Genomic DNA, 239,389 nt, shown 5'->3' on the forward strand with positions numbered 1-239,389 from the left:
TATGTATGTATAAAAGTTTTTGAACCAAAATGTAAAAATAAAGTATGTGGTAAAATTTATTTAGCGCCAAAGGCGGTACGTATGTATGTATGTACGAAAAATATTAGTGCCAATTATTTTTAAAATACATATGTATTTATTTGTAGAATAAATAGGTATGAGAAGGTCAATTACTTAATGTGGTCAATTACTTAAATGGGCAATAAAGAAAATATAAATTAAAATTTGTTCAAAAGTATATAGTTTAAGAGCCATTTTGTACCTGAAATTCTACCGAACGCTTCAATGCATCCCAATTGTAACAACGTCCCACATGTATAAACGTTTTGCTTTGCAAATAGCGCGACAACACAAAATATAAAAAAAAATGTTCAGTTCAAGGGCAGTAAGATGTTGTAATTCCTATTTATAAAGCAAATTTATTCAAATAGAAAATGAAATTAATGTTTTGTTTAAATTTGATTTTTTTACAGATACCGTGATTTCAAAAATGCGCTTACGACGTAAATTTTAAAAATATCAAATTCCAAAAAGTTTAGTAAAAGCCCTTGTCATTGTACACTTTTCCTAAATGCGTTTTATACGTAGTCGAGACGTAAAATAAATCGGGTATTGAAAAAATCGAGCACGCTTTTCTTATACCTTGTCATATAAATGTTGTCAACCTTGTCATATAAAGTTCTAGTTATCAAGTTTTTTTTCCTAAAATTCCTTCAAGGTGCTCCTTCTTTTAATATTTCTAATTCGTTTTTTATCTGACCATTGGTGCAGTGGTTATGGCACCGGTCCTTTAACCGAAGGGTCTCGGGTTCAAACCCCGGTCAGGTCACTATAAAAATTATATTCAATATTATTATAACTTAATATACAATACTAATAAATATTATACAAGTAATTTTCAAATATTCGTAATATTCCATATTAAAAAAAAAACTAAGAAAAATAAACAGTAAATATTAATAACCTCAAATAATTAATATAAATAAAACTACGGCAGATTAGTCACCTACCTAGTTAAACTCTATGACGCTATGAAACTAGTGCATGAGAAATCATGCACTAGCCCTATGCTCCTTCTAGGAGTGAATAAGGAAAAAAAAAAAAAAAAAAAAAAAATTCGTTTTTTAGGTTACCTTAAGAATACATTATATATTTAAGGAGTATTTAAAAATGGGAACTCAACTTTTTTTCAATTTTGGACGGCAAATATTTTCACACTACCAGTCTAGGCTTTATATAAGCTGATTTTTGTTTTTTTAAGTTTCCTATTTAAAGCATATGCTCTAAAAAGGTTGGCATAGAGGTATAAAATAAACCTCATGCATATACATATGTACATAACCTAGTCTTATGTGTAACTTGCATCTTAGAAAAAATTCAAGCATTACATAAACATGTAGTTACATTTCTTCTTTCTAGAATTAATTCTGTATTAGGTGACTCTTACACAGCTGATGAAAATCTGGTGTCAGACGTAAAATCGAAGTTTGACATTAGATAAGATCTGATGAGAAAAATGGAAGGTCTGTCTGGAATAGGAAAGTTTTTAAAAACTTTATAAAATTTGAAAAAACTTCATAAAGTTTTTAGATGCAAAGCGTCTGGGATAGTGAGAAAAAATAATGAAGTTTTCATTTTCTCAATGTTTAAATTTTTTCATCAACAATCATTTTTTTCAAAACTTTTTATTTAAAAATAAAATAAATAAAATATTACCAAAAAATTTTGCATTACCAAAAAATTTTTGTTTTGAATAAATAACCAATGAATATTTTGAAATTTGATGTTTATCACCTAATTATAAAGTTTTTACAACTTTTCCGCGTGGTTTATTTTTTTTCGTCATTCTTTCTCTTTTTAAAGTTTTTTCAAGTTTTCAATAGATTTTCTTTCAAATTTTTAAAAATGACATGGTGGAAAATAAATTTTGCCATGTCAGTTTATAGACTACTAATATTGACGCCAGTTTCCATTTATCGTTAATTTAGTCTGATGTGTGACCGTCACTTTAATGCAAATTGATTTTGTTTACTTTGTTAGCTCTGTACATAAATATATTAAGTGATTCGCTTCTAACGTACTTTTTATAAGTATTTATCTATATATATATATATATATATATATATATGTATATGACAAAATCTTAGATTTAATGAGTCTGGTTAAAGTTGTATAATATGTAGTCTGTTTGAGACCGAACTTTACCTGACGCTTGCAAATTAACTTCGTAATTTTTAGCACTTTTCCAAAAAAATTTTGAAAAAAGTGCTTATTACTTTCACTTATCCTTCCATCGTTCGTTTGTCCGTGTGTCTGTTTAGAAAACTTTATACCCTTGAAAAAAGAAAACTGAATTTTCATACGCATCTTTAGTAGATAAATATTTCTGTAGAAGAAAATTTTTACCTGTATTTCCCCTCTAAAAGTTATAGCACTTTAAAGATCTAAAAATGTCATTTTTTAATTAATTATTATAGGAAAACCAGAAGTATTTTTTAAATTTTGCAAAAGCAGAAATAAGTGGCTGGCTAAAATTTAGGAGTCTGAAATTTAGTAGCTCTTAGATATTCATAAATAGTTAATTTAGTTAGAAGAAAATTATTTTCCACATCTACCCTTTCCCAAGTTATCGCCTCCAGAAATTTCTAAAATTTGAATTTTCGCCACCTTATATTTCCGAAACAGCAAGCTTTTCCAAAGTTTTATAAATGCAGAAAGCTAACGGTAAATGCCATGCTATTAAAAAATATATTTTTTTTTAATTCGGGAAATTAACCCTTAATTTCAAGCATTATGTTAAACCTCTTTAAATTTTTTTTTTGTTTTAGTTTGGAAAAAATTGCATGCATTGCTCATCCTAAATGTATGCAATCTTTGAAATATATTCGTATATGAATGAAACTAGTTTCAATAATGTAGTGCAGAAATTGTTTTTAAAGCAGTATTTTCACTTGTTGAAGGGAAAAGTGCTACATTAAAAACCATTTGTTTGACCCGACCTTGTTGATTTTAAATTTTGCTTGGTTCCAAAACAAGTTAAGTAACATAATTACCTGAAACTTGAATTTGTATGGGATATACATATGTAACTACTCGCCATATACATTCATACAAATTTATGCTTGTACTTAAAACACATTTATTCACATTTATAATATACATTTATATATATATACATGCTGGCAAATAAAATTCTTATATATAATTGCAAATATGTATGTGGATAAATGATACGTACAAGAAATTAAAAACAAAATAAAGCAGAGATGCGATGCAACCAAGTATTATTGGTCACGGTGTTATAGGTCAAGGTGAAATATAAAACACACAAATAAAAAAAATTAAAAGAAGTCAAAGAAAAACTTAGAAAGACACAAAACTTAGCTTCGAAATATTCACCAACACATAAGTACTTACATTTATAACATGGAAAAAAGAAGTAAAAAAATTTAGAAAACAATCTTGTTTTTAGCTATAGCTAAAATTTATTTTTCTGTAAAGTTTTTGAATATAAACCAGTCTTTCTACCACATTATTTAGTAGTACACGTTAGACGAATTACTGTGTAAGAAATTCTTAATTTAAATTATATAAAGTAATTTACAAGTTTTCGTTATTAATTAAATTTAAACTATCCGAAAAAAGTGAAACAATAGTATGAAATATTTATTTATTTTTGCAAAGAAAGTCCAATTTTTGCTTGATTTTGTATTTAATTTAAATTAAAAATTTAATTTATTTTCTTTGACAAGTGAAACATGTAAATATGGTGTACATACATACATACATTTATATTAGATTTGCAAATGTCAAAAGAGATAATATGTAGATATGCATGTATATGTTTGTATACAGGATTATATTTTATTTAATATAAATTATATTTTATCTTTAATTTTGAAAAAATTATAATTAAAGAAATTTTAAGGAAATTATAGAGTAGTTGAAAGTACATATTACGTATCTGCATAAGGAGATTTGACATAAATTTTAAATCATGTGTCAAGACCATATCATATTTTTCATATTATGTAATTAAATTAAAATACATGCATATGCATAAAATACAACTCATACGTTGTAATTGCTGAATCTAGCAATTCATTATTACTGCAATTTTGAAGTCAAGGACCATGTTTACATTTATAACATATATATTGTATGCATATGTATGTATATTGTATGCTTCTGCTTATTTATATGTATGTACATATTTAACAAAAATGAATAGTGTTTTAATCTGTTTGAAAGTTTTTGTATAAGAAGTGGTAAAGATATTTTTGTATACGTACCATAAACACAATCATACATGATACATCTATTGTGGTATAGTTATGTTTACGCTACATATGTAACATAACCATATGCAGTGTTCCCATTTGGAAAAAACAAAATGTATCCAATTTCGAGGAAAAAATGTATCCAACCTCATAAAGCAGAATTTTTATACCAAGCCGTCCTACTGTTGGTTTTTTTATTTATAGTAAATTCTTTAAGAAATCACATACAACTTCTATTATATTTTAAATGTGTTAAAAGTTAAGGTCAGAATATGCATATGTTTTGCATATATGTTGTTGAACTATGTGTTAAAGACAATTCACCATTAAAACGGAAAAATTTAAAAAAATATGTACAGCCAATGCATTTTCTATTACAACTAGCTTACTCCAAAATATTTCTGGTACGTTTTTGTCTAAATGTTCTAGATTTGAATACAGGAAGAGGCAGCACTCATTTAATAAAGCAGATTTCTTACTTTCCTTTAGTAAACTCGGAAATCTGCTTAGAAATGCCAGGAAATAACACTTTTGAAAGATAAAGCAATTACGCGTTTTAATATTAGCAGCATTTTAACAGTTTTGTAACATTTATTTAGTGTTTAGAGAATAAATGTATCCATATTTCAGCAAAATTTTGAAATGTAGCCAATTTCAGCATTTTAGCAGATTTGAGTATCTTTGTATCCAAGCTAAATTTAAAGCAAAAAATGTATCCAAATGGATACAATTGTATCCAAGTGGGAACGCTGACCATATGTTTATATTAAATGTATCACGTACCACAATATATTTCGCATGAGACATAGAGAAAAATGTTATATTAGTTAACTATTAGCACTCATCGTAGCACATCAAAAAAAATAGTAACAAAAATTTTCAAGAAATTTTAAGTTTTGTAAAAAAAATTTCAAAAAAATAAGAAAATTCTAACTTTGAAGAACTGTATCTCAAAAACTATCATAGTAGTTTTTAGACCAAAAACAAAGTACAATTAACCGCCTGTAAAACAAGTTGCTAATGATTAATATATGTGGTATGGTCTCGAAGTTATAATCGTTTATTTATATGCAGGAAAAGTTCGATACCTTTTTTTTTATAACAGGCTGCAGTCCGTACGAACTTATGTTAGAAGGGTATACTAAATTTGCCTTAGCGTTACGTTTGTAACGCTGTAATGATCTGAGAAATAGACTCAAGTTTATGTTTTTGATCAGCGTCATATTCTGACCCTGGTCAAAAACATACTTCGTTCTGAGTTCTGAAACTCAGAAACTAATTGAGCTAAATTCACCAGTCAGCTAGTAAAGGCAAGAATCCTGTTTAAATTGGATATGATCGGGTTATTGGTTCGAGTACCTGCTATACAACTTCCAAATTTATTTGGTTATATCTCAGAAACTATAAATCCTATGGTGTTGAAATTTGGCATAAGTAAGTATATTAGTAGGGCCAATGTGTTTGATAACAGTCGTTTGGCTCCTGCTGGTAGCTGCCATACAACTTCAAAAGTTTTTTGGCTATATCTCATAAGCTATAAAAGCTGTGATATTGAAATTTCACGCAAGCGGATATATTAGGAGGGCCAATGTGATTGGTAAAAATTGTTGGAATTTTTAGGCTCTTTGTGGTAGCAGCCATGCAACTTCAATAGTAGTTTGGCCATATCTTAGAAAATATTGAAAACACACTACTGAAATTTTGCATAAATTAATATGTTAATATTACAACTTAAATTCATAGTCTGTCCCATAGTCATCTACGGCATATATAGGATAACAAATTCGTACGGGTATCCTATTTGACACGGTCAAATCTATTTTTTCTCGTTTTCTACTACTCGTAAAATGTATACAAAATTTATTTTGTTTTTAAAAGTGAGTCGATAATTAGAGAAAAATGCAAAAATCCAATCGAAAAAATGAAAAATCTTATTGAAAAAATGAAATATTCATTAAAAAACGGAGAATTCTGATTTGAAAGTGAATAAAGAGTAAGTTAAAAAAGCGAGATAAACGTCTGTTAAGTTATTTTACGATATAGAAACTATCTTTTTATAAGAATCTACTTTTTACTTATGTATACAGGGTACTTCGCATAAGGTGGTAAATAGTTTTAGGGATGATTTTTTGATCAATTTCCAGAAAAAAATTTTATGGGGGAGAGGACGTTTTCGTGCTACAGGTTGTTGAAAAAAAGGTACTAGATTTTTCCTGCTGGATAAATAAATTCCTATAACTTCGGAACCGCGCGACATAGAGTAAAACATATATCTGTTTAGGACCCTTACATATCAGCTGGACGATATTTTGGTCTAATTGAAAAGTTGTCCAACACCTTTTTAGCCAACCTATTTTTTTGCCAAGGCGACTTTGCTTTAGCTTATGGTAGCTGAGCCAGGCTATTATCCTTAAATAGGTTAAATAGAGTAAAACATATATCTGTTTAGGACCCTTAGATATCTTTTGGTCTAATTAAAAAGTTGTCCAACACCTTTTTAGCCAACCTACAGTTTTGCCAAGGCGACTCTGCTTTAGCTTATGGTAGCTGAGCCTGGCTATTATCCTTAAATAGGTTAAGTATATCTTCATTCATTTGTACCTGTCCGCGCAAATCAGACCACGTCAGACACATACCAGTTTTTGATTTGAGAGGTCACAAGTCTCCTTGTATTGCATAATGTGAGATCCAACATCTTACCACTTCATAAAGGTCAGTTAATAAATTATTTTTTAGCTGTATTAATTATCTTCTATAAGAAAATTAGAAAAGTACTCTGGGGCTTAGTGTGTAAAGTATCATATACTAAGTGTAAAGTATTAGCATCACTTCCCGTGATTAGCCTCGTGTTCTTCTGTTTCCAGTACCCAAATAGTTTCTCTACGTCTTCTAGAGGAGCCCTGTTCTCTTCCTCGGGGAAAGACGTTAATGCACAACTAAACTACTGGATTTCCGCGGGTTTCCAAACCTCCATCTTACTGCTATGAAATTCTGAAATTAGAAGAAATTTTAGTATTTTATGAAGCCACATAGCGGTTACCGGATTATCAGTCGCAAAAATTTCACTTACTATTTAAAATTACAATGTTCATTTATTTGTAAATATGTACGTATGTATTATGCGTAAAAAAAAAATTTTAATTGTAGTAAAATGTTAAATAATGAAATTGTATTGGTAACTGGAGGAAGTGGTTGCATTGGTCAACATATAATAAAACTCTTGATAGAAAAAAAAGATGAACTCGGCGTCAAAGAAATTCGTTCTATTGATTTAAAAAAGTACGAGAATCAAATTGGTAAGAAAAAACAACAAAATTAGATATATTATTTATGTATACATGTTAAAATTTTGCAAATATTTTTGGTTACTGCTTTTTTAAAATTAACTTAGGACATGATGAGTTTGCCGAGTTAAAAACTTTTGTTGGAGATGTATGTGATCTTTCTGAATCTGCTGATAAAATCTTTAAAGGAGTTGGAACAGTTTTTCATTGTGCTAACTTAATAAGTTTGCAATATCCACCGAATTTGGATGAGTTGTACCATGTCAACGTAGACGGTGAGTAAAAGAAAATATGTGTGGGAAATAATATTATTATGAGCGATTTCCTGTAAGTTTGTAACTTTTTAGCTTTGCTTCAAATTTAAATAAAGTTAAATAGCTTTCATACATAGTGTACTACTGTTATAAACAACACAATAGAAAATCTGTCAGCTTCAAGAGAAATTTGTAACTTAACGCGTCTACTGTTAAACCTCCAAAGCTATCCTTAGACGCACAAACTCTAATCTAAAACTCCAATAGAGTTTTAACGCCACTATGGTTTATGGATCCACCTGTATTTTATAATATATTTAATACGAAATGAGAATATTTAATATTTATTTCGAAATAAGTGTGAATTTTAATAAATCAAACATGACAGTTTGTAATGATTTCTTGCATTCAATCATTTTTGTACACATATTTTTTATATATGTATGTATGTGAACGCATTTGGAAACTCATAAAAATAACTATGTGCTGGATTACCACTGTTAAGAATCGTTTGCAACCATCCCCGAGGCTTAAATCTTATCAAATCAAGAAAAAAGAAATTAAAGCAATAAATTTTCGGTTTATTAGACTCAATATATGTATTGTTATCAATCTGTTCGTCGATCTGTATATCCGCCTTCAAAAATTAATTAAGTTAAATTTTCCAAAATTTCACAAATAATTTATTGTAGTAAATGCCAACCCTACTCAAATTGAATGTGAACGAGACAGTAGTTCGACTAGCTGTCATAGAACTTCAGAAGTTATTAAGTGAAAACAATTAAATCTACAGCGCTGAAAGTTTGCGTAAATAAATGTGGTGGTAATGAAGCAGCGTAACAATAATACAACTCTTAAAATAATTCATTCGTACGGGGTACTGGAAAGTAAACAGAACCAAATTTACCTTTTCTGGTTTTAAATGAAATCTTTGCTTACAGTGTTCCTGTCTGCAGGGAAAATTGGAAGAAAAATGACAAAACATGGAAGAAAATCAATATGGGGGAAGGGAAACTATGTAACAAAACGAAAAAAAGTAACCAATTTTGGTGTGAAATCACCAAAAATGGGAACACTGACAAGAGTTGTAAAAGTCTATGTCTTGTTTACAAAAATGAAATAATACATTTCGCTATTGATATTATATTTTCTTTCGAAAAATGACTTTTATATGTACATTTTTTATAACACTATATAAATTATTTTATGTTTGTATGTATGATTTTATGTTGTTTAAATACAGGCCTGAACTTTATGGGAGCGTTAGTTCACAGTTGTCGAATTAACACCTGTTCAACACCAGTTTTAGAATAATAGAAGCTGTAGAGGGCTAAAAACTTTTTAACACTATAAATCTCTGCCAAGATCAATTTATTTTTATTTATAGTTAAAAAAGGTTAAAATTCAATCCTTTTTTATTTTTATAAAAAAAGATTATCAATCTTAAACGTTTCTATAGTTTTGTGGTATAGAAACATTATACACAAAAATTTATTTAAAAAAACCTTCCAGGCTTACGATATATGACATAATAAGTTGTATATAAGTTTTTTATATGTACGCTATAAATATACGAGTATTTGATAAATTTTTTTATATTTCGGTCCATATAATTTTTTTGGGGTATGTTTCAATGTACATTTAATTATACGAGTATAAGTAGATATTTTCATACGAGCTATTATAAAGATCCATAAATACATACAAATGTATAATTTTATTATTGTAATATAAGCATATTGTGAATAAATAATTATCATTCTTTCTATAACACATTTCAGATGAATATGAAACATCTTTCTCGTTACGAAAATAAAAAACTGAAACAAGTATCTAATATTAAATTTCTAGTACTCGTATGTTCGTTTTTATTATTGGGGGGCAGCTGAAAATAGCGTTTTTATAGTTTTGTAATAAATAATTATATTCTAATTTCAAACTTAATTAAAATTTAATTAAGTTTGAAATAAGAATATAATTATTATGGAATTATAGAATATAGAATTCTAGAACATAATTATTATGAAATCTAATAAAATTTTTATGGAAATTTATTTCGTCCGGTGCATTCGAGAATATCCTAAAAGGACTTATACTATACATATATGCATTTAAAAGGTGTTCCTGGTATGCATCTACTGTCAAAATCTCATAAGTGCACGATGTCTTCCTCAAAGGTTATGACAGAAAAGGGGCTCACGACATTCTGAAAATTTTTCAAAAATTCCATTCTAGTTTATCGAAGTTTGACTTACCCACACAATAGAATGTTTTTTTTTTCTTCCTTTGTTCACTCCTAGAAAGAGCATAGGGCTAGTGCATGATTTCTCATGCAATAGTTTCATAGCGTCATAGAGTTTTTAACTAGGTAGGTGACTAGCCTGCCATAGTTTTATTTATATAAATTATTTGAGGTTATTAATATTTACTGTTTATTTTTCTTAGTTTTTTTTTTTAATATCGAATATTACGAATATTTGAAAATTACTTGTATAATATTTATTAGTATTGTATATTAAGTTTTATAGTGACCTGACCGGGGTTTGAACCCGAGACCTTTCGGTTAAAGGACCGGTGCTATAACCACTGCACCAATGGTCAGATACACACTAGAATGTACAAATAAAAATTGGCATGGTAATAAGTTAATATACGATATTAATGACCAGGTAATATGTATGTTTTTTTATGCCCTGTATTTTCGTGAATATTCATTCTGCTCAGCGTAAAATTTGTTGTTGACTTAGACATGTCTACAGTTTGTCTGTCTGTTCGTCCGTCCGATAGCACGATAACTCAAACGCATAATGCTATCGACATCAAACTTTCACAAACTGTTTCTTTTCTACCACGGACAGCTGCTACTGTAATTCGACCAATTCAGACAATGGGTTCGGATAGCTGCCATATAACTCAAAAAGGTTATTTTAAACATTTCCAAAACTAATAGAGATATTAATACCAAATTTTAAATATTTGGAAAAATAATAAAGTCAGATTCATGAAACTTGGCATTCGTGTGTCCAATTATACGTCACATATATTACTGGTGGCCTACCATGTAGTGCTACTTTCGCTAAACGATTTTCGCATTTTAAATTTTGACACTATGTAAATCGAATATCGTAAATTTGCGTATGCGAAAGTAGCAAAAGTGGTTCTACAAAATGCTACTTTCGCATACTTTTCATTCACTTGCCATTTTGTTTACGAATCTTATTGTAAAAATCTAAGTTTTTGAAAAAATAAAACTGAACAATGAAAGTGTTATATTTATTTTGCTTTATTAAATTAAAAAAACCTTGCATTTCAAATTTATCGCAATTAACTAAATTTTTGTAATAAATAATTATAATTATAGGTCAAGATAAAATACAAAACCATTCCGGTTTAAGAAAATAGCAAAATAGCACTAATTTTGTGCTAACTTACCAAATTTGTTTCGCTTCCCTTTTCGCGACTTTACTTCTTCCCAGTTTTTATGTGACTAAACTTTTCATCTATAGGCTTACAAACTTCGGTTACAATAAGTAAAATGGTTTGCTGAGCAAGAACAATACTTAAATCTTAACCTGCATAAAAATCTTGCTATCCATATTTGTTTAAAAAATTAACAACAATCGCCTCCTTAATATTATACATACATTTAAATGTGACTTTTTTAAAATAATTATAATGCTTACTTAAAAAAACTGTCAGAAATGTCAAAAACAGAAAATTTTACAAAATGCTGCCAGTTTAAATTTTTTACGATGCGATCTTGTTACATAGTACTAAATCACTTGCGAATCGCAAATTAACTTGAAACCTGAAGTTTTGATGGAATGGATTGGCAGGGTTGGATACCTGCCATAGAACTCCAAAAGCTAATTTTAAATTTTCGAAAAAATCATAAAGTCAGGTTTACGAAATTTGGCAATCATGTACTCAATTATGTGTCACATATATCGCTCAAATTTTTATGAAATGGTTTGACAGTTTTGAGCAATTGCCATATTTCGAAATATTAAAATTCGAAATATTTCAAAAACAAATTTTCCAAATCTGTTAAAGATGCAGGGTATAATTCAGTCGGCTTATAACGACCGAAATGTTTTTACTTGTTCTAATTTGAAGTTAATGACGTAAGTAGTGTAACGATATTTTTAAGTGTTGTTAATAAACAATTTCATGGAGGTATGCCAAGCTACGATGAGCATGTTCGGGCAAAAACAAAAAAAAATTATTTTTGTATGTTGTGTAAAAAATACGACAAAAACTGTAATTTTTTGTTTTAAAAGAGAAACAATAGTAAATAACAAACTTTTGTCCATTCTTGTCATTCATGGTAGTAAATGGATATTAATAAGATTTTTAATAAAGTTAAACATTATTAATAAACGTGAAACATATGAGCAGTCTTTTAAGTTAAAAAAGATGTTTTATTTAAAGTATTTTTATAAAAAATATTTATTTGCACATTATTATTTTATATAATCCAAGGTAAAAATGCATCGTGGTTATTTAATTATCAATGCAGTGAAGGAAATGCAAAATAAGATTCTTGCTTTTTGAAATTAAAAATAAATTGATTCAAAGACTGAAAAAAGTGAACCTCGAAAACTTTTTTACTAAAAATAAAATTTCCATTGCCCAGTTACGTCCGCAAATACGTATTTTAGAACAAATGAAAAAATAAAAAATGAAAATATTAGCTGCGTATAAATTTAAGGCCATTATATTATCCCCTAAAATAATAACCTTTTGTATTCTTGAAGAACCCTTGAAAATCTCTTTTCAAAAGTAAAAGGACTTAAAGAAACAAGTATAAAAGAAAACGAGAAAAAGTAGAGTTGACCGTGTCAACTTTGTCATATCCGTACGAATTTGTTAAACTATGTGCAAATGAATATGCCATAGCTGATTATGGGACAGACTATAACCTTAAGTTACCGTACTATCGTACCATATTAATTTGTACAAAATTTCAATACGTTGATTCCAATATTTGCTAAGATATAGCCAAATTGCTATTGAAGTTCTATGGCAGCTACCACAACGAGTCAAGAAATTTCAATGATTTTTATCGCACATAAGATTTGCACTAATAAAATAAGAGTTGTTTTGACGAAATTTTTATATTATAGTTTCAATAATTTCTGAGATAATGCCAAATAGCTTTTCAAGTTGTATGGTAGCTACCAGAAGGAGCCAAGCAATTTTATCAAACACATTGTCCATATTAACATATTTGTTTTGCGAAATTTCAGTACCATAGTTTTTATAGTTTCTGAGATATAGCCAAAAAACTTTTGAGGTTTTATGGCAGTTACCCGAACCAGTACCTTGATCATATTCAATTTAAATAGGGTTCTCGCATTAAAACCAATTTAATCAAACTTAGCTCGATTAGTTTTTGAGTTATCACTGGGACGGATGGACGGACGGACGAACGGTCAAAGCTCAATCGACCCAAAACACATTCTAGTAGGAATTTTCTCTAATTAGTGCCAAATTTAAATAAAATATTTTAAATACTGTTGGTAATATTAAATAAATGTAAATTTCCCAATATTTTGATGAATCATATTTCTACATATAATACAACTTCAGAAAAATGCTTTTAAAAAAAAATTCAAAACGTGTTGCCTGACACCATTTAGTGGTTACAAACCGCCTAGCTCGAGTTAAGACAAAAATGAGATATGTATACCAGCAATTCTCCGTTTTGCGATTTATACACATCGCCTAACTTGAAATGGTAACTACTTGCACTTGCAGTAATCCCCTAAATCGAGTTAAGGGCAGAGGTCATCTTGTTTATGTTTTTTTACCATCCACTTATTTCGAGATAGATTCTTATTGCAAATAAGAATTAGTGGCAAATTTTTTAAAATGTTTGGATGTTTGTAACCGTGTATGTCGAGTTTATTTATATACTTACTTGAGATTAGCGATTTGTGCAAAATGAGATAAAATTCTATCTCACTTCCGTGAGATAAAATTTCTTCGTTTTTGAAATATTTATAATGCTTTTGTTATACAAAAGGAAGTATTTTTTACAAAGACAGTTTTTTTAATATTTATTTTTTAATACGAGTATAATGTTAATGTTGGGCATTTTGAGTAACATAAAAATTATCCAAAATTTATTCTATGAATAAATGTACGGAAAAAATTTTGGAACTTGCTAGGAGAACTGGAATAATTGTAGCTGACGTTAAAGGTAACGTAATACATTTGAAATTAACATGACGATTTTAGCGTATTTTAAAACGTAGAAATTATTGAAATGGGTCCTACAGGAAATAAACAAATAAGCATCAACAGATCTTGCTATGAAAACCAAGTATATATAGGTTTGAAAATCTCAATTGACTTTGGTTCTGATGACCGTATTGTGATGATTGTGATTTGCAAAGAAAATTTTTGTCAGGATTTGACATAAATGACGGGTTCATTGAAGTGGAAAAAGATGTTGAAAAAAATAAAGAAAGTTCGGATTAAAAGCAAAATAAATTAAAGAAGTATTTAAGAAAAAAGGCATTCAATGATAGGAATTTGGAAAATGAATATATAAATCGACAAGGCAAGCAGGTTTCTCTTTTCGTATAAACTGCAGCTGTAAGATTTCCAATAACATGTAGAAGCAAATTTCCAAGTCCTATTTGATATGAGAACATGTCTCCAAAGAATTTTATGTGCAGCCTCGTTAAAGGATATATCTGAAACAAAAACCACATGCAAGATAAAGCATGTCAGTAATTTCAGAGAAGGTAAATTACACATGCAATACAACGTACAACGAATAAGATAACATGCAAAGTGAATAAGATTGAAATTTGTGAGGTATACCTTAAACAGTGCCTTGATGAAACTGATAATTTCTAAAAAAATTGTTTTAAACCCAAACCTTGCCACCCAAAAGAGAACTTACAGATTTCCAGAATAGAGCTTCGCGTTCAAATAGATTTGACAACTCAGTAATTGAAGCCGTAAAAGAGTAGAAGCTTTCCTGATCACACTATTTAAGAAAAGAGAATATATATAAATATCTTCATGCTTCAACTTTATTTAATGGCACAACTTTATCAGATCAGTTGGCGCAATGAATCTTTTCAATGTAATTTAAATACTATTTAAGAAGAGATCGCACTATTTAAGAAGAGAGAATACATATAAATATCTTCATGCTTCAACTTTATTTAATGGCACAGCTTTATCAGATCAGTTGGCGCAATGAATCTTTTCAATGTAATTTAAATACTATTTGAAACTCTTTCAAATTGAAAGAAGAGGGTGGACAAAGAAAAATCGTTTATGTTAAAACGACTAGTGAGATTTTTAAGTCACTTAAATGTATTACTTACATTCAAATGTGTTACAAATTTTTTACAAATTTTACAAATGCATATAGATTTTATAAAAGTTATAATAAAGTAAGATTGAATTTGTCATAAGAGCATACGTCATAAATCATGAACATTTTTGCTTAGGTTATAGAAAGTTAATAAGAGCTTCCAGAATTTTATAATAATCGGATTAACTCACCCCCATATATTAACTTTGAAAATTATGAGAAAAATTACTTTGAAAATTATGCATAATAAAAACAACTAGTCAAAATTTATCACTAAAATATATGTGTGTATAAACTTCGATTTTTCTATATTAAACGGCAAAAAGTAGAAGTTCTGTAAGTAGACCAGCATAAGAACAGATGGGCACATTTCGCCCAAAATATTTCGCGGATGTGTTGAAAATGAATCTAGTATAAGATATATATATGTATAATCGACAATATATGAACTTTTCAGGGTTTAATAAAATTTTAAGAATTCTTAAATTGTGTATTATTTTGAAATAATTATTCCAATTAGTTTTATATGTTTTGTTTTTTTTAAATTATTAATTCAATTTATTTTTAAGGTACCCAAAAAATAATTGAATTGTGCTTAAAGTTCAATATAAAAAATTTAGTTTATACTTCATGCGGCTCTGTAAATTTTTTACCTTATAAGAATAGTACATTTTCAATTATTATCAATCAAACGGAATCAAAAGCTTTAACTCCAGTCCTTGATAACAGACATAAAGTGTCACCAGTAGAGTTTGACAAAGGATTTTTAATACCTGGATATGCTTCTTCGAAATTAAGAGCCGAAAATATTGTTATTAATTCTTGTGGTGCGAAATTAAGTAATGGCTCAGGTAAGTTTATTTATAAATATTTTATATATTTTATAAATATTTTATATTGCCATTTGAAATTATCAATTGTGTCAAAAAAGATTTTCAGAAAATTTGGTTACTGGTTTACGATAAATTTTATTCAAAAACTGAGAGCTAAATGAAAAAATGACTAGATTAGTATTAGATTAGGTACTAGATTTTTCCTGCGTATATATAAATGAACTATGCGACGTAGAGTAACCATCGAAGGCTGGTTTTCTAGGCGATCGACTCTTCTATCTCGAAAACTATGGCTCAATTTAATTTGAGCCATAGTTTTCGAGATAAAGCTCTTGAAAATTTCATATATTTCATATAAATTCCTTATCACACATACTAAACTAAAATATTATTTAGTGTATGTTATTTCTGTAAGAAACGTATGAAATATGTATTTTTCGCATGTTTTTTAAATTATTTAACATGTTTTACTGGCAAAACTTAGAGAAAAATATTATATGAGCTAACTTTAACCTCTTATTATAAAACACAAATAATAACACAATTTTCGAGAAATTTCGAGTTCTTAAAAATAAAAAAAAAATTAAGAAAAAAAAGCAAACATTTTTAGTTTGACGAGCTCTATCTCAAAAACTTTAAGCCATAGATTTGATTAAGACAGAAAATAAAGAGCAATCAATCACTTGCAAAACAAGCTTCCGATGGTTACTTTACGTCGCATGGTTCCGAAGTTATAAGTATTTATTTATATGTAGGAAAAATTTGGAATCTTTTTTTTCAAAAGGTTGTGGCCCGAAAACGAATATATCTGCGCCCCAAATTCGAAAAAATTAAAAAAAAAAAATGGGCTGACGATTTCTGAAAATCGAAACGAAATGGGCTGATGATGACAAGTCTCAATACTCAATTTTTTTTATGAAATATTACGGATTTTTGGCATCGTTCCTGTTTTTTTCTTTAAATGCCACTGATCGTGTCATATTTCTTTTTATTTTTTTCTTTTTTTTTACGTAAAAAAGAGTTTAATATTTTAAAAAATCTCAGGATCAGTGTTCCCACTCAATAAAAACAAAATGTATCCAATTTCGAGAAAAAAATGTATCCAAAATGTATCCAGCCTCCTAAAGTAGAATTATTATACTAAATCGTATTATTTTATACCAATAAACTCATAAATAATAATATTAATTTGCTTTATTCAACAATGTGAGTTTCGCTATTTATAGTAAATTCTTTTAGAAATCAGACGCAATTTCTATTATATTTTAAAATTTAAGGTCAGAAAATATACATATGTTCTGTAGTTGTTGAACTATGCGGTAAAAACGATTCAGCACGAAAACGGGCAAATTTTATTTAGTCAGCAAATAACATTTTTTGGAAGATAATGCACTTAAAAGTTACAGCAATTTAAAAGTTTTCTAACATTTATTTAGTGTTCGAGAAAGAAATGTATCCATATTTCAACAAAATTTTAAAATGTAGCCAATTTCAACATTTTAGCAGATTTGAGTATCTTTGTATCCAAGCTAAATTTTAAAGCAAAAATGAATCAAAATGGATATAATTGTATCCAAGTGGGAACGCTGCTCAGGATTATACACATTTTTTAAAAAGCTTCCCATTTAAATTCTATTGCATGAAAAAGAAAGAAAGGTAGGAGGAAAAAAAAAATGATAACAAATTTCAAATTCATATTTCAGTATGGTTTCAAATGTTAATGAGGAACGATGTATGATTTTTCATACACATTTTGTATTTCCCAATAAGGTAAGTTGAGTAGTGTTGGTTAACAAAAATGTAAATAAAAGTAATATCGGTTGACACATTTCAACAATTTGAATTATCTCATTTCGGTTATTTATACGTTACTTATAAAATTGTTTCAAATAATTTCAGTTAGTTTTTATGTTATTAAAAATACATATGTATGCACCTACTTCCAATCAATTTATTTTAATAATTATTTTAAAACTATTTTATACATGGTATATTGAATGCTTCGAAAATTTTGTTGTGCTCTTCTTTCATATTTTATTAGCAGGTAAACAAGAGCAATCTATTTATAAAATGGCCCTTTCTGTGTATGAATCTTAATAGTAAACGCAAACGGACAAAAATTTACGGATATCAGTACCTCCTACTTGTCATTTTACAATCGGAGTTTTTGAGTCATTTGCTAAGATACTATTTATTTCAAAAATAAAAAAGACATTCGAATCCGGTCATAAAAATATATTATTGTCTGTTCCAAAACCTTTTAAATATTTTTTTACATAGGTAATATATTAAGTTTTAAAAATTTTTCTCAAATAAAAAGGGAGGTAAAATTTTGAAGTATATATAAAATTTGTATTTGTAAAATAATATTTAATTGTATTTTAGATATTATTTTCTAATTCCCTCTTCAAATTTTTTCTTTACTATGTATTCATATCAATATTTAATAATTATCTTTCATTAACTATATTTTCAACTTGACACCACAGTTACTTCTCATATTTTGAGTTAACTTACCCTATGAGAAAAAAAAGCTGTTCACTTAAAAATAATGAAATCAGCGTTCCCACTTGGATACATTTTTGCTTTAAATTTACATATTAAAATTTTTTTGAACTACGGATACATTTTTTTTCCAAACACTAAATAAATACATATTACAAAACAGTTAAAATGCTGCTAATATTAAATCGCGAAGTTGCTTTATCTTCAATAAATGTTGTTTGCTGGCTTTTCTAAGCAGGTTTCCAAATTTTTTAGAAGAATGTAAAAAAGATACTTTATTAACTGCCTCTTCCTGTATTCAAATCTAGAACATTTATACAAGAACGTACCAGAAATATTTTAGTGTAAGCTAGGTGTAAGCTGTATTTTAGTGTAAGCTATTTTTTAAAATTTGTCCGTTTTCATGGTGAATTGTCTTTACCGCAAAGTTCAACAACTACAGAACATACACATATGCTTTTCTTACCTTAATTTTTACATTTAAAATGTAATAAAAGTTGTATGTGATTTCTTAAAGAATTTACTATAAATAACAAAACTCATATTGTGGAATAAAGCAAATTATTATTAATTATGGGTTAATTTGCACAAAATAAGACGACTTAGTATAATAATGCTATTTTAAAAGGTTGGATACATTTTGGTTACATTTTTTGCTCGAAATTGGATACATTTTGTTTTTACCGAGTGGGAACACTGAATGAAATGCTCTCAGTAACATATAAAACGTTGAAGACGAAGGTTGTGCTTGTTGTTTTTCTGCTGTTTCAAGAATTTTAAAATAATTATGAATGAAAATGTTAATATATTTTCTTAATTTTTCAAATATATTTTCTAAATTTTACCTGGTTTATAATAAGTGTGAATTTATTTTAATATTTCTTCTCAAAAAATAGCCACATCGATTTAAAAAAACCCATATAAAATAAGGTCGTGCTTTTATAGGCATTTTCCTTGAAATGCTTCGCACATCTGTACGGTATTATACCCGGTAAAAATAATAATAATAGTATGCATGAAAATATAAAAATAATAATAGAATAGTATGTTGATATTGGGATTTTTATTGTATGTTATTAAGTATTTGTTACGTTTCCTTTTCAGACACTTTGAAAACTGTTGCAATTAGATCTCCAATTATTTATGGAGAGGGAGATAATCATTTTCTTCCTCCACTGTTCAAATGTCTAGCGAGTTGGAACAATTCTATTCCCCGAATTGGTGGTGCTGGAGGAAAGCATCAGTTAGTATATGCGGGTAAGTATTAGTTTTGTGCCATATGTGGGTATTTTTTCAGTAAGGATTTAAATTAATGTTGTTGTTTTTGTAAGTCATAAATAGAAAATGTGAATGTTTTGTATAAAATAATTTTCCTACTTTATAAGGCTACTTTTTCTTTTATTATTCTAATTCTTCTATCAATGCATAACTATAATCGTCATGCAAATAAAATTTTGGCAATTTTTTCTTAAAGGGTTTCTTTTCTCATTTCTTAGCGGAGTAGCCCGAGTATCTCTTTCATATTAGGAAATGTTACACATATGAGCCATGAATTCACTACCTTTTCGTTTTAAAATCTGTATACAAAAATTGATTTCAGTATATTTGCATATGAAATTCAAACATTCAGTATTTATGTAGAATATCAATTTTGTAATTAAAAGTTCGAGTTCGACTTGAATAAGGTGAAACGGTAACTCGAGGTGCATTTAAGATAGTACCTAATTTTTTGTTATAGTTCTTTAGATATTTTCAAAACAAAATCCTTTTTAGGATTTTTAGGGAATGGAAGTTAAGTTGTGATACGGACTATTCAAACTTTTGGTTTATATAAATAAAATTTTTAATCAAATAAGCCTATACGTATATGTATATTAAAATTCAGGGTTTTGTTATGTGTTTTTGTTCTCTTTTTCAGGCAATGTAGCTTGGGGTCATATTTGCGCTTTTAAAACTTTACGAGATTCACCAAAAAGTATCGCAGGGCTTCCCGTATTTATTACTGATGAAACGCCAATTAATGATTATTCACGATTTGTACAACGTATTGGCAAGGAATCGAATAATAATAAGATGAAATTTACTCATTCTAGATGGTATTTACCACATTTTTTGTTTTATTTTATTGCGTTTTTGTATGAGACCATGGTTAGATTATTGTATCCGGTTTTAAAACTTCAATTGAAATATTCGTGGAGAGCTATTTCATCATTCACATCATCTGTTATTATGTTCAATCGATTAAGAGCTGAAATTCATATTAATTACTATCCTATATACAGCGCAGATGTTGCTATCCATCAATCAGCTAAATGGTATGGCGTCTGGTATGAGCATAATATTAATGTAGGGAGTAAATCAAAGAATAAATAGTAAATATATAACACAAAGGAATTACATGACTAAAGACATTAAAATTATTTAATATTGTTATAATCTTATAGGTTCCTTTTAAGCATAAACCAGTCAAGCATTTGTTTGATCATCTCATAATAAAAAATAAAAAAAGAGAGTTTTTTTGTAAAATAGAATTTGAAAATTAACGGTTATGCAAAAATAAAAGTGAAATATTGTTTTGTTAACACTTTATTAAAATTTTGCCAAACTGCTTTTAAATAAATGTTTATATTTTTGATGTTTATAAATTAATAGGCATTATATTTCAACTATCTACGGAATCGTTTCTTTATCGACTTTTTTTAATTTTAAATTTTTTCAATAATTAATATAAGAGATCTAAGTTTATTAGCTTTTATGTACTTTTTTTGGGGTAAAAAAAATAAAAATAACTTAGAATAATAAAGATTTCATTAATTTTAAATTTTAATCAATACAAATCCAGTAATCCTAACTATAGCTACATACTTTATATATTTTTGCACTTAACGCAGGTTCGTCCTTTGACATCCCTTAAATATTTTATTTCTTATTTGCTTAACAATTTTTTAAATAAATTTTGATTTATTGTAAGAAAGTTTATGGTAGAAAAATATAAGTTATACGAAGGACTGCTGTATAGTATTGTATATGCAAAGTTACATGTCCGAAAAGTTAATCTACTATAGTTTAATATAGTATTCTAAAAAATTACTCGACGACCTCTAGAATACTTATTCTGGAGTGTGTGAAGAACTCAACCCCGCGACCCTTCCAGTATGCCTATTGTGACCGTATGAAGATTTCCTACAAAATTCGGTAAAGTTTGAGGTACTCTATCGTGCGACACATGAAGCTTCGGATTTTTAAAATATTGGCGAAAATATCTTGAGTTTTGTGTGCAGATATTTTAAAAATCAAATAAGTGTTAAAACATGGAAAATGTTGAGAAGGATTTAAAAAAAAAAATTAAAAAAATTTTATATTAAAAATTTATATAATTATGCGTTACAATTGCTTATACACTTTTTTTACACCTATAGACTTTTTTTGAGCGCTCTATAATAAAAAAGTTTTAGAAGTCGATTTTAGTAATCAGCAAATATTTGGAAATCTATTGAAGATAGTAAATATTGTTCTTAGCAGGTAAAAATTACTGCAACCGTGAACAATGGCCGTGACTTTCAAAATGCAATAATAAAAGTTTGACTATAATATAAAATATATAAAAAATAGTACGCCTTTATAGCAAAATACAAAACAGTTAAAAAAAGCATATGTAACCAGTTAAGGTAAATCAACTGGCAACAACAGTTTCTGACTTCTAAAACACAGGGAAAACGTAAAACTTACAATGTGTCGTATTCCACAATGTACATTCAAAGCTCTTGACATTGTACACTATTCTAACACGCATGGAACACACAGTCGAAAAATACGTAAAAGCAGAGTGTCTACGTAAAAAATTGAGACTACTTTTTGTAAACATCTGGATATTTTTGTATTAAATGTTAGAATAATATCTTTATATCTAACAAGTCCCAATGCTCAGAGAGAAACTTGAAAGCACGACCTTATTTTATATGGGTTTTTTTAAATCGAAGTGGCTATTTTTTGAGAAGAAATATTAAAATAAATTCACACTTATTATAAAGCAGGTAAAATTTAGAAAATATATTTGAAAAATCAAAAAAATATATTAATATTTTCATTGATAATTATTTTAAAATTTAAAAAAAAAGCGGAAAAGCAACAAGCACATAAACGTTTTATATGTTACTGAAAGCATTTCATTATTTTTAAGTGAACAGTTTTTTTTCTCATAGGGTAAGTTAACTCAAGATATGGGGAGTAACTGTGGTGTCAAGTTGAAAATATAATTAATGAAAGATAATTCTTAAATATTGATATAAATACATAGTAAAGAAAAAATTTGAAGAGGGAATTAGAAAATAATATCTAAAATCCAATCAAATATTATTTGTCAAATGCAAATTTTATATAAACTTCAAAATTTTATCTCTATTTTTATTTGAAAAAATATTAAAAACTTACTATCATTTATATCAATTACCTAAGAAAAAAAAATATTTAAAATGTTTGGAAAAAACAATCATATATTTTTATGACCGGATTTGAATATTTTTTTATTTTTAAAATAAATGGTATTTTACCAAATGACTCAAAAATTCCAACTGTAAAATAACAGGTATTTTAAAATTTTTGTTCTTTATGTAATATTCTTTCCTTTTAAAATTAAGATAGGTCATACATACACATGCAGGGACATTAAATAGATTGCTCTTGTTTACTTGCTAATAAAATGTGAAAAAAGAGCACAGCAAAATTTTTGAAGCACTCAATATAACATGTTTGAAATAGTTTTAAAATAATTATTTAAAAAAAAATTATTGCAAGTATGTACATACATATTTATTTTTAATAACTTAAAAACTAACTGAAATTATTTGAAACAATTTTATAAGTAACTTATAAATAACCGAAATGAGATAATTCAAATTGTTGAAATGTGCCAACCTATATTAACCTATATATTGTGCCTTTTACTAACATTTTTGTTAGCCGACACTACTTAAGTTACCTTATTGGGAAATACAAAATGTGCATGAAAAATCATAAATCCTTCCTCATTAACATTTGAAACCATACTGAAATATGAATTTCAAATTTTTTATCATTTTTTCTTTCCCCCTGCCTTTCTTTCTTTTTCGTGCAATAGAATTTTAATGGGAAGCTTTTTAAAAAATGTGTATAATATCTTGAGATTTTTTAAAATATTAAACTCTTTTTTACGTAAAAAAAAGAAAAAAATAATAAAAAATATGACACGATCAGTGGCATTTAAAAAAAAAACCAGCAACGAAGCCAAAAATTCGTAATATTTCGTAAAAAAAATTGAGTATTGGGACTTGTTAGATATAAAGATATTAATTGAGTAATATCCGGAAAAACAAGATTTGGTACCATTAGTTTGATGAATATGCAAAAAATAGCAAACTTTTTTCGGTTGCCCATTTTGCTTTTTTCTGCGTAGTAACTACTCAAATTCTGTATTTTTTCTGCAGAATGTGTATTTTTGTATATTTTTTTTTGTATTGCATTCTGGATCAGCAGTACATTGTAGTTATACTTTTATACTCCATTTTAGAAGTCGCGGCAAATCTTCGATACCATCTGTCATTATCTAAATACGCTTCTGTTATTATCTAATCTGTTTATTATTGATAGTGTTGTTATTACCGTGATTTCTGAGCAGTCTACATATAACTTCAGTGTATTTTGGCTTGAATAATATTGATTTGCGACATAATATTTTATATAGGTTCTAAAAAATCTCATAAAGGTGTAAATCTTTTAAAAAAATTTTTAAGAAGAAAACATTACTTTTATGTCGAAAAAACATTATATATTTTGTGCCAAAGGAAACAAAATGTTCCACAATATATTTTTACCGATGGCATTGTGTATACAATAGGTAGGTTATGTGATGGCAACAAATTTTGCATATCGAGTTTTTGGTAGGAACGCACTTCTCCATGGGAGGGAAGTGTAAATAAACAAAATTTAGAGAGATGTCGGTTTGTCGGTCTGTACGTGCACGCGTGTACGTACTGTAAGTACGGCTGAACCCAAATTTTATATTTACCTTTCGGAATTATTATAAAAAAAACAAAATGTTTTTTTTTTCTCTTGTTTCTTTTATTTCATATATATTTTAAATACAAAATATTATGGCAGCAGTTGACACTTTCTTGTTGGAACAAATTTAAATCAAAGGAGTTTTAATTTATTTTAATTATAACATAACTTTATTAAGTATTATGTTAACAGAAATACAATCTTTTATTCTATATTTTATTCTAGTAGAATGACTGTATTCTTTGAGTATCAACTTTCAACCACTCTTTTAAAATACAATCATTTTTAATAAAATCTTTAATCTTACAAAACTATTTTTCTTAATTATCGAACAAAGACATTTTCCTTTGTCTTAATTATTTTCTAATCAATTTCTTAACAACTAATAATCATATTTTTACCGCTATCAAGATTAAAAATGTTTTTACATTTTATTACTTTGTTTATTTACTTTTTTGTTTATGGCTGATACGAGTAGTACTTCAGCATAATGGTTTTTACAACTTGTTGACTCTTGATTTTGTTTATTACAATTATTTTTGGGAGGTATACTTTTACTATTATCTACAATATCCTTATACAAAACTCCCGCGATTTTGATGAAATTTTATATGTAAGTTTATTTCGACTATGGCACGGATTGATCAACTTTTGGGATATATCAGGACTCGGGAAGTAGACTTTTTAGCGGGCCTGTTTTACATTTTTGACCATTATGAAGAAAATATTCAACAGATTTACTTGAAATTTCATATATAAGTTTCATTCGACCGAACGCGAAACCTCCTGGAAGAAATCAGGTGTCAGTAACTGGAGTTTTAATACGGGCCAAATAATAAATTCTTCGTATTAAGACAATGAACATGTGTATGTATAAAATTTTTGAAAAGATCAGATCGGTTATGTTCTGACCACATCAGATTTTTTTATAATTTAGAGCTTTTTAGTTGTTTTGGTGGAGAATCAATTCACGTTTTTTAAAAAGTCAAGTGAACCCAAAAATCTTGCTAATCCCTTTCCTGTGTTGCACCTTAATTGTTATCAATTAATAATTAATTATTTTTAATTATTACAATCTGGTTTTTATAACAAAGTTAATGGTTTTTAGTAGCATTGATATGAAAGCGATCCTATACCATATTTAGACCATGATTCTTGTTTTTCTGGTGTTTATACTTTTCGTGATTCGGTTCTTAAACATATACATATTAATTAATGTTTTTTGAGTCACTGATTCGTGTCCAATTAATTTTTCAGAACTGATTAATTATTTTAAATAATATTCAATCTGTCCCGGTGTTGCATGAGGAAATTTTTTTGAACATTCCACATATGCACCAAATCACGTTTAATAACATTTGGCAAAAATTTAGTCCTGCAATTGTGGAATGACTATCTGAAAATATAACAATAGTTGCAAAAACCCTCCGGCTATTTTCCTTTATGTCAAGATCGAGGGCAAAAATCTGCGAGTGGAAAATTGTCGAAGCAGCAGCCACAATTGGTGAATAGAATTCGGCGTCAGTATTTAGTAATATCACTCGATATCGACATTTTAGCCTTTCCTACTTCCACCATGTTTTGGCAGAAAACATAACGTTAAACGGCTTTTCGCAGGTATCTTAAAATCCCTAAAAAAAGTTTTAAATAAGCGCCCAATCAACGCCAAGATATTTGATAGATCACAGAACTTAAGAAACTTATTGTATTTGGAGAGATTTTAATGTGTTTCAGATTTTTGTTTTTACTCCGTTTCAAAAATAAATTATTAGCCTGTTTGCCAATAGTGTAAGGGTGGAATTAATTGATTCATGAACTAATCAAAATATTTGAGAATTGTGAAGTCAAATATTTAAAGTATTCACTTTTACACTGTCTGACTACCAAATTCAAAATGGTTGTGCAAATTCAAAATTGTTGGTGGTGCATTGGATCTAATTTTCGTAAATTATATTTTCTTTAACTCTATAGTAATCTCATTATGAATCATTAGATTTAAGTGCACCAAAAGCTTTTGATTTACATCTAACGTTAAAAGATATTTAATTTTTTGTTTTTTTTTTTAATTTACAATAAACTGGTTTTTTTTTTAAGTGGTATAAGTCCATTTTTTAAAAAGACTAAGTTAATGGTGATTTTGATGAGCTATAGACCTCTTGTCTCCACAATTACAATCGTAATTTCGATACAGTTCTGCTTAAACATAAAACAAACAAAATATGTTATTATGGCCAATATTTTTTAATTGATTTAAATGCAAAACCTTAAATATCTCAATATATGAAAAAATGGACTTATACTATTTTCAAAAAAACCAGCTCAATTAGTAAAAATAATTTTTCAGTTTGGTTATATAAGTATTTTTTTCTATTAGCTGTTCAATGTTCTTTTGATTTTTCATGCTTAAAAACAGTTTTTCTTCAGTAAGCAAAAAGGCTCGCTTTTTGTTGAAATTGTGTTATTGACGTCATAAATCTTCATGTTGAATAAAAATTTCTACTACGTAGGTATGTACGTTTTTGTAAATTAAATTTTAATACTATGAAAACGTGTACATATATCTTTAGATTTGATTTATTCCGTGGACATTTAAGAAATTTCTTCCTCATACTTTTCTTTCTATTTTTGATATAAATTTGGGTATTAGGTAGTTAAGTTTATTAAAACAGCTTTAAAAAAAATGATTCAGAATGAAAAGAAGAAAGAAATTTGTATGTAAAATTTTAAATTTGGGCTTAAACATTATGAACAGTAAATCTTGTTATAAATAAATTCCAAAATGTGCAAACAAATCTTCTCATATTTATACAATAATACATTTTTCTTCGGTATTGGTTAGTTATTTAATTGTAGTTAAAATAAACTTAGAAGTTATAGTCATTAGCTTTAATAATAAAAGCCTAATATAGTATATAATAACGAACTTTGATTAAAGAATCTTAATTGATTAAAGAATCACCCATAAAAATAGTTGCTCTTACATCGTTGGTATTATGGAAGAGTTACAAAACCGCTTTTTTGTGAATTTTGAGTTATATATATACAGACAAATTTAGAATTTTTTAAACTATCTTTATACAAAACTCACGTAACTCTAACGTTAGTAGTTTCGGAAAAATAATGTTGTAAATTTAAAACATATCTGCAAATTGACATTATTGTGTATATTTTAAAATGCGTTTTTCTCAAAACACAAAAGAAGCAGTTTCGTGACTCTTTAATAATACGACGGTATGGGAATTATTGTAATAAATAATTCTCATATATGTATGGGTAACAGTAAATAAATAATATCATACATACATGTACTAGTCAATGGTAGTCAAAGAAAACTTTTAACTTTGAATAAACTACTTAAATTTAAAATTGGTGTTTGAAGTAATAAATTTTTTAATAATATTTTCTATTCATTGAAACCTAACTAAGCAAGAATTAGTTATTTATAATTAAAAAGAACCTGAATTAAAATTTTAGTGTTTTATTCGTTGATCAATTTCAACAGACTTGAAGTGCGTTATTCGATTTATAGGAAAACAGAAACAAAAATGATTTATGATGTACCGATAACTGATAGTTTAATGGTTTTATAAGCAATGACTACATAAGAATATTTGGCGTACCTACGTAGCCAAATATACAAATTTTTGACTTATTTTTGGAAAAAGGAACAGATGAAACATTTATAGTCACCTTATGGTTTAAAGTTGTCGTAAGAGTTTGGATATTTTATTTTAGAAAGCAAAGCTTTTTGATTTTTTTCAAATAATTGAAGGATATTCTAATGATATTATTTTGTGAGTATTCAAATTGTGTAATTACTGATTTTTTTAATGAATATTTAGTAAAGTTTGTTTAGCGTTCTAGAGACTTTGGAATGATTAAAATTTTGACTAATACTAAAGGGCTTGCAAAGAAATGGAATTATTTTAGTTTGACTTTTGGTATTTTTACATTTGCAAAATTCACCTCAGGACCAGTTTTTTCTGATATTAAGGGTAATTATTGTAATGTTTTGTATACATAAAATACAAGGCAGTTTAAGTTTATAATCTTTGATTGCAAATATTTTTATAAAGTTAGCACAATAAGAAAATTACAGATAATAGTTAGAGATCAATATACTCGTAAAATAAAATATTGACATTTATCTCTTGTCTTATTTTGTTGAAAATGTAGAACACCCCTATGATTTCTATTGTCCCGGTATAAATAAATTGGAGTCTCTTTTTTTTTAAGTTAAATATGCTTTATAAATGGCTACTGCACCAGTTGGTTGTCTTTTATATATATATATACCTTTGTCAAATATATTTGTAATATCTATGATGCTTGGAACTACAATGTTCCGTTTCTTGCAATTTCGACTACAGTTACTTTATCTAAAACACGATTCTGAATTTATCTAAAAGAGGATTCTAGAATTGTTTGGGGCATATCATATTAAATAAAAATTGATAAAGTAAGTAATTCTTTCTTTCGTTGGCTCAATATTTTATATTTAGTTTTATAGGTACATATATCAAGGAATTCAACATTTTAATTTCTATTTTGTTTTTAATCGAATTTGCAATGTATGGAATAATTTTATGCGCTTTACCGTTTTTAATGGCAACTGTATTCCTTTCTTTGGCTCTGATTAACATGTTTGATTTTAGATAATTCATTTTAGATTTAGATGATTCATAAATTTGATTTTAGATAAGCGATTTTGCTAATGTTGTAATCGTTTCTGTTTATATCATTGCAGTGTTATCACAAATTTCAGCATTTGCTTGGTTTGCTAATGAGTTGTATGACGAGGTAAGATTGGACATTTTTAAATATTTTAGCGTCTCATTATTATATTTTTATTTTACTTTGTAATTTTCTTAATGTTTTGCTTTTGTGAGATAAGAGATATCGATTTTTTCCTTAAACTTTTATATCTAACAATAATATCTGCTTTAAAAAAATCTCGTGACTTCAAAATTTCAGCAAAATTATGCGCAACTTAGCTATTGCAACTTTTAAATTAAATTGTGTTTTCATTATTTTGAATTCAGTAATTTACTGAAAAATTGTTTTAATAATTTGAAAGTTAGTTCAGCTTAATTAAATTAATTTTTTGTATAATTAAATTTTAAATTGCTTTAATCTTTCAAAATACCTTTTGTATTACGCATTTAATGTATTTCTATTACTCCGTTTTAAGGATTTTGCAAAGAGTGGCGCAGCATATAATTGTTATTGGTATAATTATTCTTCTAGGGTCAAAATGACATTGCGTATGTTAATCTTGCGATCACAAAGGCCTCTAGCGGTAAGTTGGTTTTTTTTACATATTGATAGAGTGTCACAGTTTCACTTGATGTTTGTGTTTTAAAATTCGCTTGGGTGATACATATGATATGAACTTGCATTCGCTACGATTTCCCTTAAATGTTATGTATACAATATTTACACTGTTAAAGCGCGTATAAAAATATCGTTAGATTTACATTATACTAGGTCTGCTTGGTATAAGAAAGTTTTTGAAAACTTTATTTTTAACTTAATATTTAATATGCAAAGCGTATGGAATAATACTTTTTGAGAAAAAATGAGAAAATTATAAAGTTAGTTTAGTTTTTAAAGTAAAATTTATGTACTGTTTATGTTTGATAAATATTTTGAAATTTGACGTTTATTACATATTTTATAAAGCTTTTAAAAGTTTTCTCAGTTTGGTTTTTTTTCTTTTTTGAAATCAGGTTTTTTTTTCTTTGAGAGAAAAGACGTCACACTGCTCTTTTTAAGTTTTATAACAGATATACCTACCGTCACATTTGTAATTTGCTGACGTTTTGAAATACAAACATACATAGGTATTGTATTATATATTAAAAACACTTCAGCAACAGGTTTACGAAAAACGAATAGACATAAGTAGTAAGTGAGCACTAAAGCTTTGTGTAACCTGACCGTTGGAGTAGTGGTTATGGTACCGGTCCTTTAACCGAAGGGGCTCGGGTGCAAATCCCGGTCAAGTAAATTATATTACCCACATTGACTATAAAAATTATATTCAACATTATAGCTTAATATACATAGTTATTAAATATAGCAACTTAGTATACAAGTAATTTTCATATATGTATCATATGTAATAATCGAAACTAAGAAAAATAAACAAATTAATAATCTTAAATGGTCACTTAATTAGTTAAAACTTTATGACGCAATGAAACTGGGGTATGACTATCTAAGATGTCATGCATTAGCTCTATGCTCCTCCTAGGAGTAGATTTGTAGATTTTAAGGAAACCGAGTGGGACAGGAGTAACCCCCCAAGCCACCGCAGGCATTCTTGACTTATTGTAGCCTCCCCACGCTGCCGCCTATAATATCCCCGTCCCAACCACAAAGCCGGAGATATCCCTAAGGGAATTTGACAACAGTTCCCGAACACTTAGGGGCTCCTCCTAGGAGTGAAGAAGGAAAAAAAAACTAGTACTTTGTGTACACATGTATTATTTAAATTGGTTAAGTTTACACATTTATATTGAATTATTTAAATCGGTTAAATACACACATTTATATTACAAATTAATATATTTTGATATATTTTTAATTTTGTGTAATTAACACACTTTTCGTTTTATTGTATGTAAGAAGAGGGTTATAAAGTAGTAATTTTAGGAAAGTTTATCATTGACCTAACATTCTGTTTTTGTTATTTTAGAGTTAACCAAGAAACCTACAGATTTGTTGTAATATAATAATTACCGAGCCCGAACTGCTGCAAAATAACTTTTTTTTTAGAGCTTATTATTCTTAACGATAATATGCCGTTGAAACCCTTGACAATGAATAGCTTATATATTTTTTACTCGTTCTAGTTGTTTTAAAATTTTTCCAATGAATGCAAAAAAGTTCGAAACTATTTAATAGAACTGTCGTGAGCTCAGAATTAATACCTTTTAAAATACATAATAGAAAATTTATAGTGTTAATTGACATAAAAACGCTGTTTTTATTTTTTATTCCAGGTGCTTAACAAGTTCTAGTCTTTTTTAGTGCTTTTGTTGCCAGCGCTATTTTAAGTTTTTATTGTAATTATAGCCTTTTTCTTCACTCTTTATTTTAGTAAAAACGCCTAAGTAATGTAAAAGCTGAATATGTGGTATTCATTAACGATTGAAACTGTGTCAAGTTAAGATCAAAAACGTTTCCAATTTTCATCTGAAAAAACATTAAAAATACAATTTTAAAAGTGAATTTTTAAAAGGTCATGTGAAAAATTCAAATTCTTAAGAAATCTACAGTTGATCTAATGATACTTTAAGCTACTATAGATAAAATATTTAAAAATATTTATTGGCTGGATATGTAATTTGTTCGAGTCACCAATTTAAATGTTTCTCGTTTTTAAAATTTTAATTAAAATTTTAAAACAAAGAAATCTTCTAAAATTCGAGAAAACTTTTGTTACTATAGTAATGTTTTTATCAAGATCAATTTGTATACAAAATATCTAAATTAAGAAATTCAAAGAAAGTTAGCGCGTTCGAAATTAGGATTTAATAATGATTAATTCATAAAAAGTTTAAATGGGATGTGTACCATTAAAAAGAAATCATGTTTTCTAGAGTTGCATACATGAAGAATATCTTTCTACGTTATATACGAGTAATAAAAATCTATTAACTTTATATATTGAACCTTGTTTTTGAGAATATAAATACATTTACATAAAAGCATGACTTAGGGTAAAGGAAATTGTATTACGAGTATATACTCTTCATTTTTATATCTTAATGAGAGAAATTAAAGAATTTGCAAATAATTGAATGCTTATTTATGACATAAAGTATAATATTAACGTAAAATTGATCAATAAAGAAATAAAGTATACTAATAAAGCTGTATGAGTACGATACCTTTTACAAACGAATAAAAAATGATGATAAATTTATTTAATTATATTAATGTTTGTGTATAATTTTTAAATAATTATTCTTACAGCTAGTGGTTTATGCGATCTCAAAATTAGTAAAAGTATTGATTTTTTGAAAGCTGACGAATAATGTATCCAATCGGTAGAGTAAGCCGCATAGGCAATTTTTAAGCTCTGCAAATCAAAAGTTGATAAAAACTTTTTACAAATTAAATTTTAAAATATTTTAAATTTAAAAATTTAAAATACATATTTACCTCCTCATACAGTTCGTTAGCAAACCATGAAAATGAAGCTATTTGCCCAAATATCATTAAAATGTAGGTAGAAACAATTAATGTTTGTGGTACATCGTTAACCTAAAACAAATTATTATTATGTAAATATATTTTGCTAAGGAAAGTGTAGTATTGTTGTTTTGGTTTCTTCTCAATTAAATATACATATTGTACAATTTAAATTAGTATATGTATTCAATTTATTATTTTAATTATTCAATTATATATTTTCTTTATATAAATAAATTTTAATTAAGTAAGCAAACCCAATTTCTATAAGAAAAGAAAATTTCACTTTTATTTACATTTTGAAAGAAAAATTTCTATATAGAATGTGAAGAAAAAAAGAATTAATAATTACGATTAAGAACATAAATAACAAGGCACACAGAATGGCTCCAAAAATGATGAACTCAATTAAAAATAAGTACGATATTAGTTTATTAAAGTGCTGAATATAACTGAAACGAAAAAAAAATAAAATTGTAATATTTTAAAAGAAGAATATTAAGTTCCTGCACTTTATGAAAGAGAAATAATGTGGGTAATCAATGTTAAGTGCTAATTAATGCCATAGCAATTAATTTATGTATTTGTTATTAAATTATGTATTTGTAATTAATGTTGTTCATTAGAGTAATTTTTTTTTCCGTTTTCACTCCTAGGAGGAACATATTGCTAGTGCATGATATAATGCCCTATTTTCATAGCGTCATAGAGTTAACTAGGTAGGTGACTAGCCAGCCGTAGTTTCATTTGTATTAAATATTTAAGTATATTAATATTTACTGTTTATTTTTCTTAGTTTTTAATATCGAATATTATGAATATTTGAAAATTACTTGTATAATATTTATTAGTATTGTATATTAAGTTATAATATTAAACATAATTTTTATAATGACCTGGCCGGGGTTTGAAGCCAAGACCCTTCGGTTAAATGCCCGTAACCACTGCACCAATGGTCAGGTTCATTAGAGTAAATAATAGTTTAGAATTTTGCGTTGCTAGCACAAGGTTTAACTGTTTACTTTTTTTTGCCAAATTTTAAAAAGACAACAAGTTGAAATTTGAGAAATAACGTTCAAACAAATCAATTTTTTTAAACAATTTTTTTCTGAAAATAAAAAATTTATATATTTTTTTGCAGATGCGGAGTATTCATACATACATATATACACATTTTTTGCATAACCACTTAAACATATATTTCTTAGGTAAACGGTTAAGATAAAGAAGGTAATTATAGATAAATATGTATGTGGTCAAAAATTTAGAAAAAACGATGCAGTTGAACGAAGATGAAAATCTATGCCATTACGATCGCGTGGAGGTGGAGAAGAGGATAATAAAGTTTCACTGAACGACAAAATATTTGGTGTTCTAGCAAGACCTTCCGAAGTTACTTGCATTTCCGAAGACTTGTATTTCATTAATTTCAACTAAACCAAAAATTATTAATAAAAAAAAGTATGGAAAAAGTTAAGGTTGTTTATCTATACTTATTGCCCGCATAGGTGTCGCCTTCTTGAATATACTAAGAAAGTGAAAATGATGTTCATAATTTTTTTAAAGCTTCTTTTATGTTCCTAAAATATAAACAAACACGTAAGATTATCATACGTGCAATGAGCCTAACGATATGAGGACCATTGCTTAAAATTTCTTCTCTTCCGAATGAAAATTTTGTTGATAACTTAATAGCTTTTCATTAACACATGATAATGTATTTCTTTTTAATATACTTAGCTTAATCAATTTTGATCCATAGGTTCATAGATGGCTTTAAATACGGTTCACCATATTCATTGTGTGTTTGTGTACTTAATTTTATTTCATTAACTAGAAAGAATTCTGCGTATTTTTTTTTGTTTTTTGTTTATTTTCTTTATATTCCTTCAGAATCATCTTTATATTAAAAGAGAAAAAATAAAAAAAAATTATTTTTGTCATAATTTTGTCTCCCTTGAATTTTCATACAGATTCAAGATATCCCAAGATCCACTGGACTTATAAGTTTACTTGAATATTTATAAGATGCGGCAATTTCATCTTTAATTGACCAAATAAATCATGTGATGGAATAAGAACTGTCGAGATATTTGGCTGCGAGTTGGGAAAGCCATCAAAAATTAATAATAGTTCATTTACGGAAAACGTTTATTTTCCGCTAAGAATAACTTTCATGTACATATGTTAGGAATAATTCTAGACTTAATTAAGAAAGATTATCCTGAGCTTTGCAAGCAGAAATAATAATGTTTTATTAACATAATTTTATTAAACCTAATCATAAAACTTTGCAAAATATTTTACTAAATTCAATTTTTAAAATGCTGAAATATCGAAAATAAAAGGGATTGAAATATTTTGTAAAACAAAATTATGAGATTTTAATCTATTTTATAAATTGCATACATACATATGTGTATTTTCATTTTTAAAAAGTTTTAATTCACTCAGTTGGAGTGCGACATATATGAGGCCTAATTAGGCGCAATGTCTTATGTCTGACTGAATTTCGTTGTTACAAAATAAAAAAATTTTGATATATTTTCCCAAATAAAAAATTTGAAGTGTCTACCTAGATAATAATTTTTTAATTGAATGTTTGCACATTATTTAAATACAACGTAATTTAAACTGCAAAAACATATTAAAATTACTTACTCAATCAATTTTAATTGGTACTGCACACACCAAACCACTTTATCCATTAATTCCTTTTCAGAATTTAGTTCACCATGCAAATTTAACAGTCTATACTGTAAGATTTTGCACATTAATATTCCAAATAAAAGAGAGGAAACGATTAAACTTGAATATGGAATGTAAGTCATACATCCTATAGGAGTAATAAGTGTCATGTAAACATAAATAATTTCATAGTATGGAGTTGCTAATTTGTTAAAATATGGTAAATAAAATGAATACGGTAAGGCTATAAAATAAAAGTTTATTTAAATGTAAAATAATAAATTTTAATATAAGTACATATGTAATTACCTCTCTCATCTAATAAAAATGGATACAAATTAAAACCACATACTACAATACTTCCCATCATTAAGTTAATAATTGAAAGTTTTCTACTAAAACTAGTAGTATCATCCAGAAGTTTTATAATATTTGAATCCGTTGCATTGTTCTTTTAAGTTCAATTGTAATACGTCTGAATAAATTTTACCATGAATTTGCAATAATCTTACTTTAATTTCAAGGTACAATGTCTCCAGCTGTTTAAAAAAGTTCTCATGGGCGAATCTTCTAGCTCCAAGCATAATACCTCTTAAATTCGTGTCAAACCACAGCCCAAAACCGTAAGCATAACGAATTTTTACTTCAATAGCTTCAGATGTCATAAACATATCAAAGAGCTGTGCAATATTTAGTGTAAAACAGAGCATATAACACAGGTATCTACGCCATGTGTTGCCTAAAAGAAATGACCAAAATTTATAAATGCGAATATTAATAGAAATCAAGGGCAAATCTTCAATCATTTTTTGTTTGTTTTTTGATTTGAATTATTATTTGTTATTGCGATCGAACACTCCGAAATGACCTGATGTTATTTATTTACTAAGAACATTTTTATATTTTCATTTTTTTAAATGAAAATATATTCACATTTAAATTAAATTTAATAGCAATCATTAAATACTTATAAAAATTATTGGTTTTAAGTATTAATAATACTTACATCTTTTTTATACTATATTCATATTAACACCAATAAATATTATTATCTATAATTTATAAAACTACTTAATTTTTTATTTTCCCCTCTTTCTTAAGATTATTGGAATTGTTATAAGGAAAATCGGCGTTTATTTATATTAAAATCAAACATCCCACAATTGCGCTGTAATACTTTATTTTTTCACATAAATTTAAAGGTATCTAAGTATTTAAATATGAATGAGCATATTATAATTTGTAAATATTATACATATTAAAGTTATATGTGTACTAATTATTTCGTTTTTAGCACTTTTCCAAAAAATTTTTTGAAAAAAGTGCTTATTAGTTTCACTCTGTCCGTCCGTCCGTCCGTCTGTCCGTGTGTCTGTTTACAAAACTTCTACACCGTTGAAGATAGAAAGCTGAAATTTAATACTTATATAGATCTTCACTAGAAACTTATTTCCGTAGAACAAAATTTTTACCTATCTCTCCCCCTCTAGAAGTTATACCCCCCCAAAACCCTAAAATTGGCCTTTTTTTAACTATTTGTTGCAATGAAACCATAAGCATTTTTGAAATTTTGCAAACGCAGAAAGGCAGTGGTTTGCTTCCCTTTGCGCGGTATACTATAGTTCAACTTAAGAAAAACAAAATGGCCGCTCAAATTTACCGTTATTTAAAGTCCTTTTTTTCCAAATTTTTGATGTCGTTTTTCTTCTAGACCCCAGACTGTAGAAGCTTGAAATTTTAGGAGCTTTTAGATATTAATAAATAGTTTATTTTGTTAGAAGAAAATTTTTTTCCATCTCCACCCCCTCTCAAGTTATCACCTCTTGAAATTCGTAAAATTTGAATTTTTGACACCTTATATTTCCGAAACCGCAAGCTTTTCCAAATTTTTATAAACGCAAAAAGCTAACGGTAAATTCCGTGAAATTAAAAAATATAATTATTTTTCTTAACTCACACAATTAACCCTTAAAATCGAGCATTATGTTAACCCCTTTTTATATTAATTTTTGCTTTATTTCAAAGACTGCATATATGCGTCATCCTAAATATATGCAATCCTAGAAATAGTTTTGTATATGAATGAAAATAATTTTAATAGTGTGATGGCTATACATAGACTGTATTTAAAAGCAGAATTTTCACTTGTTGAGGGGAAAAGTGCTACAATACAAACCATTGGTTTGACCCAACTTCATTCATATAAAAGTTATGATATAGAAAATACATATTACTATATTGGGAAAAGGTGACTTAAATTCATATCAAATTTATCAAAATTGCATAAATTTATAATTTTACATAAATATTTTTAGTGTTGTACTCGTAAGTGTTCTAATTAAAATATTTTTTTAATGTATATGTACAATTCCTACAATAATAAAATTAATTGTTATTACTCGTAAAAATTCATTAAAAATAATAATAATAATTATTTGCTTGTTTATTTCTTCTTCATCCTTTCAATAACATCCAAATTACAAGTTTTAATTCATATTAATTTTCATCACTTGCTGTTTGAACTGCTTTAAATCACAAAATTTAAGCTGAGTATAGCTTACTGTTCGAAGAACGGCTACACTTAAGGAAAAGCTAGTAAAAAAAGCAAGTAAAAATGATATTCATTTAGTGGGGCAAGTATCGAATCACTAAGCGATAGTGATATCCAAGTATCGAATCACTAAGCGATAGTGATAATTTATCATAAAAAGTGTGATATTATTAATGTAAACACAGACCAGAAAAATCATACAAATGATTCGTGTCTATATTAAAGTTTTTGAAATATTTATGATAAATATCAATATTTCTTAGTGAAGAACTACTCAAAATTACATTATCTTAGTGGTATTTATGTTTATAATACTTGTTATTTCTACTACATACTTGTTATTTCAATATTCTTTACTTCAACTGGTTCCTCGTAGTTGCAGAATACTCGTTTCTCAACACTCGCAATGTACTTAGTATTAACTGGCATTGTTTTGTTATATAGTTAACGGGATAATCAGAATGTGACGTATTAGAATTGATTCATGTGTTGTTGTTATTGTATATAGATGCGGTTATTACACTGCGATGTTTATCTATATAATATTATAGAAGCCAAATGCGATGGCGCAACCATCTTGTATTTTCGCTTACATTCTTTGTCTTTGGAAGAATAACATAAAAAAATCTGATGTGGTCAGCACATAACCGACCGCAATGTGTATTGTCTAGTTAAGTGAAAGTGTTACAGAATATTTTAAAAATGTATGTTAAGTACTTCTTTCCAATTTTTAGGACATTAGTAAGCTTATAGTTAACATACCTAGAAAAATGTAAATTTGGTTCTTAGTAGAGTTTCGCTTTGTGCTACCCGAAATCCCTGAAATGCTTGCTAATTGATTTCGGTAACAACCAGAACTCAAATATCAAATTTCAAGAAATTCCATCAATTCGTTCCGTAGATATGGTGATAAATGTAAATTTGGCCCGCAGATCAGATTTCGAGCCCTGATCTTTCCAAAAAATTTATATGTTCATTGTTTTAGCATCATCAGTATTCGGACACATACTTTGTTAACAATCGTATAAATTTCTTACTGTAATAAATAAAATTTTTTATTGTTTTTCTTATTGTTTTTAAATTAACATTAAATATCAAACTAAGTCGAAAGAGGACATCTTCAATTCCAAATGTCGCTGAAGCAGCGATCAATGAATTTGAAATGGCCAAACCCAATAAGAAAATTAAATCTATGGAAAAAGATTCATCATTAAATAATAATTATTACTCCATTCTACAAACACGTTTTAATGACGATGTAAATGATAATAATAAGACGCACATGGAATGTGACGTCACTAAAAATTCTAATACAAGTAATAATGCAGATGCAAATAATATTGACAAAAATAATAATAATGTAATTGTGGGTGAAATAAAAAAAAAACCAAAAATTCCACCTATTACTTTATTGAAATCAGCAAACAAAATTATTAAGACTGATTTTGTACATAATTTAATGAAAGAAATCTCTATAAAAGATTATTTTATAAAAACAATTTCAATAGGCATAAAAATTTTTTGCAAGTCATCTGAATCGTACGATGTGGTAAATAAAGCATTAAAAGAAAACAAGTGTGAATTTTTTTCATATGAATTTAAAGAAAAAAAACCATTTAAAGTTATATTATCTGGTCTAGATGGTATCGGAGAAGATAGATTAAAAGAAATATTAAACAGTGAATTGAAATTAAATTGTTTGAAAGTTAAAAAAATCAGATCCTTTACTAAATTTAGTACTGAAATTCCACTTTATCTTGTATTTTTCGAAAAAAATTCAATAAAAATGTCAGAGCTAAAACAAAATTTCAGTGTTATTAACTACACCAAGGTACGATGGGAGTTTAAAGTAAATAATTCAAAAAGAGTTACACAGTGTACAAATTGCCAAATGTATGGGCATGGCTCTGATTATTGTAACGTACAAACATATTGCTCCGTCTGTGCTGGCAATCATAAAACTCTAGACTGTAAAAATGAAAATTCTAAAAAATGTATAAATTGTAAAGGAGACCATAAATCTAGTGATCCAATATGTCCATTTCGCGAGGCATATAGTAAAATTGTAAATTAATAAAAATAAAAACTCAGGCGTTGGCAAAGCTAAAAAGCAGCAATTTTCGCTAGATGCGAATTATGATATGAATTTTCCAAAATTACAAAATAAGAATTCAAAAGCTCAAGCTCATTCTAGTATTAATATTCCTTCTAGTTCCTGTAATTCTAGTTGGCACAATCTTTCAACACACCATTTAAATAATTCGAATTATTTACAAACCCAAAAAAATTCAGACTTATTTACTCTAGATGAAATAAATAGTTTAACAGATGAATTACTTGCAAAGCTAAGTAAATGTAAAAGTAAACAAGAACAATTTAAAGTAATCACTGAATTATCGATAAAATATTTATATAGTCATGTGTAGTATTACTAATAATATAAAATTAATAACCTGGAATGCTCGTTCAGTCCATGGTAAACAAAAAGAACTATTTGAATTTTTGATAAGAGAAAATATTCAAGTTTGTCTTGTTAGTGAAACTTGGCTCAAATCAAAAATTAATATATATCATCCCAACTATTATGTCTATAGAAATGATAGAACAGATCATAGAGGAGGTGAAGTAGCTGTAATAATTTTAAAAACTTTAAAACATGAATTATTGCCTATCGTTGAAACAAAATTAATTGAAAATATTGGAGTTAAATTATTTCTTAATAAAAATGAAAGTATAAATATATATTCGATGTATTTTTCAGGTAAACTGACAAACAAAAATATTATTGCTAAATCTAAACATAATGAGAAAAATGCAACCCGTTTATTATTTAAAAATGACCTATTAAAAATCTCAAGAATAACTGGTACTTTTATAGCTGGTGGAGATTTTAACTGCAGAAACCGCGCATGGAATTGTAGCAGGGCAAATTGCTGGGGAAATTTATTAAATGAACTTATTAAGCAAATTTGCATTATTATACCCACCAGATCCAACATATATACCCTTTAACGACAAAACAAGCCCATCAACATTAGATATGTATTTGACGAATAAACCATCAATTTTAAGTGAACCTACTGTACTCAATGAGCTTTCGTCAGATCATGTACCAATTCTAACAACAATAAATGCAAGTGAAACTAGACGTGAACCCACTTTCTATGATTATAATAATACTAATTGGGACCTGTATAAAAAGCAACTGAGTGATTCTTTAAAATATGAACTAAATAATACTACACAAATTGACAATTTTATATCTTTTTTCAATGATAGCATACACAATGCCATAAAAGCAAGTGTACCCTGTAAAAAGATAAAAGTATATAATGAACAATTACCACAACACATTTTAAATTTAATAAGCCTAAGAAATAATGCAAGAAGAAAATATACTAATACTCACCAACATATTTATAAAGTACAGCTGAAACACTTCAATTCACAAATTAAATATCATATTAACAGCTTGAGAAATTTAAAATGGAATGATACACTGAGCAAACTTAAAAAAGGAGAAAAAAAATTTTGGAATGTTTCAAAAATAATCAAAAATAAAAACAGATCTCTTCCTGTTCTTAAAGATAATAATAAAAAATATATCACCAACAAAGAAAAATCTGAATTGCTGGCTAAAACATTTGCAAAGAAATATGAAATCTCCCATTTGGAAACAGACGAGAATTTTGAACAAATTGTAGAAAATTCTAATCACACTATAAATAATTATGAAATAGAAATTAATGATTCTAACATGATTAATCGGGCTGATGTTGTAAATACGAGTATTATTAAAAAACTGAAACCCAAAAAAGCACCAGGTATGGATAAAATTTCAAATAATTTTATCAAAAAGTTACCAAATATTGCTATAAATTATTTAGTTAAACTATATAATGCGTGTCTCAAATTCAGCTACTTCCTACATCTTGGAAAGAAGCTGTAATTATAGCCATAGCTAAACCTAGCAAATCAGCTGATGATCCACAAAACTACCGACCGATTAGTCTACTAAATGGATTATCAAAAATTCTAGAAAAGTTAATTAAAATTCGATTAGTTATAAATATGGATACAAACAATACTCTGCCCAATGAACAATTTGGATTCAGAAATGAGCATAATACAACTCAAGCTACAATGAGAATCAAAAATTTTGTTAAAAATAATTTTGAAAGTGGAAATTCTACTGGTATGGTAGTTTTAGACATAAATTCCGCGTTTGACAAAGTTTGGCATGATGCTTTTCTGCATAAAATGAAAATAGCTGGAATAGATATATATATAATAAAAATCATTAAAAGTTTTCTTTCTAATAGGAAATTTTGAGTAGTATGTGGCAACCTGACATCTGATTTATACAGAATAGATGCAAGAGTTCCACAAGGATCAGTACTTGGTCCTATTTTGTATAATTTATACACGGCAGACATTCCATAATTAGAAGATGTAAACCTTTCAATTTTTGCGGACGATACTAGTATATATGCAACCGGCATTTACAGTAATGATGTACTATTAAGGTTACAAAATGCCTTATATGTATTAAGTAATTATTATAAAAAATGGAAAATTACTATAAATACAGAAAAAACAAAAGCAATTTACTATTCAAGAAGACGAAAAAATATCTATTTGCCGCCGACAAAATTAAATCTAAATTCGCAAGAAATTGAGTGGTGCGATTCTGTCAAATACCTTGGAATCGTATTTGATAAAAAATTAAGTTTCAAGTTACACATATCAAATACAATAGACAAAATAAATAAATTAATTCGCATTTTATATCCATTTATAAACAGAAATTCAAAATTATCTAAAGAAAATAAATTAATTATGTATAAAGTAATATTTCAATCAATTATATTATATGCTTCGTCAGTATGGTCAGACTGTGCTAAATACTTATTAAAAAATCTTCAAGTCACTTAAAATAAAGTATTAAAAATGATGCTAAACTTACCATTTTACTATTCAACACGTAAACTACACGAAAATTATGGAATTGTACTGATTGCATATAAATTAGAAATAGCCGAAATTAAATTTAAAGAAAAATGCGAATTATATTATAATTTTTTAATAAGAAATTTAACTTAATAAAATTTTTCTAGTTTTTTTTTTAATTATTTTAAAATTAGAATAGGTTTTATTAAAATTAAATAAAAATGTCTTTAAAAGTGGTTTTTGCTGCTCCAACTTCCACAAGAAATTTGAAATAAACTTATACAAAACTGTTTTATAAAATTAAATCATAATTATTCACTTGAAAAAATCCTAAGAGATTTCAGCAATGTTAAAATAAAAATTTAAATTTACTTTTGTTTATAAGAAAACCAAAAATATGGAGTTAATAAATAAATAAATAAAATTGTCTTAGCACGAGGAATTTAAATATTAAATTTCAATGAAATCGGTTGATTATTTTTTACTCTTTATATACACAAAAATGTATATTTGGCCCGTAGTAAACGTCCAGTTGCTGATGCCTGATTTTTTGCAAAAGTTAGGATTTTTTGCGGACAGTCGAGCAAAGCTTATATATGAAATTTCAAGAAAATCGGTTGAATATTTTCTTCAAAATGTTCAAAAATGTAAAACAGGCCCGCTAAAAAGTGCAGTTCCCGAGGTCTGATATATCCCAAAAGTTGATCAATCCGTGTTATGGTGGAAATAAACTTACATATAAAATTTTATCAAAATCGGTTCAGCAGAACTTGAGATACACGCGTGCACACACAGACCGACAGACCGACTGGTTGCTAAAAATAGTTTATTTACACTTCCCTACTATGGAGAAGTGCATTCTCCATCACATAACATACCTATTGTACACACAATACGGTCGGTAAAAAGAAAATGGAAAAAAAAATTTATCCTGAATTCTTCAAAACATTTTAGGTATTTATATCATATTATAAATTGTACACAGATTTGTTGCAGAACTTTATTATTATTCGTGTTGTGTTTATTTTCTCATAAGTTTAATAAGCCTGATACGAGAAGCGATAACATACATTTACGTATAATTTATTCTTAAAATTATTATAATATGATAATAACGCAATAACGCATATAAAAGAAAATAATACTCAAATAAAGTTGATTCAAAGCAATGGTTTCTATTGTAGCATTTTTTCCTTTAGCAAGTGAAAATACTGCTTTTAAATACAGTCTATGTATACCCACCACACTATTAAAATTATTTTCATTCATATACGAAACTATTTCTAGGATTGCATATATTTAGGATGCATACATGCAGTCTTTGAAATAAAGCAAAAATTAATAAAAAGAGGGGTTATCATAATGCTTGATCTTAAGGGTTAATTGCGTGAGTTAAGAAAAATAATTTCATTTTTTAATGTCATAGAATTTACCGTTAGTTTTTACGTTTTTAGAAATTTGAAAAAGCTTGCAGATTTCAAATCAAAAATTCAAATTTTACAAATTTCAAGAGGCGATAACTTGAGAGGGGGTTTAGATGGAAAAAAATTTTTTTCCAACGAAATGTTTGTTAGTGTCTAAAAGCTACTAAAATTTCAGACTCCGACAATTCGGGGTCTAGAAGAAAAATAACATCAAAAATTAAAAAAAAAACGGATTTTAGATAACGGTAAATTTGAATGGCTATTTTGTTTTTTTAAAGTTTAATCATAGTATGCCATGATAGAACAAGCAAGCCACTGTCTTTCTGCGTTTGTAAAATTTGAAAAATGCTAATGATTTCGCTGCAATAAATAGTTAAAAAATGGCATTTTTAGGGTTTTTGGGGGGATATAACTTCTAGAGGGGGGGAGATATGTAAAATTTTTTGTAAACGGCAATAAGTTTCTACGGACAGAGTGAAACTAATAAGCACTTTTATCAAAAAATTTTTGGAAAAGTGCTAAACAAAGTACATAAATATGTATAAAATAATTAAGCTAAAATTGATTTATAGCCCGGGTGAACGACATAATGCAAGTATAAAGTAAATAAAACAAAAAATACCGGCTAAATTTACATTTTTGCGCATATAAAGAGAAATAATCAATCAATTTCTATGAACTGTTTATATTCAGGGTGTTAACACCATGAACTTTTTCCTATAAATTATTTAGGAATGTCAGGGCTGGGATATCGAAGTATGGGCTGAAACTTGATTTGTTATCATATCTGTAGAACTAATTAATGGCATTTCTTGAAATTAAAAGATTTTAGTCCTGTTTGCCACCAAAACTGGCTGACGAACTTTTCAGCGAATTTGGTTAGCATAAAGTGATTCTCAGGTAAGAGCTAAATTTACATTTTTCTTGATATGTTAACTAAAAGCGTACAAGCCTCCACAAAATTTGTGAGAAAAGGCATTTTCGTAGTCTTATGCAACATTTTAGCTAAACTGGAAAATGCAGTCGGTTATGCGTTGACCAACATAATGCTTTGATCAACATAATGCTTGCAAAGGATATTATAACATAATATGTTAGTTAATATGTTAAATTTATGTAGAACCTAATGTTTATTTGACATCTGCATGTTTAGCTTGATTTCAATATGAATTTATTCTTGTAGAGCGTTACTATATTCATACTAAGAACGGGATTAATGCATATTGTACAGGCGCTAGAGCAAACAAACAATGCATTGAACTTTGTTTTTTTTGTTTTGAAATTAAAGTTCATGTTCATTTAAATGATTACCCATTGATTGAGTATATGTAATCTTTTGTATTTTGCGAGTCACCTTGTCTTATCTAAGTTTTAATTTTCTAATTGTTTTATCAAAGTTCATTCAATGAAATATTTATCTAAAATGCCAAAAACGGTGAATATAAGAAAATCTATATGTATTGAATCATTGCTGAACATATGAATAACTAAGTTATGCAGAGATAAGTGTGATTTCTACGGAGAAAAAAAAACTTAAAATTTTATATATGCACCTCTTTTATTTATACATACATGTATTCAGTTTCACTAAATTGTGGAATTACACCTCTGATACAGGGACTTAAAATGAGTCGCTCACAGGTGAGCTCGGACTCTATGATATATTTTAGATTTGCTAAAAAACATAAGTATTTATTTTTTTTATAGTCATGAAGCTCAATCGTGAAGCGTTAAATTTATTTTAATGCTTTCAAAAATATTTGAAATTAGTGCGATTCGCACTAGGGGCTTCTAGTTACATTAAAATGTTGTAGTCATGTATAAGTGGAGAGAATTTATGGACTGTTTTTTACATTTAAATACTGTCAATTATTGATATATGTAAATGCAAGTGTAAATTTAAATTAAGTTGGAATTTAGTTTAAATGTTAACGTCATACAAACATTATAATTATGATTCAAATACTGTATTACTGGATTTTGCTCTTAAACTTCAATATGAATCCAAATCACATTGGAAACACTGTCCTTTTTTACTGTGGTTTGAACTGAGCAATTACAATTAATCACTGTAATTAATAAAGTTGGGTCAAACCAATGGTTTGTATTATAGCACTTTTCCTTTCAACAAGTAACAATACTGCTTTTAAATACAGTCTATGTATACCCTACAATAACAAATTAAACTATTTATTATTGTCTAAAATCTACTAAAATTTCAGACTTCCACAATTCGGGATCTAGAAGAAAAACCACATCAAAAACTTGGAAAAACGCATTTTAGATAACGGTAAATTTGAACGGCCATTTGGTTTTTTTTAAGGTTTAACTATAGGCTGTCGCGATGGAACAAGCAAGCCACTGCCTTTCTACGTTTGCAAAATTTGAAAAATGCTTATAATTTCACTGGGGAGATAGGTAAAAATTTTCTTCTAAGGAAATAAGTTTCTAGCAAAGATATGTACATATTCAATTTCAGCTTTCAATCTTCAAGGGTAGAAATTTAGTAAACATGTCCACGGACGGACGGACGGGCGGACAGACTGCTAAAAAGTAATAAATAATTACTTCAACAAATAATTATAATACTTTAAAAACGTTATTTTTAGTTTTTAATACATAAATAATTTTAAACAAAACTTTGCTGCTTAGTGTGTAATTAGGTACAACTACTAATTTTGGTTTGATATTTTAAACTACATAGGTCCTCCATGAAGTGTGTGTTGCTTTGAGTTCATATTACCTGTAAAACTTAAACCAAATTGATTTAAATAACGTGACTTGCAATTTTAATTTAAATTTTCTAGAATACTTAAATAAAAATTTTTGAAATTGGCACAGTGAGAAATAAATTCTTACCCACAACTAAATAACCAATTTTCTTAGAACACATTAATAGTTTTGACTCACACTCGAACTGAAAATCATTTATTTTTAAGTGTTTTTGAATTTATTTAATTTTCTATAATAAACGAAGTTAAAGAAAATTTACTCAATATGATTGAAAATCTACCGTTGGTCTCAATTAATGTTCGAATTTACAAGTTTTGGTCATACTTGCTTTCTAACACAATATGGCGCCGATATGTTTGCTACGCTTTTTGTTTAACGTTAAATATTTCACAAATAATTGACATGTTTGTTAATAAGCAACCAATAGAAATTAAAATTCGTCATGCTTATGGTCTGACACTTTGGTGTGTGACAAATTTGAGGGGCGTCATTCTAAGTGTTAGAAGATTTGCTTACGAAAAATTTATGGAAAATATTGAAGCATTATATTATGAAATTTTGGTAAGTATTAAAATTAAATTCCGCAAAATACTCTATATATTTTAGTAAAAATTTTTAATTTCAAGAACAATGAATCGGATGGTACTGTTAAAAAACTTTTACTGGATACAACGAGATTTAGTAGGGAATTATCAATTATTAATTTAATTTTAGGAAGTTTAGTTGTTTGTGGATTTAATTTATTTCCTTTTTTATTGGACGAAAGGGGTAAGGAGTTAGTTAATTGGATAAAGATTAAATTATTTATATTATATTATTAATTTTTTTGAAAGCTCTTCCTTACGCATTTTATTTTCCAAATGTTAACAAATTGGAATCACCTTATTATGAAATAATATATATTTATATGATTATAACTACACCACTTGGTTGTTTAACATACATTCCTTTATCAAATTTGATTGTAACGTTTCTTTTATTTGCAATTGTGATGTGTAAAATTTTGCAACATCGACTATATTGTTTCCATACTGAAAATGACACAGAACAAGAACGTATGAAAAAAATTGTTTTAATTATTAAGTACCAGTTAAAATTGATAAGGTAAGTTACAGAAATGTTGGTTTTGAACTGAAATATATCAAAACACATTTTTCAACTTTAATATGTCTCTTCCAAGATCCGTCGTAATGCTTTTTTTCGGGGATAATAAATAAATGTGGAATTGCAAGATCCGAAAACTTTACAAACTGAACGTCAGAAGTTACTAAAACTTAACGCCAAATATTCGAATTTTTGTAACTTTAATACATTATAAGATCCCTTTTTAACAAATGTTAATAGGGAAATTCTGCGAATAATCACATTGTTCGTAAATAATTTGTAGCTACTCGCGGTTATAGTTTAATTATCGGTAGCAGTTTTCAGTTAAGTTTTAAAATAAATAATACAAAGGAGTCAAAAAATTATTAAAATGCAAGTGTAGATACTGTAAACATTTTCTTTTTTCATATTTGTTTTCTCGGAATACAATTTTCTTCGAAGTGGTATCGTAGTTCGTAATTCGTAACAATATTACGACGGATCTTTGAATAGGTATATAAATAGCCGTTATAAGTTACTATAAATATAATTATATAGTTACCGCGGTTAGTTGTTTAGCGTTTCTATTGCAATTTTTACTATTTTCTTGTGGCAGTATATATGATTTTCAAAGGTATACTGCAACATATACCATTGGTTAGAGTTTCAAAAATGGGTCAGACATTTATTTCGGAATGCATGTTAAATCTCGTGGGTTTCCGAGATGCAGGGATGCTTGTATTACCGAAAGATACGTAAAAAGCAAAAAACCGAAATGTCTTGATTTAAGTCCTTTAATAGCGCTTCCAAAAACTGTTTGTTTGAAATCCCTATCTTCGGAACGGAAGTTACAAGTAAACAAATTTGGACAAGTAGAAAATTTTGTGAAAATTGGTTAAAATCGCCTGTATCTCGGAAACCTTTGAGATTTGGCACCCACTCCGGGACAAACGTTTTACCCATTTTTGGTTCCTTATGCAATGGTTTATGTTATTGTACATCTTTCTGAATCGTCCTGTAGATAAGGATGAGTTTTACTTATTCTTGATTAATAACACATTTCACTTTAAATTCATTTTTAAAAAACCAATATAAAATAGTGGTTCACATCAAGAGGTAGAGCCCACGTGTCAGATTCACAATAACTTTTTGGCACCTTTCTTACCCGCTCTTCTACCTTGTTTCTTAAATTTCTAATTAGGTTTTTTCTGAGTAGAAATAATGATATTCTTTCTTGAATTAATAAATTTGAAATAAGTAGTTAGGTTAGGTTAGATTTGGTTTCACGGTCCTCCGATTTACGGCGCCTTAGTATTTACATTCGCTGGGTCCGTAGCCCGTCGGAAAAAGTAAGACCCAAGAAATCTCTACCTGAAACCCGACAACGCGGACACGAACATAGAAGGTGGGCCAGATTTTCCTGCTCTTCCCCGTCACAGCAGCTTCTGTGACGAGGAGGAGGAGGAAATCTACAGAGATCGTTTGTGTGGCGACCCATCTTCCTGACGTCATCGTCAATTAGGTAGTGTCCAGTTATAACTCCTATCATCGCCCAATGTTCTCCCACTGGGGAGATATCAGATCCCTTGTGCGATTCCAGTCTAGCTTTGACCCTGACATCCATGTCGCCTTACATGTTGTTCCATTCGGCCATCTGTGGTTTGTACGTTTTACCGCTGCATTGCGTAGCAGTAGTCTGTCGGTGCTAAGAGGCACGGCCAGGCTCTCCTTTCCTGTTAGAATCCCGAGGGTTGTTTCATGTCTCGTCAGCTCATCCGTCTTATGCCAAAGCACTACTGTGTCCGGGGACCCAAATCTAGTTTGTATAACACAGCGCCCTTATCGCGGCCTGACTGTCCGTGAAATACTAACACTACCCACGAACACCACATTCCCGCCAAGCCAGCGCAGAGCCTCCCAAATTGCAAGAACCTCCAAAGCTAGCTCTGAAGGATCTGCTTGACAACATGTTTCTTATCAGGGCATTCATGGAGCCATGAATTGAGAGCTCCGACAGAGCCCGAGTGATCGACCGCAGCTCGGCATTATTAAAAGCATCTTCAATATCTAGGATGGCAGTCAATGTGTATTCCGCCCAGTTAAGGGACCTGTCAATGTAGTGTATCAAGGAGTGTGGGGACATTTCGTTAACCTAACATTTCGATATGCGTGTTGTGCTGGAGACACCCACCTCGGGCTAAGGTTCCTCCTTATGTATGTATCTATCAATTTTTCCAATATCCTTAGTAGAAACGATGCTAGACTAATGGGTCTAAAATCTTTTGGCTCTCAACTAAGAGAACTTCTTTCAGTTTTAGGAATGAAAACCACCGTGGCAACCTTCCACGTTCTTGGAATGTAGTGTAAAAATAAGTGGTTGAATTCTTAAAAATTATATAAAGTAAATAAAAAATTTATTTACTTTATTAAGAAATTATCAAGGCAGTATTTTGCGAAATTAAGGTTAATAAATTAATTAATAAATTAAAATTACACTATGAAATATAGTTTAATTGAATTATTTAATAAAACAATTAAAATATACTACGAATATAAGAAAAACATGTGAAAAATATGAGATTTACAAGTAAAAAAAACTTTACCCAACCATTGGTTTGACCCAACATTATTTAATAAAGTTGGGTCAAACCAATGGTTTGTATTGAAGAACTTCTCCATTCAACAAGTGAAAATACTGTTTTAAAATGCAATCTATGTATACTAACCACACCATTACATTTATTTTTATTAATATACGAAACTATTTCTAGGATTGCATATACTTTGGATGAACGATATATGCAGTCTTTCAAATAAATTTAAACAGGTGTTAACATAATGCTCAATTTAAGGGTTAATTGTGTGAGTTTTTACTTTTTTCTGCTAGGTGAAAAAATCTCGAAAAACGGCTCTCGAAAGAAGGACGGCTCTATCTGCCTTTTTCCTCCGACAGTGGGGGAGCGTGACTCCTACCCTAAAAAGCACCTAGATTCTGAACGGATAAAACTGGTCCTACAGACCAACTATTACCTCCGCGCTAACTTGGTTTTTCCGTGCAGGATTTAGATACCTTCCATAAGGAAATTGGTATTCCGTGTTAAATCGAATGATCTTGTTCGTTTAAGTCTTTCTGTCATAACGCCATTGTCTAGCAGCCGAGCTGCTTCCATATTTACATGCTGTTCTAGACGAGCCCTATGCTTTGTAGCACAATTCCTAATTTCATGGCGAACTTTGTTCTGGAAGGTTTGAATTTTGTTAATGTGAGTCTTCTTGGCACAACCCCACAGTTGAATGCCATATCGCCATATTGGTTTAATGATTTGGTTATAAATTAATATCTTATTATCAATTGTCAAATTGGACTTGCGACCTAGGAGCCAATAATTTTCTCTATATTTATTTTCTAATTCTATGTGTTTCTTCTTTATATGTTCTTTCTACCTTAGCTTGACGTCTAAAGTCATTCCTAGGTATTTTACTGAGTTATGGATCGCTAAGTTCGTTCCATTTCCGTTAATTTGTGGTGGATTCACCATTTTCCGATTGTTGAAGTTTATGTGAACCGATATTCTTTCATTCAGCTTCACCTTCCAATCTCTTGTCCACTGGCTTACTTTGTTAATTGCCGCCTGTAATTTTTTTGCCGAATCGTCAATGTTCGCTCCTACTGCCAATATTGAAGTATCGTCCGCAAAAGTGGCTATCGTAGCATTTTCTATTTGTGGGAAATCACTCGTGTAAAGCAGGTAACACATTGTGCTCAATATACTGTCTTGAGGCACACCTTCCTTTATTTCTTTTAGCGTGGAGTATTTAGCGTTTTGTTTAATTCTAAATAATCTATCAGCTAAGTAAAATTTCAAAATTTCTACAAATGATGATGGTAACATTTGCCCTAACTTAAGTATAAAACCCTTGTGCCATACCTTGTCGAATGCTTGTTCTACGTGTAGAAACGTAGAAGACCAGATTTCCTTATTTTCCAAGCTTTTTCCTATAGTATTAGTTATTCTATAGACCTGGTCTATTGCAGAATGGTTTCCTCTATTTTCTATTATTGGCTTCAATCTCCTTAATAGCAGCTTTTCAAAAAGCTTAGACATCATTGGTAACAGTGAAATGTGCCTGTAAGACTTTGTTTCCCTCAAGGATTTCCCGGGTTTGGACACCATAATTACCTCCGCGACTTTCCAAGCACAAGGAAATCATCCAAATCAACCAAGCACCCGAAATCCATAGCTGCATTCAAGATTTTTGTCAAATGTCTGGTCTGGTAGTTCTCTCAATACTTCCGCAGTAATAAGATCAAAATCTGGCGATTTTTTCAACTTCAGGAATCTTATCTCTTCCACTATTTCTAATTGAGTAAGTGGAGCTATGCTGTCTGCTTCATTTGCGATAGATTCTACCAAATTTACATCTGAGGTTATTCCGATTGGCGTGAATATGCTTTCCAAGTGATCGGCATACAATTCGGCCTTCTCTATATTACTCCTTGCCCAACTGCCATTTGTTTTCATCAGTGGCGGAGCGTGCCTAATCGGTCTCTTTTTCCTCCTTGCCGCCTTCCATAAGGAATAATTCGTTTCCTTCGAGTTGACAAGTTCTTTATATAATTTTCGTATGTTGCCGATTTAAATTCTTGCTTTTAAGCACCTGGGAAAGTCTGTTTAAAACAGTATTATCTTCAGGGTGACGCGAACGTTACCATCTCCGTCTGGTCCTTCTCTTTTCACCTACTAAATCAGTTATTTCTCCAGGATAGCTATTTTCTGTCAGCTATTTTTGTATTGTTCCATGCAGCTTTTTGTATGATTTTAATTGTGTGAGTTAAGAAAAAAATTTATGATATTTAATGCCATGGAATTTACCGTAAGCTTTTTGCGTTCATAGAAATTTGAAAAAGTTTGAGTTTTCGGAAATATAAGGCATCCAAAATTCAAATTTTACAAATTTCAAGAGGTGAAGATGGAATAAAAATTTCTTCTAAGGAAGTGAATTATATTTTATTAGTGTCTAAAAGCTGCCAAAATTTCAGACTCCCACAACCTGGGGTCTAAAAGAAAAGATCTATCTATGATCAGCTTTCTATCTTGAAGGGTGTAAACGTTTTGTAACCATGTCCACGGATGGACGGAAGGATAGAGTAAAACTAATAAGCTCTTTTTTTAAAAATTTTTTGCATCTCGTGTTTACCTTAGGTGCTTGTTACACATCAGATTTAGTCTAGCATTAAATTCTAATCTGATGAAAGTCTGAAGTCTAATCGAAGTCTGCCATCATATAAAATCTGATGAAAAAAATAGAAACGATTAACATCAAATTTTCCGTCAAATATTTGAGAATAACATGGCGGAAAGTAAATTTTTAAAAAAGGTTTGCGCGGTCAGCTGATCTGTTTTTTGTTTTTGTTGCCATTTTATAGATTACAAATATTTGTAGTACAATTTGAATTTTACAAATTCAGTAATTACATTGCAGTCAAAATTTTGATGTAAAGGAGTAATAGAATCTGATATGTAAATGCTCATCAGATTTGATCGTAAATTAAATTGTAGATTTAGTCTGATGATGTAACTTTATAGTTTATACATAATATAAAGTTTATTTAAATTTTTTAATATTTTTTTAACATGTCTAGGTACAATGATGATTTCAATTTACTTGTAACACACATGTTTTTGGTAGAGTTTGTGATATTTGGAGCGATTCTGTGTGCCTTACTTTTCATGTTTTTAATAGTAAATTTTAAACTTAATTTTGATATTAAATATATTTTATTATCCGAAAGTATTGTGCACTTCATATAATTTAACATTTTTATATATGTACTCATAATAATTTCAGGTCGATGACGGAGCACAAACTTGTATTGTAATATCGTTTATTTCGATGATTTTCAGTCAGATCGCGTCGTTTTCATGGTTCGCAAACGAGTTATATGAAGAGGTTTTTTCTCATTTATGCAATTAATGTGATTAATTTAATTAATAATTGCAATTTCAGAGTCTTAAAGTGGCATATGCAGCATATTCAACTAATTGGTACAACTACTCAACACCATTTCGAAAGGCGATTCTTATGTTAATAATTAGATCGCATAAACCGCTTTCTGTAAATTTATTACTATTTTGTTTTTAGTTTATCAACATTAAAATTGTTGAGCTTAATATTTTAGGAAAATTCACTTTTAACGTAAAATCATATGACTATTTAAAATTGCACTAGGTTATTTTAAAATATTTGTTAAAAGTATTTAACAAATTAGTAAATAACTTATCTTTTGCTAATTTTTTTAAAAATTAAGTCAATATCAAATTTCGCATTTACAGCCTAATCGTGTATCTCGCTTTTTCATTTCACCTTTTATTCACTTTCTAATCATAATCCTCCGTTTTTCTAATGGATATTCTATTTTTTCAATAAGATAACTCATTTTTTCTTAAATTATTGACAGAACGTCTCACTTTGAAAGTGAATAAATTTTGTTTATATTTGCTTTTCATAATTATAACGGTAAAATTTGGAACGGTAAAACCGCTTAAAAACTTGAAGAAAAAAAACAGTGTTTTGAATCACTTGTTAATAATCACCAGAGTTGAAACATGTAATTACACCCGTGAATTCATCCGTAGAATTTCATCCTATGCCATCCGAATTCCCTGAAAAGTTCACAAGCAAGTTTCGGTAATAGCCAGAACTCAAATATCAAATTTCAAGAAATTCAACCAATCCCTGTCCGTAGATATGATATAAATGTAAAATCGACACAAAGTTCCGTTTCCGAGCCCTGATCGTACCAAAAGCTTACAGCTTCATTGTTTTAACACAGCGAATTTAAATATTAAATTTCAAGGAAATTGTTTGATTATTTCACTTTATATAAGCAACAATGTAAAATTAGCCCGCAGAAAGGTCCAGCTCCCGAGGTCTGATATATCCCAAAAGTTGATCAATCCGTGCCACCGTCAAAAAAACTCATACTCATACAGACCGACAGAGCGATATCTCTCCAAAAGTAATTTACTTACACTTCAATACTATTGAGAAGTGTGTTCCCACCGAAAACACGACATCCAAAATTTAGTGCCACCTACCTTATACCTTGTATACACAATGCGGTCGGTAAAAATGAAAAAGAGAGGAACCATTTACTTATAAAATTTTATAATTACTTTTCTTTTGTAGATGAAAATCGGAAGAGCATTTGATTTAAATTTGAGCACATTCCAAGTGTTATTGAAAACCACATATTCAATTTTTACGCTGTTGAGGCACTTTTATTAATAAAACAAAGGCGATGCTAAAATTCATAAGATTAAATGATCGTTTAAATTTAAAATAACTAAAAAAAATTTTGTTATTATTTGTTTACATTGTAAGTTTTCAACACAAAAATAAAACAAAATTCCTTCAAAGCACTAGAAATTTGCCTTTAAACTTTTGAAAACTTTTAGTTTTTTTTTCAATTTTTTTTTTTGAAGAAAATGATGATTTTTGCACTTGAAAATTATGTGTTTCTCTTTTTTTTAGTGACATCTACTGAGCTTAATTAAAACTTGTATAATAATCAACCAATAGTTGTTATACTATTTATTCTTAAAGAGGAAATGGAAAGAAAGATGAAATCAAATATAAACAAAAGAAATAAAAAAATAATAAAATTATCCAAATATTTTTTTTTCTAATAATTTCGTATTATTCTAATAATTGCGTACCACACACTCGAACCCGACTCAAGTATCGGACCGCTCCAATCTCATGTCCATCGATCGGGAAGCTGAACCCTGTACCAGCAGCTGAAGTTGCACTGTGGCAGATAGGCATTCGGCATGGTTATTCTCATAATCGGATCATTCTCAATGAAGTCTCTGTGAGTCGGGTGGGGCAATTTTCGCCCTGCCTCGTAGTAATATGTCGTTCGCGAATGAACTAATCTTAAAGAACGAATGACTTCACTGAACTTAGTTGATTAGTTCACTTTTTCAAAAATAAATCGTTCATCGTTCACTAAGAATTTCAATTCTCTTTTTTAGTTATTAAAAAAAAATCACTGCATATACATATTTTATTTACAGTTGGTAATTGATCATACAGGCATGAAATACAGGCATGGACCCTAAGAGAGAGTGACAGTTCACAGCTGACGAACTTACACGTATTCTTATAGGATCTATAGAGGCCCTTTTTATCATCATAAATCTCCCACAAGATCAACTTTTTTTTTAATAATATCAAATTTATAATTACAAAAAGTTAAAATTCAATCTTTTTCTACTTAATTAGCGCTTACATTGTTAAAGTTTTGTGTTATTAAAACATTAAAAAATTTATTTAAAAAAAATTTTTCAGGTTCTGTTCATTTTTTTAAGATTTCAATAAATGCAACACTGCAAGAAAACAAAAAAGTGCAATTTTTTGTATTGTTAAGTATGATGAAAATAATATTCAGCATGACAAATGACATTTGAATAAAATGTTTGTCGTAATAATCGAATAATTGTGAAATAGTCATATTGACGAAAATGGGGCCTATGAGGGATTTTGTCATTGAGAAGAAAGTGTAATCGTAATGACGAAATTATGATTTATTTACTATGATGAAATTTTCATCTCATTGACAAAAAATTAGATGGAAAAACTAATATTCATTATGAAATTTTCTTCTCATTGAATAAAGCTACGATGACGAAACAAATCGTCATCTGAAAGAAAACGAAATAGCTAGTCATCAATATGACAACGCTTTTCAAATAACTACAGTTTCATCACAACAATATACGATTTTATCGCATATATGAAAAAATTTTTTCAGTTTATTTATAAAATTTATAGGTTTTCTCATTAAATATTACTAGTTGTAAGAAAAATGGAAGAAAAATTTTATGTTTTTATGTAAATACGTTATGTAATTAATAAGAAAAGTGGATTTAAATTTTTTTTTAAAAATGATTGTTTTATGCATTTACTATTTTTGTTTTATCTAAATCATGTGTTGTCACCTGTAATTTATTATTCTAGTTCGCAGTTGCGGTTGTAATTTATTATTCTAGTTTGTATTATTATTATTTTAATGAAATAAAATAATTTTTGTATATATTTTGTACTTAATCGTTTTTATTTTCCAAACATCCCATATCACCATGAACATATTCAATTTATTTGAAAATACCTAATATAAAATATATTTCTTAGCAAAAAGTACGATGATCAATATCACAGAAATCTTTATTCTCTAATCTCAAGACTCCTTAATCATAGACTCCTATAATGTACAAGACGTCTTAATATTTTTGCATATGTGTGTATGCAAAGTTTTTTGTTAAGAAAAAACACTTTATTTCTTTAGTACACATATAAATTTCATAAGGGAAGGCTGTGCCACTGTGCGGTAAAATAATTTTATTTGTAGTTTAAATTTTAAATTTCAAAAATTTTAATTTAAATTTATTGAAAAATTATACTTATTATTTGTGTTTTTAAATTAAATGAAGATTTATAAGTTTAATTAATTAAATTTTATATTTTGTTTGTGATATTTAGTAAAAAAAAGGGGGATTTTGAAAAAATTGTACTAGTTTATTTAAAAAGAAAAAATTACTTAATAAATTAGTAAGATTTGGTGTACTTTTTAATGTGTCTATTGTAATCATATTTGCCCCGAAAGTGTTGCGTCGAAGGATGCAGAAGCAATAGTCTACGAGAAAAGGAAAACGTAAATGCTATACCTACATTTACTTTGCCAAAGAACGAAGTAATCCGGGACAAATGGATAAAAGCATTAGGGAAAAGGAGTTCTACACCACCGAAGTGTTTTTAATTTGTGAGAACTTTAAATTTTATTTTGTTGCCTGTGGCAAATATAATTTAATCAAGTACCTACTAATGTTAAGATTTTAACAATTTAAATAAGTATGTAATTTAATCTCTTATAAAAGAAAATTAAAAAATTTTGTGAATTTAGTTGAATATATAAGGTACATTTATGTCATAAATTTCTCATCAAATATTATTAGTTTTAAGAAATATTCATTAAAAATTTAATTTTTTTATGTAAATATTTCATGTAGTTTTTTCAAAAACAATTTTGTTATGTATTTATTATTTTGGTTTTAACTGAAAAATATTTTGTTACCTGTAATTTATTATAATGTAATTTGTTACCTGGAATAAGTAACTAGTTTGTAAGAACAAAAAATTTAAGTGTGTTAATATTTATACGAAATAAAATAATTTCTGCATATTTTTTGTATTTAATCGTTTTTTATTTTCAAACATCCAAAATCATCATGAACATTTCCAATTTATTCGAAAATACCTAATATAAGAATATATTTCTTAACAAAAAGTATGATGATCAACTTTGAATACACCGTATGTATATATTAGTAAATTGTGCATTACGGAGGCTTGAGAATAAAGATGTCTGTGGATACACACATATGCAAAAATATTAAGACGTCTTGTTCATACATCGTATGTATTTTTTAGTAAATTGTGTAATACGTTGCCAAGTCTTTTATAAAGATGCCATCCCAGACATCTTTATTCTGTATTATACTACTTTGTTAAAGCAAAAGAAATATTATTCGTATAAGAAAAGCAGGTATAAAATGTGACCAGAAATTTAAGTTATGTTATTGAGATTGTTAGGAATGGAGTTTCTAAATTTTACTTTTACTATCTAAAATAGAGCAATTTATGTAAAATTAGGATATTTATGTAAATCTATGAAAAATCTATGAAATTTGTTCTTCATACGAAATCCATTAAAGGTACGTATACCAATGTTATGTTATGAGTTAATTCTGTTTAAAAACCTTTTCATACCAAAGAAAAATTAGTTTTTGGACAGAAAAAAAACCGGTCTGCACAAGAAAAATCTAAGTGGCACACGACCTATCCCATAACGCATATTTGATTTACACCATTTACACGTTTCAACTGCATTTTTGTTTCAAAAGCTTCTGGTTATATGATATTAGTTATATGTACATATATGCTAAAATGTAACAAAAACTTGGAATATTTTTGCAGGACTTAAACAAAATTTTAATAATGCTTTAAAACTTTAGATATGCTATGATTTTCGTTTACCAAAATTTTTGCATATTTAAAGTTTTGTTTTGTCGTAGATATTTTGTATTAATTCTAAGTTAGCACTGATTATTTAAAATAGCCAATATTTATTTTCCAGGATATAAACATGTTGTCAATAAAGATTTTTAATAAAAGGAAAATAGGCTTAGAGTTTGGGGAATCTACCCTATAAAAATTTTTCAATTTAAAACTTATTTTGATTTTTTTTGTAATTGAACTCAGTACTCCTTTAAATGGCAATGAGGAAGATCGATTGTTTTCTATGAGGAAATATGTATATCTTTTATAAAATTTATTCCTTCTTTTGTCAATTTTTTTGCAAACATCAAAATAAATCTCCAAAATATATTTATATAAAAATATTTTTAGGAATTTTTAAATGTAAATTACTTAAAACATAAAAGGACGGTGATAATTTTTTTTCTTCATGTGAACTCCAAACATTAAAAACCATAAAAGAAATATTAGAGTTGTTCTCTCTACTCGGTGGTCTTATACTTACCAGGACAATGTTTCAATAGAAAATAAATTAAGGAAAAACATACGAATTATATCGGGGTTAATCCGATTGAAGCAGTTCGGTAAATTTTTTTTATGCGGAAACGTTATACTTACCAGAGCAATTATTGAAATGATTTTTTAATTTGAAAAAAACTATTGAAGAACAAGGACCTTTTTGTTTGCTTAATATTTTTTTATTTTCGTATATTATAAGAGAAATGAACAATGAAAGGCATTTAATTGCTCCTTTTTAGGCTCTTCTAATTAATATCTTAAAAATATTATTTTCTATAATTATAGCTGATCATTAATAAATAAAGATTTTACTTTTGCAGATTTATTTGTTAAATGATATTTGTTATACATATGTCTAAGGTTTTCTGTCAGAACATGATATCTACATTTTTGTCATTTTGAGTAAAGCACCAATGAAATTTTTTTTTTACGTTTTTTTTACCAACACATTTACTGGTGAAAGTTTAGGGAAGGTGGTTTATAAAGTTAGCACTTCAAATGCACCCTGCACTTCGTGAAGGGTATATTATTATGGAGTTTGTAACTACTTGAAGGATTCATCTGCTTCACAATTACATATATATATATTCTTGCTCAGCGTAGCGTATTCTGCGTTGATTTATACATGTCAGTTAGTCTATCCGTCCGTCCGCCCGATCGCACGATAACTCAAAAACGAATAATGCAATCAACACCAAACTTTCACAAGTTGTTTCTTTTCTGTCAAGGACGAACCGTCTTGTAATTGGACTAATTCGGATAACGGGTTCGGGTAGCTGCCGTACAATTCAAAGAGTTTATTTTAAATATTTCAAAAACTAATAAAGATATAAATATAAAATTTTGTATACGCTTGTCCAATTATATTCTATACATGCTCTAAATGGGATAGCTTTTAATGGGATAGCTGCAACGGTTCCGGTGGCTGCCATACAACTCCAAAAACAAATTTTTTATATTCGGCAAAATAATAAAGTCAGATTCATGAAATAAAAGTATTCAGTTAAAGATTAAAGTCAGATTAAAGAAGATTCATGAATATAGGTCAGATATATTTCTGAAGTTTTAATGTAATTCCTTGACAGATTCGGGTACCTGCCATACAACTCCAGAAGCTAATTTTAAATATTTGGAAGAATAATAAAGTCAGATTCATGAAACTTGGCAGTTGTGTGTCCAGTTATAGGTCAGACATATCCGTGAAGTTTTTATGGAATGGTTTCACTGATTTGACTGAATCGTTTCACTGGAGTGATTCAAATAAGATATACACTTTTTCCAATTGCATTTAGTATTAATCAGAACTGAATAAGTAGCCTTGTCTAATTTAAAATGTTTTTAAACGTGCATTTCACTTATATGAAAATAACCAACGTGAACATTTATATATGAAATGAGGAAATCAATATGTGCAGATGCGTAGATGTATTTTCAACTTGAAACGAAATGGTAAAAAAGCTAGAATACATTTTCACATCAAAAGTGTATAACATTACGTATCTATATTTCAATGTCTTCTTAGAAAATTTTATGGCTTCGAGAAGTGAATAACTGTTGATATCTAATTTTGTAACAAAAATTTTGAATTGGAAAAATTGGTCAGTTAAAATGTTCTTCAAGGCCTTTTTTATTCATAACTTTTTTTATCAAAAATGTAGACATCCTGTTCTGATAGAAAACCTTAGCTGTATATAAAAAAATGTAACTAATAACAACAAATTATTATATTTCTATGCTATGGTTTTTTTCCCAAATATAACAAACAAACAAAATTATAAACAAAATTTTTAGAAAATCTCTAGAAATTTACGTAGGCATACTATGATTTTCGATGGTTCTCTTTTATCAAACATCCTATTTCGGCAGATATAAAGTTTTAATTTGTCGGAGATATTTTCTATTAATTTAAGGTTAGCACTGATTATTTAAAATATCCAATATTTTCTTCAATATGTATAAAGATTTTTCAGAAAAATGCTCTAATAAAAGGAATATTTAGAGTTTGCTGAAATTACCATTAATTTAACTCAGTAATTAACTTAATGGCAATGAAGAAGGTCTTATCAATTGAATATCTAAAATTTTAGGAAGTATATTTTTTAATAAAATTTATTGTAAATGAAAAGTTTCGCGTTTTGGCTATTCTTTCTTGCAAATATCAAAATAAAACTCCAAAATTTATATATATAATCTAAAGATATTTATAGGCAAATGGCTTAAAACATAAAACGATGGTGGCAATTTTTTTTTGCCTTCATATAAACTCTATTAATAGGAATAAATTAAATATTTTTTAACATTTTTTCAACATTGCTTCAAAAATGTTTAGAAATAAATGAAGCTTAATAGTTGGGGGTTAAAAAAGATTTTACTAGAAAATCTCGAAATTTTTAAATTAAATTTCGGGTTTAAGCTTTTATTTAATAAAGTGTATTGGAATATTGATTTAAAAAAAAACACCATAATTTTTTCTCATTTTTGAATTGCTTCTCATTTTATTGAATCATAAATATATTTTTATTTCTTTCATTGTAGAAGTACAGATTTTTTTTTGGTTTTCTTTTGTATCCTTATGTTTATTTTTAAATGTAAAAGTATTATTTATTACATAATAATTACCATTATTTGTTTTGTGTCATTTTCCAATAAAGTTTTTTTTTTGTGTTTTTTTTTTTGATTTTCTTCATTAAAATTCATTTGTTTTAACTAATTTAATAATACAATGTTTAATTTATACTTTTTCACTATATTTTATCTTTTTTAAATTTCATTTATTTGATTTTTTTTTCATAAAATAGGACCCTTTTTCATATTTGTTTTTTTTTAATAATTAAATATTTTCTTATTATAATTTTAACAAATTAAAAAAGAATTTTTTACTCTTTTTTAAAGATCTACTCAAAATATTTTCTGGCACGTTTTGAAATTTGTTTACACCATAAGAAAGCTTTCAAAGTAGAATAATAGAATGCATACATTTTAGTTTTCATTAAAAAAAAAATGAAGATGGTCTGTAAGCTATTTTAAATAAAAAATAGTTGGATTATATTATTTTATATATTACTTTTTAATAAGATTTAAATAAAAAAAATATAAAAATGTCCAAAATTCAAAAATGATATTTATGACAACATAAAATGAATTGCTTTGGAAACTACCATTAAATGCGTATTTTACACATTTGCTATATGTATTATGATATTTTACACACCCATTTTTTTGTATCATTTAAATACTTCAAAGATTTCTTTTTTAAAATTAAATTTATTGAAAATTCTTTATTAACTTGCTAATATCATTTTTGTATGATTCAAATTTAACATAATTAAATTGTATTACAATAATTTTATATTTTTGTGTTAAATAAAATATTTTTTCCCTTCACAATTTTATTTTATTTAAAGGATAAAAAAACTACAAACATATATACGAATTATTGTTTTTGTTATTAATGCAAAACTAAATTCCTTGTTTCATTTTTTTGAATAATGTTTTCTTTTAACCTAATATGTAATACTCACTTTATTGTATAATTGGTAGTCTATATGTGAAACTATAAATACTATTTAAAATATATTTGTAAATTAATTAAAAATACAATTCAAAATATGTACATATATGAGTGACAAAAATCAATAACTAATATTGTATTATATTTTAAACTAATACATAAATTTCGATTATTACTGTAACTTTACGAGATTTAACGTGATGCAATAATATATATCAACAATTTTGAGAAAAAATTATAAAAAAATAACAATTTCTTGTAGCTTACGATGCTGTTTTTACAGATAATCGTATATAGCAGGCATGTCAAACACGCGGCCCGCAGCTCTTGATCCTGCGGCCCGTTACGCTTTTGAAAATTGTGAAATATAATTCTTTGTTACAAATATTGATTTAGAAATATCATTTAGCAGTGTTGAAACCAGAGTGAAGGTTCTGCGAGGGTTTGTTACACATCCAAAAATCAAACTTATATGCATATGCGAAAAATACACAACCGTATATAAAATGTAGCTGGAACCGAATTTTCGCTTTAGTCTGTTTCGAGAAGTGGGACGCGACTGTTTTATAAATCAAATACTTATATCTTTCGACCAGTTTAATTTTCTTATATTTGTAAACAGTAGATCAGTAAAGTTAAAAATTCGAAATTTTTAAAATATTCTAATTAGTATAAATTATTATAAACCGAATTTGAAGAAGATTTTTAGATTTTAATAGATGTCAATATGAATTTAACTTATTTACTTTTCCATTTTCTCTTGATATTGAAATCGAGATGTGCGATTCTGTATTAAAACAAAAATTTAGAGAAGTGGAAATTACTGAATTTTAGAATTATTTATCTTTAAATCAATTAAGTGTGTTTTAGCAATGTTCAGAAGCACATATTTGTGATGTGAAAAATTGTTTTCGATATTAAAAAATAATAAATCGGCTGAAAGATCAAGATTAACAGATCAACATGTTCAATCAATATTAAAAATATTAAAAATTACAACTACGAATTAAATTAAACTAAATTTCGAAAATTTAGTAACAAAAAAACGTTAAAAATCAAAATTTGAGTGTAATTTAGTAGTTTAAGTTTTTTTATTGTGCGGCCCGAAGCAATGTGCGGCAACCCTAAAATGGCCTGTGATGAAAAATGAGTTTGACATGCCAGGTATATATGTAGAAAGCAGAATCCAATCACGATTTCAATTTTTATAATGAAAATAAAATTATAAATAAATATAATTAGAACTTAAAGAAACATATAAAATGAAAACCAGCAGAAATTATTATTAAAAATAAGTACATATACATATATTTTATCCACGTTTTCTTTGTTGCAATTTACATTTTATGAAATTCAGATTTGGAAATTTATTTGAAAGGCTTGCATTTTTAAACGAGTACACGAGTACATATGTGGATGTATTAGATTTTATAGGGACTTACAAATTTTCTAGAATATTCTTATACTTTCCGTCTCTTCTCTTAAAGCTACGAGTATAATCTTTTAAAGTCCAAAAAAAATTACCTTCCGAATGAAACATATGCAGGAAACAACAGATGGACACAGATGTTTTATAAAAAAGTTAATAAAATATAAAAATTTTTATTGCTAAAATTACCTAATTCTCATCGTGAAATCATTTTACTTTGCTTTTGTTCTAATTTTTGCACAGTCATGCTCCAAATATAGGTACCAGGTCCATACAAAATAATCTGTGTTCTTTTATTTAAATTTACATATAAATGTAAGTATGAAATATTTATACGTACATATATAATTGAAGTTATTTTTATTTAAATGGTGATACATGTCTTTTTCAAAAATTGAAAGTAAAGTGTTAAAAACTTAATTGCAAAAATTAGAGAGAAAGTTTAAATTGAATTTTCGTGTTTTACAAATTTGTAATTGAAACAAAAACAAAATTGAATAACAAGAAAATTGTTTTATAAATTTGATTTAAAAAAGTCCCATTAATTCCTATATACATATATTTATTCCTATATTTATGTATACATACATATATTCATACACATAATTGAAATGTTTAAGCTAGTTGCGGTGCATTTAAATGTGTACGCTACTCATGAGCAGCCCAAACAGAAAATCACTAACACTTCTTAGAAATCTATTGCTCGTTGAAAATATTATTTTTTATTTGCAACACGAATTACGAATTTCTTTTAACATTTAATTATGATATTTGAAAATTTTGTTTTAAATTAAACATTTAAAGATTTGAATAATAAATAAAAAGGTTTTCTCCGCAATTAAAATTTGCATTTTTTTTTTAAAATTTGAAATTTTTATGACAGCATTTAACTTTATTTATGTTTTAAAAATTTCTAAGTAGATTACCAGTTTTTTCAACGAATATGTAGTTCAAATCGGAAGTTAAACTACCTAAGCAATAATGTATTTTATTTTATACAAAAAAAATATGTAAATCTGTTTAAATTTGGACGTAAGTCATACCAAAAATTATTTGGGCATAGGCAAATGTTTTTATGGCTTGCTTTCAATAACCAGCTGTTTTGCGAAAAATAGAGTAATTCAATTAATGTCGCAATAATTCGGTAGCAAAATATCATTTATATCTAACAAGTCCCAATACTCAATTTTTTTTACGAAATATTACGAATTTTTCTGTTTTTTTCTTTAAATGCCACTGATTGTGTCATATTTCTTATTTTTTTACGTATAAAAGAGTTTATTATTTTAAGAAATCTCAGGATATTATACAAATTTTTTAAAAAGTTTGCCATTTAAATTCTATTGAACGAAAAAGACAGAAAGGTAGGAGGAAAGAAAAAACGATAAAAAATTTCAAATTCATATTTCAGTATGGTTTCAAATGTTAATGAGGAACGATGTATGATTTTTCATGCACATTTTGTATTTCCCAATAAGGTAACTTGAGTAGTGTCGGCTAACAAAAATGCTAGTAAAAGTAATATAGGTTGGCACATTTCAACAATTTGAATTATCTCATTTCGGTTATTTATAAGTTACTTATAAAATTGTTTCAAATAATTTCAGTTAGTTTTTAAGTTATTAAAAATAAATATGTATCTACCTACTTCCAATAAATTTTTTTTTAAATAATTATTTTAAAACTATTTCAAACATGTTATATTGAGTGCTTCAGAAATTTTGTTGTGCTCTTCCTTCATATTTTATTAGCAGGTAAACAAGAGCAACCTATTTATAAAATGGCCCTGTCTGTTTATGAATCATAATAGTAAACGCAAACGGACAAAAATTTACATGAGTACCTACTACCTGTCGTTATACATTGGGAATTTTTGAGTCATTTGCTGAGATACTATTTATTTTCAGAAATAAAAAAAATATATGATTGTCTTTTCCAAAACCTTTTAAATATTTTTTTACTTACTTTTTTTACTTTAGTCTAAAACTTTTAGAATAAATAAAAATAGAGGTAAAATTTTGAAGCGTATAATAAACTTGTATCGGTAAAATAATATTTAATTGTATTTTAGATATTATTTTCTAATTCCCTCTTAAAATTTTTTCTTTACTATGTATTCATATTAATATATAATAATTATTTTTTCATTAATTATAATTTCAACCTGATATTACAGTTACTTCCCATATCTTAAGTTAACTTACCCTATGAGAAAAAAGGCGGTTCACTTAAAAATAATAAAGTGCTTTCACTACCATATAAAGCGTTGAAGGCAAAGGTTGTCCTTGTTGTTTTTCCGCTTTTTTGTATGTATTTTAAAAATTTTAAAATAATTGAATGAAAATATTGATATTTTTATTTGATTTTTTAAATATATTTTTGGAATTTTATCTGCTTCACAATAAATGTGAATTTCTTTTAATACTTCTTCTCAAAAAATAACCACTTTGATTTAAAAAAACCCATATAAAATAAGGTCGTGCCTGCAAGTTTCTCTCTTAGCATTGGGACTTGTTAGATATAAAGACATTATTCAAACTTTCAAACTAACTTGTTTAAAATTCGTCAGCCAATATGTAGAATCTATTCTGTGATATAAAATTAGGATACATATTAAAGTTATCCTCAACTGCTAAAACCAATACAACGTTTTTTTTTTCACATAAAATAAACACTTGTATAGAAATAATTTTTGAAATTGAAAAGAATGCACAAATAATTTTTGAGATTTTGTTTTTGCTTGTAATTTGAATGTTAATAAATGAATTTCATTTTTTTTTGCTGTACGTTAATTCTTGTCTTTCTATTGGTTTAAAAATATCTTTGGAATTCTAATAGGATTATTAGATTTTTGATGGTTAGTGCAAAAGTGCATTAATTGATTGATGCATCAGAGCAAAACTTTGCACTGATACAACAACAATTTAGGTGTAAAAAAAATTTCCTTCACTAGTGAATTATGTGCCTCACAAAAACGTAATGTAGTATTTTTTTTCTCGCAAAATTAAAAAAAAAAGTCATTTGAGAAAGAAGTTATTTTGTTTTAAAATTATTTTGTTTTCTAATTCAAATTTTTCTTTTGTTATGTGTTATTTATTAAATGTCAATTTGTGAATAAAAAAAAAAGAAAATTCAAATATTTTATCAATTATAGTAATTATAGTTTCTTTTCAGAGGTTTTTCTTAATAACAATATGCAATTATATTCTAGTAATTCACTTATAAAAAGGTATACTTATATGCATATGTAAGTATATAAATGTATTTCCAAACAAATTTTCTGAAATATTTCCGAACTAAAACATAAAAATCATAAAAAATTTGTAAAATTTTATATCCTTAGAATAAAAAAATGTCCTTAGATATTTCACTAGGTGGAGGAAAATAATTTTTTTCTCCTTTTTTTTGCAAATACATCCATGTCACCTTTCGATTATTTCCTGATTATAAAACACATTCTCACAACTGTAAATAAATGTCAGTTATTTTAAAACTATGAGTTAAACCCTTGGAAAATTTGTTTTTAAATATTTTTATAATAAAAATATTTAAAATCAAATACGTAATATAATGAAATTATGTTGCGATATTGAATAAAGCGTGTACATAATAATATATCTGCAATTATATGTATTGTCATATGTATTGCATATTTAATTTTTATTTTATGTATTTATGCAATTAGATTTAAAGTTTACGCACGTATACTCATACATAATATGTAGATTGCCAAAAAGAATTTTGTGCTTATCTTCTTGTAAATTATCTTTTCATTTTTTTGGTTTCATTTTATATTATTTCCATAAATAAAAAATGTTATTATTTGTTTTATTACAAATATAAGAACGTAATAAAAATACATATATTTGTGTGTACTTTATACTTAATTTCATTAAGTACGAGTAATAATAATTATTATAACTTTTTTATATTATAATGTAATACTCAATCATCCTATACAATAAAAGTTTATTGTTTGAAAATTGCTTTAAATTATCGTTTTTTTATATTTTTTATTTTTTTAATATTATTTTTGCTTAACATTGAAAAAAAAATCTTTTAAATAAATAACATAGTTAATTTTGTAAAAAGATGATAACTATTAACAATATCAACAAATTTTTTTGCAAAATTACATAATTATTTTTTTGTAAATAGTGGAGTAAAACTAAATTAAGATCATTCATGTTGCCCAATAAACATCAAAAACAATTGCATCTAATAGATCCTACCTTAAAAATTATTATTTTTATACAATAATTAGTTTATTTTTTTTTTTAACAAAAATCACCATAAAGGCCTAAAGTATAATATAATACAAAATTGTTATATAATACCAAAGAATATAAATAATAACAGGTAACACGGGTGGGACGACACCTTGAAATGGGACATTTGCATATATTTGAAAAGAGGTTTTTCTTCCTTTCTTTTTAATGTTTTTTCATAAAATTAGTGGTACCATTGTACATTGGGGCTTATTCTGAACAGTTTTTCACTAAGTGACAGGAATATTTTCAACAACTTTATTATAAACAGGAATCATTTATATGAATTGTTTTATATTCACAATAAAAATATCAAATTTTTTTCGATAAATATAATTTGAGAATATATAAGCTCCATTAAATAAATTGAACGTCAATCTTTAGTTAATTTGCAATACTACATTTTTTTATTTTCTACTTATCAATTTCGTAATATCACATAAATAAATTTTCTTTCCCTTGACGATATCGTTTGTTTATTATTGGAAAAGAAGAAACGTTATTGGACTTTTTTCTTTCTTTTTACTAGGTGTCCAAAATTATTTGTATTATAATGTCTTATAATGCCATATATATGTACAGGTCATAAAGCTCAGAAATCAAATCAAAAATAAATTCCAAATTTATATGGAGATTAAATGGAAAGTGCGACGGAATTTATTTGTGTGAAGGAAATTGATCAATATTTTTGGCTCTACTGATTCTACATATTTTTTTAAATTTAAAATTTAAATTTCAAAAAATCGGTTGGTAAATTCCATCTGAAAAATGCATTTAAAAAAAAAATTCCAAATTTTAGCGCAGACAACCTTTCTTGTCTTCCAAATGGAAGGTTACTGAATTACAGAGTAAAATTTTTGAATAAGGAATAGAATTAAAAAATAAATTGAAAAAAAGCAAAAAAATAATTATTATAATCTAGATGGCTTTTAAAACTATACTAAATAAAATGAGAATCATGAAGAATACTCAAAAATTTCACAAAAAAATAAAAAAATATTTCAATTGGCATACTCTGAAAACATAAAACATTAAGAATTGTTTTTGCACTTTTTCCGATTCAAAATTTCGGAAAATATTTTCAGCTTGGAGGCCTGATAGATATATATGGCATTAATATCCTATAACACAATACATATGCATATAAATAAATAAGTCCTTTTTTGTAATGTTTCCTTGGGGACTACTATGAAAAAATGCGAAAGTCGCAAATTTGCATAAGTTGATTTGCGATTTGCAAGTGGTTTGGTAATTGTGTTTGGTAACAAAATCACATCGCAAGAAATTTAAACTGACAGCATTTTCTAAAATTTTTCGTTTTTGACATTTCTAATAGGTTTTTCAAAATAACCATTTAAATTATTTTAAAAAAAGTCACACGTTTAAATGTGTGTACATATATTAACGATGCGATTATTGTTAATTTTGATAATCAAAACTTTTTTAAGCAGGTTAAGATTTAAAAATTACTCTTACTCAAACCATTTCACTTATTATAACGAAGTCTGTAAGGCTATAGATAAAAAGTTAAGTTCCATAAATATAAAACTGGAAAATAAATTTGAAATGAAAGATTTTTAAATTTAATAAAGCAAAATAAATGTAATACTTATATTGTCTAGTTTCATTTATTCAAAAACTTAGAATTTCGCAATAAGATTCGTGAACAAAAAGGCAAGTGAGTGAAAAGTATGCAAAAGTAGCAACTTCAAAAAGTTCGCGTACGCAACTTGCGATATTTGATTTACATAGTGCCAAAATTTAAAATGCGAGAATCGTTTAGCGAAAGTAGCACTACAATGTAGGCCCTAGAAAAGTGCCACAAAAAGATAACCACACATTTCGAGTCAAAATCACAAAGAGTTTTTAAATCGTGAAATATTTCAAAACTTGCGAGTGCTTTTCCAAATTTTTATAAAGGTAAACAGCTAATGGTAAATTCCATGATATAAAAAATATTGTTATTTATATTAACTCATGCAGCTTCGAACTGTTTAATTCGACCATTGTGTTAAAGCTTTTTTCTATTTTTTTTGCCATTCTAAATATGTTCAATAATTTGATATATTTTGTTATATTACTGAAAATACCATAAATGAGTGGTAGTAAAAACTAATACTTAATTGTATGTAATTGTTCTTGCTTTGATCCGAATTTATTCAAATTGATTTTTCTTTAAAAAGTTTGACACCTCTTAGACAAAAAATATACCTTCTTTCAAAATTTTGTTTTTTGTACAAATGTGAAATTTATGGGTGCCTTTTCTTATAAATGTTTTAGTGTGTAAATTATACGAGAGCATTAGTTTTAAATATGAAGTGTTTTTGAAAAATATTGGCGACAATAGTAACGAAATGTGTTTTTGACAACTTATTTAAGTTTTAGTAGAATTGAAAAAAAGAATGGTCATAAAATAAAATTCAACGGCAATATTATATATCAACGTATTATAAGTTGCATTTAATTAATTCTGGGTAGGTTAAGGTCTATACGCCATCTTTAGCCTGTTTTATGTCGTCAAATCTTTTATTATTTATGTTATTATCTATATGTATTCTTTGGCTAATAAATTTTTAAATAAAATTAAGCGCTGAAAATAATAAGTTTCATTCAATTAATTTAATTTAGTTTTTATTTTTGAATACACTTTCGTTTCTCTTAACATTAATATCAAACTGATTTTTTACTAATATACATACATACATGTATACATCCATATACATTAGAAATGTATTTCAAGCATCTTTTGAAAATTAGATGTTTTCATGTACATACATATGTATGTTATTTTCATAGATAAATGCTCTTTTATTTATATACATATAAATAAATATGATGTATACATGATAAAAAATAAATGTATATTTATGATAAACAAATATACTATAATATGTACTATATGTATGATTGTTTGGATACAAATTTGTATTTATATGTTCAATTTAATATAACATGTATATATAAATATATCAGGCCGTTTACTCTTAAAAAAATGTTATTGTCATTAGGATGCTGTTAGTCCTTTCATTCAAATAAAGTTTAGTAGGATGACGATAAAATGTATACAAAATTCATATGTGTATATTCTTAAAAATATTCAAATATAACAATTAATTGTCAGAAAATATTATTTCTACTTTAAGAATAAAACAAGTTGATTTGGGCCATTGTTTCATTGAAACTAAAGAGAGTTTTCATAATTACCGTATTTTCACTGATTTTAAAGCTTCTTTATTTCCAAATTATTTTTAAAAATTACGAATTCGTTTTATATAACGAAGGTACTATACTACTAAGAGTAAAATTATACTTTTATCAGTGTTTGTATTTTATGGATTTCTCAAAAATTAAATTAATTTCCCAAAACAAATAAGGTATTTACGAAAAACATGTAAATCTTCCTGTCATAATATACTATAAAAAATACCATACTATCTAATATAAAAATACTTAAAGTAAACTTAATAAAAGTACAATACAGAAGAGTTTTTGCGAAATAGAAAGCATATTTTTTTTAATTTTTAGACTTTTAGAACCTTTTAAAGCTTGACGAATAAAAAGCTTCAATCAACTCTATTGAAAGTTACAAGATTATGAACTTATGACTTAAACTTGTAAATTTAAGATTAAGACTAAGAGAAATAGAAAAATGAAAAGAAGATACTTTTCATCGAAGAATATTTTCCGACTTCTTACACCAAAAAAGCTTCCCGTCAGCTATAAAATATATTTTATTAAAGTAAAACAATTACTTAAGTGTATACATTTTCCATTTCACATTTTTTTTATTGCTTAAAAATCAATATGACATAAATTTTGATATGTTATTTACATAAATCAATAATATAATATAAAAAAAGGTTCTGTTTTGCATAAAGTTACACGAAAAATTAGATCCAAATTTTAAACGCAGGTCAGATAAAAAATAAGTGAAGACTGAAGAATAATTTTAATTATTTCTTGAGTAAATAATTAAGTCTCGGTTTTTGATATATTATCACTAAATACTAGTTAGAAATTTTTTAATTAAAAATTTGGACCCACATTTTATATAAATATATAGACACCCATATGCTTGTAGATATAGTTTTTTACTGTAAATTATATTTTCTTTCAAATTTTTTTGTTTCATAAATAATTTCAAATTTCCTTGTTAGAGGAATTTTACCTTTTTGAAGTTTAGAACCTTTTTAATTTAATTTTTAGATTTATATTTTTCATGTATGTGTAGTTCTTTATTGATGTACTTTTTATGTGTAAATGTATAAAAAGTACTGAAAAATGTAAAAAAATTAAGTTTTCTTCGCAGAAAACAGAAATAACCGCAATAAACTACCATTTTAACAGTTGCTTTTTTTTTCAAGTTTTCAAATTTTAAAAATAAATAATTTCAGAAATGTATCTTTATTTGAAACCCTTTGATTAAAAATTTAAAAAAAAAACATTTTTCTATGAAAATTCTTCAATTTGAAATGGCAAAAAACTTTATTTAAAATCAAAAAGGGAGAATTTCGAGTGAAAAATTTCTAATATAGGCCATTCCCTAGTATTGACGTACTCCTAGTGTTGACGTGTGTATGCTCCCAATTCACGTTATTCAAAAGAGTCATAAATTGTTATACGTCAGTTCACGTCATGTGACAAGTGATACTAGTAAAACTCTATAAAAGTTTTTTGCCGGTACAAAATTAAAAACCAACTCATTTAAAAAAAAATAAACTAGACGGAGAAGTTTAAAAAATCTTTTAGAAATTTAATAAATAGATGATAAACGTCAAATTTCAAAATGTCTATCAAACATAAACAAATATTTTTTTAAAAATCGAAAATCTTGATTTTGGATTATAAAAGAGCGGAATTTAAAAAAGCCATTTGTGAACCCATTTTGTTTATTTTATTTTATTTTGATTAAAAAATTTTGAAAAAAAATGATTGTTGATGAAAAATTTGTTTTAAAATAAATAAAATTTTCTGACAAAACAACATACATACATATGTATGTTTTGACAGCTTTAAGATTTTAAAGGCTTTAACAATATAAATTTTGCTTTACAAAACTTTAAAAACTTTAAACATTGAAAAATGAGATTGTCATCATTTTCTCTAATTTTTGCTCAAAAAGTATTATACCAGGTGCTTTGCATATCAAAACTTTATAAGGTTTTTTTCAAGATTTATAAAGTTTTTAAAAACTTTCTTTACTTGACAGAACTAATATTGTGTTAATTGCAGAAATTTCTTTTACAGACAACTGACATTTCAAAATATCAAATCTTTGATATACTGGAAAACGATCATATATTATACATATACCTATATGCATTAGGATCTTCTCCAACATATGTACATATGTGTACTACAACTTTTCAACTCTTCTTATATTACAAAAACTATCTATTTTAGAAAATAATATGTAAACGGTCGATATATTAAAAATACTTGTATATATATATATATATATATATATATATATATATATATATATATATTAATATATATTAAGTAATTAATATAAATGTATATATGTATATATCAATATAAAATATTATGTATATATATATATACATATATATATATCTATATATATGTATATAAATATATATCAATATTTTATTAACACAAACAAAATATGATTTGTAAGATCGGCATTACCAACGTACATTATATAAATGTATACATATTTTAATTCACGTATGGGTTTAACATGATTGCCATGTTATAATGCATTTGCATTTTTATATTTATATTTATTTAATTATACATATACATGTACATATATATATATATCAAATATATATATGTATGTACATATATAATTATTTGTATATAATATATGTATCAAATATAATTATTTTAGATATTTGAACTACGTATATGTAGCCATACATACATAAATGTAAATAATAAATATTGCTTGGATTTCTTATTATTATATAATTAAAATTTTATTTCAAATATTTTATTTTCTTAATTTTAACGTAAATTTAATAAATGTGTTTATTGTTATACTTACAGTTTAATAAAACTAATTTTAGTTTATTTTTCAAATTAAAAACAAAGTTTCATGTGTGTAAACGTAAATGTATATACACATATGAAACTTTGTACATAATTTGAAATTTAATTTAATATGTCGTGTAATACGTTATAATTTATATTATATCTCATTTTGTTAACCTATATATATGTATATATACATATATGTACATACATATACATATATACATATATACAAATACCAATATATATTATAATAAAAGATGCCAACTAAGGAAAAATATTAAATGTGTAGTACTTTAAAAATTTTTCTAACATCCTTTTTTCTTTTATAGTGTAGTTAATTTTTTTTATTATTATTAAAATCAGTCATTTGTTTTCTTTCATCTTTTTATTTTATTTTTTTTTCTTTTTTTTCGTTTTAAAAAATTTTTTATTTTAAATTTTGCTACAATTCAAACCACAAAATACATAAGTATTATATACATACGTATATAAATTTATATGTACATATAAATATTTTTCAAGAAAATTGAAGTATCAAAAAATGAATTCAAATATGAATTGAACTAAGCTGTTTATTACCACCTAATTAAATCATTATTCATATGTTGCAAGCATATCTATGTGTATAAAGCATAATACCAAAGTGTATTTTTTGATACACGTAGTATATCTGATTGAGCCGTTGAATTTTGTGGGCACAACATGTTTTAGAAAAATTCTTTAAAACAATATACATACATACTCGAAAAATTAAAAACTCGTTGATTTATGTATAATTGACGTTTATTTGAAACTTTAAAAACAAAACAGGAAATAAAAAAGAATTTGGTTGAGAACAAACCTAAAAGTAAGTTCATTGCTTTGCCGTATTTTATTAGCGCGTAGATAGACATGCAATTACTAGTATTGCAATTGCTGCTTAATCATAAAATCGTTGCGTGTGCGTCTAACCAACTAAACCATTGCGTGAATTGAAATCGAATGCTTTTAAAAAAAATTGCAATCAGTTTGTAAAAAAATACAAATGTTTGATTTCTTATTGCATGTGGCTGATGATTAATTGCAATGCTACAAATAAGCAGTCAAACAGTTGTAAAACTAAAAATTGCATGTCTATCTGCGCTCTTAGAATTGATTTCTCTCACAAGAATAATTTTTTATAATTTACAAAACATTTAGTGATAGAATAAAACTCTCTAAAGAAATCTACAAAACTAAAATTTTTGTTTAAAATGCCTGTCCGCATACAAGTTCGTCACAAATCGAACAACTGAATCCAGCCTAAATTGAGATCTAAAAAAATTTACGTATATAAAAATTGGATAAAAGAGTTTTAAATTATTTGAAATTAGTTTCGTTAAATATTTTTATTGATGTTTTTGATTAATCGGTTACTGACAACCAGATGAGCATCAATTCATCATATAAGGAAGGAAAGGAGTCCAAAAAATAAAAATTTTATACTATAATTATATTTATGGAATTAATCAAAAATTTTGATAGTTTTTTTTGTTTTAATCATATAACGATTAAAATATTAAGGATTTTATATTTGATTGATTGAAACACATACTCATGTTACTACACTTAATTGTAAATATTAAATCTGTGTATATACATAAATAATTTAATGATAATTGACAAATTTTCGATATGATATAAAATGTACCCTTGCGTATAAGAGTCAATAACTAAAATTAAATTTTTTTAAAAAAAAATGTACAGATAGATGTAAGCATAACATGCTAACAAGTTATCGAAAGAAATGAGCTTATAGTAACTTTCTCAATTGAATTAATTGTCAAGAGCAAATTAAAACTTATGGGCATGTAATTTTTTATTACATATTTTCATTACGACCCTTTTCTTGCAACAAAAAGTTTAAAACTACTCTTAAATTTGCTTCAAATTTAATGTTTTTATGGTTCATCTGCCACATTATAAATAATATTGTTGAGCTACAAAAATTTGCATGAAAAATTACAATGAATTTTTCAAAACTATATTGTTTTCAAATTTGATGCTGTCAATTTGGGTTTCAAAATATTTCACGATAAAAATGTGCAGTCCGAAAATTTTCTTTTTTCAAGATAACAACTAAATGAAAACACATGTCATTTTTGGAAATTTTGCATATTTTAAATTTTGAAAAAATGCATACTTTTCGGATGAAAACAAAATAAGTATGCATGTAAAGTGATAAACAAATACTTAATATGAAAATACTTAAAGCTACAAATAAGTATATATGAATATATGTATCGGTGGCTTCAATAATGCACTTACAATATAAACTTTACAAAGTATCAAATTCCAAAAAGTTTAGTAAAAGCTCTTGACATTATAAACTTATATATTGTAAGTAGAATAAAAAATAAAATTTGAAATCCGAAGAAAATTGAGCACGCTTTTCTTATACCTGTCATATGAATCTTGCCAGAAATAACCAATTAAATAAACAAGCACATATTTTCAACAATAAAGTGCTGTTTTTTAATGATGTGGTATCGTTTGTTAAAAATTAATATTTGAATTAATATTGCATAGAACTTTAAATTGAAATATTCAAACAAACGTCAAAATATGTATTAATATTGTAAAAATTGTATTCCAAAATGTATTAAAAGCTTTAGCATTTTTTTTTACAATGAAAATGTATTGAAAGCTCTAAGACGGTAGTACAATCGTATTAATACCGTACTTAAACTTTTTATAAACATTATTGAAGTCACGGATTGTCGGCATTCTTTGACAAGTAGGTATTTACTCGCTTTTATTTTATTTTTGAAGAAAAACAAAAATGAAAATGTCATTAACACAAAAGGTTCATGACATTTTCAAAGAAGCCACAAGAAATAATAGGTTACAAAGCAATTTCAAAACGAGAAAATATAATTAAAAATTTTCATTATTGTTTTTCAAAAATGGAGGAAAGAAACATAAAAGAAAAATGGGCTGGTAAAATATCAAATGTTATCAAAAGTAACAAAAAATGTAAACAGAAAAAAACGAAATAAACTTATAAGAACCTTTAAGAGAAAATATAAGATTCTAATCAATATGGAGTTCTTGTCAATATGGAGAAGAAGGCATGTCATCAAAAAAAAGGTGAACGAATTGTACAGCCTATATATAAAATTGAAATTGTTATTGTAAACATTTTTCCTCATAACTTTCTAAGAAAATATTAAATCAATTAAGTTAAATTATGGCTGAGGTTTATATACATACATACGTATTAATTTTGGATTTAAATTGTTTGTTTTTTATATAAGTTTAAAATAAGTTTTTACAAAATTTAAACTTTTTGTTCAATTTCCTTTAAATTTTTTACATATTTTCGTTAATATAGATAAAAAATTGAATTCTTAAAAATTTTTTTTATAATAAGTAAAATTGATATGGATAATAAATTTAAATTTAAAAACCTATATAATTTAATAAATATACCATATGTATTTTATTTAAAAATATAAGAAACAAAATTAGTTTGAATATAGCATTTTAGAAAGAGTAAGTAAAATCGGGCATCTTTGTTATTTGTAGATTTATTGTTGTAATAAATTGATAATTATTTTTTAATACCTTTTTTTTACACTATGTGTTTTATTTTTTTTTAAGTAACCACTTAATTGATTTTTTATGGTTTTTTGTTTCATAACCTATGAAATTCGCATAATTACGCAAAATTTATGCTGTTCTAGTGTGCTTGCATTTATTAAATGTTTTTTTTTGAATTATATTCTTTAAATTTATTTTATTGTTTTATTCTATGAATTACTATCTACATAACTAACTTATGATATACTTTTGTCAATATAACTATTTATTTTTACTACTGAATATTGACTAAATTTTGTTTAATGGTTTTTTGTTTAATTTTCGATATTTTTGTTTTTAATTTTAAACAATATTAATTTTAATGTATATGTATATAACTATCTATACATATATTATTTTTGCTATAATATAAATGTATATATATATATATGAAGTTTAATATAATAAATTAACTTCACTAAATAAATATCTTTATTGAAATTTACTTCAATTTTACATTTTTAATTCATTAAAATTAACAAAAAAAAAACACGGTTCAATTGTATATAATATGTGAAGTATAGGTTAAAACTTATTCAAATATATATATAAATATGTATAGGTCAAAATTCAATATTAATCATATCCAATATAACAACATTTTTGTTTTAAATTTTTAATATTTTTTATGTTGTTTTTCTAAACGTATTTTTAACATTTTTAACCTATCATTTATAATATGTTGATTACAAATTCTAACCTATATAACGAATCTTTCACGTTAATATTTATCAATTAAAAATAAAAATAAATTTATTGTGATTAGAAAATCGAACTTTTTAACAAATCTAGTTCCTTCTATTATTTAGTCTTGTTTTTATATTTTTAAATAACTTATAAAAATTTTTAAAATAACTTTTTTAAAAACTTAAGATATTTGAACAAGCTGTATATAACAAATTTTATTTTGGATTTTTTTGGGTTATCAAAAATGTCAAATTAAAAGTCAGAGAAGCATGATAAAACAAAATTAAATGATAAAATGTTGCGCATGTCCATTGCTATCTCTTTCTAAATTTTATATATCATGTACATGGTAAATAATATGCCTGTCTGGGATAGGAAGTTTTTAAAAACTTTATAAAATTTTTGCATGCAAACTGTCTGTGATAAAACTTTTTAAACAAAAATGAGAGAAAATTATGACTTCTCATTTGAAATTATGTTCTCATTTTCTCAACGTTTAAAGATTTTTCAAGCTTTGTAAAGCAAAATTTAGTGTTTTAAAAACTTTTAAAATCTTACGGTTGTCGAAACATATGTTTTTCTTGGTTATGTCCGACCTATTATAACTGAATAAAACTGCACAGGCGGTAATTGAATTTGAGGGAATAATTTTAAAATTACAAGTAATAATCGTTATATGCGCTGGTTTTAAAAGCAATAGTGGTTAAAAAGACATTTAAGTGATCCCAAAGAACAAGCAAATGGAAAAATATGGATGCAAAAATGTGCGAGAAAGAATAAATTTAATATTCTAATGTTGTACATTTGCGGGAACCATTTTTTAAAAAAACATTTTCTTCAAAACTTACAACGTTAAGTGGGTTATTATTCTCCAAAAAATAGTGTAAAATTGGGGGACTATGCAATTCCAGCTGGAAATCTCCCTTTTTCTATATTGAACGAAAGTGAAGTGAAGATACGACAAGAAGAAGAGACGGGAAATCTTCAGTGAGGTTTTTGAGCTCTTTTTTAAAACTTCCAAAAAAATTGTGTTATTAATCCTTTCTGTTTAGAATACGAGGTAATAAAATTGAAGGTTGCATGTTAAAGTTACAACAAACGATTGAGAACATTTAAAATCATTTAGCAGCAAAGAAGATTTAAACTAAGGTAAATCAAACATTTTCACAAAAATTTTGAGAGAATTTTAAACTATAATATTTTCATTTTATAGGAGTAAATCGAAATCACCTACGAAAGCTCAATTGAAACACAAAAATAAAGTGTTGAGAAAACAATGCAATTTTTTAAAACAGGAAGATAGTCATATGTATAAAAAACATTTTCATTCCGAATAAAAGAAAAAAAAACGGCAACTAAAGCGAAATTTTGAAGATGTTTTACAAGTTATTGCTAAAAAGAGAAAGGAAAATAAATAAAATGTCTGAAATGATTAATCTTCATATTTCAAATGCTTGTGTTCATGTAATGCCATAAATATCTATCAGGTCTCCAAGCTGAAATTATTTTCCGAAATTTTGAATCGGACACTAAGAATTGTTTTTGAAAAAATTACAAAAACAATTCTTAGTGTTTTATATTTTCGAAGTATGCCGATTAAAATACTTTTTTTTTTTTTGTGAAATTTTTGAGTATTCTTTGTGACTCTCACTTTATTTAATATGGTTTTAAAAGCCACCCAGATCATGGTATAAAGAAAAATAAGCTAATATATTGCGCATGTCTGTTGCTATCTTTTTTTAAATGGGTTACGTCACGTGCAATGCAAAAAATGGAATCAAAAATATTTTTCATAGAAAAGTGACAGGCGTACAGTTAAAGTAAAATTAATAATTTAAAAAATATAATTTATAATGGTTATTTGATAAGAGATTAAAAAGAAATTAAAAAGATTTGAATGATTCATCGTTCAAGGAAACGAACGATTTCCAAAAAATAAGGAAATTGCAAAAATATGGATACAAAAATGTGGAAGAAAAGATAAATTTAATATCCAAGAACATTATCGGCGAAACTTACAGCATGAACTGCTGAATTATTCGCCAAAAAATAGTAAAAAATTGAAGGATGACGCAGTTCCGACAGAAAATTTGCCTTTTGTAATTGAGTCCAAATCAAGTGAAACAGTTTCTGAACGATTAGGAAGATATAATAAAAAACGAAGACAGGAAACAGTCACTGATATTTTGTAAAATATCAATTTTTTTTTGATTTTTTGGCAACTAACTTTTGTTATTTGTTTTATTTAGGAAAATAGACAACCAGATCGAAAATCTTCACTGTGTTGAAGTTCACACTAACGATGAACTTCAAGAAAAAAATTCAAAATGTGACTAATCGACAAGCACGGAAGGCTTAAATGAATGGTAATTCAAAAGTTTTAGTTAAATAATTCGAAAATGTAATATTTTCATTTCATAGTAGTAAATCAAAATCACCTACTAAAGAGGATTTGAAAAACGATAACAAGATGTTGAGCAAACAATGTCACGAATCAAAGGAAAAAATGGCTAAAAAAAGAAATCGAGTTAAATGGAATATCGAAGACATTTCAGAATCAATTGCGATTTACTTCAGCAGTCCTATGGCTTATAGATTATTATTAAAAAAGAAATATCCATTTCCAGCTGTTTCAACCTTAAAAAAATGGGTATCTAAAATCGATATAAATCCTGGATGTTCAACTTTTGTTTTGATGGGTAGTACCAGTTTAAGTAAATATCAAAAAGTTTGTATTCTAATGTTCGACGAAATGAAAATAAAAAAATCATTCGAATACGATCAAAAAAGCGATATATTACTTAAGCCAGTTAATTATGTTCAGGTATGCTTTATTATTTATTTCTCTTTTATTTAATTATCGAATAAAAATTATATTATAGGTTGTAATGGCCAGAGGCCTCTTTGAAAATTGGAAGCAACCATTATATTATAGCTACGATCAACCGATACTCGTAACATAAAATATATTACATAAAATCATTCAAAAATTACATCAAATTGGCTATGACGTTGTAGGTGTTGTCTCAGATTTAGGCGCTTCAAATCAAAAGCTATGGAATAAATTAGAAGTTACCACTGAAAAACCATTTTTTGTGAATCCTTGCGATGCTAAAAGCAAGATTTATGTTTTTAGTGATGTGCCCCATCTAATTAAACTTTTTAGAAATCATTTCTTGGATTCAGGAATATTTTTTGAAGAAAAACTAATAACAAAGGAGCCCTTAGTAGAGTTGCTGGAACATATGTCATTATTTGATTTAAAAATAAGCCGTATAACATCCACCAATTTGACGGTAAAAGAAGCCGAAAGACAAAAAGTAAAATTTGCTACACAACTTTTTTCCCACACCAATTCTTGTGCTTTAAAAAGAATGGGAGCTTTAGGCATTGCAAAATCTCAATATTGGCTTGAATTATCCATAATTCTTAAAATAGTAAGTTATTTTTCAGAAAGTTTTAAAAAAGTGATTAATTTGTTTTTTTTTTTGATTTAAGGTTAACGACTGGTTTGATTTATTCAACTCTTAAGTACCTAAAATTGATTCCCGGTCACGAATGGCTGCTTATGGTTTAGCTGCAGAGGAACATGAAAAAATATTAACAGACATCAATAACTTAGTTCAAAATATGCGAATCGGAAATAGAAAAGAATTATTACCATTCCAAAAAGCTACTTTAAGAAATAATGTTGCATTACAAATGATGTATAAGGATTTAGAAGCAAAATACAACACAAAATATTTGCTAACATGTAGGCTAAATCAAGATCCATTATACTTTTTTTTGGAATTATGAGAGCAAAAGGAGGACTATATGATCATCCTTCCGCATTACAATTTAAGTATCGTCTTAGAAACTATTTGCTGGATCGAAATGAATCAATCATATCTCAATCTGCAAATGCAGAAGAAGATCGGGAACCAGCTTTTAAAATGAATGTTGATGAAGGGGTTTCAATTCCGAATAGTAACAACGAACAAATTTAAATCGATGATTGTGAAAATCTCTTAGCAAATAGGATGCTACCAGATTTAACAGAGTCTACTGTAAATGATACAATTGAAGAATTGAATGATTTAGAATTTGATGGACTCGAACATATTGGAGGATATATTATTCGTTCGCTCAAAAAAAATATTCCAAATTTAGTAGAAAACTATTTTAAACAAAACCCAACTACCAGTTTCACTTGGACTGATATGGTACCCGAAGGAATGTTACACAAACCTAACGAAAACTTTACGGAAAAATTACAGAAACTTAACCATATATTCGTAAACTATAATTCTAAATTATCAACCTTATTAAATTACTAAACCTTACTAAGTTATCAACCTTAATTACCTAAATAATCTATTGACGCTGGCAAATGACGTAGAATTAAATTCAAATATAAAAAAGAAATTTTTCCGTTGCAAAATATTTTTTAAAATACGAATAGATAATTGTGAAACATCAGCAAACAGTCGAAAAAGAAAAACAAAAGTAAATAAAATTTTAACGTAATGTTACTTCATTTTCAAAAGTTTTAAATAAAAAATACTAAAAAATTATAATTTAAAAGTTAAAAAATATATTTAATATTGTTGACATTGAATAAGAATTAAAATTTCAAAAAAACTAAAATAGCTTTATCTTTTATTTTTTAAAAACAAAATAGGTCTTTTATGAGAAACTCATATTTTCCTATTAAACATTGTAAGTATAACATAACCTAAAAAAATGGCTACCATGCAGATGACGTAGATGCGCAGAAAATACAAAAATTGAAACTCGGAATATATTACCATGTTTTCTTTACACCATGATCCAGATTATTTTTCTGCTTATTTTTTCAATTTCTTTTTAAATTCCTTTTTTTATTCAAAAATTTTACTCTGTAATTCAGTACCCTTCGGTTTGGAAGACAAGAAAGGTTGTCTGAGCTAAAAATTGCAATTTTTTTTTAAATGCATTTTTTCGATGGAATTTACCAATAGATTTTTTTTAAATTTAAGTTTCAAATTTAAAAAAAATATGTAGAATCAATAGAGCTAAAAATATTGATCAATTTCCTTTACACAAATAAATTTCGACACCCCTTCCATTTAAACTCCATATAAATTTGGAATTTATTTTTGATTTGCTCTCTGAGCTAGTTGGTCAGATAGATATATATAGCATTAGTTCATTTATTTCTGTTTAACGCCATACACTGAGAAAAATTTTATCTAACTTAAAAATTTTTTCATTAACAAAGCAGATGGTTTATTTTTTTGTAGCCGTTTATGAAAATAAATTAACTATAGCTAGAACGAAAAATTTCTGAATGGGCTAAAAATTTTGTAGCCAAACTGTAAATATTTTTCGCGGAATTGAGAAATATTTATAGTCATATTTCAAATGAATTATTACTCATTGAGTAATGTTTCTACCAAATCTACAATTTAAAATATTCTGAGCCCAGAAAAACACACATCGAAATGCTTCCGGAAATCAATTGCAAATTATTTTTAATACCTTTTCCTCTATTCTTTGTAACATTTGTAAAGAAAACAAGAAGATTTTGTTGCGTCCTATTTATCCACATATAGGACATAGAACATATTAAGAGACCCTTATGGGACATGTTTTTTACTGCTGCATCCCTGAAATAGTTGTCGCTAATAAAAAGTCGGTAAAATCACTTCCATGTAGATTTTAAAACAATATCCTATAAAGGCAAAATTATTTGTCCGGTTCAGTGGTTTCATTCAACATTTTCAGGCTCAGAAATAATAGGACAACTCAAGACAGACGGGCCGAGACTACTCTTCGAGGATTCGAAAGAAGCCCACTGAACTTTTCCTTACCCACACGCTATGCGTAAACGTAGAATAAAACGAAAAACTTTGACGTAACACTATTAACCAACTTAAACCATAAACAAGAAATCTGAAGGCTGAGAGTATCTCAACGCAAAAAACAACAACCGAAATGATACTACCCAGGTTATGTTAAAACTCAATAAAATAACGGAGTCGACACTCACAGCTGCACAGCGCGGCAATGAGCACCGTATCCGGAAAAATTAAAAAAATATTCGAAATTAAAATTACAAATGGCATTTACAAAGTAATACATCTCATAGAACTGAACAGTTACGAAAAAGAACTAGCACAAATATAACGCATTTATAATGTCGGCATTAAAAGACAATATTACTAAAAACCAACTAAAAAGCCTCACTGAAAACTTTAAACCACGAAAAGAAAAAGATTTTTGGGTAGTGCCTGAAAATGGATTCCCGAAAATCTAGACCCCCTCTAGAACCCCTTATAACGCTACAAAAATTATGAATAACATTCTTGAAAACAATTACATACAAGTAGTAATTAATGTTACCGCCCTTAAACTTACATAAATAATATTCGAGAAGCACTAAATTCAGATTCAATATCAAATACTGTTAATGAAATTGAATGCAGGAGAGGCCTTGAACTTTCCCGGAGTCAAAATTGTTATCAATAGTTCAACTAGCTTTTATACTATAAAAATCGCTTTAAAAAATCAGGGAAATAATGATAAGATTTTACTAAATTCAATAATTACATAAGTAAAAACAAATATCAAACTTTTCCAATCAAAGGAAATTGTAAAAATGATTTTAACAATTTAATTTTTTTAAATTTCTAAATCAAGAAGTCTAATGAATTTATCAAATAATACCTGTATACCAAATATATTAAGAAGCCTATTTGCTGATTGCAACATAGGCAATAACAACACATAAAGAAAATAGTAGAAGGAAAATTATTCTTTTCGTACGAAACTTTAAGCTTCCACACATGAAATCACTTTTATAGAAGCTCTGTACAATCTGAGGCATTAAAATTTACGAAATTTAACGAAATGGCTTTTTTCTGATGATTGATAATCATACGAGTATTTGAGCTGGGAATATAGTTAACATCAAATATTCATACATTCCGAAACTTACAATACAACCGTCATGCGATTAGGCGAGGGAATCATAAGGTCTGTCTGGTATAAGAAAATTTTTGCATGCTGGTATAAGAAAGTAAATGCATGAATATCACTTTTTGAACAAAAATGAGAGAAAATCATGACATTCTCAATTTTTCAAGTTTTGTAAAATAAAATTTAGTGTTAAAAACTTTTAAAATCTTACGGCGGTCGAAACATATACATAATATATCTTTCTTGGTTATCAAAACGAAGGCTTTATTTTTGAAAAAAAAAAATTTAATCAACAATAACTTTTATTCAAATCTTTTCAATTAAAAATAAAATAATTTTTTCTCTTTTTAAAGTTTTTTCAAGTTTTATCCCAGACAGCCCTATGATTTACAATATATTTCGCTACATTATTGTTCCCACATGTTGCGATATGTAAAAACATAACGCTGTTAATCATAGTTATATATGTACGTTCGTCCTAATTATACTTTAATCATAATTTTGATTAAAAAGCTTAATTGTTTGTTAAGTAATATTTGGTGTAGAAAATTAAAAATTTGTTCAAAATAAAATTTTGTTTTTTTTTATAAAAAAGAGAGTTTAACTTATACAAGTATATTTCATTATTAGTAAATTATACTCATCTTGTATACTAATTATAAAAATAAAATAGATTCAAGCAAACATATTATTTCAAATGATCTATGTCCGTACGTAGAAATAATATTTATAGTAAAAACAAATCAGCAAAATGTTTTAAAAGCATGAGAAAATTTGACTTGCTAACGCTAATGGAGGCTACGGTGAGAAAATTGGTTTATACCCGAAAATTGTTAGGAAAAATATTGACATATAGCAACAGTTCCAAATACAACTATTGTATCGCACAAACGTAGGTTTTCAGGAGAGCAAAAAAACATCTCAATTAGTTATAAATAACGATATCGCAATGAAATAAAAGGCAAAAAATATTGGAAATAATTTTCTTAATAAATCCTGTTAAAAATTTATTTTTTTTTTTAAAATTAAATTTTTCTATTTTTAATAACCAAAAAAATGGTAATTTACAGTGTAAGTGAACATACAACAGCGAAGCGAATAACATTTTAGTGTTATAAAAAACATTCCACAAACTGTGCTCGATATTAGTTTATGTCGATTTGCAAAATTTATTGTAGATTATTACAGCATGCTTTATATTGCATGTATAAATACCATATGATAAAAAGCAATATTTTCAAATGTAGGAAGAGTTAGAACAAATGCATTTTTTATGAAAATATTTTTTGTAAAAACTCTTTTTACAAAAACTCAATGTTTTGTGTCTATTATAGCAACTTTATTTAAAACTTATATCTTTCATGCATTATAAATTTTTATAGTACTAAAAGTTTTACGATATCTTATTAATGTAAATCACTTTCAAACAATGTTCTAGAAACTTAGTTTCTTACTTACAACAAAAGATTTTTTATATTTGTGGAATTTCTATTAAAGCTAGGTGAACAAAAATTTGTGTTTATTGTAAGTGTACTTAGAATAGTTCTATTTAGAACCGCCGAAAGTATAGTCAATATTGGTAAAGTATTGACGTACCTCGAAAATGATTGCAAATTATGCTCAACAGTATCTGGACTTCTTTAGAAGTGCTAATTAGTTTAAAAAATTGGCAAAAAAAAAATACAAAAAAAGTGTGAGATTCAATCAAATGAAATTCCGATATTATTTAAATTAATGCATTTTGAAATTTAAAATATAAAAAATTCGTATATTTAGTTGAAAGTTTTGACGTTTTGGTTTGTATCATGTAATTGAAATCCAAAAATCCAAAGTACAAAATTAACAAAATTAACTAAAAAAATTATTATTCAAATTTAACACTTGATTTATACAAATTTATAAAAATAACATAATGGTAAATATAGTTATTCCGATAAATATTATATAATCAGCAATAAAAAGTTTTCATATAATAATATTGGATTATAATAATATTCATACATATATAAAAATTATCTTCTCCTGCACAAGAAGTTCTGGTGTTCTGTTGCAACAATCTTAAGTGTAAGCAAATGGTGTGTAAACATATAGAAGGCAATAATTGTTATTAAAAATTTTACTTATTCGTAAATTTTTTTATACGTTATTTTAGATTGTACATATATACTAGTGTTGGAGAACTGTCGATATATTGAACGATAATTGATATTTTCGATACCTATCGAAAACTATCGCAATATATCAATAAACGCAACTTACTGTATAGTATAATGCAAGCGGTGGTCTCCAATTTGTAAATAAGCATATAATAGTGGCGTATACATGATAATGTGATTATAATCAAACATGGAATGAATATAACAAGTATATAAGTACGTAATATTATTTGAAAAATATCAACTATATTTAGACTTGTCAGCGGCTTACACAAATCATTGTAATGTGCATAATACTAACTTTGAATATTTTTATTATTTAATAAATATTTTTCTTTTGTTAACTTTTCATTCATTATTTTATCGATAAAAAATCGTTCGAACTTTTAAAATTTGTCATCTAATTTGAATGTAAAATAACGTGTATACGTTTGAAAACAAGGTTATGAAATTCATGAAATTCAAAACCATATTCCGTTTTCGTTACATTTTTCAAAATATTTTAATTGACAAGAAGTGATGTTTATTTGACGATATTATTATACCAACTTTAAAACCATCGATAATTTCGATAGTTGAATACTATCGGTAGTATCGATAGTGCCATCGATAGTTCTCCACCTCTAATATAATATATATGCATATAATGAATCGGCGGCCTAACATAGAACTACCATGATAAATTCGCACATTTTAAAATCATGGGGCAACTAAATTCACTTGAATTAACTTACGCAGTTTTGTCTTATTTTCACAGAATTGTGTATGTATGTACATATTTGTAAGTAAATATAATTTTAGAAAATATTTTAAATCGCACATTCAAAAAATTTTTTCCCATATTCCGTTTGATGTGCTTATAATAATATCCATACAATTACTTTATATTTCTTAAGTTTTAAAATTAAGTAAATTAATTCATTTAAGTTTTGCACAAAAAAAAATTTTTAAATTCGGCTTAAACAAAATATCTGAAATTACCACGTCGGCATTGCTACGTTTTCAAATTCAAAAATTTATGTGCGAATTTTTACTCAAGAAAACTTTATGAAAACAAGATATTTTATAAAATTGTTGAATTAAAATTGTTGAACAGTTATTCCAATTTGAATTATACGCAATGATGTTTATATGTATATTTATAATATGTGTACCTAAATTGCTTTTCCACATGATATTACACACCGCTATATATATACATATAAAAATTGTAAAAATATATACACACATCAAAATACTTATATTATTTGTATTTAAATATTGTTTCTGTAGGAGGTATCATACAAAGTATTATGGTAACAATTTTCCGTAACCCTAAATTAAAAGATGTGTCTCTTTGCCTTTACTTCTTTTAATATTATAGTTATATCTATTATTATATAATATTATTATATAACTATATTATATAATATAATATTATATAATATTATATAATATATTTTTTACATAATATATATATATATATATATATATATATAATATAGCTAATATTATTATATAAAATTTAGTTACTTTCCAATACAATTTTAAAAATATTGTGCGCTCTTAAAATTTCTTTCTATATTCATATACATATACATATGTGTTTATATAACATTTTTTGGAAGCATAATATTTGTAACTAAAACAAACACGCACTTAAATTCGATACATATTTATGGCTTCCATATATACATATACAGGAGGGCATAATACCAGACATTTTCAAGTTTAACAGAGATCTCAGTTTTAAAGTTATATATATTATTGAAGTTATATATACCAAAATGCAGACATAACGTAAACATGACTTTTTAAACAATACAATTTATTGTAATTATGCTAAAATGCCTTGCAATTTAGTAGATTTTTCATAAATTACTATACAAAACTTAAAAAAAAAATGTTTTAGCGAATTTTTTTGTTGTTGAATATTTTTAATTAAAAAAAAGCTATAATGTAGTACCTATAACGCACAATAATTAGAAAAAGTATCTTGTACTTTTTTTAATTATATAGTTCAATATAACATATTGCTTCATATTGCTTTTGTATCAAATATATTGAGTTAGTTTAGGATACAAAGAAATAAATAAGAAATAAAGAAGTAACGAAAATTATCTTCTATTTTCATTTTTCATTACGATTCTCAAGCTCTTTCCGCACCTATTGTATTCCTCAATGTAATACTAATGTATCCGACTATTTTTTTTTCATGTTGCATTGTCTATTACTAGTGTATCGGACTAAGTGTTTCTGGAACACGTTACATTTCGCACTAAATTATCCTTTAAAAATTTGGGAATTTTAAATCCTTATAAATTGTCGCACTTTGCATTAAATTTAAAGTAAAACTGTTATTCAAAACAACATTCAATTTTATGTTTAATTTTATTTAAAAAAAATTGTGTATTTTATTACAAAAAAATCCTACTTACTTTTATAAAAGCTGTATTTGTAGAGGAAAATAAAGTATGTACTGTAACAATTTGATATAAAAATGTGCGGAAAATGTATGTAAAATAGTGTGACATTTCAGAAAGGACAAGCTCAAAAAGCGTGTGTGATAGATTTGGAAACTGTGTGAATTGTATTACAATTTTACTCTTGAAGTGTTACGCAATATAAATAATTTCTATAATTTTATCATACATAATAATTAATTTTAAAAATTTCTTCCAATGGTTTTGTTTTTAATTAAAATAAACGATATTTTGTACGAGTAACCAATCAAATTAAATTTTAAAATTAATTTAAATTCGATTTCTAATCTTCATACATAGTATAGTTTTTCACTTTTTTCGTAACTTTTTAAAAATTTTCGTAAAAAAACCTGTTAGGAATATAGTGATGTTTGCCCATAGTAAACCATATTAACCATATATAGGAATCCAAAGTAATTCATCAAATATTATTATATCTTGGTGTCATTTTTCTTAGTTATTCTTACAACAATGTACATATAATGCAAGTATGTCCATGGATTCTACGAGTAATATGCTTTTTCTATTTTAATGTATGTATATAAATTCAAGCTATTATTTTTCCAGTGCGTTATTGATTTAATTACAAAATCTAAACTAATATTGCGCTTAAAAATCATTTCAGAGTGGTATATGTATACAAATTCCTCGATTTTTCATGCCTCATGTTTCATAAAATTATTTATATTATATATATTTATACAATATATATATATAACATACATATATATGCATGTGTATAATATATAACTACAATAAAATATCCCTTACGAGTATATGCATTTCATTACATATTGGTACCATATGTAAATATAAATGATTATATGTATATAATAATGTATTATTGATCACATTTTTTTATTACATTTGCATAAAGTTATTTTTTTACTGTAGTTTTCTTCATACTAGTTTTTTTTAATTATAGTTATTTTTTATATTTTTTTTCTTTTTTGTACGTTTAATGTATAATTACAAAAACACATTTTTCTTTTGCTTCTTAGAAATATGACTTTCATTTTTGAAGTAATTCTTACACATTTTTAATTTTTTCTTTACTTATAGTTATTTTTTAATTCCTTTTTTCTAATACTTTTATTTTTAACGCATATTGTTGCCATATATTGTAAATAATTACGTTTTTTTTCTTTCAATAATTTTTGTGTTTTTCGAAAATTTTTTTTTTTTTAAATAAAGTTTTTAATATTTTTTTTTTCTTTTTTCTTATAATTTTACACATAATTTAAAATAAATTATGTAAAGTACGTTTTTTTTTAATTTTTTTGACAATATTATTATTTATTTTGTGTGTGTGTGTGTGTTTTGTTTTAATAAATATTATCATTACGAAAAGAATGTATATTTTCCTTATACACTAAATTTCATAAACATTCTGTTTATATATAAATATCTTTGCTTATCTAATATTTATTTTTCTATATATGTATATACAACAATTGTTCTTATCCAACAATTTTATTTTTTCAATTTTTTTTTCTCTTTTATAATCTACAAAATTTTTTCTACTAATTTTTTTAAAATAAAGATAAATTTATCTTTATTGGATTTCTTAAAAGTAAAACAATTTCATAATATTTTTTTATGATTTTTTTTTATAATAATTTTTATCAGTAATAAATAATATTTTTGTTGTAAAATGATGTTTTTTAATTTTCTTTTTGTTTTTGTTCAAAAGAGTGTTATGAAGATAATTTTTTGGTTCATTTTTTTTTAATTTTATCTACACAAATTTTCTTTTAAGTTTTTAAAAATGTGTATTTTATATTTTTTTATATATAAAAAGACAATATTATTGCATTTCTCCTATAAGGTTTTTTTACTTATAATTATATAAATAGTTCTTTTTTAAAAAGTTGAAATATATATGTATATTTATAATTTCATATATTTATATAATATATCAATTATGTATCTGTTAATAATATATATACCTACATATATTTATATATATTTATATACGTATGTATATGAATATATTTTAATATTTTTTGGATATACACATATATTTATTATTTTCTTTTTTTAATTTTTATTCAAAAAAGTAGAGTTTGTGTTTTATTTTCTTTTAATTTTGTTTTTTTTTAATTTTTTGCTGTTGGCATAATAACTATGCTGGCAAGCTGGTATCAAACTTTTGAAAATTCCAAATTTTGTAATTTAAACTAAAAATTTCGGAGTGAAAACAAGCTTTTTTGTTTTATTTATATAGGAATATTAAAAACAATTTGAGTTTAATAACTTACATGGATATTTCAATGATCATAGATAAAAATATCATTAGTTATTTCAAATTTCTGCATAAACGGAAATAACTTGGAAAAATAAAAAAAAATGAATAAAGCTCCGAAACAGCAGATAGAACAAATTAATGTCTTTTGCTAATGTTTTTCATCTTAATTTGATGAAGGCAATAGGAAAAAAAAAACCACTAATTAAGTGAGACGATTGAGAGTAAATTGTATATAATAATTTATTATTATTCACATTTTTTTTATTACATTTGCATAAAGTTAGTTTTTTTACTGTAGTTTTATTCATACTAGTTTTTTTTAAATTATAGTTGTGTTTTTTATTTTTTTCTTTTTTGTACGTTTAATGTTTAATTACAGAAACACATTTTTTTTGTTTTTTGGAAATATGACTTTCATTTTTGAAGTAATTCTTGAAAATGTTTTAATTCTTACGAGTAAATTGTAAACAAAAGATGTATTTAATAAAAAACATATTACTCAATAATTGTAAATGTATGTGTATAAAATACTTTTTTATATACATAATTAGTAATGCTATAATTTATAAAGTAACGAAACTTCAAATAAATAAAAAGGGTGGTAATCATAATTTCGATGTTAAATTATAAAATGTAATTTTGTTAATAAATTTCTGAAAAATAATTTCATCGAATAATGCCATTATTAAACAAATTTATGTGATTGTGTGCTATTTTGAGTAATAAAAGAAAAAGTCTTAGAAAACAAAAAACAGGTGTAAATTATTTGTTTATAACAATATAGACCTAAAGCCTTTTATATAAATTTAGATTTTTAGGAAAAATTAAAACCATTATTAAATAGACAAAATGCCTTTTCATAAATTGTTGAAAATTCTACTAAAAAAATATTTGTAATATATTCCTATCCCTCTTTTTTTGAAAACAAAACTCATAGCAACAATTATGACATAGCGGTTTTGCCTTGAATAATTGAAAAATACTTACTTAAAAAACAATCGTCTACTTAAATTATTTCATTGATATGAAAAACAAAATTATATAATGGGATAAAAAATATTTGAATTTCACTAGTTATGTTTTTAAAAAACTAAATGACTTCAATATTTTTATATTTTCAAATTTACAAAATAGAGATTTCGTTAGAGAATCAGATTCAGAGTTCTCAGTTTGAAAAATGTTGAAAAATTTTATAATCTAAGAGCTCTGATTTTAAAAATGAGCACAATAGAGCTCATTTGTTATTTAATTGCTTTTGAAATGTCAACATTGCATACGAGATTTCTGATATATTTTCTTTTTTTTTTGTTTTTATACTTTACTTATGTATTTACAAAAAGAGCTCAAATTTTTTTGTTACTGTACATCACAAAGATGTACAGCTTTGCGTTTCGCGATGATTTTAGAAAACGGTTTTTTCGGTTCGAAAGTTATACCAAATTTTAAGCCCGTCTAAGCCGTGTGATACTATAATTGAAAGTTGTAAAATTTGATAATGACGGATATTGTTCGAAAGGTTCCAGCGAGATTTCAGACTTTTTTTCTAGTCAATGGAAAATGTGAATCAGCAATAAAATTGTCAAACATATCTCCAGACGCACTGTACATGCATTTTATAAATTTTACTTGATTTAAGAAAAAATTTATCAAGAGATCCTCGCCCCTTAAAAATTCTTAAAATTTTTACACAAAAATTAGATGTAATGGTATGGAAAAACTAACTTCCAATATAATAAAAAGTAATTCCGAAAGAATACCCATGTGAGTACACAGGTCTCTCAAGAATGTTTTTTACTTATATGGTTGTGTATGTGATTTTTTTTTTGATTTTATTGTGAGTGCATCAACATATCTGTGTACATATCCACATATACATAAATTTAACTTGTACTCAAATAATTTTTATGAAATTTTATAATTGTTTTTCAAATTTTTAATTTACTTATTGTTTAATAGAATATATGGAATTTTAGAATTGTTTTTTTTATTTATTCTATTTATTTAATTCGTTCCTTAATCAGTATTATTTTTATTGCTATATAGTTAGGAATTTAGAACTTATGTGTGAATTTTTATTGTGTTTTTTGTAAATAAACTTCATTTGACATTTTTTTTTTTTAATTTATCTTTTTAAGATTTAAATCTAGAAAATTTTTTTTACATACTTACATCACATTTTTAATTTCTGAAGCTTTTGACTAAAAATTTTTATAAATAAAACGTACACATATGCATACATAAACATAAAAAGATATATGTATGTATATGTTCCTCATATTCAATTGCATCACTAACTTATGCATATATTTAAATATATGTATATATGAATTTTGAAAATTGAACTATTGTGGATATATTATTTTCAGAAATTAAAAATTTCTGTTTCATAAACTTAAATTAATAAAAAATTATGTTATTAGTTCAAGTTAATGATTATGTTAAAAATTTATTAGAATTTTTAGAATGTTTCAACTATTTTTTTTCTTTGTTTTTAGAAGTGCGATAGGGATACGCACAATATATGCGCAGTTAATGAGTGTTAATAAAATAAAATGGAAAGAAATTTATTTAATTTATTGTATTTACTTAAGGATTTAAATTAAGAAAAAAATATTTGACTATACATTATAGGCAAAATCTTTTTGGATTTTTTTTATTTTTAATTTGACACAAACTTTAAATTTCTTAAATTTACATTTCGTTTTATCGTTTATTTATTTATTTATTCATTTATTTATTCATTTTTATTTTTTTTTCATTTTTTATTTTTACTAAAATCAATGACAATGTAGTAAATAATATTTATGTACAGAAATTCTTATTTATAATTACTACAAATTTTTTTTATATCTATATATTTATACATATGCTCACATACGTTACATGTATATGTATCTCATATATAAGAATATTTATTTTTTTATATAAATATTTTTTATTATATATATATAATGAATTCTAAAATTTAATCATGAAGATTTTTATCTTCAGAATCATGAGTATTTTATTGGTTTCATTTTTTTTTTATTTTTTTCAAAAGAAAAAACTTCATAAGTTTACATTTCAAATATGTCATACAATTGCGTTCGCTCCTATTAACTAATTTTTTTTAGTTTATACTATTTTCTTTTTTTTAATTAATAATTAAACTTAATATTTACTGATTTGCAGTACACCAATGTAAATATAAGTATGTATATATAATTGATACAAATGTATTAAGGTATTTTTTTTATTATTAATGCATACACGTATTAATTTTTTTTTGTTTCCCCATTTTACTCAAGTAGTTGTTTTTTTTGTAAAATATTAATAATGTTACAAGTATAATGTTGGTAAATTAAATAGATGTTGTATATATACATATATAGGTATGTATTATATATATATGTATTTATATATAAACTACAAATTAATTTACTATTGCAAGTTTAATTTTGAATTATAAATTCTCTGCTGTTTAATTTTATTCACTTTGTTTGTAGAAGTTCTTTAACAGCTAAGGTGTGTTTTATTAAACATGTATTTTTATTATATTATATTATTATTATTACTATTATTTTATTTCATATATACCTAAGTAACAAATATAGCTAAATTTGTATGTATATACATATGTTTGAATATACATACATTTATTAATTTGTCAAATATTTACAACTTTATACTTTTTATAAATCTTATGATTTAAAAGTTTTTTATTATGAATGCATGTATGTATATATATATATTTGTTTATCTTTTTCTTTTCTTTTTTTTGTGTTCTTTTTCAAAATGTTAAGAATCTTAATGTCTTCTTGTATAAATTCTTTTTTTATTTAGTCTGCGTGTTGTTCTGTTTTTTGATTTTATTTTTTTTGTGACTAGCTTATTAAATATTTTTTTATTAGGTTTGATAATACATACATATAATATGTACTTACATTCATTATGTGTATTTAATTATTTATATGTATTTTGTTTTAATTTTTTTTTCATATACGTGTTTGTTGTCATTATATAATAGCATTAATATTAATTTTCAAAAAACATTATTATTTTTTTCAAAGATTGTTTTAATATTTTAATTAATATTTAATTTTTAACTATGTATGTATATAAATTTACCTTGAGTGTACTTTCCTTTTTATTTTTTTTTAATTATTGTGTTTTGTGGATGTTTTTTTTTTAATTTCTATGCTTATTAAATAGTTTTGCTAAAATTTCTAATTTAGTTTTTTTATATAAAATTTTTTTTTGTTATTTTGCAGTATAAATAACATTTTCATATAATACTTTTGTTATTTTATTTCTGTGATGTATAATTATAATATATTTTTAAAATATGTATATAATATTTTGAAAATTCCATTTTCAGAGAATATTATCAATTAAAAAACAAAATGAAAAAAAAAACAAAAACAAACATTGTAATGACAAACTTTCTTAACATAATTGATTTAAATTAATCTTATACAACTTATTAATTTTTTTGGTTTTATGTATGAATTTCAACTATTTAATGCATGTGTAACAATTATATTTGTTCTATATTAAATTTGTGTATAAAACACTAACACAAATTATTATGGCTTTTGTGGTTGACACACCAATAATTGCATTTTTTTCAATGATATCCATTCGTGAATGCTGCAGGAATTAATGATCCCTATATGAAAAATAAGAATAATTTAATAGAATTTTTTCTAAATTATATAGTTATTTAATTATCGATTATTATTTATAAAATTAAAATAAATAAAAATAAAATATATGAATTATGTATATACATTAATTAATTATTATATAATTGTATATACTAAAGGTCTTTCTTTCTTAACACAATCTCTATGCTAGTTATACAGTTTAAGTTGTGAAAATTAAAGTATTTTATAAATTATTCTGTTTAATTCTAAAGCAATTTGAAAACTCTGCAAAATAGAAATCTCAAAAATTACATTTCTGATAAAAACTATAAATATTATCAAACTATAGAGCTGACATTACAAATTAATCATTATCTCAGACTGATTTTTCGGTGATTTTCGCAACAAAGTTAATGCTACACGGTAACTATGAACAGTTTGAAATTTTGGTTTTGTTAACATCGATAAATATTTTTATTAGCATAACAAACTTTCTTTGAAATGTTCTCCTTCGGAAATTATTATCTCTTCAAATTGTAATTTTCGAATTCCAATTTTTTTCACAGAAAACTGAATCGAGCCTTTTCACAATGTAACGGAAGCTATCGCATAACCAAAAGCTATATTGCAATACTAACCCTTACTTAAATTAACCAAATTTATACAAAAGCACATGATAATAAGAGAATTACATACATATTATAGTTGACAGTTTTCGTTGCCTAATATAGATACCTAATCAAGTTATCAATCTAATTTAAATTTTTCTTGTATGAAAAATTTACGCTTTTCCATTCGCACCAGGACCCATCTATTAAAATTATGATATTATTTTTTTTTTTAAAATCTTACTAGATATACAGTAAAACAATAAAGAAAAAAAGAACAGAAAGTTATTCTTAAAATCATTAAGAATAATAACTACAGTTTTTCTTTTTCTCCCAATCTAAAGTTTTTGTATGGTGTATTATATTGTATCAAAGACATAACACGAACAAAAAAAAATGTTTTCAAAGAATTAATGTAAAAACACTAACAAAAATAATTTACCCCCTATCAGTTATAAGTATATAAATAATCTCTGTGAGTATAATAAATAATCTCTTTTTTTTTTGCTTTTTACTAAGAATTTTAAAAAAAAATGTACAGACAGTTTTCCCGTTGAGAAATTTTAAAAGGTGCAAAAAAAGTGCAATTTCCAAAAAAAAGTGCCAATATTTTACTTTTGCAATAACTTTGTGAGGTTAAGCCGAGTTAAATATAATATTAATATTTTCTTTATTTTAATTTTAAAAAAAAAAAAAAAATAATGCAATTATTTTCAGAAAAACTTATTTTCAAAAAATTATTCAAAGATTATCATCCACTTTCTGTAAGAGGTATGACGAGACGCGATAGAATATACTTCAAAAATATTGTTGTTTTTAGTATAGAATATCGAATTTTCTTTATTTTTTTTGAAACTGAAAACTTAAAAATTTTTGAAGAATATTCTATCTCGTAAAAAAAATTACAATTTACTTTGTCTTTTCATATTTGAGAGGCTTAGAAGCAGAGCGGCGTAAGCCACAAATTAAAGAAAATTTTTTTTGCTGCAATTAGTTATGTACATCTTCTAGAATCAGTGATATTAGTTTCTAGTTTCGAAATAGTTTTTTTCCTATTTATTTTTCACAAAAGTACTTTTGTTTTTGTAAAAATTTTCTGATTTTTCAAAAGCAAAGTGGCATAACCCACAATAAAAATTTTTGTAAAATTTTTTTCTATGTTATACCATGATTTTGGGTTTCCTGTACCATTTATTAGAGTCTAATTTGGCAGCGCTGTTTGACTCAACTTAAGTTGTTTCTTAAGTTAACGTTTAAGAATTTCTTATTAGTTTCATTCTACCTGTCCGTACCTCCATCAGTATGTCAGTCCATCCGTCTGTGTGTCTGTTAACAAAACTTCTACACCCTTGAAGATAGAAAGCTTATATTTCATGTGTACACATTTGAAAAATGACTAATGAAATAATTTTTAAATGCCATTTTTATATTAATGTATTATTTTTAAGAATAACATTTAATTTTGTAATATTATCATAAAAAATATATATAATATTATAAAAAAACCATTTGGATTAACCCACAAATTTTTTAACATTTTCATTTATATGTAATGCCGAAGTGGCATAACCCACAAAAAAACCGGATTTTTTTAAAATTGGAGTAAAATAGTAGTAAACCAGCTAAAGTACGAAAAAAACTGAGAATAACAACATATTGTTTTAAGTCAATACAACTGTAATACTGATTTTGCTGGCTCTTTAAAATTTCTGCAAAATAATGTGAATGTGGCATATGCCACCTGCTTCTGAGCCCCTCATTTATAAAAGAAACAAACTTTAGTTTTGGAAAGTCAATCAGCCAGCGCCAGGTACATACATATTTAAATTAAATCAAAATTCAAATCAAAAATGTCGACTCATAAGTCATAAACGTAATATAAATCATGTAAACAATGCAGAATTAAAGCGAAATATAACGCGTCGCTTATGTTGATATGTTACATGGTTCTAAAAACTTATTTGTAAGAATGGCAAAAATCAGTTTTGTAATACATATTTGTTAGGTAAATATAATAGTATAAATTTTTTTTTGACATTAAAAAAAAATTTCCCAATTTAAAAAAATAGTTTAAGAAAAAGAAGAGGTGCACAAGAAAAAGTGCAAATTTTTGCCCAAAGGTGTCATAACGGGAACACTGATTACAGGCTATACAATTGTGTAGGCAAATGTTCATTAAGTATAAAATGCATATACTATCTGTATTATGTATACACAAACATACATTATGTATGTAGTTATTCTGCTTTTCAAAGTGTATATGTCAGTTGTATGTACTTATTGATATTTCCTTATATTGTACCTAGTGTACCTTTAACTGTATGTGGATATATTGCTATGTGTGCATGCTATTGCTTGCCTGAAATAAGTAAAAAACGGTCAAAATTTTAAAAATTTTGAAAGTACTACAGTTTTTAGTCTTTTTTTAAGAATTACTTCAGGAATTTTATTGGCCAATACGCCACTTTTGACATTTTCAGGCCATTGTGTTTAAAAATATTTATCAAAATAACTCAAATAGAAAAAAAACAAAAACTAATTTTTTGATAACAACAAATTTTTTATTTTTCAAAATATGGAGCGAAATTTTGAATTAGACACAGTGTTAATTTTTAAGTCATTCGTTATCCAGTAGCATTTCATAAAAAATAATTCCATTCATAATTCATAAATTTATTGAAAATTTAATGAATATTTATTATTTGTGTCATTAAATTAATCGAAGATTAATAATTTATATTAATTAAATTTTGTCTTTGGTTCATAATATTTAGTATAAAATAAAGGTGCTTTTGAAAGAATAATACTAAAATTTATTTGAAAAGAAAAAAATGACTTAATAAATTAGTAAGATTCGATGTACTTTTTAAAGTTTCTATTGTAATTATATTTAAATAAAATATAATAATATATTTGATTACGTTCCTATAAATAGGTGTTGTGTCATATAAATGCCCCGAGGGTGTTGCGGAGAAGGATGCAGAAGCAATATTCTACGAGATAAGGAGAACACGAATTCTATATTTACATTTATTTTACCAAAGAACAAGGTCATCAGGGATAAATGAATACAAGCATTAGGAAAAACGAATTCGACGACACCGAAGTATTTTTAATTTGTAAGAACTTTAAATTCTATTTTTTTGCCTATGGCAAATATAATTTAATCAATTACGTAGTAATGTTGAGATTTGAACAATTTAAATAGGTATGTCATTTAATCTCTAATAAAAGAAAATTAAAAAATTTTGTGAAATTAGTTGAATACATTTTTGTTACAAAATTTACTAGTTTTAAGAAAAATTTATTAAAAATTTTATTTTTTTTGTGTAAATATGTTATGTAGTTTATTTAAAAACAATTTTGTTATGTATTTTATGTTAGCTACAAAAAATATTTTGTTACCTGTAATTTATTATAATGTTATTTGTTACTTGTTGTAACTAACTTGCTTGAAAGAACAAGAAATTTAATTTTGTTAAAATTTAAACCAAATAAAATAATTTCTGCATATTTTTGTATTCAATCGTTTTTTATTTTTCGAACATCCCAAATCACCACGAACATTTCAAATTTATTCGAAAATACCTAATATAAGAATATATTTCTTAACAAAAAGTATAATGACCAATTTTGAATACACCGTATGTATTAGTAAATTGTGTATTACGGAGTCTTAAGGATAAAGATGTCTGTGTTTGTATACAAAAAATTACTTTAGTTAAAAGAGTTAAGCAGTGTACCTTCTTATTTTCATTTTTATACACATAAGAACTTTTGGAAGAGGGAAAGAGTACGCAATAGATGTCTGCCTGTTTTTTATAATGTATTTTTAAGAGCAGGAGTTATTTATTTTTCGAATATAAAGTGTAGTGTAAAAGCGGGAGTTTTATTTCTGTAACTTATTTCAGTACATGGTGGCAAAAAAAGGTGTGTTAATATTACAAAAACGAAGCTGTTTAAAAGCAAAATTCGACTATTAAAATAAAAAAAATTATAATTTACATATTATCTATATTATATTTTACAAGATTTTTCCAGTTCATGAACAGGTATACATATAATCTAATAAATAACAAAAACAAAAAAATGAAAATAGCAAAAGAGAATACTGGGTAGAAGCATTACTCAATTGATTATACATACTGTAAAACAAAAACAAAAAATGAAAAGCGAAAAGCGAAAGAGAATAAAAAAAGGGTAGTAATATTTTTTTTGTTTTTTTGCTTTACTACCATAAACAAAAATAAAAAGCAAAAGGAAGCGATATATTTTAAATGAGTTAAGTAAGAGTAAAATAATTTTTTGTTGTTGTATTTAACATGGAATGGAATTAAAAAAAATAAAACTAAAAATTGTGAGAGATATAAGAACACGAATAACGTTACGTTACGTACTAAGGCAATTATTCTTCGTGTGCTTGCGAAATTTCAATTGAGTAAGTAGCCAAGTCAGGTCTGTATAAAGAAAAGAGGCATTGATTTTTTATTAATTCACATTTACTTTGGTTTTAAAGTTTAGCGTAAAGGTACTTTTCCTTTTAATTTTGTTCGGCATCAGTTCCCCATCCGTCTTGCATATGCCATGACTATAAATAAGTCCCAAGGGCAAACTTTTGAAAAGGTTGGCCTCTATCTCCCCCAGCCGTGCTTTTCGCATGGGCAATTATACACAGTATGTTCAAGAGCCATAGACTCCAATTCTTTAAAAATTCAAGTCAAAGATACGGTTCGTCAGGGAAAAATCGATGATGGAAATATTTTAACAGATAACGTTGTTTATAAGGAAATTTTTCGTTCTTAATTGTTAACTAATTCTTAAATTGAATTTTAATCATATCTATGTAATTAACAGTGACACATATTACATCTTAAAATTTATTAAATTAAAAATATTTTCATTACTTTTATTTATCATTAGTATTCAAACCAATATGATATTTATGCATATACAAGTATATACCTGCATATGTATGCCATAATATGTACAAATTTTTCTAAACTTATTTTAAAATTGATTGCCACAATCCTGTTTTTGCAACAGATAATGCTGCTTATAAGCAAACCACAGGGGCCCCTAGTATGTATATAATTTTAAAAAGACAAACAATATTAAAAAAAACTTAAAATTTGAAATTAGTAATTTTCATTACATTTATTGTAATATAAACTATGAATTTTTTATTTTTATTTCAATTTTGTCTTCAAAAATTTAAAACAAATATTTCTTATGAATACATACGTATCGGTAATAGACATTTTTTTTTATAAATTGCTTAATTTCTATGCCTCGTTTAAATTGCGGCTTGACGTGAAAGCGTACTTGAAGTGAAATCAGCTCGAAACCCAAGCTACGTTTTTACTATGTTAGCTTAAAAGCCCAAAAACAACGTTTAGCTATTAAATTTCAAGTCAAGCAAGCGACTTGAGTGAAGCCGTCTACAGGTCAAGTAACCTTTATATAGATAATAATAAGCTTGAAGCCGCCATATGAATAGGGTACATAGGTATATACCGTATAACAAAGTATGAAATTTTAAATTTATAACTATTACTTTGATATGTTCGAATGTTTTTACCTAACTTTTATGAAATGAAAAATAAAATATTAAAAAAAAATTTTTGGTGTTACCAAAATGAAAGTAACAAAATTTTTACCTAACATAATTTAATTTTATTTCAGTTCGATGTTTTTGATACACTCGTTTGTTTACAATATTTTGTTTCTTTCTTGCCTACACAACTCTTTACCATCTATCTGCAAACGAAAAATAACGGAACGGAACGAGTCGAACTACTTATTGATAGATATACTTTAACAAAAAGTATGATGATCAATTTTGAATACACCGTATGTATGTATTAACAAATTACGTATTACCACAGACATCTTTAGTTATTATAGGAGTTTATGGTATTACGAAGTCTTGAGATTAAAGATGTTTGTGGTATTACGCAGTCATATATAAAGATGCTTGCGGTTAAGTACATATGTGTATCTTGTACATGCCCTAAACATGTGAACAATTTAATGCATACAGACATACCAAATAAAACAAAGAAAGGCAAACAAACAGAAGCCAAAAAAATTGTTAAAAAATGAGAAAAATTTAAGGAAAGAGAGTAAGAATACGAAATAAACACAAAAGACTAAAAATGTAATTATACTCTGCCAATGTTTGGTATCCCAGAAATGATTTTTTAAGCACAAATTTATCTTGTTGGTACGTATTTGTATTTTTAAAGTCTTTGGTTGTATCTTAGTATTATGTGCTTATGTATGCGGTAAGAATGAAAATATGGCAATACCACAGACGTCTTTGTATATAGAAGGTATTATGTGTGCCTACTTGGATTTGTATGTATAAAACATTCACAAATGCTATGTAGCTTGTTTTGTTATTTCCAATCATATTAAGTAATTCGACTCTGTGTTTACATTACACTAATGAAATCGCTTACTAATATTTGTATACAAAAATTCCCTTAGCAAAAAAGAGGCCAGCAGTATACCTTCTTATTTTCATTTTATATACTCATAGGAATTTTTGGGAGAAGGCAACAATGCGCAGTAGATGTCATCATATTTTTTTATAACGTATTTTTAAAGGGGCACAAAAGCATTATTTTCGTGAAAAATATTGAGCATTGTAAAAGTGCACAAAAGCATTTCTGCAATTCATACCAGGGTGTCAAAAATTATGCATATATGTACTACAAAAGCGAAGCGATTTAAAAGAAATTAAGTGTTCAAATAACTGAAGAAAGTAAGGTTATGGATAGGTGGGTCGAGTATTTTCAGAAAACATTAAATGAAGTTTACAATGCAGATGAAGAAAATATGTACGATAATTTACCTCTGGACCCAGTTATAGACCTGCCAACGATTGACGAGTTGAGGGAAGCGGTAAACAAGCTGAAAAGTAGTAGGGCCCCAGGAAAGAGCGGAATAACGATTGAACTTGTCAAAGATGGTGGTGAAGTGTTGTTAAATAACGTACATACTCTGATCTGTAGTATATGGTGCAATGAAAGAACAGCTGGCGACTGGACACTAGAGCTACTTGTTCTTATACATAAAAAGAGAGACAAAACCTTGTGTCAAAATTACAGTGGTATCATGTTGTTGGATACTTTGTAAAAAAAATACGAGCCTTTGACTCTGTAAAACGAAGCAAGATACATGAAGCGTTAGTTGGGAGGGGTATTCCTCACAAGTTAATACAAATGATGTTGCTAACAATGTAGGACTCGAAAACTGCAATAATTGCAGAAATTAATTCAGAGTCAGACGTCTAAGGAATTTCCAGTCAACGTTGGAGTCAGACATGGTGATGCTTTATCAACCTTGATATATCAGATAATAATAATTTAAGAATATTCGCACGAAAAATATTAAAAAAGATTTTTGGTCCCAAGCAACTTGAAGATGGAACATTCCTTATACGAACGAACGTAAGACTGAATCAGTTAATTCATGGCGAAGACATTGTAAAATACATCAAATCACAGAGAATAACATGCGCTGGCCAAGGATACCTGAGAATCGCAAACAAAAGCGAATCTTTGAATATAAGCCATTGTTAAGTAGAGGAAGGGGCAGGCCACGGGCTAAGTGGTTGGACGGCTTGGAAAGTGATTTACGAACACTAGGAGTTCGCGAACGGAAAAGAAAAGCGGAAAATAGAGTAGAATGGACGCAAATTGTAAGGAAGGCCAAATCTCACAACGAAATGTAGCGCCGGCAGAAGAAGAAGAGTTGAAATAAAAAAAAATAATTATAATTAATGTATAGTTTTAAAAAATAATAAAAATAAATCTTAAAAAGACTAATAATATTAAAAAAACTTTTAAATTTGTATTTAAGTTATTTAGTAGTATGTTTATATCAATACATTTACTGATATAAATATAAATTACCGTTTATTATAATACATACACAAGTAAGAATTAGTATGCATACACATTTCTTTCCTTATAAGTTGCCTTATTTCTTTATCTCGTCTACATTGCAGCTGAGTACATGACTTGAAATCAGCTCGCAATTCAAGCTGCGTTTTTACTAAGCCAGCTTAAAAGTCTGAAAACAACATTTGGCTTTTAAATTTTAAGTAATTTTTAAGATTTCAAGTCAAGTAAACAAAAATTTTTATTGACTTAGGTGAAGCCGGCTTCAAGTAAAATAACATTTATATAGACGTAAAATAGCTTCAAGTATGTACTTTTAAAGCAATCATATAAACTGGGTAAATACATTTTGTATACCGATGAGATTCGTTTACCTTATTGTTGCAATATTGTAAATGAAAATTTTGAATACTTTCTAAATCATATGTTTTTTGGCGTTTATTTTGAAAAGGTTTTGTGTAAAAGTATTAAACATACTAATAACTAAAAACGTATTAAAATTTTTTTTTTAATTTCAATTTAATTTTGGAGATTTTAATGTAATGGATCTTTAAAAAAAATACCATGCATAAATAAAATACTGTGCTAATAAATTAGCCATTCAGTTAAAATAATAAATTATTTGCTTTTCAGCTTCCATTTAAAAAAATTTGCATTAATAGAAAATCACAAAAAAGAAATTGATGTATAGTTGATTTAATATGATGCGCATGCGCACATGATGCGACTTTTTGACATTGTTGAACACCAAACTTTTAAGTACTATCGTATTCATGTATTTTCGTACATGATTTTTACATGATTACATATCGATGCTGCATTGATTACTTTGCCATTATACCCTTTACTACATCACACTGTGTATTAAGTATGCATATCTATATACATGCCTATCGCATATTGGGAAAAATAGCGACACAACTCAAAAATTTAACTTCGACTTCCTGAATTTAATACGAGTATATACCCGAGAGTAAATTACTATCGAACACTAAAAAACGTTGGTATAAAACTAACTTACAAATATATGAGTAAATTTTCTCTATTATTTTCTTACAGAAAACTTTATATATTAAAGTAATGTCTTTATATCTAATAAGTCCCAATATTAAGAGAGAAACTTGAAAGCACGACCTTATTTTGTATGGTTTTTTTTTAAATTGAAGTGGATATTTTTTGAGTATTAAAAGAAATTCACATTTATTGTGAAGCAGGTAAATTTCCAAAAATATATTTAAAAAATCAATTAAATATATTAATTTTTTACATTCATAAATATTTTAAAATTCTTAAAATACATACAAAAAAGCGGAAAAACAACAAGCACAACCTTCGCCTTCAACGTTTTATATGTTACTGAAAGCATTTCATTATTTTTAAGCGAGCAGCTTTTTTTTCTCATAGGGTAGGTTAACTCAAGATATGGGAAGTACCTTGAGTGTCAAGTTGAAAATATAATTAATGAAAGGACAATTGTTTAATATTGACATGGATACATAGTACAGAAAAAATTTGAAGAGGAAATTAGAAAATAATATCTAAAATACAATTAAATATTATTTTACCAATACAAATTTTGTATACGCTTCAAAATTTTACCTCAATTTTTATTTATTCTAAAATTTTTTAAAACTTAATATATTACCTGAGTAAAAAAATATTTAAAAGTTTTGGAAAAGACAATCCTATATTTTTATGACCGGATTTGAATATTTTTTTTATTTTTGACATAAATTGTATCTCAGCAAATGACTCAAAAATTCCCAATGTATAATGGCAGATAGTAGGTACTCATATAAATTTTTGTCCGTTTCCATTTACTATTAAGATTCATACACAGCCAGGACTATTTTATAAATACATTACTCTTGTTTATCTGCTATTGAAACGTGAAACAAGAGCAAAAATTAATTATTAAGCACTAAATATACCATATTTAAAATAGTTTTAAAATAATTATAGTGAAAAAAATTTATTGGAAGTAGGTAGATACATATTTATTTTTAATAACTTAAAAACTAACTGAAATTATTTGAAACAATTTTATAAGTAACTTATAAATAACCGAAATGAGATAATTCAAATTGCTGAAATGTGCCAACCTATATTACTTTTACTAACATTTTTGTTAGCCGACACTACTCAAGTTACCTTATTGAGAAATACAAAATGTGCATGAAAAATCATAAATCCTTCCTCATTAACATTTGAAACCATACTGAAATATGAATTTCAAATTTTTTATCATTTTTTCTTTCCTCCTACCTTTCTGTCTTTTTCGTGCAATAGAATTTAAATGGGAAACTTTTTAAAAAATGTGTATAATATCCTGAGATTTTTTAAAATATTAAACTCTTTTTTACGTAAAAAAAAGAAAAAAATAATAAAAAATATGACACGATCAGTGGCATTTAAAGAAAAAACCAGCAACGAAGCCAAAAATTCCTAATATTTCGTAAAAAAAATTGAGTATTGAGACTTGTTATATATAAAGACATTAATTGAGACTTGTTAGATGTAAAGGCATTAATTTAAGTATAAAGCGACCCTGCATTATGATGTCCGATATGTACAATATATGAAATATTAACCTTATATATATTGTTTTCGTACATTCGAATATTTTTACCCAACTTTTAAAAAAAAATTAAATTTTAGGAAATAAATTTTGTTTTTATCACAATAAAAATAACATTGTCACCTATTTTTTTCAATTCGCTATTTTTGACATACTCGTTTGTTTACAATTTTTTGTTTCTTTCTTGCCTATACCTTTATTACCATATATTTATTTATAAGAATGGAGTATTTTGAGAATAATGGAAGTGGCAAACAAACGAAAACTAACGGTTTGGAACGTTTCGAATTACTTTCGAAATAGATACACTTTGATTCTTTAAAATTTGGTTTTTACAGACCGCATTGTGTAAACAATAGGTAGGTTATGTGATGGCAACAAATTTTGCATATTGAGTTTTCGGTGGGAACGTACTTCTCCATAGTAGGGATGTGTAAATAAACTATTTTTAATAATTGGCATGGATTGATCAACTTTTGGGATATATCAGGCCTAGGGAACTGCACTTTTTAGCAGGTCTGTTTTCCATTTTTGACCATTTTGAAGAAAATATTCAACCGATTTACTTGAAAAATTCATATATAAGCTTCGTCCGCGAAACCTCTTAACTTTTGGAAGAAAACCAGGGTTCAGTAACTGGATGTTTACAACGGACCAAATATACATTTTTGCGTGTATAAAGAGAAATAATCAACCGATTTCATTGAAATGTAATATTTAAATTTTTCGTACTAAAACAATGAACATATACATTTTTTGGAAAGATCAGGGCTCGAAAACTGATCTGCGGGCCGATTTTACTTTCTTCACCATATCTACGGAACAAATTGATGGAATTTCTTGAAATTTGATATTTGAGTTCTAGTTGTTACCGAAACTAACTGGCGAGCATTTTAGGGAATTCGGCTAGCACAAAACGAAACTCTACTAAGAGCCAAATTTACATTTATCTAGTTATGTTAACTATAACCTTACTAATGTTCTAAAAGCTGGAAAGAAGTATTTAGCAGACATTTTTATAATATTCTGTAACACTTTCACTTAACTAGAAAATACACATTGCGATCGGTTATGTGCTTACCACATTAGATTTTTTTATACTAAGATATAAGAAAAAGAACACAGTGAAGATAAGATTCTTGTTTCAAGTTCATAACATGTTTCAATGCTAGTATTTACATATATACAAAATTATGTCAATATATTTTATTAACTGATTTCCTTTATTTCAGGAAGGTACTCACATAATGTAGATTTATTTTAACTAACAGCGGTATACTTCGTTTGTTAGTTTTTCAAAATGATTTTTCAAACTCAATTATAAAATTCCTGCATCTGCGTACATGTACCTAAAATTGCTTTAATGTGTAATTTGCCCTTTGTAATCTTTTCAGAAACTGCTCATTTGAAGTTTTTATCTTTTTCGGAAGTATAATTATAAGCCAAAAAGCCTGGGCAAGCAAAAATTTCATTATAATTTGTTAAAATCAGTTAAGTTTTGACAACTAGTTCCAAAAAAAAAATTTACCCATTTTTAATGCCCTAGATCAGGGATGGGGAACCTTTTCTCTATATAAGGCCAAATTTTAGTCAATGCAAAGTCAATCAGGCCACAAAGTTTAAAAAAAGTCCAAAGGTTATAAATATTTGCTTTGTGTAGGTTGATGAAAACAAAATTATGTCAGAATATGAAAAATAACATAAAACAGTTTATTTCATAAATAAAAATAGATAAGTAAGTATGTACATTATTAATAAAATAATATGGTTCATTATTTCAATGACTTTTCTGTGATTGTTTGTTGCTCGATAACAATTTTATATTTGGTTCCAGCCTCGTTTGGCAGCAAAATTTTAACTTTTAAGAAATATAAGAAATAAATTTTTTTAAGGACAAAGGCCACTAAAAAACAGTTAAAAGGCCGCATGCGGCCTTACGGCCGCAGGTTCCCCATGCCTGCCCTAGATAATGATATATAATATTGTACGCTTTACTGAATCACCTTGTATAGAATATTTTAATATCCCTAAAAAACTTATAAGCTTAGTGGAATGCACAATTGCGAAAGTAAAAAATCAGGTTAGGATTCAAAAAGATGTGTCTGAAAAATTTGAAACGATAATTGGGACTTGCAAATCAACAGAAACGGAACGATTTTTTATAAATAAGCGTAATCACACTTGTTTATGCGGATGACATTGATATCGTAACAAAGTTAATTTTAGACTATATTGAAAAGGCTGCATGGGTTGTACATGAAAAAGTACATGGGTTTAGTTATAAACGAAAATAAAACGAAAATACTCATATTAACATCAACTGAGTAAAAAGCAAATGGTCTAGGTCAAAACTTAACAATGGGAGAGTGCAATCTTGAAATCATACGAAACCTTAAATACCTAGGCACAAAGATAAACAGTAAAACCAATGTTAGCATAGAAATAAAGCAGAGAATATAACGTCGGCTAAAAGCAGAAATCATTAAGTCAGGAAACTGTGTTTTGAGTAAATTCAATTTGAAAAGATCGCAAAATTGTAAAACTAATCAATTAATGCAATTCGATTGGTCTCTTTAATTTCTGGATTTATAAACTATATTCTGGATTTGCATGATTTTCTGCCAGAACAAAGATTAAATTATTCTGATTTAATTCATCTATGAAAATAGGCTTGCAGTATTCCTATGGAAGATTTGGTGTAGCAATCGAGAATGGTGTATGGCGTAAACGATTTAATCAAGAGCTCTATCAGCTATATGACCATCCAGTTATCTTAAAAGTAATTAAAATCAGTAGAGTACAATGGGCGGAACATATACAAAAAGACATATACATGTAAATAATTATCCACCAAAAGAAATTTATGGAAAGAGTGATCTGAAACGAAAAAGAGGCTGTCCCAATTTAAGATGGATAGACAACGTAAAAAGAGATGCTCGCTCAATAGGAATAACAAACTGGAGAACATCAGCCAGAGACCGGTTCTCGTGGAGGCATAACTTACAACAGGCGAAGTTTCTACCAGAGTTGTCCAGCCAGTGATGATAATGATATGTTGGTCAATATAAAGTATGCTCAAAACCAATCGGGACTCAAAATATTTGTAAATGTGCATACAAAACAAAACAAGAAAAAAATTTATTTATATGTTTGTACGTAAGCACAAAAGTTAAAATTGATCATATTTAAAAACTTTACTGTTTTTCAACTCTTTTTCTGTTTTTGGGATTCAACGCAAGTAACGAACTATTGATTGCAGTTATAACATTTGAAAAATTATTAAAAATTTCATTAATATATAACTTACTGGACTGTAATTTAAAGGAGCTCGACTCACTGCAATTGTCGGATATCCTGACGGTTGTGGACTAGCTGCCTGTACATAATTAACGCTGTCAGCCCCGCTTGAATTATACATATCGATTGTTGGCCCTGGTGAATTCGTTGATGGGAATCCCTGTCTTGTAGTAGTCGTATGAGGAGAGGCTGGCGGCCCAAAACCTTGTGCTGCTGCAGCTGCTGCTTGGTAATTATTCATTACTGGAAAGCATGTGTGAAAAATGTTTAATTTCTATTTGAAAATATTTTTAATGGTTTATTATTATGTACATATATTAAAATTATTAATTATGAAAGAGCTTCTCTATTGCTTAGCTGATTATGAAATACGAATCTTGGAAATTTGCTAACAAAACTTGTAATAAATAAATTATATAATAGAAACTTTCAACGTAGAATGCAAAACTTAAATTAAATAATACGTACATATTTATCTTTAAATAAAAATCTGTACAGAATTTTCCGAAAAACCCGAAGCAAGGATATATAATATTACATTCAATCACATAGTTTTCATGTGAAAAAGTCACTTGAAATTAGAATGAAAGCCAATTGCAGTTTAATATCATTTTACTGAAAAACATGACAGTATGTTTTTATAACAAACGTGTTAAAATGTGAAAAATTTGTATGAAAATTTGATCTATAAAACTAAACGAGATAGCCAAAAACGGTTTCAAAAGAGAACTGGAATGAGCAAAAAAAAAAAATACCACTATTAAATTTAGTTGACGAGTAACAACAATTTTGAAAAGTACAAAATCTGGCATAGTAAAGAAAATAAATATTTATATTAGAATATTTTTATTAGAAATGACATTATTACTCGTAAATCACAGTCTGATTTCTAAATGCTGGTTTTTAAAAAAAGATAAAATTTAAATTGTAGTGATTTTTGGAATATTAATGAAGACAGACCAGTTTCAGCTTAAAAACGTTTTGCTTCGATTTTGAAACAATAAACAGCTTTGCCAATTATTGCTGCTAATACAATGCTACCATAAAAATCTTATGTATGTATTGTACCACTTAACAATTAATTCTTTTCACATTTTTGTCGGGAAATTTTCACAAGTTTTATTTCAGTGAAGAGCAAAAGTATCAACGAGATAAAAACTAAAAACAAGTTTGGTAAACCAGTTTTGCGAAACAAGACTAAGACACCGCTGAAGACGAATCCAGTATATAAATTGAAGGTAAACACCAGAAATGTGAGAAGCAGTTTCTGGCTTTTAATGAAGAAACTGTGCTCAGTCTCTCACCTCCTATATTACCAGAAGTTCAAATGCTGGCTGAGGCAGAGATGACAGTAGACGATATAAAGCATCTGGATTTGGAGGAGGGCTTGCAGTACCTGGATGAAAATGCAGAACAGTATTGTCGCTTTGCCCCATTTTTCCTCTTCAAATTTTTTTTTTTGACACCGGGCCATTAAATTTTTTTTTGTAATTTTAATTTTCACTTAATACGTAGTATCTATATTTAAGATTTTGCTTCAATTTTGTTTTTGAATTTTAACATTAAAAATAAATTTTATTTTGGACTATCAATAAGTGTTTTATTTATACAGCTAAGCATATCACAAATTTTGGTCCTTTTTTAATGAATTTGAACTATTTTTTGGATTTTAAGCGCATTATTTCATTGTAGAGTGGTAACACTGATTCAGAACAGGCGCTAAATGAGCCTTATTCTAATTTATTGCTGCTCCGTCTACCGCTTCTGCGTTTCAAGTAATCCTGGATAGCAGAAGGAAAGATTTGCAGAGTCAGTGCAGTATAATACAAGCTGTTTCCAAGGCGGAAAGGTATCGTGTGTTCTTATTAAAAAGTAATTTAAATGCTTTTTTATTGCCTCTTTACAGCAATGAAAATTTGACTGCAGCCAGTTACGAGGCTTGAGATATTATTTCTTGGTTGGCATCAGTATTTCGGCCTTATAAGTTGCAGGGCTTCCAGGAGATGCTTCTAACCTAAAATTTTAAGGATTCAAGTGGGTAGCCAAGACTGAAAAGGATCGACTGGATTAGGGTAGCCCAGACTGCAAAGGTGAGTACTTTTAGAATTTACTTTAAGCAGTAAGCTTATATTGCATAATATGGGCAAGCCACTTTTATTATTCTAAATTGGCAAATACAGCCGTTGCCTTACAAATTATTACAATCTGGTGACGAAGTAGAAAGATCAATCATTTTTCGCAAAATTATTCATTTTCTGAACGAATATCGTCTAATCAGACTCCAACCAGAATATTTCTCAGAGATAAAAGCTCTGAGACTAGTTAAGCGATGTCTCAGGAGCTGGGGTCTGTCTTCGCTCCGAAATGATTGCGGATCTAAATGTATACTCTGTATGCTCATCTGAACGCTTCTGTTTAACGAGACATGTCCGATAACTCGGTTGCTCAGAGAATTCAGCTCAACAGAACGAGAGTTTCTTCTCAGGGAATACATCATATCAACTGTAATCAAAAGATGTTTAAAATCATTTCGATTACCGATATTTGAAGAGCAGATAGACGCATACATAACCTTAGCTAGAGGTTGGTATCTCTAGCACAACATACGTCTCAGAAGGTTAGGTCAATGGAAATGGCTTTACAATCCTTGGCACAATGTATATAAAAATCTTTTGACTTGTATGTTGTACGCCTTGCCTGCATTCGTGGATATTAAGAGTGCCTTCAATAATGTTGAGTTGTAGTCGATCATCCTGACCGATGAGCACTCCATCGACTGAGGCACCTTATAAGGGAATATGCTTTCTCCTTTTTTCTGGAACCTAATTATTAATCTATTGTTGGAGTATCTAGGTGGTCGTCTAAATGGATGGCTTGACTCTAGCCTTATCTAGCAAACACTTTTTTGAATATGGGTGCACTTTGACATTACTGACTTTAGCAAACTTTTTAATTTTTCTGACTTGGTTGTTGACTATGAGTTGTCTTTTAATTCACAAAAAACGAAACTAGCCATATACAAGGTTTCAATCATAATTCCGCCTAAACTCAACAGAATCGCTTATCTTTTATCAAGGGGCTTAGATTCTTGAAACAAATTTTTGATTCGAAACTGAATCGGAAGTTCAACAGTTATGGAAAGAGTTTGCTTAACAACTATTTTTGGTTTGCTCATGTAAGAAAGTCATCGGAGAGAGTTGGGATCTGAGACCAAATTGATGTGCAAATGGTTTATAGGTTTCAATTTTGACATTTTGAATTAGGAATTCGAGGTTCAGATTTTGGTACCTATTTACTATATGACAAAAATTTTTTTACATGTTTTATACATTTACGGAAGCATGTCAGAATTTTCGTTTAAAAATACATATTATCAAAATTTTTTTATTACTTTTCTATTTTTAGAAATATTAAAAAAATAAATATAATGTGTTAACCCTTGACGTTAAAGGAAAGATGTTTTCATTGTTTTAGAAAATGATAATTTTCTCGGAAACTATTCGCCGACAATTATCACACAGAAAAATCAAATGAATTAATATTAAAGGAACGACAGAAAAGCAAATGAACTAGAATTTTTAATGAATTAAAGAAAAACTCCTTTGAAAATTTTTTTTTTTTCGTTCTTACATGTACAATGTATATTTCGTTTATAATACGTTAAGAGAAGAATAAAAAGGAGCTTTCTTTAAATACATCGAAAATTGTACATCATTGTTTCGGAAAACGTTTCAACATTTTTCAATTAACGTTTTTCTAATACTTTTATAGAGATCTCGGTGTGTCACAAGCAAACGTGAATTCGCATCTCAATTTCGGCTAAACCGTATATCTGCGTGTATTTTGTTTATGGGCCGGGTTGATAATATTTTGGAATGTGTCGCATCTCCTAAATTGGGGTTTTAATATAGGTTGTTTCTATATTTTTGACTTTTTGAAGAATATATTAAAACGAGAAAAAGTTAGTTGACGATGTGATACCCATACGAATTCGTTATCCTATGTGCGAGAAATTTGTCATAGCTGACTATGAGACAGGCTTTGACTTTAAGTTGGCGTGTTACCAAATTAATGCCAAATATCTTTTGGAGTTGTATGACAGCTATCACAAATGCTCATGAGATCTAAACAAACAATTTATTTTAATGAACATAGGTGTCATTTTACCATATTTAATTTGGAAAATTTCTAGAGTACTGAAATTTTTGAACAGCTTTTAAGACATAGATTTTCTTGAAATTTTGTACCTTCCATTTAACAATAGAAAATTCACATTCGATTTTTACATACATATGTATATTTTACAAGACTTATTACTTATATAAGTATTATAGAAGAGTAAATTTGTAAAACTTTAAAAAATAAAAAAATAAACAAAAAGTTGTCTCTTTTTGTCAATGATTTATAGTTATTAATCATTAATTAATATTAGGTTATCTCTTTAAATAATTTTCTCACTTTTCTTATTTACAAAAAACAAAAATTACTTTACCCTTGAACAAGTTAAAATATTTTTATAAAAAATAATTGTCTGAATATTAAATCATTTCTTTAATGTAGTAAAATTATAATTACTAGTAGTTCAGCTAATTCGAGTAGATCTTTTCTTTGTCTCTAAAATGAATCATCTCTTTCAAAAGTTATGAAAAATTCGGGAGAAAAAATATTAATTATAAAATAAAATGCAACTTTTATGTTTTTGTAAGTTAATACTCAACTAAAAAGTGCATCAAAAGTGCTTTATCTTCTGTTTTTAGAAAAGCATTTTTTAATTTTCTAAAATGAATATTGTAAATTTTTTTAAATGGAGTAACATTGTTTAAATATATGGCAATTATTTAGTATAACAATAAAGTATTAATATAAAATTATAATTTATCTATAAAATTATTATATTCACTGATAATTATGATAAAAATATATAAGTTGATCTGTTGATTTTTCCAATATCGAAAAATTATATTTTGAGTTATAGTTTTAAACTAAAAATGCCATTAACTTTTTTAATGGTCGTCCGTCTGTCCGTACAAATGTTTGCAAAATTTCTACACCCTTGAAGATAGAAAGCTGGAATTTTATATGTACATGTGGAAACATATCTCCGTAGAAGAAAATTTTTACTCTCGACCCTTCAAAAGATATACCACCTAAAACCCCAAAAAGCCATTTTTTGATCAAATCAATGGCTGGCTCCTACTACCGTAGCTTACAAAACTTGAACTTTGAAAAAAAGAAAATGGTCGTTAAAATTTATCGTTATCCAAAATACGTTTTTTCCATATATTTGATGTAATTTTTTTTCTAAGCCCTAGGTTGTAGAAATCTGAAACAGCTTTTAGACTCTGTTAAAATTTTTTGAATTTTTGGCGCCTTATATTTGCAAAACTGCAAGCTTTTTCAAATTTCTATAAACGCAGAAAACTAATAGTAAATTCCATGCCATTAAAAAATATAATTATAGTTCTTAACTCACGCAATTAACCATTAAAATCAAGCATTCCATTAACACCACTTTAAATTCATTTTTGCTTTATTTCAAAGATTGTATAAATCGCTCATCCTAAATGTATGCAATCCTTAATGAAATAGTTTCGTATAGAAATAAAAGTAATTTTAATAGTGTAGTAGGTATGGCTATACTGTTTTTAAGAGCAGGATTTTTACTTGGTGAAGGGAAAAGTGCTGCAATACACACAATTGGTTTGATCCAACCTTATTATATTTCAAAAGCTGGACGTACACTACGTCGTGTATTTCGGTATACATTAAAATATACTCTCCAACGCTACATATAGTTTTTTTTTTAAATTTACTATTAAAATAATTCAGTATCGGCGCATATAATTTTTTTGAATCATTTTTGTGAAATTTTGATTTGAAACTTCAAATCAACATTAAAACAAAACAAACAAAACAAAATTTGTTTTTTCAATAAAAAATCGCAGCAAAAGGAAACAAAATTCAGTGTTGCAGTAAATAATGTTATATTGCAGTAGAATTTTGCAATTGCAGCAAAAACGGCAGCACTGCACCCCATCAAAAGATTTTTCCGAATTGCTTCAATCGGGTCAACTTCGATAAAATTCGTATGTTTTCTCTCAATTTATTTTCTATAGAAATTATTTTTTAGTTTGAAAAAACTATTGAAGATGTCAGTTCTTTTTATTTGCTTAATATTTTTTCATTTTTATTTTGTATATCATAAGAAAAATGAGATATTAAAGGCATTTAATTGCTCCTTTCCAGTTTCTTCTAACTAAAATCTTAAAATGTTTTAAACGCACAATTAAAGCTTCAAATTTTACTTTTGGACATTTGTTGGTTAAATTATAATAGTTATGTGTATATAAATGAATAAATGTAATCAATAACAACAAACTATTATTTCTATTCTATGATTTTTTTCAAACTTGGAATAATACCTTGTTAGAAAAACCTGAAAAAATTAAGAAAGGGAAAAATTTGATTTTTCCTAAAGTTCGAATGATTGGTATTCCGAAAGTACACAAAATACATAATTAAGTAAGGCGTTTATTTTAAGCCCTTTACTAGACCTTTGAGAAACTGTTTGTTTGAATTTTTGCTTTGAAGTTCGAAGTTTTGCAGTCTTTTTCAGAACGGAAGTTATAATCAAAAAACCTGTATCTCGAAAACCCTTGAGATTTCACACCTAGTTCGGAACAAAAGTTTTACCCATTTCCGACCCTCTAACTAATGATATATGTTGTTGTATACCGTTCTGAATCACCCTGTATACGATATTTCATCCACCCAAAGAAAATAAAAATTACAACTACATGATGTAGTACCATTCTGTAAATAGCGGTCAGACAGCGGAGGTGAAGGGGGAGGGTAAGTGGAATCCTTACTTTTTCTGGGACCCTACATGCAAAACCCTATCTAATGCCTTTTGTCCCATGCCACTAGCCCTTCTAGAAGAACCCGTACCTTTTTGACACCTGAAAAGTAGCTATATACATATAATGTGAAATAGAATGGTTTTTGAAGAGTTATACAAAATAAGAATAAAATAAAGAATTATAAAGGCAAATTCAAGGTACTGCGTATCCTAATGAGTAGCGTGATAGTCTTATAACCAGAAAGCTGTTAGATCGATGTTTGCCTGGATATTGTCGTATTTTTCTTTTTTTGGATTATTTTAAAAAATTTTTTTTTAATATATAACAGATAAATATTACTACAAAAATTTAAGAAAAATTTTTTTATAATAAATGTTTTTATAATAGTTTTGAAAAATTCGCAAAAATTTTAAGTATATAAGCATGTAAGTATATTTTTTTTAAAGCTTCCTAACGATTTTTTTTTTCAAACTTCCTGTATGAATTGAATATTACTCAAAGCTGTGGTTAAGCATATAGAAATAAATAATTATTAAATCATTTCTGTTTATGATTTAAATTTTTATATAAATTTTTCAAACAAAGAAAAGGTTTAGGCAAAAACAATATAACATTTTTATTCTAATATATGTATGTACATATGAATGTATTAGAATTTAGCATTTTTGAGCTCGAACAATAAAAATGAAATTTTGAGTACAGACATACGTACATAAATTGTGTATGTATACTTTTATAAAGCTTGCTGACGAAACATAATATTGAAAACAATAATAAATGAAGAACAAACATAAAAACAATAAAAACAAAACGTAAAAAAAATTAAAAAAATTGAAAGAAAATATTTAGATTATTTTAAAAATGATGCTGATCAATTTGATGCTAATGATGCTAATCATTTTGTCTTTTATTTAAAATACGTTTACAATACGGCGTTTACAAAAGTTCTACACCTTTCAAGAAAGAAAGCTGAAATTTCAAATTAATATATAAATGGATCTTTACTAGAAACTTCCTTCCGTTGAGGAAAAGTTTTAGCTATCTTCCCATTTCCTTTAAAAGTTATATCCCTTTAAACAGCCATTTTTAAGAAACCATAAACATTCAATTGCAAAAAAGTTGCGGCTGGCATTTTTTACATCGGTACAGTATACTGTTATAACTGAATATCAAAAAGAAATGTCCGCTAGATTTAACCGTTATCTAAAGCCTGTTCCACTTCAAGTTTTTTATATCAGTTTTCTTCTATAAAATAGGTTGTAGAAGTCTGAAACTTTTCTAGGCTTTACATACTAATAAAACATTTTTTCCAACTTTACCTCTTCGCAAGTTATTGTCTCTCGAAATTTGTAAAATTCGCATTTTTGACAGCACATATTTCCGAAACTGCAAGTTTTTTAATTTCTATGAATGAAAGCTAACAATAAATAACGCAATCAACCCTTAAATTCGAGCATTATGTCAACGCCTCAATTTTTCTTAAAAGCAGTATTCTTACTTGGAAAATTACTACTTTACAAACCATTTAAAGTGTTAACCAACTTTATTAATTTTGTTAGCTACTTTTAATAAAAGAACTTTTCAATTTGTAAATAATTTACTTTGTTCATAAAAAACACATATTAACAAAATGTGTACATATTAACGCAGGCAGTACTTTTAATACCAAAAAAAAAAAACATTGCGTTCTTTGATTTCAAGATTTTAAAAATTTTTAAATTTTTGGAAAATTTTTGAATTATATATGTATTTATTACGAGTATGTGGTGATGTGTATTTCTAACAAAAATATTAATTAATAAAAACGCTTTATATTAAATTTTTTAAGGGAAATTCCTATTTTTAAAATGAATATTGGTTCAAGTCATCAATTATAATTAGCACTTTTCCAAAAAATTTTTGAAAAAAAGTGCTTATTAGTTTCACTCTGTCCGTCCGTCCGTCTGTCTGTGTGTCTGTTTACAAAACTTCCACACCCTTGAAGAAAGAAAGCTGAAATTTTTTACGTTCATAGATCTTTACTACAAACTTATTTCCGTAGAACAAAATTTTTACCTATCTCCCCCCCTCTAGAAGTTATACCCCCCCAAAACTCAAAAAATGGTCTTTTTTAACTATTTGTTGCAATGAAACCATAAGCATTTTTGAAATTTTGCAAACGCATAAAGGCAGCGGCTTGCTTCCCCTAGTGCGGTATACTATAGTCAAACTTCAGAAAAACAAAATGGCCGTCCAAATTTACCGTGTCTTTTTTTTCCAAATTTTTGATGTCGTTTTTCTTCTAGACCTCAGCTTGTAGAAGCTTGAAATTTTAGGGGCTTTTAGACATTAACAAATAGTCCGTTTCGTTAGAAGAAAATTTTTTTCCATCTCAACCCCCTCTCAAGTTATCGTCTCTTGAAATTTGTAAAATTTGAATTTTTGACACCTTATATTTCCGAAACTGAAGCTTTTTCAAATTTCTATAAACACAAAAAGCTAACGGTAAATTCCATGACATTAAAAAATGTAATTATTTTTCTTAACTCATACAATTAACCCCTAAAATCGAGCATTATGTTAGCCTCACTTTATATTAATTTTTGCTTTATTTCAAAGACTGCATGTATGCATCATCCTAAATATATGCAATCCTAGAAATAGTTTTGTATATGAATGAAAAATAATTTTAATATTGTGATAGGTATACATAGATTGTATTTAAAAGCAGAATTTTCACTTGTTGAAGGGAAAAGTGCTACAATACAAACCATTGGTTTGATCCAACTTTATTTTAATATTTGGGTTTTGTACCTACTAGTTGAATATTTTCATATATGTTGTAATTTTCAGTATTAAAAACTGTAAATTAGAATTCAAAAAGCTGAAAAGTAGAAAAGTAAAATGTTCACGTATTTTTGTATGAATTTTTAAACCTATGTATAAAGTAGTTTCTGGTATTATTTATTTCTTAGTTTGTGTTTCTAATAATATAAGCTATAAGAGAAAAACGTGCTTTTATTATACAAAAATTTTTTTTTTTAAATCTTAATAGTGTTATTTAGGGGCTAAAAGTTGCAATGTCAGATTTTTGTTGGGATCCTGCTTGCAAAACTCAATCTAATGCCTATTTTGCCATGTCTCTAGCCCTTCTAGTAACTATATATGTATATATATATATAATGAACGTCACTGAAAATGAACAGAAAATTCTTCTAAAAAATTGTAATTAGATTTAGATTTTTTGACTTTTAAAATATGGGCACTGACTTTAAACAATTTTTGTTGTTTGAAACTATGATATTAAATTGCTTATTGTATACTTATTACTTTATAAGTTATTTTAAGGTTTAAATTAATATCTCCAAAATTTTTCATTTTCATCCTTCAAATCCGATTTTTGTGTGTGTAATTTATCTAAACATTTATGACATTATCCGATTATGCTTACAAGACTCAAAACTGAAAGTTATGTATCAAAAAATTTTATTTCCTTTTTTTAACACAAATCCTCTTTTACACTTTTCTTTCATGTTTTTTCACAATAACTCGTTCTAGAATATAGTGATTTTTCAATTCATAATTCAATTTAAATGGTTAGTTACTACATATAAAATCTGAATTTTAGTTTTTTCATTATTTGATTGCAAATTTCGTAAAGATAATAGGCCTTTTCATAAACTCAGTATATTGCGATATATAGCGAGAACTGCGCTATATTTGTGTACAGTTAAATCAACTGCACTTTTTTTTACTAAATTTTTACTATAGCTTTTGCAGTTTTTTAGGAATTCGTTTGTTAATTGTTGTACTTAAACATAACAAAATTTCTTTTTGTTTTAGTTTTCTTTTTTTGTTTTTCTTAATGTTTATTTTTCCTGAAATAGAATTTTTCACTATGTGGGCCAAAATAAATAAATTTTTTTTTGTTAAGGACATTTTTTGTTCATGAACACAATACTGCGAATTCAAAACAGCAAAAGTTTTTAGACAACTGTTGAAAATATATTGCGTATGTATCACATTATTGTTTTGATGTATTGTGTTTATGAAAATCTCTAATATGATAAGAATTGAAACCAAATGATATGTTTATTAGAAATAAGAAAAGAACTCAATTTGTACATCCGCAACGTATTTAAAAGTGTTCGATTTTTTATACCTTACCTGAAAGGGCTTGTGTCAGTAATGGAGTATTGTTATTTGGTGTTAATTGGCCGTTTGTTAAGTCCACTGGAAATAATAAATAAGAAAGAAAAATCTATTGAATTACTTGAATATATATGTGTATGTACACTATACGTACATATGTATGTGTAAAAAGTTTCAAATTTGTATATAATTGTTAAAGAATTTAAATATGAAAATCGGAAAAAACGCTTTTTATCTCTAATTATGTCTATATTATGCATATTTTATTCGATATAAGAAATTTTACTATATCCTTTATTACTATAGTAGAAATTTTACTACTATTTCCTTTATGCCAATATATTTCTACAAGCTACATCATATTTTACTAACAAATACAAAAAACAACTCATATGTATATTCTTAATATTAATTGTGCTTATATTTCTACTTACTTTATGTAAATAACGTACATCCATATAAAATAATATAACATACAAAAAATGCATTCGATTAATAAAAATGTCAAATTTATTATAGTAAAAATTCCTACTACATCTTGCCTAGATACTGTAGTTTTCACTAATATCCCTAAAACCCCTCTAGAAGGGAATATGTCAATACAAAAAATATGTTATTTTATACATGAAATTACTGTCATTATAATTGTATTCATTTTATTTCCCTGAATTTAATGTATATAATATATAAAATGTAATAATACCATAATGAAGTAACATTGTATATTATTACATTTTATATATTGTATACATTATATTATATTATATAATATATTACATATATATTATATTTGCACGTTAACTCCGAATATTTGAACTATAACGTCGTTTAAATGTAAAAATGGAAAAAACAATATATATATGTAAGTCCTGAAGACAGAATTTTTTTGGTGGCGTTTTGTGGAAAGGAAAAAAATTAATTAAAATTTTAATGGATGGTAAAATTGTAGTGTTGTTTTAGTTTCACCCCAAGAACTTATTAAAAGAAGTTCAAAACTGTAGTACATCGAAAGAAGTGTGTTAAGTTTGACTCTAAGATATCAAAGCATAAGCTAGTTTTGTTCGAGAAATTAATTAAAAATACGGCAGCTAGTGAAAATATTCATGATTTTTATTTCTGATTTTTGATCTAAAATTATTGCTTTTTCCAAAAATGTGGGAATGTGACCACGTAAAATCAGAATAAAAAAAAATTTAAAAGATGTTACAGAAAAATATTAATAGCTTTAACTTGTGAATAAGAAAATTTGATAGTTTCGAATGACGAATCATCTACTCATACAGTTGTTTGACAGTAAAGTTATTTGCAAAAAGTAATTAAGTGAGATTCATGAAACTTGGCAGTCGTATGTCCAATTATAAGTCAAATATATTCTTAAAGTTTTGGTTAAATTTCTTGACAGGTTCGAGTATCTGCCATACAACTCTAAAAGCTAATTTTAAATATTTAGAAAAATAATAAAATCAGATTCATGAAACTTTACAGTTGTGCGTCTAATTATAGGTCAGATATGTTTTTAAGTTTTGGTGAAATTGCCTGACAGGTTTAAGTAGATCCCATACATGTTCAAAAGCTAATCTTAAATATTTGGAAAAATAAAAAAGTCAGATTCATGAAACTTGGCAGTCGTATGTCCAATTAGACATATCCTTGAAGTTTCTATAGAATATTTTCATTCACACGTGTTGGGCCAATTTCAATACTTCAAGAAGAAGATGCAAAGTATTTTTTATGAAGTTTTTTTAAAAGTTTTTTGTTTACGAGAAGCAAAAGTGAAGCTTTTGAAATTTTTAAAAGTCTTAAAGCACAATTGGAAGAAAAAATATTAATGAGGAAATTCAATATAGGGCAAGATAAAAAAGCGATGTTATACATTTAAGAATTTAGCACATGTTAAATGCTACTTTTTCCGAAATGTTGGTTGGTGCATTATGTAAAATACTAAGGCAGTTTTAGAAGATGAAAGTAAATCCGAATGGGAATAGGAACGACTGACGAAATTAAGGCACGTGTCAAAAATTGAAGCAGGACTACAACTGATTTAACGAATGAAATGGTAATTGGATATGAATGAATATTTGTTATAAAGAAAAATGAATTCAGAGCGGTCAAAAAAAGAAAGGTGCAATTCGAAAAGTAGATTTGGTTTTGCACGAGACACTGGCATAGATTACAAGGCGAGACTTACCTCTATTCGTCTCATTATAGCTATAGCGGTGCAAATGTTTTTGAAATTTCATCAATTTGGTATTACTATAGCCTAACTTAATGGCAAAAGTGACTGAACAGTTTTTATGATAATATTTAAAAATCTTGACTTAAATTATTTTAAGAATAATAAAGTTTTAAAATTGAATAAGTCGTTACAAGTCGTAAGTACTTTCGACAAATTTTTCGAATTTAATAAAATGAAAAATGAAAGCTATATTTTTACCAGCAAATAAAATGGAAGTTTTGTGATTTTACCATGACAAGATTATTTTGACATATTATGAAATATGTTTAAAAAATATCAATTATTCAATTATTGAATAAGTTTTACTCTAACTCTGCATATAAGACTTAAATTAGGCCTTTACTAAATTATGGATCTTCAATTTGGTGTTGCAAATATGGAGAAAATAAAAAAATTAAAAAAAGATAGTTAATTATTAAAAATCTTGTTAAAATTAAAAAAAATGGCTTTTTCTATAGATCCGCTTCTTCAGGTCATATTTGCGTGTCAGAGCGTAAGAATCAATGATGTAATTCCGTCGAAAGACGATACCACACGATTCGATTTTGGGGCCTAATTTTTTTAAGGAACACATCTATGATATTGCTTTTATGAAGCTGAATTTTCAGATTCAACTCTATGCTGATGACGCTGTTCTGAAATATTTTTTTAAAAGCGAGGAAGAATTAGTGAAACATATGGGGTATAATTTGGGCACAATTCAAAATTGGCTGAAGGGGCACCAGCTTTTTCTAAATATAGAGAAAACCAAGGTTCCTTTATTTAGAAATAGGAGATTTACGTCTCGGGATTTCTACTTTAATAGTCAGGTTCTTGAAACGGCTAGGGAATTCAACTATCTTGAATTAATAATTGAAAGCCAACTAAAGTGTAGCGGTTTTACGGATGTTAGTAAAGACTTTGATACTATTCCGCATCAAGTTATACTGAGAAAGTTGGATGGCGTGGGTTTTTCTCTTCTTAGCTTGATGTGGGTCTATTCCTATTTGCCTTGGTTTTATCAGGTTTCTTTCCGTTTTGCTCTGTCTGATGTCTACTGTGCCGGGCCGGGTATTCCGCAGGGTAGCCATTTGGGTCCCATACTCTTTTTAGTCGCGATGCTTTTGGTTCTGTTGTGGGTGTCGCGCTTTATAATTTTCAGATGACTCCAAGATTGTGAGGACAGTCGGGTCAGAGGTTGATTGTCTAGAGTTGTAGAGGGATTTGGATAGTTTTTGGGACTGGTGACGGGTCAATGGCTTGGAACTTTACATTGGCAAGTGTCGAGCCATGAGTTTTTCGCGGAGCACGGAGTTTTTTGTTGTCCGGCATGATTATTGCCTTAACGGGGTGGCGTTGGGGAGGGTCAGCACTTTTTGTGATCTTGGGGTTATGCTTGATCATAGGCTGCTTTTTGATGCTCATTTGAATATGATCCTTGGTAGGGCTAATTCGAAGCTGGATTTCGTAATGAGGTGGGCTATAGAGTTTACATATCCGTATATTGCGAAGCATTTGTATTCTTGAGTAAACTTGTCAGGTTTATTCGCCTTTTCGTGTTTTGGATATTTCTCATATTGAATCTGTTCAGAGGAATTTTTCGCGTTTTGCTTTGAGAGGTTTGGGCTGGTCTGATCCTTTTAGGTTGCCGTCGTATGAGGCTAGGTTGATGTTGATCGATTTACAGTTCTTGAGGGCACGTAGGGTTGTCGCTGACATAGTGCTTATCCATCAGCACCCTTATATTCCCTTAAATTTCATAATTGCTTTTGATTTTAGGAAGAACAACTAGAAAATAGGTATAATACTAGTTTGAATTAGAAAATAATTTTGGAATAAGAAATAAAAAAAATAAAACAAATTGAAATAAAAACGAGAAAAAATAGAGTTGACCTTGAGAAAAAAAAGAATTGACTCTGTCATACCCGTACGAATTTGTTATCCTATGTGTGAATAAATATGCCATAACTGACTATTGGACAGACTACGACTTTAAGTTGCCGTATTACCATATTAATTTATGCAAAATTTCAGTACTCTGTTTTGCAAAATAATGTGTGTGCCAAACTATTATTGAAATTGTATGGCAGCTACCAGAAAGAGTCAAGAAATTTTAACGAATTTTATCAAGCACGTCGGCCGTGCTAATATATTCGCTTGTATGAAATTTCAATACCATAGCTTTTATAGTTTCTGAGATATAGCCAAATAACGTTTGAAGTTGAATGGTAGGTACCAGAAGGAGCCAAACAATTTCAACGACTTTTATTAAGCACATTGGCCTTACTAATGTATTCACTTGGGTGAAATTTCAATACCACAGCTCTTACAATTTCTGAGATATAGCCAAATATATTTTCAAGTTGTATGGCAGCTACCCGAACCGGTACCCCGATCATGTCCAATTTAAATAGGGTTCTGGCACTTACTAAATAAATCATTTGTGAAAATTTGATCAAGTTAGCTCAATTAGTTTTTGAGTTATCGCTGGGGCGGACGGACAGACGGACAGACTAAGCTAAATCAACTCAGAATTCGACGCTGATCAAAAGCATACACTTGAGTCATAAGACCGTTATTTCTTAGCGATACAAACGGTAAGGCAAATTTAGTACTCGTATACCCTTCGAACATACGTTCGTATGGGTATAAAAATGAAATAAAATAAATATTGAATATCTGAAATATAGTATATAATTTCTATTTTTTTAAGCCCAGAAAGGTTAAGCTGGGACTAAAAAAAATAGAAGTGATATATGTGTATTTTTATGCTAATATATTTATATTATTGTAAATCAATAAAATGTTTGTATTAATCAATTAAATAAATCGCGTAAGTACGAGTAATTATGACATAGTTGTTGTAAATTTAAAATTTTGAATGTAAATAAAACAATAAAGAAAAAAAACAATCTTATTCAGAATAATGTCTTTGCTTGCCAGTTCTTCATCACATAAAAAGAAGGCTGATCTATACGAGGGTCACGTTAGAATTGTATATTGAAGCAAATTTTAAATTTGTTTCACTAACAAATAAGCTAATTTATGAAAAAAATACAAAAAATAAATCGTGAGAAAATATACATGGTAATAATAATATGGTAATCAATATTTAAAAACTTAAAAAACTATTTTAATAGTTTCTATAATTTAAATATAGGATAAGTGCTGTATTAAGTTATATTTCGTAGGCTAAGTAAAAGGTTTAAATAAAAATAAGTTTTTAAAAAGGTTAAAATAAGAAGGTGTGAACACTTTCAAGACGTATTTTGTTTTCGTATTAAACTTCCAGTTTGAAGTTTCACAAAAAAAATTAAAAAAATTAATAAAAAATAATAATATAAACAAAATGTTACATAATATGTATGTATATCTATTTAAAATTTTTCTAAAAACACAATCAAAAAATTGAAACACAAAAGAAATACTGCCGTTTCGTGAATCTAGCCTTAATATTTTTCCCAATATTCAAAACTAACTTTCGGAGTTGTATGGCAGCTACCCGAATTCGTCAAGCTATTTACTCAAAACTTCATGGTTATATCTGACCTAAATTTGGACACAAGCTTGCCCAGTGTAATGAATCTGCCTTTATTATTTTTCCAATTACCTTTATACAATTACTAGAAAATAATTATTAGACACAACTTTACAAAATTAGATATTAATACCTTTATTAGTTTTTGAAATAATTAAAAACACCTCTTTGAATTGTATGGTAGCTACCCGAACCCGTTGATAATATCGGCCCAATGAATAACGGCAACCCAATAGTAGCCGTCGTTGGCATAAAAGAAAAAAGTTTGGTGTTGAGTACATTATTCGTTTTTGGGTTATTGTGCGATCGGACGGACATGTCTAAATCAACGCAGAATTTTACACTGAGCAAAAATATGCCCATACCGGCGATGACTCCTTCAAGTGGTTACAAACTGAATATACCCTTCACGAAGTGCAGGGTAAAAAAGGAAACAAAACACAAATGTGCATTGTAAGAAATACAGAAAAGAAAGTTTATTAAAGTGCTTCCGCAGACGCACAGCAATAAAAGAAAATAAAATGTAAAATTAGTACTAAGCTTTTTTGGTTTAGATTATGTTGTAAAAAAAAAATAAAATTAATAAAGCATTTTTTGAAAATTAAAAAAAAAACAAAAATAACTGCAATTCGGTGAAAACGTCGCTTGATGTAAATGTTAAATTAAGTAAATACTTGGAAAAATTAGCCAAAAACATGAGACCTGATGGTGTGACATGTATTATAATAGCCTTAAACACGTTAACTGTAAAAAGGGTGCCAGCTGTAAAAAGGGTGCTAGGATATTAATAATACGTTAAAAGGGTGCTTTAATCGAAGAGTAGTGCACTTACCGATGTTACAAGAGAGACAATTTAATTATTCTTTAATTGATTTTATAATTTGAGTAAATTAAACTTGTTTTTCGTATTTTGCTATAGCATTTCTTTAAATGTCAGTCTAATTTAGCCTTATTTTATATTGTAATAAGTCTCTGTTTAAAGTTTGTTTGTTTAATAAAATTTATAAGATGTAACGAAAACTGGGCTTTACTTCAATTTAATGTTCATGAAATACATAGAAAAAAATAAGTAAAAAAATTGTAAACAAATAAATTTGAATTATTTAACAGCATACATGAAGCTACTTAGATTTCGATTTTTGTCTTAATTTTTGAATTTAATTTTGATAAAAAGCTTTTTCTAATTAGCACATAAAATACTACTCATTAAATTTTTTACTGATTACTTTTTAGCTGCTATTAAAAATTATTTATACATTAGTTTTAAGTATATCCATTTAATATACTTTGTACGTAAACCGCTTCAATGATATCCATTATCCTTCATAAACAAAATTTGAACTTCGAGTTTCTTTTCTTAAAATGTTGGATGATATTTTGTTGTCGGACTTTGTCATAGTGAGGCAGTGAAGGAATTCGAGAGCTTTTTCGATGACACTGTGTCGCAATGTCTGGCAAGTTCAACTATGCCAAATTGGTCTAGAAGTAAATTGAAACTAACAGAATCTGAAAGGTTATGAAGTAACGGCATTACGTATTTACAATAATCCCCAAAGCGATGATGTCATATGGTTCTTTGATATTAGATTAGAGTTTCTTTAATATCAGATTATCCAATGGACAGCACATGCGATAAAAGACAACCATAAAAATAGAGATGGTTGATGAGCTGGAGTTTGCACTCCAAAGCCTCATTGATTTTCCAGAAAAGGATATGTTGGCGATAACGGAGGGTCACCCTCCCAGAGTATAAGAATAAATAGAACATAAAGAATGAGGGATACACCACGCTAAGGCAAGTTCGTGCTCATTAAAGAAACCTAGGTACTAATGAGCTCGTGCTCATTAAAGAAACCTAGGTACATACTTTGCTGGAAGTATACGATAACCAGATAGCGTTACTCCTTCTCGTTGGATGCGACTCCAACACACACCACCAGACCTCCGGTATTATGGATACAAACAATAAGTAAGTTCTTATTAGAAGTTTTAATGCACCTAAGAGATATTCAACTTCTATTGCGAAAGTTGGGGAAGAAGTGTTAGACTTCCAAGCATAATGTATATGTTATAGTTTAAATGTGGAACGTCAGATTCGGAATGGGAGGGTGAACAGAGACCGTGTCCGTCAGTTTGAATATTCATTGCATTGTGTATTTAATTTGACATTTTTGGAGTCTAGCATTCATACGAATAAGTTTAATACTCATACAAATAAGTTTACCACTCTAAAACAAATTCATTATGAATCCTTTCCTCAACATTTCTTCGACAAGTCTTTTTTGTTCTCATAAGTAATCATATGGTATCTGCCACCTCTTAATTTTAGCTCAGTTTAACAGCTGTGTTTAAGATAACAGCTACTAAGTCTTCTCTTCTCATTCAATCTATATCGGGCATAGAATTCTATTTGGTTTTGTAGTGTCAGTATTCTTCGAACTTTAGAAGTTTACACTTTTAAAAATACACATTCAAATACACATTTATTTAACGCTTATTTATACATTAAATACACAATTTTTTAACGCTTATTTGAAGAATTACATCTATAAATAAGCGCAACGAAAATCAAAACACTACTTTAAAATAACATATTATTAAATTATCCAATGCCCAATGAATTGATGGGTAGACTAATGAGTAGACTGAATTTATTACTGCAGTTTAATTCCATTTTGAAGTTTGCTATATTATCTAATTGTATACAAAATTTAATAGCACTAAAATATGTATAACAATGAAATTGTTAAAATATACTAAATTAATATATTAGTTATTCAATGTCAATGTTACAGACATTGAAATACATAGGTATATAAGTAATATTACTATTTTTAACTCTCATTACGGATTATCTAACTAAAACAAAATATCTAAATTATGAAATATAAACAACTACAGCTTTGGCTTATGTAATGACTAAAATTCGAAGCAATTCGATTTTAATTATCATTTTTATTACTTACTATTGCTTGGCATTTGTAAAATCTTTTATAATACTGTACTTGCACAAATTAATAATATTCTTGCACAAATAACGTTTTTGCTAGAAAATATCACATTTAATTTGACAGTTTTTGTAATTATCGGCTGTACTGTGGCTGTTATGATTCGGGAAAAATATCGTTTTAGATCAGGGTCTCGAATCCGAATCGAAATTGAAAAGTAACTAATGTTTTAAATTTTTTGTGTAATTATTATGTAAACTCGGAAACACACCAAATTCTATTCAGAGTAAATTTTTAAATGCAATTTTGTGTAGACGCTAAAAGAACTAACTATAAAATTTTGTTAATATTGTCATCTGAGGACTATCTTGCTGGCTTCGAATGAAAATTTATATGATTATGAAATAAAATATTGTTTAAAAGATGATATATCTTTTTGGATTTACTTTGGAAATTTTCGTTATTTTTTAAATTTTAATGGAAGCTTGTACTTTATCAATAATGCCTATTCTAATTACATGAATATTGATATACGAACATGCATAAACTAAAGTTCAAAGTGGTTTAGCTAAATAAAAAACTTGCCGTTATCATATAACATTTCAATTTTTTAGAATCGGCACATATCTAGGATTTGCATTAAAAGTTTCTAAAATAAATTTCAGATTTAATTGATTATTTTTTCGATTGTGCTAAAAAAATTAATAAATAATGCTATCGACGTTTTCTAATTATTATACAATTTATGTACTAAACTTCAGTTATAAAAATATTAAAATTTATATTTAAACATCAATTATGTGAACTAACTAACTACAGTTTAATCAGTTTCTATTTTAGCAATACAACATCAATGGTCATAGTTTGAATTCTGGATATTTCAGGTCTTTGGTTTCAGAAAATCTTTAAGGAATTGTTATGCCCACTATTGTAATAATTGTACCTGTAAGAATGTATGTTTGTAAATTTGCCTGATCATTTGTAACACTAAGAAATAATGGCCTGAGATATAGACATGAGTGTATGTTTTTGAATTCTAAGTCAGCCTCGTATTCTAAGTCGATTTAACCATGTCTGCTCGCCTCTTAGTTCTTCCAATTCAGTTGTCCGTGCTTCTAAGCGATAACTCATAAACAATTTGAGCTAAGTTCGCTATTAATAATTATTTTTTCAAATGAATTATAAAAGCAAATGCCAAAACCTTATTTAAATTGGATGTAATCGAAGCGATGGTTCGGGTAATGGCCTTGCAACTTCAAAAGTTACTTGGTCATAACTTAGAAATTCTTGAAGTTACAGCACTGAAATTTTGAAAAGATAAATATGGTAAAATTGATATTATTTTCGGTGAAAGCTGTTAAGATATCGTGAGCAATTATGATAGTTGCAATACAACTTCAAAAGTTATTTATCTAAATCTCAGAAATTATAGAACTTACAATATTGAAATATCGCGCAAAGAAATAACTTATAACGGCTTTCATATTTAAATAAAACTATTTACAAAAAACTAGTTAAAATTCCTTGACTTGTTTAGTAGTTGCCTTTAAACTTCGAAAGTCACTCCGTCATATGTTATGGATTATGGATCATTGAAAATACATTGCTAAAATTTCGCATAAACGAATATAATCATATGACTATCATTTTTAATAAGTCTCAGGTAACTGCCACATATAAGTATATGTATAAAAGCGCTATACAAAAAACTCGCATATATAAACCAGCCACGAGTACGTGTAAAACAGTGCGGTAACATTTAAAAATATTTATTCGTACAGGTATTGACATGGTCAACTCTACCTATTCTCGTTTTTTTATAACTGTATTTAAACTTGTTTCGAAGACGCAGATAAAAATTCTTCATATTTTCTACAATTTTCATTATAAATACTTTACAAATAATTGTTGATTAATTTTTGAAATTTTAAAACTAAAAATTAAGCACCGATAATTCGACTATAGTTTCGTTTCAAAATTACGATTCACGAATTTCAATTTCATCTCATTTTTTTGAGTGACAGACTAAAATTGCAAGAAATGAAATTATAAGTATATGCCATTGGAACTACATATTTCATTTTACATAACATTTGCTATACTGTTTTTATTTTATTTTATTAGATAAAACAAAAAAATATATTTCTGATTTACATTAAAGAGTGTTTTCAAAATAATTTTTATACTACTCGTATAATCTGTTTCTAACTGCATACAAGAAAAATTTTTGATTTGCTTTTATGTATTTTGATATCTGACATTAAAATCGATTCATAAATAAGTATAAAATATCCTAACCTAGTATGTACGTATGCGTTTTGACTTCAGCCTGCATTCAAAAATTAAATTTGTTTTATCTCAAAAAAGTGGACGAACTGTCAAGTTATTTTAATTTTCCATATACGTTTCTCAATACTTTTCCCCTAGAGGAAAACGCCTTAACATTACATAATTTAACGTAATAGTTTAATAGTTAAATAAACGATGTGTTGCGATGATTTAACGTAATAGTTTAACATTACAATTATAAATATTTTTTTACATTTTATTTTTGTGGATATGTATGATAATATCATGTCATTTATATTCGCTAAAAGCACAAGGCTACGCATTTGCATGTCAATTTGTTTACATTATTACAGGTACAATTTGAAGCATTTGCCATCATTTCTGTACTAACTCATTTAATAGTATAAAAAAAACTTTTCTTCTTATGTTACGTTTATTATGAAAGTTGTTTAGAAAATTGTCGCACAAATTTTTGTACGATCTTTAATTTGTTTCTAGATTTTAACATTATTCCACAATCTCTTATTTTCCTTTTAATTATTATTTCACAATTTATCTTATTACTTAAGAGAGATTCCTAGATAAATTCCAGCTTTCCGATTTTTAAAAAAATCTGCATTGCAAAATTAAATTATGCATTTTTATCAAATTTAAATATTTTTTAATCTGCAGAATCTTGAATGTGCTGTAAAATCAAAATATATAGGTATCAACAATTGTCATTTTGGAAAAGTGCATAACGTCTTCATATAAGAATAATTATGTTGACCGAAAAGGACTTTTACACCGTTAAGTATTTTTGAATGAAATAAATTACACATTATAGAAATTTGAAAATGATTAAACTAGTTTATACTTCTCACGCAATGTTTATATAAATATTGTCTAATTTCTATTTGATATTTAACATCTTTTCTAATATTTATGTATGTACTACATTCTACTTAAAACTAAATTCATTATATGTATAATACTTATATTTTTGTATATTCTATAGTACTAAAAATACACACTTATGAATACTACTATTCAATATTTTTTTTTTAAATTTTGAAAAGCTAACCTTGTTATAAAAAGAGTTCTCTTGCATCGATTCGCATATTCCTTATAATAAAATATCATTGCAGTTCCATTCCATCTTACCAGCGTAAGTTTTACTTTGTTTTTTTCATAATTAAAACTTAAGATCAAGATCTAAATAAGTTAACTTAAATCTAAACCCTATTTTTTTACATTAAGATTAATATGCCAATTCCAAGATCCGTCGAAATGCTTTTTTTTCGTGAATAATACAAAAATGATATTCCAAGATCCGAAAATTTTTGAAATTAAACGTCAGTAGCTACGAATAAATTATGACTCCGAATTTCCGTAACTTTGGTATTCTAAGATCCCTTTTTTACAAATTTTAATAGGGAAATTCTACGAATAATCACATTTTTCGTAAATAATTTGTAGCTTGTTATAGTGTTTTTATCGGTAGCCATTTTCAATTAAATTTTAAAATAAATAATACAAATAAGTCATAAAATTATTAAAATGTAAGTATAGTTACTGTAATTTATAATAAAATCTGTGTAATCAATACAAAAATGTGTTTTTTTTGTTTTCCATGTTGTTTATTAAATTTGTATGCAAAGGGTCAAAATTACAACCAATAATCTTTTTTCCTAAATATAGATTTTACGATTTTTTTGTAAGCATGTACATACATATATTCAAAACTTACAAAATATCATCCATGTCAAAGTTACAAAAGCCCCTAAAATTTTTCCATCAATATTTAGAGGTTTATCAATATTTAGAGGAGAGATCTCCATTTCTCTTTCCTCTTCCATATACGCTATTCCGAATTGCACTTCCAAAATATTCCTTTGCTTAAATAACTGAATAAAAACATTATTTTTCATTTACTAATACTGCTAATATTATTTATTTACTTTTAAATTCAGATAATTTTTGCTTTCGTTGTGTCAAATATGTTTTTTTTTCTTTCCTTTTTTACCAGTAAACAAGTTTTCATTTGATTTTTATGCTGCGAAAAATTAAATATTTTATTCGTATCTTGGAATATCATTTTCTTTAGATTTCGTTTCGTAGTTCATAGTTCGTAATAATATTACGACGGATCTTGGAATAGACATGTAAAAAGTTTCCATTAATTATTATTACAAATATTAACATCGTGTTATGTCGGTAATTGTCTGTATAAAAATTCTGTTAGACTAGGGTGAAAAGTATTACTTTTTAAATTTAAACTTCAGCTTATATTATGTTAGTTCAGATATAATATTTTTCACGTTTAATTTCCAAATTAAAAAAAAGCGCGCAACTGCTGTTTTATAAATAGTTTGGAATGCCAACATTATAACTACAACTGGAAAGTTTCAACTATGGGTGGCAATGTTTTCCAAATCTTAAAAAATAACATAATCGTGCGAAAGATAAAAAACTTTTTTCCTTATTCTCTCAAAATTTATTTGTTACCTTTTTTTGTAATATTTTCATTTCGAATCATAAACGGAATCTGATAGATATTAAAAAAACTTTAAAATAAAATCTTTGCTGTGTTGAAATTGCGTTTGTATAAGCCCTTTTAGATATCTAAGATATAATGTGCAGGCACAATGTGTATAGAGACTTATTAAAAAGTTTGGTAAAATCAATAATTCACTCAGTTATATAACATCATCGAATAGACGAGATCTTCGTTTTCAAACCCAATAAATATACATACATACATCGATGATTTTGACGATGCGTTCTTTCCTACCTGCGTAAGCCTGACGGTTGAAACTTATGTATTCTATAAATTAAACATGCATATGTTTGTGCTTGTGATTCAGCGATATAATAATAAATGGAAACTTCAAGCTCAATTAAATAAGAACATTGTATATTTTGTTTTTACTGCTAGAGTGTTTTTTTCTTTTTTTTTATTTGGTTTTTTAAAAGACATATTTATTAATTCATATAGGTATGTATAATAAAAGTAAAAACAATAATTTATCTGAATCCCAGTTTATATATGTTGACAGTAAAACTACGTTTAAAAATTCAGTTAATTAAGCATAACTATATTTATATATAAAATTGAATTCATATAACATAACACCAATTATGTGTACGCAATGCGTGTTTTCTGTCTGTTTTTTTTTCAATACAGCATAAACTAGATTGTGCGAAAATGATTGTTGAATACAACATATACATGAACATAATAGAGAGAAATCGCCTTTTAATAATTAATTTGCGATTATTTTATTCGTAAAGTAAATATGTGATGAGGAGGTGGTATTAAAAACGAAAGTGACATACATAATATTATGTACATATATTTGCTTATCGTTAGTCTTTATTAAATTAATTAATTAAATAATGGCGACTGCAAGCTAACCGTTGAAGATCTTTTCTTATCTGCAAAGAAAACTGACGCAATATGTAGTGGCACATATAAAAAGCACAATGAATCTTCATTATATGAAAAATACTTATAAATTTCTCTAAATTTTTAGCATTTCGGCTACATTTATTCAACAATTTTTCTCAAATAGATTGGAAAACGATATTTATTTATAATTTAGTTCTCATTTTGTTTATCACTTTATAATTTAAATCTCATTAATTCTTATAATATCTTTATAGTGATATCTTTCATTAATTAATTTTCATTAATTATTTTTAAAACTTTGTTGTCGATTATAAACAGGAGATAATTCAAGATATTCCATTATTTTGAATTTATTTAGAGAGACCTTTTATAATATTTTTCAAATCGATTTTCCCTTTTAAATTTAAAGGAAGACCACCTAAAACTTTAAATCCATACCACATTATCGTACCATACTTTTACTTTTTCTTCTATTAAATAAACTTACAGAGAAGAGAAGCTATAATATTTTCTAAGGAGTTGATTACTGGTAAGATAATTAACAGGCTCAGTTAAAACTGATTCTACTTTGCTCTGAACCTGAAAAAAAGAATTCGAGAAAAAGGCTAAGCGTGACGGACATGCCATTACACCGATAGTGCGTAGATGAGTTCTCTAAGTTATTACTATAAAAGTTATTCATTTTTTAAAAAAAAATTTTAATAAGAATTAAAAAAGAAAGTGTTCTTGAAAGTTTTGTTTAAAACCTTGAAGTAAGATTGCGCATATTTCTATCGGGCCCGCTATGATAAAAATAAGCATCGTTAAAAAATTGCTGAATAATGTACTATGAAAATCTTTTACAATGATTTGATGAATTCAACAACCATTTCGCATATTCATTGTTAAATCAGATATTATAATATAAACTAATATTTTATATTTGTTTTATATTTCTTAATAGTTTTTTGTTTAAATTTATTAACTAACACGTCTTTATATTGTTTTAGATATTTATTAAGTGACCTAGTACAATTTATCAAGCAATTAACTAACATTTTGGTGGAAATTATTTTTAATTTAATGTCAATTGTCACATTAATACCCAGAATATTTTCATAAATACTTTTTTTATAAATTTAAGCAATTATTTTTTCAATTAGCAATTTTATATATCTATGTATATTTATATAACTACGCGTTAAAAGGAGTTCGGTTTTTCATTTTGTGCATAGAAAAGCAAAGAATCTTACATAAGCCTTAATTTCTAAATTTCTCAATTTTTATTGAAATTTAATGTACTATATTATAAAATTTTAGCTTTTATTTTAAAACCATTTCAATATTTTATAAATTTTCTTATATTTTATTTAAAGTGTAATATGTATATTAAAAATATTTTTATAAATAATAAAAATTGTCATAACATTGGATGTATGTTATTTGCATTTTAAAAGCATTTTGTGTTTTAGCTCAGTTTAAGTATATATAATAATCTAATAGCAATTATTTCAGGAAAAAATACTTTTTTCATTTTATTCCTATATTTATTAACATTAGTAAATAACTTACATATTTATATAAAATATCAGTGGTGGCATCCTCAAATATATATAAGCTATACCTACATATAAAAGTAATTAAAAACCGTATTGGTCTTATGAGAAAACAATTGTTTGATGTTAAATGGAATGGTAACCAAAGTACGGTATAAATATTATGTAAATAATCTGAAATAACCAAAGAATAAAATTGGTTTTCTGGAAATGTGTTTTCAACGTTATGGATTTTGGGAAAATATTATTCTCGGTGTCGTAATGTAACGTGCAAAATTTGATGTACAAATAGAATGAATTGGAATTACGTATCAATTTGAACAAAATAGATTTTCACCAATGACCAATGAAATTAGTTTTTGCAAAGAAAAATTAGCTTTTCTTGTTAGGTGTGTTTTCTTGCTTGCATGAAGATTGGAATTTTCGGAACTACAACTGGATGTGCTATTAGAAGAGCATTAGTAAAGAAAACACTATTAACGACTTCATAAAAGGGAGACTGTTTTACGTGGCGTATATCATTTAGTGGTTACTTTTTGTCTAATTTTTTATTTTAATATCTTTTTCTCTGCGGTCTGCTATAAGTTTATTCTTTTCTTGGCCCTTTTAATTTTAGTGTTTTACCTTGCTCTGTTTTTTTTAAAGTGTCTGTTTTTTTCATTTTTTCGTGCTCTCTGATGGCGCGGCACTGATCATTCTTTTTCATATATTGTTTTGTATATACATACTTCTCACTTTCAAAGAAAATATTATGATTTTTTTGGATTTTACATGCATTGTTACCTAAATCAATATTGGCGCGTTGAAAGGAGTTTTATTCAAAAAACATAAAAGTTTAAATTTCAAATATTAATTCTTAATTTATTTAGAAGCGCCTACCTCTGTCAACAGGCATCTCTGTCATTTACAGTGGATCTACATTTACCTAATATTCATTAATTATAAGTTTTTCTTATTTCCAAATCCCGCTATGGTTTTTGTTTTATTACAATTTTCATGAAAAGAACTTTATGATAATTTTTGTGAAAATTTAGTGAGCCACTGTACTCAAGGGTAGTTTTACAGCGACTCATTGTAGGTAGTTTTTTTTTCATCTCTAACTGGATAACTTTTTGGTTTTCAATAGAAGTGTTTATTGCCATAAATAGCTCAAATATTTATCTTTCAGGTACAAAAAACCGCATTTTAGAATATTTGAAAGCGAAAAGGTTATAATATGGCAAAGAAAAAAAGCTGTGCCATTGTGCCATAGTCTCGCCTAAACAAAACTATCAAAATTATTAATTATTACTGTTTTTCATAATAATTTAAACAATTTTGCAGAAGCACATTTATACGTTTGATTTAAATTTCATTTTTTTAATATAAAATTATTCAAAGTAGATGGTCATAAAGTGCCACCATAAGATGATCAGATTAAGGTTTTTGACTTAGACGTATAATTTTTTCAATTTCAGCTGGTTGTTAAAACTTTGAACGTTTATCTCAACCAAAAAACATGGCCTAAATATGGTATATATTCGATATATCTTTTGCACATATACTGACATATATGACTTAAGATTGACATTAAGCTTAGAGGTATTTTCTGCAGGCTTGTCGCTATTGTTTTTTTGATTGAAAGGAGTATAAGGATGTCTCATTTGATTTTTAAGGTTGAAACTTTGATTCCAAATGGGGCCGAACTAACTGCAGCATATGGCAACAAAAACTAATCTAAATCCCATGTTTTCGGAAGATGGTAGATTAACAGTGACAGATTTAGCATGTGACAAATGATAGACAAGGTGACTTCGCATGTGCGGTGAAAACAGAACGTATAAATTGTAATTGTATAAAAAGGTTAATATAAATATTTACGAAATCAAAACGTAATTGAAATTATACAAATTAGTCAGTATCTTTAAATTAATGAATTAGTCAATTACTCTAATAGTAAGTTGCATTTAATTATTTATTGCATTAAAAATTCCTTAATAGCCACCACTGCTTCTTTTTCTATCTTTTTATAGTTATTACTTAAGTATAAACATTCAATATTATTAGTTACTTAGTTTCGATTGAAATTTAAATTCTTACAATATTTTCTTTTAATAATAATGGATGGAAATCTTACAAGAACGGCTAGAAAAAAAGTTCAAAATATAAATAGTATTTTCTTTAATCTTATTTTAAAAACAGAAATCTCATACATTTGTTTTGATTATTTTACATATAAATCCACATCATGTATGGCACAGTTATTGGAGTTTATTTCGAAGAATACATCACTTTCATAATTGAATGCTTACTTTTCTGGTCTAGATTTTATGTAAATGTGCACATCTTAGGCTTTATTTTAGCCAAAATTGTGATGAGATTAGAATATACAAATCAGAGAGAGAAATATAAATCAAATGTTATCGTAAGGAACTTAAAAATATTTTACCGCCTATTCAAAAAGTTGATCATTTTGTAAACCCATTAGTAGTACTCTTCTCAAGGAGAGTAATTTACAAAATTTAAAGTTAAGAAGGAACAAAGCGAATGACATAGTTGAGTTTAAGTTAAATGTGTTACATAAAACATTCTCTGAAAATACTACTTTCCGTAAAATATAAAATTAGAATTTTGCTGTTTTTTCAAAATATAGCGAAGAAAATGAATTTCATAAATAATTTCAAAAGTCTAAAACGAACATATTTTTTTTATTTCCACTTTGGGGTAACGATTGACATTACACTAAAAAACAGTTTGATGTGCTTGAGTTCACAAAAAAAATATTTTGTTGTCTATATTCTAATAACTAACCAAAGCGGTTTCTAACTAGACTGGAGTTTGAATGTTATGTAAACTTAAAATATAGAGGAAAATTATTCGTACAAATAAAAGGTGGAAGGTAAACATGATTAAAGCTATGTTAGGTCTGAGTTTGAATATCATCTAATTTTTATTCAACTCCAAAATTAAATTTCCTTTAATTACGGACCATATTGTTCTCGACAGACTTCATAGGCTTTATATGTTTTTCATACGACGGCATCCAATTAGGAGTAGCATTAGCAAATAATTACACTCATTTTTCAATAATTACACTCAATTCACGTTATTTTTATTTGGTATATTTAAGTTTTTGGGTTATATTTTAGAAACTATTCAAGCTTCGAATGTTGTTATACAAATTTGATACAAATTTGAATGTTGTTTGACTATATCTTAGAAATTATTTAAGCAGTAGTATTAGAAACTCGCACAAACAAATTATGTTATTAGGGTTCTTGTGTATAATAAAAGCCGCTCCAATTGCATCACTCATTATGGTAGCTGCCATATAATTTCAAATGTTGTTAAGTAGTATTTTCTTAAATAATTGAAACCCTGCTGAAACTTTGCATAAAGAAATATGGTCATTATTTTCAGTAAAAGCAATATGTAAGCAATATAGGAAAGGGAGCCACGAAGCCAAACGAATAAATAACTAATTTTGGTACAAAATCACCAAAAATCCTAATCCTGATTTGAAATTATCATCATCATAATATATTATTATCATAATACATAAGTAAGAACTGGGATCTGTTATTCCGAAATGGAAATTCCAGTTTTCTATTGGAAAGAAACGAAAAACACTATGTGCATTAAAAAAGAATTTTTCAATTGAAAAACGACAGCAATTTCACGTTTATTGCTTATTATTATTCTATATCGAATTCTGAGTCGATTTAGCTTTGTCCGTCCGTTCGTCCGTCCGCCCCAGCGATAACTCAAAAACTAATTGAGCTAACTTCACCAAATTTTCACAAATGATTTATTTAATAAGTGCCAGAACCCTATTTAAATTGAAAATGATCGGGGTACTGGTTCGGGTAGCTGCTATACAACTTCAAAATTTATTTGGCTATATCTCAGAAACTATAAAAGCTGTGATATTGAAATTTCACACAAGCGAATATATTAGTAGGGATTTTTTGCAGGCCAATTTTACAGTTTGCGTATATAAATAATTTACCAATTTATTTGAAAATTGACCAGCAAAAGTGGCCGGTTCTCGAGGTTTAATACTTCCCAATAGTTGATTCGTAGCATTGCCAAAATAAAATTACATATAATATTTGATCAAAATCGGTTCAACCTTATTTTAGATGAAAATGTGTGCACACCAAGACCGACATACAGACCGACATACTTTTAAAAATAGTTTAGCTTTAATACCGTGGAAAAGTGCGTTCCCACCGAAAACATATGAAGTTTGGTGCCATCACAAACCTTCCCTTATAGTATGCAATGCGGTCGATAATAAAGCTGTCTTGGACTTTTAGGTTGACAATTAACTAACAGAAACATGCCCTTCAAGTGCCTTTCTTCCCGTTATTTTTTTATAAATTTTGAAAAAAGTTGATTAGATATCGGATATAGATCTTTAGACTTGTTCGAATTTCGAGCGGCAGTCTAACTATTGCCTTAAGGGAACAAGCTCAAACAAACGCAACAAAAAAAAATTAATAACTGATATTATATAAACATACCGCAAACAATAATTCTTCTTCCATACCAAATTAGATCACAATATTTTTCTTAATCAATATAGTGTAAAAGTTATGTATGTCAAAAATAACAGTACCCTTAAAATCATATGTAGAAGTCAATAGTAGTTCCACGAGTTAGATATATAAAAAAAATTTGCATATTATGCAAAGTAATATAATTATATAAGTAGAACTAAAATTTCTAAGTTGCAGCGTTAAACGGTATGCAAAAACTTTAGCTAAGCTTTTTCTGTTTACGCAGTCTACAAATTCTGAAACTTGTAAATAATCTGTCGTTCGAAAATAGCATAAGAAAATGACATTGTTTATTAATTATATCCCAATACTTTTCGCCTTCCAATTCACTGCAAAATAAGGAAATTTTAACAAGATTTGAAGACTTAAAGAAAACTTACTTTAACACCCTTCAATATCTGAATCTGCCATTTTGAAATTTAAATTTTTTTTTGAATTTTAAATTAAAAAAGAAAAACAAATTTCATGAGGCAGCGGAAAAATTTATACTAGAGGTCTGCGTTACATTCCTAACATTTCTTTATTGCATATTGAATTCCCGAACGCACTTTATTACAGCGAGTAATTTTCGAACGATTTACATATTTATTGTGTGTAACCTGAATTTTCGAACGTATTACAAGTTAGAACTATTCGAGCACTGAATAAACGAAGACCCCCTTCTAGTTTGTATCACTGCCCTGGTAAGTATAAGGCTACCATTTCAAAAAAATTTTCAGAACTGCTTCAATCGAGTCAACTTCGATGTAATTCGTTTGTTTTTGCTCACTTTATTTTTTTAAATGCCTTTATTTAACAATTAAAGGCATTTAATTGCTCCTTTTTAGGTTCTAAACTAAAACGTCTAACTGAAATCTTAAAAATATTTTTGTATTAATTCTAAATTAGCACTCAATATTTAAAATACCCAATATTTTCTTGAGAAATATGTTTAGAGCTTAGTGAATTTACCCTGTGGCAATTTTTTTTGCAAACATCAAAATAAAACTCCAAAATTTATTTACATAAAATGACTTAAAACATAAAAGAACGGTGATAATTTTTTTTTCTTCATGTAAACTCTATACATTTTTCTAAAACCCATAAAAGAAAAATGAGAGTTGCTCCCTCTACGCTTTGGCCTTATACTTATCAGGGCACTATTCATATTCATAGAAGTTGTAATTTTAAAAATTTTAGCAAAATTAATAAAAAAATATATGCTTCAATATTAAAACAAAAACACTTACGCAGAGCAATTCAAACAAAATTTCTAAAAAAATTGTGCAAGTTTCTTTTTAAATTACCAAAAATACATGAACATTATTACACACTTTTGTATCAATTAAAGTTTACACTAACAGAATGGTAATATAGAACATGAGAGTTTCAAAAAAAGTAAAAATACTTAAACACACCTTCTCTCAAAGCAGAAATTAAACAAATGCTCATTTTAGACTTTTGCGATTCTTTATAGATCTAACTTTTTATTTGGTTAAAACAAAAACTATACATAATCAAATATTAATTAAGCGTAAAATTTTTCACCAAAAAATAAAAAATATATTAGTTTTCCATTCTCACGCAAACTCACCTATTTTGCTTAGTCAAAATCTACACCTGATAACTTGAGGTGGGCTGGGGTTAGAAAAAAATTTTCTTCTGACGAAATAAACTATTTATTAAAATCTAAAAGCTGCAAAATTTCATAATTCTACAACTTTCAATATTAAATATTTGAAAAAAGACATTTCAACAACAGTAAATTTTAACGGCCATTTTGTGTTTTTAAAGTAAAACTAAGCTATGCCACCACAAAAGAAGCCAGCCAGTACTATTTTACGTTTTTTGTGGTTTCGTAACAATAAAAAGTAGAAAAATGGCATTTTTAGGGTTTGGGGGACTATAACTTTTAGATTGAGGGAGACAGGTGAAATTTTCTTTTGCGAAAATATATTTCTAGTACAGATCTGTATACGCATGAAATTTCAGCTCTCTATCTTCAAGGGTGTAGAAGTTTTGTAAACATGTCCAAGGAGATACGGACGGGACGGACAGAGTGAAACTAATAAGCACTTTTTTTTTAAATTTTATTGAAAGTGCTACAAAATTTTAAAAAAAGAAAAATATGTTCTCGTTACTCGTCGCAAAGAAAAAAAGTTGTATTCAAAAAGTAAGATAAACCAGACGGAAAAGTTTAAAAAAATTTATAATGTAGGTAGGCAATTAACGTGAACTGTAAAAATATTTATCAAATATTAACAAGTACTTTTTAGTTATAGAAGAAAGCGAAAATTTCGATTTTGGATAATAATACAACAATTATTTATTGTGAATCAACTTTGTTTACTTTTTTTTTAATTTAAAAGATTTGAGGAAAAAAATTAATGTTGATGAGAAAAAAAAACATGTTCATATGTTGTTTAAACTTCCGTCCAATTTTCTCTTTAACAAGAAATAGAAACAGTTTCTTATTTGTTATACATATTCATTTGAGCTCAGTAGATGTCTCTGGATGTAAATGGGAAACTCATACATATACTCGTATTTTTAATTTTTGTCGAAAAATTTTACCCTGGATTAGTAGTGTTATTGTGTACAGCTTATAAAGTTAAAAAAATAACATTTAGATTAACAGAGCTAATAAAAAAAAACTCCATTTAGGATACAATTTACAAAATCTCTGGATGGATTCGATTTTTTTTGCACGTTTAAGTATATCATTAAGGTATCTTTAATTATGTAATAAGTATACATATCTATATATATGTATTATATGTCGCCATTGATTCGACTTAGTATATTGAAATAAAAGTGATGTGTTTCTCAGAATGATTTCAAATATTGAGTATAGCCAACAACAAAATTGGTACATTATAAACGTTGACTGCATTAACACACAATTCAGCTTATGTTTTATAATTGCTAAATTGTGTATTAACTCTTTAGGGATGCTGCGTTTAGTGTGCTTAATTTTACCAGGTTATATTTATTAAATATAAAAAAAGATGTTGTTTTTTATTATTCATTCGTATTCATTTCAATTTAACAATTTTCTTAAAAAACATTTATTTTCTGAAAAGTACTACATTTTTTTATACGTTAATTTTTTGAAGCGATCTGCAAGAGTAAGAAATGGTTTTCTATTGCACGTTTCACAATAGTATACTGTTGTTTTCCTTCCATGCGGATTTAATAGGCAGCATGTTTCAATAAATCCAACTTATCACTTCACACGTTTTATATAGGCGCTGCAGAAAACTACTGTTACCTTACGACCGATAAGGGTTAATACCATATTACTACAATTTTTAAGTCACGGAACTTATGTAAGTCTTGTAAAAACACGCATGCCTTAACGTATTTAAAAATAAATTCATGCTTTTGACACATTTTAAAAAAGGTCGTCTACTAAAATGCAAATGTAATGTCACTTCCGTAATTCAATTTCAATTGCCAAATAAAATAGCTTATTAGTTAGTATTGAGATAAATGCACTAATAGTACGTATAGATAGGTTTATTAAAAATACTAAAAATTTAATATAATTAGTTATAAGATATTTGACATTTATATAACAAAACGCATTGAACAATATTGTCAATTAACTGTATATATGTGTGTGTATATTTTTGTGCATATATTATTTTTTCTGAATCATATGGAAATTAGTATTGAATTTTCATTTTTCAAAATTATCAGAAGATAAAGTGCTTACAAATACGAAAAGAACGAATGCCAAAATGAAAACATTACCACAAAAATTTAGATTTAAAGTCAAAAAGATTCTATTAAAAATATGCAAATGCGGTTTTATTACAAATCTCAGGTGTAAAAGCTGAACATATTAATTCGTAAATACAAAAGTACGGTAATACTGTATTGCTTTGATATACAATTCAATATTGCAATTCATAAGCGTTAATATAATTTTGATATTAAGAAGTAAAGTTACAGTACTTGAATTTTAATTCTAACTATTTTTTTTTCGAAATATTGTATATTAAGCTTTAGATACACGTATAATATTACAAAGTTGTTGTAATATTAAATTATATGCTCTTTTAAATAGTTTCAAGAAATACCACTTATATTTTTACTGAATAAATCATAAAAATTATTCAATTGCCAATAAAAAAAATTTGTTCGATAGGGTAGAATGTTGCACTACATGTTTGTATTGTAGGGAGCATAATGCTAACTGCGATTTTAACTACATATACATACATATATAAATACCAGTTTTTTCCTAAGGTTGATAATTCAAATCTTGGAAACGGTAACAGATAAGACAAAATCAATAGTTGCATTCCAAAGAACTAATTTTCAAACATACAGGGCCAATCTTAGATTAAAATATCGAAAAGTAGCGTTGTTGTCAAATATTATTTGACTGAATATATATATATATATATACATATATATTAGCGCTCAATGATTTTATTGCTTTTCTTTAAAAAACAAATAAAATAACATTGCGTAAATCATGAAATCATGAAATTAACATGCTAAGCACTTATACATATGGGTTTGCGCATTTTTAAATAAAATAAGTTGATGAACGAAGATTTTTAAAGTACGAGGAATTTTAACATTAATTGTCAATGCTACACATTTATAATAACATATGCATACATATGTATATGATTTTTTGTATTTTATTTTTATAATATTAATTATTTTTCCCTATATAAAAATAAAACAATTTAACACATTACTTCACAATTTTATATTAGAAATCAGGTGCAAAATTTCTAGAGAATAACATACCTATATATGCATGTAAGCGACAATTTGTGTTACTTAATTTTAACTTCAAAATTACAGTAATACAATATTTATGCGTAATTCAGCCTATAAGTTTCAATTGCTGAATTATGTAGCAGTACGATACATATTACTGTATTTTCGAAGTCACTGGTTAAATAAAAGCTATTAGTAAATTAATAAATTATTACAGAATAATATTGCAATAACTCTTTATACATTTTAAATTACATAAAATTAAACCGATATTTCAAATATTTATATAATTTTTTGGTACCGTACCCAAAAACAATAAAAAAATGCAAAAAATTTTTATATAAAATGCTTCAAGGTTACTATAAGAGCATTACTTTTGTTTTTTATAAATAATAAAAGTTTTTCCTGTATAATATTGCAATATCATATAAAATATTCTGCTTCGATATCTTTTCGCTGATACCGATTTTAATTTGGCAATAAAATTTAGTAATTTTTTTAACTCTATAACAAAATGGAGAAAAAGAAAAGTAAAACGAATTTCATTTAATTTTAAAGACAAAAAGGAAACTAAAACGAATTTCATTTAATTTTAAAGAGCTATGCATACTCATGTAAAACATTTGTTCAATAATTTAATACTAAAAATAGGCCAAATTATGAATAAATATTTTGTGCACAAACGTATTAAGAGATATATTTCAATTATAACTTTACTACAAACTATTTTATGTTAGTATGACTATATTTTAAGACTCTAATCGCTACTCATTTTGTTTATACTGTTATTTTTTATTATAATTTCAACCAATGATGAGTTAATCTTTGATTTTTCATATTTAATTCTGTGCATTAAACACATTTTGAACATGCTTCTATGTATATATTTCTATAACATATAGTTGTGCTAAATTCATATATCTTTCTTATGAAATATTTGTGGTTTCAATTTTTAAACTAGGAAAAAATATAAGCTCACTCTATTCTAGTCTAATTCTACACAATTAAATTATATATTAACAAAAAGCTTTGAGATTATTTTTAAGATATAATAAATTTTTTAATTTATACGATTATACCTATACGACTACCAAAGGATAATATTAAAAATTTTTTTCCAAGTTTAATTTTTCTTCTATAACCCATTTTAATATTTCATGAAACTAATACAATTAAGGTGTTTTTTTAATTAATAAATACTTAATCCAAACTAAATAACTATTCTTCTTAGCTACCAAATATATAAAGTTATAAAAAAATTCCAGTAAATAAAAAGCTTTCTTTCACGTACAATATAAAATTTGAAGATATGGAATCAAATTGAGATTTGTATTGAAAGAGACAGCTCTATAATCTAAAATAATTTGTTGTTTAAAATAATAAAAGTAATATGATTTTATAAAAAGAAAAACAACATGATTATACAAGTAACCGAGAAACCTGAAACAACTAGTTGTGAGCATTTCGTAAAATGACGAAGTTTGAATTTTTTTTTAGAACTCCATCCAATTTAAAACTTTTTTTCATATAGAGAAATTTTAAATATTCAAATTTCCTCAAATATTCTTACAAGCATTAGTTTTTTTGAAAAGTACTTTTCCTGCAGTTTCCCAATACTGAAACTTTTGATACTGAAGAAAAACGAAGAAATAATGGCGGCCCTAAGACATTACCCAATTTCCAGGTTGTAAAAAAACGTAAAGTATAAATAAAAAATTTTATTGCATATACATATATAATTAAAAAAGCTTTTTTAATGAACAATTTTAAGAAAAGTAATACAGAAACCTTCAACATTTTTGTCAAGGATAGATATCAAATCTTTGGATAAACTGTTTCGTTTTGCCTTTTTGGCTATTTTCTGAATTGATTCAATTTTTCAAGTTATGCATAGATTCAATCAAATATGCATAGATGTCGTTAATGACACAAATCACTTTATTGCTAGTAAGACAATTTGTTGCACTTTGAAATTTAACCGCGAAGTTTAATCTAATTAAGCAATTTTTATACGTTCAATAGAAAAACTAAATGTATATTGAAAAATATATCGAACAAAATAAAAAAATCGAATCAAAACTACAAGTAGTTCATTAATGCATGTACAGACACTCAAACACACTTTTGTAAATTAATAATTCATTATTGACATGGAATTTAGCTCAAAACACATTATTCGCATGTTTTTTAAACACATTTAACACGTTTTACTGTCAAAACTATGAGAGATACAGTAAAGTGCTATGTAAGTTAACATATAACTCTCATTGCAGTGCATCGAAAAAATAAAAAAATATATTAGCTCAAATTTTCGAGGAATTTCAATTAAAAAAAAAAAATAAAAAAAAAAACCAAAATTTCTGACTTTGACGATTTTATCTGGAAAACTATGGCTTATATCAAATTGATTGTAATACCGAAAATAAAGAGCAATATATCGCCTAAAAATAACCTCTCGATAGTTACTCTATGTCTAATGGTTCCGAACTTATAAGCATTTATTTATATGCAGGAGAAAAATACCTTTTTTCCCAACAGGCTGTAACTCGAAAATTAGTATATCTGCACCCCCCATCACCCTCCTAACAATCATACAATTTTTTGCTGGAAATTGATCAAAGATCAATTAATAATGATGCTGATGATAACCCCTGAAATTATTTGCCACCTTGTGCGAAACACCCTGTATATTACGTAGCCTACCTAATTAGCACTATTTTATGTTTTTATTCATGTTTCCGGCTCTAACTAGATTCTACGCGATTGTAACGCATTTTTGCAAAAATCTTATTGAAGCGTATAATCGCGTTATCCGGAAAAATGGTTTGCAATTTGATTTACTTTTAAATTGTTGTTATTTGAGAAGAGTGATATACAATCTTAATATAAAAGAATCAATTTTTGGAAACAAGAAAAATAAAAAGAAAACTTTGACACAGGGAAATAATATTGTCAATTTGTTTTTAAATGTTATTTAATAAAACACCAACTCTTTTTACCACTCAACTCTTTTCTATTCAATGGGCCTTAATAAAAAATTATAAAGACCTGCAATATGTCGGAATATGTAAGTTTAAAGAAGTAATTATTACATTAACTAATCTAAAATTTTAACAAAAAATATGCTAAAGATAGTATATACCCTAATAACTTTCTAACTAAAATTAAAATAGTCTAGTACATGATATTACAAAAATGATATAAACATAATACATACTTTCGTATATACAGTATTGTAGTAGACATTAAGTATCTCAATTAACTCAAGGAAAATTGTAATACATCAATTTATTTCGTATTACTCTTAAATTATTGTATAAAAAAGTAAAATTAAAAAAGAGCGTAGTACAAAAGTTGAGTGTATATTTTTTCAATTGCGCTATGGGCTCTAATTTAATTCAATTATTTTTGTTTAAGATAAATAATTTTTCCTATATTTAAAGATTAACGTTTCCAACAAATTGTGATTTGATTGTTGTTGCACGAGTAAGAGCTGTCGTTAAAGGTAATGAGAAAGCTGATGGATGATGATGTTGATGATATCCTTGTGCTGATGATTGCTGCATATTAGCGTTTCGTCTTGGTCCCAATCCCATAGCTCTACCAATTCCATATATTGTTAAACCTTATATTAAAAATTATATTTACATATAGGTACATACAATACACATACATTACAAATTATATAAAATCGGTAAAATATCTTATTGAATATGAAAATAAATATTGAAATGAATAAATATTTGTATTTATTTGTTATTTTTGTTTTAGTGAAGACATGCAATCAGAATCAATGTATTAAGCAGAATACATTACACTCTTACTATGTAATTCACCAATGCGTGTGTTACTCAATAATTCACTCTTACATCATTTCACTCTGCATGGGTGTAAGTCATTTTATTCTACAAATAATTGTAACCGTAAGTGTATTTGATTTAAGTTCAATTAAACGAGTAATTCGAACTTCTATCATTTAATTCTAAAAGTAATTTCATTATATTTCTGGAACTGTAAAGGTAAGCTTACAGTTTTACGATTTCACATGAATGAATGGAATAATAAGGTGGCTATTCCATAAAAATTTGGTTGTTATTATATGGTTGTATAAATTCTTATAACAGCTGCCATATAAATTCCAAAATTATTTGCATTTAACGTAACCTATACAAATGACAATATGTATGCAAATCAAGTACAGCCAAGTTTCAGGTATAATTGAAGCTAAGGTATAAAGAATTGGTCAACTGTATTTATCTTGTATGTATGTTGTATGTATAAACTTACTTGATTAGCAATTAAGGAGTGGGTTCGTGGATCTCCAATTAAAATTCTAGACCTAAAATTTGTATCGCAAAGGGAACTTGAGTTCTAATATCAATTTTAACAAGGCAAAATTTTTCCACGTCATAAATATTTGGATAAAGCTCTTTTAAAAATACTGCTTTGTAACTTTAACATATAAATTTGATTATCTCTGGGATATCTGAATAAAATTTTAAATATAAGCGAATTCATTGGAAGAAATTTATTAAATTTTAAAGCGAATTCATTGAAAGAAATAGATAGTAATTGGAAAAAGACAATACCGATAACACTAAATTATTTGTTGACATTAAAAAAAAAATTCGGACCAAATGAAATAAATTATAGTGCTTGTTCACAACTGGTTCTAACGAATATACGATGGATCTTTAATCATCACTAAATCGTCTAAGTTGACCCAAAGGTCAACACTTATATAAAATTGTTTGATATTTAGACCTTACATAGCTTCATATCTTCACAATTCGTGAGATTGCTTTAAAAGTATTTATCTGACAGACTTTTTCGAATTAAATAAGGCCAGGAATAAAGTCAAATGGAACAAAAAATTAAATAAATGGAAAATAGAACTAAACTGAAGTAAATCGGTACATGTAAATTTCCCAAAACAAGAATTTAGTAGACCCAAAACAATTAAACCCGAATGGTGCTGAGATATCAGTACGAAACCTAGGAATAACTCTGGGTGTTAAGCTCACATGGAAAGAACATGTCAGAAAGTAGAAGTACCAATCAAATATGAAGAAAATTCCATCCGAAAAGATTCTAAGTTGTATGACTTGCGTTTTTAATTTACATTTTTAAATTTTTTCACAGCCGAAATTAAAAAAAAAAATATTATGTGCAGTACCATAGTTCATGTATTGTTTTATTGTACCATAGATCATGTATTTGTGTTTTGGGAAATAATCCCCGTCTACCAAAATAAGATCTGGAGTCAATTTGACATTCTTAATTTTGGGACAATCTGAATTATTAACAAAAGTATAAGTGTACTAAATTCACTTTGTACGATTATGTCAAAAACAAGCGCCAACTTTGCAAACAAAAAATTGGCACCACCTTGACTATATTCGCAGGCAAGAATTTTCAGTATTCATTGATAAAAGAACAGGAGCGAAACATCAGAACGTAAACCAAAAATTATTGTTTTTTTTTGTAATTAAATGTACACAGCTTACTAAAAAAGAAGTGCCAGTCTACGTTATATATTTGTTTAAAAAAAAGCTTAACAAAAAGTAGATTGCATATTCTACGTAAAAATTTCCAGTTTTGGTGCACACCTAATGTTTATTTTAAATATGACCCATCAGAAATTTGACATCATAGTAGAAAACAGCTTAAAATTCTAATAACATGATGCTTATAACAGTTCTGATTGCAAACGTTTTTGTTGCACGTCATCCAATATTCAATATATAAATAAGAAATTCTAAAGAAGTTTCAATAGAAAATAATTAAACAGTTAATTCTCTTCCTTTTTTTTCTTTGGTAAAGTGAGTTGTGATATGGGTATTAAATTTGAATTTCACTTGATATAAAACAAAGCCAAAGTTTTCATTATAAATTAATGAAAAATTTGGCTTACATATTTCAAATTATGTGAGATATAAATGTATGCAATATTATTACGTTGTGGGTAACAAATCATTTAATATTATGATAACATTGTTTATGTTTTTTGATAATTCATAATGTATTACCAAAATATATATTTGAACGAAAATATATATTTCACCTTTGGCGAAGGTGCTGTACAAGATTATGAATAACTCTTTTAAACAATTTTTTTAAATTTTAACTAAGATTTTCATCAACACACTTAGAAAATATAAATTTGATTTGTAGCATAACTTCACTTTATGCGATCTGATTTTGCTCCAAAGTTCGTAAGTTAGTTCCGTTAATAAACAATATCGAAATATTGAAGTTCAAGAAATTCCATTACAATTGGTGTGACATTTTTAAAGTTGGCTCAGATATAAATTTTCATCGAAATTCTTCCATCCGAAATTGAGATACATGAATGCACAGACAGACAGGCCGATATTTCGTTGAAAAGAGTTTATTTACGATTCTTATTATGGAAAAATGCATTCTTTCTGAAAACTCGGCATATCGAATTTGGTGCAATCGCATAACCTATATTTATTTAATGCGATTGGTAACAAATAAATAAATGAATGAACGAAAAATATGAATGTCTTATTAAAAGGGCTTTGACGTTTTGGAATATATTTGCAGATGCTGCAAATTGAAGATGGCTGAAAGTCAATGGTTGAAAGTCAATGCAAATTAGCACCATACATATGTATATACGTCTACGTAGTTGTGGCAATCAAGCACATACCAAATAAATGAAACTATCCAGAAAAACGTTCTGGGGAGGCATGCACGCAATAAGAATTTTGGTGTCACTGAGTAAGTCATGAAATAAACAACTGTACTATAAAACATAGGGCGCTTTTGGAGAAGCATGACTTATTTCAGATAGGACAAAAGATGCAGAACTTAGCACAGAAAGACTGAAACAAACGAGATTTACAGACAGTATACTTTCGTGCCCTCCTTCATTGAATGTAGATAGAAAAACACGATACTACTATGGAATTTTTAGATGAATTTTTAGATGCAATTTTTTCCTTTTTTACTTTTTATAATTGTCCTAATTTTCATTTTTAATTAATTTTAAGCTTTGTACTTCTCAATTTTTACTAGTTTTTGGTAAAAACTAGAAATATTTTAAGAACGGTTATTTTGACAAAAATCAAATATCGAAAAAATTGGCAGTATCTTAAAATTGGTACAAACAAAAAAAGTGACCAATTTTAAAACTACTTAGAACACTCGCATGACAGAAAACAAAATAAAATCAAAGATTGCAATAACATTTATATTTATGTGTTTTTTATGTTATACCTGTTATACATATAAAATATGTTATGTGTTTTATTATGTTGTACATATAAAATATAATACTGTTTATTTAATGGCATATTTATCTACAGGCGATCAAGCTCAGAGAGCAAATCAAAGATAAATTTATGTATGGAGTTTAAATGAAAGGTGTGTCGGAATTTATTTGTGTGAAGGAATTTAATCAATATTTTTGGTTCTACCGATTTTACAAATTTATCGAAATTTAAAAATTAAATTTAAAAAAAATCGGTTAAAAAACTCCATCAGAAAAATGCATTTAAAAAACAAAACTTCAATTTTTAGCGAAGACAACCTTTCTTGTTTTCCAAATGGAAGTGTACTGATTACAGAGCAAAATTTTTGAATAAAAAATAGAATTCAAAAATAAATTGAAGAAAAAACAAAAAACAAACATTTTTAATCTAATAATGGCTTTTAAAACTATTTGTATAAAAGTATTTGACATAAAATGAGATTAATAAAGATTACTAAAAAATTTCACAAAAAAATATAAAAAAATATTTCAATAAGCATACACCTAATTCTCTTTTTACACGATAGTATGGTTCCCGAGAAATTCGTGTAAAAAAAATCATATGAAAAAAGATACTGGATAAGTACTAAAATAATATATTGGTTCTAGACCTCAAAAAACCAGTTGAAAATACACTAAATTATTTAAAAAAAATTATTGTTATAGTTATTTTAAGAATTTATTTTCGTTTTAATTCATTAAATAAAATAAATTATAGTAAAATAACTTAAAATTTAGATTTTGGAAAAAAATATTTACATATTATACCAGAAATTCATTGATAAAATATAACAAAAATTTAAACATTAAGCAATTTTATTTTTTGTCACTGTCTGATAATAAATGCACAAGTTTGCGAAAGACTACAAAATCACTTCCATCACTGGAAGCAGTTCAATTGTATATTATTGTCGTTTAGTTATCATAATTATTCGAACAGTTGATGTTACTTCTGTTTCAATTAGAATACCAGGCCTATTTTAAGTAGAAAAATTTTTTTTTTGTATTCGAGTTATTTCAAATTATGTCGTGTAAACAGAAAAATATTTTTTGGTGTTTACTTGTACTATTTCAAATTCGTGTAAAAGCAGAATTTGTGTACTTCGAAAACATAAAACATTAAGAATTGTTTTTGTATTTTTTTCCAATTCAAAATTTCGGAAAATATTTTCAGCTTGGAGACCTGATAGATATACATATATGGCATTAGTTTATTATATTTTTTAATTGTGTAAGTAGTGTTTACCTACCTCAGATCACAGCATCATCTGTATTAAAAAAATCGCGGAAGCGTTAGGCTGTTTTAAAGTTAGTAAAATAATACTAGTTTTGAAAAGTTCAGGAAGTGCAGCTTCTTTTAGTAATTTTAGACCTCTTCAGTTTTCAATAAAATCGTTTAAAACTGTAGTTCATAACAAAACTGCTAACCATTTATACATTAGTACCCTCACAAAAACTCAACAAACCGGTTTGAAGAGAAACTTCAGTACACAAGTCACCTTTTTCAATATTTTCACTGACGTTTAATTATTGATAGACAAATAATACAGTAGCAGTTGTCTTTTTGATGTTTAAATGGCTTTTGAAATTGATAGTAAATTAGTATAAAGAGTACTGTTTAAGTATGGAATAAACAAGGAATACGTATAATTGGTTTGAACGTTACTTAAGAAAAAACTTATAGTATAGCGCGAATGTTATTCTCTTTTTATTTAAGTGGTTTATTACTTGGACTTAGTTTAAATGGGAACCTTACATTAAATTTTTACGTTAATTACTCATAATCATAATTTAAACAATTTTTTTTAAAGCCAAAATTTTTTTTTGTTTTTCCACATCACATTATTCGCCAGGATGGATGATATTTCTCAGAGCCGAGAATTAATTTAATTTTTCGAAATTTAAATTTTTTCTTCTTGATCAGTTTTGTCGTAATTTTTCCTCGAAATTTTTCTCGTACCTTTAATTTGCGAGTTAAGGCTTACTTTCTTCTTATTCTAATAAGAAATTCTTAAAATTTTTGCTTTGCGCGGTAATTATTAATGCCATAGTAAGAATAAATAGAATGGGACACAAAATTTTTGTTATGCACATTTATTGTATGGCAAACGATTTTTTACTACTAGTACTCTGCCTGTTTTAGCGATAGATTGAAGGACCTCTTTTCCTTCAATCTACTTTGCTTTAACTTCCAATCAACTCGTTTTTTAGATTTCCCATAAATCTGTTATTCGTTTTTACATAAGTTTAAGGTGTCACCCAAGGTAAGGAAAAACTTAGCTTTTGCAGTCCTTTTATATTTTAATATTTGTATTAATATCTCTAGAAACTTAAAGATCACTTTAGTTAATACCAAATAAAGCGATATATTTCTAATCTGTCACAATAATTTTGAATGAGAAGACTATGTTTAATAATTTAATATTCAGTTTTATTAACCATATTGTATTTTCGATGGAAAAATCACTACATATTTCACATTTTGTTTATTTCGATGGATGATAACTTCAAAGTTCTGAATTTAAATTCCTACCCTGCTGTAGTCTAGAAGGAAAAATAGCAAAACGATGTGAAAAAAATTCTTTCAGAGGTTTATGATGGAACACCTTCATGACAATTTAAATTTCAAAGGTAGCACAACAATTTTGAAATGACACTCAAGTGAATAAACGGAAGAAAGAGTAACCTGAGACTAACAAAATATTTTTTTACCTCTTTGAAAAAATACGTTGGGTAAAACAGAATTTTTGATAGATACATATAATGATTGGAAATGTAATGATAAGAACAGTTTAGCTATCAAAATTTAACTAGTTTAACTTATAATGGGCTGCTATTAAAATTTTTTGATTGCCAATTAATTGGTTTCAATTAAATGGTTATATGTAATTTCTTTTTAATAAGCTTTAAAATTTTAATATTTTTATTTGTTGTAACAAAACAATTTGAATGATTAAAACGTTAAACTAAAATATAATGATTTTTAAATGATTTATTTTGTCTATTTAAGATGATGAAGTCGATGGTGGCATTTGATAATCCCCAACAATGATTCGATTTTCGGACACCATTCCCATTACACCTGAGATTAAATAAAAAAAAAATGAAAATAATGAAAAACGCAATAAAATTAAAAATATTAAAATAAAAATAAAAGCATCAAAATATTGAAATGAAAAGTTACACTAGAAATGAAAGAAAACCATTACATAAAATTAGTTGGGGTATCGGTCATTTATAAAACTTGTATTGGGAAAGAAAAGAGAAGGGTAAGTCAATTCATACATTATGACGTTACGGATCTCGATAACACAAGACAGTTTTCCTCTGGAAGTTTTAAAGAACGAGATAAGCATTCAAAATAATGAACACCAAAAGATATTGTTATGCTCTTTACTTTGTGAATCAGGTGTCTGATGACTCAATAAACAAGAGATTAACAAAGTAAAGAACATTACAGTATCTTTTGGTGTTTATTATTTTGATAGTTACATACTTTTAGAGTGGAGTAGACTGCGGCACCTTCCCCACTTCTCTTTCTGTCTAGAAATACCGAAAATTCAGAAAAAAATTTTTATATTTATTTGAATATAATGCAAATTAAATTTAATTGTTCTCGCCAAAAAGTCGTAAACTTACTCAAATAAAGGGTCGTTATTTAAGATATTTCTGTACAAATATTTCATGTTACAACGCAATTTTAAAAATAAGCTGACATCTATTTTAAGATGTTTCTTTTTTATTAAATTTTATTGAATGCTAACTATAGTTACTCGTGTAATGTTAACCAGTTGTGAATATAGTTTTAAATTTTTAGTAATTTAAAATATTTAAATATTCAAATACATTTAAAATAATATATTTTAAATTTAGGCCATTTCTCAAATTATTGCATTAAGTGTAGGCACACAGTTTGCCACATTAGTTATCCCTTAAACTATATATTCGCTGGACGAAATGTTTGAAGGATATATGGTGTGGAAACACTGGTTGCTTACATTATTGCTTACACACAGTGTTCCCACTCGGTAAAAACAAAACGTATCCAATTTCGAGAAAAAAATGTATCTAATCTCTTAAAATGGTCTAAACTTAAATACTAAGTTGTCTTATTTTGTACAAATCAACCCATAATTGATATTAATTTGCTTTATTCCACAACATGAGTTTTATTTTTTTAGTAAATTTTAGTAAAGAAAGCACATACAACTTTTATTACATTTAACATGTAAAAGTTAAGAAAAGAAAAAACATATGTACGTTTATTCTCTGTAATTGTTGGACTATGCTGTAAAGACGATTCACCATGAAAACGGACAAATTTTAAAAAATATGTACGGCCAATGTACTTTCTATAAAACCTAGCTTACACTAAAATATTTCTGGTACGTTCTTGTACAAATGTTAGATTTGAATACAGGAATAGGCAGTTAATAAAGTATCTTTTTTACTTTCTTCTAACAATTCGGAAACCTGCTTAGAAAAGCCAGCAAATAACATTTTTTGAAAATAAATCAACAATCACGATTAAATTTTACCAGCATTTTAACTGTTTTGTAATATTTATTTAGTGTTTGAAAAAAAACGTAGCCATATTTCAGCTAAATTTTAAAATGTAGCCATTTTCGACATTTTAGCAGATTTGAGTATCTTTGTATCCAAATGGGAACGCTGCTTACACAAATACATACAACATAAATACACTATATAATAGATTATAAGAATATGTATTGAATAATGAAATAAATGAGCCTTGAAACAGAACTCAAGTAAAAAGGTGTTTTAACTGCATCTTCACTTGCTGTTATATTAAGATAATGTCTTTATATCTAACAAGTCCCAATACTCAATTTTTTTTACGAAATGTTACGAATTTTTGGCCTCGTTGTTGGTTTTTTCTTTAAATGCCACTGATCGTGTCATATTTTTTATTATTTTTTTCTTTTTTTTTACGTAAAAAAGAGATTAATATTTTAAAAAATCTCAGGATATTATACACATTTTTTAAAAAGCTTCCCATTTAAATTCTATTGCACGAAAAAGAAAGAAAGGCAGGGGGAAAGAAAAGATGATAAAAAATTTGAAATTCATATTTCAGTATGGTTTCAAATGTTAATGAGGAAGGATTTATGATTTTTCATGCACATTTTGTATTTCCCAATAAGGTAACTTAAGTAGTGTCGGCTAACAAAAATGTTATTAAAAGTAATATAGGTTGACACATTTCAACAATTTGAATTATCTCATTTCGATTATTCATACGTTACTTATAAAATTGTTTCAAATAATTTCAGTTAGTTTTTAAATTATTAAAAATAAATATGTATGTACCTACTTCCAATAAATTTTTTTTTAAATAATTATTTTAAAACTATTTCAAACATGTTATATTGAGTGCTTCAAAAATTTTGCTGTGCTCTTTTTTCATATTTTATTAGCAGGTAAACAAGAGCAATCTATTTATAAAATGTCCCTGCATGTGTATGTATGACCTATCTTAATTCTAAACGGAAAGAATTTTAAAATACCTGAACAAAAATTTTAAAATACCTGTTATTTTACAGTCGGAATTTTCGAGTCATTTGGTAAAATACCATTTATTTCAAAAATAGAAAAATATTCAAATCCGGTCATAAAAATATATGATTGTTTTTTCCAAACATTTTAAATATTTTTTTTTCTTAGGTAATTGATATAAATGATAGTAAGTTTTTAATATTTTTTCAAATAAAAATAGAGGTAAAATTTTGAAGTTTATATAAAATTTGTATTTAACAAATAATATTTGATTGTATTTTAGATATTATTTTCTAATTCCCTCTTCAAATTTTTTCTTTACTATGTATTTATATCAATATTTAAGAATTATCTTTCATTAATTATATTTTCAACTTGACACCACAGGTACTTCCCATATCTTGCGTTAACTTACCCTGTGAGAAAAAAAAGCTGTTCACTTAAAAATAATGAAATGCTTTCAGTAACAAATAAAACGTTGAAGGCGAAGGTTGTGTTTGTTGTTTTCCCGCTTTTTTTTAAATTTTAAAATAATTATCAATGAAAATATTAATATATTTTTTTGATTTTTCAAATATATGTTCTAAATTTTACCTGCTTTATAATAAGTGTGAATTTATTTTAATATTTCTTCTCAAAAAATAGCCACTTCGATTTAAAAAAGGCCATATAAAATAAGGTGTGCTTTCAAGTTTCTCTCTGAGCATTGGGACTTGTTAGATATAAAGACATTAATTAAGATATTAGTTTATTGGAGTACACTGCTTTTTTGTGATATGATATCTTCTAATACGACGCTTCGGGTTGTCACACGATAAAGTTTAAATAATTTTCTTTTCAAATTACAAAATAAATTTCGTCATACGGCATTGAAAAATTTTGCAGTATTTTAACATTTAAATAATTTAGAACATAAATTTACTTAAAGGTCAACTTAACATAAGACAACTTTAAATAAAAAAGCATTGAAAAAATGATATAATATGTGACACAATTTTTAATGAATATGTTCCTAGTTTCCTAAGTACATACCAGCTAATTTCACTTTGAAAAAGCTTTTTACATTATTATTTTTTGCTTGTTAATTTATTTTATGTATATTATTTTGTATTTAGTTTTTATTTTTTACATAATATAAGTTGAAAAACTGCACTTTTATTTTCATTATTATGTTTCCTTCTATTGTGGCAATTACGACTAATGTCTTAAATTTTTGGTACCAAAAATGCCTTTTCTCGACGGCCTAGTGTATTTTGTTTACAAAAACTCCGAAAAGTATAAAGAACTTCCGCACCTAGATCCTCATATGTATTTGCTTTCTAATAATGTTTTAGAACACATAATTTCGATTATATTTTTATTATAGTCTCTGCCCTTTAAATCTCACTTGTAGAATTGAAATTCGTAGAAGTTACGAATTTTATAATGTGAATTCTGAAGTAGTAGAACTGTATTCGAAATAAGTAATAGAGTAATTATTAATCACACTCGTAATGAAAATAAATGTCAAATTTCTACAGATGAGTAGAAGTTTTTAAAAGTAGAAAGCCAGCATTCAAGAGCGTCGGTTAATTTCTTTAAGTTTGTGTGGATTTGTAAAATTGTTTTATGTAAAAGAGGAAAGTTTAAGTATTTAATAGAATTTATTTTATGTAATATAAATTTACATCAAAATGTTCTTGAAGGTTTTCTTGAAGGTCTATTGTTTTTTGAAAAGTCTTTTATTTTTTAATGTCTATTATTTTATTAAATGTCTACTATGAAATTTGAAGAATTTAAATATTGGCAATTGACAGTTGTAATAAAATTTCAATTTTGGCACTCCGAAGAATAATGTTGTCATTGCGGATTCATAATCTCTACGAGTGAGATCTATAATTACTATAAAGTTTACATGCGTAACTTAGTTTGAAATTCGTAGAGCTCTGCGAGTGAGATTCACAATAAGGGTGTAAGATTTTCATAAAATCTTTTGTCAAAAAATTCATTATCAAAATAAATTACATATATAACTAAATTTGAGAAAGTTACATAATAGAACTTTAATATGATGTCAATGTACATAATATATTAAATACATAATAGAATTAAATGATGTAAAAAAAAGTTATCACGAAGATAACGTCATGGGCCGCAATTTAGTTTTCAATGTGATGGGAATTGTATGAGACTTCATTTTATGAAACCATCCGAAAGCTTTCAATAGATAAACTGCCTCGATTTCTATGAATTCTTGTTTAATTTTTTATATATAAATATGTATATTTTATTATTGTCTTTTATTGGAAGTTTTCAAATACGATTAAATTTAGTAATAAAGGAATATCTAAAAAATGTTAGAAGTAAAAATTTTGGTTAACTCTCAAATTACTTTTTAAAAACTTTCGTGTCGGTAATACAGAATTAATACAATCAATTTTATTTTTACTTTTGCTTTGCGTATACAATAAAGTAGATTATGTGACGGCAACAAATTTTCCACATCGAGTTTTCGTAGAGAACGCACAACGGTAGGGAAGTGAAAATAAATTATTTTTAGCAACCAGTCGGTCTGTCAGATTGTCTGTCTGTGTGCACGCGTGTATCTCGAGTTTGGCTGAACCGATTTTCATGAAATTTAATATGTGAGTTTTTTTCGGCTATTTCACGGATTGATCAACTTTTGGAATATATCAGGTCTTGGAAACTGGACTTTTTTGCGGGCCAACTTGAAATTTTTGCCCATATAAAGAGAAATAATCAACCAATTTTCTTGAAATTTTTTGGAACGATTAAGACTTAGAAACCGAGCTAACGGCCGAATTTATATTTTTTACCATATTTATTTAATCTGGTTGTTACCGAAATCAATTAGCAAGCATTTCAGAGATTTCGGGTAGCACAAAGCGAAACTCTACTAAGAGCCAAATTTACGTTTTTCTATGTATATTAACTAGAAGCTTACTAACGCTCTAAAAATTGTAAAAAAAATTTTAACAGGTATTTTTATAATATTACATTTTTACACTTAAATAGACAAAACACATTGCGATCGGTTATGTGGTGACTACATCAGATTTTTTTTTCGTTGCTTTTTGAAAATCGGTTTTGTAGGAATACCTAAAAAAAATTATTATTTTTTCAAACTACTTGTTGCAATCGCTAGTTAACTCAAACAGTTAAGATCACAGCTTATGTAATCGGAAACGAACCGTTTGATTTTGCTGCAATTTATTATCTTTAAATATTATGCCGTTACGCAATTAAAGTAGGGAATCTTCCTTTAATATCATTTATTGAGCTAAATTATAGTTAAAAAGCACATGTGTTGTAGCTGCTAAGGGCTAAACAGCTCAAGCTGTATCGGCTGTTAGGCGATAAAAAAGCGCACTAACTTTTACAATACTCTTGCATCTTAAACGATATTGTAGTTACCAAAAGCATATTGTAACTTTTAATGTTCTCAGCAAATGTTTACATTTGTATTGAAACCAATAATGCAAAAACGAAATTTCGCGTAATTAATAATGCCAATTACTTATTGTACTGTTAAAGTTTTTTTGGCATATTTGTAAAAAAACAAATATCAAGTGCTTATTTTGTTTTGTGTGTAAAATGGCAAATTTAGAAGAGGATAACTTAATTTTATTTAATGAAATAACATTTAAGAAAGTAAAATGGCAAATTCAAACTATCAAAAATAATTTGTTGCCGAAGTAGTTGTCAATAAGTTACAAGCCAAAGTCGATATGCAAATTTTTTTTTATTACAAATTAATGATTGCCGTCCGATGCAATTATTGTGGACAGGCTTTTGAAATTATGGATTACACGGCTATATATTCAATTTGTGGGCTTAAATAAAATTTGATTAACAAAAAATTAAAGAGGCCTTATCATTGTTATATCTTATCCAAGTGTTGGAATATTCTCGATATATCGTGGTAATAATATCGCGATAGTTTGGCAACACAACCTGCAGAATAGTATTATGCACCTGTGGCCTGCAGTTAGTTTGTAAAGAAACATGTAATAGTTTTATATATAATATACATAATAGTGTTACTATAAATAAGTATGGAACAAATAAAATAGTATATAAATATTTTAATATTATTTAAAATAAAGTTGGGTCAAACCAATGGTTTGTATTGTAGCACTTTCCCTTCAACAAGTTAAAATTCTGCTTTTAAATACAGAGTATCTATATCCACCACACTATTAAAATTATTTTCATTCATAAATGAAACTATCCCTAGGATTGCATATATTTGGTATGAACGATTTATGCAGTCTTTGAAATAAAGCAAAAATTAATATAAAGAGGGGTTAACATAATGCTCGATTTTAAGGGTTGATTGTGTAAGTTAAGAAAAATAATTATATTTTTTAATGTCATGGAATTTACCGTTAGCTTTTTGTGTTTATAGAAATTTGAAAAAGCTTGCGGTTTCGGAAATATAAGGTGTCAAAAATTCAAATTTTACAAATTTCAAGAGGCGATAACTTGAAAGAGGGTGAAGATGGAAAAAATTTTCTTCTAACGAAATGAAGCATTTATTAGTGTCTAAAAGCCCCTAAAATTTCATGCTTCTACAGGCTGGGGTCTTGAAGAAAAACGACATCAAACATTTGGAAAAAACAGACTTTAGATAACAGTAAATTTGAACGGCCATTTTGTTTTTCTGAAGTTTAACTATAGTATACCGCGCTAGGGGAAGCAAGCCACTGACTTTCTGCGTTTGCAAAATTAAAAAAATGATTATGGTTTCACTGCACTAAACAGTTAAAAAAGGTAATTTTTAGGGTTTTGGGGGGTATAACTTCTAGAAGGGGGGAGATAGGTAAAAATTTTGTTCTACGAAAATAAGGTTCTAGTAAAGATTTATGTACGTATTAAATTTCAGTTTTCTATCTTCAAGGGTGTAGAAGTTTTGTAAACAGCCACACGGACGTGTGGCTGTTTTTTTTTTCAAAAATTTTTTGGAAAAGTGCTAAAAATATCATATGCAATTAGACTTATCAGCGGGTCACATAGGTATTGTAATTTTCATAATATTAACTTTAAATATTTTTATTTTGTTAACATTTCATTCTTATTTTATCGATAAAAATCGTTTGTTCTTTTGAACTTTTTGAATTTGTGATACTTACGCGAAAAAAAAAATTTTTGTCGCTTGCCAATAAAGTAGCAGATTGAAATATTTTAGAATATTGGTAAAATTATTGTATACATTGAAACATTTATGCTCATTTAAATTCGGTATTCTAATGACATTGTGCGTTTAGCTTCAACTTTGACATAATTAGTTAGAGGTTTTTCGCTTGTTAATTCCAAAGAAGGAGTATTAAGAATATAATCAAACTCAATACCGGCTTCACTTCACGTCTTTACGAAATATTTGGAAGGAAAAAAAAAGAACATAAAAATAAAAAAAAAATTTCAAGTTTCACCGATGTAATAAATTAATGTGTGTACGTACGAAAACAAAGTTATGGAATTAATAAAATTCAATACGATATTTCCCCGTTCTTGCTCATTTTTTAGAATTTATTAATTGTAACTTGACTTGACATTGATGTTTATTTGACGATGGTATTATACTGACTTTAAAACTATCAATAGTTTCGACAGTTGAAAACTATCTACAGTATCGATAGTGCCATCGATCGTTCTCCACCTCTATCTAATCCTTAATATATTGGGTAATCACACCAAGCTGAAGTTATTTTACAAAGTATTCTGAAGTAACACAATTCAGAAAAACAATGCTTATGTTTTTCCGAGGGAAGTTTTTTTTTATAATTTTTGTTTATTCTTATTTAGTTTAGTATATCCTCAAAATACGTCTAGTTTTAGTTATATTATTTAAATTTTTCTATGTAATTCAGTTGGTTTTCATTTGGGTTTTCAGAAGACCATTGGGGAACGTGAAACAGATTGATTACAGTGAAACTGTTATCCATCTGTTCTGCAGTATGAAGAAACTTCCATTAGTTGTTCTTATTAAAATTAATAAATTATGAATAATAATAGTAATGAGTAATATTATCAGTGTAATAGGCGCAATACCTATTTGTATGTTCTTGTGATAATGTATTTCAAATAGAAGATTGCTTGTACCATCTCATGTAAAGAATACTAAGTAATAATATAGATTACAGTATAAAGAAATTAAAATTTTTTTCTGCTTTTAGTGGTTCCTTTGACTACATTACACCTCTTTTCTGCAGTTGTATGAGGCAATTTCAACTAGTTATTCTCAACGTGAAACGGCTGTAAAAAATGCTGTTGGAAAACATGGAGCTGTCACGTCAAAGGGTAGTGCTCGGTCTGTGTCTGTGAAGAAAGCCAAAAGGGGAAAAATCCGCAGCAGCTAGGGCATATAAGGATTGGCTCTTATCATATTCTGACGGTCAAGTTAAGTGCCTAACAGATGAGCAACTGTATGATAACACAATTGGGGGCATCCCTAGGGTCTGCATTCTGTTTAGTAAAAGACTAAAATATCTTCCAATTCCAGATTGCTGTTTCAAGGATCAGGTGTTAAAGGTGGGATTTCACGGAGGTTGAAAAAATTTGTGCCCATCCAGACAAGGAAGATCTACTGAACTTGTGTGAAAGTGACGTCAATGCCCAATACACCGTCTGGTAAAGCAGTGATATAAATAAAGGAAGTGAGTGCCTAATTTGATTTATATATAGCAATAAATTAATTCTTTCATTTAATGCAATTAGGGAGGACATGTGACATCACTCTGTGCACTAAGTTTATAAGCAATAGGGTTGATGGATGACATGTCTCTGATAAGACATTCATTTCCGGCCATAGGCGGATTAGGTTTGATGTCCTGGTTCGATGTCCAGATGAAATGTGTTAGCTGCCTCATTCAACAAATTGGAGTCAATTCGAAACGCTTCTCATGGATGAAGTTGGTTCTTCGCCTGCTTCTGTCAGGACGATGGCTGATTTTGAACTAGCCAACGAAGCCATGATGGCGGTTATCACTAGCACCTATAATGAGAGTTGCTCCGCCAAGCCGAACCGGAGCAACAGGAAGAACGCGCGATGGAATGGGGAGCCTTCATGGAGCTTTCAGTTTCAATAGCGAAATAAGAAAAGTAAAAAGAAACTCTTGAAGGGTGTTCCGAAAGGGTATAGATGAGGTTTCCAGCACTGCGCGACTTTACAGCGTACTTTTAAAAAAATATGTCAGTGGGCACGGCCTAATGGAAACGCCTGATTACTCTATGACCGAAAATGGAAAGCAGACTTTGAAACTGATAACCTCAACGTGCTTTCCTGATTCTGAGTTTCTTCGGAACCACCTGGGTGCGGTCGTTGAACCAACAGCATCTTGGTCCAGAAGAGATGAGTGGTATAGATCCCGACCGGTTTTGTCGATAGGTAGGATTAGGTGGGCTGTTTTCTCTTTCAGGTCTTTGAAATTTCCAGGTGTCGCTAAATTTATACGCAAGGACGCTCTGGGAACCAATCCCTTGCATGAATCCCAGTACGCCTTTCAAGAGCTGAAGTGACTTGCGCTTGCTCTGCAGGGTATAGAGTTGCTCGCGAGAAGTCATTGGATTTGCGGGAGGTGGCAGTTGGCTTTTTCCTTGATATTGAGAGTGCTTTTGATAACATCCCATATGACGTCATCTGCGAGTCTTTGCACAAACGCGATTGCGCATCTGCCCGTTGATGTGACGACGAGCGGATGGGTTAGTCAGTCTCTACAGGGTAGGATCATTAAGTCCATCATAGCTGACGACACACACTTCATCTCTGCTGCAAAAGGATGTCCGCAGAGAGGGGCTCTTCGCTCTTCTGTGGTCGATTATAGCAGATGATCTAATCGTTGCACTTAGGGGCCCTATTTCTGATTTTCATCAACAGAGTTTACTTGTTGTGGAAGGGTGGTACAAATATGGGTTTACATATAAATCTTGGCAATAGTACCGGTTGTCTTCACCAGTCGTACAAGCAGGATTAAATTAACGAGCCCAATTGTGTTTTGTGAATGTATTGCCTGATCTAGAGAAGTGAAGCACCTGTTTGTAACCCTGGATGATCGCCTCTTCTGGAACATCCATCTAGTCAAGGTCATTGAGAGGGCTACAAAAACCCACAGGACTCACTTTGACTTCACTGAGGGTGATCTGATTCTGGGAATAATCATGTTGAATTTTTGTCTGTTATAGTACAATTTCGACTGCCGCTACAGGGTTCCCGATCGATGTACCTGTGATCGAGGTGGCCCGGTGTTTGAGTCGCGTTCAATCGTGAGGTACGCGGACGGGTTCACGACAGATCGGATTGGCTCGGATGTATATGATGTCCACCCTTGCATCTGTATATGTATATGTGAGCCTGGACCCATATTTCACAGTATTGCGAGCCGAAATCTATGAAACAGAAATCTGTATGAGAGTTAGCGTACTATTTATGTGTTCTCGGGCAATAAGATTACATCCCAGCTGGTCATGAGCTGCCTTACTGTACTCGTGGAATCGGCATGGGCAAACAAAGTCGCGCACTTTTGAGTGCCGATCCACAGTGGCATGCGGAATTCAGGTTCCCAAAGGGCTGGCGCGAGAAGGATCTGGGCTGACTTTTTGTGTTTACTGCCTTTCTGTTGGCTGTCATCTTCTGTCGTGGCAGCTAGGCTTGTCTGTCTCCTTGGGGTGGAATGTGATTTTCACTAGCGTGGCACGAAGGGGTGTCTTCATGCAAAGATGCTTCTTCTATCGCGCTCGGCAAAGTTAATTGCGGAGTTAACCGCCATGCACATTCTTCTCATAATTGTCCGACATTGCAATTAGCAGGGTTTCCTAAGCTTATAGGAACTGTTGCCTAATTCTCTTGTGAGTGTCTCCATTTTTATATTTGGAACAAAGATATTATAGGCGGGAGTCGTGAGTGGCTGCGGAGCCTCTTGCTCCATTCGGTTCTCTTGGAATCTAACAAACTAGATTTTTGGAAGACAGAAAAAGTTGGATGTGAATAAGTTGGACCTACTTATTTTTTTTTAAATCTAAACCTTAAATGTTCAAGTAATATGTAAAATCAGCGCAGGAATATTTCTATACTCAACTTCCTTCGTACAAATAATTTCCAACGTCCCTTGCAATTTTCATACAAAGTAGTAAATTTTAGATGAAAATTTTGACTATAATTTCAAAGACAGGTTATAGTATAATAATGTATGTTGGTGCCAATTCAAGAAATAATGTATGTTGGTGCCAATTCAAGAAAAGAAGCAAATCGCGAAAGAAATTTCCTAAAGAGTATTTTATATTAAATTTTCTTTCATCAAAAACATTAGCATTTCTACTTTGACGTTAATGAAAATAACACAATGATTGCATTATCAAGTTATTTTGAAACTAGCCCTGAGGGTTGATGTTTTTTATGAATTAGTTATTTGACCTGACACCACGGCTGATAGAAATACAGGCCTGGACGCTAAGAGTTAAAGTTCTTAAAGTTTTGTGTTACTAAAACATTAAAAAATTGATTTGAAAACCTTCCAGGCTCTGTTTACTTTCTAAGATTCTAATAAACGCTACACTGCAAGAAAAAAAAAATACTGCAATTTTTTTTTTTGCAGTATTAAGTTATTCGAAGATTTTTGTGTGTTATTTCAAATTTGAGAAAATGTACATTTTCATAATTTATAAAAATTATTACATATGTGTATTTTTATATAATTCTTTTTAGGTAGTATGTGATTTTAGTTATAATACGAAATGTATTCACTTTGTTTGTAAGTCTAATACACTGATTTAGCTAAGTTACCGTATCAGGAACTTTCAAATCTTTTAAAGTTTCTTTATAATATTTGCATTATATTCGTTTTTATGTAGGGGTAAATTTGGAACGACGCATTTTTTATAGTGATTATAAAACTACAAAATCTAAATAATCACAATTTTAAATTCTAGCTTAAAATCTAATAAAATTTTTATTGACTTTATTTTATGTCGTGTACTTTAGATTAAAAAAAATAAAAAACCTCATAGTTAGTTATATGTTTTACTATAAAAACCTCCTCCTCATATTCTGATACTAGTCCCCTTAGACCAACCATCAAATTTTCTTTAATATAGATTGAAAGAGATTGAACGCTCCCCGATTTGATAAAGCGAATTTACGCTAAATCAGAAGGCGAAGTTCTCTTTAGCCTTCTAGGAGAATCCCGGATAACAAGGAGCCGAGAGGCCCCTACGTTTGCATGTTGCCCCAGACGAGCTTTATGTCTCACTGCCCTTTATTTAATTTCAGCAACTACACATGGAATCTTTAGATTTCTGTGCAAATTTCCATTTCGCATAGGGGCATCTACCATATTCCGCAAAACCCTATTATTGAACGTTTGTATTCGCTGGACATGGATTTGTTTGGCACATCCCCACAACTGGACAACCAAAGCGGTTTAATAATTTGGTTGTAGAGCAGGATCTTATTCTGTATCGGCAATCTTGACTTGCGACCATTAAAAAAAATATAGCCGTAAGTTTTTTTTATTCATTGTATTATCATTTTTTACATTCGGATATGTTGCCTGACACGGTTGTTCAAAAAAAAATGTAGAAAAAACTCGAAAATATATTTAATCAAAATTATAGTTAAAATTTCAAATGGAAATTTGAATTTTTTATGTGTTTCTTAGAAAACTCCAAATTTCTGGTTTAGTTAATTTTCTTCAAAGAAAACTCGAAATGAAAATAGGGAAAAATTAAAATTTTTTACAAAAAAAAAGAAAAAATAAGATGATTCAGAAATGTCACTTTATAATAAATCCATTGCAGTTTTAACACATACATTCACAAAAAAAGCAGTGTCCAGCCTGGCACCCATTCTTTTATTTTTTGCTTGAAAATGTAGCAAACCTTCTGTATGGGATTTGCCTTTATAATTTCTTTTGTTACACATATGTACATATCATTGAGAATGTGACGCAGCTTTATAAAAGAACTGGGTAAAAATTAATTAATTGTTAAGAATTTAACTGAGTTATTTTTTAATTTTTTTCTCGTGAATGGGCTTTTTAAATAAAGGGAATAAATTTTAGTTGAGAAAATGTTTGTTAATATTGTGTACTGTACGTTAACTTTTTGTTTTACTTTTACATCAGTTGAACATTTGTTTTAGTCATCCACTCCGGCCCCGGCCTTTAACAATCGGATCTGCCGAAAATGGGATATACGAGTAGTTTCTAATTTACAATAAACATCATTTAAATTCAACATTAATAAAATGAGTTATTTTAGTTAGTAATGTATGTAAATGCAAATATACTACAGTTTTCGAAAATAAGAGATTCACATTTCTTATTATTTTAGCACGCATTCGTATTTTGAAACGTTTAGTCAGTTTAATCGTCTGTGATATTATTTATACAACACATATAAATGTTCGCCTGAGACATTTTTTTTAGGTAAATTCTGTTCGATCGCCAATGAAATGGAGAAAGTACATACATATACATTTTTTTGGTATTAAATTTTAGTTTGATTGTTTTAGCCATTGCGACAAAAATATTGTTATAAATATTTTATAGCACTTCTTGCAAAATTTTGAGAAATGTATTCTCTTGTTTTAATTTTACACTTACTACTGGTTTTGATACTTATTTTTTTTATTTTATCTTTTCAATGCTTCTAAACTTCTTAAGTTAGATTTTATTATCGGATTCGAATTGAAATAGGCAAGAACTATTTTTTTATTTATGTACTATATAAAAATTTCGCTTTAAAATTTTGTCACTTTTTTCAAAATTTAATTTTTTTTTGGAATTTTGACATAAAAAGTTAAAAAAAGCGATAATCATTATTTCTATCAAAGGACGTTGATAAATCAATTGGTGCATATCTTTAGCATAAGGTTTTAGGCTCCCCGGAACTACCGTATTACTTCAGCTGGTTGTTTTTTTACGCTCTCGTTTCAGAGACAATGTTAGCATATCTAGAATATATGATTATGACTTACTCTAACAGGTTTCTTACTGCATTTTATTTCAATACCCAAAATATATCTGGTCCCCAATAATTCTCCTAAATATCCGCAAATTCTTTAACGTCAAAATTTTGTTTTCAGTCTGCAAACTGTCTGACTTATAAAACTTTTACGGACAGAAATGTAGTAAATTTTTTACCCGTAATTGACTTTGAATTTTGATCATCCGTAAACGTCAAAACAAAAAAAAATTTTTTTTAGATTTAAAATAATTTTATACTTACATATTAAAAATTAACAAAAAAAATATTTTTTATATTATTTTTAACGAATGATAGTCACTCAATAAATCAAATTTATTTGCTGAATTACTACGTCAGACTGTCTGCATGTAAAAAACAAAATCTACAAATTTTGACGCTTAATTGACTTTTTTTAAACGTTTAAGAATTTAAGCTTTGACTGAAAGTAAAAACGCAGTAGAGTATTCGTAAACTCAACTTCGGTGATTTTGTAAAATTTGACGATTAAGAATTTACCATATGTTGATAAATTGTACTTAATTCTTAATTTGTGCTTATTAAACGCATTTCATATTTTGGCATATGTGAAGCAGCAAGAAATATTTGATCAAAACATGAGAAAAGAAAAGAACTGATTTATCGACTACCGGCCTGTAATCAATATTGCGTGATAGATTAGTAAAAATGTTTTTCATATTGACTCAGCAACTGTGAACTTTATTTTGAAACATTAATAGACTGTTTAAACAAAAAAGTAAAAATTCAATTTGTTGTAAAAGGGTCAATCTCCTATTATCCTTTAAACACATTTTCCTTAAAATGTTTTTAAGTCCCGCTTCCGCATTTCAGTTGTAACTTAACAAAATGTTATTGTTTTTTTCTCCTTTTTGTGTTCGCTATTAATTTCTATATAACTGAATATCATTTTCTCTAACTTTTCGAAAGTTTCAACTACTTCTACAATTAAGAAAAATTAAATTCTCTTGTATCAAAAGCGTTTACCGAAATCTAAAAAAAAACACGTATTTTAAGTGCTACTTAGTTAGAAGCAGCTCCTCCATTTCGCTTTCGTTCGAATATAAATAAAACTTCAAAAACACGATAAAATTTATGGTTGGTATTTCCGTCGTAACATAACTTTTGAATACCTACATATATTAGTTCATACACAGCATTTTTTTAGAGCATGTATTATATAGCCGCCGTAGGCAAAGTCCAGCCTATGGGCTGTCCGGGGTTCATTCAACTTCAAAATATGACCATCATATTGCTTGCAAGAGAAAAATATATCCGATTGCGACTACTAAAATTTTTTCAAAAAATTTTAAGAATTCAATCATAGATAATAGATATAGGAAATTTTCTATTTGTCAAAACGAAATAATCAATGAAGTCAGTTGAAAAAGTCATTTTTCTTATAAGTAGGTAATGTAAGAAACTCAAGTGGCCCATATTCATACTCACATAGTACATATTTGATCATAACCCAAAAAAGTTTGCCAACGACTGCTATATAGGAATGGAATCTAAGTCAAAGTAGCTAGATCAACTCAGTATAAAATTTATTTATATATTTAAAAAATTTGTAAGAATTTAATGAAATCCATATTGCAGGGGCAAATTAACACCAAAGCGTCACCAAAATTGGGCGTGCTACTTCGTCTTACTTTAATTCTTTTTCGACGATTTAATTTCTATACAAACTTAATACAAAATAAGTAGGAACATATCTGACACCAAAAATTTTGAAAATTTTAAAATCTTAAATACAGGTACTGAAGATGCAAAATATTGTAAAACGACGTAGCGCTTGGACATCACTGTTTATGTACCTATATGTTTGCATTAAAATAATAACAAAAAAATCCAAACAAAATTCGTTAGTTATTAATTTGTTCGTGCACAGGTTTGTAACGAGCCGGATGAAACAATGAGTTGAGTTATTGCAGGACCTTGTTAAAGTTTCGCAAGGCTCATGTCTTAATAATTTTTGTTTTAAAAATTTCTACATTTCATCATTTTGTTTAATCTAGCGGGAAGGTAATTCACAGAACTAGTTGCATCTACATGTTTTTTGTGTAAATTTTGTGTTTAAAAATACGGAAAGCAGGAATATTTTTAAACTGTAAGAAATTCGAAATAATTTTTATATAAATATTATCCATCATATTGTATGACAATGATCTAATTAAACTCGTTTTAATTTACAAACTTGGTACTCTTTTAGGTTTCGCCTTTAAGAAGTTTTGAGTGTATGGTTACTTTAAATTGATTTTATTGAACTTAAAATGTTACCTGTTGGGTATGGCAATCCAAAACTTGGGTATCCGGAATAACCGCGACCGGCAGCATATGCAGCATACGCTGCAGCAGGAAATCCTATATAGTAAATGAAATTATAATTATATTTTTTTATAATATAACATAATGAAAACAATTTTATAAAAAGTCGAAAAAAATAAATTAATTGAATTAAATATTAATTTTTATTCTTTTACAATTATACATTATATACCGTACCTTCTGGTAAAGTCCCTAGACCCCACATAATATTGTCTACGTAGGAGAAGCACATGAAAAGAGAAAGAAAAAGTACAGAAAAATAAAACACTACAAAAAAAAAGGACAAAAACAAAAAATTTGTATGCATCTAGAAAGCTAGTTAGTGGTATGTAAGTATATCAATATGCAATATTATTTTTAAAACAATAATATTATACATACATTGTATATATGTAAATATTTTGTGGATATGCATATATTATTGATATTTGAATGTGTTTACATATTGGAAATATAATTGAAAAAAAAAATTAATAAAAATATTTTTTGATATTAAAAATTTTGTAATAATCATGGATACAATAATTTATGAACTCCATGAATTTTTTATATTTGCAAAACATTCTAAAATTTTCAATTACTGCGAATACGCAAAAAAAAAAGACTTATTTACTTTTTGTTTTATTTTTTTTTAATAAAAGGACAAGTTAAAATACTTCCATTTTTAAAACGGTGAATAAAATTCATCTAAGAAAACAAAACTATAAGTTCTTTTTATTCTTAATTAATTTCTTTTCTAAAAAATCTATGTATGTATATTTTAGTATAATCTAATAAAATTTTTCTATTTAAATATTAAAAGATAAAATTGATAAATAAAATAAAACTAAATATAATATACTATATATATCTCTATGCACATATAATCGTATTATATAATTATTAAATATAATAACTATGTATATTTTGTTGTATATAAGCGCAAGAATGTAATTTTATACAATATATTAATTATCCAACTTAAACGGAAACACTTTCTATTCGAATAAATTGTTTGCTTAATTCAGCTTTTAATATAATTACTGCTTTTTTGTCCAGTCGATCAATTTTCATTGGACTTGAAAACGTTATTTTTGAGTTGGGTTGTTTTTGTCTGATAAAAATGATTGTGGATTTGAATATAGAAGTCCAATTACAATAAGTTGGTGTTAGAAATTTAATACTCGTATCAAAAGTTTATTTTGGAAATCAATTTCAAACATCCTCTATATTTATATATTCAAAGTTTAAAATTAGTGTAAAGATAATTATTCTTTGTTAAGAAAAAATATGTATTACGTAATATCGACTAAGATAATTTTTTTCTGAAAACACAAAGTTTCAGATTAAAGTAATAGCGAATAAATCTTATTTTATGTAGAATAGAAATTATTCAAGTGTATAAATCAACAACGAGTAATAATTTATTTATTTAGCAGGCTGCAAAAGCATTCCTTTTGTTGTCATTAAACTGTCAGATTAATGTTGAATTGAGATATAATAGTACTTAGTTTTACTTTTTTTCTCTGATTATATAATTTTCTAATGGTTTGAGTTTTTTTTCAAGTTTTATAAATGTTCATCGAAAATTTATCATCCAGTAAATTTTTCGTTGCGAAAAGTGACACTTTAGTCAATAAAAGTTTATTATATTCCTAAACAGTCATATATTAAAACGAAAATTAATTCAACCAGCATTATATCAGTATATCAGTTGAATATATATTTATGTATGATACATATATATATGTTTATATATCTACGTATATGTATATACATAAACGTAAAATAATTGTTCATTTTACAAAAATCATGACAGACAATTGTCTTTTTTTGAATTATAAATACGCACTTGAATAATTTAAACAAATATTTTATAACTGCAAAAGCTTAATTTCCATTTCTTATTGACGTTAATTAAAATACCTTGGGAAACAATATTAATTTTCCAGATACCAACTCCAAAAATTAAATCAATAAAATTATTCATATAACTTATAGAATAATATTAAAAATTTACAAAATTATCGATAATAAGCCAAAATTTAGAAACAATATAATCATTAGTATGTATAAATAAATTGATTAAAATTTTACGATATATATCACTTAATTTGTTGAAATGATAGTTGTTCCTACTTTGAGTATCAATTAAGTTATAGTGATAATTCTATTAAAAAGTTCGAAGCTATTATTGTAAACAAAAAAGAATTCATACAAATGATTTGTGTCTGTAATGAACTTTTCGAAACTTTTACAATAAATATCACTATCGCTTAGTCATTTGTTTCTCAGAAGAAGGTCCAGTAATTTTTTTTCTTTTAACAATGTGCATACTGATTGTAACATTTTATGTTTGCTACATAAACTATAATTTATACATATATAATATTTATTTTACTATTTCTAAACCTAATTTCTATGTTTATGTATTTCTTTTTCCACATTATATAAAAATACAAAAATTATATATTGATTTTCTCTAAAGAATATGAATGTATGAATGTATAAATATTATTAAATATATTATTTTTTCAAAACAATAATAATTTTATTTAATTTTTATAAGTATTCCATATGATCTGCTAAATAAAACTATTTATTAAAAAAATATAGTTATAATAATTAAATAAAATAAATGTTTTGTATATATAATAATTTCACACGCAACACGCACATTTACCACTTAAAGCCTATGTAAACATTGTTAAAAATTTTTTATAAATTCTCTATAAAATAATCTTTAAATTATGGAAAGTATAAATTACATATAATTAAAAAAAAATTAAAAAAATAACTCAAACTACAAATGAAAAAGATTAATTTAGCCTAAATCTAAGTATAAAATAATTTTGTTTTTTCAATTTATTAACACGCATATATGTATGCATATGTGTAGATATTTTCTTTTAAAGATTAAGAGTATTTCTCTTTCTGTTACAAACACCGATCAAGTTTTTTTAAATCTTGCTGTTGTAGTAAACTGGAATATTACATGTATTCTTCCATCCAATTTATGTTTGCTTTCTTCGAATTTATAGGCTGAGAATCACAAATTAAAATATCACAAAATTTTTTATTTGTTTTTTTTTTTTTTTTCTAGAAAAAAACAAAATAAAAACATATAAAATATTACAAAATATTGTTTTAACACTAAAGAATTTATTATATTATATAATCAATGTGATTGCAAACTAGCTCCGTTACTATCACTTTCACTTCTGTGAAAAAAAGTGATAAAAATTAAAAAATATATATATCGTAAATATGAGTGCACACCAAATTTTGGTTTGTGTTTATGTTAGATTTTTCACTTAGAAATTTTTTTTTTCGGTAATGATTAATTATTTTTTTCGAAGTTGTTAGTATAGTTCTTTGCGGCGTCATTTATGATTATATAATATCTTGGGCCTTATTCTAAGTTTAGAATTATTAAGTGGTGATATTTATCGTAAAAGTTCGAATTTTTTTTTTATTATGGACACGAATCATTTGTATGATCTCGTTTGTGTTTACGATAATATCGGACTATTTACGATAAATATGACTAAAATACTTAGTTATTCGATACTCAAAATAATCCCCATTGTAATAATAAAAAAAATCGTATATGACATTTCTAAATTTTTTATAATCCTAAATTATTAAAAAATATTAGTAAATTTTCAAATTAATATAAAATATGTAATCTAAGCATTATCTTCAGCTAATAATATTTTTCATTATGTTTTTGTACATTATTAAAATTTAAATGATAATTAATTTTCTGATATAAAATCTAATGTTAATGAACATTTGTTTCCTAATCATTTTTTATGTTTTCCTTTGCGGCAAATTATATTATTATTTATTTTAGAAGTTTAAATTTCAACCTATGGTTTTTATTAATATATTTTTATAGTCTCTATATAAAACAAATGTATTTATAATTAAAGTAATTTAATTACAGCTAAACAGAAGTATATTACTAAAATCTATTTTTATCTATATGAAATATATATGTATATGTATACACAAATTTATAAAATTGCCACTTTCCCTCCCTGGGGATTCTTTAGTTTGCACTTTTCTGTTTTTATTTTGCAACGAATTAAAATAACCATAGTTTATTAAAATGCGATTTGTGTGTAAGAATATAAACAATTAGTGTGGAATATGTGTATAAATTTCAGTGCCTTTACGTATGCAACTAAAAGTGCCATAGAAAATTTTTAAAAATGTTAATAATTTAAGATCAGTTATTATTGAAAATGTTAATAACTTTATTTTAAACATTTTTAAAATTATTGTGTTGTTACGATAGCAAATAAAGAAACAAATACAATTGAAAAACGAATTACTTTAATGCGATCAACGAAACAAAATGTAAATAGTAAAAAGAGTCAGAAACCTAATTACATATATATATAAACAGTAAAAGCCCTATGAAATATTCTAAACTAAAATTATAATTTCATTGCAACCAAAGTAAATTAAAAACACGTTTTACAATTAGAAAGAGAATATAATATAGATACAGATTTTATATGTATTTATAACTTAGTTTCCAGAAATAACCCAATTAGTAATAGCTTGAAAATACCCTGGAACAGGGTTTTAAACTTGGAATCTATGCGTCAGATTTTACGGAAAATGGGAAAAGTGGCATTATAAATTTTATCATTTTTGCTAAGTTACTTTTATAAACATATTTATAATAATATAAATTTTTTCATCTTTTTTAAAGTTAAAAAATTGTTTTTTTGTATTTGTATTACATATTGACAATAAAATAAAGTATAATGGTTCGTAATACATGTGTATTAAATTTCACAGCTCTGACATTGACATAAAATATATACATATTATAGAATTCAATTGAAACGATATTTTAAAAGTTTTAAGCATTGTGCCATTGAACCAAGCATTTTAAACTTTGTTTTATATTAATTAATAAAAAATTTGCAAAGTTTCTGTCACACCTTGAGTCAAACCACTAATGAACTATACAAATCAAAGAAGGACCTTTGTTTAAAAGTTAAAAAGTAAAGCATAGGCTAAAATAAAAGTGGTTGGTGCAACAGAACCCATATTGAGGGGACTCATATTAAAAAATTGAGGGGGATCTTTTTTAAGAGCTAAAGTTAAAGTTTCAAATTCAACACTGTTGTAAATGTGTTTTAACTGATTTATTGTGATTTATTTATAAACTAATCGTGAAAATAAAGGAAGATGACGCGAGGCAACAACCATATAAAAAGCATTAACAAAACTAAACATGTCTGGTTAGCGAAGCTTAGAATTTATAATATTTCTGATAAAGATAGTAAGATTATTATTTATATTTAAAATATAATAAATTTCAATGCAAGAGGGAAAACCATATATTAGGAAAACAGTATCTTATAGTAAATTTAGTATTGTGTTGGTACGGAATATTCCTCATTTTTAATTAACTGAAAATTTTATGTTAAAATTTTTGAATAGGCTGGCTATCCTAGTGATTATTATTAACGCATAGGTGTGATGTTTGTAAAAGAAGAATAAAAAGGTATAAAGACTAAAGCATAAAGACACTTGAACATTTTCATTTTCGTAATCAGTTCGACTTTTTTTCGATACTATGAAAGCTTTTAAAATTTTAGCTTTTTTTAAACTTATCAATATTTTCTCACATTTAAATTTTTCACAGAGTAGTCCTATACAAAATTTGGCATAAACAATTTGCATTTTATCATAAATGTATAATTAAGCAGTTTTAGTTAATGCTATAACTATGCATTAGAGTATATCTTAAGACTCAAAAAATAGAATGTTCTTACATGAATTTGGAACGAAAAACGTTCAAAATTCACATACCAAATGGAACTGCCGGTTTGAAGAGTAAGAGTAAAGTTACCATTAAATATCTAATATATGTATGTATATGTGTGATTTATGTCAATAATTCCGAAATTTTTATTACACTGTATTATTACACTATATACTTATATGCTATGTAATTCATGTACTCATTGTTAAAAAAAAACTAAGATTAAAATGGAATACTTAGCGAATCTTTCATTTATGAAGTATTTCAAAAGTATTATTTTTAAATTATAAAACACAAAATGCTTTTAAATTTTTTGCATTCAATAATGTTAATTTAACTAGTTTTTCGATTTAGGTCGATCGAAATCTCGTCGATTTGGCTTGTTCAGCAATTAAAATTGCACTGATGAATAATTCAAATTAATATCAAAAATTTTGGTAAAAATTTTTCCGTTTTTTTTATAGTTTTCGCTATTTATAATGGATAAATTTAATTACACTAATTATAATACCTAAAGTAAATTTAATCTAAAAACTTATTCTTCCAGTTTTAGTCACAAAAAAATTTCAGAACATCAAAAAATTTCAAGTTTCTCTGATTGGCTTAATTTTCTAAATGTCTATACCTCTAATACAAAGTACTTTGCAAATATGTAAACATACAATGATATATCTTTGTATGATGATAATACATACAATGAAATATCTTGCAAGTTAAAAGTAATTGAAATATTTTTGTTATTCGAAATATTCAAAAGTACGTTATGAGTATAACGTTTAAGAATATTAATTTTCAAATTGCGTTCAATTTGCTTTTCTTAGAGAATTACGATCATAAATTGATGAATAAGTCTAATAATTTATTGTAAATTTCAAACTATAGCAGGTGGTATAACATACACATTTCCCAGTATGTCAAATGCACATGATTCACGTTAGTTACGAGTAATTTCAATTAAAAAAGTTATTCTAATACTGTTTTAAAGTTTGTTAAAATATACATTTAAAAACAAAAACCAAAGCTTTTGTTAAGTTTCTTATTAAATAAAAATAAAAACTCTTTAAAGTTTATCTTGATAATTGTCAGTATTTATAATCAAATACATAAAATGAATCAAATTTAAAAATGTCTTCATGAAACTTCAGGACATTCCATGACTCACGAAATGACAAAACTGTTAGTAAGATCTGAATATTTGTACAACTTAATTTCAGTACTATAGTGGTCAGATTGGTTTCCTTTATATGTTCTACAGTTTTCTAACACTGATTAATTGGCACGTCTGTCTATACCTATAATTTCCAGAGCATATTTGAAATCACGAAATATGTATGTACGTATACGTCGCCAGCACGATTAAGTTTTTTTAGTTTTTTTTTTTCATTTTGTTTTTATGGTTAATGCATATACGTCAAATTTAAAAATACTTAACTACAAATGACATAATTACAATAAACATACTGGGAAACTCATAGTATAGTTCTTCATTTGCTATCAATCAAAAAACCTTATTTTGCAATACATATACTTGAACATAATTATACTTATGCAGGTTAATATAATGATAGCACGAACTGCATATGTTTAAAATTATGAATTAATGTTATAAATTTTATACAATATTCATGTAATTTTGCACAAATTCTTCACTTTCTTCTTTACTCTTCTTACAAACTATTGTTTTTATTACTTTAATAATGTAGAAATTTACGAATAGATTAAATTTTTTGGTAATATCTTTGTATGTTATATAATATGCTTTAAAGACCTATTGATACATCTATTTATATAAAGTATATGTATAATGTAACATATTAGATTGTATGGTTATAATAATAATAATGTTATTATAAAAGGAAAAATATATTCGATTAATTACGACTAAATATTTTCAAATAATTACAGTAAAATCTATGAAATGTTTACATTTAAATTTAAATTACAAAAGTTATTTAATAAATCGCTTAATATGGAAAATTTTGCATATATCAATTCAAATTTTTTTTCCTGCTTTTGTTTATAATTATTCACTATAATATACATATGTGTATAATATATTTTATACATAAAAGTTAAATTACTTTTTATTCAAAATTTAATTATTATTTAATCAAGAAAAATATTTTCTATATGTAATTTAGTTTTCATAAATTCTATATTATATAATTCTGAAAAATAAACAAAAACAATATTATAAATAATAATAAAAACAAAGATAATAAATCTTTATTTTAAAGTATTGTAAACAATATAAAATTACATTTCGAAAATCTAATTGCATGATATACTTAAATAATACTGTTGTTTATTTAATTTTTGGCTAAAATTTAACGTCCAAGAACTTAAAAAATGTGGCTCCGTTAAATGCAAACAATGCATAAAATGCACACAAATAACATTTGCGTATCTAGTTCTCTCGTTTTCTCTTCTATTTATGTAGGCCAGTGTACTTGAGCATGGAATAATGTAATTATACATAGCAGTTATTTCGAATAGTACACAAACATTATATGTGTATACTTATAAGATATTGTTGACTTTGTGCCAAATTTTTGTAAAAGCTCTTGAACACTCAACCTAACCTTACTCCTACCTACCACTCATCACTAAAATAAATCAACTAATGTCCTAAGTAATATTTGTTAATAATTGTTTCATTAAACATGAATTCATTATTTATAAGATGATTTTAGCGATTTTCTATAGCAACATAAACATAATTACATTAATAAAATAGTTTTGTTTTTTTTTAATATCCTACAATATTACATCTTTTTTTTTGATAAATTTTATCCACCTTATTTTCTAATCGGTTTAGAGAACGTTTATATAACGCTCATAATATATAGGCATAAATTATTTCAAATAAATTATTGAATCCATATTGAAAAGAACGGACAGACGTATGTTTTTACTGCTTGTTTAAATACGTTATACATCATTTTATGTATGTAAAATTTGTGAGTTTCTAAGGTTTTTATGATATAGAAAATGTTTTTTATATTTTAAAATAAATATATAATTTTAAAATAATGAGCGATTTGTTTCTGTACTATTGACTGTTCGAACCCTACTTTCATGTATGATAATTATAAAACTTTAGTAGTAAAATAAACTATACATACATATATGTATGTAACGGAAAATTTTATTGATTGAGCATTAAAATTGTGCTTTTAATAGCTTAATTGACCATGATAATAATAATATCACTTAAAAAACAATTGAACTATTAACCTTAAATGTTATTAAAGGTAAAAACAGGTAAGAAATTTCTTTAACCCCAAAAACTTGTTTTATAATGTGGAATTAAAATGACTTCAAAGCGTAAATTATTTAGTAATAACAAAATTTTTTAATTCAAATCATAAGAAACGTAAATTCCACTAAAAGCACACAATATCTTTAATAGGACTTAAGATATCGTGACGTAGGACTTATATCGTGTGGGAGACATTATAAGAAAACAGCCCTCAAATTAAAGACACATTTTGCTTATTAAACAGCTATATCATTAAAAAATATTAAAAAAATATATAAAAATACAAATTATATATTCGATTAAAATTTCAAAATGAGGGACTTCGTTAATACGTTGCATGTTTTAAAGTTCTGAATTTAATTGTGAATTCAATAAATAGAAATCAATAAATTCAAACTAGAACATTATTGCCGCCTTGGTAACTGTGCTATTACAGTTGTTGTTACAGGTGGTCATAGTCCTAAAGTGGTAGAGCCAGGTAGTTGATACAAGGTTGATGGCAATTCAAGACCTGGCAAACTTAACAAATCGCTCAAAGGATAAGTTAAAGCAGCTGTTGTTGCAGTAGCTGCTGGAGCAACATGTTGTTGCGTAGTAGTAGCAGGGGTTGCTGTAGCTGCATTAATCGGTTGTGCACGAATTGCGGATGCAGCAGCTGCTGCTAAAAGTCTTTTATAACCAACAATAGCAGCGGCGTCATAGAATGCTTGCTGTTGAACATTCGAATATTGCAAGAGAGTGGGAGTTGCAACAGCTGTAGGCGGATTAGTTGTATGTAATGGAATAATGGTGTGTGTTGGAGTAGAAGCTGCAGCTGCAGCAACGGCAGCCGCAACAGCAGCATTTTGTTGTTGTTGTTGGGCAGATAAATTTATTGGTTGAATTTGACTCTGCTGTTGTCCAGTCTGTTGCTGTTGAATTTGCTGTTGCGCTTGTTGTTGTGATTGTTGTATTGTTATTTGATGATGTTGGGCTGCTGCTGCAGCTGCAGCTATGTTAGCTGGTAATGGATAAGGTGCATAACGTATTGTTGATGTACCAGGTTGTGATGGTACATTACCAGTGGCAGCAGCTATCGCTGCAGCACCTAATGTGCTGGCAGCAGAATGATGGCTTACATGACCACCAGTTGTAGCACTTAGTACTACTAACTCACCATAAGCAGTTCGACCAGCCGCACGAGTTTTTGCCAAATTAGCTGGTAACATCACTTCTTTTGGCTGGGCTTTTTTGCATTCAACCTACAATTTTTCAAAAGAGTTGTAAGTTTTATTAAAATTCAATCTTAAGCTTCAACTTTTTGTAAGTTTTTACCATTTTATTATTTATTTCATGGAAATGAATTTCACAAACTTTGTCTACAACGTCTTCACTTTGGAACGTAACAAATCCAAAACCTGAAAATATTGCAAAGTTATGTGTATATTAATTTAGGCACAATAAGAGACTAGAAAAATTTCAAAAGAAATGTATTTATTATAAAACTTCTTCTGAGTAATCTTACAAGTATAAGCGACTTAATATAATATTATTTACATAGTTACTGAAGTTAAACAAAATGTTTTAATACAACTTTAGGTTATTTTTTCAAAATTAATTTTGCTTTTCGTTTGAACACATATATACATTTTTACATATACTTGCAAACAAAATTTTAATTATTACATAATTTTAAAACGTCTTTTATCCTAATAACAAAAGTATTTCTCGATTACTCGTTTCAATTTAAAACGGCTAAAACTAGAATAATGCAAACAGTTGCGGATATTTGCATGTAGATAATATGTAGCATGGAATTGTTCTGTTCACAATTGTAGAATGTCGCTATTTAGTGCACACTACATCATTATATTTTAAACTTTATGTACCGTATGTTACTCTATTCACTCCATTTTTTACCTTAGGTATATCGCATTTATATTTGGTTGACATATACAAAACTAAAACTAGCAATTTATATTAATAAGTTATTCAGGGATTTTCCGCTTATTTTTTATTTTTTTTTAACAATATTATGTTACTTAGAATTCTATTGAAATGAAAAATATTATCAAAAAACGGATTCACAGCGCAGTAATAAATGATATTAAAATGATACTATAATCTTACCTCTGTGCCTATTCGTTTGTTTGTCAAACATAAGCATAGCGTCCTCTATCTGGAATTAAAAGAATATTTAAATGTAAATTAACATTATATTTATACATTTACTGTTTTTTTAGATAAAAGATAGCATTCAGATAAAATTGATTTTTAGGTTAATAATTGTATTGAACTCATTGTGTGGAAATAAAGAAAAAAAAAGTTTAACAATATTTCATAAATTTTTTGAAAATTATGAGTACATCAACCGTAAATTAGTTCAAAGTTTTCTTGCGTTTTTCATCATTCACATAAAAATAGTGGCACATTTCTAAAATAAAAACATTTGATGCTATCTGGTTGAAACTACTCTTTCGCTTCTCATTTCTTTGATGAACATTTTTAATAAAATAAAAAAAAATAATAAAAAATAAAATGTATTTTAGAATAAGAATACCTGTTAGAAATCAAAATTTTGTATTATAATTTAGTCTTAAAGAAGATTCAACAAAGCACTGTACGCAGAACAAATAGAACGGGGGTTTTATTTTATTTAAATACTGTACATACTGGCGCAGAAACGGTAGGATGCGCTTTGTGTTTTTTTTTAGTTCAAATATATTGAACGTATAATACATATACGAGAAATATAATGCATTCATCCCTCGATAATACGGAACTAATATGTTCTCGAGATGTTGTCCGTAAATCGAGTCTTTTTTCTTACATTACGTAACAACCACAAAATTTTTTACCTATAAACATATGTAGGTACATATACATATTTCTTGTTAATTTGTTAAAAATGTAGTAGGATTTTATTATTATTACAACATTAGAAAACAAGATTCAAGAAGAAATTTTAGTTCTTGGAAAAAAAAACCAACATAAAGTCTTTGCTCTGATCTCTGTTTAATCGAAAATATTACATATACATACATAATTATAATCGTTTTTATGCATCTACATAATATTTAATATATGTTTGTGTATTTAAACAAAAAATTCCTAGAATTAAGTTTTTTTTTTATGTAAATTGTAATTTTTTAAACTACTTTTTTTTGTATTTTAAAAATTGTTTAATCCCTAAAAACAGACTTGTTTAATTTTTGATTCCGTACAAATCTCATGCCAAAGTTAGTATACCTTCACGAAGCTGCAGGGTATAAAAAATATTTACAAAAGTTAAACACAAAAAAAAAAATATTTTAACAAAGAATTTACCTATTAAATCGCATCTATACATACATTATAAATGAAATTTTGCAAAAAAAATTTTAATACAGTTGTGAAAAATAGTGTGATTCTTTAAAAATCAACTTTTTGATTTCAGTCATACAAAATAATAAATAAAATTTAAAAAGTTCAATAAAATTTTCAAAGTTTTTTTTCTCCACCTTTTTATGAAAATATTTAAATTATAGTTATGTAATGTTACATACACATATGTATACACAATAAAAAATTTTTTTTTTATTTCTTTACTGTACCCAATTTTTTATAGCCGTACGAACGTATGTTTGAAGGGTATACTAAATTTGCTTTACCGTTTGTAATCCTAAGAAATAACGGTTTGAGGCATAGACTCAAGTATATGTTCTTGATCAGCGTCGAATTCTGAGTCAATTTAATTTTGTCTATCCGTTCGTCCATCCGTCCCAACGATAACTCGAAAACTAATTGAGCTAGGTTTACCAAATTTTTACAAGCGATTTATTGTAGTAAGTGCCAGAACCCTATTTAAATTGGACAGGATCGGGTTACCGGTTCGAGAAGCTGCCATACAACTTCAAAATTTTTTTGGCTATACCTCCGAAATTATAAAAGCTATGGTATTGAAATTTCGCACAAACGAATATAGTAGCAGGGCCAATGTGTCTCATAAAAGTCGTTGAAATTACTTGGCTCCTTCTGGTACCTGCCATGCAACTTCAAAAGTTATTTGACTATATTTCAGGAACTATAAAAGCTATGGTATTGGAATTTTGCAAAAACGAATAAATTAGTAGGGCCAATGTGTCTTATAAAACTCGTTGAAATTGCTTGGCTCCTTCTGGCAGCTGTCGTACAACTTCCAAAGCTATTTGGCTATATCTCAGAAACTATAAAAGCTGTGGTATTGAAATTTCACACAAGCAAATATATTAGTAGGGCCGATTTGCTTAATAAAATTCGTTAAAATTTCTTGGCTCTTTCTGGTAGCTGCCATGCAACTTCAATAGTAGTTTGTCACAAACAGTATTTTGAAAAACACATAGCACTGAAATTTTGCATAAATTAATATGGTAATACGATAACTTAAAGTCATCTGTCCCATAGTCAGTTATGGCATCTTTATTCGCACATAGGATAACAAATTCGTACGGGTATCACAGAGTTGACAAGGTCAACTCTATTTTTTTTCTCGTTTTAAAATAATTTTAAATTTTCCTTCTATACTAGCAAATATAGAAATTTTTTGAAAATTAATTAACAAGAATATCTCAAATTATTCTTGTATATACAAAATAAGTAAACTAAATTTTCAATCTTGTGATCCTTATGTCCAGAAACATAACTTTAGACGAATTAACTACACTATTAGCCAATAACTCAATATAAACTCAACACTTTTCCATTTATATAAACAACCAAACTTGGGGGATGAGCTCAAATAAAAAGCCAAGAATCACCATCAACTGGCCCTCTTACTCTCACTATTGACCCATTAAAATATATAGGAAAATCACCACACTTTAACAAAGACTTTAGAAAGCTACAAAACTTTATTGATCTTTTGGAGAAAATACACCCTCTTTTGTTACATATATCAGAGAAAGTGATCAAATTAAATCCAAGTTGAAAGGGTGGGAAAAGGAAGCGGTTGAAATAAATAGCCACGTTATAAGTTCGTTAGAGAGTAAAGAAATATTAACTAATAACTTTGAGGATCAAATTAAAGTAGCTTAGAGGAGCAAATCGGATTCTTATGTGGTACAAATTTTAGAACGAGTTGTTTAGAATTTTATAATGACATAAAATCAGCCTTCAAAAACTTTAGAAGAAGCAATGGATATATTGCGTGAAGCTGGGTATACATACCGAAATTATGATCGAAGAACAAAAATAATTCTAAAGGAAAAAATTATAGCCTAAACCCTAGGAATAAGAGTTCAAACACTAACAATAATAGAAATAGCCAACAATCAAATCAAACGACTTACCCAAGCAACTTTCAACGAAACCAAAAGAACAATAACTATAATCATAAAGATAGCAGACAGAATAACTATTACAATTGTAACAGAAATAGGCCAAACAGTTATGGTTATGGTGAAAAAAATAACGACCATAGCAATTACAATAATTCACACAACAGAAATTTTTCTCTCCCAAGCCAAAGAAACACCAACTCACATTCCCGAATGCAAAGTACTCAATCATCAAACCTACCTCAAAATCCTTTTAGAAACAGCTTTTACCATCATGCAAACCTAAATCTACTACCGGAGCCGATGGCCATAAACTTTAACAAAGTTCATCGGAATGAGTAAGATAAAGAAACACCACATAGTCAAAGTTTTCATTTAGCAGCCTGGACAACGACTTTTCCTATATAATTGTTGATAGTAATAACACATATTCTATGATAGATCCAAATTTCTGACAATCAAAATATTTGCAGGACTGTTTAATTTTATTAAAGACGGCTCATCAAAAGTTAAAATAACTTAAGAAATAACTATTTCATTATTTAAGAAACTCAATGACCAAAAACAAAAGTATAAAATTATGTTTTTTATTTCCACTTCAATTGAAAATGGATTCTGAAAAAAAAAACTTTATTTATAAAACACGGACCATGAAATTACATTTTTTTGACAAACAGGAGAGTTTTAGTTAAAACCTTAACACAAAAAGAAATCGCAAATTGTTAATACCGGTACAGGTTGTCTAAAGGAGCAGAAATCCTTAGACGGTACTGTTATTCTTTGTGAGGGAATTTATAGTGTAGAAAATCAAAAAATTGGGGTGAATTTTAACATTGACAACGATTCAAGTCGTAAATTGAGTTGAACACAAAAATTTATTTTCCCAAACATCTTAGCAATCAGGAGAAAAAAGCACTGCATACAATTATAAGAAAATTCGATTATCGTAAGCTGAACGAAGTGGCGATGGATGACAACCTCGGCGACAACTTAGACATCTGAGCATGTCTAAATTCTTTAAAAAAGAAACAGAGCTCTTAGGACTGTTACTCTGGAGGGAGACAAAACCGAACCCAAAAAAAAAATACAGTGCGTTATGGAGTTTACAATGCAAAGAACTCCGAAACAAATGAAGCAGTTTCTTGAATTGACGGACTTTTATAGTAAACTTTTAAAATATTATTCCAAAATAGCCAAGTCCATTTCATAATATCTTCTAATAAAGAATTAATTCTAAAATTAATGTTAATGACCCGGAAAATAGGTCTAGTTTTGAATTGTTAAAGAAACTGTTAATTTAGGAACTGATTTTGAGATACGCAAATTTTGAGAAAAAAATTTACTGTAACTACGGATGCGAATCAGGATGTTTTGGAAACCGTACTCTTTCAAGAGGAGCATCCGATATGTTATGGAAGCACGACCGAAAAATAATTCTTGGGTGTGGTATGCACCACTAAATACTTTCGCGCATGTATACGAGTATTCGTATGAAAATTCATTATAGAAATAGACCACAAGCCACTACAGTGGTTTTTTTCAATAAGGGGGCATATTGAACGCAATACATGTAGAAGACCCAAATTTTTTTCGAAAGACTCCGAATTGTCCACCAGGAATATTTACCTAAAATCGAAATTATTCAATGTAGTAAAATTCAACAAAATGATACCGACGAGAAAACTTAGTCAAGTTGATATAAGAAGGCAATCTCAGAAACAACCATATAGCAATAGTGGGGATTTCTGAGAAGATGCATATAAATTATTATCAGCCAAAACTTTGTGTATTGCAGTTCAAAATAACTGTGGAATTTGTAACATTGAGGAATATGAGAGAAATCCTCCGAAATCAAAACTTACAAAGAAAATAGTTCACATAGACGTTTTTACAGTTTAGGCTAAACGCTATTTGTGACTATCATAGATAAATTGGCCAAGTTTGACTAAGCGATTCAAATAAATTCACACATTTGGCCCGAATTTAAAAGAGCAACATTTCAATACCTTTCAATAGTTGGATACTAAAAAAAATGTTGTTGATAACGAGTTGGGACTGAAAGCCCTCCCATTTAGAAAATGTTCACATGACCAATAAACTGAAATTAACCACACGTCGAAAGAGTCGACACTGATACAGTATATGAAAAATTATTGAGAGCTATAAGCACCTAAAACCAATACAATGCCATTGAAAATCAAACCAATTGATTTTCTAAGCGGAGAAAAGACACAGATTTCGAAGACTAAGAACAAAAGAAAGGTCTATAAACTCTTTAAACAAATACCGACAAAAATTGAAATAGAACCAGGAACTGACGCAACATTTCACAAAGAACACAAGGGGTCATTCCCACGAACAAAATTTAGGAATGTTGGAATGATCCTATAACAGAAAATGACAAACAAATCATGATAAACCACGATATTTCAAACCAAATTAAAAATACTTTAACAATTTCAATGAAAATCAGCAAAATAAACTTTTACAGATAGAAGCCGGTCTCAACTCTCAAACATATACAAATTGACATTATACTCAGAAGTTAATTAGGTATTCTAACAAGAAAAAGAAATGGAAATAATTCCCGATTTTTAAAGCTACGAGGGTATAAAAATGGCCCTAGCCTCTATTACATACACCTATTTATCGTAATAATAGAAACACCAGGATGTAATGAAAAATTGTTTTCAGGAATTCGAATTAAACCAATCCCAAATAAGCAAAAAAAAAATTAAAATATGTAGTCACAATGTCAAAGACAAGTTGAAAAAGAATCTTTTAGAAATGAAAGATGATTCCATACCTAAAAAAATATGATATGATCAGCACATAACCGACCGTAATGTATATTATCAATGTATATTAGTAAAAGTATTCCAGAAGATTATGAAAAAGCGGTTTTAACACTTCTTTCTAATTTTAAGGATACTAATAAGCTTTTAGTTCACATACCTAGAAAAATGTGAATTTGGCTCTTAGCAGATTTTCGCTTTGTGCCGTTAGAATTATACGAAAAGTTCGTCAGTAACTTCTGATAACAACCAGAGCTTAAATATTAAATTTCAGGAAACTCCATCAATTCGTTTCGTATATATGGTAAAAAATATAAAATCGGCGTCCAGATCAGTTTCCGATCGCTGATCTTTCCAAAAATTTTGTAGATTCATTATTTTAAAACCTCGATTTTAAATATCAAATTTTAATGAAATCGGTTCATTATCACTCTTTATACATGCAAAAATGTATATTTAGCCCGTAGTAAATGTCCACTTGCTGACACCTAATTTCCTTCAAGAGTTGCATGTACGGTGGAATGAAGATTGTATACGAAATTTCAAGTAAACTTTTTGAATATTTTCTTCAAAATGATCAAAAATGTAAAACAGGCCCGTTAAAAGGTCCAGTTCCCGAGGCCTGATATACCCAAAAGTTGATCAATCCGTGACATAGCCGAAATAAACTTACATATGAAATTTCATCAAAATCGGTTTAGTGCACATACGTTGCTAAAAATAGTTTATTTAAACTTCACTATTATGGAGGAATGCGTTAGCACCGAAAACTCGTTGTGGGAGGTTATGTGTTGGCAAAATTTGTTGCCAACACATAACCTCCCTTATTGTATGCAAAGCAAACGGTAATTATGAGATTTGAAAAAGCACACTGTACAGTGCAAACTTTCGTAAAAACTAAAGTAATTTAAAAGAATAACGGGTATAATCATTAATACTTGATAAATCTAAAATAATTTAAATGTTAATGTAAATGCAATAATTTAAATTTTAACGTAATAGGGAACTAAATAATAAAGTACAAAAATTACAAAATTAACCTGAACAGAACATCATACTAAAGAGTGTTCAGAGAATGATGTCGATAATGTAATTCTACCATAGTTCACAACAAAGTTGTATGGAGCTACCAGAAGGAGCCAAGCAATTTCATTAATATAACATTTTAACAGTCTAACCTGATTTAATATTTAATTTAAATGGGAGTTATAATCCAGGAGGATTCAAAGTGTTGAAATATTCTACTGGGTTACTGAAATATTCTACTACTTATTTGCAACTTGTCATTTTGAGAGCCATCATCCCTTTTACAGAATCAATTGTACTCAAAGTTTTTTCAGAATTTTGTAAAATATTCAAAATATTTTCTTTAATTAACCGTACATGTTCGCTTTTAGCGTAAAGAATTGCACGTAGAGAAATATTGTTTAACACCAATACACTAAAAATTTGTTGCAAAATATAAATTATTTTCTGATTGACAAAAGTGATTTGGCACTTTAGTTGCCATATAAGAGTTTATTTTAGCAGATAATCATCTAGAAATATGTAACTCCATTACCTACTCCATTAGTAGTTCGCACATTCTACTCTAGTTTAAAAGTTTGAAAGTTTTATCATAGTGTAGACTTTTATTTTACCTATTGAGAATAATGTATTTGCTGCTGTTCTCTAATATTTTCACGATTTTGGTAATATATTTGTCGCTAATATTTCCGCAATTTTGTAAATAACGCACTCGCTTCTTCCCTTGTATTCTTTCATGATTATCTTTATAATAAGTAGGATTAATATTTCTTTTATCAGCCATTTCAACTTCTTTTTAATAAACAATTATTAAATTAAAATTAAATTAAAATTAATTTAATCAAAAAACTTTTGATTAAATTAATTTTAAAACTATTTGATATTGATCAGACCGTTAGTTCCCTCAAGAGCGACGTGAACATGGTATGTGTCAAGTTATGTGTCAAGTCATGAACTGAAATATTCTCAATCCATTAAGAATTTCTATGTGATGTCATTTCTAGGGGTGATAGTAAATTATCAAGTGCCGAAATAAAATTACTATTATAATAAACTCGATCCAGATTTATTATACCCGTACGAACGTATGTTCGAAGGGTATACTAAATTTGCCTTACCGTTTGTAACGCTAAGAAATAACGGTGTTAGATATAGACTCAAGTGTATGTTGTTGATCAGCGCCAAATTCTGAGTTGATTTAGCTTTGTCTGTCCGTCCGTCCGTCCGTCCGTCCGAACGGTAACTCAAAAACTAATTGAGCTAAGTTCACCAAATTTTCACAAATGATTTATTGTAGTAAGTGCCAGAACCCTATTTAAATTGGACATGATCGGGGTACCGGTTCGGGTAGCTGCCATACAACTTCAAAATTTATTTGGCCATATCTCAGAAACTATAAAAGTTATGGTATTGAAATTTCACACAAACGAATATATTAGTAGGGCCAATATTCCATATAAAAGTCGTTGAAATTACTTGGCTCCTTCTGGTACCTGCCATACAACTTCAAAAATTATTTGGCTATATTTCAGAAACTATTAAAGCTATGGTATTGAAATTTCATACAAACGAATATATTAATAGGGCCAATGTGTCACATAAAAGTAGTTGAAATTACTTGGCTCCTTCTGGTACCTGTCATACAACTTCAAAAGTTATTTGACTATATTTCAGAAACTACTAAAGCTATGGTATTGAAATTTCACACAGACGAATATATTAGTAGGGCCAATGTGTCTCATAAAAGTCGTTGAAATTACTTGGCTCCTTCTGGTACCTGCCATAAAACTTCAAAAGTTATTTGACTATATCTCAAAAACTATAAAAGCTGTGATATTGAGATTTCACACAAGTGAATATATTAGTAGGGCCGATGTGCTTGATAAAATTCGCTAAAATTTCTTGGCTCTTTCTGGTAGCTGCCATACAACATCAATAGTAGTTTGGCACAACCAGTATTTTGAATAACACATAGTACTGAAATTTTGCATAAATTAATATGGTAATACGGCAACTTAAAGTCATAGTCTGCCCCATAGTTAGTTATGGCACATTAGTTATTCGCACATAGGATAACAAATTCGTACGCGTATCACAGAGTTGACAAGGTCAACTCTATTTTTTTTCTCGTTTTTGGCTATTTTTCATTTATGCGATTCTAAAAAATTGTTACTCGTAACGTTCAATGCATTTTACCAACAAACATTGAAAATTTGCATTAATACTTTTTACTTTCATGAAACAAATCCACAATAATTTTTATTTTTAATATCTTTAAAATCCGTTTCGTCATCAAGTCTTATGTAAATTAGAACTGAATTTCCGAAAATCCCCATACTTCTATTGCAGCTTACACTTATAGGATATTAGGGTGGTGCTAGAAATAAAACTGATCTACAAAACATTACAGGCTCATGTCAGATGTCTCTCAATTTTTATACCCTGCACTTCGTGAAGGGTGTATTAACTTTGGTATGGAGTTTGTAACTACTTGAAGGAGTCATCTGCGGTATGGGCATATATATATATTCTTGCTCAGCGTAAAACTCTGCGTTGATTTAGACATGTCCGTCCGTCCGTCCGTCCGTCCGTCCGATCGCACGATAACTCAAAAATGAATAATGCAATCGACACCAAACTTTCACAAGTTGTTTCTTTTGTGCCAAGGACGAACCCTATTGTTATTGGACTAATTCGGACAACGGGTTCGGGTAGCTGCCATACAACTCAAAGAGTTTATTTTAAATATTTCAAAAACTAATACAGGTATAAATATAAAATTTTGTATACTTGTGTACAATTATATTGTACATATGCTCTAAAAATTTTAATGGGATAGCTGCACCGGTTCGGGTAGCTGCCATACAACTCCAAAAGCAAATTTTTTATATTCGGCAAAATAATAAAGTCAGATTCATGAAACTTGGCGGTTGTATGTCCAATTATAGATCAGATATATTTGCGAAGTTTTAGTGAAATTGCTTGACAGTTTCGGCTACCTGCCATACAACTCCAAAAGCTAATTTTAAATATTTGGAAAAATAATAAAGTCAGATTCATGAAACTTGGCAGTCGTATGTCCAATTATAGGTCAAAGATATTTCTGAGGTTTTGGTGGAATTGCTTGACAGGTTCGGGTACCTGCCATACAACTCCAAAAGCAAATTTTCTATATTCGGCAAAATAATAAAGTCAGATTCATGAAACTTGGCAGTTGTGTGTCCAATTATAGATCAGATATATTTGCGAAGTTTTAGTGGAATTGCTTGACAGGTTCGGGTACCTGCCATACAACTCCAAAAGCTAATTTTAAATATTTGGAAAAATAATAAAGTCAGATTCATGAAACTTGGCAGTCGTATGTCCAATTATAGGTCAAAGATATTTCTGAGGTTTTGGTGGAATTGCTTGACAGGTTCGAGTGGCTCCCATACAAGTCCAAAAGCTTATTTTAAATATTTCGAAAAATAATAAAGTCAGATTCATGAAACTTGGCAGTTGTGTGTCCAATTATAGATCAGATATATTTGCGAAGTTTTAGTGGAATTGCTTGACAGGTTCGGGTACCTGCCATACAACTCCAAAAGCTAATTTTAAATATTTGGAAAAATTATAAAGTCAGATTCATGAAACTTGGCAGTCGTATGTCCAATTATAGGTCAAAGATATTTCTGAGGTTTTGGTGGAATTGCTTGACAGGTTCGGGTACCTGCCATACAACTCCAAAAGCTAATTTTAAATATTTGGAAAAATAATAAAGTCAGATTCATGAAACTTGGCAGTTGTGTGTCCAATTATAGATCAGATATATTTGCGAAGTTTTAGTGGAATTGCTTGACAGGTTCGGGTACCTGCCATACAACTCCAAAAGCTAATTTTAAATATTTGGAAAAATTATAAAGTCAGATTCATGAAACTTGGCAGTTGTGTGTCCAGTTATAAGTCAAACATATCCGTGAAGTTTCTATAGAATGGTTTCACAGGTTATAGAATGGTTTCACAGGTTTTAGTATTTGCTATACAACAAAAAAGATGCAGGGTATAATTCAATCGGTTTATACCGACTGAAACGTTTTTACTTGTTATCGCTAATTTCGTTGCATCATATTATTATTTAAATAATTTCTTTAATCGTATTTTTTACATGATTTCTATTACGTTATATAAGTGAAACTGAAATCTTCATAACCTTAAAATCTGTATTCTTATAGTCTTTTAAAAATCATCAGTTTGTTTAAGAACAGAATAACGAATTTTGCAGAAAAGACGTTAAAAGAAAAGCAATAATGTTTGAAAATTTTTCTGGTAACAAAACGGCTACTAAGTTTTCAAACAAAGGTTTGATATTCAAATTTAGAAGATTCACCATTCGTTGAGTTGCTCAAATCATACTTGACCATACATGATTTGTCCCACTTGTAGGTATATTTATCTGAGACTTACTAGTTTTGATAGAATTCAGAATGAGTGTTAAGAGGTAATTTTCACAATCTTGTAGAACATGCGAGTATATATCAATTCAATTAAAACATTAGTAATGAAATATTATTTGGGAAATACACATTATATCAGGATATTTACATACATTATTTACCAGAATCTCTTACAGATTTCTTGCGATGCAACAAATTGAATAAAACTAATGTGTCAATACCTCGGAATTGTTATTTTTGTGACAATCAATTTCTTTTATTCAATATGACTTAAATAACTTTCTAAGGATATTTATATGCATGTTTTATAAATACTTACCGGTCCAAACTGTTCAAAATAACTTTTGACATCTTCAAGTGTTGTAGGTGCAGAAAGCCCACCGACAAATATTTTTTTCGTTCTCGTTACCATCTGTAATTGAAATAAAAAATTAAAAATCTTACTAAGGAAATCTTTAAATTAAGATTTGAAAAAATTTTGCTTAAAAAATGAAAATTTTGATTATTGGTTCTTTAATTTAGTCAAATATGTCAAATAAATAACAATTTAGAAAAATTAAAGTTGCAAAACAATACTTTTAAGTGCAATAATATTTTTCCTAAAAAATGGCTTTTAGTTTTTATTGAAGAGAAGTTCAATTGTATTCATAACAATTACATTTTTTTGGTGTAGAAGAATGTTTCCTTAATCCTATGTACTTAGTAATACTATTTTAGTCGCGCCCGAACAAAAATTTAAAAACCCAATATAAAAATTACTTTCTTTTTTCTTTTTAATTGGTTTGAAATTTTCTTCTTTTTTACGCAATGAATAGAAAAATACAATTATATAGTTATATTTAATCAAATATTACATACAAAGAATTATTTTGAATAAATTTTTTGGTTGTTAATTTTCTTACCAACTAGCATTTAACATGAAATCAAAAATGTCTTCCTTTCTTCGGTTGCATGTATTTTAACTTTAGTCTCCGATAAAAGCAACTTCATTACCGTATAAGTAGATTTGCTCAAACGTTAAAAGTAAATATGTATTACTCAATTGATCAAAATAAGAATAGTAAACTTCAATATGAGAATAATATGGAATAGTAAACTTCAATATGAGAATAATGAATTAATGAGTATAGTAAACTTCAGGGTTATATTCCTTATATTTGAATTTGATTTAAAAGATTTACTCTTTACAGCAAACCAAACATTTTCAATGGGATTGTAGATTGCTGAACAAACATATGGTCAAAGGAACTCTCATCCTCCGACCGCAGGCACCCAATGCTTATTGTAGCCCTTCCATATCCCATTAATACTATTCCGGTCTCAAGTAAATATCTAGGATATTTCTCAGGGAGTTGGATGCTGTCTTTAAATTCACTCCCAGTGTTAAATAGTTTAATTGAAAACCTTCTTATTGCTTGGTTTGAAAATAATTAATTTATTTATTAAAAATTATACTACTTAAAATTAATTATTTCCCATAGAAATAGTCTGCGTCTGACCCCTGAGGGGCGGCAGCTACTATGACAGAAGGAAAACTGCAAAACCCTTTAGAAAGCCACGGGAAACTACTAAAGTATCTTATCCCAAGAAAACTACATACATGGAAGTACAAACAGAAACAAAGCCCTCAGTCTCCGGCACAACGAGGGTGCTAAGAATCCCCGGAGGTAAAACTCAACGCAAACTAAAAATAGGTACTTGGAATGTTCGTAGCATTTATGAAAGCGGTAAACTAGCAAATACCATACAAGAAATGAAGAGACTTCACATCGATATATTAGGTGTTTGTGAAACATGGTGGCCTGATTCTGGCAAATGTAAAACAAACGGTGCAACAATGTATTATTCCGGGAACCAAAGTAGAAACCATAGAAATGGGGTTGGAATAATCGTCTCCGAGGCCGTCGAAAAATGCGTAAAAAAACTTTTTGTCATACTCAGATAGAACTTTATTGCTTCAAATACACGCGAAGCCTTTGAATATAAACATCATTCAAACATATGCACCAACTGCTGATAAAACTGACGAAGACGTTGAATCATTCTACAATGAAGTCGAGGAGCTCATGAAAATGACCAAAAAACACGAGATCAACATCATTATGGGGGATTTTAATGCCAAAATAGGAAAGTCGCAAGTAGAAAAAATTGTTGGACCATTTGGTTTAGGTACCAGAAACCCAAGAGGTGATAGACTAATTCAGTTCTGTACGGAACAAGAGCTCAAAATAATGAACACTTGGTTTTGTTTACCACCTCGTCGACTTTACACATGGAAATCACCTGAAGATAACGATCGAAATGTAATCCGGAACCAGATCGACTTTATATTAATTAACCAGCGATACAGTACATGCGTATCAAAAGTTTCAACGTATCCAGGTGCCGATGTTCCTTCAGACCATAATTTACTGTTATCGCAAATCAACATAAAATTGGCAGTAATGACAAAATCAACACGCAAAAAACATTTAGACCTACAGAAACTCAAGGAATATGAATGTAAAACCGAAGTTACTCAGGAGCTTAATAATCAAATGAAATTAAATTTCGAAGGTACCAGCTTTAATAATGTGGAAATTGATGAAGTATGGGATCGATTGAAAAGTACTATGAAAAATGTAGCTTCAACCAAACTGGGCCACACGAACAGCAGAGCAAAACAGAAATGGATGACAAGCGAGATCTTAAACTTAATGGATCAGAGACGAATGCACAAAAATAAGGACTATAGTCAATATAAGCGCCTGCAAACAGTAATTCGCTCAAAAATTAGATCTGCAAAGTCACAATGGTTGAACTCTCAATGTCAAGAAATTGAGACTTTTCAAAATCGTCACGATATGTTTAATCTTCACAAGAAAATTAAAGAAACCGCTGGAGTATACCGCAAACAGACATTTTCTAATCTAGTTGACAACAATAATAATATAGTCCTAGATCAAGAACAGAAAAAACAAGTCTGGAAGGAATACATAGAAGAAGTATTCGATGATATTAGTAGAACCGATGCTCTAAGAACTTCGGAAACTGAACCCACAGGTCCTTCAATAACAACAGAGGAAATAAAAAGAGCAATTAAGTTGTCAAAAAATAATAAAGCTCCTGGACCCGATGAGCTACCCGCAGAAATTTTTAAGCTAATAGATGACGAAAACTTAGAAATTTTGAAAAACATTTTTGGCTAAGTTCGGCATTCGTTACCTTACCTAAAAAATCAAACTGGAAAAAATGTAGTGAATATCGACTTATAAGCTTAATGAGCCACGCTTTAAAAATTTTTTTAAAAATTATTCATTCCCGTATCTACAAAAAATGTGAAAGCAGCATCAGTAACACACAATTTGGCTTCAGGGAAGGTCTCGGTACGAGAGAAGCGCTTCTTGGTCTCCAAGTATTAATTCAGAACTGCCGCGATGTTCATCGAGACATTTTTATATGCTTCATTGACTACGAAAAAGCTTTCGACTGCGTGCAACACGACAAATTAATGGAGGTTTTGAATAAAATAGATCTGGATGAAAAAGAGATTCGATGTATCAAAAACTTATACTGGAACCAAAAAGCTCAAGTTGTTACGAGAGATTTCACCACTGATGAGATAAAAATAAAAAGAGGAGTGAGGCAAGGTTGCATATTATCGCCTTTACTTTTTAACCTATACTCTGAAAAGATATTCGAAGAAGTAGCTGATAATGTAGATGTTGGTATAAAAATAAATGGAGTAAATATTAACAATATACGATATGCAGACGATACCACCTTGATTGCCGGCAGTATTACTGAACTACAACAACTTTTAAACTCAGTAAATGACCACAGTATGCTCTTCGGTTTAAATATGAATATTTCTAAAACCAAATTCATGGTTATATCCAGGACCAACACATTTAATAATCTAGTTTTAACCGTGAATGGCCAAAATATCGAAAGAGTTTCAAGTTTTAAGTATCTGGGATGTTGGTTAAACGAAGACTGGAATTCAGATATGGAAATAAAATGCCGAATTGAATACGCGCGCAGATCTTTTATAAAGTACCAAAATATATTTTGCAATCGGGATATACATCTCCACAACCGTATTCGATTTGTAAAATGCTACGTGTGGTCAATTCTCCTCTATGGAATGGAAGCTTGGACACTAAAAACATCAACAATGAACAAGCTAGAAGCCTTCGAGATGTGGATATACCGTAAGATGTTAAAAATCCCATGGATAGATAGAGTTACAAATGAAGAGGTCTTAAGAAGAGTAAATAATGACCGAGAATTATTACTAACAATAAAACACAGAAAAACAACATTTCTCGGTCATTTAATGCGTAACGACAAATATTTCATACTGCAGCTGATTTTGCAAGGCAAAATTGAGGGAAGAAGGCGTGTGGGAAGAAAGCAGATGTCTTGGCTCAGAAACATCAGACAATGGACTGGCATACGAACAGTAGAAGAGCTGGTACATGTTGCGCAAGACAGGGAGGCATATAGAAATGTAGTCGCAAACATCCAGTAAGTGGATACGCAGAAGAAGAAGAAGAAGAACATAGAAATAGAATAGTAAGCAATTTTATGCATTTAAAAAATTCATAATTTTCCCATGTTAACTTAACTTACGTATCATATAGGTTTCAAATTTACTTAAAGTAAAATTAACAAACAAAATGTATGTAATTTGACTCCTACTAAAATATTGGGAGAGAGTTATGTATGGGAAAATATTACTAACTATAATGTTTGTAGAATTTTGTATGTTATATAGAATTTTAGCAATATTGGAAATTTAAATAAATGGGAAAATAATAATAAGAAATATAGAATTTAGAATAATTGTTGTTACATAGCACCCAGGGTCCGACGAGGGTCCGGGCTCGAGCCCGAGTTCACTAGTGTACCATACTTCCAAACCAATCTAAAAAAAATGGACTACCGGCAGTAGAAGTGCAGCGGCAGTATCATAGAGTCATCCGCATCTTCCCAGTCACTCCCAGATTTCTTCAGAATCTGAAGCTACGATAGTATGCCTTGCACACCCACCAGTTCCGCTTGCGGCATCACATAACGAATGCAAAAGTGAAAACAGTCTCAGAAAAATCAGTTTATAGAATGTAAAATTTTCGGAATGTTGACTTAAATGTACTTCACACATTCACATTGGCGTAAGTATGAAGTCTACATAAAAAAATTATAAATTTATGACGCTGCAAACATTATTTTACTCGAAATTGTTTTGACATAATTATGGAAATGAAAATGTTAAACGTTAAATAATTTTAATACAATATAAATTTACTTTATAAATAAATTTTTATCTATACAAAAGAGTTCTTCATTGAGTGGGACCTATTAATGTCTTTTATTTTTTTTTGTTGATAAATTTGCATTTACAAATGTTTCATTAAGTTAATAACTTTATTAAATTAGCAACTTTTATATGACGCAATTTTAATGTTTCATGTTCAATAAAACATTTTCTATGACACTAGAAAAATATTAAAGCCGTGAAAACTAAAATTTATCAGTTCACATTAAACTAAAATTAAATCACGTAAAATAGAAATATTTTCTTGGAGTGTTAAAATTTTGTATCCTATTATTGCTATAGTATAATTAGTTTTGTCTCTTTACGATGAAACAAAATCTCACAAAGTAAAAACAGACTAATTTACAACATAAAAATGAACATTTTATTTAGCACATGATTTTCAATACAGAGATGAATCAGCACTTCAGAAAATAAATCAGCATTTAATATATGAATGTTTATTAATTACTATCTTTTGTTAATAGTTAAATGTTTTGCTGTAAAATCAGTAATAAACAAAATTATTCCCTCCATTATAATGTCAATGATACTCTTATTAAAACTTAAATTAAAAGCAAACAGAAATTTCATAATTCTTACTTTGAGCAGTTTTTAAAAAGTTACATAAATGAAAATTGTCTTGTAAAGCAAAAGAAAAACATTACTATAATTTAATGGTTCTTCTTATAATTTTAAATTTTTTATTCACGTGAAATATACAGAAAAAAGGAATCTTGTTGCATTAATGAATAATTAAGCAAGATAATTTTTATGTACATGTGTATTCAAAACTTGTTTTATTCTTATTGTTGCAATACATTCTTAAAACCCTTTTAATTTTTAAATAAGCAGAGAAAAGAAGATAAGCCTCAAAAATATCTAGTTGATACTTGCAACCTTTCAGATTGTAATATTAAGTTATACAGTTGGTAATGGTGAATGTAGCAGTGGGTCGAGTGGAAGCTTAAAAATAATTGGAGTCAAAAGTTTTTTTGCCAAACTTCAGAAAGTATGGAAGCTAAAGTATTAAAATTTCGTACAAACAAATATACCGTTAGAGTTATTGTGCTTGATAAAAGTTCGACTGCTTATGGTAGCTCCCATACAACTTTAAAAATTATTGGGTCTTATCTTAGCGATTGTATTTATTGCAATATCGAAATGCCTGTCCTCGATCTTGTTCATTTGCAATATCGATAATCTTGAAACTCAATTTCGTGCAATAATAATATTATGTAGTTAGCTATACTTAATTAGGTGAGAAATATGTGATGATTGGCAAATTGAAAATATCTCTTTGGCAATTATTGTTATATCATTTTTGAATTCAAAAATATTTTTACTATACAATAAAATGGAAGGAACGCTATTGACGGATGTAATTTTAGATTTCGATACGTCTTCAAAATCTAAAAAATTTTAAAAACTTTAAAATTAAGAAAGAAGAAAAAATGGCGATAGCGGCAACATTAAAACTAAACAAGTAAAAACGTTTCAGTCGGTATGAACCGATTGAATTATACCCTGCACCTTTCATTGTTGTATAGCAATTACTTATACCTGTGAAACCATTCTATAGAAACTTCACGGATATGTCTGATCTATAACTGAACACACAAGTTTCGTGAATCTGACTTTATTATTTTTCCAAATATTTAAAATTAGTTTTTGGAGTTGTATGGCAGGTACCCGAACCTGCCAAGCAATTCCACTAAAACTTCGCTAATATATCTGATCTATAATTGGACACACAACTGCCAAGTTTCATGAATCTGTCCAAATATTTAAAATTAGCTTTTGAAGTTGTATGGCAGGTACCCGAACCTGCCAAGCAATTCCACTAAAACTTCGCAAATATATCTGATCTATAATTGGACACACAACTGCCAAGTTTCATGAATTTGACTTTATTATTTTTCCAAATATTTAAAATTAGCTTTTGGAGTTGTATGGCAGGTACCCGAACCTGCCAAGCAATTCCACTAAAACTTCGCTAATATATCTGATCTATAATTGGACACACAACTGCCAAGTTTTAAGAATCTAACTTTATTACCTTTCCAAATATTTAAAATAAGCTTTTGGACTTGTATGGGAGCCACTCGAACCTGTCAAGCAATTCCACCAAAACTTCAGAAATATCTTTGACCTATAATTGGACACATAACTGCCAAGTTTCATGAATCTGACTTTATTATTTTTCCAAATATTTAAAATTAGTTTTTGGAGTTGTATGGCAGGTACCCGAACCTGCCAAGCAATTCCACTAAAACTTCGCTAATATATCTGATCTATAATTGGACACACAACTGCCAAGTTTTAAGAATCTAACTTTATTACCTTTCCAAATATTTAAAATAAGCTTTTGGACTTGTATGGGAGCTGCTCGAACCTGTCAAGCAATTCCACCAAAACTTCAGAAATATCTTTGACCTATAATTGGACACACGACTGCCAAGTTTCATGAATCTGACTTTATTATTTTGCCGAATATAAAAAATTTGCTTTTGGAGTTGTATGGCAGCCACCCGAACCGGTGCAGCTATCTCATTAAAATTTTTAGAGCATATGTAGAATATAATTGGACACATGTATACAAAATTCTATATTTGTACCTTTATTAGTTTTTGAAATAATTAAAATAAACTCTTTGAGTTGTATGGCAGCTCCCCGAACCCGTTGTCCGAATTGGTCCAATAACAATAGGGTTCGTCCTTGGCACAAAAAAAACAACTTGTGAAAGTTTGGTGTCGATTGCATTATTCGTTTTTGAGTTATCGTGCGATCGGACGGACGGACGGACGGACGGACGGACGGACATGTCTAAATCAACGCAGAATTTTACGCTGAGCAAGAATATATATATATGTCCATACCGCAGATGACTCCTTCAAGTAGTTACAAACTCCATACCAAAGTTAATATACCCTTCACGAAGTGCAGGGTATAAAAAAACTGATGGGGTCAGCATACAACCGACCTTAATGTGTATTAAATAGTTAAGTGAAAGTGTTACAGAATATTATAAAAATGTCTGTTAAATACTTCTTTCCAATTTTTAGGACATTAGTAAGCTTATAGTTTACATACCGAGAAAAATGTAAATTTGGCTCTAAGTAAAATTTCGCTTTGTGCTACCCGAATTCCCTGAAATGCTCGCCAGTTAGTTTCGGTAACAACCAGAACTCAAATATCAAATTTCAAGAAATTCCATCAATTCGTTCTGTAGATATGTTGAAAACTGTAAAATCAGCCCGCAGATCAGTTTTCGAGCCCTGATCTTTCCAAAAACTTTATTCATATATCCATTGTATTAATACGAAGAATTTAAATATTAAATTTCAATGAAATCTCTTTACATACGCAAAATGTATATTTGGCCCGTAGTAAAGGTCCAGTTGCTCATGCCTGATTTCTTCCAAAAGTTAGGAGATTTCGCGAAAGGTCGAGCGAAGCTTATATATGAAATTTCAAGTAAATCAGTTGAATATTTTCTTCAAAATGATATATCCCAAAAGTCGATCAATCCGTGCCATGGTCGAAATAAACTTACATATAAAATTTCATCAAAATCGGTTCAGCCGAACTTGAGATACACGCGTGCACACACAGACCGGCAGATCAACAGAACGACAGATTGCTTAAAATAGTTTATTTACACTTCCCTACTATGGAGAAGTGTATTCCCATCGAAAAATCGATATGCAAAATTTGTTGCCATCAGCCATCACATAACCTACCTGTTATATACACAATACGGTCGGTAAAAAAAGGTATAAGTCTTGTCTAGAAAAACATTTAAAGTAAGAAAACTATGTTTGTAAATTATATTGTCTATTTCCTATAGGATATTCTATAGTTGAATACGCATATATTTAATATTGGCACATATAATATGACATGCTAAAACCCATATGGCCTGAAAAGCCATATTTCCTTTCCATTTTTTTAAGTTTCAACGACACTTAACCGTAAAACGCAAACTAAAAAAACTGACTTGCGTTAGAAGCGCTTGTTTTGCGGTCTCAAAACCTGAAAAATGCAACATGAGTCATATGATATCGTATATGACTTATTTCTTGTGACTTTGCTTATTTTGCGCTTTATTTGCAAATTGGATGTCAAGGATACTATATGCAATTTTTTAACGTCAGAATAAATATTGTGCCTAATGGTGAAATATTTTATTCAACACTTTAAAATATTATTTCTCTGAATATATTTTGAGCTACTATTGTATATTAATTATTAAGTAATGTGCTAAATTTATTGAATTAACCTTAAGCAGAATACCAAAGAATGAAGAACATAAAACAAATTCAAATATTATTTCAATCCCCTACAATTAAATCAACGAAAAATCAACAATTGTTGTGTATGAGACGTCATTTATCTGCAACAGTCAGCAGAACAACCTATAGAGATAAACTAATACTATATTGCATCATCAGTTCAATTAAACTTTAAAAACCGGACACAATTATTGGGGTAAGCGAAAATCCATTGTCTTAAGCGAAAACTTACGCTGTACACTTTACGTGTAACATAAAAGATTCTGTATAAAGAATACAACATTATATACATTCGTTTGCATGTTAGAAAGTAGGTAAAACTTAATAAAACTAGAGAAACACATTAAATTTTGCAACTGTTAACGACAATTGAAAAGCTGCTGCAATATTAGCCTTCTTAGAGAGGACATCATGAATCTGATACATGAACCTATGTCCACACGAATCCCTCTGGAGATTTTCGAGTTGGACCAATAAGAGAAAGTATGGGGAAAATTTCTAGTTCAACTGGAATTACCTGAATTCCTTATTATTCGGCGTTGATTATTTTAACTAAATTGACTAAGAAGAAAACAGGTCCCTTCAGACTAATAGTTCACTAATACAAGGATAAAAACATCAAGACGCTTTCAAGACTCGTCATTTCGAAATTTACTTAATACACAAAATTAAGAAAAAAACTTAATAGCTAAAAAGCTTATTGCTTAGTTTCAAGTCATTCTTATAACTATAGCTACGAGCAATAATTCTCTGCCTAGACTTAAGTTATAATTATCTCTTTCAAAAATTTTTACAAAGTTTTTACAGCAAAACAGAAAATTTACATATTTGTGACTCTCTAATAAAAAGCGTATAGCTTTTATAGTTTACTTTACATAACCATGCTGTGAAAAATTCTTTGATTAGCGTGACTCCACGAGTTGACATCAGTATAATTGATTGCGAAAATTTATGGTATATCATTTTTTTAGGCTTTTTGAAAAATGAATTGGAAATGTTTGTAAAGTTGGAACATTATTTATATTGTAAAATTTGGAAAAAGAAATCTAAGAAACGAATGAAACGTAGTTAGACTATCTTAGGCCTACGAGATTTCAGAATTGGAAAATTACTAATTTTTATTTTTTATTATTTATTCTTTATTATTTACTAATTATCATTTATTACTTATTATTTATCATTTATTATTTATTATTTTTTATTTATTATTTATTAATTATTATTTATTATTTATCATTTAGTATTTATTATTTATCAGTTATTATTTACTATTTATTATTTATTCTTTATTATTCATTATTTATTATTTGTAATTTATTATTTATTTCTTATTATTTATTATTTATAATTTCTTATTTATAATTTATTATTTATTATTTGTTATTTATTGTTTATTAAATATTACATATTACTTATTATTTATTATTATTATTTATTATTTATTATTATAATTTATTATTTATTATTTATCATTTATCATTTATTATTTATTATTTTTTATTTATTATTTATTATTGATTATTTATTATTTATCATTTATTATTTATTATTTATCATTTATTATTTATTATTTATTATTTATAATTTATTATTTATTATTTATCATTTATTATTTATTATTTATTATTTACTACTCGTATTTATTATTTATTTTTTATTATTTATTATTTATTATTTAATATTTATTATTTATTATTTATTATTTATTATTTATTATTTGTTATTTATTATTTATTAAATATTATTTATTAATTATTATTTATTATTTGTTAATTTTATTTATTATTTATCATTTATTGTTTATTAAATATTATTTATTAATTATTATTTATTATTATTATTATTTATAATTTATTATTTATTAGTTATTAACTATTATTTTTATTTATTATTTATTCTTTATTATTCATTATTTATTACTAATTTTTATTTTTTATTATTTATTATTTATTCTTTATTATTTACTAATTATCATTTATTACTTATTATTTATCATTTATTATTTATTATTTTTTATTTATTATTTATTAATTATTATTTATAATTTATTATTTATTATCAGAATAGGCGGCTCCCTGGTCTGCGTCTGATCCCTGAGGGACGGCAGTTTTTGAATCCTGGCAGTAGGTATAAAATGCAGAATTTAATCATTTGTGCAATGGACAATACAAAAGGATTTAGTACCCCAGGTGGTAATTCAACTACGTTGGAGAATCCATCCTCTTCGGAGGTCGGCTCTACGGATTCTGGGGAGAGCCATTTATTGCATTTGATTGATCAGTTCAGGAGGAACGCGAAAACCCGGCGTTCACCACCTACATCTGATGTGCGGATTTTAGAAATGAATGGAAACAGAGAAGGTGGACTACCGAACATTCAAGCTCCACAGACCAATAAGGGTATAAACATGAGTAAAGCTCAAGACAAAGAAAGTGATGATCAGAATGCTGACATACACAAAAGGATTAGCCAACTGGAACAGCTCTGTGTGGCTTTGAAAAGCAAGGTTCTTCAACTGAGGGCTGAAAATGAGAAGCTAAAGAAAGAGAAGCATACGCAAATTACAAACAATAAGTCTAATGTGGGCAGTCATAAAGGAAACGAGGCTGCACCACGAGCAAAGCAGGTGAGGTCAGTCTTAGACGCCTACTCAACAGATGAGGAGGAACTCGCCAGAGAAACGGATTGCATCCTAAAACAAAAGAGGTCCAGTAAAAAAAGAAAAGCGGAATCGTCTCCGGAAGTGGTTGCCAAGTGGAGAAAGCGTATGTTCCTGATTCTAAAAGTCGAGGCAATGTCACGAAAAACTCTAGGCCGCCTCCAGTAGTCATAAGTAATGTGGTTGACTATAATAAAATAGAGTCAACATTAAAAAATAAGGACATCAATTATAAGGCTAAAATGATGAACAACAATCAATTTAAGCTTATTGTAAATTCCGAAATGGACTACAGGAATCTTACCAGAGCCATGAATGGATCTGGACTAGAATGGCATACCTATGAAAACAAGCAGGCCAGACCAATAAAAGTCATGGTAAGAGGTCTTCACCCCAGTTGTAAACCAGAAGATATAAAGGAAGACCTAAGCTCTAGGGGTTACAAGATCTTAGATGTAACCAATAAAATTAAAAAAATGAAAGAAAATGGGAAAAACATTATGGTGCCTCTACCGCTGTTTATGTTAACATTCTCAAATGAAGAAGAGATGAAAAAAATTTATGAAATCGATTACATAAACAGGATGAAAGTTAGGATAGAGGCACTTCGAAAGGACAGGACCATTCCGCAGTGTAAAAGGTGTCAAAGGTATGGGCATACACAAAAATTTTGCCAGAGAGAACCGAATTGTGTTAAATGTGCAGGCAGGCACTTAACATCAGATTGCAGTAAGCCAAAGAGTACTGCAGCAAAGTGTTCCAATTGCTTGGAGGCCCACCCAGCAAACTATAGGGGTTGCCTTGTAGCTAAGGAACTGCAAAAACGTAGAAAATTGAACTGCAACAGCAACCTGAAGAATTCTGAATGGCCACCGAGGAAATTCACCTCGAGAATAGTCTTAAAAGATGTAACATACAGGGACGTTCTCCAAACGAAAACTGATGACGGTGGCACGAGCAATAAAACAAGGGCCAGTGACGTGAATGTTTTGTATAAAATGCAAAATATGATGCAGAACATGCTAGATATGATGGACAAAATCTCTCAGAGATTGAGTATTTTAGAGAGCGAAGGGAAAAAATCGAATACCAAAAGACCTCGTAAATGATGGCACGAGGTAATTTTAAAATAGCAACATGGAATTGCAATTGTATTGCAAATAAAAAGGACATGCTTGAAGTTTTTCTGCATACGGAGAATATAGACGTGTGCCTCGTAACTGAAACACATATGACCTTAAGAAGCAGGATTCGGTCTCCGGGTTATAGAATTTACAACTCGAACCATCCTGGAAATATAGCGAAGGGCGGAACGGCGATAATAATAAAAGAAAATGTGGTGCATTGCGATCTGCACCAGATGCATACCGAGGGAATGCAAATGACAGCGGTTCAGATCACTTCGACTAAGCAGAAATTTAGAGTGGCTGCATTATATTGTCACCCTAGATTTAAAATTACGGCAGAAATGTTTCAATGCGTTCTGACAGACCTGGGCGATAGATTTATATTGGGGGTGACTCTAACGCCAAGCACACTGATTGGGGTTCAAGGCATACTTCAACTAGAGGAAGAGAACTTAGGACAGGAATTGGCGGCATGGGGTGCCTTTTTCATTCTACTGCGAAGCCAACGTATTGGCCAACCGATATTAATAAGTATCCAGATTTAATAGATTTCTTCATAACAAAACAGATTGCGAAAAATTTCATCGAGGTACATGATAACTACGATCTTGACTCCGATCATTCGGTGGTTATTCTTGTACTTAAGGAAAATATAGTTATGAAAAGAGCGAAACCTGCGCTGACAAATGGAACTACAGATTGGTCAAGATTTCGCTTAGAGATTAAACGTCAAATAGATCTAAGGAAAAGAATAAGAACGACCCAGCATATAGATGAGGAGGCCGAAAACTTTACTAAAATTATTCAAAATGCGGCTTGGAGTAGTTCCAAAATTAACGTTATTAGAAGGGGGGGCATTAGCAAAAGTAAAACGAAGCAGGCGGACGAGAAAAAGGTGGCAGCAAACGCGTGATCCTGCTGATAAAACCAGATATAATCATTAATCGCAGCAACTAAGACACTGTATTAGAAAATACAAAGAGGATTCGGTTGCTGATTATGTTCAATTTTTGACAGCGTGTGAGAAAACCAATTACTCACTGTGGAGGGCAACAAATAAAATGAAGCAACCTATCAAACATCTCGCTCCTATTAAAAACAAAGATGGAACGCGGGCAAAAACTGACAAGGACAAGGCAAATGCGTTTGCGGATCATTTGGCCGATATATTCTGCCCGCATGACAGCCGGAGCGTGTATATTCCAATTGTCAAGGAAAGAGAGGTCATAGAAGAAATCAGGACTCTTAAACCTAAAAAGGCCACAGGATTTGACCTAATAACGGCCGATATTTTGAAAGAATTACCCAAAAGAGGTATAACGATGCTTACGCGCCTAATAAATGCGTGTGTAAGGTTCAATTACGTGCCTGAAGTTTGGAAAGCTGCAGAGATAATCATGCTGCACAAACCTGGCAAACCTATAGACAAGGCGAGTTCTTATAGACCAATCTCATTGTTGCCTATGATTTCAAAACTGCTAGAAAAACTTTTATTGAGAAGACTCCAGCCTATAATTGAAAGTAAAAGGTTAATCCCGAATCATCAATTTGGTTTTCGCCGCAACCACTCAACCATAAATCAGATTCATAGAATAACTGACCTAATAAAAAATTCACTGGAAGAAAAAACTATATGTTCTATCATATTTTTGGACGTAGCCCAGGCCTTCGATAAGGTTTGGCATTGTGGATTAATAAAAAAACTTAGGCGATTACTACTAAGACAGTATGTTGACCTGCTCGAATCTTACCTGACTAATAGGGTATTTCGAGTTAAACAGGAAGAGGAGTACTGTTCGCTTAGGGATATCAAGTCGGGGGTACCACAGGGGAGTATATTGGGCCCGATACTATACTTGCTATACACGTGTGATATTCCTGAATCGGAAGGAGTGACAACAGCTACATTTGCTGACGATACAGCAGTTATCGCAATAGGACGAAATGAAAATGAATCTACACAAAAATTGCAAAGGGCCAGTGATGAGATTTCAAAATGGACTAGAAAGTGGAATATAAAACTTAACGAGGTGAAATCAGTACACGTAAATTTCACTAATAGGAAAATTGACAATTCATTTTCGGTTCGAATAAATGGCGTCTTGTTCCATATTCCGTCCGCAAACACAGCGAAGTATTTGGGAATGACGTTGGACGCGAAGCTCAGATGGAAGGAGCACCTAAAGAAAAAGAGATCTCAACTAGAGGAGGAATACAGAAAGTTCGAATGGCTTTTGGGGAGGCGTTCCAAATTGACAATATACAACAAAGTTTTGATATATAATCAAATATTTAAGCCTGTCTGGGCTTATGGTATTCAGTTATGGGGCTGCGCTGCGCAGACTCATATCCAATCTATACAAAGATTTCAAAATAGAGTATTACGGGACATTGTAAACGCCCCTTGGTATGTCCGTAATGCCGATATACACAGGGATCTCACGATCCTAAGTGTCACAGACGAAATTAAAAAGCAAGCAGCCAATCATAAAATGCGTTTATCCAATCATGTCAATATCGAGGCGAGGCGATTGGTTGACAATCAAAACTTTGTTAGGAGACTTAAACGTACGAGACCTCTCGAGTTAGTTTAGAGTTTTTTATCTGGAACAATGAGTACTTAGTACGCTATTGTGCCAGATCAAAAGCTTGTAAATAATCAAAAAGGTTAGAGCAAAATTAATGGTTAGTCGTTTTCGACTAGTTTTATAGTTTATTTTGAGGAGGGTGTTTTTTAGTGGATTAAAGTTCCACACTACTGCTTTTCGTCTGGCAGTGTCTTTCCAGATTTTTCACCCTTCCTCTCGGGGAAAAAAAAAAAAAAGTATTTATTATTTATCATTTATTATTTACTATTTATTATTTATTCTTTATTATTCATTAATTATTTTTATTTTTTATTATTTATTACTTATTCTTTATGATTCATTATTTATTTTTATTTTCTTTTATTTATTATTTATTCTTTATTATTCATTAATTATTTTTATTTTTTATTATTTATTACTTATTATTTATTATTCATTATTTATTTTTATTTTTTTTATTTATTATTTATTCTTTATTATTTATTAATTATCATTTATTATTTATTATTTATCATTTATTATTTATTATTTGTTATTTATTATTTATTATTTATTGTTTATTAAATATTATACATTACTTATTATTTATTAATTATTATTCATTATTTATTCTTTATTATTTATTCTTTATTATTCATTATTTATTATTTATTTCTATTTTTTATTATTTATTATTTATGCTTTATTATTCATTATTTATTTTTATTTTTTATTATTTGTTATTTATTCTTTATTATTTATTAATTGTTATTTATTATTTATTATTTATCATTTATTATTTATTATTTTTTATTTATTATTTATTATTTAACATTTATTATTTACTATTTTTTATTTATTATTTATCATTTATTATTTATTATTTATTTTTTTTATTTATTATTTATTATTTGTTATTTATTATTTATTGTTAATTAAATATTATACATTATTTATTATTTATTGTTATTATTTATTATTTATTATTTGTCATTTATTATTTATTACTTATCATTTAGTATTTATTATTTATCATTTATTATTTACTATTTATTATTTATTCTTTATTATTCATTATTTATTATTCATCATTTATTATTTATTATTTATTGTTTATTAATTATTATACATTACTTATTATTTAATAAATTTTATTTATTATTATTATTTATTATTTATTCTTTATTATTCATTATTTATTATTTATTTTTATTTTTTTTTATTTATTATTTATTCTTTATTATTTATTAATTATCATTTACTATTTATTATTTAAGATTTATTATTTATTATTTATTTTTTTTATTTATTATTTATTATTTGTTATTTATTATTTATTGTTAATTAAATATTATACATTATTTATTATTTATTATTTATTGTTATTATTTATTATTTATTATTTGTCATTTATTATTTATTACTTATCATTTAGTATTTATTATTTATCATTTATTATTTACTATTTATTATTTATTCTTTATTATTCATTATTTATTATTCATCATTTATTATTTATTATTTATTGTTTATTAATTATTATACATTACTTATTATTTAATAATTTTTATTTATTATTATTATTTATTATTTATTCTTTATTATTCATTATTTATTATTTATTTTTATTTTTTTTTATTTATTATTTATTCTTTATTATTTATTAATTATCATTTATTATTTATTATTTATCATTTATTATTTATTATTTGTTATTTATTATTTATTTTTTATTATTTATTATTTGTTACATAATTTATTATTTATTATTTATTATTAATTATTTATTATTTATTATTTATTATTTATTATTTATTATTTATTATTTATTATTTATTATTTATTATTTATTATTTATTATTTATTATTTATTATTTGTTACATAATTTATTATTTATTATTTATTATTAATTATTTATTATTTATTATTTATTATTTATTATTTATCATTTATTATTTATTATTTATCATTTACTATTTATTATTTAACATTTATTATTTATTATTTATTTTTTTTATTTATTATTTATTATTTATTGTTATTATTTATTATTTATTATTTGTCATTTATTATTTATTACTTATCATTTAGTATTTATTATTTATCATTTATTATTTACTATTTATTATTTATTCTTTATTATTCATTATTTATTATTCATCATTTATTATTTATTATTTATTGTTTATTAATTATTATACATTACTTATTATTTAATAATTTTTATTTATTATTATTATTTATTATTTATTCTTTATTATTCATTATTTATTATTTATTTTTATTTTTTTTTATTTATTATTTATTCTTTATTATTTATTAATTATCATTTATTATTTATTATTTATCATTTATTATTTATTATTTATTGTTTATTAATTATTATACATTACTTATTATTTAATAATTTTTATTTATTATTATTATTTATTCTTTATTATTCATTATTTATTATTTATTTTTATTTTTTTTTATTTATTATTTATTCTTTATTATTTATTAATTATCATTTATTATTTATTATTTATCATTTATTATTTATTATTTGTTATTTATTATTTATTTTTTATTATTTATTATTAATTATTTATTATTTATTATTTATTATTTATTATTTATTATTTATTATTTATTATTTATTATTTATTATTTATTATTTATTATTTATTATTTATTATTTATTATTTATTATTTATAATTTATTATTTGTTACATAATTTATTATTTATTATTTATTATTAATTATTTATTATTTATTATTTATTATTTGTTACATAATTTATTATTTATTATTTATTATTAATTATTTATTATTTATTATTTATTATTTATTACTTATTATTTATTATTTATTATTTCTCATTTATTATTTCTCATTTATTATTTGTTATTTATTATTTATTATTTTTTATTTATTGTTTGGTATATATTATTTATTTATTATTTATTTTTTTTTTTTTTTTCCTTTGTTCACTCCTAGAAGGAGCATAGGGCTAGTGCATGATTTCTCATGCACTAGTTTCATAGCGTGATAGGGTTTAACTAGGTAGGTGACTAGCCTGCCGTAGTTTTTATTTATATATTAATTATTTGAGGTTATTAATATTTACTGTTTATTTTTCTTAGTTTTCTTTTAATATCGAATATTAGGAATATTTGAAAATTACTTGTATAATATTTTTATTAGTATTGTATATTGAGTTATAATAATATTGAATATAATTTTTATAGTGACCTGACCGGGGTTTGAACCCGAGACCCTTCGGTTAAAGGACCCGTGCCATAACCACTGCACCAATGGTCAGATATTTATTATTTATAATTTGTTATTTATTATTTATATTTTGTTATTTGTTATTTATTTTTTGTTATTTATTATTTATAATTTATTATTTATTAGTTATTATATATTGTTTATTATTTATTATTTATTATACATTATTTATTATTTATTATTTATTCTTTATTATTTGTTATTTATTATTTATTATTTATTCTTTATTATTTATTTTTTATTGTTTATTATTTATTATTTATTACATATTATTTATTATTTATTACTTATTATTTGTTATATATTATTTATTATTTATTCCTTATTATTTGTTATTTATAATTTATTATTTATTATTTATTATACATTATTTATTATTTATTATTTATTTTTTGTTATTTATTATTTATAAATTATTATTTATTATATATTTTTTATTATTTATTAATTATTATACATTATTTATTATTTATAATTTATTCTTTATTATTTGTTATGCATAATTTATTATTTATTATTTATAATTTATTATTTATTATTTATTATTTATTATTTATTATTTATTTTTTATTATTTATTATTTATTATTTATTATTTATTATTTATTATTTATTATTTATTATTTATTATTTATTATTTATTATTTATTATTTATTGTTTATTATATATTATTTATTATTTATTATATGTTACTTATTATTTATTATTTGTTATTTATATTTTATTATTTATTATTTAAAATATATTTTTTATTATTTATCATTTATTATTTATTATTTATTATTTATTATTTATTATTTATTATTTATTATTTATTATTTATTATTTATTATTTATTATTTATTATTTATTATTTATTATATTATTTATTATTTATAACTTATTCTTTATTATTTGTTATTTATAATTTATTATTTACTATTTATAATTTGTTATTTATTATTTATCGTTTATTATTTATTATTTATTTTTTAATAATTTTTAGTTATTTTTTATTATTTATTGTTTATTATTTATCATTTATTATTTATTTATTTTTTGTTATTTATTATTCATTATTTATTATACATTATTTATTATTTATTATTTATTATTTGTTATTCATAATTTATTATTTATTATTTATAATTTATTATTTATTATTTGTTATTTATTATTTATTATATATTATTTATTATTTATTATTAATTTTTTATTATTTATTATTTATTATTTATTTTTTATTATTTATTTTTTATTATTTATCATTTATTATTTATTGTTTATTATTTATTATTTCTCATGTATTATTTGTTATTTATTATTTTTTATTTATTGTTTGGTATTTATTATTTTTTTATTATTTATTATTTGTTATTTATTATTTATTTTTTGTTATTTGCTATTTATTTTTTGTTATTTATTATTAAAATTTATTATTTATTAGTTATTATATAATGTTTATTCTTTATTATTTGTTATTTATTATTTATTCTTTATTGTTTATTTTTTCTTCTTCTTCTTCTTTTTCATGACCTTTTCCCTTATTTGGAGTCGGCCCTCCTTGATCTGAGGCGCCAAGAACTCCTGTCTTGGGTTGTCTCCGCGTTCAATCCTGCTTTACTCATATCTTTGTTGATTGTGCCAAGCCATGTTGATGGTGGCCTACCTGGTCCTCTCTTAGGTATTGACAAGTTAAGTGCTTTTCTAACAGGGTGCTCCTCGTCTCTACGCATGACGTGACCATACCATCTCAGTCGTTTTTCGGCTAGTTTTTCTTTAATGTCGGCTACCTTAAATGTGCCTCTGAGATACTCATTTCTTATTTTATCTAATTTCGTCACGCCTGCGGACCACCTTAACATTCGCATTTCGGCGACATGTAATTTTTGTTCGTGTTTCTTATTTGCCGCCCAACACTCTGTTCCATACATAAGAGCCGGTCTAGCTGCCGTCTTATAAATTTTTCCTTTTAATTTGACTGGAAACTTTTTGTCGCATAAGACTCCTGTTAGCGACCTCCACTTTAGCCAGCCAGCATTTACACGACTTGTGACGTCATCATCGACTTTGCCTTTAGATGTTATAGTTTATTATGTTTATTATTTATTTTTTATTTTTTATTATTTATTATTTATTATTTATTATTTATTATTTATTATTTATTATTTATTATTTATTATTTATTATTTATTACATATTATTTATTATTTATTTTTTGTTATATATTATTTATTATTTATTCCTTATTATTTGTAATTTATAATTTATTATTTATTATTTTTAGTTATTATATATGGTTTATTATTTATTATTTATTATTTATTATACATTATTTATTGTTTATTATTTATTATTTATTCTTTATTATTTGTTATTTATTATTTATTATTTATTATTTATTCTTCATTTTTTATTTTTTATTATTTATTATTTATTATTTATTATTTATTATTTATTATTTATTATTTATTATTTATAATTTATAATTTATTACATATTATTTATTATTTATTATTTGTTATATATTATTTATTATTTATTCCTAATTATTTGTAATTTATAATTTATTATTTATTATTTATTATACATTATTTAATATTTATTATTTATTTTTTGTTATTTATTATTTATAATTTATTATTTATTATATATTTTTTATTATTTATTATTTATTATACATTATTTATTATTTATAATTTATTATTTATTATTTATTATTTATTCTTTATTATTTATTATTTATTATTTATTATATATTATTTATTATTAATTATATATTATTTATTATTTATTTTTTATTATTTATTCCTTATTATTTGTCATTTATAATTAATTATATTTTATTAATAATATGTTATTTATTATTTATTATTTATCATTTATTATTTATTTTTTATTATTCATTATTTATGTTTTGTTATTTATTATTTATTATACATTATATTATTATTAATTATTTATTATTTATTCTTTATTATTTGTTATTTATAATTTATTATTTATAATTTATTATTTATTCTTTATAATTTATTATTTATTTTTTGTTATTTATTAATTATTATTTATTATTTATTATACGAGTATATTATATATTATTTTTTATTTTTTATTTATTATTTATAATTTGTTATTTATTATTTATTATTAATTATTTATTATTTATTATTTATTATTCATAATTTATTGTTTATTATTTCTCATTTATTATTTGTTATTTATTATTTATTATTTTTTATACATTGTTTGGTATTTGTTATTTATTTATTATTTATAATTTATTATTTATTATTTATTATTTATTATTTATTATTTATTTTGTATTATTTATTATTTATTTTTATTATTTATTATTTATTAGTTATTATTTATTGTTTATTATTATTCATTTATTATTTATTTTTTATTATTTATTATTAATTTTTTGTTATTTATTATTTATTATTCATAATTTATTATTTATTATTTCTCATTTATTATTTGTTATTTATTATTTATTATTTTTTATACATTGTTTGGTATTTGTTATTTATTTATTATTTATAATTTATTATTTATTATTTATTTTTTGTTATTTTTTATTTATTTTTTGTTATTTATTATTTATAATTTATTATTTATTATTTATTATATATTTTTTATTATTTATTATACATTTTTATTATTTATTATTTATTCTTTATTATTTGTTATTTATTATTATTTATTTATTATTTATTATTTACTATTTATTTTTTATTATTTATTATTTATTGTTTATTATATATCATTTATTATTTATTTTTTATTATTTATTATTTTTTATTTATTATTTATTATTTATTATTTATTATTTATAATTTATTATTTATTATTTATTACTTATTATATATTAGTTATTATTTGTTATTTATTATTTATTATTTATTATTTTTTATTTATTATTTATAATTTATAATTTATTATTTATTATTTATTATATATTATTTATTATTTATTATTTATTTTTTATTATTTATTATTTATTTTTTCTTATTTGTTATTTATTTTTTATTATTTATTATTTATTGTTTATTATTTATCATATATTATTTATCATTTATTATTTATCATTTATTATTTATTATATATTATTTATTATTTATAATTTATTATTTACTTTTTATTATTTATTATTTATTTTTTATTATTTATTGTTTATTATTTATCATTTGTTATTTATTTTTTATTATTTATTATTTTTTGTTTATTGTTTATTATTTATTATTTATAATTTTTTTTTATTATTTATTATTTATAATTTATAATTTATTATTTATTTTTTATAATTTATCTTTTATTATTTATTGTTTATTATTTATCATTTATTATTTATTTTTTATTATTTATTATTTATTATTTATAATTTGTTATTTAATTTTTATTGATTATTATTTAACATTTATTATTTATTTTTTATAATTTATTATTTATTTTTTATTATTTGTTATTTATTATTTATTATTTATTTTTTATTTTTCATTATTTGTTATTTATTATTTATTATTTATTTTTTATTATTTATTATTTATTTTTTGTTATTTATTTTTTATTATTTATTCTTTATTGTTTATTATTTATCATTTATCATTTGTTATTTATTTTTTATTATTTATTATTTATTGTTTATTAGTTATTAGTTATTATTTATTATTTATTATTTATTATTTATTATTTATTATTTATTATTTATTATTTATTATTTATTATTTATTATTTATTATTTATTATTTATTATTTATTATTTATTATTTATTATTTATTATTTATTATTTATTATTTATTATTTATTATTTATTATTTATTATTTATTATTTATTATTTATTATTTATTATTTATTATTTATTATTTATTATTTATTATTTATTATTTATTATTTATTATTTATTATTTATTATTTATTATTTATTATTTATTATTTATTATTTATTATTTATTATTTATTATTTATTATTTATTATTTATTATTTATTATTTATTATTTATTATTTATTATTTATTATTTATTATTTATTATTTATTATTTATTATTTATTCTTTATTATTTATTATTCGTTATTTATTATTTATTAATTAACTATTTATTATTTATTTTTTATTATTTATTATTTATTATTTATTATTTATTTTTTTTATTTATTATTTATCATTTATTATTTATTTTTTATTATATATTATTTGTTATTTATTATTTATTATTTATTATTTAATTATTGTTATTTATTATTCATTATTTATTTTTTATTATTTATTTTTTATTATTTATTTTTTATTATTTATTCTTTATTATTTGTTATTTATCATTTATCATTTGTTATTTATTTTTTAATATTTATTATTTATTATTTAATTTTTATTATTTTTTGTTTATTGTTTATTATTTATTATTTATAATTTTTTTTTATTATTTATTATTTATAATTTATAATTAATTATTTATTTTTTATAATTTATCTTTTATTATTTATTGTTTATTATTTATCATTTATTATTTATATTTTATTATTTATAATTTGTTATTTAATTTTTATTGATTATTATTTAACATTTATTATTTATTTTTTATAATTTATTATTTATTTTTTATTATTTGTTATTTATTATTTATTTTTTATTTTTTATTATTTGTTATTTATTATTTATTATTTATTTTTTTTTATTTATTATTTATTTTTTGTTATTTATTTTTTATTATTTATTCTTTATTGTTTATTATTTATCATTTATCATTTGTTATTTATATTTTATTATTTATTATTTATTATTTATTGTTTATTAGTTATTAGTTATTATTTATTATTTATTATTTACTATTTATTATTTATTATTTATTATTTATTATTTATTATTTATTATTTATTATTTATTATTTATTATTTATTATTTATTATTTATTATTTATTATTTATTATTTATTATTTATTATTTATTATTTATTATTTATTATTTATTATTTATTATTTATTATTTATTATTTATTATTTATTATTTATTATTTATTATTTATTATTTATTATTTATTATTTATTATTTATTATTTATTATTTATTATTTATTATTTATTATTTATTATTTATTATTTATTATTTATTATTTATTATTTATTATTTATTATTTATTCTTTATTATTTGTTATTTATTATTTATTAATTAACTATTTATTATTTATTTTTTTTTATTTATTATTTATCATTTATTATTTATTATTTATTATTTATTATTTATTATTTATTATTTATTATTTATTATTTATTATTTATTATTTATTATTTATTATTTATTATTTATTATTTATTATTTATTATTTATTATCTATTATCTATTATTTAATATTTAGTATTTATTATTTATTATTTATTATTTATTATTTATTATTTATTATTTATTATTTATTATTTATTATTTATTATTTATTATTTATTATTTATTATTTATTATTTATTATTTATTATTTATTATTTATTATTTATTATTTATTATTTATTATTTATTATTTATTATTTATTATTTATTATTTATTATTTATTATTTATTATTTATTATTTATTATTTATTATTTATTATTTATTATTTATTATTTATTATTTATTATTTATTATTTATTATTTATTATTTATTATTTATTATTTATTATTTATTATTTATTATTTATTATTTATTATTTATTATTTATTATTTATTATTTATTATTTATTATTTATTATTTATTATTTATTATTTATTATTTATTATTTATTATTTATTATTTATTATTTATTATTTATTATTTATTATTTATTATTTCTTATTTATTATTTATTATTTATTATTTATTATTTATTATTTATTATTTATTATTTATTATTTATTATTTATTATTTATTATTTATTATTTATTATTTATTCTTTATTATTTATTACTTGTTATTTATTATTTATTAATTAACTATTTATTATTTATTTTTTATTATTTATTATTTATCATTTATTATTTATTATTTATTATTTATTATTTGTTATTTATAATATATTATTTATTATTTATTATTTATTATTTATTATTTATTATTTATTATTTATTATTTATTATTTATTATTTATTATTTATTATTTATTCTTTATTATTTATTTTTTATTATTTATTATTTATTATTTATCATTTATTATTTATTATTTATTATTTATTATTTATTATTTATTATTTATTATTTATCATTTATTATTTATTATTTATTATATATTATTTGTTATTTATTATTTATTATTTATTATTTAATATTTGTTATTTATTATTCATTATTTATTATTTATTATTTATTATTTATTATTTATTATTTATTATTTATTATTTATTATTTATTTTTTATTATTTATTATTTATTATTTATTATTTATTATTTATTATTTATTATTTATTATTTATTATTTATTATTTATTATTTATTATTTATTATCTATTATTTAATATTTAGTATTTATTATTTATTATTTATTATTTATTATTTATTATTTATTACTTATTATTTATTATTTATTATTTATTATTAATTATTTATTATTTATTATTTATTATTTATTATTTATTATTTATTATTTATTATTTATTATTTATTATTTATTATTTATTATTTATTATTTATTATTTATTATTTATTATTTATTATTTATTATTTATTATTTATTATTTATTATTTATTATTTATTATTTATTATTTATTATTTATTATTTATTATTTATTATTTATTATTTATTATTTATTATTTATTATTTATTATTTATTATTTATTCTTTATTATTTATTATTTGTTATTTATAATATATTATTTATTATTTATTATTTATTATTTATTATTTATTATTTATTATTTATTATTTATTATTTATTATTTATTATTTATTATTTATTATTTATTATTTATTCTTTATTATTTATTATTTGTTATTTATTATTTATTAATTAACTATTTTTTATTTATTTTTTATTATTTATTATTTATCATTTATTATTTATTATTTATCATTTATTATTTATTATTTATTATATATTATTTGTTATTTATTATTTATTATTTATTATTTATTATTTATTATTTAATATTTGTTATTTATTATTCATTATTTATTATTTATTATTTATTATTTATTATTTATTATCTTTTATTTAATATTTATTATTTATTATTTATAATTTATTATTTATTATTTATTATTTATTATTTATTATTTATTATTTATTATTTATTATTTATTATTTATTATTTATTATTTATTATTTATTATTTATTATTTATTATTTATTATTTATTATTTATTATTTATTATTTATTATTTATTCTTTATTATTTATTAATTAACTATTTATTATTTATTTTTTATTATTTATTATTTATCATTTATTATTTATTATTTATTATTTATTATTTATTATTTATTATTTATTATTTATTATTTATTATTTATTATTTATTATTTATTATTTATTATTTATTATTTATTATTTATTATTTATTATTTATTATTTATCATTTATTATTTATTATTTATTATATATTATTTGTTATTTATTATTTATTATTTATTATTTAATATTTGTTATTTATTATTCATTATTTATTCTTTATTATTTATTTTTTATTATTTATTATTTATTATTTATTATTTATCATTTATTCTTTATTATTTGTTATTTATAATATATTATTTATTATTTATTTTTTATTATTTATTATTTACTATTTATTTTTTATTATTTATTATTTATTGTTTATTATTTATCATTTATTATTTATTATTTATTATTTATTATTTATTATTTATTATTTATTATTTATTGTTTATTATTTATTATTTATTTTTTGTTATTTATTATTTATTATTTATTTTTTATTGTTTATTATTTATCATTTATCATTTGTTATTTATTTTTTATTATTTATTATTTATTGTTTATTAGTTATTACTTATTATTTATTATTTATTATTTACTATTTATTATTTATTATTTTTTGTTTTTTATTATTTATTATATATTATTTATAATTTATTATATATTATTTATTATTTAATATTTATTATTTATTATTTATTATTTATTATTTATTATTTATTATTTATTATTTATTATTTATTATTTATTATTTATTATTTATTCTTTATTATTTATTACTTGTTATTTATTATTTACTATTTATTATTTATTTTTTATTATTTTTTATTTATTTTTTGCTATTTTTTATTTATTTTTTATTATTTATTTTTTATTATATATTTTTTATTTTTTGATATTCATTATTTATTTTTTATTATTTATTATTCATTATTTATTATTTTTTGTTTTTTATTATTTATAATTTATTATTTATTATTTAATATTTATTATTTATTATTTATTAATTATTAATTATTATTTATTATTTATAATTTATTATTTATTATTTATTATTTATTTTTTATGATTTATTATTTATTATTTATTTTTTATTATTTATTATTTATTATTTATCATTTATTATTTATTTTTTATTAGTTATTATTTATTTTTTGTTATTTATTATTTATTTTTTATTATTTATTGTTTATTATTTATCATTTATCATTTGTTATTTATTTTTCGTTATTTATTATTTCATTTTTATTATTTATTGTTTATTATTTATTATTTATAAATTTTTTTTTATTATTTATAATTTTTTTTTATTATTTATTATTTATAATTTATTATTTATTTTTTATTTTTTAGCACTTTTCCAAAAAAAATTTGAAAAAAAGTGCTTATTAGTTTCACTCTGTCCGTCCGTCCGTTTGTCCGTCCGTCCGTCCGTCCATCTGTCCGTGTGTCTGTTTACAAAACTTCTACACCCTTGAAGATAGAAAGCTGAAATTTAATACGTACATAGATCTTTACTAAAAACTTATTTCCGTAGAACAAAATTTTTACTTATTTCCCCCCCCCCCCTAAAAATTATTCTCACGCAAAACCCTAAAAATGGGCTTTTTTAACTATTTGTTGCAATGAAACCATAAGCATTTTTGAAATTTTGCAAACGCAGAAAGGCAGCGGCTTGCTTCCCCTAGCGCAGTATACTATAGTTAAACTGTAGAAAAACAAAATGGCCGTTCAAATTTACCGTTATCTAAAGTCTTTTTTTTCAAATTTTTGATTTCATTTTTCTTCTAGACCCCAGTATCTAGAAGCTTGAAATTTTAGGGACTTTTAGACACTAACAAATAGTTCATTTCGTTAGAAGAAAATTTTTTTCCATCTCAACCCCCTCTCAACTTATCGCCTCTTGAAATTTGTAAAATTTGAATTTTTGACACCTTATATTTCCGAAACCGCAAGTTTTCTCATATTTCTATAAACACAAAAAGCTAACGGTAAATTCCATGACATTAAAAAATATAATTATTTTTCTTAACTCGCACAATTAAACTTTAAAATCGAGCATTATGTTAACCCCACCTTATATTAATTTTTGCTTTATTTCAAAGACTATATATCATCATCCTAAATATATGCAATTCCTAGAAATAGTTTTGTATATGAATGATAATAATTTTAATAGTGTGAGAGGTATACATAGACATTTAAAAGCAGAATTCTCACTCACATATACATTTAAAAGCAGAATTCTCACTTGTTGAATGGAAAAGTGCTACAATACAAACCATTGGTTTGACCCAACTTTATTATTATTTATTATTTATATTTTATTATTTTTTGTTTATTATTTATCATTTATTTTTTTTTTTTATTATATATTATTTATTTTTTGTTATTTAATTTTTATTGTTTATTATTTATCATTTATTATTTATTTTTTATTATTTGTAATTTATTATTTATTTTTTATTATTTATTATTAATTTTTTGTTATTTATTATTTATTTTTTATTATTTATTATTTATTATTTATTATTTATTATTTATTATTTATTATTTATTATTTATTGTTTATTAGTTATTACTTATTATTTATCATTTATTATTTATTATTTAATATTTATTATTTATTGTTTTTTGTTTTTTATTATTTATTATATATTATTTATAATTTATTATTTATTATTTATTAATTATTATTTATTATTAATTTTTTGTTATTTATTATTTATTTTTTATTATTTATTATTTATTATTTATTATTTATTATTTATTATTTATTATTTATTATTTATTATTTATTATTTATTATTTATTATTTATTATTTATTATTTATTATTTATTATGTATTATTTATTATTTATTATTTATTATTTATTGTTTATTAGTTATTACTTATTATTTATTATTTATTATTTAATATTTATTATTTATTGTTTTTTGTTTTTTATTATTTATTATATATTATTTATAATTTATTATTTATAATTTATTATTTATTATTTATTTTTTATTATTTATTATTTAATATTTATTATTTATAAAATATTAAAAAAGAAAGAATATTTAGTGAAATGTATACATATGTTATATATGTACGTTGAAAGGAAAATATATAATACATAACATACAGAAGTAAAAAATATACGCGTTTGACAAATAAATTTTATTATACCTACATTTCCATTTTTTTATTTGTAGGTATTTTTTATGCTATTCTTCGTGTTTAATTAAAAGATATTTTCGACTTTATTATTTTTTCGATATTTATTATTTATTATTTATTAATTATTATTTATTATTTATTATTTATTATTTATTATTTATAATTTATTATTTATTATTTATTTTTTATTATTTAATATTTATTATTTATTATTTATTATATATTATTTGTTATTTATTATTTATTATTTAATATTTGTTATTTATTATTCATTATTTATTCTTTATTATTTATTTTTTATTATTTATTATTTATTATTTATTATTTATTCTTTATTATTTGTTATTTATATTATATTATTTATTATTTATTTTTTATTATTTATTATTTACTATTTATTTTTTATTATTTATTATTTATTGTTTATTATTTATCATTTATTATTTATTATTTATTATTTATTATTTATTATTTATTATTTATTATTTATTATTTATTATTTATTATTTATTATTTATTATTTATTATTTATTATTTATTATTTATTATTTATTATTTATTATTTATTATTTATTATTTATTATTTATTATTTATTATTTATTATTTATTATTTATTATTTATTATTTATTATTTATTATTTATTATTTATTATTTAATATTTATTATTTAATATTTAATATTTATTGTTTATTATTTATTATTTATTTTCTGTTATTTATTATTTATTATTTATTTTTTATTATTTATTTTTTATTGTTTATTATTTATCATTTATCATTTGTTATTTATTTTTTATTATTTATTATTTATTGTTTATTAGTTATTACTTATTATTTATTTTTTATTATTTATTTTTTATTGTTTATTATTTATCATTTATCATTTGTTATTTATTTTTTATTATTTATTATTTATTGTTTATTAGTTATTACTTATTATTTATTATTTATTATTTACTATTTATTATTTTTTGTTTTTTATTATTTATTATATATTATTTATAATTTATTATATATTATTTATTATTTAATATTTATTATTTATTATTTATTATTTATTATTTATTCTTTATTATTTATTATTTGTTATTTATTATTTACTATTTATTATTTATTTTTTATTATTTTTTATTTATTTTTTGTTATTTTTTATTTATTTCTTATTATTTACTATTTATTATTTATTTTTTATTATTTTTTATTTATTTTTTGTTATTTTTTATTTATTTTTTATTATTTATTATTTAATATTTAGTATTTATTATTTATTATTCATTATTTATTCTTTATTATTTATTATTTGTTATTTATTATTCATTATTTATTCTTTATTAAGTATTTATTATTTATTTTTTATTATATATTTTTTATTTTTTGATATTCATTATTTATTTTTTATTATTTATTATTTATTATTCATTATTTATTATTTTTTGTTTTTTATTATTTATAATTTATTATTTATTATTCAATATTTATTATTTATTATTTATTAATTATTATTTATTATTTATTATTTATAATTTATTATTTATTATTTATAATTTATTTTTTATTATTTATTATTTATAATTTTTTTTTATTATTTATTATTTATTATTTATAATTTATTATTAATTATTTAATATTTAATATTTATTATTTATTATTTATTATTTATTAATTATTATTTATTATTTATTAATTATTATTTATTATTTATTATTTATTATTTATTATTTATTATTTATTATTTATTATTTATTATTTATTATTTATTATTTATTATTTATTATTTATTGTTTATTATTTATTATTTATTATTTATTATTTATTATTTATTATTTATTATTTATTATTTATTATTTATTATTTATTATTTATTATTTATTATTTATTATTTATTATTTATTATTTATTATTTATTATTTATTATTTATTATTTATTATTTAATATTTATTATTTATTGTTTTTTGTTTTTTATTATTTATTATATATTATTTATAATTTATTATTTATTATTTAATATTTATTATTTATTATTTATTAATTATTATTTATTATTTATTATTTATAATTTATTATTTATTATTTATAATTTATTTTTTATTATTTATTATTTATAATTTTTTTTTATTATTTATTATTTATAATTTATTATTAATTATTTAATATTTATTATTTATTATTTATTATTTATTATTTATTATTTATTTTTTATTATTTATTATTTATTATTTATAATTTATTATTTATTATTTATTATTTATTATTTATTATTTATTAATTATTATTTATTAATTATTATTTATTATTTATTATTTATTATTTATTATTTATTATTTATTATTTATTATTTATTATTTATTATTTATTATTTATTATTTATTATTTATTATTTATTATTTATTATTTATTATTTATTATTTATTATTTATTATTTATTATTTATTATTTATTATTTATTTTTTATTATTTATTATTTATTATTTATAATTTATTATTTATTATTTATTATTTATTATTTATTATTTATTATTTATTATTTATTATTTATTAATTATTATTTATTAATTATTATTTATTATTTATTATTTATTATTTATTATTTATTATTTATTATTTATTATTTATTATTTATTATTTATTATTTATTATTTATTATTTATTATTTATTATTTATTATTTATTATTTATTATTTATAATGTGTTATTTATTATTTATTAATTATTACTTTTAATTTAATAAATTATTGTTATTATCATTATTTTTATTATTATTATTAATAATATTAATATTCTTATAATTATAATTTGACTAAAGGTATTTTAAGCCAAACATAAATACAAGTTTTAGTATGATATTTTCATATGCACGTATATAAATACGATTTATTGATGTGCACTTTGATATGTATATGTATATATTTAAATGTATAAAATTTTCTTTTTTCTAAAACAAAACTTACGATTATCTGTTGGAATTGTGATTGTATTGAAATTAATATTCTTTTTGGTTATTTGAGATGGTTTTCTCTTTAATCCTCTGATGTCTCGTTGATTTTTTTATCAAAATTGTATTTGGATAAAAATTTTCAACAGCTAGACGATAATTATCAAAATAATCACTTTCAGTTATTTATTTTATTGACTTGTAAATATTTTTAAAATATTAAGTGCCTATTTATTTTATCTTAAATTTTGTAAAAGTTTTTATTTTTTCTTTATAAAAACCTTAAATTATATTTAGATTTTTAAATATATAATATGCATGTACATGTTTTTGTATTACATAAATACGTAAATAGAAAATAAACATATAAAATGATAAATTTTTTACGCATATGTATGGGTTTTTTTTATTGGTGGTTTATTTATATATTATATTATTATTCATATGTATATTTTATAACAATGGCAATTTTTAGGCAAATTTTCTTTTTAAATTATTCAAAAGGATATTAAATATTAAAAACACAAAAACAATTTTATCATCAATTTTTCGTATAATTTGAGTTCTCTTTCTTTTTTTTTTTTGGTTTCTGTTTTTTTTATTTATTTTTTTTATTTGATTAAATTTTCCTTTATTTTTGTGCCCTAAATAGTTCAAATAGATTCTGTATATATTTTAAAATTCAATATCTGCACCTTTATGTACATATACAAGTATGTATATATGTATGTACATACATTGAATAATAAAATACAGGTACTACTATTATTTTTAACTTTACTTCACTAAAAATGATTATTAACTTTTTTATAATGATTATACAATATTTTCACTATTTAACTATAGATATTATCAAATTTTTTAAAATATTTTTTTTTTGTATATTTTATTATGTATATACATAATAAAAATAATATACAATTTATGTATGTATAAAAAATTGAATTCAATTTTTTAAAAGAAAGAAGAAAAATTAATTTTTCTTCAGCAGCTTTATTTCTGCATTTCTGTTTTGAAAATTCTCATTTGGTTTTTCACATTTTTTTTAAAATCCAAGACTTTCGGACGCAATATTTGCAACGCGCCGAACTGCATGTACCTACATAACTAAATATGTATATATATATTGAATTAATTACAGATAATGAAAAATTCCTTTTATAATGAAAATTTTAATTTGCAAAAATTATTTATAAACACGTTTCAAACAATTTTTATAATTATGATAAAATCTTATCGTTCTTTTCACTACAGGAAATTTCGTTAGAAAATTTTCTTTTTCTTTTAATTTTTTGGAAAAAATTCTGTATCCTTTTTGTTATAAATATCTTTTTTATTCCTACGTATGTAAGTAAAAATGTATCCTCTATGTGATATTTATAAAATATTAAAAAAGAAAGAATATTTAGTGAAATGTATACATATGTATATATGTACGTTGACTGTTTATATAGAAAGGAAAATATGTAATACATAACACACAGAAGTAAAAAATATACGCGTTTGACAAATAAATTTTATTATACCTACATTTCCATTTTTTTATTTGTAGGTATTTTTTATGCTATTCTTCGTGTTTAATTAAAAGATATTTTCGACTTTGTTTTTTTATAAATAAATTTTAAAAGTTAAGAATTATGAATTATTAAAAATAATATGCGATATATACGTGTACATAAGTATTATTATATTTTATATATATATTTATATATGTAAATATATGCTATTGATATTAATACATACTCATATATAATTATTAATATTAATATAACAAGTAAACGAATTTAATACAAATACGTTTACTTGTTTTTTTATTATTAAACAAAAATGTGAAAAAGCCCCAAATTTAATGTAAATTGAACTTTTTAAACTAACTACTTTAATCCAGTTTAAATTGGTTAAATATTCAGAGGATATTTACGAAAAGGATTTTATTTTTTTGCCTTTTCCGTATATACGTACGATTTGAGTTGTGTTTTTCGTTTTAAATATAATTTTCACTTTTAATTACTAAATTTTATATTTTTTATTTATTAATTCTTTTTTTTTCCTTTTTTTACTTTCTCTTTATTTTTAAAATGTTGTGTGTTATACAAGGGACGGTAAAAATCGATGCTTACTCAAGAAACGCTTGAAAAAGAATGCTAAATAAAAAGACATTTTTTATCCAAGGCTATATAGAAAAAATCAACAATACTATATATATATATATATATATATATATATATAGACATATATATACATATACACATATATAACTTTATTATATATTTTTCTAACAAAAAAATTGCTGATTTTGAGAGTTAGTAAAATGTTTATGAAAATGTATATATTAATATTATATATAATTATATATATCTGTTATATAAATATTTTTATATATATACATATATTCAAGTATATATGTATATTAAAAATGTTTATATAAAAATACATAAAATTACATTAAGTTTATATAATAAATACATAAATATATAGGGAGAATTAATTTCGAAATATACACATACATCTATTTTATGCAAAAAGATTAAACTTTCATTGATATATTATATACAATATTTCAACAAATACATACAAATTATATACCTACATTATTTATAAATAATATACATAGGTACACATTCATTTATACCTATGTTATTTTTATAACATCGACATACCGCTTGTATACTTTTTAAAATTATGCCGTTTTTTAATGGTTCAATCTTTTTTTTCATATATACACATACATATATATGTATATTAGATTAATGACTCGAATTAAAAATAAAGGATATTCCAAATAAATTTTAAATCAAAAAAACAACATCTTTTTCATTTCTTCCCTCTCCGAACCAGTTCTTATCAAAACAAAATATTTTATAAACCAATATAACAAAAAGTTAAAAAAAAGTTTCACCAACATCTTATAATATATAAGTAAGCACAAAAAAACAATAAGATAGTTTGATTACAAATTTGCACATTAACATACTTATTTATTATATTCATGCATATGTATAATATACAACTATACTATAATTTCAATTATTTAAATTTAGATTTTTGTGTCAAACAATATTAAATATAAGGAGAAACTTGGATAGTAACATTACTCTAAACATACACTCTAAACGCTTTTCCAAACAACAAACACAAAAAAAATGTAATAATTATGTAATCATAACAAAAGGTAATTTTATTTTTAATCTCCAAAAAAGTTGAAACCATAAATATATTTACACAAATATCTGTATAACAATTATGTAAATAATATATGTGTAACTATATGGATATGTGTATTATGTATGTATAAATAAAATATGTAACGAATAATTTTAAATGTTTCTTATAAACTCAAGAAAACAATGAAACTTATACAATTTTTTTTATCACCAAAAGAATATTTTTTACTACATTCATCGATACATATATATGTACGTGTATGTAAATATAATTCATGCGCGTTATGCGCATAAAATATAAATGCACAATTTTTTTTATTATTATTTTTTACATTAGTATTATTATTAGTATTATTATTATTATTATTATTATTATTATTATTATTATTATTATTATTATTATTATTATTATTATTATTATTATTATTATTATTATTATTATTATTATTATTGTTATGGAACAGATATTAAAGTTTATATTTTGGTAAAATATAAAATATGTGTTTATATGTACATGCATGTAAAAATTGTACAAGTACATACATATTTACATACATATTCTTATAAAAAATGAAAAATATTTTAAAGATTAATCTAACTTTTAATTAAAATTTTAAGTGCATATTATTATTATATTCACTTATACATATGTTCCCTTATAAATTTGATATATATTATAAACATACATACATATATACACACATATGTATATAGGCTCACATAGTTTTTCAAATGCATAAGTAGCTTCTGGCAGTATTATGTTATAAAATATTTTTGAATGCGGTTTTTAAAATGTCAAATTTAAAAATAAAAAAAATAATATATGGAAGTTTAATTTTGTTTTTGCTACTAAACGTTTCATGCAAGTACTATGAACGAATGAAATGCATAAATAGATATTTAAAAATTCCATGTGATTACACACATACTTTTATTTTAAACAGGATTGAAAGTATTTGCATACAAGTTAGGCGCAATGTGTAATATTTGATAGTTTATTAATAAAATCTAAACTAATATTTTTTTATTTTTATTTAATATTGAATTATTTTCAATATTTTAGATTTTTAGGAAAATTTTTAAAATTAGTATATTATATTATACAGTAAAAATCTAATTAAAAAATTAATCTTACGAGAAAAAAATAAAAAACTTTACATTATATTGAGACGCAAACAGTTTAAAAAACTGTATACATTTCTCTCTAGTCTCAACAAAATTTTAGGAAAGGGTATAATACATATAGAAAGAAGTATAAGAAAGGGTATAATTCTCATATAAAAAGCATATAATTTGGTAAGACAGGGGGAGGGGCTGACAATATTGTTGTACCTTTAAATATAGGTAATAAGATACATATCCGGAGAAAAGAAACATCTATGCATCTCAAATAATATATTAGAAACTTAATTATTAATGTTTATTAAATTATTAATATGTTGATTCCTATTATAATAAAAAATAATAATAATGGATGAAATAAAATTACAATAACATTAAATGTAATTAAATACCTTGCGTAAAACAATCAGCTGATTTTCCAATTTAAAAAAAATAAGATATATACAAAAGATAGAAAATAAAACAAACTGCTTATAAGCGCGCATTAATTTTTAAACAGTATATATGATATTATACTGTTCATATAATGCCATTACACACACAAATATGTTACCCACATTTCCGCTCACGCGTACATTCAATTTCCATACAAGTTTTCGTACACCTATATCCCTCTCTCACTTTTTTTCTTTTTTTTTCACTCCCTCTCTTTTTGAGAGGATTTTAGAATAAATATTAAATATTTAAACAAAAATATTAAAAACTCTGAAGTTGCGTAAAAAGGTGGACTTTGAAACATTTACATAAGTGTTTTCATATATGCATGTACGTTCTCTATCTTCATTTTATATATACATATATATTTATAATTCGGCAAAATGTTATTACTTATTAGTTTTTATTTAATAAAATTATTACAAACATGTTCGTAAAGTTGTAGACAAATTTAAAAAAACATGGATGCACGATTGTTACACACGTTTTGTTTTCAATACAAATCTTCGCATGTTTGTTTTCCTCCAAATATTTTAAGAAAGCTTGATTTGATAATAATATATATGCCACTATGTGCCTGATGCCACTACAAAAAACACAAACAAGCATATACATGCACACCAGCATTTCAAAAATTTTGTACACATATGATTGCGCTTTAACTTATGCCCCTGTAATAGAGGAGAGCTTGTAGACTTTTAAATTATTTGTCAAATACAATTTTATTCTATTATTATAAAAAAAAAATCTGGTCAGCACATAACCGACCGCATTGTATATTGTCTAGTTAAGTGAAAGTGTTACAGAATATTATAAAAATGTCTGTTAAATACTTCTTTCTAATTTTTAGGACATTAGTAAGCTTATAGTTAACCATATCTAGAAAAATGTAAATTTGGCTCTTACTAAAGTTTTGCTTTGTGCTACCCCGAATTCTCTGAAATACTCGTCAGTTAGCTTCGGTAACAACCAGAATTCAAATATCAAATTTCAAGAAATTCCATCAATCCGTTCCGTAGATATCTTCATTGTTTTAATACGAAGAATTTATATAATAAATTTCAATGAAATCGGTTGATTATTTCTCTTTATATATGCAAAAAATGTATATTTGATCCGTAATAAATATACATTTATGCATATGTATATTTATTACGGATCAAAGCTAGGAGGAATCGCGGATTGTCGAGAGAAGCTTATATATGAAATTTCAAGTTAATCGGTTGAATATTTTCTTCAAAACGGGCAAAATATAAAACAATCCCATTGTGCATTCATTATGGTCGAAATAAACTTACATATAAAATTTCATCAAAATCGGTTTAGCCGAACTTGAGATACATGCGAGCACACACAGACCGACACACCGACAGGTTGCTAAAAGTAGTATATTTACACTTCCCTACCATGGAGAAGCGCATTCCCACCGAAAACTCGATATGCAAAATTTGTTGTCATCACATAATCTACTTATTGTATACACAATACGCTCGGTAGATATGTATCATGTAGAAAAAATACCAAAAAAATCCACCCACATACTAACATAACATGCCAACGTTAAGTTTTTATTTGTTTTTCATTATTTTGCTAATTTGGCCTTTCTCTGGTAATAAAAAACAAATAAAAATTTTTAAATAAGATTTAAAAAAACATATAGAATAATTGAAATATTTCATACAAAAATACGCAATAAAGCATATATTTTGAAATAAATGACGTTTAAGATTAAACGAAAACATCCTTAAGGAATTTGAAATAGAATTGTATTGTTTAAATGTATCACTGATCGTCAATGTCAAAACATATTTCGTCATCAAAACGATAATAAACATAAATGGATATGTGAATTCATAATAAGAAAAGAATCAACTAAAAATTTAATATTAATTTTAATAAATTAAAAAAAAACATTGTTTTCTAAATTTTTTTTTTTGGCTGAAATTTTTTTTAAGGATTCATTCCCATTCATTTAGCAAAGCGAAAAAATTAATACTATCAAAATTAAAATTTAATTGTTGCCTTATTACATCACATAAAAAAGCCGTTTCTTTTTAAATGGACGAAAAAAGAAACAAAACAAAATTTTTAAAAATCCTTTTTAAAACGGTTGTAGCATTTAAATTAAAAGCGTTAGGAAGTTCATTACATATGCTTGTTGAATAGCCTATTGCGACATATTTTAGGTGACTGTCCAAAACTACCACTACATCTTAAAGAGCCAAAGCTTAAGTCAACTTTTAATAAAATCATTGTAAAAAAAAATTGTCGCCCCCAGTAAAACGTTTACGCATTTTATAATATTACACATCGTAATATTACTATACTATAATTTAATATAATATAATATATATTAATATAACATAATATAATATAAAATTATATAATATATATTAAAATAATATAATACAATATAATACTCGTATAATATTAAATAATATAATTTAATATAATATAATATAATATAATATAATATAATACAATATAATATAATATAATATAATATAATATAATATAATATAATATAATATAATATAATATAATATAATATAATATAATATAATATAATATAATATAATATAATATAATATAATATAATATAATATAATATAATATAATATAATATAATATAATATAATATAATATAATATAATATAATATAATATAATATAATATAATATAATATAATATAATATAATATAATATAATATAATATAATATAATATAATATAATATAATATAATATAATATAATATAATATAATATAATATAATATAATATAATATAATATAATATAATATAATATAATATAATATAATATAATATAATATAATATAATATAATATAATATAATATAATATAATATAATATAATATAATATAATATAATATAATATAATATAATATAATATAATATAATATAATATAATATAATATATAATATAATATAATAATAAATATAATATAATATAATATAATATAATATAATATAATATAATATAATATAATATAATATAATATAATATAATATAATATAATATAATATAATATATA

General features: G+C 25.9%; 4 protein-coding genes across 12 annotated transcripts; 2 read left to right on the forward strand and 2 right to left on the reverse strand.

Annotated features, from left to right (window-relative positions):
* Positions 1-3,321: 3,321 nt before the first annotated feature.
* On the forward strand, positions 3,322-30,367 carry LOC129611542 (3 beta-hydroxysteroid dehydrogenase/Delta 5-->4-isomerase type 2). 5 transcript variants are annotated; one of them, XM_055524736.1, is made up of 8 exons: positions 3,542-3,655; positions 7,428-7,576; positions 7,672-7,839; positions 15,727-16,008; positions 19,600-19,752; positions 29,279-29,331; positions 29,723-29,830; positions 30,261-30,367. In XM_055524736.1, the coding sequence occupies exons 2-8, from the start codon at positions 7,432-7,434 to the stop codon at positions 30,303-30,305; spliced, it is 954 nt and encodes a 317-aa protein (XP_055380711.1). In that variant the 5' UTR covers positions 3,542-3,655; positions 7,428-7,431; the 3' UTR covers positions 30,306-30,367. The 5 variants fall into 5 exon arrangements, with proteins under 5 accessions (XP_055380708.1, XP_055380711.1, XP_055380707.1 ...); XM_055524733.1 differs by lacking the exons at positions 29,279-29,331; positions 29,723-29,830; positions 30,261-30,367 and adding an exon at positions 20,414-21,173 and having other exon boundaries at positions 3,322-3,565; XM_055524732.1 differs by lacking the exons at positions 29,279-29,331; positions 29,723-29,830; positions 30,261-30,367 and adding an exon at positions 20,414-21,173.
* A 1,265-nt stretch (positions 30,368-31,632) lies between these two features.
* On the reverse strand, positions 31,633-36,227 carry LOC129611540 (odorant receptor 30a-like). The gene is made up of 7 exons (XM_055524730.1): positions 35,934-36,227; positions 35,774-35,872; positions 35,395-35,657; positions 33,086-33,185; positions 32,704-32,805; positions 32,513-32,620; positions 31,633-31,731 (listed from the first exon to the last, which is right to left on the reverse strand). The coding sequence occupies exons 1-7, from the start codon at positions 36,225-36,227 to the stop codon at positions 31,633-31,635; spliced, it is 1,065 nt and encodes a 354-aa protein (XP_055380705.1).
* Positions 36,228-94,409: 58,182 nt separating this feature from the next.
* Positions 94,410-233,759, reverse strand: LOC129611548 (RNA-binding protein Musashi homolog Rbp6). Of its 5 annotated transcripts, none has more exons than XM_055524746.1 (11): positions 233,578-233,756; positions 231,632-232,259; positions 198,251-198,343; positions 186,514-186,562; positions 185,719-185,801; positions 185,561-185,645; positions 175,550-175,585; positions 175,325-175,408; positions 123,109-123,174; positions 112,113-112,345; positions 94,410-97,735 (listed from the first exon to the last, which is right to left on the reverse strand). In XM_055524746.1, the coding sequence occupies exons 3-11, from the start codon at positions 198,341-198,343 to the stop codon at positions 97,694-97,696; spliced, it is 771 nt and encodes a 256-aa protein (XP_055380721.1). In that variant the 5' UTR covers positions 231,632-232,259; positions 233,578-233,756; the 3' UTR covers positions 94,410-97,693. The 5 variants fall into 5 exon arrangements, with proteins under 5 accessions (XP_055380721.1, XP_055380719.1, XP_055380720.1 ...); XM_055524744.1 differs by having other exon boundaries at positions 233,491-233,756; XM_055524745.1 differs by having other exon boundaries at positions 231,632-232,279; positions 233,491-233,756.
* LOC129611541 (uncharacterized) lies at positions 199,532-201,119 on the forward strand. The gene is made up of 2 exons (XM_055524731.1): positions 199,532-199,790; positions 199,873-201,119. Exons 1-2 carry the CDS (start codon positions 199,532-199,534, stop codon positions 201,117-201,119), a joined length of 1,506 nt encoding a protein of 501 aa, XP_055380706.1.
* Positions 233,760-239,389: the final 5,630 nt, after the last annotated feature.

This window comes from Condylostylus longicornis, unplaced genomic scaffold, assembly GCF_029603195.1.
Source record: "Condylostylus longicornis isolate FDR11 unplaced genomic scaffold, ASM2960319v2 ptg000051l, whole genome shotgun sequence".
Lineage (NCBI taxonomy): Eukaryota > Metazoa > Arthropoda > Insecta > Diptera > Dolichopodidae > Condylostylus > Condylostylus longicornis.

Coding starts and splice junctions, on each gene's coding strand:
- LOC129611542 (XM_055524733.1), top strand. CDS start 7,432: ATGTTAAATAATGAAATTGTATTGGTAACTGGAGGAAGTGGTTGCATT. Junction 7,577..7,671: donor AAAGTACGAGAATCAAATTG/GTAAGAAAAAAC, acceptor AAATTAACTTAG/GACATGATGAGTTTGCCGAG. Junction 16,009..19,599: donor GAAATTAAGTAATGGCTCAG/GTAAGTTTATTT, acceptor TTTCCTTTTCAG/ACACTTTGAAAACTGTTGCA.
- LOC129611540 (XM_055524730.1), bottom strand. CDS start 36,227: ATGATTGAAGATTTGCCCTTGATTTCTATTAATATTCGCATTTATAAA. Junction 35,658..35,773: donor TAATGATGGGAAGTATTGTA/GTATGTGGTTTT, acceptor ATAGCCTTACCG/TATTCATTTTATTTACCATA. Junction 31,732..32,512: donor GATCGCATAAACCACTAGCT/GTAAGAATAATT, acceptor ATGTTTTTTCAG/ATGAAAATTGGAAACGTTTT.
- LOC129611548 (XM_055524746.1), bottom strand. CDS start 198,343: ATGGTAACGAGAACGAAAAAAATATTTGTCGGTGGGCTTTCTGCACCT. Junction 185,646..185,718: donor ATGAAATAAATAATAAAATG/GTAAAAACTTAC, acceptor GAAAAATTGTAG/GTTGAATGCAAAAAAGCCCA. Junction 123,175..175,324: donor TGGATTGCCATACCCAACAG/GTAACATTTTAA, acceptor TATTATTTCCAG/TGGACTTAACAAACGGCCAA.
- LOC129611541 (XM_055524731.1), top strand. CDS start 199,532: ATGGAAGTACAAACAGAAACAAAGCCCTCAGTCTCCGGCACAACGAGG. Junction 199,791..199,872: donor GTATTATTCCGGGAACCAAA/GTAGAAACCATA, acceptor TGTCATACTCAG/ATAGAACTTTATTGCTTCAA.